General features: G+C 41.8%; 2 protein-coding genes and 2 long non-coding RNA genes across 8 annotated transcripts in view; 2 read left to right on the top strand and 2 right to left on the bottom strand.

Moving 5' to 3' along the window:
* Nucleotides 1-12468: 12468 nt before the first annotated feature.
* On the top strand, nucleotides 12469-34086 carry LOC116979680 (carcinoembryonic antigen-related cell adhesion molecule 2-like). 3 transcript variants are annotated; one of them, XM_033031375.1, is made up of 6 exons: nucleotides 12469-12613; nucleotides 28589-28730; nucleotides 28810-29166; nucleotides 29603-29869; nucleotides 30589-30666; nucleotides 33522-34086. In XM_033031375.1, exons 2-6 carry the CDS (start codon nucleotides 28703-28705, stop codon nucleotides 33659-33661), a joined length of 870 nt encoding a protein of 289 aa, XP_032887266.1. In that variant the 5' UTR covers nucleotides 12469-12613; nucleotides 28589-28702; the 3' UTR covers nucleotides 33662-34086. The 3 variants fall into 3 exon arrangements, with proteins under 3 accessions (XP_032887266.1, XP_032887268.1, XP_032887267.1); XM_033031377.1 differs by having other exon boundaries at nucleotides 33525-34086; XM_033031376.1 differs by lacking the exon at nucleotides 12469-12613 and having other exon boundaries at nucleotides 28530-28730.
* Nucleotides 16502-41776, top strand: LOC116979681. Its single transcript, XR_004413761.1, has 3 exons — nucleotides 16502-16513; nucleotides 18272-18282; nucleotides 41636-41776. It is a non-coding gene; the product is annotated as an uncharacterized LOC116979681 (long non-coding RNA).
* A 43987-nt stretch (nucleotides 41777-85763) lies between these two features.
* Nucleotides 85764-243572, bottom strand: nck1 (NCK adaptor protein 1). Of its 3 annotated transcripts, XM_033031378.1 has the most exons (5): nucleotides 243372-243571; nucleotides 165544-165593; nucleotides 132721-132964; nucleotides 88753-89465; nucleotides 85764-87757 (listed from the first exon to the last, which is right to left on the bottom strand). In XM_033031378.1, the coding sequence occupies exons 3-5, from the start codon at nucleotides 132944-132946 to the stop codon at nucleotides 87563-87565; spliced, it is 1134 nt and encodes a 377-aa protein (XP_032887269.1). In that variant the 5' UTR covers nucleotides 132947-132964; nucleotides 165544-165593; nucleotides 243372-243571; the 3' UTR covers nucleotides 85764-87562. The 3 variants fall into 3 exon arrangements, with proteins under 3 accessions (XP_032887269.1, XP_032887270.1, XP_032887271.1); XM_033031379.1 differs by lacking the exon at nucleotides 165544-165593 and having other exon boundaries at nucleotides 243372-243572; XM_033031380.1 differs by lacking the exons at nucleotides 132721-132964; nucleotides 165544-165593; nucleotides 243372-243571 and adding an exon at nucleotides 121426-121548.
* Nucleotides 243573-281235: 37663 nt separating this feature from the next.
* LOC116979684 overlaps nucleotides 281236-286836 on the bottom strand; it is a 25556-nt gene continuing 19955 nt past the window's right edge. Inside the window, exon 3 of the long non-coding RNA XR_004413762.1 lies at nucleotides 281236-281271. This is a non-coding gene — a long non-coding RNA (uncharacterized LOC116979684). The remainder of the gene's footprint in view (nucleotides 281272-286836) is intronic.

Below are 286836 nucleotides of genomic sequence, written 5' to 3' on the forward strand. Positions count from 1 at the left end.
AGCTACAGTGATCAAAACATGAAGAGAACGGCGGAACTTGTTTAACAACTAATTTTTGTGCTCAAAGGATAGCTGCCAGAGGTGAGCGGGCCAGCAGAAGGCGCTGAGGTCCCGGCGGCCGCTCGTAGCCACACGAGCAGCTTCCCTCCCCGGCCACAATGCGGTGGCTCCAGGCCCGGAGCACCGCGGCAGCGGTGATTGAGTGAGTTACTGGCATGATCTCCGAACCCCTCCTTCCCAACGCTCCTGCCTTCCCCGGAACTTTACCCCTGACCAGACTCCCCACACGCTGCGAAAGGAACTCTCCCTCCAATTGGTCCTTTGTACTAGTATTGTCATTCAATTAGATCACAACTGATTCCTCCCGTTTTTCCCACCATCTCTCCACTTGTCGTCACCCTCCACCCACCACCCATTTAGTAATTCAGAAAGAAGGAGATTTGGAAGCCTTGGGCAAATTGAATTGTTACTTTCTTTATTTTTATTTTTTATTTTTAGAGGAGAACAATCTGCGCATGTGCGGTTTAAGATTTTAAAAAAGCCGACTGACTGTCTACCCTGAGTAATTACTCACGGCACGTGCCTGAATATGATAATTCTATGAAAATTGTTCCCAATTGGGCCCCGCAACTCCTAAGGCCGACCCTGGCTGGCAGGTTAAACCTGACCGGAAACCACAATCCTTGCTCGTATATATGCATATGACTTCAGGCACAGAGACCACTAAGCAGTTCCCTTCTCTCTGAACTCCCACTGCCCCTTCAAATGTACCAATAATCCCCTTGCCCAAAGTCACTAACCTTTCTTCAATAGAGAGATTTGGGTGGGGACAAGGCTGGCAATGTAAGGACAAGTGGGTTTGGTAGGTCACGAAGGCTAGGGGAGAAAAGTAGGCAAATGGTGTCAGGTAAGGAAAGGAGGATTGATATGTGAAGCTGTAGAACATGGAAGAAGGGGAGGGAAGAGGAAAAAAGGGAATATGGGGCTGGGGATGGGAGATGAACATATGAAGGATGAGAAATTGACTAGGGTGACTAGAATAGAATAGAATGTCTTTTATTGTCATTCAAACAGCTTGGTTTGAACGATTTTTCATTCCTACAGTCTTAACATTACAAAAAAACCCAAGACTCACACTTAACACAATTTACACAAATATCCATCACAGTGAATCTCCAACACCTCCTCACTGTGATGGAAAGCAAAAGTCTTATCTCTTCCCTTTGTTCTTCTCCCGAGGTCCAGCAGTCCAACTGCAGCGTCGAGGCGACTGGGGATCCCGATGTTAAAGCCCCCGGTGGGCGATGGTAAGTCCCGCGGCCGTTTAAGCCGCGCCGGGCGATGTTAGGCCCAACTCTGAGTCATTTAAACCCCGCAATTCGGGCGGGAGAAGTTGCCGTTGCGAGACCTGCGAGCTCCCGATGTACCTGTCCACCGGGCCTGCGGCCAGAGCCTCCGAAGCTCCGACGTCGGGTCGTGGCCGCGCGCCACCACAGCTCTTCCCGTTCCGAAGTCGGCCAGGTCTGCGATGGCGAGTCCGCAGGCATCGTGACTGGAGCCCTCAGGTTGGTTCCGGTTGAAGGCCGCCGCCGGCTCCACGATGTTAGGCCCAATGACATCGGAGACCCGACAGGGAAAATGTCGGGTCCCCGTACAGGGAAGAGATTAAATAATTTCCCTCACCCCCCACATATACACAGATAAAAAAATAATAAAAACTAGAATCTAAAACATACATTTAACGAGACAAAAATAAAAGGTGGCAGTTTGTGCAATTTGTGTCTATCTTTAATGTTCATACCATTGGCTGCAAGCTAACCAAATGGAAATGTAAGGTGTTTTTCCAGTTTGCATGTAACTTCACTCTGGCAATGGAGGGGGCCAAAGCCAAAAGGTCAGTGTGGGAAATGAAGTTAAAATGGTTTGAGCAAATGCTTTTTATGCTTGGAGTTTGAGCATTCAGCTAAGGTCAAAGCCAAACCAAAGCATTTAGCCAAGCCAAGGTGTTCATGTTGCCGGAGGCAGTTGCAACATTTTTCTTTGGTTACTATGAGATTTGGTAAATTTCAAATATCAACTTGAATGAAAGCTGAGGTGTAAAGATCATTGTGACAGGAAATACCAATTTAATATTAAAAAATATTTAATATTAAATTGTTTGACTTTTAAATTAAGAGTGTACTTCAAAAATGGACATTCATTCAGAAGTGTTTCGATTTTGGGTATACACAAAATGCTGGAGTAACTCAGGCAGCATCTCTGGAGAGAAAGAATGAATGACATTTCCCGAAACATCACCCATTCCTTCTCTCCAGAGATGCTGCCTGTCCCACAGAGTTACTCCAGCATTTTGTGTCTACCTTTCAATTTAAACCAGCAACCGCAGTTTTATCCTACAGTGTTTAGGTTAGAGGTACAGTGCTGAAACAGGCCCTTCGGCCCGCCGAGTCCGCACTGACCAGCGATCCCTGTACGTTAACACTATCCTACACACACTAGGGACAATTTACAATTATACCAAGCCAATTAACCTACAAACGTGTACATCTTTGGTGTGTGTGAGGAAACTGGAGATCCCGGAGAAAACCAACGCAGGTCACCGGGAGAACGTACAAACAATGTACAGACAAGTAGTCAGACCCGTAGCCAGCATTGAACCCAGGACCCTGGTGCTGTAAGTCAGCAACTCTACCGCTGCGCCACCATGTCACCCGTGTGCCCCAAAGTGTTCATTGGCTCAATCTAACAGTCAGATGTGTGCTTCACTCACATGCTTCTGTACCTATCACGTTGCTTATTGTTTACGCACTGATATGTGAACTTTATCATATCTCATAATCGCCAAAACAATCTTTACATTTTATTTCAGGATAGCCTCCGGCATAATGAAGAATACTTTGCCAGATTGTCACAGGATCATTGTATATAATTATTGGTGTATAGTCCCTAGAGGGTGTGGGAAGGAACTGCAGATGCTACTTTAAACCAAAGATAGACAAAACAAGCTGAAGTATCTCAGCGGGTCAAGACAGCATCTCTGGAGATAAGCAATATGAGACTTTTCCGGTTGAGACTGAAGAAGGGTCTCGACCCGAAATGTCATGAAGGTGATAAAGGTGGGAAAGATGATAAAACAAAATCTTTATTCAAAACTTTTTCATAGTAAATAGTTTCAAACACCAATGTGCTGCATTTTAGTGGAACCAGTCTGTTCCAGAAGATGCTCCTCAGGTTGACAAGTGTGTGTAATGGAGGGGGTGAGCTGTATTGTCCAAGTTGCTCCGCAGTTTTAGGGGCATCCTCCCCTCCAAGACCAACCTCCAATGAAACCAACTTACTCCCAAGTTGGAGACAACCTTCCTGTTGAGCTTGTTGATTCTGTTGGCATCAACGGCCTTTGCCCTGCTGCCCCAGCACATGACAGCGAAGAAGTTGGCACTGGCCACCACCGATTTATAGAACATCTGCAGCATCTTACTCTATACAGTGAAAGAGCGGAGCCTCCTCAGAAAGTACAGGCGGCTCTGTCCCTTATACAGTGCCTCAGCGTTCCTGCACCATTCCAGTTAATTGTCCAGGTAAACTCTAAGGTACTTGTACTCCTTGGTAAACTGCACATCCACACCTTCGATGGAGACAGGAGACAGGGGTGTTCCTCTCCTTCTAAAGTCCATTACTAATGTATGCAGATTTGGCAAAAGCTTTTCACCTGGAAGGAGGTGGGAACAATTTGCCAGAGAAATGTTTCACAAATATTCTTTAGGCGGCCCAGTGGCACAGCAGTATCGTTGCTGCCACACAATGTCTGCATGGAGTTTCTAACTTCTCCCTGTGATCACATGGGTTCTCCGGTTTCCTCCCACAGTCCAAAGACGTACAGGTTTGTAGGTTAATTGGCTTTGCTAAGTTGTAAAATTGCCCCTAGTTTAGTTTGGAGATACAGCGCAGTAACAAGCCCTTCGGCCCACCGAGTCCGCACCGATCAGTGATCCCTGCATGTTAACACTATGCTACACACACTAGGGATAATTTACACTTATACTAAGTCAATTAAACTACAAACCTGGATGTCTTTGGAGCGCGGGAGGAAACCAAAGATCTTGGAGAACAACGCAGGCGGTCACAGGCAGAACGTACAAACTCAATACAGATATAACCAACTCTACCGCTGCACCACCGTGCCACCCCTAGTACTAGTTTACTGGCTGGTCGGCACTGACTCGGTGGGTGAAAGGGCCTGTTTCTGCGCTGCATCTCTAAAGTAAAGACTAAGAATCTTAAACAGTTAAGAATCTTTATGAATTAAAATAAAATAAAATAAAATAAAGCTTAAAATAAGAAGTTTATTGAACTGCATTAGTTCACTTATGGCAATGTGAAGGTACATGCAAAGGTATTTAAGAGGGAGTTAGATGTGGCCCTTGTGGCTAAGGGGATCAGAGGGTATGGAGAGAAGGCAGGTACGGGATACTGAGTTGGATGATCAGCCATGATCATATTGAATGGCGGTGCAGGCTCGAAGGGCCGAATGGCCTACTCCTGCGCCTAATTTCTATGTTTCTATGTTTCTAAATCTTTAACAATAGATGAAAACTAAATGAACTAAAGTTTAAAGTGTTCAATTTTATGGCCTATTCATTCAATTCATGATAATTCATGCAATTATTTGTTTATCTGATAAATTTATCTGATTTCCTTTGTCATTCACCACTTCTTCTGCTACGACCATCCGCTCTTAAAGGACTTGACCGTTTATAGGTTTACTGGATCTAGTGGGACCCGTTGGGTCCCTGTTGCACGGGAGGGCTGGTCCCCGAATGCAATATTCCACCACTCTTTAAGAATAGCCATAGAATAAGCCATTTAGAATGGAGACGAGGAAACACTTTGTCTCAGAGAGTGGTGAGTCTGTGGAATTCTCTGCCTCAGAGGGCGGTGGAAGCAGGTTCTCCGGATGCTTTCAAGAGAGAGCTAGATAGGGCTCTTAAAAATAGCGGAGTCAGGGGATATGGGGAGAAGGCAGGAACGGGGTACTGATTGGGGATGATCAGCCATGATCACATTGAATGGCGGTGCTGGCTCGAAGGGCCAAATAGCCTACTCCTGCACCAATTGTCTATTGTCACTCACCCATAGCCCCCAACTGCGCAGGCCGGCTGACAGGTTGCTGTTGTGATGCCTGTACACTGCAAGGGCCAGGAAGCGAGTGGGTAAGATCATCTCTGACCCCTCTCACCCTGGCCACAAACTGTTTGAATCACTTCCCTCTGGAAGGTGACTGCGGACTGTCAAAGCTGCCACAGCCAGACATAAAAACAGCCTTTTTCCACGAATAATAGCTCTACTCAATAACCAAAAATCTGTAGCCTCCTTTTGCTCTGGTATTTTATGGTATTCACATGTTTAATCAAAAATGTTTTATTATTAATGTTTAATGTTTTATGTATCATTCTTAACTGTCACTGTATGTCATATCACTTGTGGGCGGAGCACAAAGGCAAATTCCTTGTATGTGAATACTTGGCCAATAAACCTATTCATTCATTCATTCAATCACACATTGATCGCTTCGATTCCTGAGAGGTACCACTGTCTCTCTAGTTATTATCTATCTATCTATCTATCTATCTATCTATCTATCTATCTATCTATCTATCTATCTATCTATCTATCTATCTATCTATCTATCTATCTATCTATCTATCTATCTATCTATCTATCGATTGATCTATCTCTAAAACTCTCATCTTGTTTGTTTCTGTGTCTGCGTGTATGTCGGTGTGTCTGCGATGTCACAAGATAAACGGCACAAGATAGTGCTACAAATTTTACTCACAATTGTCATGTGATGGCTTGTATCAAGTTTCATTCAGAATGAATTTATATTTTACAAGTTATTCACATTTTTAACATAAAAAACATTAAAACAGTGCCCTCACTTGCCATTAGCAGTGTATGACATCACAATTTAATCTTATTTACATTAAAAAAAACTCGCTGTCCCTGCTCCAGTCCCTGGACTGGGGTTCGAGCAGGTGCGGGACCGGGGGCTGCTGCTTTGTCAAATTTGAGTGTATGCTCCATTCAATTAATTTGCACAAAGATGTACAATGTGCTACAATGCTAAGAACTACCTGTAGATTCTCCACTCTGTGCCGTCCCCTTTGCTTGAGTTTGAACTGATTGCATCTATGTATGATTTATCTGATCCATTTGGATAGCATACAAAGCAAAGCTTTTCACTGTACTATGCCTCAGTACATGCGATAATAAAATGTAAACAATAAGGCAGCAGTTTCAATTATCTTGTGTGTCATTAGTCTTCCTCTACTGCCCTTTTCATATTTTGATTTTCAAATCAGATATATAATAAGTCAATTGGACAAACAGTATAATAAAATCAAACTGACACATCTAAAATGAATTATTTGTTCAAGAAGGAACTGCAGATGCTGGAAGATCGAAGGTACACAAAATTGCTGGAGAAACTCAGCGGGTGCAGCAGCATCTATGGAGCGAAGGAAATAGGCGACGTTTCGGGCCGAAACCCTTCTTCAGACTGATGGGGGGTGGGGGGGGGAAGGAAGGAAAAGGGGGAGGAGGAGGAGCCCGAGGGCGGGCGGATGGGAGGGTGGGAGGAGACAGCTAGAGGGTTAAAGAAGGGGAGGAGACAGCAAGGGCTAGCAAAATTGTGAGAATTCAATGTTAATGCCATCTGGACGCAAGGTCCCCAGGCGGAATATGAGGTGCTGTTCCTCCAATTTCCGCTGTTGCTCACTCTGGCAATGGAGGAGACCCAGGACAGAGAGGTCGGATTGGGAATGGGAGGGGGAGTTGAAGTGCTGAGCCACCGGGAGGTCAGGTAGGTTAAGGCGGACTGAGCGGAGGTGTTCGGCGAAACGGTCGCCCAACCTACGCTTGGTCTCACCGATGTAAATTAGCTGACATCTAGAGCAGCGGATGCAGTAGATGAGGTTGGAGGAGATACAGGTGAACCTTTGTCGCACCTGGAACGACTGCTTGGGTCCTTGAATGGAGTCGAGGGGGGAGGTGAAGGGACAGGTGTTGCATTTCTTGCGGTTGCAACGGAAAGTGCCCAGGGAGGGGGTGGTACGGGAGGGAAGGGAAGAATTGACGAGGGAGTTGCGGAGGGAGCGGACTTTGCGGAAGGCAGACATGGGGGGAGATGGGAAGATGTGGCGAGTGGTGGGGTCACGTTGGAGGTGGCGGAAATGGCGGAGGATTATGTGTTGTATTTGCCGGCTGGTGGGGTGAAAGGTGAAGACCAGAGGGACTCTGCCCTTGTTGCGAGTGCGGGGATGGGGAGAGAGCAGTGTTGCGGGGTATGGATGAGACCCTGGTGTGAGCTTCATCTATGGTGGCGGAGGGGAATCCACGTTCCCTGAAGAACGAGGACATTTCCGATGCCCTGGTATGGAATGTCTCATCCTGGGAACAGATGCGGCGTAAGCGGAGGAATTGGGAGTAGGGGATGGAGTCTTTACAGGGGGCAGGGTGGGAAAACGTGTAGTCCAGATAGCCATGTGAGTCAGTGGGTTTGTAATGTATGTCGGTCAGGAGTCTGTCCCCTGCGATGGAGATGGTGAGGTCAAGGAATGGTAGGGAAGTGTCGGAAATGGTCCAGGTGTATTGGAGTGCCGGATGGAAGTTGGTGGTGAAGTGGATGAAGTCAGTCAGTTGTGTGTAGGTGCAGGAGGTGGCCCCAAAGCAGTCGTCAATGTAACGGAGATAGAGGTCGGGGATGGGGCCCTGGTAAGTATTGAACAAGGATTGTTCAACGTACCCGACAAAGAGGCAGGCGTAGCTGGGGCCCATGCGTGTGCCCATAGCTACGCCTTGTGTTTGGAGGAAATGGGAGGAGTCAAATGTAAAGTTGTTGAGGGTGAGGACCAACTCCGCTAAGCGGAGGAGAGTGTCAGTGGCTGGGTATAGGTTGCTCCTCTGGTCGAGGAAGAACCGGAGGGCTTTGAGGCCATCCTGGTGGGGGAGTTATTTGTTCTGCAACTTAGGGGACAACATATGTTCAGTTAATAACTGCAGTGCAGCATGAGTGGATATGTTGAATGGTCGATGAGATTGCCTTGCACTGATATCGAGAGTTTTGCAACATTGGAGTGTACTATTTTACAAGGAATGGAAGTAAATTTTAAGTGTAGCATTGATATAGAGTGGGGAAAGCAGCAGCCTATTTGTACCTAGCAGGTTCACACAAAGAGCAAGTTAGACAATCTACATGTTAATAATCTTTAGTCATCTTTTAATTAAGATTGAACAGTATTTAAAATCAATTGTGGTTAAACTCCACCGATAAAATCACTGCTAGCTTAAACAAGGGGAAGCAATTCAACTTAACCTCAAAATACTACTCTGTCAAAACCGGTGCCGTAATATAACCAACACAGTTGGTTGTTCGGAAGAACAATGTTAATTATCAGTCATTTGGGTCTAGGCAATTCTGAGAATTAATGGTATGCATGGTGAAAGGGGAAAGTATTAGATCACCTAGAAGTCATATGCTGGGCTGATATGATAATCTGAAGAGAGAGATTGGGTGCATCTTGCACCTGCTCCCTCAGTTTTACACAAGGAAAAGGAATGGTGACCCCATTAATTTGAATTGGGTTGCGCATCCTGAGGTATGTTGAACGTTTTTCATTATTTGCTCGTAGGTTCAAGTGTTTTAATTAAATTTATTTATTTAGTTTAAAATGCTGAAAGTTTGATCAGAGACATTTAAAACCATTCAAAACCCTATGTTCAAGTTCAAGTTCAAGTGAGTTTATTGTTCAAGTGAGTTTATTGTCATGTGTCCCTGTATAGGACAATGAAATTCTTGCTTTGCTTAAGCACACATAAAATAGTAGGCATTTACTACAAAACAGATAAATGTGTCCATATGCCATGATATAAATATATACACACATGAATAAATAAACTGGTAAAGTGCAAATAACAGAAAGTGGTTATTAGTAATCAGAATTTTGTCCGAGCCAGGTTTAATAGCCTGATGGCTGTGGGGAAGTAGCTGTTCCTGAACCTGGTTGTTGCAGTCTTCAGGCTCCTGTACCTTCTACCTGAAGGTAGCAGAGAGATGAGTGTGTGGCCAGGATGGTGTGGGTCTTTGATGATACTGCCAGCCTTTTTGAGGCAGCGACTGCGATAAATCCCCTCGATGGAAGGAAGGTCAGAGCCGATGATGGACTGGGCAGTGTTTACTACTTTTTGTAGTCTTTTCCTCTCCAGGGCGCTCAAATTGCCGAACCAAGCCACGATGCAACCGGTCAGTATGCTCTCGACTGTGCACCTGTAGAAGTTAGAGAGAGAGTCTTCCTTGACAAACCGACTCTCCGTAATCTTCTCAGGAAGTAGATGATGAGCTTTTTTGATAATTGCGTTAGTGTTCTCAGACCAGGAAAGATCTTCAGAGATGTGCACGCCCAGGAATTTGAAGTTCTTGACCCTTTCAACCATCGACATAAATGGGGCTGTGGGTCCCCCTCCTACTCCTTCCAAAGTCCACAATCAGTTCCTTGGTTTTGCTGGTGTTGAGGGCCAGGTTATTGCGCTGGCACCATATGGACAGTTGCTCGATCTCTCTTCTGTATTCTGACTCATCCCCATCAGTGATACGCCCCACAATAGTGAATCAGCGAACTTGATGATGGAATTGCGCACCAAAGATTATAGAGCAGAGCAAGATGCGCCACTCTGCGAAAAAAGCGTAGTATGACATGGGTATGACATGACGCCATTTTATTGAGCTGTAATTTACAATAATATTAATAAAATGTACAATAATATTAACTAAATATGTGAAGTGATCGATGCTATATAAAACACTGTTCCCTACAACACTGATTACACCAAAGATGATAAAGTGGATCAATCTTTGGAACGGATTACACCAAAGATACTAGAGGAGCATTGCCCGCTGCCTCGGGAGCACCGACCGCGGGCAGACACTTGAGGCTCTCCCGCCGGCCGCCTTCATCTGGTATCGGGGGGACCGGGAATCAGTCCTGGATCAACTCAGGAGTGGAGAAAATGACCTCTTCCCCCAAAAATACTAGAGGAGCCTCTAGTATCTTTGCTTTTCCCTGCGACCTGATATAAGAACAGATTGTAGAACAGTGGAGTCCGTCCCCGCTACCAAAGATGTCGCGTATGGCATAAACAAATGGCGGCCGTGACGTTCCATTACGTACTACACGTCAGTCCATTGGATTTCGGAGGAGTGGTCTATCTTGCTCTGCTCTATAATCTTTGGTTCGCACTGTGGTTCGCTACGCAGTCATGGGTATAGAGTGAGTACAGCAGGGGGCTGAGCACGCAGCCTTGAGGTGCTCCCATGCTGATTGTTATCGAGGCTGACACATTTCCACCAATACGAACAGACTGTAGTCTGTGGATGAGGAAGTCGAGGATCCAGTTGCAGAGGGATGCGCAGAGACCCAGTTCTGTGAGTTTGGTAACCAGTTTGGAGGGGATGATTGTGTTAAATGCCGAGCTGTAATCAATGAATAACAGCCTGACATACGAGTTTTTGTTGTCCAAGTGGTCCAGTGCGGAGTGCAGGGCCAGCGAGATCGCATCCACCGTTGATCTGTTGTGGCGGTCCGCGAACTGCAGTGGGTCCAGGTTTTTGTCGAGTTAGGAGTTGATTTGCTCCATGATCAACCTCTCAAAGCACTTCATCACCACCGGCGTTAGTGCCACTGGTCGATAGTCATTGAGGCACGTCACCTTACTCTTCTTGGGCACCGGTATAATTGATGCCCTTTTAAAGAGCACCCTGCCAAAGCCATGCCAAGGATATGGTCTTAGGGTACATGGTATATCCATGTTCCTATCTAGAAACTTCTTAAATGTTATTATCATATCTGCCTCTTAAAAATATGATTCACCTGCTGGACAACTTTGCCCAGCAGGTGGACTGGATTGTAATGGAGAGAGAGGACTGCTCTCCGTGCAATATAGGAGCAACTCTCCTTTCACCAATGAATCTGAATAACAAAAATTACAATACAAATCCAATTATACATATCACAATTAGAACTTGGAAACAAATAAAACAGAATCTAAAATTAAGAAATCTATCTCTTTTATCGCCAATAGTCAATAATCCGTCGTTTAAACCCTCTACTATAGATAAATCATTTACACAATGGGAAAGAATAGGAATCAAAACGCTCGGAGACTTGTATGAATTTGGAAAATTACTATCATTTCAACAATTACAACTGAAATATAATTTGAGAAATAATCAATATTTTAAATATCTTCAAATATGTGACTGAAAAAATACACAAAAGACTCATAATATGCCTCCAGACTTACTGGACGAAGCAATGAAGACAAAGGCCGAATCAGCAAACTTAATATCATAATTATATAACACTATTTTAAACAGAGAAATACCTACAACTGACGGTATTAGAAGAGACTGGGAACAAGAACTAGCTATAAAAATGTCAAAAGAGAGCTGGGATAAACACTTACTATATGTGCATAAATGCTCGATCAACGTAAGACACACTCTAATTCAATTCACAACATTACATAGACTATACTATTCAAAAACCAAAATAAATAAACTTTTCCCTAACGTCTCACCCATTTGAGATAAATGTCAGTCTCAAGAAGCTACCATAGCGCACTCTTTTGTTTTTTGTATAAAAATCCAAAAATTCTGCAACGAAATATTTGAAATTTTCACAAAACTATTTAAAATAAAACTGATACCAAAAACAGAATGGATTATCTTTGGAATAATGGAAGGTAGCCCTGAACTAAACGTGTTTCAAAAGAATTTATTTAATTATGGGTTAATAACGGGAAAAAAGCTCATACTCAAATTCTGGAAAAACGCTCCTATACAACAATAAAAATGTGGATTTCAAACATGTTCGAAACATTACACATGGAAGATATGAGATTCCTCCTCGCAGGCAAAGCAGACCACTTCCAAAAGACGTGGTCTGCATTTATGGACTTACTACAAGCATAAGGTGCAACAGTAATTAAAAAAAATAAATGGCGCCAGGATCTGGTAACGGGGGATGAAAAATATGGTTGGTATATCCCTTTTAGCGGAGTTTTTTATAATAGAGCGATTGTTTCTCTTTTTTTCTTTCTTTTCTAGTCTATTTCTTAACTTACTTCTCTAACTCTCTTTCTAATGGGCTTTCTTTTCCCAACACTTTCTTGCACTATCACGACTCTTTCTCACTTTCCTTATTTCTTTTATTTCTAACTCTCTTAAAGCTCAAAAAATGAAATGGTACAACAAATGTAATAAGATTCCCCCCCCCGCCCCCCCACGGGAAAAGGTTCTAACTGTCTCATGTAATATATTCAAGGAGGAGATGGTAGCCTCTGCTTTTTTTTTATACCAATAGCAACAGCAGGAAATGGATCAACAAAGTCGATAAAAGTCACACATTCAAAAGTACGTTACTGCTTCTGTTTCTCACAGCAGGCACCTGCAACTGTGAGGTTGGGTTATATCTGGAAGAGCAATTACTTTGCTCAACAAATAGTGGAGTAACTTCCAATAGGGACGGACATTTAACATCCTGACAATCAACATCAGGTAAACACAAAATTGTTAACAATTTGTCTTGTTGTACCTTGCAGTCTGATCATTTGGAAAATGTACTTTTATAATATTTGATTTAAATTAAAGTTATTGGCAAAATTGTCATACGGTTTATCCAAAATGGTAAACATTTACTAATTTAAATTTTCAAATTTGGTTTAAAACATGAATTAAGCAGAATTTTGCACCTGGAACAATAATGTGCAAATTATACAGACCAAGGCAACTGTAGTACACAGTTCAGCAATGTAATACAATTATCTTGGTCCATATATGTAAAAGGAACAGCAGATGCTGGTTTAAACCGGAGATAGACACAAAAAGCTGGAGTAACTCAGCGGGACAGGCAGGATCTCTGCAGAGAAGGTCCTTCTCGACCCGAAACGTCACCCATTCCTTCTCTCCAGAGATGCTGCTAGTCCTGCTGAGCTACTCCAGATTTTTGTGTCTATAAAATCTTGGTCCATGTAATGTGTTGTAGCTTGAACAGCCAATTTAGCTTGATCAGAAGACATAAGTCCGTGGTCAAAAATTCCTTTGTCCCACCCTTTGATTGCTTACTACAGATTCCAAACGGCTTCAAATGTTTGTAACAAAATTCATGCAATCCACCGCGGAGTTGGGAGACTGTGACCTTCATTTTCATATCTTTCCCATCAGAGCGGCTATACTGAACTTCAGCAGTACAGCTATAAATTCATCTTCCCTCAGCAAAAAAAATGAAACACCCCTTCGTTCGACATTCCTTGGGCAACATTTCGCAAGTTAAACTATAAATAAATTTTGAATATTATTCCAGATCTAAAATTATCTGTAAAAATGAAAGAAAACTGATTTTAGTGAACTCCTGTGAAGAGTGTTCGATGTGAAATGCGGCTGTTTTTCTTTCCACGGATGCTGACTGAACGGCTGAGTTTTAACAGCATTTTCAGTTTTTGTTTCAATGTCCAACATCTGCAGTTTTCATGATTGTGAGTTTACTCTTCCACATTAGCAAAGAACTTAGAATGTTCGAGACATTTTAGGCACGGAAAGATCTAGCTAAACTGTTGGATACCAGACGTGAATGGGCTACTATCGTGCTTCATGACTGAAAAATTGCATCATTAACAATTTACAATAAAGCGTGTTACTGAATGTTGAATTGATGGACGTTTTACAGGCTATATCGGCAAAGGGGCATTTTAACAAAGGTTAGCAAAAACAGTCCACTAGTAATAATTTAATTCACCAATTCGAGGAAAGAGTAATTAAATAATGTTATGCTGCAGTGCAGAACAGATTATATTATGTCAAATCTCTAATTTGTGCTAGAATTAGACATAACCGCCAACATTAATTTTTACTGTGAGAGGAAACTGGAGCATCCAAATAAAACCTACATGGTCACAAAACGAGGTCAGGATTAAGCCTTGCGATTTGGCCAACAGTACAAATGTGATATTTATTGATGCAAGGACATGAAATAAATCTGTTGTAAATTATATAATTCTGGATATACATCTATTTATAGCAAGAGCACTGGTTAATTTGCTGAAAACAGTGTATTCTCAGGAGCAGTTTTTCAGGTATTTTGCATTTATTTTATCATCTAAAAAACTTAATTAATTTATTCTGTTTTGACCTGCAAGTGAGCATTAAATAGGATGCCTGTATTCTTCCTCTCACCTTTCAAGATTTGTGTTTAAGCTTACTTTCTGATATCTGCCTGTTTCTAAAATTATATCGCAAACCTTGATAAAAATATGTGATTAACAAAAATAAAAGCAAGAATCTTAATGCACAGAAATGTGAAGCATAGAAGGAAATATTTGTTCCAATGCTGGCCAACAAAAATTAGTAAAAGCCTTAAGTAAAAGTCTTGACCCGAAATGTTGCATATTCCTTTTCTCCGGAAATGCTGTCTGACCCGGTGAGTTACTCCAGCCTTTTGTGTCTATCTTCGGTTTAAACCAGCATCTGCAGTTCCTTCCTACATATGTAGTAAAAGCCTTATTGGGATTTCCAACTCTTGGTCTTCAGCGTAGCACCACATCTAAGTATTCCTACCACAATCACTCCTTAAATCGTGAATGTCAGAAGCCTACCACCCTCTGATGGAAATGTTTCTTGTTACCCCATCAGCATAATAATTGATAGGCACAAAATGCTGCAGTAACTCAGTGGGTCAGGCAGCAACTCTGGAAAAAATGGATAAGTGGCTTTTAGTGCCGGGAGCCTTCTTCAGACTTTTTATTAATCTTCATTATATTTTAGCATAATAGTTGGGGTGCTGCACTAATGGATAAGACGCTGCTTAAAATTAAGGAATCTCTCTCTCATCAGTGTGAGAGTGTTTGGAACTCCAAGGGTGGATACGCTGTCTGTGAATATTTTTAATGCGTGAGAGAAATTTGCAGTGAATAATCTGCTACAGTATAAGTTTCCTTAGGGCAGACGGCAATGTGGAGTTGAAGTTCAAATCAAATCAGTCACGGCATTATTAAATGGTGAATCAGATTCTAAGGGGGAGTTGTCTTATCCGTCTCTAATTTAGATGTGCAAATATATAATTTGCTGGCTGCTGTGGCATTGCTGGCTCAAAGGGCTGAATGGCTTCCTCCTGCACCTATTTTCTATTTTTCTATAACAATTCAGATCAAAGCAACATTCTAAAAAAAAAATATTTAAAAAATTTCTAAATTCAATTTAGCTGGCCAGCTCTTTGCAATAAAAATATAAAGCTCACTAATGTATAAATAAATGCACTGACACATGTTTTTGTCCATTTATTAATGTCAGCTACAACCACAATGGTCTCAGTCAAAAGGAAATCAGATGTTTATCTGTGGCAATGTAAGGTGAGGTTTATAGCTGAGGGGATGTTGAAAATAATCCTTTAATGGAGGTGAGCCAATCATTCTGAAAATTGAAGAATCAATTATCAATTTTATTTAGTGAAAAAATGTACAATAATTCTTGATAATTTATGCTATTTTATTGTGATATTTTTTCGACTGGATAGAGAGCTTTGAACTGTTTAAAATAACACATTTTCACTGTTTCCAAATATCAATGCGAGGAGTCATGATCAAATTTACTGCTCACTTTACTCTTAATGTTGACAAAACTCGCTTTGGCCTGACTCCTCTTTGTTATTTTCACCTCATTTCAGTTTCACATGGTGATCAGTTGTGTGACACCCTGACTGATACTGATGGAGACAGTGTAAAATTATATCAAATCTTCAGCTCATTTGCTAGGTCCTGGTCACGCAAGAAAACGTATATCTCCTCCCTTGCTGCCTCAATGCAAAATCACGTACCTGACCAAGTGCCCTTTAAATGCCGTTATAGTACCTACCTCAACTACCTCCTCAGGCAGCTCATTCCACATTCCCACCATCCTCTGATTGAAAGTTGACACTCAGGGCTGTGTTAAATCTTGCCCCTCTCACCTTAAATGTATGTCCTCTTGTTTTTGAATCATACCTTGCACCTTCTCATCCAAATTGTTGATGTAAACCACAAACAGCAATGGGTCCAGCACCGACATTGCGTCACACCACTTATCATAGGCCTCCAGTCCAAAAACGCTTTTCCACCATCACCCTCTGCTTCCTTCTATGAAGCCAATTTTGTATCCAACATCTTGGATACCTTGTGATCTCATCTTCCAGCGGCTTACCATGCAGGCACTTTTAAAGGACTTTATCATTAACAGAAAATGCTTACATAGAATCATAGAGTCATACAGGCTAGAAAAAAGCCCTTCAGCCCAACTTGCCCACACCAACCAACATGTCCCATTTATCCGTCCCACCTGCCTGTGTTTGGCCCATATCCCTCGAAACCTGTCTAAATGTTTCTTAAATATTGCGATAGTGCCTGCCGCAACTACCTCCTCTGGCAGCTCGTTCCATACACCCACCACCCTTTGTGTGAGCAAGTTACCCCTCATGTTCCTATTATATCTTTCACCCTCTCACCTTAAACCTATGTCCACTGGTTCTCAATTCCCCTTTTCTAGGCAAGAGACTCCATGGGTCTACCGGATCTATTCCTCTTATGATAGACACAAAAAGCTGGAGTAATTCAGCGGGTCAGACAGCATTGCTGGTGAAAAGGAATAGGTGACATTTTGGGTCAAGTTCCTTCTTCAGACCCGACCCGAAACGTCACCTATTCCTTTGTTCAGCATCCTCTTTATTCTCTGAGGTCCCAGTAAATTGTAACACGGCAAATGGCATGAACATATTCAAGAAAGGAGGTAGAAGAAAGCAGGAAACTGTTAGCCAGTTAACGACATGTCTGAAGAAGGTATCTTGACTCGAAAGGTCAATATTCCTTTGTTCCAGATATGCTGTCTGACCCGCTGAGTTACTCCAGCTTTTTGTTTCTATCTTCGATTTAAACTATCATCTGCACTTCCTTCCAACACGATTCCTCTTATGACACTTCCTCTTTTATACTTCCTACTTCTTGAATTTATATCTTTCTTATACATTGTTAAATAGATATAACAACAAACATTGAATGCGAAGACCAATCATGCTGACAAAGACATTTCTTCTCAGACTTTCTACAACATATCATTTCAATGAAATGTTCTAGCCAATTTAGATTCCCAGCAAATGAAAGCTTTATTGCTAACTAGACTAAGTGGGACCCGTTGGGTCCCAGCTTCACACGGGAGGGCTGGTCCCCCAACGCAATATCCACCTGTTCACCAATTCCAATATTGCTGGCCAGTGGGGGAGGGGGGGGGGGGGCTTTCTGGAGCACTAGTATGGGTGTTGTGGGCCAAAGGGACTGCTTTCCAGATCACATAAAACCACATAAAGGGCACTCAGTTCAGTAGACACTCAGCATTGTGTAGATTCCCAGCTCAGACTGAGAGTCATGGCCTCTCCCTCGCCATCTTGCAGTGACTGAGCCACGTCCAGACTTACGGGTTTTATAGTCCCTCCCCCCCCCCCCCCCCCCCCAGAAGGGGCATGGCCTTCATCACGGTGGTTGACAGGGAAGAGAATCTCAAGATTTTTTAAACACTAATAACTCTTTTATTTTTCATCGATGGGAAAAATCCTCAGGGCCTGATCAGCGGAGGAGGAGTCTGAGTAAGATAGTCAAAAAATCACAGCCATATATGGTAGCGTTTTTTCTAAAATCAAACAACAGCGCAAACAGGAAGTGGTCAAGATGAGACTTTATTATATAGATAATCTCAAATGTCTCTTTCCTTTGTATAAAACTCAAAATAAATAAGCAAACAGCATTTTCTCTCTTTAGCTCTCGTACATATATTTCGGATCAAAATAGAAATGATTGCATCAGCATTATATTTAAAGGAAAATGTTTGATCCATGAGTGTAGAACACACCTTAAAACTAGCCGACTCACATAAAATATGCCACCAAAAATAATTTATACCCTCAGCAAAAGTTCTTTGTAAGTATTGCCTAACATTCAAATTTAATCAAGTAAATTCCATTATGTTTATTAGTTTTTATGCTTTACTTCGATCACTCCTGCAACATTCCTATCCACCGATGTCTATAAGGAGTATTGAAAAAAGAAATAGGTGTCTCACCCCCTCAAGCCAGCTCTGCCATTCACCCAGATGGCAACGGATCCATACTTTTGGATCACTGGTCAGTGTGGACTCTGTGAGCTGAAGCGCCTGTTTCCACACTGCATCTCTAAACTAAAGTAAAAAGACAAGGAGAAAATCTAACCAAGAACCATGCCAGTGCATTGGAGTGGAAGGTTGCTCTTCATTTCATAGAAACATAGAAATTAGGTGCAGGAGTAGGCCATTCGGCCTTTCGAGCCTGCACCGCTATTCAATATGATCATGGCTGATCATTCAACTCAGTATCCCGTACCTGCCTTCTCTCCATACCCTCTGATCCCCTTAGCCACAAGGGCCACATCTAACTCCCTCTTAAATATAGCCAATGAACTGGCCTCGACTACCCTCTGTGGCAGAGAGTTCCAGAGATTCACCACTCTCTGTGTGAAAAAAGTTCTTCTCATCTCGGTTTTAAAGGATTTCCCCCTTATCCTTAAGCTGTGACCCCTTGTCCTGGACTTCCCCAACATCGGGAGCAATCTTCCTGCATCTAGCCTGTCCAACCCCTTAAGAATTTTATAAGTTTCTATAAGATCCCCTCTCAATCTCCTAAATTCTAGAGAGTATAAACCAAGTCTATCCAGTCTTTCTTCATAAGACAGTCCTGACATCCCAGGAATCAGTCTGGTGAACCTTCTCTGCACTCCCTCTATGGCAATAATGTTCTTCCTCAGATTTGGAGACCAAAACTGTACGCAATACTCCAGGTGTGGTCTCACCAAGACCCTGTACAACTGCAGTAGAGCCTCCCTGCTCCTATACTCAAATCCTTTTGCTATGAAAGCTAACATACCATTCGCTTTCTTCACTGCCTGCTGCACCTGCATGCCTACTTTCAATAACTGGTGTACCATGACACCCAGGTCTCGCTGCATCTCCCCTTTTCCTAGTCGGCCACCATTTAGATAATAGTCTGCTTTCCTGTTTTTGCCACCAAAATGGATAACCTCACATTTATCCACATTATACTGCATCTGCCAAACATTTGCCCACTCACCCAGCCTATCCAAGTCACCTTGCAGTCTCCTAGCATCCTCCTCACAGCTAACACTGCCCCCCAGCTTAGTGTCATCTGCAAACTTGGAGATATTGCCTTCAATTCCCTCATCCAGATCATTAATATATATTGTAAATAGCTGGGGTCCCAGCACTGAGCCTTGCGGTACCCCACTAGTCACTGCCTGCCATTGTGAAAAGGACCCGTTTACTCCTACTCTTTGTTTCCTGTTTGCCAGCCAGTTCTCTATCCACATCAATACTGAACCCCCAATGCCGTGTGCTTTAAGTTTGTATACTAATCTCTTATGTGGGACCTTGTCGAAAGCCTTCTGGAAGTCCAGATACACCACATCCACTGGTTCTCCCCTATCCATGCTACTAGTTACATCCTCGAAAAATTCTATAAGATTCGTCAGCCATGATTTACCTTTTGTAAATCCATGCTGAATTTGTCCAATGATTTCACCACTTTCCAAATGTGCTGCTATCCCATCTTTAATAACTGACTCTAGGAGTTTCCCCACTTCCGATGCTAGACTAACTGGTCTGTAATTCCCTGTTTTCTCTCTCCCTCCCTTCTTAAAAAGTGGGGTTACGTTTGCTACCCGCCAATCCTCAGGAACTACTCCAGAATCTAAAGTTTTGAAAGATTATTACTAATGCATCCACTATTTCTGGAGCTACTTCCTTAAGAACTCTGGGATGCAGCCTATCTGGCCCTGGGGATTTATCGGCCTTTAATCCATTCAATTTACCCAACACCACTTCCCGGCTAACCTGGATTTCACTCAATTCCTCCAACTCCTTTGACCCGCGGTCCCCTGCTATTTCCGGCAGATTATTTATGTCTTCCTTAGTGAAGACGGAACCAAAGTAGTTATTCAATTGGTCCGCCATATCCTTGTTCCCCATGATCAACTCACCTGTTTCTGACTGCAAGGCTAACCTGGATTTGTTTTAACTAATCTCTTTCTTTTCACATATCTATAAAAACTTTTGCAGTCAGTTTTTATGTTCCCTGTCAGTTTTCTTTCATAATCTATTTTTCCTTTCCTAATTAAGCCCTTTGTCCTCTTCTGCTGGTCTCTGAATTTCTCCCAGTCCTCCGGTATGCTGCTTTTTCTGGCTAATTTGTACGCATCATCCTTCGCTTTGATACTATCCCTGATTTCCCTTGTTATCCACGGATGTACTACCTTCCCTGATTTATTCTTTTGCCAAACTGGGATGAACAATTTTTGTAGTTCATCCATGCAGTCTTTAAATGTCTTCCATTGCATATCCACCGTCAACCCTTTTAGAATTAATTGCCAGTCAATCTTGGCCAATTCACATCTCATACCCTCAAAGTTACCTATCTTTAAGTTCAAAACCCTTGTTTCTGAATTAACAATGTCACTCTCCATCCTAATGAAGAACTCAACCATATTATGGTCACTCTTGCCCAAGGGGGCACGTACAACAAGACTGCTAACTAACCCATCCTCATTACTCAATACCCAGTCTAAAATAGCCTGCTCTCTCGTTGGTTCCTCTACATGTTGATTTAGATAACTATCCCGCATACATTCCAAGAAATCCTCTTCCTCAGCACCCCGGCCAATTTGATTCACCCAATCTATATGTAGATTGAAGTCACCCATTATAACGGTTTTGCCTTTGTCGCACGCATTTATAATTTCCTGTTTGATACCATCTCCAACTTCACTACTACTGTTAGGTGGCCTGTACACAACACCCACCAGCGTTTTCTGCCCCTTAGTGTTTCGCAGCTCTACCCATACCGATTCCACATCCTCCAAACTAATGTCCTTCCTTTCCATTGCGTTAATCTCCTCTCTAACCAGCAACGCTACCCCACCTCCTTTTCCTTTCTCTCTATCCCTCCTGAATATTGAATATCCCTGGATGTTCAGCTCCCAGCCTTGGTCACCCTGGAGCCATGTCTCCGTGATCCCAACTATATCATAGTCATTAATAGCTATCTGCACATTCAACTCATCCACCTTATTACGAATGCTCCTTGCATTGAGACACAAAGCCTTCAGGCTTGTTTTTACAACACTCTTACCCCTTATACAATTATGTTGAAAAGTGGCCCTTTTTGATTTTTGCCCTGGTTTTGTCTGCCTGCCACTTTTACTTTTCACCTTGCTACCTATTGCTTCTACCCTCATTTTACACCCCTCTGTCTCTACGCTCACACATTTAAGAAACCCTTTCCCTTTAACTCCATCCTCCACTATCCCATTCGACACCCCACCCCCCTTATTCAGTTTAAAACCACCCGTGTAGCAGTGGCAAACCTGCCTGCCAGAATGCTGGTCCCACACCTGTTAAGATGCAACCCGTCCCTTTTGTACAGTTCCCCCATACCCCAAAACAGATCCCAGTGATCTAAGAATCTAAATCCCTACCCCGTGCACCAGTTCCTCAGCCACACGTTCAGGTCCCGTATCTCCCTGTTCCTGCTCTCGTCAGCACGAGGAACTGGAAGCAAACCGGAGATAACAACCCTGAGGTCCTGCTTTTCAGCATTTTTCCGAGCTCTCTAAAGTCACGCTGCAGAATATTCATCCCCTTCTTTCCGACATCGTTTGTGCCGACATGCACTACCACTTCCGGATGTTCACCTTCGCCCTTGAGGATTTTCTGCACTCTGTCCGTGACATCCTGGATCCTGGCACCAGGAAAGCAGCACACCATCCTCGCATCCCGTCTGTTGCCGCAGAAACCCCTGTCCGTACCTCTCACAATGGAGTCTCCCACTACAATGGCGTTGCCTGCCTTAGGCCTTTTTGGCTTTGGCTCAACAGCCCTATTCGCATCACAAGCAAGTCCGCCGCCCAGTGTAAACACCTCTTCTGTCCCGACAGCTTCTAAGTGGGTGAACCTGTTCACAAGAGGTACAACACCCGGGGACGTTGGCATTCCATGCTTCCCTCCCGTTCTCACTGTCTCCCACCTTCTCTCTTCCAGTACCTTAGGTGTAACAATCGTACTGTAGGACTTGTCAAGGAACGACTCCGTTTCTCGGACGAACCGGAGGTCATCCACTTGCTTCTCAAGTTCCCCAACACGGCCCTTCAGGAGCTCTACCTGGATGCACTTCTCGCATTTGTAGCAGCCAGAGGCACCAGCGGTGTCCTTGACCTCCCACATACTGCAAGCATCGCACTGGATCAGCTTGCCTGACATCTTCTTTCGTCTCTACCTCTCAAGCGTATTGCGTGGTCTCCTTGCCGAAGACTCTCGAGCCAAAGACTCACACTTTTCTCACAGGGCACTTCCCTCACAAGGCCGCTCACTCACTGCCGCTCGTTAAGAGCCGTCTTGCTTAAATTGACTGATAAATTGCCTGATTTACCAATTTCATGGTCCATTGGTTCCTTTCTTATTTCCTCCAGGATTCCATTTTCTCTTTTAGTATTCCCATCAGCTTTTCCATCTTTAACTTTTCACAGTCAAAGTTCCCATTTTCTTTTTTTATTATTATTTTTTAAAATATTTTTATTTATTAGAAGCAAATGTACAAAAATAGAACCAACGGCATATAAAATAATAGTTATTGTACAGCTTCAATATTAACTTCTAGCTATAGTTAGAAGAAAAGAAAGGAGAAAAAGCAAGAAAGAGAAAAAGTGAGATGTGCAAAGATAGAACCCCTAGACTACCAAAGTGGTGTAGTCAAAGAGTGAGTAAATGAAAAAAAGAAAAGAGGAATATAAAAAATAAGAAAATTAATAGGACAAAAAGAGAAAGAAAGAAAAAAGTGGTGATATACCTGCCGCGCATCACTCCCACCCACCTCACCCAACCCGTAATTAGATTTAAATCCAAAATTGTGTTGCACCATACTATCCTTGTAATAAATCAATGAATGGTGTCCATGTCTTCGAAAAATGATCTGGTTTTTCTGCCAAGACAAGTCTAGTATTTTCAAGATGTAGCGTCTCGGACATGTTTATAATCTACATCTTAAGAGTAGGGACTGATGTATGTTTCCAAAATTTAAGTATTTGTTTTTACGCCATTATCAGGCCATAATTAAGGAAACGTCTGTGAAATAATGATAGCTCAGAGCAGGCTTCTGACGTACCTAGAATGATCAATTCCGTATCGGGATCCAATTTTATTTTTAGTGTTTTTGAAAAGATTTCAAAAATTCCCCTCCAGAAATTATGTAACTTTATACAAGAGACAAAGGAATGGGTTATAGTTGCTTCCTGAAGAAGACATTTATCCCAAATAGGAGATACATTTGGAAAGATCTTATTCAGTTTAGACTTTGAATAATCGAGTCTGTGCAGTATTTTAAATTGAATTAACGAATGCCTAACGTTGATCGAACAATTGTGTATATATAGGTTTTCCTCCCATCTATCTTTTAGAATTTGTAGGCCAAGTTCATCTTCCCAAGCTCTTCAAATTACTTCTGACCATGGGATTTCTATATTTAAAAGGGTGTTATACAGATATGATATGATATACAGGTAAAATGGTTAATAATGGAGAGAGAGGATAGTTCACCTTTTAATATAGGTGCGATTTTTCTCTCTCCAATAAATTTGAAGAAAACACTATATGAGAAAAATCCGATTATCCACAGTACCTTACGAATTTGGAGACAAGTGAAGTCATCCCTTAAACTGAGAAATGTATCTCTTCTCTCATCAATTGCCAACAATCGTTCAAGCCATCTATTTTAGATAAAACGATCACACATAGGGAAAGATTAGGAATCAAAAAACTCGATCTTTATGAGATGGGAACTCTTCTCTCATTTCAAGAATTAGTCGAAATATCACCTGAAAGGTAGTCAATATTTTAGATATCTTCAAATTCGAGACTATCTGAAATCAGATACCCAAGCCTACCAATCTTTGTTGCCAGACATACTAGACGAATGTATGAATAGAAATTCGGAGTCAAACAAGTTAATATCATATCTGTATAAGTTCCCATTTTCTAATTTGTCGTAAATGCAGTTTGCTGATTTTATAATTAGCTTTACTCGTTCACAAGATGTGTAAAGGTTTTCCATAGAATGTGCCTGGCACACTGGTCTTTCGATGTAGACGAAGTTGTGACTGTAAGACACAGCCAAGGAAGTTTAGTTCGGATCTTGCTATCCTTTCAATAACCACCGCTGTGGTGCAGCAGAAGTGGAGAATGTAAATGTTTAAGACAGTGAGCGGGTGCTAATTATGATATTTGCTTCATCGTGGATGGTATGGCGGCATTTGAATGATGTCAGAGCCAAGTGATTGAAGACTCAGCTCACTTCCAACTTGCAAATTGTGGAAGTGAAATGGTTTGGGGGATGTACTGGGTGAATTACTCACCGCAGAACATCCTTTCTTGTGCTGGTAACAAGTGTGTTGACGTATGTAACTGTTTCACTAAACCTATTCATCAATGTTGACAGTACAGGACTCAGCATTGATAGTCAGGGACAGTTGGATGGATATTGTTGAACTGCTGCTGATAATTTTTTTAAACTACTAAAATTATTTTTTCAGCCTAGCGTGTAAGGGGAATTTAGCAGCAAGTGGGGTGCTCAAAATAATACAGTGGTTTGCTAAACATTCCGTTAATGTCACAATCAGCAGCACTGACCTTTAAAATCATAACAGGATACCATAGCCTCCCTCAACCATCCCCGTCTCATTGCAAGCGCTTGCCAAGTACCTGATGTAATTTGTCTCACTTGGGGGCACTTGAGGGAAGACCCATTGTCAAATTCTTTGTGTAATTCTAAAAAAATATACAAATATAAACTACTTGAACAATTCTGGCTGCTAATTATGCAGCTTCAGGTTGACTACAGACATGGTCAAGAGGCTTTCCAAACTTCCATCGTGTAAACATTTGTCCCTTGTTCCATACGGATTTACTTTAAATTAAAATTCTATTGAGCCCCTTACAAATAAGCAAAAGCCAATGTTGACCAATTTTTCATGCTGCATGAAATGTAGTTTTCAATAATTCAAGAATTGTCTGCTACCAGGATTACTGTGCGGTACCTAGCGATGTTACAAAACTTACCTTCAGCGGCCCTGTAGTTCTGCCACTTGCCTGGTGCACGACTTTGGCGCCTTTGAGGGGGGGGGGGCGGATCGCATGAACGAGATGAAACAAAATGTAAGTCGTTTATTTTACACATAAACTTGTTTCTTGGGATGGCTTTAATCAAATTTTACAATGCGAAAATGTGATTTGGGCCCCATACAAAACAGGTAGTGTTTTTCCTGCCGATATGGGGTTCAAATTCACCACAAATGCAACGTTCCAATCGATCGCGTTCCAGAAAAACCCACTCGCAAGATGATTTAAATGCTCTTTTTATTGGACAATCATAGAAACATATAAAAATAGAAAATAGGTGCAGGAGTAGGCCATTCGGCCCTTCGAGCCTGCATCACCATTCAATATGATCATGGCTGATCATCCAACTCAGTATTCTGTACCTGCCTTCTCTCCATACCTGCTGATCCCTTTAGCCACAAGGGCCACATCTAACTCCCTCTTAAATATAGCCAATGAACTGGCCTCAACTACCTTCTGTGGCAGAGAATTCCAGAGATTCACCACTCCCTGTGTGAAAAATGTTTTTCTCACCTCGGTCCTAAAAGATTTCCCCCTTATCCTTAAACTGTGACCCCTTGTTCTGGACTTCCCCAACATCAGGAACAATCTTCCTGCATCTAGCCTGTCCAACCCCTTAAGAATTTTGTAAGTTTCTATAAGATCCCCTCTCAATCTTCTAAATTCTAGTGAGTACAAGCCGAGTCTATCCAATCTTTCTTCATATGAAAGTCCTGACATCCCAGGAATCAGTCTGGTGAACCTTCTCTGTACTCCCTCTATGGCAAGAATGCCTTTCCTCAGATTAGGAGACCAAAAATGTACGCAATACTCCAGGTGTGGTCTCACCAAGACCCTGTACAACTGCAGTAGAACCTCCCTGCTCCTATACTCAAATCCTTTTGCTATGAATGCTAACATACCATTCGCTTTCTTCACTGCCTGCTGCACCTGCATGCCTACTTTCAATGACTGGTGTACCATGACACCCAGGTCTCGTTGCATCTCCCCTTTTCCTAATTGGCCACCATTCAGATAATAGTCTACTTTCCTGTTTTTGCCACCAAAGTGGATAACCTCACATTTATCCACATTATACTGCATCTCCCATGCATTTGCCCACTCACCCAATCTATCCAAGTCACCTTGCAGCCTCCTAACATCCTCCTCACAGCTAACACTGCCCCCCAGCTTCGTGTCATCTGCAAACTTGGAGATGTTGCATTCAATTCCCTCGTCCAAATCATTAATATCATGTCATGTCATAAGAGCATCTTATCATGTCATATGATCATGTCATAAGAGCATCTAAATCGTCTATATTTTGTGTTATTGTCTACCCATAGTCAATATTTTTATACTAAATATCAGTTTTAGTCCCATGTACTGTGCAAAAATATAATAATTTTGATTATATTGAGTGGATGTTTCTAGATTAATTTATGGGAATTAAACATCAAATTCCTTCCATCTGACATATAAATTCATGACAGTGAGATTTAAAAATCATGTTATATTGTGAATTCTTGTGTGAATGGGATTAGTTTGTTATTTGGATACTTAGGCTATTTAAAAAAAATATCCTTTTCTTAAGAAATTGAATCTACAGGACATCCTTAATGGGAAAGTAGTGGGCAGAAAGGCATGTCATGTTTGAAGAGCAAAAACTTGTAGTTTACAAAATTGAAAAGTTGAGGAAAAACAAGGTGTACAGAGTTACTTATTGGTTACAATCTGAGGAGTATGATGATGCTATGATGCTATGATGATATGCCAATGTACCAGCTAGCAACTGATCTTCTCCATAAAGACTTGGTCTATTGCTAGAAATTGTAATTTATTTACCTATCTGTTACGGATTTACAGCATATAATACAATAATATTAAAGTTCTGATCTTAAGAATATCACATTTTTGAATTTTCAAGGCAGTCTAGGTGTTTATTACTATTTCCGTCACAACGGTCAATTTTGTAATTAACTAATTAGGTAATTAACTAATTATATGCTTTAATTTCAGGTCATCCAAGTAAGATATTTTATATTTGTTTCAGAATGCTTCAATCTATAATAACTGAAAATATCATTCAGCTCTCTTGATTTTTAAGAAAGTTATGGGCTTTTGACTGTCCTCGATCACAGCTTTTGTGTTAAGTCATTGGAAAAGCAATAGGGACCAAGATGCTAATTTCCGAGTATGAAAATGGCCATAACTTTTTTTAATACTGAAGATATGAAAGTGAAATAGGTGTCCAATTAAACCTTTTTATGCTTTATCTGATGAGATAAATTGCAGACTTGATTTTAAAAATCTCAAAATTTTGTAACATTGTTACAGTACCTCTCACAGACCCCACCCCTCAAAACAATGCCCCCTCCTCTCTTTATGCACCTGCCTGCCCACATGGACTCCTACCAATTTCACCCCCCTCCCCCCTGCAACGTTCCTCCCTCTGGCTCTTCAAACCTGTCTCAAACTCTTCTTTCTACTTCTTATTTCTGGCCTTTGTTCCATTTGCCTATCACCCCCCCCCCCCCCCCCCCCCCCCCCCCCTTCCCCCTTGCCTTCCACCTGCCACGCTATGTCCTGCCCATCCCCTTTTCCAGCTTTCTTCTCACTCCCCCTGCAATCAGGCAGAATGGTCTCAACCCAAGATGTTACCCATCGATTTTCTCCAGGGATGCTGCCCGGCCAAATGAGTTACTCCAGCACTTTATGCCCTTCTGTGTTTTAAACAGTATCAGCAGTTCTTTGTTTCTACATTTTTATCGCGTGTAGTGGTGGTATTTTTACCGAATGAAAGGGGATGCTTGCAATGGAGAGAATATAACAGATAGATTGCTGGGATGAGGAGAGGTTAAATCTAGTTAGCCTCCATTCGCTGAATTTTAATATAATAAGGGGAGATCTCACTGAAGATACATAATTCTGACAGGACACAAAATGCTGGATGCTGGGAGGATGTCTGGGCTGGTCTAGGTCAAGGTTCACAGCCCCAGGACATGAGCTAGAACATTTAGGCCTGAGATGAGGAAAATCTTCTTCACTCAGAGTGTCATGAAACGGAGGACAAGTTACTGAATATATTTCAGAGGGAGGTAGATGTCTTGACACAACAGGCATCAAGGGTGTATAAAGGGAGTGCAGCAAGATGATATTGTGATAGAGGATCAGTTATGATCTTAGTGAATACAGAGGAGTAGCGTCGAAGGGCAGAGTTGCCCACTCCTGATCCAACTTTTCCATGTTTCGATACTTCTATGATTGCAGAGCAAGAGGAACAAAGATAAACGTGATTATGAACTAACAAAAAGAAAAATCCATTTATGAAGAGTTAGACATCGGAAGTCTCCAAGAATACTGAGGTTCAGATGTCAACCATTCATGATGAAAATCTGGAGCTATGTTCGAGGTATCAATATTATGACATTATAATTGAACATTTTAGCATAACATAAAAAATCATGCTTATGGATTTTTCTTTTTTCCAGTTTGCCACCTGTTTACACTTTGTGAGGGAATAGTACTGGCCTCGCCCAATACAAGTACTGTCGCCACAGTGGGAGAACAGATCATGTTCTGTGTAAATCTCCAGGAAGAAGATAACTATATGGTAGAACTTGCCAGCACTCCAGACATTTTTATTGCAAAATGGATAGTCAACACTTCAGTAAAACCTGAGACCATACAACCCATGTATGAAGGCAGAGTTCGATGGAACACGAACGGTTCCTTGATGTTGGATAATGTTCAGATCAGTGACAGTAAAATATATACCATAACAATCTCCTTGCTCAACGTAGATACAGGTGACACTCAAAAACATGTTTTTGATTTGTCTGTGTTTGGTAAGTACTGATTGGTGACAATTAATCTATCCACATATTTATTGAAAACTCTATTTCAGTAATCATAACTGAGGTTAAGCGATAATCCATGATATGCAGTGGTCTATTAATGTCAATTAGTTAGCAAGCATAATTCACCATTTCTGTGTTGTCATGTTGCCATAACTTCTCCTGCTTAATGCTTTCATCATTAATCTTTGCAATGCATTCAAAATGTGTTTTGTACAAGGATAGATCACTCTGTTTCATGTTGGAAAGTGGACGTTGTTCTAACTAGTTGTTGAGTATTAATCACTCAGCTACAATTGTTGCAGCAGCCAATTCAATTCCCATGAATAAAAAAAAGCTTCCGATACTGAAAATGTAAAACTAAATATATGTTTATTTAGGAAAACCAATGAATTATCTATCCATGTTAATCTCATCTCTGTTTTAGAACGAATTACCCAGCTTGCTGCGAATATTACTTCTGACTGTTCATCTCTGAACATAATTCTGAACTGCTCTGTCTCTTCTGGAACTAACATCACATTTCTTTGGAGAAAAAAATCCATACACGGAGCCTCTGACGGTGTGTACAATGGATCAGACCTAGTGATCAATAGGAGCATTGAAGCGGAACAACATGTGTACATATGTCAAGCAAAGAATGCGGTCAGCAATGCAACTAGTGACGCAGTGACACCAAAGATATGTCATAAAGGTGAGAGAGCTGATAAAACTAAATCTTTATTCAAAACTTTATCATAGTATTTACGTTTCCCTTCAACTAATCATTGCTGAGATTAGTTTAGTTTAGAGACCCAGCATGGAATGAGGCCATTCGGCCCATTGAGTCCACAAAATACATTCATCAGCACTGGGTCTAAATACCAGAAATATCTCCCCAACTTTATTGAGGGAGGACCTTCACAGATCCATATCCCTCCATTCCCTGCATACCCATGTGTCTATCTGAAAGCACTTAAATGCCACTGTCATATCTGCCTTCACCATCATCCCTGCCAGTGTGTTTCAGGCACCCACCATTCTAGGTGTAAAAAACCTTGTCCCAAAGAAACTGCATCGGTTCATGGACATTTAGGGAGGGACAATAAATGCTGGACATGCTGCGCCAACATCCTGAAATAAAGCGAGAGGTTACTTCTTTGAGTCTCACTGATCGACTTCTCCCCACAGTCTGGAAGTCTGATAACATGGAATCTTTTCAAAGAAGAAATTAGTTTAAAACACCAACGTGATTTGGTAACATTTTGATCAAATAAATCAAAATGCATTTGGAAGTTATTAAGCACCCATTTAAATTAATTTAATTATTTCAAGTATTTACAGATAATTCTTGTTTATCCACGTGCTCCAGTGTCATTTAAACAAGCTCACTATTAATGCTATGAAATTAATAAATTTAATTTTTCACATTAGGTAACTTGCTATGGATGATTTCAATTGGCCTTATACCAGTGGTACTCATTGCTGTGTTATTCATTTCTATAAAAGCAGGTAATGTAATAACAACTATTTAATCAAATTGTGTTTTTATGATATTTCAGCAGCAGATTTCTCTTCAAAAATGCATTCTCCAGATTCCTGGCACGATTAGGGTAGAGAAAGGTAACGATATGATATGATACGATACGATAGAACTTTATTTATCCCAAGAGGGAAATTGGTCTGCCAATAGTCATAAAACACAACAAGATGCATGAAACATGAAATTAAAGTGATGAGTGGAATGTCCACGATTGGTGATGTGCAAAGATTGGGGAGGAGGGGGAGCGAGGGGGTGGGGAGGGGAGTCAGTCTACCCCATGACAGAAGTGGGAGGAATTGAGGGTACAGTTTGAGAGCCAAAGGAAAAAAGGATCGCCTGTGGTGTTCTGTGCTGCATCTTGGTGGAAGCAGTCTGTTGCTGAAGGTGCTCCTCAGATTGACCAGTGTGTCATGGAGGGGGTGAGTTGTATTGTCCAAGATGCTCTGCAGTTTGAGGGCATCCTCCTCTCCACGCCCACCTCCAATGAAACCAACTCACTCCCAGGATGGAGCCAGCCTTCCTGATGAGTTTGTTGATTCTGTTGCCGACCGCGGCCTTTGCCCTGCTGCCCCAGCACATGACAACGAAGAAGTTGGCACTGGCCACCACCGATTTATAGAACATCTGCAGAATCTTACTGCAGACATAGAAAGAACGGAGCCTCCTCAGAAAGTACAGACGGCTCTGTCCCTAGGTTAATTGTCTTTGGTAAGTTGTAAAATTGCCCCTAGTTTAGTTTAGAGATACAGCGCAGTAACAGGCCCTTTGGCCAGATCACCGACCAGTGATCCCCGCACATTAACACTATGATACACACACACTAGGGATAATTTACACTTACACTAAGCCAATTAAACTACAAACCTGTATGTCTTTGGTGTGGGAGGAAACCAAAGATGTTGGAGAAAAACCCAGGTGATCACAGGCAGAACGTACAAACTCAATACAGATAGCACCCGTAGTGGGGGTCTAGTGCTGTAAGGCAGCAACTCTACCGCTGCGCCACCGTGCTGGCTCCAGTGTTAAGGGCCTATCTCACTTGGCCGTCATTTGCGCCACATTTACGCGTCATATGTAAAATAGGTCGATGCGTCGTGATGCGCGACGTCGCGCGCAAGTCACGCGTCAGCACAGCCGTCTGGTGCGTGTGACATCATTAAAATACCTTGCGGCGCCTGGCGACTCATGGTTACGGACGTCGACGCACGATGACGTAGCCATGCGTCACCACGCGATACACGTGAGACGTCGGGATGCCAGCATGCGTAGCAAATGTGTCAGTGTGCGTACCCGATAGGTCACGCAGGTGGAGCGCGAGGATTTTGTTACACTACGGAATCCTGGAGCGCCACGCGATACCGCTTGCCACTGCATGCGATTCCACACCTCACCATGCGCAATGCGTGCATCACCCACGCGCACCCCATGTGTCACGACGCGTAAATGAGGCGTAAATGACAGCCAAGTGGGACAGGCCCTTTAGTCTACGTGGTGATCGCTGGTCGGCGCTGACTCGGTGGGCAATAGTGCTTGTTTCTGTTCTGTATCTCTAATGTAAAGACAAAAATGAAGCTTAAAATAAGAAGTTTATTGAATTGCATTGGCTCACTTATGGCAATGTGAAGGTACATGCATAGGTACAAAATATACAGAACTTTATATTTTAACAAATTGCAAACCATGTATGACAGTTTGGATTCTGGATGTACCTTCCTTTTAAAACATTGGCAATAGACGAAAACTAAATGAACTGAAGTTTAAAGTGTTACATTTTATGTAACACTTTAAACTTTTACTCTTTATGTAAAAGAGTTTCATGCAATTATCTGTTTATCTGAAGTTTTTCCCTTGCCATTCACCACTTCCTCTGCTACGTCCATCTGCTCTTATAGGTCTATAAAAGGTTACAAAAGGTCTATAAAATCATGAGGAGCATTGCTAAAGAGAATAAACAGTCTTTTCACTCGGGTAAGGAAGTCTAATAGTCGAGTGCATTGGTTAATGTAAGAGGGGAAAGACATAAAACGGACCTGACGGACAACTTTCCACACAGAGGGTGGTGCAGTTATGGAACATGTTACCCGGGCAAATGATAGAGATGGGTACAATTACAACGTTTAAAAAGATGCTTAGTACATGGATAGGAAAGGATTGGAGGGAATTGTGCCAGAAACAGGCAATTGGGCATAGCTGGGTTCGGCAACATGGTCAGCATAGATAGAAACATAGAACATAGAAAATAGGTGCAGGAGTAGGCCATTCGGCCCTTCGAGCCTGCACCGCCATTCAATATGATCATGGCTGATCATCCAACTCAGTATCCTGTTCCTGCCTTCTCTCCATACCCCCTGATCCCTTTAGCCACAAGGGCCGCATCTAACTCCCTCTTAAATATAGCCAATGAACTCGCCTCAACTACCTTCTGCGGCAGAGAATTCCAGAGATTCACCACTCTCTGTGTGAAAAAAAGTTTTCCTCATCTCGGTCCTAAAAGATTTCCCCCTTATCCTTAAACTGTGACCCCTTGTTCTGGACTTCCCCAACATCGGGAACAATCTTCCTGCATCTAGCCTGTCCAACCCCTTAAGAATTTTGTAAGTTTCTATAAGATTCCCCCTCAATCTTCTAAATTCTAGCGAGTACAAACCGAGTCTATCCAGTCTTTCTTCATATGAAAGTCCTGACATCCCAGGAGTTAACCAAAGGGGTTGTTTTCATGACATTAGTTCTATGACTTTATGCTCCTGCCCTCATTGAAATACAACAGTTCAAGAGAAAAATAAGAATCATATCAGCATGAACAATACTTCTTTGTTTGCCTTAGTAGGTAGAGAGACTCGGGAACGTATTGAACCAACAGATGTCTTCACAGATGAACTGATTGAACCTACATACATTACCTCACTGAACCCAGCAGGAATGCCCAAACATTCCGCAGAAGAATATGTTTATGAACGACAGTAAAATTCCAATAATCTGTTATCGATCATTGGGAGATCCAGATGGTTCAGAATCTGACTCACTGGTGATGTTGCCCACATCCCATGTTAACCCACCAGGGCCGGTCTTGTACACCTTTTAAACTTACCATCGCCAAGCTCTGTACATGCTCACCAGGGGCCCATTCCCATACCCTGCAGCAAGAAACAAACTACTGGAAGAACTCAGCGGGTCAAACAGCATCCGCAAAGGGAAATGCACAGTCGATGTTTTAGGTCAGGATCCTACATCTGGAGATGTATAAAGGATCCCCACGCAAAGTGTCGACTGCCCATGTCCCTCCACAGATAAAGTTGGGCTGAGAACACAGCTGTAAATTACAACTGTAATGACAAAGACATTTTGCTGCAAATCATAAATTTGTCAATTCTGCTGTTGCAATTCCATAATTAAAGCCGGCTACTTTCTTCTTTCTGATGTATTTATTGTATGGTACTAAACAGACAGAGCCAAATGCAGGCTTGTCTTTTTCTCTTCTCTGGTTTGAATTCCTAAATATAAACAGCAGAGGCTGATGCGTAGTCACAGGAACTAAACTCTGCAGAAATATAAACCATTCTGTGTTCAGGTCAGTTGCTCCAGTAGAATTGATTGTGGTCATGAATGCACAATGCAAAGCAACAGATTCTGCTAAAGGCAAGCAACACCGATTAGCTGGCGGTGACTACAAGACCTGAGCAGGGCTATTCAGAGTCGCAGTACATAGAAAATAGTGAAATTATGATCAGGTTATTTGCAGTAAAGAGCTTTAGAGATCAAAACATAAATGAGAATAGCGGAACTTGTTTAACAGCCAACTTTTGTGCTCAAAAGATAGCTGGAAGGTTAGACCAGAAACCACAATTGTTGCTTGCGTACATGCATATTATGACTTCAGGCATAGAGGCCACTAAACAGTTACCTTCTCTCGGAACTCTCACTACCCCATCAAATGTGTCCACAAACCCCTTGCCCAAGGTCACAAACCTCTCTTCATTGGAGAGATTTGAGTGGGGACAAGGCTGGCAAGGTGAGGGTAAGTGGGTTTGGTAGGTCACGGAGGCTAGAGGAGAAAGGAGGCAAAAGGGTGTCAGATAAGGAAAGGAGGATTAAAATGTGAAGCTGAAGAACATGGAAGCAGGGGAGGGAAGAGGAAAAAATGAAATATGGGGCTGGGGATGGGAGATGAGCATATGAAGGATGAGAAAATGGGTAGGGTGACATTTTGCGCAATTTGTGTCTATCTTTAATGCTCATACCATTGGGCTGCAAGCTACCCAAGTGGAAATAGGAGGTATTCTTCCATTTTGCATATAACCTCACTGGCAATGGAGGAGGCCAAGGCCAAAAGGTCAGTGTGAGAAGGGAAGTTAAAATGGTTTGAGCAAACCCTTTTTATGCTTGGGGTTTGAGCATTTAGCCAAGGTCAAAGCCAAACCAAACCAAAGCATTTAGCCAAGCCAATGTCTTCATGGTGCCAGAGGCAGTTGCAACATTTTTCTTTGGCTACTATGAGATTTGGTAAAATTCAATTATCAACTTATCATTTGCTATGTCGCTCTTCCAGGGAGATGCTAAATGCATTTCGTTGTCTCTGTACTGTACACTGACAATGACAATTAAAATTGAATCTGAATCTGAATGAAAGCATAGGTGTAAAGATCATTGTGACAGGAAATGCCAATTTAATATTAAAACATTTGTTTTAATAATACATAGTTTAACTATCTCAAATTAAGAGTGTACTTCAAAAATGTACATTCATTCAGAAGTGTTTTGATTTAGGGGAGAAACAAAATGTTGGAGTAACTCAGCGGGACCGGCAGCAACTCTGGAGGGAAGGAAATTGCATGATGCTGTATTCTCTGGAGAGAGACTGAAGAAGGGTCTGGACCCAAAATGTCACCTATTTTATCCAGAGATGCTGTCTGACCTGCTGAGTTACTCCAGCTTTTTGTGTCTGCCCTACCTAGTGAAAAAGCTACTTTCTTAACTACTAAACCAGGTTCGCTTCTTAATAAACAGACACCACACAAACTGTTTGGTAGACCAGTTCAAAACTTTACTTAACATCGGCCGATGGAGGGAGGGAGAACTCCAGTCAAGTGACCATTACAGACACTTGACCGTCCTCCGTTCACCTCTCTGAACAACAGAATTACATTGCCTTAAATAGGGTTTTTTTGTCCCCTTAGCACATTTCAGACATTAGTCATGGTCAGAGGTACAGGAAAAGGTTTCCACAGAATGCATCACATCAAAGGCCTTTTGTTTACATAGTACAAGATAACATTGGCCATTTGGTTTACGACATTTTATCTTTCTACTTCCCTGCTTTCTACTTTCTACTTCCCTGAAACATTGGCTATTTGGATAAGGCCATTTTATCTTCACAGAGATCACCCTAGCTCTGTCATTTGGTCCCTCATAAACATTGGCCATTTGGTTTATGGCATCTTACTTCAAAGATGTGACTAGCTGTTTCTTTCTCTGTCACTTCCTCACTTGGGAGACAATGTTATAGGATTTATTATCCCACACACCCGAAACCTGAGGCAAGCCTAATTTGAGACTAAATATAAACTGTAAGCTAGCCCAGAAGCCAATTTAATATCTTCTTATATTTTAACTAAAATTCAGCTTCATCACTAGTAGCTGGCTTCAAATCCAACCTGGCCTAGTAAGTTTGTTTGATTTATTCTGCATTTTTTGGCATGTTGCCAGTTGTATTGTAAATTGTAGAAAAGCACTCATCAGAATTTTCAGTTTCTCACAAAGATTTTTACCTGAAATATCTGTACACTTCAGATTTCAAGGTTTTGATATGTTTTGCATATTAGTTATACAAATATATGGCAGGATGGAAGGCTGCTGTAAAATTTCATGTTTTTGCAAAACTTTGCAAATACATTGCAAATAAATATATTAAAGCCTGCTGGGCTTTTCCATCGAAGTGGTGCCTCTCTTAGGTTTTTGAGCTTTGTTGAGGCAAATATGATTCATTTCCTGTATAATTCGTTGTCTTTCACTCTACAATATTGCTTAACCCGTGTTGGTTAATTGCACAACCATTTGAGTTAGCTTTCGACAAGAGTGTATTTGCAATGGTTTAGAAAAACATCCTATTTTATGGCAGCCTGCCATATATCTGTATAGCTAAAAAGCAAAGTATAACAAGCCCTGAAATTAAGAAAAGTTTACAGATATTCCAATTAAAAACCTTTGTGATAAATTGAAAATTCCAATGAGTGCTTTTCTTCAATTTGCAATGGAATAGTTTAGATGAGTTTAGTTTAGAGATACAGCGTGCAAACAGGCCCTTCGGCCCACTGAATCAGAGCTGACCAGTGATCACATTAGTTCTATCCTACACACACTAAGGACAATTTACAGAAGCCAATTAACTTACAAACCTGCCCGTCTTTGGAATGTGGGAGTAAACTTGAGCACCTGGAGAAAACCCATGTGGTCACAGGTAGAACATACAAACTCTGCACAGTCAGCACCCGTAGTCAGGATTAAACCCAGGTCTCTGGTGTTGTATGCCCCAACTCGTCCACTATGCCACCCTCTGTATTCTTTGTACATGAGTTATTTTCACACTGCTTATAAATTTTAATCAAATTGATTGAGATGATGTGCTATATCTATAGAATTTAGTAAAAGAGTACAAAACACCAATTCTCATAACTAAAATGTGCAAGATTACACTGAATGACAAGTTGTCACCCGCAGTTGATGTATTATTATGGGTGGCACGGTGACACAGTGGTAGAGTTGCTGCTTTACAGCGAATGCAGCACCGGAGACCTGTGTTCGATCCCGACTGTGAGTACTTTCTGTACGGAGTTTGTATGTTCTCCCCTTGACCTGCGTGAGATTTCTCCGACATCTTCAGTTTCCTTCCACATTCCAAAGACGTACAGGTTTGTAGGTTAATTAGCTTGGTAAATTTTTTTTTTTAATTGTCACTAGTGGGCGGGGATCGCTGGTCGGCGTGGACTCGGTGGGCCAATGGTCCTTTTCCCACGCTGTATCTCTAAACTAAACTAAACCAAAATTAAATCCAGACTTAATTTGTCCCCAGTATCTTGAGGGCAACAAATATTTGCAAAGCTGTGGTCTGGTAAAAAAAATATTCAGCGCATCCACCATCAAACAGCGCTGGTGTCCTGAGGTTGCTCTATAATTCTCTGCTGTGGTCAGAATAACCTTAATACGTTCCTATTACAGCAGATAATTAAAGAAGTCTATCTGTGATTATTTTTCAACAAAGTTTTACTGAATGGAAAAGGCAAAATATTTGGACTCAATATTTGAATCTGCACAATTAGCTGGAAAATCCCAAAGGACAATAATTTGTGATATTGCACCGCTAGTGGTGCTTTCATTGGACACACTCTGGTTTTCTTAAGTGGACACTTAATTTGTGTTTAGTGGGAAGTTCTGCAGTGATCTGTGGAGAGATAAAGAACAATGAATGAAAGACCATTGTTAGCTGTTTGTAGGGTGAAAATGAGAAGCTAATGCAACTTGGGTGGGGGAGGGATAGAGAAAGAGAGGGAATACCAGGAATATTGTAAACTCAATATTCATACCGAAGATAGACACAAAAAGCTGGAGTAACTCAGCAGGACAGGCAGCATCTCTGGAAAGAAGGAATTGGTGACGTTTCGAGTTGAGACCCTTCTTCATACCACTGGGCTGTAAGCTGCCCAAGCGAAATATGAGATGCTGTTCCTCCAATTTGTGTTTAGACTCACTCTAACAATGGAGGAGACCTAAGGCAGAAAGGTCTGTGTAGGAATGGGTAGGAGAATTAAAGTGTCCTGGTAGGTTCAGGCTGGCTGAGTGAAGGTGTTCTGCGATACGATCACCCAGTCTCCGTTTGGTCTTGGCGATGTACAAGAGTCCCCATCTTGAACAACGGATACAGGAGATGAGGTTGGAGGAGGTGCAAGTGAACCTCTGCCTAACCCGAAAGGACTGTCGGGGTCCCTGGACAGAGTCAAGGGACGAGGTAGAGCCACAGGTGTTGCATCTTCTGCTGTTGCAGGGGAAGATATCTGGGGAGGGGGTGGTTTGGGTGGGAAGGGATGTTAACCAGGGAGTTGCAGAGGGAACGGTCTTTGCGGAAGGCGGAAATGGGTGGAGATGGGGAAATGTGGCTGGTGATGGGATCCCGTTGGAGGTGGTGGAAATTTCGGAGGATTACATGTTGTATGTGACGGCTGTTGGGGTGGAAGGTAAGGACAGGGGGACTCTGTCTCTGTTGCTTACCATCAAACCTTGCGGCATTGAATATAAGAATCAAGAAGTAATGATGCAGCTCCATAGGGCTTTTGTTAGGCCGCATTTGTAGTATTGCAGGCAGTTCTGGTCTGCTTCTGATTGAACAGACATATCATCAGCCTTTTGTGTACACTATTAGACTTCAGCAAATACGCATCGTCTTAAAAGTGGTAGCCCCATGAAGATGTTAAGATTGTTTACAGATAGATAGATGGAATCTGTGAAACTACCAGCTAGACTATATGGCAGATCTTATGAGTTAAGTGAAGTGATGACAAAGAAGGCTTGTAGCTGTGGGAAAATGCAAATATGGTGGTTTTGTACTTGGGCAATCACTGTGCATCTGACATAGGCCGACATTATGTAAAGTTCCAACCTCAAGGCCTCATGAAATCTTGAAGTTAAATCTCATAAAATCATTTAATCCAGCAGCCAATACAGAGTGCATTTAGTGATTTGCTTAATGCTCGCTGCAGCAATGCAAAATGTACTTCATAATTTCTCATTTGAGGATTAGATTCAGGCCCGTACGAAGCTTTTCAAAAAGGGGGGTGGCATGACAGGATTTGCGGAACCAGGGTTGGTTTACAGGGCAAGGCCAACGAAGGCCAGAGGTAGTGGTAAATGGCAATATACATTCAGGAGCACCTGTTCCGTTGTTTTGCATAATCCGCAGGCATTGCCACTTTCATTTTACTGCACATCTTGTATGTGTATGTGATAAATAGACTTGACTTACCTTGACTTGACGACAAATGATTTCCTGTTGTTCACAAACAAGGCACAAGGTAGGCAAAAGACGCCATCCACATGATCGCTATATACAAGCCAGGGGTATGCTCGTAACTAGTCAGGGTTAAATCTTCGCCAGCGTCCATTCTTATGGAAGGCACAATATTTGTATGTTGGACCCAGTTTAAAGTGATTCAGTATGAGGTACAGCTTCTGAGCATCTGAGAGGTTGGCAATAGCTTTAGCAGCTTCTTCATTGGTTGTGGTAGAATGAAGGAGAACTAGACCAAGTGCAGACTCGTTGGGTCTGTTCCCCCAACGTGCGGTTGCGGGGGGGCGTCATACACATTAACCACCCCCACACACTAACTACCCTCCCGCACACGCGCTAACTACCCCCCTTGTCAATATATTAATGTTATTAATTTGCTCCTATTACCCATAACCGCCCCAACTACTGACACATAGCCACCTATTCACAGGCGTGTCTAGGGAGGGATGGGGGGGGGGTAGAGAGTGAGGGCAGAGAGAGAAGGGGAGGAACAGGGACGGGGGCAGGGAGGGGGGAGGAGAGAGAGAGAGGGGGTGGGGGAGAGAGATGGGTGGGGGAGAGAGAGAGAGAGGGGTGGGGGAGAGAGAGAGAGAGGGGTGGGGGGGAGAGAGGGGTGGGGAAGAGAGAGGGGTGGGGAAGAGAGAGAGGAGGGGGAGAGAGAGCGGAGGGGGGAGAGAGAGCGGAGGTGGGAGAGAGAGAGGTGGGGGAGACAGAGAGAGAGGTGGGGGAGACAGAGAGAGGTGGGGGAGACAGAGAGAGAGGTGGGGGAGACAGCGGCAGAGTGGGGAGACAGAGCGAGGAGGTGGGGGAGACGAGAGAGTGTGGGAGAGGAGGACAGATGAGTTGAGGGAGACAGAGAGAGGAGGGGGAGAGAGAGGTGGGAGAGAGAGAGAGGTGGGGGAGACAGAGAGAGAGGAGGGGGAGACAGAGAGAGAGGAGGGGGAGACAGAGAGAGGTGGGGGAGAGAGATGGTTGGAGCGGGGGTGGCGGTGGCGAGGATGGCGGGGATGAGCGGGGGTCCAGCGGGGGCGGAAGAAGGTTTGGGCTGCGGCGGGCGGAGGCGAGGGCAGCGGGCCCCGCCGCAGCGGCGTCTGGTGTTGAGGTTACAGCCGCTCCCGCCCGGCGACGGGTGGAATGTCTCCTGGCCGCCAGGCTGGCCAATGGCGAGGCTCCGACGCCGCGGTTTGAAACGCTGGACCAGGGCGGACAGACACAGCACCCCCCCCCTCCCTCCATCCACATCCTGGAGTAGACGCGAGGCATCGAGCTCAATGGGTGAAGTTCAAATGATCCCGCCCTGGCCCACTGCTCACGCGCGGATAAACGGCGCCATTTTGCGTCCTTTCCCCAACTGCGCAGGCGCGGATGGGCGCATTTGTTTCTCCACCAGCGGCCGGAGCCAGAATCTCGGGTGATTTCCCACAAAGTGGAAATGCTGATTGTGCTCCGATTTTTAATAAAAATGCTGGGGATTTTTTTCTTACTCTGGGGGAAAAAGGGGGGGGGGGGGGGTCGCACCCAGCGCACCCCCCCTTCGGACGGCCATGAGATTACACAACAAATATAAGCATTGGTTTTAGTCTAAATATATTTCAACATGACAAATAAAGGACATTAAAAACCACAAGGAATATAAAGTCCTGTTGACTTTTTTTCCTGTACAAGGCACTGAAAGCTATGGGGACTTTCCTTATTGCTAATTAATTCCCATTTCTTTTCAGGAACTTTATTTCCAAGAGATTTAGTTATCTTCAAGTAGAAAGTCTAGGTAAAAACAGAAGCGCTTGGGCATTAGAATAATATTTGATTTAAAAAAATTGATGTCATACCATGCATTTATAAAATAAGGCACCACTAATCAATTTTTTATTTAATCTATTTAGTGTTGTAAGCCTTCTTCTTGAGTATGGCGTGCACATCCTAAAGTTGTTGGTCAACTTGTTCTATTTGATCTTTTGTTTATGCACGTCAGGTTAATTGCATTAGTCGAAACAGGGTGGACCACGTGAAGGTTGCAATCTCCCACCCCAGTGTTGTAAGTAATTTTTTTAAAATTTCAAAATAGACTTTATTTGAGAAATAAATATATACAATACATGATCCTTACAAAACTCCATCCGACATTCTCAGAGGCTATACATACATACAATACAGTTTTCCCAAATCACAATTTTATCCCCCACGCTTGCCACTCATGTGGCCCACTGGCATGGAATCCCTTCCCTTATTTTGAGGGGCGTCTCCACCACACCCTGCCCCCCATGTCCAGCAGCGGAAAGAACCTAGACAGTGGTCCTCCCTCACCGAGCCTTGGCGTTGGCTGCACCGAGCTTCAGTGCGTCCCTCTGCACGTACTCCTGCAGTCTGCAGCGGGACAGTCAGCAACATTCCCTGACGTACATCTCGCTCTGCTAGGTGGTCAACAATGCTCGGGCTGACCAAAGAGCGTCTTTTACCAAGTTGATGACCGTCCAGCAGCACTCGATGTCAGTCTCTGAATGTGTCCCTGGGAACAGTCCGTAAATCACAGAGTCCTCTGTTCGGAATAAACCGTGACAGGACCCTTGCAAACCTCTCCAGACTCTCTTTGCGAATCCACACTCTGCAAAGAGGTGGGCAACCGTCTCCTCTCCATAGCAGCCATCCCGAGGGCAGCGTGCACTGGGAGTGAGGTTCCGACTGTGCAGGAAGGATCTAACTGGGAGGTCTCCCCTCACCGCCAGCCAAGCCAGGTCTTGGTGTTTGTTGGTCAGTTCTGGCGATGAGGCATTTTGCCAGACAAGCTGGGCAGTCTACTCTGGGAACCACGCCACAGGATCCATGGAGTCATTTCCCTGCAATGCCTGCAATGCCTGCAGGATATTCCGTGCTGACCACTGCCCGATGGACTTGTGGTCAAAGGTATTGGTACGGAAGAACCTTTCTGCAGACGACAAATGGTGCGGCAATGTCCAGCTGACCGGCACATTGCGTGGCATCTGCACCAGGCCCATCCGTCGCAACACCGGGGACAGGTTGAACCTCTGCAGGTAGTGACACTTGGTGCCCACGTGCCTTGGCTCTACACTCCGCCTGATGCAGCCGCACATAAAGGTGGTCATTAGGGTGAGGGTGACGTTGGGCACGCTTTTACCCCCGTTGTCTGCCGACGTGCATTGTGGCCCGTCGCACCCGGTCCATCCTCGACCCCCAGATGAACTGGAAGACGGCCCAGGTGATCGCTGTGGCGTAGGAGGGAGGGACAGGCCACACTTGTGCCAAGTACAGCAGCCCCAAGAGCACCTCACACATGATGACCAAATTTTTCCCCGTTGCTTCCACAGCTCCAGTTTCTTCCCGACCTTGGCTATCCGCTCCAGCCAATTCTTGTCACATGCCTCAGCCTCCCCAAACCAGATCCCCAGCGCCTTCAAGAAGTCAGGCTTGATGGTGATGGGGACGGAAGATCGGTCGGGGCAGTTGCCAAAGAGCATGTTCTCGCTCTTCCTGCGGTTCACCCTGGCTCCCATGGCCGACTCAAACTGGTCGCAGATGCTGATCAATCTGTAGACCGACCCTGGATCTGAGCAAAATACGGCAACATCGTCCATGTACAGGGAGGTTTTGACCTGATTGGCCCCACTGCCTGGCAACGTCCCTCCTCTTATGCTTGCGTCCTTCCTGATGGACTTGGCAAAAGGTTTAATACAACAGACGAACAAGACAGGCGAGAGAGGGCAACCCTGCCTGACTCCAGACCTGACGGGGAAACTGTCTGATTCCCACCTAAGTAATGGCACAAAATAGGAAAGGATAAAAAGCTGTCAAAGTACAAGGCACCAAAGTTCATGTTCGAATTAAAGAACAAGACACATTATTCAATAATGGTGAGATGGTCAAGCAAAAATAAAATTGCAACATATTAATAATGGTCTACGTTTCCTAGCATGGCTTCACTATTGCATGTATCTTTCAGTTACAACTTTTACGCACATCACACAAGACTTTAAATCAAGCTTTCTCTATTGCTTCTCCTGGCAATTAAGCTCCAAACACCCTGCTTGAAAATCTATGGTTTAATAATTGATGTTTTTACAACATGCCAAGTCACATCTCAGTGCATAAATACTCCAAGAAAAATGTCTTGAAAAATATGATCTTAAAAAGTAAGAGGCATTATTCAACGACTTTCTTTGCAAATAAACATCCTAATTTCTTTTCAGTGACAATGTTAAGCTGAGATGCTTCATAGTGGACACCCCATTAGAGGTAATATGTTTTTAAGTCATTTTGTCAAAAGCAATCATTATTAAAAAACCCCACTATATCTCCATTTAGGATTTCTGATTGAGTGCAGTGTCAATTACTTCAATATCAATATCCTTTCTAAAATTACTTCAACATATTGAATTACTTTATATCCTTTGGGCCCCATTTCGGAGGAAGGATGTGCTGGCTCTGGAGAGGGTCCAGAGGAGGTTTACAAGAATGATTCCTGGAATGAATGATTTAGCATATGATAAGCATTTGACAGCACTGGGCCTCTACTCGGTGGAGTTTAGAAGGTTGAAGGGGGACCTCATTGAAATTTACAGAATATTGAAAGGCATGGATAGAGTGGATGTGGAAAGGATGTTTCCACTGGTGAGATAGTCTAGGACCAGAGGCCATATGCTAAGAATTAGAGAGTGCTCTTTTAGAAAGGTGAGGAGGAACTTCTTTAGTCAGTGGGTAATTAATCTGTGGAACTCATTGCCACAGAGGGCTGTGGAGGCCGTCAGTTGATATTTTTAAGGCAGAGATAGACAAATTCTTGATTAGAATGGGTGTCAGGGGTTATGGGGAGAAGGCAGGAAAGTGAAACTAGAAGACAGAGATAGAAACATAGAAACATAGAAATTAGGTGCAGGAGTAGGCCATTCGGCCCTTCGAGCCTGCACCGCCATTCAATATGATCATGGCTGATCATCCAACTTAGTATCCCATACCTGCCTTCTCTCCATACCCTCTGATCCCCTTAGCCACAAGGGCCACATCTAACTCCCTCTTAAATATAGCCAATGAACTGGCCTCGACTACCCTCTGTGGCAGAGAGTTCCAGAGATTCACCACTCTCTGTGTGAAAAAAGTTCTTCTCATCTCGGTTTTAAAGGATTTCCCCCTTATCCTTAAGCTGTGACCCCTTGTCCTGGACTTCCCCAACATCGGGAGCAATCTTCCTGCATCTAGCCTGTCCAACCCCTTAAGAATTTTGTAAGTTTCTATAAGATCCCCTCTCAATCTCCTAAATTCTAGAGAGTATAAACCAAGTCTATCCAGTCTTTCTTCATAAGACAGTCCTGACATCCCAGGAATCAGTCTGGTGAACCTTCTCTGCACTCCCTCTGCACTCCCTCTATGGCATAATTGAATGGCAGAGTACACTCGATGGGCCGAATGGCCTAATTCTACTCCTATAACTTGTGAACTTGTGAAAATAGTTTTCAGTCCCCAGTATAATTTGAGTAGCTCTGCATTGTATTCTCTTTGTAGTGTTAATGACCGTTTCATACTGAGGTCATGTACCATACATTGTTGGGGTGGTCATAGATAATTCCTTTAGAAAGTAAACAGATTGGTGCAGATTTGGAGTTATAGATAGTTCCAAAATGATCAATGGTAACATCACCAAAGCCACCCTTCATTGACAATGGCTGGCACAAATGAACAGAATGAAACAGATTCTCCCAGCGCAGTGAAACTTTGCATGGCATGGGCCTGCAGTAACAGCTAAAAGAGGAAGTAGTTTTTTTCTTTTATGTGTGGGAAACACAAAAATGACTACAGAACACCAGATAACAACCTGTAAATTTTAATAGTAGTCATAAATAGTTTACAATCTTTGAAGATGCTAGAATCCCAAAATTCAAGCAAACTTACAAAAGAACCTCTATATCTTGCACACCCTGTGACACAGGGGGGTACAAGAGGTCTAGATACAACCTTGACAAGGCAATCAAAAAGGCCAAAAGGAATTTTCACTCTAAGCTGGAGGATGAGGCAGATGTTCGGCAACTGTGGCAGAGCTTGAATGTTATCACCTCCTATAAGGCAAAATCAGAAGGCAGCTCAAGCAACAGCGAAAGATCACTCCCTGCCCAACTCAATGCGTTCTACGCACGCTTTGATAGGGATTACACGATGCGCCTTCACGAGCCCCCATACGGCCTGATGGTATTACAATCACAGTCACAGAGGCCAACGTCAGAAGATTCTTCGGGGGGGGGGGGGGGGGGGGGGAGTGAACCCTCTGAAAGTGCCTGGACCTGATGGAAAACCTGGTCATGTTCTCAAAACCTGCGCAGAACTGGCTGGAGTTTTTACGGACATTTTAACCTCTCATTACTGAGGTCTGAGGTTTCCACCTGCTTTAAGAGGGCATCAATAATATCGGTGCCCAAGAAGAGTAAGGTGACATGTCTCAATGACTATCGATCGGAGGCACTAATGTCCATGGTGATGAAGTGCTTTGAGAGGTTGGTTATGGCGCATATCAACTCCTACCTCAACAAGAATCTCGACCCACTACAGTTTGCCTACTGTCACAACAGGTCAACGGAGGATGTGATCTCACTGGCTCTCCACTCTGCATTGGACCACTTGGACAATAAAAACACTTACGTCAGCTTGTTGTTTATAGATTACAGTTCGGCATTCAATACTATTATCCCCTGCAAGCTGGTTACTAAGTTCACGGAACTGGGTCCTCGACTTCCTCATCAACAGACCACAGTCTGTTTGAATTGGCAAAAACACTTCTTCCTCAGTAACAATTAGTACTGGAGCATCTCAATGCTGAGTGTTCAGTTCACACTATACTCATGACTCTGCAGTGGGACACAGTGCAAACTCCATCCTCAACTTCGCCAACGACACCACCGTTGTTGGAAGAATTACAGATGGTGATGAGTTGGAGTATAGATGTGAGATCAATCAACAAACCAAATGGTGCCAGTACAACAACCTGGCTCTCAATGTCAGTAAGGATCTGATTGTGGACTTTGGAAGAGGAAGAATGAGGACCCATAAACCTGTCTATATCAACGGGGCAATGGTGGAGAAAGTCAAAAGCTTCAAATTCCTGGGCGTGCATATTTCTGAAGATCTTTCCTGGATGCAGCACACTAATCCAGTTATAAAGAAAGCACATCCTACTTTCTGAGATGATTGCAGAGATTCGGTATGTCAGAGAGGATTCTCTTGAACTTCTACAGGTGTACAGTAGAGAGCATATTGACTGGTTGCATCATGGCCTGGTTCGGCAACTTGAATTCTCAGGAGCCAAGAAGACTGCAAAAAGTTGTGAACACTGCCCAGTCCATCACGGGTTCTGACTTCCCTACCATCGAAGGGATTTACCAGAGTCGTGGCCTCAAAAAGGCAGCCAACATCATCAGAGACCCACACACTGGCCACACAAGAAGGTACAGGAGCCTGAAAACTGTAATACCCAGGTTCAGGAACAGCTTCTTCCCTACAGCTATTAGGCTATGAAACACTACAACCTCAAATAAGCTCTGAAATACATAGACTACTATTGGACTGTTTGTTTGTTTTGTATGTGTACGCATGTGTGTGCGTGTACACACACTGATTTTTTTTTCTCATTTATTATATTGTTTACAATGTACCATGTTTACATATTCTGTTGTGCTGCTGCAAGTAAGAATTGCATTATTCTATCTGGGACATATGACCATAAAACACTCTTGATCACTTAATAAAAGGTCATTCAGTGGTCCCTTTAAATCGCTGAAGAAATGCTCACATCAGAGTCACGTTGATGGGTGAGATATGATGGGATTAGATGATAGCATTAGAATTGTCTTTCCCTTAGTTCTAAAGGAAAAAAGTCATGTCAATTACAGTAAGTGGGTTGTTTGCTGCATATGGATTTTTCCTGCAAGCCAAAGGTTTCTCTGCAGTGCCACACTGTGGTTCCTCTCTGACATGGCAACACTACCATGGGTTCACTGAAGCTGGTTTGTTCTGCTTGCAATTACCTTGTAAGAAGGAATATAATTCATCTGCACAGGGCAGAAGTCACTTTACTACATTAATGCACATTAATGAACTAACTACAATATAAAGGCAAAATAACATAAACCATTTTTAAATTTACAGCGAGACCTTTCTCTGAAATTTTCACGAGCAGTATAACAGTTCATAAATCCCTAAGTCATAGGAGCAGATTTAGGCCATTCGGCCCATTGAGTCTACTCCGCCATTCAATCATGGCTAATCTACCCATCCCTCTCAACTCCATTTTCCAGCCTTCCCCCCCCCCCATAACCTTTGACACCCTTACTAATCACGAACATGTCAATCTCCGCTTTAAAAATACCCAATGCCTTGGCCTCCATATTCGTCTGTGGCAATTAATTCTTCAGATTCACCACCCTTTGACTAAATTAATTCTCCTCATCTCCATTTTGAAAGTACTCCTCATCTCCTTTCTAAATGTACACCCTTTCATTCTGAGGCTGTGCCCTCTGGTCCTAGACTCTCCCACTAGTGAAAACATCCTCGTCACATCCACTCTATCCAGACCTTTTATTATTCTAAAGTTTCAATGAGATCTCCTTTCATCCTTCATCCTTAAGCAGCTGATAAAGCAAGAACCTTTGTGAAAAAACAAACTGGTGGATTTACTCAGTGGGTCAGGCAGCATTGGTGGTGCAGTGGTAGAGTTACTGCCTTACAGCGCTTGCAGCACCAGAGACCCGGGTTCGATCATGATTACCGGTGCTGCCTGTACGGAGTTTGTACGTTCTCCCCGTGAGTTTTCTCCAAGATCTTCGGTTTTCTCCCACTCTCCAAAGACCTACAGGTTTGTAGTTAATTGGCTTGGTATAAGTGTAAATTGTCCCTAATGGGTGTAGGATAGTGTTAATGTGCTAGGATCGCAGGTAGGTGCGGACTCGGTGGGCCGAAGGGCCTGTTTCCGTGATGGATCTCAAAAATTTTGAAAACTAAAGAAATCTATGGAGGGAATGGGCACATGACATTTTGGATTGGGACATTTATTCGGCCTGATGGAAGTAGGGAGAAAGTTGGAAAAGGAAGGTTTGCGTGGGATAAAGTCTGGTAAGTGCTGGATGGATACCAGTGAGGACGGGTGAGTGGCAAACGGATACAATAAGTGACAAAAGGGTGTCAGATCAGACAAAGAAAGAGGAGGAAGTGCGAAATGTAAAACCGGAGGATGGGATATGGGTGGAATGGGACATGAGGGAGGGGAAAGAGAGGGGACAAAAGTAAAAATATGTGACTCTGGGATGGTTGAGCATATGGAGGAAGAAGTAGGGTGACTGGGGTGGTGGGAGTTGGTGGGAGAAATGTATCTGCACCAGGGTGGGGATGAGGGAAGGGGAAGGAGAGGGATGTTGCAGGGTATTACTTGAATTTGGAATATTCAATGTTCTCAACATTGGGTTTTAAGCTACGCTAGTGGAATATGAGGTGCTATTCTTCCGGTTTGCAATATGGCCTCACTCTGGCAACAGAGGAGGCCCAGGACATTAAGTAGAGGATTGGGAAGGGGAGTTTAAAAAGTTAGAAACTGAGAGCTCTGCCAGGCTGTGTGCAAGTGTCCTGTGAAATGGTCACCGAGCCTATCCTAGGTCTTGCCAATGTAAAGGACGACAGATGGCACAATGGGCTAAGTGTTCGGCTGGCGACCGGAAGGTAGCCGGTTCGAATCCCGCTTGGAGTGCATACCAACGTTGTGTCCTTGGGCAAGACACTTCACCCACCTTTGCCTGTGTGTGAATGTGTGTGAGTGATTGGTGGTGGTCGGAGGGGCCGTAGGCGCAGAATGGCAGCCACGCTTCCGTCAGTCTGCCCCAGGGCAGCTGTGGCTACAGAAGTAGCTTACCACCACCGAGTGTGACTGAGGAGTGAATGAATAATGCGATGTAAAGCGCCTTGAGTATTAGAAAGGCGCTATATAAATCCCATCCATTATTATTATTATTTTAAAGGAGGCCATATTGGCAGCACCAAATGTAATAGACAAGGTTAGAAGAGGTGCAGGTGAAATGTTGCATATATGTGTACTTGTGAGCATGTGTGTGTGTGTATATATACACACACTGAACTTTTTCTTTCTCATTTATCTTATTGTTTAATGTACCATGTTTGCATATTCTGTTGTGCTGCAGCAAGTAAGGATTTCATTGTTCTATCTGGGACATATGACAATAAAACACTCTTGACTCTTGATTGAGCAATGTGCATTAAAGTCATGGTGAAAATTTAAGCAATCGGTTTTGAAGTGCTTATTGCACATTAATCTTTAAATGGCACAATATAGAAATAAAGAACTACAGATGCTGGCTAATGCACAAAATGGCACCTGTTAATCATTCACTTGCTTGATCACACAAGTTCAAAGTTGCCAGGTTTGATAGCTCCCACACTCCTCTATAATATGTGATTTCTGCACAGAATGTGGGATCTTTACAATGGTTAATTGACAGAGCGCCGGCTCCGTCAGTCCGCCCGCACGCTCGCTGCAACACCGGCTGGCCGACCGCCGGACCAACCCCTCGTAGCACTCACCGACCTACCGACAGCCCGACCGACCCCTTGCAGCATCCACCGGCCTACCGACCAGACCAACCAACTGACCCTGACCCTGACCCTAACCCTGACCCTAATCCTAACTCTAGGTCTACATTTGTTATTTATCATTTTTATTTAACAGTTCACATCATAACTTTATAAAGATAAATCAATTGAAAAACAAAATTATCAGCAAGGTTAGCATTACCTTTGTTCCTTGGAAACTTTGTTATTGTTTTAATGTAATTAGGAGGCAGCCATGATCCCAGGGTCCTCGCTGCCTTGCGACCATAAATCAAAGCGTGAGATTGATCAATTTGCATCCAACCTCAATGTCAAACGTGCATTGATTGGACAATTACTCAGAAAATTGGAAGTTATTTCCATATTTCAAAAAAATGTGCAGGTTTTGGTCTTGATGAGTTTCAGGTATGATTTATATAATATTTTTACACAATATGTTAAAAATTCCGGTAGATACGAGAACTTGAATGAAAAAGCTTCTCGGCCCCACAGCCTATGACAGCTTACGGAGAGAAGAACAGTCTGTGCATGCGCGGTTTAAGATTTTTTAAAAGCCGACTGACTGCCTACCCTGAGTAATTACTCATGGCACGTGCCTGGGTGATCGGCACAGACATGGTGGGCCAAAGAGCCTACTTCCATGATGTGTATGTCTGTGAAGCTCCACAACTCCATGACAATGCATCATTGCAAAAGCTGAATATTGAAGAGATAACATCTTTGCCCAGATTTTGATATAAACATACTGCCACTATTGCACCTCTCTTCGTGAAGTTTGGCCAAAGTTCTTATTAACCCAGATGGTGCAGAAGGACTAAACGTTTTTCATTATCGTGGTTAATTTAACACCTGTCTAGGGATTTTTTCTGGAAAGTTTTAAGAGATATTTTCTGACAATTCCTGTCAACAAATAAGAATGACGAAATACAGATTATGGATGCTTCCATAAAGAGCATCTGTCAATAAGAAATTTAGTTTAAAAACAAACTAACATAAACTATATCTGTGATGAAGTCATGAATAAAATATTGATAATCTAATTTTATAGTATTTCCTATTATATATTTTATCATTCTGTGATAGGATAATTTACAAAATTGCCATTAGCTTAAATAAATTGAAAGTTGAGTTTAAAGTTGTTGATTAATAGCACTTGTGCTCATCCATTTGTTAGATAAAAGCATTGGTGTCTACAAAGCAACAATGAACTGATTCTTTTGTCTCTGTTAAAAGTGTACGCTGTAAGTGGATGTCTCATTTTGATGTCATGGCTGGGTCTATTATTTAAATGATGTGGTGTAATAGTTTCCAGAAAGATAGAATATATTTTTGGCAGGGAATTATATTCCCCAACACAAATATATTACATTTTGGCTGCAAACATAAGTAGCCAGTGTTGACATCACTACATGTGAGATCGCAATTTAATTTGATATCTTTGTTTGGCTTTGGTTTCATGCACATTCTTTTCAACCTAGCCACCATGCACAACTACAGGGTATACAAGCAGATAAAAAAGACTGCTGCTCAGCTTCCTGTGTCAATATTGTACAATACGGCTACAGTTTTTTAGGAGACTAGGCTGTCACCACGTGGTCGCCAGGGTGTCGCCTGCATCATCTCCTCAGTCGCCCAAAGTCGTAGAGTCTTTCTGGTCGCTGCAGAATTTTGTAATTTTCAAAACTTTTCGGCGACCATTGTCTTGATGCCAATGGGCGTAGCCTGATGTAGCATGCTGTAGGTGCTGTCGCCAGGATGATGTAGGTTGTCGCCAGGTGACGTAGGTAGTTGCCGGTGCTGAGTTCGGTGAATTCCATTGGCGACTACCTAAATCAACCTGCAACAGGTACTAGCGACTGAATTGCCTTAAGTTTTCTTCAGTTGTCGCTGACAGGGTGGTACCTTGTGATAACTTGTCGCGGGTGGACGTAGGTTGTCGTAGGTGGACGTCCTAATGGGTCGCCAGTTGTTGGTAGCTTGCCATAGCTTGATGTCCACTAGGTGGTAGGTTGTTGTGGACATTGTCGTAGACATTGTCGAGGGGGGTTCAGTCATCAGTTTTTCGGCGACCTGCTACGATTATGACAGTTGCCAGCAGTCACCAAAAAAATCTCCTAAGTGAGACAGGCCCATAAGTTTCAAAGACTCAAGAAGAAAAATAACTCGAGTTTTCATATCATCTTTCCCATAATGTAAAAAATCAATAAAAATAAGCATGCCATCGTCAAAAAGGAAGATGAAGCCATTGGATTATTCTGAGAATTATCATCAATTCGTTGACTCAGAGCTAAATAGAAGAAAATTAACTGTAAATATCATGTTCATAAATATTGGTATTGGTTTATTATTGCCACGTGCACTGAGATATGGTAAAAATAACTGTTTGCACACAATCCAGTAAAATCATGCTATACATGAGAACAATGAAACCACATGCAAGTGCTACAGGTAGTGCTAAGAGAAAAATACCAGAGCACAGAATATAGCGTTACAGCATTCTAGTTACATGGGAAGTGCTGTTTAAAAAGTGCAAGGTCTGCAATGAGGTAGATTGGGAGATCGGGACTACACCCTAATTTATGAGAGGAATGTTCAATAGTCTTATAGCAACGGGGATGAATCTGTTTTTGAATCTGGAGGGACAAACCTTCAAGCTTTTGTCGGGGAGGGAATGGACTGGGTGAAAATAGTCCTTCATGCTTGGCAAGGCAGCAAGAAGTGTAAATGGAGTCATGTTGGACGTGGGATCTGAAACCCTCAACATCTCCACTTCAGCATCATTCATACTGGCTGGGGGCATGCATACACCTCGTTTTCTGGTCAATAACTAGCTCCTTCGTCTTGCTGACAATGAGGGGGAGGTTTCTGTCTTGACACCATGTTACTAAGCTCTCTATCTTCCTGTATGTTGATTCATCATTGTTTGAGATCCAGCCCACCACAGTGCTGTCATCTGCAAATTCTTAAATGGAGTTGGGACAGAATTTGGCAACGCAATCATGAGTGAATAGGAAGTACATTAAGAAGCTGCAAATGCATCGTTGTGGGCCATTGGTGTTGAGAATTATTGTGGAGTGTGTTTAGCTGCCTATCCTCACTGATTGTTGTCTTTGGGTCAGGAAATTCGGGACCCAGTTGCAGTGGTTGGTGCTGACTTCTAGATCCAGGAGTTTGTTTGGGGTTATGGTGTTGAATGCAGAGCCATAGTCAATAAGTAGGAGTCTGGCATAGGTGTTGTTGTTATTCAGATGTTCCTGTGATGAGTGTGGGACCAGGGAGGTTGTATCTGCCGTAAATCTGTTGTGACGGTAGGTGGACTGCAGTGGTTCAAGACCATCTGTAAGACTGGAGTCAATGTGTGCCATGATCAGCCTCTCAAAGCACTTCAGATGATGGATGTTGATGAAAGTCAATAAGGCTCACTGCCTAGCTTCTCCATGGCACCAGGATGATAATGATCATCTTAAATCAGATGGGAACCTCAGAAAGGAGGGGAGAGATTACAGCTGACATACATGAATTTATCAGATGTTTACGGCATCATATTCTAATGCTCCTAAGGCATCAGTAACTTAAACGACATTGAATGTCCCTAGAATAATTTCCAAGTTCCAATAAAACATTGCCTAGATTTCAAATCATAGGCATTTTTATATAACGTTGAGATAGAATGTGCTGAAAGAATGTAAAGTGAAAAGGCTAGAAAATACCATAAAATGAGACACTGGCAATAATTCTGATCCACGTATCTGAGTTTTGTCCAGCAGTGCAATTTTTCCACATCCCTTTCCTAAACCTGCCACTGACATCAGTGAATGATATAGAAACAACTATAATTCTGCAAATGAATGTTTGTAAATTATTAGAAATGTGTCCGTCACAAATATCACCCAACAGTCATATTGATCCATTTGACATGATATAGATAATAGACAATAGGTGCAGGAGTAGACCATTCAGCCCTTCGAGCCAGCTCTGCCATTCACTGTGATCATGGTTGATCATCCACATTCAGTACCCCTTTCCTGCTCCCCATATCGCCCAACTCCGTTATCTTTAAAAGCTCCATCTAACTCTCTCGTGAAAGCACCCAGAGAATTGGCCTCCACAGCCTTCTGAGGCAGAGAATTCCACAGATTCACAACTCTGTGTAAAAAAAGTTTTTCCTCATCTCCGTTCTAAATGGCCTACCCCTTAGTCTGAAACTGTGGTCCCAGGTTCTGGACTCCCCCAACATCAGGAACATGTTTCCTGCCTCTAGCGTGTCCAATCCCTTAATAATCTTATATGTTTCAATAAGATTCCCTCTCATCCTTCTAAATTCCAGAGTATACAAGCCCAGCCGCTCCATTCTATCAGCATATGACAATCCTGCCATCCCAGGAATTAACCTCGTGAACCTATGCAGTATTCCCTCAATAGCAAGAATATCCGTCCTCAAATTTGGAGATCAAAACTGCACACAATACTCCAGGTGTGGGCTCACTAGGGCCCTGTACAACGACAGAAGGACCTCTTTGCTCCTATTCCCCTATAACTCCTCTTGTTATGAAGGCCGACATGCCATTAGCTTTCTTCACTGCTTGCTGTACCTGCATGCTTGCTTTCAGTGAGTGCTTAACAAAGACCCCCTAGATCTCTTTGTACTTCCCCTTTTCCCAACTTGACACCATTCAGATAATAATCTGCCTTCCTGTTTTTGCCCCTAAAACCTCACATTTATCCACATTAAACTGCATCTGCCATGCATCCGCCCACTCACCCAACCTGTCCAAATCACCCTGCATCCTCATAGCAACCTCCTCACAGTTCACACTGCCACCCAGCTTTGTGTCATTTGCAAACTTGCTAATGTTACTTTGAATCCTTTTATGCTGAATAGATCCTGTGATACTGGAGACCGCACACTAATACCGGCTACATTAATTGCAGGGCTAAACAGAAAATGCTAAATGCATCAGCAGGTCAGGCAACATCTGTGGAAAGAAAAATATTTAACCCATAGGAAGGAACTGCAGATGCTGGTTTAAACAGAAGATAGACACAAAATGCTGGAGTAACTCAGCGGGTCATGCAGCATCTCTGGAGAGAAGGAATGGGTGATGTTTCGGGTCGAGACCTTTCACATATTTAACCTTTCAGGTTGGAGACTATGTTAGAAAGTTAACTCTGTCTCCTTCCACAGATTGTGCCAAACCTGTTTCTTAAATAAACTTATTTCAGTTTATTTGTTTCTTTTTTTATTTCTCGAACTAATCTGTTCTTCTACAGCTAAAACATTTCCCCATCCATCTGATCGCGACAAATTGCCTAGGTATGTACCGGCCACAAAAATAAAACATCATGCAATCTCTCTGATAGAGGCTCGCTTGTAATCATTGGTAAAATGTAATCAATATGTGGAACTTAATCAAGTGGCATTTACTTACTAATAATTGATTATCTGACTTTTCACCAGAACTGATGAAGGTTATTGGCTTAAAACATCGATTGTATCTTACTCCACTGATTCAGCTACTCAACAATCTTATCTCTCCACCACTACCACTGTGCATTTTCATAGATGATTACACAAAGTCAGCACCATTTGCAGTTCCTCTGAAAATGAAGCCAGCCATGCCTGCACGCTCCATGATCAGGTCAGCAAGTTGAAAAATCGCAAGTAATTTGTACCACACATAGCGGGTAAATCCAACATGAGATGTCAAGTTATTTCTATTTCTTTTTGTTGGCGTTCTAAACCTTCAGCATCCTGCAGAGGGCACCGTTGGACATGAACCCAACTGAGCCTGAAGAATGGATCTGAGACAGGGTATTACAATAATACAGCAGAGAAAAAGGCTCAACATGTCCCCACTGAACATCAAGAACCAATCCCACTGATTGCCTTGCATCCCTAACAACTCCACCAACCCCTACGATTCACTCAAGACCCATCCACACAAGGCAAGACCAATTTACTTCAACCAATTAACCTCCCACACAACACATCTCTGTACCGTGGGAAGAAACCAAAATACCCAGAGAAATTCATGTAGTCTCAGAGAAGACGCTCCACTGAGGCTGTGGTTGAAGTCAGGATTGAACTCTGATTCCTGGAGCTGAGAGGCCGTGAGGCAGCAGTGTTAAATTGCGCACTATTGTGCTGCAGGAGCCCCCAAGATCACCAACACCATTTATTGTTCAGCCGGACTAGGTTAGCAGGTTCGGCACTAGCCTGATTTAATCAGCCTTCACCATTCCTTCATTGTTGCTTTAACAACACCATCGGACACAGAGAACTGCGATTTACGAAAGATCCTCATTACTGACACAAGGGCAATAAACAGGAGTAGGTGCTGAGGGACGCACTGAAGCTCGGTGCAGTCAATGTCAAGACTCTGTGGGGGGAGGGCAACGGTCTAAGGTCCTCCCGCTGCTGGACATGGGGGGGCAGGGTGTGGTGGAGACGCCCTTCAAAATAAGGAAGGGATTTCATGCCAGAGGGCCACATGAGTGGCAAGGGAGTGGGGCAAACTTGAGTTTGGGGAGTGAATTCAGTAGATTTAATTTTTGTATAGCCTCTGTGAATGTCAGATGGAGTTTTTTTTGCATGTACAGGTATTGTATATATTTATTAACTGAATAAAGTCTATTTTTAAATTTAAAAAAAATCTAAATTTCCCTGGGAAATTAGATTATTTTCAGATATCAAGGGCAGTAAAGGAATTTTGAGTAGGAAGATGTTATTGAGGGAAAAGATCAGCTGTGATCTTACTAAATCAAGGAACAGATGTCCCATACCCGTTTCGATTTCGATTGTAAATATCTAAATTCCACAAGTGCAGAATTCCCAGGTTTCTTAACGATATCCACGTGTCAATAAAGGCAGCACTGGTTTGCCTTTGTTTTAGTTACCTTGTATCCAAGCAAAAACAAGAACTTGATATTTTAATCTTCACATAATAGCAACATTTCTGCACGTGTAATGTTGTGGTGACACGCCCAAACACCAATGACCTGGATGAAACTTATACACATGGAGAATGTGACATCCATTGCTTGTCCATTCCTTCCACTGATGCTGCCACAGAGTTCCTTCAGCACTTTGTTTTTACAGTAATTAAATACCAATGTACCGATCCAGGAGTAAATTCCTGAATTACAAACTTATCATCATTGCACATGAATTTGGAAGTTACGCCCTTTCTTCAATAGACTAAAAAAAACATGAAGTCATTTTGCACCTCTGTTCAAATTCTTCAAAGAGAAAATACCATTGCACATTTTCTGGACCTTTCTCAATATAGAGTACTGCATATTGATTGAAGATTTTTCATTCACATACAACACGGCAGGCATGTTTTCCTAGGATAAAACCAGTTTGAAGGATTCAAATATAATCCCAGTGGCAGTGATTTTCCATATAACCATAATATCCATTAAAGGTGTCCAGAACTTCCTTCAGAATTCCATCAGGGATTAATTCCTTTGCATTTAGAAATTGGCTAAGTGGCTCTCCCAAATATAAACATTGTATCATAATAGCTACTGCACTCATCTCAGCCCTGTAGAAAATAGCTGCTTCACTCATTTCAATCCAGACAATGACATGCAATGCCTTCACTGCAGTCTGCTCAAAGATTTCTTCAAAGATTGATGACTTCCACCAACATTTTTAAAAACTTGTTTAGAGTTTTGAGATACAGCACGGAAACAGGCTCTTTGGCCCACAGAGTCCACGCCAACTAGCTATCACCTCTTACACGAGCACCATTAGGGACAATTACATTTTTTACCGGGTCATATAGGGAGGTTTCACGGCAGTCGGGTCACGACCCATGACCCGTACTGTTGCTACGCTACTCCAAATGGATTACACGCCATGAACTGCAGGTAGGCACTTACCATTGTTTCCAGCGTAGCGGGCCCGTTAAAACCCGCTGAAATTGTCAATTTTTGCGCTGTAAATAATTATGGAAATCGGGATAAGCTTGAGAGACATTTAGCCTACTTCAGAATTCCAAAAGTGAGGAGAAATGACGGTAGATAGAAACGAGAGCTGAAGGGACAACAACAGCCAGAGTGCTTGGCGAACATTGGCCATTTGCTCACTGCATTTCATCAAGTAAGGCATTATTTGTGTTTTTTCTTGATTCCTTTGGCATCTAAAAAGTTTCAGAAGTGATAAATCTGGCTGTAATTTTTTTAAATCGACCATGGTTCTCGTGGGTTTTTACATACAAAATGAAAACGCATCTGAAGAAAAATTTACAGCCAGATTTATCACCTCTGAGAATTTTTTGATACCAAAGGAATCAAGAAAAAACACAAATAATGCCTTACTTGATGAAATGCAGTGAGCAAACGCGATAATTCCCAATATTTTCAATGTTTACCAAGCACTTTAGCTGCTGTAGTCCCTTCAGTTCTCGCTTCTCTATACCTTCATTTCGCTTCACGTTTGGAATTCTGAAGTTGGGTACACGTCTCTCACACTTACCCCGACTCCCACAATTTTATTCAGCGCAGAAATTCAACATTTTGTCGGTTTTTAACAGGTAGGAAAGTACGCGTTTCTAGCATTAATAACATATACCGGAAGTGACGGATGTCTTCCACTTGGATTTAGCGGCTCCGTGCGTCGAGCCCTATGACCCAGTGACCTTCCGTGCAACCCCCCTATAACCTACAAGCATGTACGTCTTTAGAGTAAGTGAGGAAACCGGATCACCCGGAGAAAGCCCACACGGTCACAGGGAGAACGCACAAACTCTGTACAGACAGCCCCCGTAGACAGGAGTGAACACGGGTCTCTGATACTGTAAGGCAGCAATTCTACCGTTGCACCACTGTGCTGCTCCAAAGTTCTTTGAAGTGCCATTGCTACCTCTTTAAGGTTACTGATCTTTGAAATATGTAGTGCTGCTGAGCTCTGGGCAACATTGTAAGACAAAGTAAATAGTCCGCGTATTCCTAACATTCCATTCTAAGGAAAGCTATTTTTAGCAGTGGGTCTAAATGAGAATGGAATCATCATTATTATCTTTATAAACATGGACAATTCTTTGAATAAGCATTGGACATACATGAAACAATGTTTGTAGCATAGAGACCATGATTAGAAGGATTAAAAAGCTGTGATTTCAGCCCATGCACTCTGCAGTGGGAAGCATTATATCACCGGGCAAGAACAAAAACAAGTCTCCTTCAGCATCAGAGCTTTCCATCTCAGGTCTGTGGACGACCTGCTACACAGCTACAGTATTATATCCTGGCCCTTTTATTGGAACAACTGACTCAAGAGCGAAACTTATTTAACTTGGCTTCACAGTCCAAGCTTGCAGATTGAAAGGCAGAACATGGATTACAGGCAGCATATTGTGTGGTCAGCCTGCAGAGGGCAGGTGTGCCATCGATGTTTTCTCAGCCGCCTTTATACCATAAGACCAGAGCCCGCTGTCAGTTCACTGCAATCAAGTGGTCTCGTGACCTGCAGACTGACTATAGTGACAACCATTTGTGCCTACTTCAGTATGCCCCCTCTCTGATATACCACCAATATACTCTGCCTACTTGCAACTTACATAGACAGTATTTCAATGTATCTTTCAATTTACCATCCATTTACAGGGAGAGCTGTTTATTACATCTAAGGCAAGAAGGTGGTCATAATTCTTGATTGAGTTAACTTTCACATATAAGAACAAATGAAGATTCAAGAGAGTTAATTGTCATGTGTCCATGATAGGACAATGAAATTCTTGCTTTGCTTCAGCACAACAGAACATAGTAGGCATGGCTACAGAACAGATCAGTGTGTCCATATACCATTATATAAATATAGACACACATGAATAAGTAAACTGATAAAGTGCAAATAAACAGATAATGGGCTATTAATGTTCAGAGTTTTGTCTGAGCCAAGTTTAATAGCCTGATGGCTGTGGGGAATTCCTGAACCTGTTCCTGAACCTGGTCGTTGCAGTCTTCAGGCTCCTGTACCTTCTACCTGAAGGTAGCGGGGAGATGAATGTATGGCCAGGATGGTGTGGGTCCTTGATGATACTGCCAGCCTTTTTGAGGCAGCGACTGCGATAAATCCCCTCGATGGAAGGGAGGTCAGCGCCGATGATGGACTGGGCAGTGTTTACTACTTTTTGTAGTCTTTTGCGCTCCAGGGCGCTCAAGTTGCCGAACCAAGCCATGATGCAACCGGTCAGGATGCTCTCTACTGTGCACCTGTAGAAGTTAGAGAGAGTCCTCCTTGACAAACCGGCTCTCCGTAATCTTCTCAGGAAGTAGAGGAAGTAGATCTTCAGAGATGTGCACACCCAGGAATTTGAAGCTCATGACCCTTTCAACCATCGACCCATTGATATAAACGGGACTATGGGTCCCCATCCTACTCCTTTCAAAGTCCACAATCAGTTCCTTGGTTTTGCTGGTATTGAGGGCCAGGTTATTGTGCTGGCACCATATGGACAGTTGCTCGATCTCTCTTCGATACTCCGACTCATCTCCATCAGTGATATGTCCCACAACAGTGGTGTCGTCAGCGAACTTGATGATGGAGTTTGCACTATGAATGGGCAATAAATAACCTGTTCTGGCATATAAAAGGGAGGATGGGAATGATAGCAATTGTTCCAGCTTTAATAAAATTGTTCCAAAGCTTTAGTAAATGGGAATTGTTCAAGCAGAAGCCTGGATGGTAGCATATCCAAAAAGTTGTCATGCAATCCAAAAGTCAAGATCGGAGATGCTGCTTTAGTTTAGTTTAGAGATACAGTGCAGAAACAGGCCCCTTTGCCCACCGCGACGACCATTGATCCCCTGACTGCTCACGATGGGAGACTACATGGGCTGGATATGGAGAAATTACAGCTTCTGTAATGGTCTTAATTTCTATAAACTAATCAGTTCTTTTTCAGACAGCAATTGATGAATTTATAGATAAGGAGATCAAGAGTTGCAGGGAATGCAGGAAAATAGCGTTGGGGTAGAACTGGATAAACGGCAGACTAGACACAAAGGACAAGGTGGTCTTTCTTATCCCACAGCAGAAATCTCACCAGCACTTTGAACCCAGAAAACTGACACACAGATTAGAAACCCAGTCTCAGAGATGGTCTATAGTGAGCAGACCAGATTTTGATATTAGTATTTTATTATATTATATATATATTATATAGATATTACAAGTGTAACCAAAGACGTGCATTGTGATGTGGCAAAAACAGAGAAACTTCAAAAATCAAGAGATATTACATCAAAGGATTACAATGTTTGAACTATGCAGCAATGATATAGATAAGGGTAACACTAATCTATTAAAAAAAAATATCAGTCTGAAGAAGGGTTTCGGCCCGAAACGTCGCCTATTTCCTTCGCTCCATAGATGCTGCTGCACCCGCTGAGTTTCTGCAGCATTTTTGTGCACCTATAAAAATAAATAGGTTGTTGTGTAATTTCAAATGCTGAAATGTATTCCTACATTGCTCTTTTGTAATTGTATCCGCTCTGTCGATGATTATACTAAATATTTGCTCGCCTTAGTGATTAATTATCCAGCTAATGCTGTCTCGCTATTTAAATATCTTCCGAAGTCCTTCTAATCATAAACCATAAATCAGATGAGATCATTTCTCTATAATGACTGTGTTGGTGCTCTTTTATTTAAAGTGCTCACACTCTTGTGTCACCTGTTCATGTTGCACTGTTTTTTTGGTAATGCGCCTCTTCAATGCAAGTTAACTATGCATGTTAGATGGTCACTTAACCCATCCTCCATTTTCTAGATTATCTTACCAAGAGATAAGACTGAGTTTGCATATCAATTATATCTTTGCATTGGTTCTAATATACCAGGTGAAAATGTCATCAAATGCAGTTTTCTTAAAAGTAATATTCACAGCAAGGGCATTTCATGGAGAAAGTTGTCGATTAACTTTTCTTAATTAAACATTTCTTTTAATTTTGTTTAGAGATATAACGCGAAACGCACTTCAGACCACTGAGTCCATGCGGACCAGCGATTCCCACGCACTAACACCATCCTACACACGAGCCAATTAGCCTCCAAAGCTGTACGTCTTTGGAGTATGGGGGGGAAACCGGAGCTCCTGAAGAAAACCCACGCAGGTCATGGGGAGAATGTACAAACTCCATACAGACGGCACCGGTAGTCACGATTGAACCCAGGTCTCTGGTGCTGTAAGGCAGCAACTCCACTACTACCGTGGTGCCCCAGATATTCTTTAGAATGTGCGTGCCTTCTCTCAGATAACCATCCTGGATTGTACCGAGATTTCCCAGCATCTACAACTATCTATGGGACATTTAAAAGACAGATGCTTGATTGACTCAGGAAGACACACCACAGCCAATAAAAGAAAGGGAAGGTGCAGACAGAAGAGGTTTTCTTTTCAAAGCTGGTGAGCAGCCACATTGAGAGGGGAGAAAGCATTTTTGAAAAAATAGGCAGGAGAGCTGAGAGTAAGAATTGGCTTTGATTGAAAAGGTTATTTTCCAGATAAGGTGGGACATTTAATAACAGGCATTTGATTGTCTCAGGAAGAGACAAGGCAGAATTTGAGATGAATTCACGTGCACTCAAACAGTATGTGGATAGCCCAACCCGAAAAGGGAACATACTGGACGTTGAGTTGAGAAATAAGCCTGGCCTGGTGTTTCAATGAGACTGGTGTTTCAATGGAAGAGTATTATGGGGATACTGATCACAACTTCATAGGTTTTAAGATTGTTTTGAATAGAGATAAGGCTGGACCTTGCAGGAAAGCATTAAAATGGAGTAAGGTAAACTACAAATTTATTCGGTAGAAGTTTTGGAGGGTAGACTGGGAACAATTGTAAGTCCATATCTGACACGTGGGAGTCATTTAAAGAGCAATTGATCGAAGTTTGGAACCGACCTGTTCTAGTGAGGAGGAGAGATAAGGAGGGCAAAGTAAGGGAATGTTGGACGAGCAAAGAGGTTGTAAGTTAGGTCAAAAAAGAAAAAGGATGCGCATGCAAGCTTTAAGACGATGGAATCAGACTGGGCCTTTGGGGAATATAAAAGAGGAAATAACTCAATTGGGCAATGAGAAGGGCCACAAAATGGCTTTGAAGATTAAATAAAAGGAAAACAGATTAAAGAAAATCCAAAGGTAGACAAAAATGCTGTAGAAACTCAGCGGGTGAGGCAGCATCTATGGAATGAAGGAATAGGCGGCATTTCGGGTCGAGACCCTTCTTCAATCCGAAAGCTCTTTATACCTATATTAAAAACCAGAGGGTATGCAGGGAGAAAGTACGACCACTCAAGAATAAAGGAGGGAATTTAGGCTTAGAGTCTGGGGCTGCAGGCAAGGTACAAAACAAATACTTTGCATTTGTTTTCACCAAGGAGGAAGACATGGAGTACACAAGAGACTTGTGTGGAGCATATTAATATGAGGAGGCAGTTTGAGATTAAGGAGGTGGTGTTGCTGGGGCAGATTAAGAGCATTAATGTGGATAAATCCCCAAGACAATAGACAATAGGTGCAGGAGTAGGCCATCCAGCCCTTCGAGCCAGCACCGCCATTCAATGTGATCATGGCTGATCATCCCCAAGACTTGATGGCATCCATCACAGGTTATTAAGAGAGGCAAGAGCAGAGACTGCGCGAGCCTTGACAAAGATCTTTGCATCCTCTCCAGACACAGGAGAGGTCCCAAAGGACTGGAGAGTAGCTAATGTTGTTCCTTTATTTAAGTAGAATCCAGGGAATTATAGGCTGAAGAGCCTCACATCAGTTGTACAGAAGCTATTGCAGAGGATTCTTCAGGCTAGGATTTATGGGTTAATTATAGACAGTTAGCATGGCTTAATACATAGCAGGTCATGTCTTACTAACTGGATCGTGATTTTATTAGATGGTGACAAAGGTGATCGATAAGGGTAGGGCAGTGGATGCTGTCTGCATGGATATTAGTAAGGCATTTGATAAAGTCCTCCATGGTAGACTGATTGAGTAGATAAGAATGCATGGGATTAACACTGAGTTGGTCATATGAATTCAGAACTGGTTTACTGAAGACAGAGGAATGTGGTGAATAATAATAATAATAATAAATTTTATTTAATGGTCGCCTTTCAGACATCTCAAGGACACCTTACATAGTAATCGGAATAACATATAATCGGAATATAACAAGTAATAAAGACATCACAGAGACACAAATTAAAAACAGAATTCAATCCAAAAATAGAAAATCAAAAACACAGTGTGAAGAGGGAGCAGCGGCAGCCAAAGCGCGCCAGCGTCCACTCTCTCTTCACGGCAGCCATCTTGGACACAGACCTACAGGACTACAATTAGACAAAAAAATCATCCCCCCACAGTGCTATTGTGCCTTCCCCCCATAGCACTGTGGGGGAAGGCACAATGTACAGTCCCCGCCCCATGTTCACCCCAAAGTCAGGCCTATTGAGGCCACCGCAATTGCCTCTACGGAGGCCCGATGTCCCTGGCCGTCCTCACCGGGTGGTCTTGCCCCGGCGTCGGGAGAGTCCTTTCGGCGGCTGGGCCACCTGGAACGGCCGCTTCCTGGTTGGAGCCCGTGGCCAAAGATCATAGAGGAGCAAGATAAACCACTCCTCCGAAATCCAATGGACTGACGTGTAGTACGTGACGGAACGTCACGGCCGCCATTTCTTTAAGCTACACGCGACTTCCGGTATGCCACCCGCTGTGATCCAAAACAAAGATTATAGAGCTCCTCTATAATCTTTGATCCAAAGCAAAGATCCTCGAGTATCTTGTAGCGGGAACAGCCCCCTCCTTTGCGTTGTATTGTGCAGTTTCCCTTTAACACACACTGCACAAAATTAAATTTAACGTATATATATTTTATATATTTATATGAATGTGTCTGTGTGTGAGAGGCAAGTTAGAGATAATAAAGTTTATTCTCATGGATCAGAAGCAACTTTGATTTAAATAATCACTATTAATTCATTTGTCTTGTAAGATAATGTGCATAAACCATAAAGGCAATTATATATATAATTATATAGTAATAATAAATATATGCAGATATATATATATTTATACACATACATATATATACACATACAAATGCACATACATATGGATACATTTATATGCATACATACACACATATATAAACATATATATACATACATATATACACACATATACATATACATGCATATATACACATACATGCATATATACACATACATATATATTTATACATATGATCATTTTCCAACGATCAATAGATTTACGATCAGTTCCTGTGGATTGGAGGATAGCTAATGCTATCCCACTTTTCAAGAAAGGAGCGTGAGAGAAAACGGGGAATTACAGACCAGTTAGCCCGACTTTGGTGGTGTGAAAGATGCTGGAGTCAATTATTAAAGATGTAATAATGGGGCATTTGGATAGCAGTAAAAGAATTAGTCCAAGTCAACATGGATTTATGAAAGGGAAATCATGTTTGACTAATCTTCTGGATTTTTTTGCCGCAAGGCTTGGTGTTGGGGCCACAACTTTACCATAAATATTAATGATTTGGAAAAGGGAATTAGGATCAAAACTAATGCATACATACCTACATATTTAAATTCATGTGATAAGTTGGTCAAATAACATGGGCACCTTCTTGCTTTTTTTGCGACATGGATTTTTTAAATGTGAATGTCTCATAGCAACACATTTGTGGGTCAGCAGTATTTTGTACCAACCCCCACAATTTCAAATAATTGTAAATTGAACTTCTTAAACAAGGAAAACAATTTTTATTTACATCATTTTGTGTGGCTGTCAAGGTGGCTGTGTTGACTGTAATTATGAGACTGCCGGGCAGTATCACTGTGAATGGCGGTGGCTGTGTGTTTTGATGCAAGTGTGAAAAGGAGAGTAAATTTAAAGAGACAATGTGAGAACCATCAGGGTTTCATCCAAGAACCAATTTAAAGGCAAGGTTCCATCAATTACAGTATTTTAATTGAAAATCTTATTCTTCCTAATTAGGCTTTTTGTGTTCCCTCTTGAACCTTGTGTCTCCCAGAGCCTCTGGGGAGGTTCTGGAGATACAATAATCCTATCTTGAGGCAAATAACCATCTTTAAAACTGGCATTGCCTGCCTTTAATTCTACATTCTCCGAGGATGCTGGATGCCACGACAATCTCTTGCAACAAGTACAGAAAGGCAGTCAACTGCAAAAAGATCAGATAGAAAGAGTATGGAAGGGAAAGGCTTTTCAGAATCATAATCAGATTTTATTTGCCATGTTTTGCAACATACGAGGAATTTCATTGGCCAGGTCAGTCATACAATTAAAAGCAACAGCACTCAAAAACACATTTTAATACGGACATTCACCACAGTGACTCCTACACATTCCTCACTGTGATGGAAGGCGAAATAAAGTTCAAGTCCCTTCCTTTTGTTCTTCCTCGGTCGGGGGCCTCAAGCCCCCCGTTCAAACTCCGTTCAATGGTGAACTCCTCTTGGTCTCCAGGCCTATAGTGCTGCACAAATCACTGCACCACATGCATCTATTTATTCCCTTTTCACATGGTTCATGCAGCTGGATATTAACTTGCCGACATGGAAAGAGATGCAGTGAGCATTCAATAGTTCAGACTTCTGGGTGAATTAAGGGGCTGCTTGATGGGCTGAGGGTTATCGAGATTGTCTGATTGTCATTCTTTATGAAGAACTGATGGAAGTTCTTATGGAAAAGCTGATGAATTGACTACGGGATGAGCTGGTGGGCTCGAGGATTGCTGGATGAGTGTTCTAGAAACATAGAAAATAGGTGCAGGAGGAGGCCATTTGGCCCTTCGAGCCAGCAGCGCCATTCATTGTGATCATGGCAGATCAACCCCAATCGATAACCCATGCCTGCCTTCTCCCCATATCCCTTGATTCCACTAGCCCCTAGAGATCTATCTAACTCTCTCTTAAATCCACCCAGTGATTTGGCCTCCACTGCTCTCTGTGGCAGGGAATTCCACAAATTCACAACTCTCTGGGTGAAAAAGTTTTTTCTCACCTCAGTCTTAAATGGCCTCCCCTTTGTTCTAAGACTGTGGCCCCTGGTTCTGGACTCGCCCAACATTGGGAACATTTTTCCTGTATCTAGCTTGTTCAGTCCTTTTATTCATTTATATGTTTCTATAAGATCCCCTTGCATCTAACAAGAGTGTTTTATTGTCATGTAGAACAATTTCCTGCATCTAGCTTGTCCCAGATAGAACAATTAAATTCTTACTTTCAGCAGCACAACAGAATCTGTAAACATAGTACACTGTAGACAATATAAGATCCCCCCTCATCCTCTAAACTCCAGTGAATACAAGCCTAGTCTTTTAAATCTTTCCTCATATGACAGTTCTGTTAGGTTATTTGATGGTTAGGACAGGTTTAGAGGGGTATGGGCCAAATGCAGGCATGTGGGACTAGTGTAGATGGGACATGTTGGCCAGTGTGGGCAAGTTGAGCTGAAGGGCCTGCTTCTACGCTGTGAGACTCTATGACTAGGTGATCTGTTGAGGCTGGTGGTATGCCATGAGGAACAATGGACATGGACCTTTGTAAACCACCACCTGGTTGAGTCTCCTTGAGTCACCATCGGCATTGATAACATCAGTCAGGGGTTGATGATCTGCAAAAAACAAGTTGGTCTCATTCTTGTTCTCTCATGCGATACAGGCAGCAGATCTGAACTGCCTGTGTTTGCCCTCTTGGCTGTCTTGTCAAATTACGCTGGAGATTAGAGTCACCCCTGAAACAAACAGTGCCTTGTGATCCACAGGGGAAAAAATAAAATCTAAATGCAGAACAATGGATGGTTTAAATCAAAGAAAATGATACAAAGAGGCCATTAGAGCAATACCGATCTAGGAAACTGAGAGCAGATTTTACAATGCATTTAAACCTCTCCCATTTTTATGAGATGCATTCCTGGAATATGTAGGAAGTTTATTGTAACCTAGTGCCCTAGTGGATTAAAGGCGGCATGGTGGTGCTGCGGTAAAGTTGCTGCCTTACAGTGGGTGCTGTCTGTACAGAGTTCGTAGGTTCTCTCCATGACTGAATGGGTGCTCTCCGAGATCTTCGGTTTCCTCCCACACTCCAAAGACATACAGGTTTGTAGGCTTGGTATAAGTGTAAATTGTCCCTAGTGTGTGTAGGATGGTGTTAGTGTGCGGGGATCGCTGGTCAAAGCGGACGCGGTGGGCCAAAGGGCCTGTTTCCGCGCTGTATCTCTGTAAGAAATAAAAGCAAGGATAAGCCATCTAAGTTCACACCACCATCAGTAAGATTATTGTTGATCCTGCACCTCAACACCTTATTCCCACACTCTCTCCATTATCCTTCATCCTTTTCGTATTTGAAAAACAATACCTCTCCTTTCAAGGACTCGACTTCCACCATCTCACGCGATCAAGAATTCCAAGATTCCCAGCCCTTGAGTGAAGAAACTGCTCCTTGTCTCATTACTAAATATCATCACCCATATTCTGAGACTTTGGCCCTCGTTCTAGATCACCAGACCAGCCGCAATCTCCACCCACGAGTCCAATCTAAACAGAGATAGACACAAAATGCTGGAGTAACTCAGTGGGTCAGGCAGCATCTCTGGAGAAAAGGAATAGGTGACGTTGCAGGTCGGAAGCCTTCTTCAGACTGCGTTCTGACACTTCTTCTTCTTCTTCTTGCGTATGGCGTGCACAGCCTAAAGTTGTAGGACAACTTGTTCTATTTGATCTTATTTGACTGTGCACACCGGGTTGATTGCATTTGTCGAAACAGGGCGGACCACGTGAAGGTTGCAATCTCCCACCCCGCGTTCTGACACCAAAGAGCAAAATGTCCAACGTTGATACAATAATAAATATATCGCCATTTGCATTAGTTTTGTGCAGTTAACAAATCACAATTTCACACAATGTACATAAGAGGGCAGTTATTTGACAAATACTCTGCAGTTCGGTGCAGGAGATCTTGTCGACAAGTATTCTGGACCCACTGTTGACATCTGAAATTACAGGAGATATCATTTAGGATTAACTAATAAGAAAAAAGATGATCATAACTACATGCCTGAACAATGGATGATATATCACTTAAATGCAATTGTTTTCAGTTGTGTGGAGAGACCTGTATATTGAAGATGCTTTTTGCCTCTAATATGTCAATTTACCTTAAATGTAGAAGAGCTTATTAAAATCTTCTTACAAAGCCCATTAAGTATTTTCTTTCTATCCTCTTTTGGACCCAAGGCATAGCAGAGCTGCCAACTCTCACGAAGAGGTAAGGGAGGGAGAGAGGGAAGGGAGGGAGAGAGGGAAGGGAGGGAGAGAGGGAAGGGAGGGAGATCGAGAGAAGAGAGGGAGAGAGAGAGAGATCGAGAGAAGAGAGGGGAGAGAGAGATCGAGAGAAGAGAGGGGAGAGAGAGATCGAGAGAAGAGAGAGATCGAGAGAAGAGAGGGAGAAGGGGGAGAGGGAGTAGGGGGGAGAGGGAGAAGGGGGAGAGGGGGAAGGGGGAGGGGGTGAAGGGGGGTGAGGGTAGAGGGGGAAAGGGGGGAGAGGGAGAAGGGGGGAGAGGGAGAAAGGGGGAGAGGGAGAAGGGGGGAGAGGGAGAAGGGGGGAGGGGGAGAAGGGGGGAGGGGGAGAAGGGGAGAGAGGGAGAAGGGGGGGGAGGGGGGGGAGGGAGAAGGGGGGAGAGGGAGAAGGGGGACAGGGAGAAGGGGGAGAGGGAGTGGAACGATAGCACATTATAACGTGCAGCCGTCCCATTCCGACCAAAGATTATAGAGCAGAGCTCCTCTCGTACCTTTGATTGCGGCCGCCACCGCCTAACCCCCCGCCCCACCATTGCACCCAAAGATGATAGAGCAGAGTTGTATAATCTTTGATTGCACCCTTCTTCACGGCGGGCTTGTGATCTTTGCTTGTGATGTCTCAACAATTCGAGGAATATAACGGGTAACAGCCGCCGCGTTCTCGGACTCGAATCTGAGCTCGAAAAATCTCCTGGTCACTGGGCCTAATGTGTCCCGCGGGCCATATTTTGGAGACCAATCCCTTACAAGAACAAAACCAAAAACGTACAGAAGTGTTAAAATTGTCTTTATTATAGTGGTAAGTAAAGATCTATTAAAAATAAGTCTAATAACTTTCTAATGTACCGACAAACCTAGTTTCCCAATGGCCGTTGATGGGAGAACAGAAAATAACATTTTCACGACAGAATATCGACAAAAAATAATAATAATATTTTCTTACCTTTCTTTTTTATTGGGGAACCTAAAGAATGACAGGTCTGGTCGTTTAGATTTACGATTAGAACAATTGATAGCGGAGCAGTGAGATGAAGATTTACATGAGGACGCCATGACAGTATGGGGGAAGCCCAATAAAATGCTCAATAAAATGGCGTCGACAATCACACACGTGATACTACGCGTTTTTCGAGGAGTGGTCTATCTTGCTCCTCTATGATCTTTGCCCGTGGCTGCCGAAGCCGACAAGGCCGCGCCGGTTTGGAGCTCCCAGGCTCCCGATGAAAAAGTCGGCGCCGCCTCTCCGCACTGCCGCCTCGCCGCACTCCGCTCCGCAGACCCGCAGCCCAGAGATGTTGCTCTCGGCGGTCCAGCTCGCCAGAGCTCCAGCGCGTCGCTCCAGCTCGGCGACCCAGGCAAGGCGTCGCCCGCTCCACTCCGCTCCAGCGCTCCAATGCTGTGCCGCCGCCGAGGCCGAGGTGCTGGGTGGTCCCCGCCAGGAAACGGCGCTCCAAGCCCGCAGGTAGGCCACGAGGACGGGTCGACGGGCAGCCCGGAGAAAAGGCTGCCACACCGACCAGGTAGGGACCTAGAAATAAAGTTTACACCTACCCCCCACATTAAAAAGACCATATCCCCAACAAACAAATAACAGGACTCACTAAAAACTATTAAAAAAACGGATTTAAAACGGACGGCTGCTGGCTAGCAGCCGTTCACCAAGATGGCTCCTCCTCCTCAACCTCCTCCTCAACCTCAATGAACACTATTCAGGCTGGAGGTCTGTGACTGGTGGAGTTCAGCCAGGATATGTGTTAGGCCCTCTGCTGTTTGTGATATATAGACTAGGACACAAACGCAGACAGGTTGGTAAGTAAGTTTGCAGATGACACCAAAGTTGGTGGGGTCATGGATTGTGAGGAAGGCTGTCAAGATACACAGCAGAATATGGATCAGATACAGAAAAGGGCAGAGAAATGACAGATGTAGTTTAATCCAAGCAAGAGTGAGGAGTTGCACTTTGGGAGGTCAAATGTAAGGGGAAAATATATAATTAATGGCATGACCTTTAACAGGATCAATATAGGGAGGGATCTTGGGGTTCAAGTTCATAAACCCCTGAAAGTGGCAACGCAAGTAGATAGTGGTAAAGGCAGCATATGTAATGCTTACATTCATAGGTCGGGGCATTGAGTATAAGAGACAGGATGTCATAATGTAGCTGCATCACATTTAAATTAGGCCACATTTGGAGTATTGTGTGCAGTTCTGGTCACCCCATTACAGACTTTGGAAAGGGTGTAGAGGTTTACCAGAATGATGCCTGGATTAGGGTGCATTAGCTACAGAGAGAGGGTGGACAGACTTGGATAGTTTTCTCTCAAATGTCAGAGGTTGTAGGGAAATCCAATAGGACTTCTGTTTTCCTTTTATACCAATATCGGCATATGGATATGCAGGAAATTAGGAATATGTATTAAGTGCAAATAGATAAGAGAAGGTCTTGGCATCGTGTTCGCCACAGACATTGTGGGCCAAAGGGCCTGTTCTCCTCTTGTATTGTTCTATGCTCTACTTCATTCACAAAGGTTAGGCAAAATGCCTTTATGGATATTTTGGTTCAATGGGTACAGGCAGATGTTATAGCAGAAATAGATTTTTAAATCAAAGTTATGTCCTATTAACTATTGAGTTAAAACCAACGTTTTAAATCAAGCTTCCATATATGAAGGGATACCTCCATTTTTAAATGTTCTCCATTATACAATAAATGCTTCTCATGAGAACTGCTAAAACATTATCATTATTGCAGTACTTTGATAGCTCACGAACCTAACAATGAACAGAGACCTTTCTTCAATAAGATTTAAAATTATCTTATGCCAATGTTCACACTCACTTAGTCAAGCACCGCTCTTTACATTTCCTGAGAGCGAGTGTAATGCAGACTCGAGGAGAGCTTGGCAAGCAGGAGCTGGTTATTCCTAAACTGTGCTTTCTCATGATTTCAGAGAGCAGAAATGGAAGACCAAACTAATCAACATAATGAAACACATTCCAATAACCCCAGCAGATTTTGAATCCCAACCAGATTTATACTTACGATTTTAACAACACTTTGCAGCAATGAAAACTAACAAGAAATCTGTGAACACCACCTCATTACGTAAGTGATGGTATCGGTAGTGTAGAATCAGAAGGAATTGTGGATTAAAATTAACCCTGATCGCCCAATCATCTGCTGAATGCGTTGTAGGACCAGTTATTTGAACAGCTTCAAATGCATCTTTTCCAACTGATACTGCCTAAACATTGTGAATAAAGTTAATTTCTTAAGGTAACCAAAAAAATTGCCATGCATTTTGAAAACTAAAATGTACCCCTCTCAATTGACAATATGATTCCCCTGTTCCCAGCTGCCAGCCCATTCCATCACTATTTTGCTCTGGTCACCAATGCATAGATGCGTTTAACAAGGTCTCCATTCAAAAAACTATATTCCTTAATGTTAAGGTGAAGCATTCCATATTGGGTCAATAGATTCGTAACATAGAGAATTGTTTGAAATTCAAATGAAAATGGGTACACAGAATAACAAAAAATTATTATTATAAAAAATCAAAAAAAATCGACATTGTCAAATTAAAATAGCTTGCACCAAGTCAGCAACTTGGATTCAGATGCAGAGAATTCCACCACAGTCCAGTGCTTTTGTATTGGATCACAGATGATTAAAATATCTTGGCCAAGTGCAAACAGGCAGACTGGTAGATAATCTGTAGTGTTACAAACATGCAAAATGGGAGAATGTGATTTGGTTCATCAAATTAAACTGCTTCTCAACAACAAAAAGAAATAGACACACAAGGCAGCTATTGTGCACAATGTGCTTCCTCTCCTCTTCATTAAATTCTAAAAGTTTGGGAAACATAAATCTCAAATATATTGGTGAATTATGAGAGCAAATAAAAAGTGTAGTGGTGAGCGGGGAGTGGTGGGGGAGAAGAAAGAGAGGCCAGTTTGTGAGATGGGCTGAGCTTCATCCACAACATTCTTGCAGTATTGGGCAGTGTTGCTAAACTATTCTGACACATCCTGAAAGGATGCTTTCAGTAATGCATCAATAGACGTTGGTAGGAGTTATTGGAGATATGATCCATATCCCGGCATTCCTTGCATATCCATGCACCCATCTCAAAGTTTCTTAAATACATATCATATATATCTCCACCACCACCCACTGTGCAAAAAAAACTTGCTCCATACATTTTCTTTAAACTTTGTCTCTCTTACCTTGTTACGCCCTCTAGCCTTTGACGTTTCACCACTGGGAAAAGGTTCTGACCATCTAAGCCTTCTTGAGGTAGCATCTCACGTAAATGCTTTGGAAGATGGGGAGGGCTGTGCCTGTGATAGACCAGGCTGAGTCCACTGCTCTCGGCAGCGTCTTGCGTTCCTGTGCTTTGGAATTGCAGTCTGATCTGTGCATTTTTAGTTATTATTTTAGATTTTATTGTGCAGTTGCATAAATTTATTTATTTGATGAAATGGGAATTTATACGAGCTGCAGATATTGCGGATGTCTAATATTAGCAATAAAGGAAGCAGAATATAACAATTAGTCTTTTTATGAAATACAGTACACCGGCACGGCATAGTGACACAGCAGTAGTTGCGGCCTAACAGCGCCAGAGACCCGGGTTCGATCCGGACTACTCGTCCTCTCTGTACGGAGTTTGTAGGTTCTCCCCATGACCATGTAGGGTTTCTCGAGTTTCCTCCCACACTCTAAAGACATACAGGTTTGTGGACTAATAGGCTTTGGTAAAATTGTAAATAGTCCTTAGCATATAGGATATTGCTAGTGTACGTGGATCACTGGTCGGCGCGGACTCTGTGGGCTAAAGGGCCCGTTTCCGCGCTGTATCTCCAAACTAACTTTAAGAATGAAGTTGTCTTGCTTTATTTAAATTTGGTTGGGAGGTTTTAAAGAAAATCAAATTTTGGTGAGACCACTATGCAGCATGATAAGGAATGAATTAGCAGTGATTTCTCATCCTAAAATGAACTGTATTGCAAAACTTGAAAAAAGGACTATAAAACAGTGGATACAACAAAATATAACAATGCGGCTTTTGGAATAAGAATGCATACTACACAAACTGGAATAATGACCCAATGTTGGTCCTTCACCCTCTGCAAATAACTGAGAGAATTTGTAATATTCAACCATTGAGGCAGCGCTCTGTTTTATAAGGCAAGGAACAGACTGTGTAGCAGGCTAATGGGCAATGTGGACAACAATGACAATGCTGCATATTACTCATCGTTTGTTAGCCCTGAAAAAAATTGGTGTTCAACTGGCTTGAATCCCAGCAGTCTCTTTGTGCTGAAAATGTACACATTAATTGTCCTGAAGAAAAGTTCTACAACAGATCAGTACCTGAAAAAGGCAGCAAGAACTATTCATTGCTTAGAAACATGCAAGAGTTTTAATATAATTTTTAAAGACTATAATTCAGAAAGTAAACAGACCCTTCAGGCAAACCCAACCATACAGACCACAATGCCCCATCTAAGATAATCCCATTTGCCTACATTTGGCCCTTAACCCTCTAAACCTTTCCTATCCATGTACCTGTCTAAGTGTCTTTCAAATGCTGTTATAGTACCCGCCTCAACTACCTCCTCTGGTAGCTTGCTCCATGATTGCCCTATCATGGGTAATAGACACCGTGCATTCCCCTCATGATTTTTACACCTCTGCAAGTTCACCCCTTAACTCCATGGAAGGAAGTCCGAGATTGTCTATTTTCCAATAGCTCAGGTCCTTGAATATAATTTTAAAAAAATCCTTCAGCTGAATTGTTGCATAGTATAGCTAGAAACTTAGCCTGGAGCGACCAATGTGCATTATAATCTGAGCAGAGTGTTGGCCTGGAGCCATTCTAAGGAAGCAAGGAGAAACCCTCAAGTCTTGGAAATCTCAATCAAACCATGTTCTGCAACAGACCTCGAAGTATAAAGGTGATAATGTAGGTTAACTTGCTGGGGACAAATAAAAAGCACCAAGACTATTCAATTCAGTATATATTGAACACTTTCTGCTTAGATGCTCAGAATAATTTTAAGTGGGACTACTATGCAATTGGAGATTTTATTTTGTTTAAGTTTGCGTTTCAAAAAACTGCTCTATTTTGTTTAAGAGTCTTGCACTACATTTATAACAATAGCAAACTGGTGTACTGCACTGTGAGATGTTCAGTAGACTGGAAGTTTTATAGAACTGTAGGAACCGATCACTCCTTTCTTGACAGAGCCCCGAACCAGAATGCTCAGACATGCATTCACCCGAGAGTAGCAGAACACTCACGACAGTGTGTGCGTTTATTCCTAACGTTACAAAACGCACAATCCACGTCATAGAATCATAAAGTGATACAGTGTGGAAACAGGCCTTTCGGCCCTACTTGCCCACACTGGCCAACATGTCCCAGCTGCACTGGTCTCACCTTCCTGCGCTTGGTCCATATCCCTCCAAACCTGTCCTATCCATGTACCTGTCTGTTTCTTAAATGTTGGGATAGTCCCAGCCTCAACTACATCATCTGTCAGCTTGTTCCATACACTCACCACCCTTTGTGGGGAAAAAGTAATCCCTCAGATCCCTATTAAATATTTTCCCCTTCACCTTGAACCTATCTCCTCTAGTCCTCAATTCCCCTACTCAGGGTTAGAGACTCTGCATTTACCCAATTTATTCCTCATGTGTAGCGCATTCCAGGCAATTATGAGAGGCACTGAGAGTCTGCAATCACTCTTTGGATATCTGGTTGATATGTTGCCAAGGCAGTGCAGAGGAACATTTTTAGATGTTGACTTGTAATAGGGTAATTCTGGTAACCTTTGGTCCTGGTGTCCAATGCAAAACTTTCATCCACCAATGAAAAGTTCATGCAATGATACAGCAGCATATTCTAACATGCAGTCAAGTCCATTCCTTTAGTCATGTTGAAGTTTGTTTATATTAACTCCACTAAATCCAATGGACACATCATGAACCAATGCTACTGGTTGTGGTTATTCTCGATGCTTGTGAATGTGTTGAAGATGAGGCTGAATGCTTATGAGTTATCTCAATTGTTCTGTATTCTATTTGTTAAATAGCAATTAGCTTTAGCAGTTGCTAAAGTTATGTCATTGTGTAGCCACTTCATGAGTATGGAAATTTGTGCAAGAAACACTCCATGTAATTACAAAACTAATGTCTGTTGATCCGTTAGTTTCTTTACCACACGCACATATGCATTTCCTTTTTAAACATGCTAATAACATGGTTATCTTTATTGATGAGGATCCAGAAAAGCTTAGGTGCATGATTGTCACATATGCCCAGATATAATGAAAAGCTTTGTTTTGCATGCAAAACAACCAACTCAAATAATACGACACATAAATACAATCAAACCAACAAGTACAATAGCTAGAGCGAAGGGAAAGATACAGAGTGCAGAATTCAGTCAAATTCTCAACTTGTTTTGTGATGAAGTTGTAGGCTGATCACTGTGCAATGAATGGGCACTGTTGGAAAAGGCAGAGTAGTCTGCCATCTTTAATGATGTGCAAAATCATGTTTCCATTCCAGCCTGAAACTTCTTTTGCATTCACATTTCCTACATTTTGACAATGCAACCGTCACCCATTAAATAAATGTTGTTGTTCGAACAATATATCATATTAATGGTGCACGCAGCCAGTATACACGGGCCCTACTCTCTGCATTGAGGTTATTCAATGGCCAAATATTGTATTACTGCAACTCTGACATAATAGCCCTAAAATACTGCAGGTGGTATGTGGAAACCTTGATTTGCAAACATTGGTCAATCACATCAATTTGGTGCTGTTATTCTTTGAAGTGTGGTGCAATTTCGACATATTCCACTTACTCAGTAGGGAAAGTCTCAGAATACTTTAACATCCTGGATAATTATTAATATCCTATTGCAAGGAAAAGTTGTTTGCAGACTTCCTTCCTCAAAAACATTATCTGACAAAAGCTATTTGTTCAGCAGTTTAGTTGCAAAAGGCTCATTCTTGATACATTAAAAAAAATAATCCTGGTTTGGAAGCTGGCTCATGCATTGGACACCATCACATAGACACCCTACCAACTAATTTCTTTTTGACCACAAACGAGAATTAATTCGGTGTTATATTAAAATAAAAGACATTTAAGGTTTCAAAAATCAATTGACAGGAGATCAAACCACGGCTAATCAAAATGAATTAAATGCAATATGAAATCAAATAAAGTGCATAAGGTTGACAAAATGTGCCTAGGAATTGGAAAAGCTTTAAAATTCAGCAAAAGAGGACAGATATTGATAAGGAAAAATAAAATATCAGAGTAATCTAATGTGAAATCTGAAAACAGACTGTGAAAGCATCCATAATTTGTAATAAGAAAAAAAATAGTATATTAATGTAGGTTCGAGACAGGAGCTAATGTATTGAGGAATAATAACATGGCAGTGATGCATTGATCAAATATTTTGTTTGTTCAAGGAAGAAGCTGCACAAAACATCTGAGGAATCGTAACTCAAGAACAGCTTCTTCTCTGTTAATATCAAACCGAGATGAGAAAAACATTTTTCACACAGAGAGTGGCAAATCTCTGGAACTCTCTGCCACAGAGGGTAGTTGAGGCCAGTTCATTGGCTATATTTAAGAGGGAGTTAGATGTGGCCCTTGTGGCTAAAGGGATCAGGGCGTATGGAGAGAAGGCAGGTACGGGATACTGAGTTGGATGATCAGCCATGACAGATTGAATGGCGGTGCAGGCTCGAAGGGCCGAATGGCCTACTCCTGCACCTATTTTCTATGTATCTATGTATCAGACTCCTGAACAGACTTCTTATATGAAGTATGAATTCTTAAATCTTGCAATCCACCTCATTGCAACCCTTGCACTATTTTCTGTCTGCACTTTCATTGTACCTATGACACTATATTCTGCCCTATTCTTACTTTTTCTGTTGCATCAGATGAGGTATTGCATATGGTATCATCTGTCTAAACATTACACAGATTTAAAAAAAGGTGTTTCTACTATCTTGGTACACATGCCAATAAAAACAACAAAATCAATGAAGAGCAATAAATGTAGATTGAAGGAGTCCAATGGTGTCATATGGCTTTAAAGGTGTAGTTAGAACAATTAGATGGAATGGTTGGCGTTTCGGGTCTGATGGGTCTCGACCCAAAACTTCACCAATTCCTTCTCTCCAGAGACGCTGCCTGTCCCTCTGGGTTACTCCAGCATTTTGTGTCTATCTCCCGTTTAAACCAGCATCTGCAGTTTCATCCTGCATAGAACAATTAGATACCTGCTTACATTGCAGATCACCACAGGTGTCATATTAAGGATCTTCTACAGAGTATTGTTTGTGTTCTGATACGATATTTCTTTTGTAAGCACATAATTTCCTGGCAGTTTATAATTTCAGAGTGACTCCCCGGCACATTAACATGTCAAGTGATTAACTTACTTTGGATGCATCAGAGGTGAAATTATTATAATGCAAATTTTAATCACAGTTCCAACTAACAAAAGAGTAAACAAATTTGTCTCGCTCTACAGATGAATACTATTTGGTATCTATTTATAGAATATAACAAAATGACAGTATTTCATTCTTCGGCTGTTGGCCGGTAGGGCACTTCATCTCGTTGTAACTGAGGTGTTGGATATTCGCTTTCCATGTTGCTCAACCTTGAATTTTAAACTCAAAAGGACACAAAGTGCTGGCCCACTAGGAAACCTGAAGGGAAACCTCTGGAGACTTTGCGCCCCACCCAAGGTTTCCGTGCGGTTCCTGGAGGTTGCAGGTGGTTGCCGGAGGTTGCAGGTAGTGGAAGCAGCTAGGGAGACTGACAAAAACCTCCGGGAACCGCACGGAAACCTTGGGTGGGGCGCAAAGTCTCCAGAGGTTTCCGTTCAGGTTTCCTAAGTGTGACAGGGGCATTAACTCAGCAGGTCAGGCAGCAACTCTGGAGAACATGAATAGGTGACTATTCTTATAGAAACATATAAAATTATGAAAGGATTGTACAGGCTAGATGCTGGAAAATGTCCAGAACCAGGGGTGACAGTTTAAGAATAAGGGGCAGGCCATTTAAGACTGAGATGACAAAAAACTTTTTCACCCAGAGAGTTCTGAATATGTGGAATTTTCTGCCACAGAAAGCAGTGTAGGCCAATTCACTGGATGTTTTCAAGAGAGAGTTAGATTTAGCTTTTAGGGCTAAAGGAATCAAGGGATATGGGGAAAAAGCAGGAATGGGGTACTGATTAGATGATCAGCCATGATCATATTGAATGGCGGTGCTGGCTCAAAGGGACGAATGGCCTATCTTCTATGTTTCTATGATATGCTGAAACACATAAGCATTAATAAAAAAGTACTGCATAAACTAATGGGATGGAAAGCAAAAGTGTTTCATAATGGAGAAAGATTGCAGATGAATGAATTACAAAGGGACCTTGGTTCTCTTCCAAATCAAAAAGGTTAGCAGGTAGGTCAAGTCATGTTTATTGTAATTTACACAAGTAGGTACAGGTACAATGAAAAATTGCTTGCAGCAGCAACACAGGCAGAGACTCAGACAACACACAAAAACATATCATACTAAATTACACTACACATTCGGCAAGACAGTACAAAAGAAAAGCAGACGTGCAAGGAATATGTCAGCAAGACCAAGCAATTTGCTTTGCTTAACACTTCTCATCGCCATTGCCAGAGTGAAGCCACACACAAATTGGAAAAACAGCACCCCATATTTCGCTTGGGTAGCCGACAATTCAATAGTATGAACACTGAATTCTCAGATTTTCGGTTTTAATAATGTTTTAAATGCATCATTTTAAACTGCAACCTCCCACCACACCACCCAATCCCCCCTCAACCCCATGCAACCTTTCTTTTCACTCACCCACTTCTATCACCCAATTCCTTTCCCCTGCTCTATCTGTTCAGTGCCTACTCCTCCCTACGTCTGTGTACTCCATTTTCTGCTCCCACCCCCATTCCCTTCCACCCATCATCACTCCCTCTGGTTCATTATTGCACTCCACATCTTCCTTTCACATCAGGTTCCACACTGCAATCTTTTATCTTCTCCGCTTTTTAACGCCAGCATTGGTTACTATCTGCCACTTGATTCATCTACCAATTAGTCTCCCATCAGTTGCTACTTCTTGCAATAATCCACGCCTCACATCTCTCTACCAGATATTTCCGCATCAGTCTTAAAGGTCCTGACTGTTTCTGACAGTCTGCCCGTTTTCCACCACAAATGAGCCCTGATTCACTGAGCTCCTCAAGCAGAATGCAATTTGCAATATGCAAGACAGATCTGTTGCATGAATAATATGCAAGGGAAAAATTGTGACATACACTAAGTACTGGGATAACAAAGCAAGACATAATGGACTTGAACCTTAAAATGTTTTAGAAGTCCAGTATCTTCTAAATGCTATTGAAATTGATGCAAGTAATTAAAAAATGTTATAAACACAAAAGATGATTAAATACAAATTTGTCAAAATATTGAAAAAAAAGTGACGCATGTTCAATCCTATATGTAAATTCCTGTGGAATTCCTGTGGAATTTACATATGCTTGCAGTTACGGTTTGGGCTTCCCACTGCATGCTCTGGTTTACCCTCATAATCCAAAGTGATGGTGGTTGGTAGGCTAATTGGCTTTGTAAATTATACGAGTGTGTGGGGGTGGTAATAGAATCAGGAAGTTGATGGGTATGTGAAGAAAGTCTGAGAAATAAGTGCACACAAGATTGACCTGGTGGCTTACTTGTTTGCAGCAAAGCACACAAGAAATATGAGCATTTGGAATGGCACTGGAGACTTGAAGTCCACATGGAGGAAGCTAGCAAGTTCCAAAGGACTCACCCATCCTTCCTTTGGGCACCTCCTCCATTTGTGGCAGGGTCTGTCGGTTCCACGTGAGGTTCACCAGTAAACCTGAAGCCAACAGGACTGCAGTGGAAGCAAGTCCTCTTTGATCCCAAGGGACCATCTAAGGAGCATACCAGAGCAAAGCATAACATGGGAGAACATCAAGACACGAGCAGAAAAGTTAGAAAGCCAACAAGATCAATTAAAATAAATTAAAGAATTATTAGAGATTAAGACTATTTTTTGGGCCTACCAAGTTAAAATAAGGATAGAATGGATACAACACTTCCAAAAGGGTCATGATAAAACAAAATAAATGTGTGGAAGAGGAATAGGATGAGTACAATATCATTATTTTTGCTTCAGCTTTGAGCTGGAGGTGAATGCAGCTTGACATGAGAAGATGTCAGAAAATGACAGAACTACATTTAAAACATCGTTAAAATACCGAGTAATCAAACTCGGACAAAATCCTTGCCAGACATACTGCATTCACAAATTTAAAAGTAATCTACAAAATGACAGCAGTTACTGTCACATATATTTGGTAATGCATTACAAAAAGGAACAGATTATAATGCAAGGGGACTATATTTAAGCAGAGAGATAAGATGTCAAGTCAACTAAACATCAGTAGTTGAAACATAATGGAATCCCTACAAAGGAATAATACAGTAAAAACATCTTGAAACCACAACTTCAATATTTGATTTCTAAAGAAACAAAAAGGTTAGAGTGAGCCGACAAAGATAATGCGGCCTTTGATATGGTAGCACATGATAAATCAGTAAGGTGGAGAAGGCCAATTAAAAGGAGGTCACTGAAAAACAGGAAGCAGGGTAAAGGGCGGATATTCTGGAAGGCACAAAACAGGAAGCGACGTTCCCCAAAGGACCAATGCGAGGATTGCCATTGTTCATAATATCTATTAACATTTAAACATTTGGAGTAAGTTAATAAATTTGATAATGTTAAAATTCAGAGAGATGGCTAATGGCAAGAATAGTTGTGACAGTAATTGCAAAAAAATTACTTGCAATAAATTTGCTGAATTAATTCAATTAGCAAATGAGTTTCAACACAGGTAAAGGTGAGGATGTCATATATTATTCAGGAAATTGGAATATTACAGGAGCAAGAGGATCCGAGGACAATGCACAAATTGTAAGTGTGATAAAGAACAGCAAGGCCCAAATGAGAGCAATGAAGCAAATTACTTCATTCTAAACTGGAAAGTATTTTAAACAAATACCTTTGTTATGGAAAACTTGCAGCAAGCTTTGGTTAGACTACACAGAGTGCAGGAAAAAGCTCCAGTCAGCATTTCCAGAAAGGATAGAGATATAGGAGATGGCACAGAAGAGATTTACAATCATGATACCACCACAAGGTGAAAAGGTAATCCTTTGAAAATTGAAATGTTTTAATGAACTCACATCGAGTGTAGAAAAGAGCAAACCTAAATGTTATCAAGTTACAATTTTCACCTTAAAACAGGGAATTCAGATGCTAATTGTACACAGAGGGTGATGAGAATATGAAACTATCTTTGGAGGTAATTGAGATGAATTGCCAGGATGTTTTCAAAGGAGAAACCTGATGAATATCCAATAAAGGATCAGAGGGCTACATTGATAGATTACAGGAGGATGGGACATTCTATAATGTTCTCCATTGTTCTGGAAGGTTATAAAGCATTTCAAGAATCTGTAAAATTGAATCCATTAATTCACCTGTCAATAAAAAAACCATATTACTATTACCCAGGTTACTATTTAAAGTGAGAACCTTTCCTAAATATAAATAAGCCATACTGCTTTGTGAGTCAACAGATAGAACAAAGGCTTTATCAGTAAAGACGTTTCACAGTTTTGCTGCTGTTATTGAATTCCGCATATACTTTCAAAGCCGCCCTGTGGTGACATATTACAAATTCATACCAGATCCAATCACCGCTGCGAAAATAAAGAATGTGGTAATTAAAAAAAGTTATAAATTATACAAATTAATAAAATGTTAACAAATTCAGGAACTGTAAATGAAATAACAACCAAATCCCCTCACTGAATTCTAATAAATCCACGATTAAATAGAGTAATACTGCAGGTACTGGAATTCTGAAATAAGAGTACATGCAAATAAGTCACATTCCTTTGTTAACATTATTAGCAAGGAAATCAGAAATTTCCAAATATTTTTACTGCTTAATCACTCGCTTCAAATAAATTGTAGATATGCACAATTCTGCAGACGACCCAGTTCAATAGCCGGTTTAGCACACCTGTGATTAAAATCCTGGCAATTGCTTGGATTTGCTGGTCATTATCTTCCATTGTGGAGCCAAATCTCATTGGTCTTTATTGAATAGTGTAGAAAAGACTGATCAAGATTGCTTCTCTGTTATTTAAGCATGGATTGTTATTTATTTTTTCCTAATATTAGGCATGGTTCTGTGTGCTTCTGTTCACAAGTTGTTTCCTGTCACATGCAACAAACAATGACAGTACTGAAAGTCTGGCAAACCTGCACACATTTAATCAGATACCAAACAAAATTGGCACAGGATGCCATTTGACAGAGAAAACCTGCAGCAGCTCCTTTAATAAACAATCCAGCCAGTCATTCAATTCTACTTTTCCTCAATTTTTCATGTCTTGATTCACTATTGGGTCTTAATCCACTATACTGCCAGGCCTTGCATTCCCATATTTAACTATTCATTTTCCTTTTAGGCCGTGGGCCGAGGAGCTTTATCGTTCTAACCAGCTGAATTTTTAACATAGTGTAAAAACATTATATAAATCATACCTGAAACTCGTCAAGACCAAAACCTGCACATTTTTAAGAAATATGAGAAACACCTCAAATTTTCTGAGTGGTAATTGCCCAATCAATGCACGTTTGACATTGAGGTCGGATGCAAATTGACCAATCCCGCGCTTAGTTTTATGGTCGCTAGGCAGCGAGGACCCTGGGATCATGGCTGCCTCCTAATTACATCAATAGCAAAAGCAAGGTTTCCAAGGAATAAAGGTAATGCTCACCTTGCTGATCATTTTGTTTTTCAATTGATTTATCTTTATCAAGTTATGATGTGAACTGTTAAATAAAAATGTAGAGCTAGGGTTAGGATTAGGCTCAGTCAGTCGGTCAGTCAGTCGGTCAGTCTGTTGGTCGTGCTTGTCGGTAGGCCGATGAATGCTGTGGGGGATCGGTCGAGTTGTCGGGTCGCCAGTGGGTGGTGAGAGTTGGGTCGGGTCGCCGGTGGGTGGTGAGAGCTGGACCGGGCCGTCGGTAGGTGGTGAGAGCGGTCGGTCGGGCCGTCGGTAGGTGGTGAGAGCGGTCGGTCGGGCCTCCGGTGGGTGGTGAGAGCTGGACCGGGCCGTCGGTAGGTGGTGAGAATTGGGCCAGGCCACCGGTGTGTGGTGAGAGCGGTCGGTCGGGCCGGGCCTCCAGTGGGTGGTGAGAGTTGTGCCGGGCCTCCGGTGGGTGCGTGAGTGGTCGGTCGGGCTGTCGGCTGGCCGGTGTTGCAGCAAGCTTGTGGGCGGTCTGACGGAGCCGGCGCTATGGGGATGCTGAAGGCGGCCCGGGCGACGTGCAGGGCAGTGCTGCTCCCCACCACCATCATCACCACGATGATCCAGAAGGGCATGCTGGCCGAAGTGGACGCGCTGCGGGGCCACACGCACGGAGCCTGCAGCCGGTCCCAATGCAGCTCCAGCTCCAGCCGTGGGCAGCTCTAGAAGGGGGGCGAGTTTTCGTTTTCGTATCCTGGGAAGTGCAGCTAGTCCCAAGGGCATGCAGGCGACCTGGGCGCTACAGCCAGACCTGCCAGCCGACTTGGGCGCTACAGCCAGTCCCGGGGCAGTCGAGCTGAACTAGGCGCAGAAGCGACCTGGGAAATGCAGGTCCTTTGGCCCACTGTGTCTGCGCTGACCAACAATCAACCCATACACTAGCACCATCCGACACACTCGGGCCAATTTACAATTTACCGAAGCACTTAACCAACAAACCCGCACATCTTTGGAGCCGACCTGGGAACGACAGCCATTCCCGGGCGGTTTTGCTACAACGTTTTACAAAATTTTGATACAAATTCAAGAAAGCATCAGGATCTATAATATTAGGAGATGACTTAGAAACTTTATTGGATTTTATAATAACCGAACACAAATCATACTTGGAAATAAGTTGCTAAAAGCATGTAGGATATTTGCTGCACTAAACAGCAAAAAAAAAAAAAAAAATTGACTTCACAGTATCTTATGCTTTCTTTACAGTTATTGTCAACACTAAAGAGGGATATATGCATATGATAATTTCAATACAAAAACAGTGGATTAGAAACAATATGCGATTGGTTTTGAGTTTATATACCCAAACACCAGTTTATACTTAACAACTTTTTTATTCTACAGGATTACAACATTAATGAACATCAAAGGACCAGGGCTCAGAACCCCTTGGGTTGACTAAAATTCAATATATAAAAATATGATCCAACATCTCTCATTAGGGGTTTCCTTGAATTATCTTTATCAGAGAAGCACTGAATTCGATTAGAAATTAGCGTGAGCATATGCTGCTATATCATTTATTTTTATCTCTATTTCCCACACGATTCTGACCTCTGGTCTTTACTTTACACAGGACAAACTACAACATTTTTCTCCTCGATGCTTGGGTATAACTTCCTGCATTAATGACATCTTAAAACAGTACAAATACATATTGCTGCTTTGAATGAATCTGATAACCATGGGATGACCTTAAAATATAAATTAAAGATAAATAATCATTCAAATTTCTGACAACTCAGACACAGTTTTTCGAGTGATGCTATAAAGTGATCTGTGTAGTACACAAGTTACGTGTTATCTTATTCATGTCTGAGTAATTGCCTGTGTTCACCTCTCCTTACAATACAACAGTTTACCTGCATTTACCAGGATGCACAACATATAGTGGCCTATTTTCAATTATAGGTGCAGGGATCTATAGTAAAGCAAATGCACACATTTGTGACAAACAAAAAATTGCTATAATCAGTGACAGTGGAATATCTCATAAAAGGAATTATTGCCTACAACTATGACAGAATTAATAGCACAATACATTGTGTATCCTTGCTATCCCAAACCTGCATCCTGAATTATAAAAGAAAACTTTGAAATTAAGCCTGCAATCAACCATGGCAGAACAATTCAAAGCAGTCCTGTTGCAAACAACCTAGAAGATACGTAGAAATTTTAAACATTTAAAAGGTATGTTTGAAGCCACACGCCAATGCAGGACCTACCAAAGTGTGATTTAACTATAACCAATCATTATAGTTATACCCAGCCTTTGGCTTGAAATATTGTAAGGCAAAATCTGGTATGTCCACATTTTATAGCATTTATTTTGATGCAGCTTGCACCTAAAATAATTCCAACCCAATTAAACCACAGCTGATTGATATGACTTGTAAATAATTGAGAAAAGGCAAGTGAGTTTTCCAACTGCACAACGCACAAAAGCTCACATCTCAAAACACATTACAATCTAGTCAAAGTTCTAAAGCGCAGAAATAATCAAAGGTCTGCAATGTGAATTAAACATCTTACTGCCATTTAGCAGGTGGAATACAAAAAGATTTAAGATCACTGGAGAAATTGGAAGCAACCGTTGATAAAATGACAAGTGTAGGCAGTATATTCACAAGAAGCAATTCTACTAAAGCAAGGCACAAAAAAATTTACAGACAATAAAAGCTATTGAAAATTAAACAGCAGTACGATCCAACTGGGACAATCGTTAAAATTGAAAAATATAAAAGCTGATCTGTTTTAGGTCATTATTGCCGTCAAATCTCAATTGTTGATTTTCCTTGCCTCCGTTGTTTAGTTTTTTTAATTAACTGCAAGTTCTTTCCCTTCTCCATTAAGATAAAGGCTTAACCAAAAACAATTTATCTCCAAGGTCACTTGTGAAAATTGGCGCCTTTTTGTAATGTTCCACTAAATCTTCCATGCTGTCAAACTTTCGTTGTCCAATGCAGTAGAGGCCTTGCTTCAACTGCACCTTGAAGTGCTTATTTTTATTTTGGGCCTTCAAGGACACAGAGAAGTCATTGGGCTGTGAAAGAAGTGAAAAGCAAACTTGATTAGGCTTTTAAATATTCATTTTGATAATTGGCTCCTATCTTGTACTGTACACTGCAGACTGCACAATCACATTAGAGAATCGAGAGTCAAGAGTTGTCATATGTCCCAGATAGAATAATGAAATTCTTACATGCAGATCAAGAGAGGAAATAATTTTTCATAATATCACAGTCCAAAAATTCCTATTTTCACTTAAGATAGACAAAATGCTGGAGTAACTCAGCGGGACAGGCAGCGTCACTGGAGAGAATGGATGCCGTTTCGGGTCGAGACCTTTCTTCAAACTGAAAGTCGCGGGAAAGGGAAACGAGATATAGACGATGATTTAGAGAGATATAGAACAAATAAATGAAAGATATGCAAAAAAGTAACATTGATAAAGGAAACAGACCACTGTTAGCTGTTTGCTAGGTGAGAACGAAATGCTGGTGCGACTTGGTGGGGAGGGATGGAGAGAGAGGGAATGCATGGGTTACTTGAAGTTAGAGAAATCAATATTCATACCCCTTTAAGCTGCCCAAGCAAAATCTGAGATGCTGTTCCTCCAATTTGCGTTTATTGCATACTTTAATGGAAAACAAACCTAAATATCCCTGCTCAAATTGTCCATACCATGGACAGCAACCATTTTGTTGTTATGGTTCAATTCACGGAGAGGAAACAGAGAGTCCCAATACTATTACCAGTATATTCCAAGTTGGGAATGGGAAAAGAAAAGTTGCAATGTGCTTAAATTACAAAGTACATTTTCCATATTGGTATTTTAGTGTATTATGGTAAGATTCCAATAAATCCATTCATCAAACAATACAGAAATCTGGGAACCAAACGATACTCTTTGTAATCAATTTCATATCACAATCCATGGTAAATAAAGAATATTAATGCCACAGACTATATTAGGATTATTGGACACTGCAATTTGGACCAAGGTCAGAATTCAAAAATAGCGAATCCATTACTTACTGATGACTCGCTGTCTCGAATTATAAAATCTCCATCGACGCCTCGTTCATTCAGAGCCATTTCTCCTTGATGCCTTGTAATTTTTCCATAATACCAGGGGCTACCGGCAAACCTGCCAGTAGTTGCTGCTCCTATGTAGTCACATTGAGGTGGCGTTGGACCAATACTGTTGACTGGTGGTGATGTTGGGACAATATTCACATAGTTCTTCGGTACCAGCCCTACTTGACCATCAGCTTTCCTGCACTTCCACCATTCTGGATCATTTTCTGGTTTTTCAATTACATCCATCACCTCGCCCTTCTCGAAATTAAGCTCCTCCTCATTTGAAGAGCTGAATGGATACAGAGCCTGCACCACATGCAGAACTTTAGCATTGTGTGCATTGATTACAACTGCTAGTCTCTCTGTTAATGAGCCCACAGGTTCGACAGTAGTGCCCTCTGGTTCCTCCATAACATAATTTGAAGGAAACCAACCACTTTGTCCATTGTAACCACCTCTCCACCATCCATCGCTGCATTTTTCCATGACGGTAACTTTGGTCCCTTTAACCAAGGAAAGCTCATCATCTCTCTCTGCTGTGTAGTTGAATTTCACATAAGCAGGAGCATTCAAGTCATAGAGGCGTTCGCCATTGTCAGCATAACCATCAGTATCTGCATTGGACGCTGTGTCTCGAATGCTTGGTTTCCGTTTCACTTTTCCAATTCCTTTAAAACAAAAAGGAATAAAGCATTATTGCACTGGTTAAGAAACCAAACCCATAAATGAATAAAATCAAGTAATACATCAACCATGACTGTTCATCTATGGTGTGAACACAGAAGGGATTCGAAACAATATTTGATGAAGACCGTTTTGTGGACCATGTACAAATGACCAGCTGACCACCCTAACTGTCAACTACCAAACTACCAATCCTCCTCTCTCTCTCCACACCCCCCCCCCCCAAGGAAAAGCTGTATAGAAAATCTTTACCACAGAACTTTCAATGCCAATTACACTATTTTTAATACAGCTGCTCCCCGACCTACGTTCCGATAAACCCATCGTAAATCAAAAATATCGCAAGTCGAAAACGCATTTAATACGTTGCGATCACGTGACCGGACGTGACGTGCGGCTCGCTGCCATTGCCGAGCGTTTGCCGATCGTAAAGTCGAAATATCGTAAGTCGAAGTATCGTAAATCGGGGAACATCTGTGTTGGCTGACGGTATCAGTTGTCCTATTCCTATTTGCCATTTGTAAATTCCTTAAATGATCTACCTTGTCGGTTATTGTAGTATCTTACACATACCAGCCATCTCTCTGAAAATAACCAAGCTGTGAAGGAAATTTTAGTTCAACATAATAAGCCTCATCAGTTGTTGATCACCCAATCTACTGGGAAAATAAAACTATAAGAAAAATGGAGACCGATTCAAAAGACACTGGTGTGAGGGAAAATATTTCTGTTCTAAGCTTAAAAGGTACATTGACCAGTCAAGGTATCATTGCTTCTTTAATTTACTTGTACAACCAAATCTCCAAGTTAATGCGAAATATTTGTCCTTGGTCGCACAAGGCCACATTTTGACATCGTTCCTGAGATCTTCTAATGAACAAGTGTTGAAACCTGCCCCATTTATAACAGTTTCCAAATAGAAAAACTTAAACTCTGTCCAAATTGGCAAAGTTCAAGGATGTGGACAGCAGCATATCCATGTACCGCAATATCGCAAATATCATTAAATGGAAAAATATATGGAACCAATTTGGCCAAATTTGATGACATGGCTAAAATGGGGCTCAGACATTAGCTTTATTTCTCTCTAAACATAAATTGGTCTTGGACAAATTTAAATTTCTATTGGCATGAAACCAGAAAAATCTACTATGGCATGGTGATTTTTAAAAACACATTTATCAACATGAAAACTTCATTAACGCCATTTTAACTGATTTGTGCCCATTTTTAACCTCACTATTTTTGTGCATTTAATACCAATTCTGCTTTGCATAGCTTAATAAACTTAATCACTATCAAGAGAAACAATACATACACAACCAAGTCCCATATTAATTTATGGCAGAGTCAATTTACATTCACAATGTGGTAGTTGTATGTGCGTTCATCCGGATCAAAAACGACCCTGCTACAATTCTCAGTCCTTCCTCTTCTAGGTGAAGAGCGTGTGATCATTTTATTAATGTCCAAATTGTCAGAGTTGCCAACAACTCAGTAATTGAGTAACATTTGAAATTCTGCCCACTTCTTCCAGCATTAACGTTCCAATTAAGACAGCGTGTCCAGTATCACAGGTAGACAAAAATGCTAGAGAAACTCAGCGGGTGAGGCAGCATCTATGGGGAGAAGGAATAGGTGACGTTTCGAGTCGAGACCCTTCTTCAGTATCACCTTCTGTTTCTAGTTTAATCTGCTTTGCACTACATCTACAATTAACAAATGTAAAATAAAAACTACTACTTTTAATTTGAATGGAATCTGTACTTTGTGCATTGGCCTTGTACCAACTCATTTTGCAGCTTCTCATTACGAATGAAAGCACACACATTTCAACCTTCCTTTTGCATCTCACCCATTCCTATAAAACGGCTAACAGACATGTGCAAAAATGCTCAAAGGAGAATCAGAATCTTCGGTAGTTGGAACCAGTGAGTTGAGACTACAAAACCTTTGCTTCAGTTATTTTTTTTTATTACTCACAGAGCAGCACAATTGACGGAAATTGGTCAAATAAGGAGAATAAAGGATCAAGCACAATTTACTCTTGCTATCTTAACACGGGGCTGTAACATATGAAATAAAAAATATGAAACCAACAAGACTCTCGCAAATAAAGACATTTGAATAATGTAAAATATACAACATGAAATACCTCATGAATTCAATATGTAAAAGGACATGAGTGAAAAAATAAAAATACATAGACCCAACAGAAGTGGCATAAGAATAAGAATGAAATTAAAAATTAAAAATCCTTCCTTCAATCTAATTATGAATGGCACAATAATGCCTTTTATTCATTAGAATGATTCACAATGAATCATCTAATTACATATTAACACCCCAGCATATCTACTGGGCTACTTGCAAATTATCTTATTTTGGCTACTTTGCAGCATTAATTGAACTGCATTTAAAATTATTACCAAGTTACTCTAGTTCATCACTACTTTTTAGCCACTATCTATTGCTTCAGAAATAGCATTGGAACCACATTTTTCATTTATACAAAATTTAATATTTTCAGTAATAACAAAGATATTCCACATTTCGACATAGATAACTTTTGAAACCAACATCTGCACATTTGTTTTCTGCAGTGTCGACAATGGAAAAGTTGATCGAGAGGTGATGATTGAAATGGAGGATACACCCTTCTTAACAACGAAATGAGTCATATCAGCCAGAGGCAAGCAAAAGATTGGTGTTACATATCAAATGGTCAGCTTTGATAGATGCAAGTTCAAGCTGTATGTTCTGTTTGGACATTTAATTTGGAATGATGTCCTTTGCTTAGAGACACTCAAAATAAAGGCAGAAATACCATTTTATTTCCTTCAAATCTGAAATCAAGCAGTAACAGGGCACAAATGTAACACAAAAGCGAACAGGACCCAAGTTGCAAGCCATTTGAACAATAAAATGTCACATGTACATTTGTTTTCCCTTGGTTGAACTTCTCGATAAGTTTGAGAATATCAAGTAAATTCAACCCAATTTTGCATTGAATAACTGTCCCTTGCACATATGTAAAGTGATTTGATTACCGATTCTCACTGACAATTATGGTCACGGCAATATGAAGGCATTGAAAGTGCCTCCAAAAAGGTAAATCCAAATACTGTAATTAAAATCAGTTGCAGGAGGGTTTAAACTAGAGAGGTAGGGTAGGGTAACCAGAGTAGGTGGTCAGAAATTGGAAGGAGTGAGGGGAAGATAGAGGTTAGGACCAGTAAGTCTCCAAGGAAAAACAGGCAAGGAGAGGTGAAGGAATATGGTGATGTTGATTGGCTGAAGTGTGCTTATTTCCTTGCAAGTAGTATTTTGCTGATGAACTTGGAGCCTGGATCAGTGCTTGAGCCTGCAGATCCCAGAACTTCGCCAGAAGTCAATATATCAACATAGAGAAATATAGCATACTGTAAACAATGAGTCCTAACTACATAAAACATGTAATGGTTGCTCATTTTGTACACAGAAATTCCAATAAAGTCACACGCATGGAGCCTGACCACACATCTTCCCATTTAGTTATCAAAGGCCATGCAGACATTAGCTCATTCCAATGCTTCTTTTTAGAGCACTATACAATTTTGATATAGAATACTATGGAATAATTGGATATTTGTTTAGTTTAGTTTAGAGATACAGCGCAGAAACAGGCTCTTCGGCCAGAGTCCGCATCAACCAGCAACCTCTGTACACTGATGGTATCCTACACACGCGAGGGGCAATTTTACATATATTGGCAAGCCAATTAACCTAAAAACCTGTACATCTTTGGAGTGTGGGAGGAAACTGAAGATCTCTGAGAAAACCTACATGGTCACGGGGAGAATATATAAACTCACTACAGACAGCACCCGTAGTCAGGATCGAACCCGGGACTTTGGCGCTGCAAGGCAGCAACTCTACCGCCGCACCACTGTGCAACAAACCTATCTTCTGTACAGTGGAAACACAGGCCTCACAAATAAACATTGTTTTTAGCATGCTCCTGCTTCCTGGGAATTACCTCAGCTGCAGTGACTATTAAAAACTTAACATGCATGATAATAACCAGATATGAATGCATGGCACACAACCGACAGCAAGTTAAATTTAAAACTGCACATTAAAGGCGACAAGTTACCTTTATTCCGACTGATCATACATATCAGCAATCAAGGAATAAGAATAAATTGTCAAAATTATTGAAGATATCAAGACAAATGGAGGATGATTTTATATATGTGTGTACTATTTCTATGCAGAACATATATGTTTAGAAGACATGCATTCATGAACATGGATAAGAGCATTTCCTATTGGAAAACAGTGTTTGGACTGTGATGAGGATTTGGTTGAACAGTTAACATTCTCAAAAATATTAATACAAGTTCACCAGGAAATCACTTGGCATAAAAATGTAAGACTTGAAAAACTCAGGCTGTTTTTGATAGCATAATATATGCAAGATGAACAGAAGGAGGTATTTAATGTTAAAGATTACAGCAATAAATAAAGGCTTCCCATTTGCTGCATGATCCAGAATAAAGGCATTTGGAAGTAATATTTGGAAGATTGGATTTTTCTTTCCCCCACACAGATCCTTGAATAGCCATGGAATATGCAGTATTAGCGATCGGTGCAGAAAACATGTCAACAAAGGTTTCAAAGGTCTTTTATTGTCACATGGACCAATTAAGGTGCAGTGATATGTGAATTACCATACGAAAAAAGCAACAAGACACACAACGACATTAAATTTAACATCTGAATTGGTTACTTATATAAATCAACGAACATGGACATTTGGGGTTAGTTGCCCAATCCAAACATTTTTAACATTTCTTATTTTTAAAGGTGTGCCCTAAAAATGAAACCTCTCAATTTTGATGTATTGCAATTACCACCAGTTTTGACATGAAAAATCATTGCAAAAAACTCTGAACTCAGTTTCCAATGTAAAAGTGGCAGGAAGCAAATGTCTCCACAACTATGTCAACGAGTGCTACACCCATCCAACCCTCTCCCGATGGGACATGCATGATCTTTCATGTGTCGAAGCACAGTAACCACTGCAGTAGATTTTATTTGTTCAATACATTGTTTAATACATGCTAATAAATACTCAGCTTTCAACCCATGGGAGTATAAATTATATCAAGTTCTGTAGTTAAATTTACTTCAATATGTACCAATCCGAACCAGTGTACCAAGGTTACAGGGAACTTTCATCTCCATTCACAGTACACTGGAAGTTTGGCTTCAGTTGCCCAGCAACTATCTAGTTTGGCACAGAAATGAGTCAAGATTTCTTTCAGTTGAATGCGTCATATTATAACTATATATGTCGGGACTTGATGGCATAAAATGGACAGATGGCTAAAGGCAGGTGGTGTTAAAAAGAACATAGTGTCATTGATGAGAGATGAAACATTTAAATTTCTTGCCACAACCAGTGCACTCAGCATAACTGCTGGTGAGGCAATGGCTACTGACTCATCCTGCACATTTTATTCTCTGAAGCAAAACGTTGACACCAGAAACAAAGCAGGATTTATATCAATGAGACATAACTACGACAAAAATACATAGAAATGTGATTTCTTTCGACTGGAGACTGTGAATGCTATGTTAGCAGTGTGCACTGTAGAAAAATCCTGCCAGATAATAATGGCCTAAAACCGTTCTTTCCACATTGATGCTTAGAAATTGAACATTATTACTGGTCAGGAAAACAATCACATTATCGCTGAAGAACGAATCCTACCCGAAGCTGCAGATAATAGTATACGCTATCACTGCAGAACGCACAAATATTCGTTCAGTTGGTGCCATTATCACGCAATGGTGCCATGACAAATTAATCACATGGCCAATTACTGAAGCATAATATTAATAGGCAGATAGTCCAGAAATATCCCCTGAAACATTTACAAAGGTGCAATCCAGGTATGGTCACTCACTGTCTGCGGTGATCTTTCATTGCAATAGCAGCTCTATACATTATGAAGATATCATTAGCTCAAGGTATTGGCATTGACAAGGATCTGGGGGTCCTTGTTCATCAGTCAATGAAAGTAATCATGCAGGTACAGCAGGCAGTGAAGAAAGCGAATGGCATGTTGGCCTTCATAGCAAGAGGAGTTGAATATAGAAGCAAAGAGGTCCTTCTGCAGTTGTACAGGGCCCTGGTGAGACCACGCCTGGAGTATTGTGGGCAGTTTTGGTCTCCAAATTTGAGGAAGGACATTCTTGCTATTGAGGGAGTAGGTTCACAAGATTAATTCCCGGGATGGCGGGACTGTCATATGCTGAGAGAATGGAGCGGCTGGGCTTGTGTACTCTGGAATTTAGAATGATGAGATGGGATCTTATTGAAACATATGATTATTAACGGTTTGGACACGCGAGAGGCAGGAAACATGTTCCCGATGTTGGGGGAGTCCAGAACAAGGGGCCACAGTTTAAGAATAAGGGATAAGCCAATTAGAACGTAGATGAGGAAACACTTTTTCACACAGAGAGTGGTGAGTCTGTGGAATTCTCTGCCTCAAAGGGCTGTGGAGGCCGGTTCTCTGGATACTTTCAAGAGAGAGCTAGATAGGGCTCTTGAAGAAAGCGGAGTCAGGGGATATGGGGAGAAGCCAGGGACGGGGTACTGATTGGGGATGATCAGCCATGATCACATTGAATGGCGGTGCTGGCTTGAAGGGCCAAATAGCCTACTCCTGCACCTATTGTCTATTGATAGCAATGGAGGTAAATCAGTATCTGGTAACTTGGTTTTCAATCAGTCCCAAGTTCCAGGATTCCTACTCTGAAATTCCAGATTAGAGGATAGTAACATGCTTGCAAGTAGTTGCTCGCAATGAGATCAGAGTACTGTAGAGTATACAGGAAAGCACTCACTACCAGAATTACACCCACCAACGTGAAGGTTGTACTGGGTGGCAAAATGGTGAACTTTGTGCAATCTTGAATTACAGATTATGACATGTAAATGTCCCCTTGGTGTGGTCTACCATGAAGTTTTACTGTAAATCTTTGCCACATGACTGCCAATGCTTCTTGACTTCACTCAGAAACCAAGTTGCTCCTTAACTGGCCCCATAACCCCCACCCACCAAAATACAGTACCTCCAGGGGCTCAAGACAATCTTCAATTTTGAGTCAAAGAAAATGGAACCATTAAATAAAAACTGGAATTCTGGACCAGTTTTTCTTAAGGAAAGCACATTTTCCCACAAACATGCACAAATTCCTGATTCAAATAAACTACAGTTGTAGCAATGCATTAAAGTTATCTTTAGACAATAGGCCATTCTCATTTCTACTTCTGCATAACCAAGTTGCAAATCAATAAAAATAAAACACCCTGGACTTTTCAACTAAAAATTGGATTAATTATGAAGCTCCAAAGTACTTTGCTGAATTTTGAAACCAAATGAACTCAAATTGTTAAGACAGTGCTATCATTGTTTCAGTATTACTTGGTACAACTTACCTGAACTGTCATGAGTTTCGATCATTCACTGAAATCAAATCAAAGCATTGTTAGCAATATTTAGAGTGGAAATATTGCAATTCAAATTACGTCTGCAATTATTTTGTGCAGGTGGACTGTCTCCAGAGCATTGGTGCACGACATCCAATTCATGAGGCTCAATCAAACTCACCCCAGAGCCCCCAATGAGATGGAATTGGAGGAAATTAATACATTTTTAAAATCACTTTCGAGTATTAGTTTGGGTGTAAGACCAGGTTGATACATATTTTAATAGGTAAAGATTATTTCAAGTCAATTACACAAAACCATATCATATTTCCATGCATTTTAAATGATTATTGGCTTGTTGTCTGGTAGCAATCTGACCAGAAGTTAGAGTCCCTGGAAGTTGTGCACCAATGATTAGAGGTTTACAATAGCACATGGAAGAGGTGTTTTAAAGTCCTCGTTAAACCAAACCTGGGATACCGCAACACACCTTCAGGAAGGTCTTGACAAGAGTATAAATTCTGACACAATGTTAAATCTCAAAATGTTATAAACAAGAAAGAAAACAGTGCATTGACAAGCAGGCTGATATGGTAATAGGCAGAGGATGTGCTGGGGGCTTCAACAAACAATGTAAACCAATTTGTATTTTTGCCAAACTTCAAGTTTGCTTTGCAGCTGTCAGAAGCCTGTCAATCAGTGAGCAAGCAGGCCAAAGGAAGATGCAAATACGTTACAAACTAAAAATGTTCCAAAGTCTGGTAAGCATCAGATTAAGGCACACGTATACAAGTTAGAAATAGGTCACATGATCAAAGCAGGATTTGGATGTACTTTTAACGACTCCCATAATTTAGTAGGAGAAAGTACGATGGAGATCTGCAATGCTGTGACATTAGCCATCATTCAGGCACAAGTAACCTCAGCTGCCACATGTACATTAAACTGGAGGCATGGAGCTCCTGATTCCATAATGGTTTGATAATTCACCGACTAGGTTTGGCAGGTTATTTGCATCACATGATAATCTTTGACAGCATTTTGTCAACAGCTGGATCCTTATAGGAGTATTAGATTACCAGAAACATAGTGGATGTTGATGGTTGTGTCAGGTTCGAACTTCAGTTAATTCATTTTTATCAGGCCTTTAGTGAATTGGAGTTGACCACAAGGACAATACTTAGTTAACTTGGTTTTCAATCAGTCCCAAGTTCCAGGATTCCTACTCTGAAATTCCAGATTTAAGACAGATTTAATATCTGATTATCCCTCTAATGAGATTTTATCTTTGTCTTGCTCACCTTGTTTTCTATTTTCCTCTCTAATACATGTTTCCATTTTGCAATTGTGTTTATTCTGCTCGAGTTGTATTCCCATGTGGCTACTCCAGTTCCTCCATTTAAATACATTGTTCTCATCCACATCATAGCACTTTCAATGCTTTATTTCCACTTTTCAGCTCGACACAATGGACTTGCTTTTACGCCTTTTCTCCATGTTCCCACCGACCCAGAACTGCAACAGAGTTCCACAGCTCCAAATGTTACAACCAAACTGATCTAACTCTTAGTATTGCAAAATATTTCTGCATTACCATTGTGCACACTCAGTCTCCAATCGCAAAATACCTAACCATGTTAGTGTAGGAGGTGCAATACATAGAAACATAGAAACATAGAAATTAGGTGCAGGAGTAGGCCATTCGGCCCTTCGAGCCTGCACCGCCATTCAATATGATCATGGCTGATCATCCAACTCAGTATCCCGTACCTGCCTTCTCTCCATACCCTCTGATCCCCTTAGCCACAAGGGCCACATCTAACTCCCTCTTAAATATAGCCAATGAACTGGCCTCGACTACCCTCTGTGGCAGGGAGTTCCAGAGATTCACCACTCTCTGTGTGAAAAAAGTTCTTCTCATCTCGGTTTTAAAGGATTTCCCCCTTATCCTTAAGCTGTGACCCCTTGTCCTGGACTTCCCCAACATCGGGAGCAATCTTCCTGCATCTAACCTGTCCAACCCCTTTGAGTTCATCTTTTCCCACTCACCAGAATCCCAAAATAACTTTGTCCAGATTAAAAATATAAACTTGTATTACTATTTGACGTACATGATGCTCACAGTGCAGTCTTCTTTATAGTGAGGAGACAACGGCTTGGCAACTGCATTGTGAAATGTCTACTTTTGTTCTGCGAACATGTTCTTCAGTAAGCTTTAATATCCTTAATAATTCTCTTTGACTTCACGTGCTGCTCTAATTAGGTATGTTGCAAAGCCTACCTGAAGCGTCGCTGAAAATCTGTCGCTGCGGGTGTGCGCGATTTTCTCTAGGCTGTTCAAATCGAAGATGTTCAGCCTAGTTAATTATTAACGAAAAATCGCTGGAAGACCCCGTCGCAAAAGCTATTATTAGTTTTAAAGGCCTCGTATAATAGTTATAGTAGTTTAAAAAACAATCTCTAAACCCGCGACCACCGGCAGCTGTCAGGGTCGCATAGAGCAAATAACAGAAGGTATGCTGCTTATATTTACATTAAAAAGGGCTTCTTAAGATCCCTTTATACAAAGTTTAATATTGCGAGTAGCTCATTTTGGGCCCATTATATCCCGCAGTATTTTTCTGGGCATTTGAGGCACAAATCTACCGCAACGTGAACGTTCTAAACCAGCGCGTTCACAGGTTCCCACTAGAAAGCTGATTTAAAATGGACTTTAATTTACAGCAATTGAACACTAAATTCCTTCCATTTGGCCTATAATTAATGTAAATGAGATTTAAAAATCATGTTTTATTGTGAATTATTTATGAATATTATTTGGACACTTAGGCTATTTAAAAATGTTAATCATTTATTAAGAAATGGATAGATGTTTAGATCTAGTAATTGAAGTTTGAAATTAGCTACACTTGGGTAACTAACTAATTATATGCTTTAATTTCAGGTCATCCAAGAAAGATTATTTTATATTTGTTTCAGAATGGTTCAATCTACGATAACTGAAAATTTCATTCAGTTCTCTTAATTTTTAAGAAAGTTATGGGCTTTTGACTGTTCACGATCACAGCTTTTTTGTTATGTCCATAGAAAATCAATAGGGAACAAGATGCTCATTTCCCAGTATGAAAATGGCCATAACTTTTTAAATACTTGAGATATGAAAGTGAATTAGGTGTCAAATTAAACTTCTTTTTATGCTTTATCTGATGGGATAAATTACAGACTTGATTTTTTAAATCTCAAAATTTTGTAACATTGCTACTCTAATGAATCTCAATGGAAACTTGAGGAATGCCATCGGATCCTCCAGTCTCTTCCTTATGCAACTAGAGCCTGTACCTCATTGACAGGCTTCAATTAGTTCAAAATGGCAACAGCATTTCCTCCTCACTGACCATCTACACAGGGGCCAAGACTGGAGCCAGGCTCAGCTCCAATGCCAGTTTAAATTTGTCAATGATACCACATCAATGCAATCATGAAGTAAGCCCTTCAACACCTTTACCTGATTTACTTGATATTAGGCAGATAATTTCAAAGAACCACACAGCACCATCCCCACGCTCTCATCTCGCTGCGACCATTTGGGAGGTGTTGCAGGACCGTTACCTCCAGGTTCAAGAATTGTTTTTTTCCCCCTCATCAATCATCAAGCTCTTGAACAACCCTAACAACGTCACAAACCTACTTAGTAATGAATTACTGTGGACTTTTTAAAATAGCTCGTACTATGTACTTCAGCTTGTACGATTGTATGCAGATTACCTAGTACAACTGATAAATTGTATTATTGCCATTTGTCCTTTATCACTTGCTTGTACTATCTACTTCTGCATTCCATCCTCACAAATCTTCCCTCCACTTCACCTTTTCAAATTTCCAACTCTTGATTTAAATCTTTTGCATCAGTTTCCAGTTCTGATGAAAAGCGTTAATTATGTTTCATTACACAACTTGCCTACAATAAATTTCCAGCATTTTCTGCATCAATTGCAACTTAAAACAAAATGACCACGTTTTTGGTCACCTGCCCAAATGCCACCAGACATTATACTCCATTTCCATGATTGACAAGAAGTGGTGCGTTAAAAGCTGCTTTATCAATGGAATTATTGCAAGCATCCAACACTAAAATATTCTGTACACCACTTGTTATTTATAAATGAGTCTCGTTTTTAATCCATTATTGCAAAAACATTTAATGAGAATTGTTTGGGTGGCTACAGAAAGCTAATGCCAATACCTACGAGATTTTGCACTATAACTCGGGAAAAATATCTTGACCATGGTGAAAACATAGAAAATAGGTGCAGGAGTAGGCCATTTGGCTCTTTGAGCCAGCATCGCCATTCAATATGATCCTAAATCAGTACCCTATTCTGCTTTCTCCATATCTCTTGATTCAAAGCAAAACAAAACAAAATAACTTGAGCATAGGGAGTAAAATAATGAGACTTGTGTTGTATTGACCTCAATCTAGGAAATTGAAGGATAATCTAATTTGACATTTACAATGATAAAATTTGATAAAGCAGATACAGTAATCACATCTTTCCTGTTGGGGAAATTTCAATACAAATAGATAAAGTAGGCCAAATTGGAGCAAAAGCAAGAACTTAATTCAACCATGGGTCTTGGAAACAAGGGATTTTCCACATATTTGATTGCTATATTAAGAAAATGTTAATTAATATTTGATATCTGGTTATTTGATATTTGCATTATTACTATATGTATCAACAGATATCAAACATAGGTATGATAGAATAATGGTTAAATTACTGAGATCCAATTAATCTAGATAATTCAAATCTGACGATAGTCCTTTGCAGAGTTCAAATTCCACTGTAGCATCTTGGAATTTTACCTCAAATGAATATCAAATTAAAAAGCTAGCCTTCGAAATAGTTATCATGACACTAGAAAATTCAGTGTTATTTTTTATTAATTTTGGGTCAGACGAACGCCATCCTAGCCAAACTCTTATTTCAATCCTGCCATCATGAAAGTGTTATAGGAGCCTGAAAACAGTGCTTCTTACTTACTCCTATTGCTATGTTCACATGCTTCTTGAATAATGAATCAGTTTTGTGGCATCATTTTACAGTGCTTTTTAAAATGTTTTCATTCTCTTTAAAAAGTTCAAAAGCTTTGTTGATTGGCGGAACTGATGACAATTTTGGATTTCAAAAAACTTGAAATGGCATTTTACTCAAATTTCAGCAAACACTAATTAATACAGAAACTATTGCAGGATGATTTGTTTTTCAAAGTCTGCTCGTTTAACATGCAACAGAAGGCTACTTGTGCTATAGAGAAGCCTAAAAAAGGTCTGGAGACAAAATACAGTTGCTTGAGTACACTGCCAAGAATATGACTGAATCGCAAATAGTTTATATTTGTTTTGAACATCACAGGGAGTAGGAAGGAAAAAGCATGGGAGACTAGTCATTACTCACCACCTTTCCAGATTCTGGATCAAGATTTAGGCTGACTATCAAAATATTTTACAATTTCAGGATTACAGTTGAAATATTATCAATCAGCAGTGAACATGAGGGAATGTTAGGAGAAATAGCAAAATCATAGCTTGCACTTGTATAGTACCTGCCACATCCATAGAGCATGTTAAATGCAAAATGGTCACTTGTTTCTGAACTGGTCACAAACATTGTCCTGGGAACATCTGTCGGACCAATATGTGAAAGAACCCACAAACACAGTGCTGAATAAAACTGTTTGGAGAAGACATTTGTTCATATTGTGGCATGGGATTATTTATATACAGCTAAATGGATTAATGCCTAGTAGAGTTAGTCTTTCACTTTTGATTGATTTATTATAGGTCTACCACCGATTTTCCGCACCCTTGGTTTCAGAGGCTTGCTGAATTATCCATTTTGCCAGAGGGCACAGCTACAAGCGAGGTGAGGTTGGGGTGGGGGGGTTTGAAGGAAAGATACCGGCCTGTAAAGTCTGCCTTGAAAGTCAGCTACAGAAGCGGATCTGCCGGCTCAAATTTGACCTTGTAATACCCCTAGTACAATGGTCAGATTAAAAATTCTGCACCTACTGGGATTTGAAAATGGTGCCAAATCTGGTGACTCTGTATACCGTCTCAGTGTGCTTCTACTATTATACACTTGTACTATATCTATTATGCTTATCTAAGATGTATCTAGATGCTTATGTATGGTGTTACTTGTACTGAATTGTATACAAAAATGAATTTCACTGTACCTCAGTACATGTGACAAATAAAGTACCATTGAACCATTAATCAGCCAAATAAACACCACCAGGAGATACAAACATACAATGGGGAATAATCTGTTCATGGATGGATGGAGTGGGGGGGGGGGGGGGAAGAAGAAACAAAGACTTACTTTGTTAGTTGTTAAAATGACAACATATTCCAAGGCTGCTGATGAAACAAGTAATGACACGACTGGGAGACGAATACACTGAATCTTTGTGCATTTCCATATGTCACGAAAAAAGCTTTATACACATTTCTGCATGACAGACATTGCCCAGAGCACAGAATAAGTTGGGCTCCAAAGCCTAATTACTTTCATCATCTATATTACAAAATCATGGAATTAAAGAGACACATACACACGGAGGGATATGGCATGGTATTCGGCACAAACATTGTTGGTCGAAGGGGCTCCTACTTTGTTGTACTGTTCTATGTTCTTATATGAAGACCAAAGATCAATATTCCTCAAGTCCATTTCACAATTTTCAACTGGCAACTATTTTGTAAAAAGTGTTGAGTGAATTATTTAAAAAATACTTACCAATTAAAATAAGTTATGCAAGGACTGGGAATAAGGCCACTTGTAACTGCAGTAATATTGTGCAAATGTCGTCCAAGTTGTGTGCTCGGAAGATTCAATTATTTTGGTCACTCTATCAAGCTGTTCAATTTTTGAAAGGAACCACATCAGAAGATATTTGGAGCCAGTGGGGTCATGTTTACTTATACATGCCATAGAATTTGTGCTTGCTAATTAGCCACAAATTTGTCAAGTGCATCTCAGAGATGAATTTGGCCGAAAGGGTGGGTTGGCAGAATACAAAACCATGAATAATAACCTCCAACCAAAGAGGTGACTTCATTAAATCGCTAAGAACTTGCCAATCGATGACTTCAGCAAAGCCTTAAGTCAGTCATTCTCACTCTTTCCTCTTATTTTTCCTCAGCACACACAACAAACAAAGGCAGCACATCTTCCAGGAAGGAAAGAGTGAACAGAGCTTATATCATACACTGCGTTAATGGAAGTGACAGTAATAAATCAAAAGCTGTCCAGATGGAAAGACCTGGCAGATTCAATATTTATAAATGTGGAACATAGATATTCCAAAAATGGTTATTTAACAGATGGCTTACACAAGCTTTTACTTCAGTTTCAGAGCGCCGCTTTGCTATATATTTGACTCACTGCTTATACCAAATCATTTCCACCACACTGAACATTTTGCATAAAATGAGAGAATCAAAAACATTCAACAAATGTAGGCTTCACCTAAATCTTAGTTTCTCTTGCTAATTGGGACACGACACACAATGGGCACTTTGATTAGTTGACCTCGGTTTTCAATGGTATTTACATATTGTACTTGAAAGTCCAGATAAGAAATTAACACTCGAACAAGTCGAGTCATTTGACCCACGTCCTATAGTTCTGCTCTCGTGCCTCTCCCACCCCCAAAACAGAACAAGGATAGAGTCCTCACCTTTCACCACACCAGCCTCTGCAACCAACACACCATCCTCTGACATTTGTCACTTCCAATGTCACCTTCCAGAACAAGGGGTTACAGTTTAAGGATAAAGGGGAAGTCTTTTAGGACTGAGATGAGAAAAAACATTTTTTTTACACAGAGAGTGGTGAATCTCTGGAATTCTCTGCCACAGAATATAGCTGAGGCCAGTTCATTGGCTATATTTAAGAGGGAGTTAGATGTGGCCCTTGTGGCTAAAGGGATCAGGGGGTATGGAGAGAAGGCAGGTACAGGATACTGAGTTGGATGATCAGCCATGATCATATTGAATGGCGGTGCAAGCTTGAAGGGCCGAATGGCCTACTCCTGCACCTATTTTCTATGTGATCCCTCCACCAGTCACATCTTCCCATCCTCACCCTTTCCGCCTTCCAGAGGCGGCTCCCTCCGCAACTCCTTGCGTCCCTCATCCCACCCACCCAAAACAGCCCCACCCCAGGGACCTTAGCAGTCTTTCCAGGTGAAACAGAGTTTCACGTGCACCTCATCTAAGGCATCTGGTGTTACTGAAGGATAGATTCGGTGATCGTTTCACCGATCACATACACTCGGTCCGACAAGGCCAGCAGAATTTACTGGATGCTATCCATTTTAAGTCCTCTTCCCATTCCAATACAGATCTCCCCGTCCTTGTCTTCCTCCATTGCCAGAGTGAGTCCAACGACACAAACTGGAGGAACATCACCTCATATTCCACTTGGTTATCTTACAACCTACTGGTATGATTGAATACTCCAATTTTAGGTAACTACACAATCCTACCCTCCTTCCCCCATTTAACTCCCCCCCCCTGGACTCCCTATTTATACCCTCCCCCCACACACGCCTACAATTCCTTCTTCGATCTTCACAAATGGCAACATGTGGTGGGAAAGATGCTGGAGTCAATTATTAAAGAGGTAATAAAGGGGCATTTGGATAGCAGTAAAAGGATTAGTCCAAGTCAACATGGATTTATGAAAGGGAAATCATGCCTGACTAATCTTCTGGAATTTTTTGAGGATGTGTCAAGTAAAATGGAAGATGGGGTGCCAGTGGATGTAGTGTATCTAGACTTTCAGAAAGCTTTTGATAAGGTCCCGCACGGGAGACAGGTGACTAAAATTAGAGCACATGGTATTGGGGATAGGGTGTTGACATGGATAGAAAATTGGTTGGCAGACAGGAAGCAAAGAGTAGGAGTGAACGGGTCCTTTTCAGAATGGCAGGCAGTGGCGAGTGGAGTGCCGCATGGCTCGGTGTTGGGGCCACAACTGTTTACCATATATATTAATGATTTGGATGAAGAAATTAGGAGCAACACTAGCAAGTTTGCGGATGACACAAAGCTGGGTGGCAATATGAACTGAAGAGGATGTTAGGAGGTTGCAGGGTGACCTGGACAGGTTGAGTTTGTGGGCAGATGCAGTATAATAGATAAATGTGAGGTTATCCACTTTTGCGGCAAAAACAAGAGGGCAGATTATTATCTCAATGGGGTTAGGTTAGGTATGGGGGAGGTGCAGCGAGACCTGGGCGTCCTTGTACACCAGTCACTGAAAGTTGGCGTGCAGGTACAGCAGGCAGTGAAGAAAGCTAATGGAATGTTGGCCTTCATAACATCCCTGGGATGACGGGACTGTCATATGAGGAAAGATTGAAAAGACTAGGCTTGTATTCACTGGAGTTTAGAAGGATGTGGGGGGATCTTATAGAAACATATAAAATTATAAAAGGACTGGACAAGCTAGATGCAGCAAAATGTTCCCAATGTTGGGCGAGTCCAGAACCAGGGGCCACATTCTTAGAATAAAGGGGGAAGCCATTTAAGACTGAGGTAAGAAAAAACTTTTTCACCCAGAGAGTTGTTAATTTATGGAATTCCCTGCCACAGAGGGCAGTGGAGGCCAAGCCATTTGATGGATTTAAGAGAGAGTTAGATGGAGCTCTAGGAGCTAGTGGAATCAAGGGATTTGGGGAGAAGGCAGGCACGGGTTATTGACTGGGGACGATCAGCCATGATCACAATGAATGGCGGTGCTGGCTTGAAGGGCCGAATGGCCTCCTCCTGCACCTATTTTCTATGTTTCTATAATACATCTGGTGGAATTTCCCAACTGGGATTTAAAAAAGTGAACAAAGCATTTAATACTAGTTACAGGCTGGCTATTACAAAGAAAAGTATTGTTTTCATTCATTTCAACACGCGAGCATAGATTTCTAAGGGACCAATGCATTGGCTTACAGTAACATTCAGCCCTCGACTGTGCTTTATGAAAGAAATAGTTCAACGGATGTGAAAATGAAGACGCTGAAATTAACACGCATTTCTCCAGCATCTTTTGCTTTTATTATAAACTTTCGCAAAGTTCTCACACAAGTTCTTAAAGTTGAATTAAATTCTAAATGAGATACAAAGGCTCGAGTCACTCTCAAATTAACAGAGCACAATAGTTTTGGTCGGTTCCTAGATCAAATAAATATTCCTTCACAAACATCTCATGTCATACAAATCTATACGTCAATCATTTTATATTAATTTCCCCAAAAAACTATTTAGAAACACATTTACTGGAAAAAGTAGGCCAAACTTCCCACTGTCAGCACTTATGATCACACCCATTTTTCCATATTCTGTATGTTGCAATTTTAGTTAGAAAATCTCGTTTCAACTATAAAAGTCCTCAGTATCAAACTTTGTGGGGGAAAAAAAAGTGGATTTCTCTGGGTGTCTTAAGGAACTAAAACTTATGGTTTATCTTGAGAATGTAAATCAGTTTGCAGTCAGTATATTATTTCCGGTCTATTCCAAATTAATTGCATAGTTGCTTTGCAAGTCATCTCAAACTTTTTGGCCCCATTTCCTCTAACGATTTCCATTCGGCTAGTACTTCACGGAAAGCTTTGCAATATTTATGTCTGACCCACAGCAAAGTCCTTGGATTTATAAGTGACTAGTGGGGTGCTGCAAGGTTCAGTGCTGGGACCCCAGTTATTTATAATATATTAACGATTTAGACGAGGGAATTAAATGTAACATCTCCAAGTTTGCGGATGACACAAAGCCGGGTGAAAGAGTGAGCTGCGCGGAGGATGCTATGTGGCTGCAGGGTGACTTGGATAAATTGGGTGAGTGGGCAGATGCAGTATAATGTGAGGTTATCCACTTTGGCGGCAAGAACAAGGCGGCAGATTATTATATGAGTGGTGTCAGATTAGGAAAAGGAGAGGTGCAACGAGACCTGCGTGTTCTTGTACATCAGTCACTGAAAGTAAGCATGCAGGTACAGCAGGCAGTGGAAAGCCAATGGCATGTTGGCCTTCAATGCAAGAGAATAAGAGTTTAGGAGCAAGGAGGTCCTACTACAGTTATACAGGACCCTAGTGAGACCACACCTGGAGTATTGTGTGCAGTTTTGATCTCCTAATTTGATGAAGAACATTCTTGCTATTGAGGGAGTGCAGCGTAGGTTCACCAGGTTAATTCCCAGGATGGCAGGACTGACATATGATCAACGAATGGGTCGACTGGGCTTGTATTCACTGGAATTTAGGATGAAAGGGCATCTTATAGAAACACATAAAATTCTTAAGGGATTAGACAGGCTAGATGCAGGAAAAATGTTCCCATGTGGGAGAGTCCAGAACCAGGGGTCACAATTTAAGAATAAGGGGTAAGCTATTTAGGACTGAGATAGGAAAAATGGAATCAAGGGATATGGGGAGAAAAGCAGGAATGCGATACTGATTTTGGATGATCAGCCATGATCATATTGAATGGCGGTGCTGGCTCAACGGGCCGAACGGGAGACTCCTGCACCTATTTTCTATGTTTGTATAGGAAAGAACTGCACATGCAGTTATATCTTCTTATATAAATCTGTTATATGTTTATTATGAATCACAACACTTTCATCTCCCCCCTACCCCAAACAAAACTTGAAATCCTCCACATGTCTAGTGGCGGTGCGGCTCTGGCTGCAGCGGCTCTCCGGCAGTCCTGTTTGTTTTGTGTTTTTTGGGTTGTTTATTTTCGTTTTGGTTAGTCTAGTTTTGGTTTTTAGTTGTGTTTTGGGGGGGGGGGGGGGTTGAAACGGGGCTTGCTGTCTCTCCCTGCGGGGGAATGCGACTTTTTTGTCGTATTCCCCTTCTCTACCTCCGTCTGCGCTGAGGCCTAATGGCGGAGCTGGCGACCTCGAGGCTCAGGAGGCAGAGCCCGCCAGGACTCGCACTGAGCTCGCTCCCGTGAGGACGGCCCGGCTCGGGGCTGGAACAGGGCTTTCGTGAGGGGCTGTGACGGTCGGCCCGAGGAAGGAACGGTGCTCCCGTCGGAGTAGCCGAGCTCGGGGAGGTACGGCGTTCCCAGCCCGAGGGAGGAGCGGCGCCCGGTCGGGGCGGCCCAGCCTGAGGGAGGAGCGGCGCCCAGTCGGGGCGGCCCAGCCTGAGGGAGGAGCGGTGCCCGGTCGGGGCGGCCTGGCGCGAGGGAGGAGCGGCGCCCGGTCGGGGCGGCCTGGCCCGAGGGAGGAGCGGCGGCCTGGCGCGAGGCTGAGACGGTGGCAGTACTCACGTGAGGGCGATCCGGCTCGGGGCTGGAACGATGCTCCGGGGGCTGGGACGGCAGTTCTGGTGGCGGTGGCCTGAGACCGGGGGATTGGCCGCGGGCCAGCGGCTGCGTCAGCAGGTCTGGTGAGCGGCAGCTTCGACTACCCCGGGCCGCGGTGTTTGAGCCGCGAGGACAGGTTTTAACATCGCCCGGGGGGTATCGCCTCAGCGCAGAAGGAGAAGAGGAGGGAAGAGACTGCAGCCCTAAGACTTTTGCCTCCATCACAGTGAGGAGATGTTGGGTGGACTCACTGTGGTGGATGTTAATATGTGTTTATTGTTGTTTTTTATTGTATTGTATTATATGTATGACTGCTTAAATTTCGTTCAGACTTCGGTCTGGATGACAATAAAAGGCTATTCTATTCTATTCTATTCTAGAAGACAAGATTAACACCCATTTTCAATAACCTTTGATGTCTAAAAATGTCACTTTGGAATTTAATTCAAATAACTTTGTTTGTGGGTAAATATAAAAGGGTATTTAACAAGCCTCAGCCATCACCATTTGCAGCAGGTCATTTCATCACATACTGTTTATGCATAAACATGTCATACATTTAGGATTATAACTAACGTTTCAAACATTCAATAACTGGGGGCAATGTGTTCTCAAAGCTCATGCCAAATTATCACATTCATTCTCATTAAAACACAAGATCTCAATTATAGAAAGGGCACTGGAGGGATGAAAAGGAAATTCACCAGGATATTGCGGAAAGGGCTGCATCAGCTGTGAGGAAAGATTGGATAGCTTGGATTTGTTTCCATAGAGCAGTGAAGGCTGAGAGGCGAGAAGGGAGGTGTCAGTGAAAGCGATAGTATGGAAACGGACTCTTTAGTCCAACTTGCTTATGCCAACCAAAGACACTAATACCAACCACCCACATTTGGCCCATTTCCTACAATATTTCCCATCTATGTACTAGTCCAAATGTATTTACTAATGTGATGGCAGCTGCTGATCGAAGTGACAATTGAGAAACATAGACAGGATGGATAGTAAGAGATTTTCCGCCTGTGAGAGTTTATGTTGAGAGAAAATAGGTTGATGGTAATGGTTGGAGATTTGAAAACACACTTACACCCAAAAGTTGAGTCTCAAACACGCTGGCAGAGGGGGTGAGAAGTAGGAATTTTTGCATTTTACTATTTAGTCGAGCACCTGAGAAACTGTGGCATGGAAGGTTACAGGCAGAGTATTATTAGTCTAGTTTGGTATGTAATGTCCAGCATCGGCACAGCAGGCCAAAGGGCCATGCTCTATAAGTTTGCAGGAAGAATCTACAATTGTTAGACTCATCATAAAAGATTTGTAAGAATTTCACTACAAAACTTTTTAAATAATTTAATTTGATAGTCAATCAGAATTGTATTGGAGTAGCCAATCCAGACAATAATAAAAGCTGAAATATTTGCTTCCGCAGCAGATAAACGGAAGAAAGGATAAAATTGGATTCTATGGAGGTAGATAAATTATGTTTTAATGATAGCAAAAAATGTAATCCAAAGCTCACCTCCCTTCTCCCCTGGTTCAAATCAGCACCAAAGTTGCAACCACACCTGAGAATGCATTGAGAGTTGACAGCTGGGAACAACTAGATTGTAGAGAGAACCAAAAGCCTTAGGTTTGATCTTTCCAATTTTTCTCTGGTCACAATTCTTGAGCATCTCGTGCTCTTTGTTGAGCGAGCAGTGTAAGAATTAAAACATGATGACAAGATCAATAGAGATGGGGATGATACCGAGCTGGGTATTGGAAACGCACACATGGGATATGACAATAAACATTGTTGTGGGCTTTTTTCACCAGGGCTTACAGAAAAAGGCAAATGCTCATAGTTAGATTCCACGCAACAGTACAACAGAAACAATTAAAACGCATTCAACCCATCACAAAACATTCATGCTTTCGAGAATTCATTGAAAAGTGTACTAAAGCTTCCTGCATGCCACAAGGGGTGTAATTAGCATTCATCGGACACTGAATGGAAATTGCATGGCTATCAGATTAGTTACGCTCTATGATTAAGGAATCAACGTTGGCACTTTGTAAATGGTCAAGGCATCATGCACCAAAGCATTTCATCCTGCGTGGTTGCCTGCAGCCCCATGTAAAATATCCAGTTTATATTTTGGTAAAAGTATTATTTTACTATCTTGGAGATTTCAATCATACTGAAAAGCTGCTCTGTGGCAAATAGAATAGAATGCAATTTATTGTCATTCAAACCTAGGTTTGAACGAAATATCATTTCTACAGTTTTTTACATTACAAAACAATCCAAGATCCACACTTAACACAGTTTACATAAACATCCATCACAGTGAGTCTCCAACATCTCCTCACTGTGATGGAAGGCAAAGTCTTTATCTCTTCCCTTTGTTCCTTCTCCCGTGGTCCAGCAGTCCAACTGCAGTGTCGAGGCGAACTGGGGTTCCGATGTTAAAGCCCCCGGCGGGCGATGGTAAGTCCTGAGGCCGTTTAAGCCACGCCGCGCGATGTTAGGCCCCGGCTCCATGTCCTTAAACCCGCGATTCCAGCGGGAGAAGTCGCCGTTGCGGAGCTCGGAAAAGCGGTCTCCCACCAGGGACCTGCGAGCTCCCGATGTTCCCGTCCACCGGGTCTGCGGCCGGTGCCTCCGAACTCCAAAAGTCGGGTCGCAGCTGCATGTCACCACAGCTCTTTCCGCTCCGAAGTTGGCCAGTTCCGCGATCTCAGTTCCGCAGGCTCTGCAACTGGAGCCCCCAGGTTAGTCCCGGCCGGAGGTCGCCGCCGGCTCCACCATGTTAGGCCCAACGACATCCGAGACCCGACGGAAGTCGGGTCTCCGCACAGGGAAGAGATTTAAAACGGTTTCCCCCACAGCCCCCTCCCACATATACACAGCTAAAAAAAATAATAAAAACTATCTCAAGACATACAATTAACAATAAAAAAATAAAAAAAGACAGACGACTATAGTCCAGCCGCTGCCGTTAGGCGCCGTCACTGATCCCAATAAATGGCGATCACCACTCTCCTTGATTAGTTAAACTCGGCACGGAATTCCTCAAAAACGCACTACAGAAGAGTTGTGCCATGTGTGAACAGGCCAAAATAAACAGGGACTCTATTAGCAACAGTGCCCTCCATAAATGTTTGGGACAAAGACCCATCATTTATTTATTTACCACTGTACTCCAAAATTTGAGATTTGTAATAGAAAAGATCACATGTGGTTAAAGTGCACATTGTCAGATTGTATTTAAGGCCATTTTGACACATTTTGGTTTCACCATGTAGAAATTACAGCAGTGTTTATACAGTGGCTTGCAAAAGTTTTCATACCCCTTGAACTTTTCCACATTTTGTCACGTTACAACCACAAACGTAAATGTATTTTATTGGGATTTTATGTGATAGACCAACACAAAGTGGTGCATAATTGTGAAGTGGAAGGAAAATGATACATGGTTTTCAAATTTTTTTACAAATAAAAAACTGAAAAGTGTGGCGTGCAAAAGTATTCAGCCCCCGAGTCAATACTTTGTAGAACCACCTTTCGCTGCAATTACAGCTGCAAGTCTTTTCGGGTATGTCTCTACCAGCTTTGCACATCTAGAGACTGAAATGTTTGCCCATTCTTCTTTGCAAAATAGCTCAAGCTCAGTCAGATTGGATGGAGAGCGTCTGTGAACAGCAATTTTCAAGTCTTGCCAGAGATTCTCAATTGGATTTAGGTCTGGACTTTGACTGGGCCATTCTAACACATGAATATGCTTTGATCTAAACCATTCCATTGTAGCTCTGGCTGTATGTATACGGTCGTTGTCCTGCTGGAAGGTGAACCTCCGCCCCAGTCTCAAGTCTTTTGCAGACTAACAGGTTTTCTTACAAGATTGCCCTGTATTTTGCTACATCTATCTTTCCATCAACTCTAACCAGCTTCCCTGTCCCTGCTGAAGAAAAGCATCCCCACAGCATGATGCTGCTACCACCATGTTTCACAGTGGGGATGGTGTGTTCAGGGTGATGTGCAGTGTTAGTTTTCCGCCACACATAGCGTTTTGCATTTAGGCCAAAAACTTCAATTTTGGTCTCATCTGACCAGAGCACCTTCCTCCACACGTTTGCTGTGTCCCCCACATGGCTTGTGGCAAACTCTTCCATAAAGGCCCGATTTGTGGAGTGCACAACTAATAGTTGTCCTGTGGACAGATTCTCACATCTGAGCTGTGGATCTCTGCAGCTCCTCCAGAGTTACCTTGGCTGCTTCTCTGATCAATGCTCTCCTTGCCCGGCCTGTCAGTTTAGGTGGACGGCCATGTCTTGGTAGGTTTGCAGTTGTGCCACTCTTTCCATTTTCGGATGATGGATTGAACAGTGCTCCGTGAGATGTTCAAAGCTTGGGATATTTTTTTATAACCTAACCCTGCTTTAAACTTGTCCACAACTTTATCCCTGACCTGTCTGGTGTGTTACTTGGGCTTCATGATGCTGTTTGTTCACTAATGTTCTCTAACAAACCTCTGAGGCCTTCACAGAACAGCTGTATTTATACTGAGATTAGATTACACACAAGTGGACTCTATTTACTAATTAGGTGACTTCTGAAGGCAATTGGTTGCACTGGATTTAATTTAGGGGTATCAGAGTAAAGGGGGCTGAATACTTTTGCACGCCACACTTTTCAGTTTTTTATTTGTAAAATAATTTGAGAACCATGTATCATTTTCCTTCCACTTCACAATTATGCGCCACTTTGTGCTGGTCTATTACATAAAATCCCAATAAAATACATTTACGTTTGTGGTTGTAACGTGACAAAATGTGGGAAAGTTCAAGGGGTATGAAAACTTTTGCAAGCCACTGTACATTGTCCCCCATTTCAGGGCACCATGTTTGGGACACATGGCATCACAGGTGTTTGTAATTGCTCAGGTGCCTCCTTAATGCAGGTATAAGAGAGCTCTCAGCACCTAGTCTTTCCTCCAGTCTTTCCATCACCTTTGGAAACTTTTTTTGCTTTTTATCAACATGAGCACCAAAGTTGTGCCAATGAAAGTCAAAGAAGCCGTTATGAGACTGAGAAACAAGAATAAAACTGTTAGAGACATCAGCTAAACTTTAGGCTTACCAAAATCAACTGTTTGGAACATCATTAAGAAGAAAGAGAGCACTGGTGAGCTTACTAATCGCAAAAGGACTGGCAGGCCAAGGAAGACCTCCACAACTGATGACAGAAGAATTTTCTCTACAATAAAGAAAAATCCCCAAACACCTGTCCGACAGATCAGAAACACTCTTCAGGAGTCAGATGTGGAGTCAGGAGTCAATGCCCACTGTCCGCAGAATACTTCATGAAGAGAAATACAGAGGCTACATTGCAAGATGCAAACCACTAGTTAGCTGTAAAAATAGGATGGCCAGGTTACAGTTTGCCAAGAAGTATTTAAAAGAGCAACTGCAGTTCTGGAAAAAGGTCTTGTGGACAGATGAGATGAAGATTAATTTATATCAGAGTGATGGCAAGAGCAAAGCATGGAGGAGAGAAGGAACTGCCCAAGATCCAAAGCATACCACCACATCTGTGAAACACGGTGGTGGGGGTGTATGGCCTGGCATGTATGGCTGCTGGAGGTTCTGGCTCACTTATCTTCATTGATGATATAACTGCTGATGGTAGTAGCATAATGCATTCTGAAGTGTATAGACACATCCTCTGCTCAAGTTCAAACAAATGCCTCAAAACTCAATGGCCGGCGATTCATTCTACAGCAAGACCATGATCTCAAACATACTGCTGCAACAACAAAGGAGTTTTTGTCAAAGCTAAAAAATGGTCAATTCTTGAGTGGCCAAGTCAATCACCCGATCTGAACCCAATTGAGCATGCCTTTAATATGCTGAAGAGAAAACTGAAGGAGACTAGCTCCCAAAACAAGCATAAGTTAAAAATGGCTGCAATACAGGCCTCACAGAGCATCACCAGAGAAGACACCCAGCAACTGGTGATGTCCATGAATCGCAGACATCAAGCAGTGATTGCATGCAAAAGATATGCAACAAAATACTCAACATGACTACTTTCATTTACATGACATTGCTGTGTCCCAAATGCCCTGAAATGGGGGGGACTATGTATAAACGCTGCTGTAATTTCTACATGGTGAAACCAAATTGTTAAAAATGGCTATTATTAAAATCTGACAATGTGCACTTTAACCACATGTGATTTTTTTTTCTATTACAATCTCAAATTGTGTCGTACAGAGGCAAATAAATAAATGATGGGTCTTTGTCCCAAACATTATGGAGGGCACTGTATAAGGAGAGGTTGTACAGACCTGGACTGCTTTTTCTGGAACATAGCAATTTTGAAGGGAAATCTTATAGAAATATATAAAATTATGAAGGGGGTAGATAGGATAGACTGTCAGATCCATTTTCCCAGGGTGGAAATGTCAAAGACCTGAGGGCATAGTTTTATGGTGAAAGTCAGCAAATCAGAATTTGGGCAAGATTTAGTTTTCTGATCAACGCTTGATCCAGACTGGGAGTGCTCATTTTGTGGGCTTGAGAGTCTAATTGCTAATCCTACTATAACCACTCACCAAACACAGTAATAACACCATCAGCCAATGGAAGGATCAAGAAACCTGCACTGATGGCACAATTTCCTTTCAAAACACCTTTTTACTGTGATTACTAGAAATATTCAGTCTCTGGTTTAGCTCATTTATCATACTAATTTATTATTTATTTAATTTTCTCCGATGCCTGCATTTCTAACTTTGTCTTTCATGTGCCACCTTCTCCAGTGCCTGGCAATCAAAATATATTCTATCAACAGTTTTTCCTTTATGTACTTTACTCATTACTTCCTCGAGGAACACTAATGCGTCAAATGCCACTCCTCTTGATTAAACCTCAGATTCTCTTTGATGGTATTATGATTTATGGAAAAATAAACTATTAGTAACTTAAATGGATTTCAGAATTTTTATAAGCACATTAGGTTAACAGGCCAACATTTTCCCACTTTCGTCTACCTCCTTTCTTGAATAGGGTCATGCCATATTTACAACCTGCTGGGACCTTTGAAAATCAAGAGGATGCTGAATGATCACAACCAATGCCTCCACTACCCCATCTCAGTAGCCATTCCTTTTAACAGTCTAATCCTCAAAGGGAACAATGTTTGTTATTTTCCTTTTTTCTGTGCTTGAAGTTCTTCCCATACATTTTTTTATTAAACCAACTCCCTTAATTTAGTCACCAGCTGTTGATGTCTGAAATGTTTCCAATGTTCTGGCCTATCAATGATTTCCACGTTGTTTGATGTATTTCTTTCAATATAACATTAGTTCTAATTTTCTTTAGTCACAAATGAATCATCCATTTTTAGCATTTTTATTTCTCAAATGACATATCTCATGAATTATGAAATAAACCAGTGTTCATCTACTAACCTACACTGAACAATTTCTCATGTCCAAAGAGCATTTGCCAAAACCCCAAGTTGTGCACTCTGTAAAATACCCAAGGCTACCAATGCTGATTGTAGTATTCTACAGTTTCTGTTCCCAATCTGTCACCACAACAGAATCCCGGATACTGTCTCATGATTTTTAAATATGTGCAGATCGTATGAAGTGCTGATACAGTGTTGATAATCTAAAAAAGCTTTTATGCAAATAATCGATAATAGCTGATAACTAAAATATTTTCTTTTGTACTTCTGATGTTACATAAAGTTCAATCAGTTTACAGGAAATTATGCAATCTTTTAAGCTATGTGGTACAGACTGGTCACGAAGGAAGCCAAAATAGGTATGTGAGAGCATAAGAGCACTAAAAATATTCATTTTTAAAAGTCAAGTCAAGTGTGTTTTATTGTCATATGTCCCAGACAGAACAATGAAATTCTTACTTGCTGCAGCACAACAGAATATGTAAACATAAACATAATACATAAACGAGAGGGAAAACAAGTTCAGTGTATATATATATACACACACACACACACTCAATAAACAAACAATTATATTGTAATAATAATAAGTCTGTTGTAGTTCAGAGCTTATACGTTGTCGTGTTTAATTACCCGATGACTGTAGGGAAGGAGCTGTTCCTGAACCTGAACGTTAGTTTTCAGGCTTCTGTACCTTCTTCCCGATGGCAGTGATGAGATGAGTGTGAGGCCAGGATGGTGTGGGTCTCGGATGTTAGCTGCCTTTCAGACAGCGACTCCGATAAATCCCTTCGATGGTGGGGAGGTCAGAACCGGTGATGGACTGGGCAGTGGTAACAACTTTGTTGTTTTGAATATGTAAATTCAAAGTGCTTTGGCATAATTAACATATTATTTGGTTTCATTTCTTTGCCTCAAAATTTATTGCAAATAGCCCTTATTCCTTGATCATGAAAGGTGATGATTATGTTTGCACTAATTTTTAATTATTATATCCTGGAATACATGCTGATAAACCCTGATTTGCTGTAAGATGGAGACACAAAAGGAACAGACTCTGAAATCCTGAGTAAGAAAAACTGCTAGAGGAACTCAGTATTAGATAGCATCTAGGAGGGAAATGGACAGGTGTGATTTGGGTCAGGACCTTTATTTATTGCGATTTGGTGCTGATATTTATTGAATTGCATTTTATCGGAATGCAAAATAAGTAAAACCAAGAACGTAATCGCATGTTTTTGTTAATATTTTGTTCCAGAGAAACATTGAGGTGCAACTTTCCCTGCTCTGTTGTAAGTTAAACGGAAAATAAAATCAATGAAATCCAGGTCAATGCAGGGAGACAAGCAACTGTACAATAATATATCTGGCACAATAACTGCAACTAATTCAATACACCAACTCCTGTTGCTAATGATGGATGCGCTGCACAAGTTGTAACCCAATGGTAAAAGTGATGACTGTTTGGAACCAACACCCTTCACTTCAATGAGTAATTTGTATCATTACTTTATAATTAAAATCAGGGAGTTTTATTTTGAATTCTGTTGATTGCCAAGGGACCTCTTCACTGAATTAAGTTTCACTTCTGGTTTAGAGGTTTAGCAAGTCAAAATTATATTGATCTATACAGCTATATATCTCTCTGCAACAGTGAACAGGTTTTCAGTACAAAATGACGAAAGACTGTTTAGTCTCCTTCTTAAACTGACAGGCCTGTAATTTGAAGCAAGTCAGCACACGAGGAAGAGCTTGCACAACATCCTCCCTTGTACATTGTTCACATTACTATAAACATGCAAGTAGTATAGAGAAAGACGACTTTTGAATGACAATGTATTCACGAAACAAATACACCTACAAAATGTGATATTACAATTCACTGCATTCTCCAGAATGCATTCTCTGCCTTTGTAAACAGGGACCAAGATGCACTATTTAACTTTCATAAGTAGGTTCAATACTAACAAATGTACATTTTCCGCAGTGGGCTATGTAAAATAAGGAGATTACCAGCACTTCCTGGCCCAAGGAGTGCAGCCATCAGTCATATTCAGATAATCAACACAAGCCATGGATAATCTGATAGGGTGGCTTCATTTCATATTTATTAACACATTTATGTTAGGAATCAAAACGGGAGCTGAATTATTTTCCTCTAGTTTTCACTCCCAACCCCCACCTGCTGCCTCTGCTCTTTCCATCATCCCATCTCTTGCTATCTCTTTCATGTCTCTCAAGTACCTACTGCTGTTGGTGGGCAAGTTCCTCAAAATTATAAATTTAGGCCAGATGGGATGTAATCATATTAAAATATTCAAACCCAAATCTAACTTATCTTTACGGTAACCATGTCCAATTTTCAGCACCGCGGATCTCATGCGTCTTAACCTTCTGGATCAGCTGACAGACACTTTATTGAATGCCTTGCTAAAATCCATGTGGATAACATCTATCGAATACCCTCATCAGTCTCGTTGTCACCACCTCGAAAAGCTTAGTCAATCAGCTGAAGACTAAGCCATGTTTATGGACCCTAGTTATCCCATTCTCTACCAAATTAGTGTAAATCCTTATCACAAAAATCCTCTAGATTATTTCTACCCTTAAAAAAAAAAACAACATTGGCTGCTCTTCAGTCCCCCAGGCTTTTGCTTGTAGCTAGAGAAGGTACAAAAATATTTGTCAATGCCCTTGTAATCTCCTCCCTTGGCCTTCAATAACCAAACTAATGTGCCCCATCCCCTACTGTTGTTTCACATGATAATCATAACCACCTGTGTAGGAAGGAACTGCAGATGCTGGTTTAAACCAAAAACATACACAAAAAGCTGGAGTAACTCAGGTCAGGCAGCATCCCTGGAGAAAGGGAATAGGTGACATTTTGGGTTGAGACCCTGCTTGGTCTGGATAAGTATCTCGACCCAAAACGTCACCCATTCTTTTTTTCCTGAGATGCTGGCTGACCCACTGAGTTACTCTGCTTTTTGTGTCTGTCTTCAATCATAACCACCTGTCAGCCGCCCAGTCTCTCAAAATGGCCGACTACTGCCAAGAAATGGAAACAACAAATAATTAGTCTTGGCTTAAATTCATAGAGACAAGAACTCCAAGAAACTTGTTAATATAAAGATCAATGTTTCTGCTACCTCTCCCCCTTATTCAACTTGTAATTAAACAGCAATTATCAATAGAATGTGGGGGGGTTTTCCACAAGAGCATGGCAACTCAGAATATTTATACAGGCATTCACAGGTATCCCTGGCTTGGAGCCAGTTTTACCTCCCCATCCCAGTTGACTCAGATGATAAAACAGAGTTTGTACTGCACCTTTAATACTGTACTTATAAAATGTTCTAAATTGCTTTGCAGGAGACTAAATAAACACAATTTGGCTACAAACCATGCAAGGAGATTAAAAGGCACAACAATGAGAAAGAGGCACTAAATGTTCAGGAGAGCATACCCAAGTTTTGGAGATTGGCATGATTAAAATTTGGTTAGTACTGTTCACTTAATCAGGAGATAAATGCAGAGTTGGCAGGATAATAAACCTGGTTACTTTATTTCTGCTCAAAAGACTTTATTCTGCCCCTGCTTCAATTCCATGATGTCAGATCTTATAGAAACATATACAATTCTTAAAGGATTGGACAGGCTAGATGCAGGAAATTTGTTTCTGATGTTGGGAGATTCCAGAACCAGGGGTCACGGTTTAAGAATAACGGGTAGGCCATTTAGGACTGAGATGAGGAAAAACTTCTTCACCCAGAGTTACGAATCTGTGGAATTCTCTGCCACAGAAGGCAATGGAGGCCATTTCATTGGATGTTTTCAAAATCAAGTTAGATTTAGCTCTTAGGGCTAAAGGAATCAAGGGATATGGGGAAAAAGCAGGAACGGGGTACTGATTTTAGTTGATCAGCCGTGATCATATTGAATGGTGGTGCTGGCTCGAAGGGCCGAATGGCCTAGTCTGGCACCTATTTTTCCATGGTTTTCTGTTTTTATGTAAATAAATTAAACTACAAATCTCAAGTCGTTTTTCATGACATTTGGGTAAAGAATACGGACATCCAAAAAGTATCAAATAATTCCATTGTACATTTCCCAGATGCAGTCTTGTGCCAACACCAAGTCAGCTTTTTTAAAGTTTGCTTTCCTAAAATATCAGGTTTAAATAAGCGAAGAGAGTTTGTAGTCAAAATCAAAAGATTGGAGAAGTTGGATCTATATAATTTCAAGGCTCCAGCTATGTATTTGAGGCTGTGAATGTTACAGTCCTGCAACTTCAGTACTGACATGAAGTTGAAAAGTATTTTTAGAAATAGCAACCCACCATTTTCAAACGAGTTGTCACTTCTACAATGATAAAGGCAAAAGTAATAATTTGGCTGTAGCAACATTTATAAATTCAGTTTGCAGATTTGTGCGCCACAATAAAGTCTCCTGGAGAAAGATTTTAACCACAACATTTGCCATGAAAATCTAGATCACTGATCAGAATCCTGAAAACTCAGTAAAATGTAACACTTGCTGTGTCGACTAATTTCAACTTGAGTTTCACTAAATGGACTGAACAGTGGACAATTAGTTACCAATTTATCAAGGAAAAAAATGACTTACTGAAAAGTTGTTTGATAATATTAACCGATTCCATACTTGCTCGCGTTCAGCTCGGGTAAATGAAACACAAATGAAACTCAGCAATCATTCCACAATCATCAGCCTAGACACACCCCAATTCCAGAGCATGTGACCAGGCAGCAAATCAATCCACAGGATTTTAGATAACTCACAACCACTCATTGTAAAGAATTTGAAGCCTCACAAAACCAGTCTTACAAATGAATCATGTCGTTATGGTAACAGTGATTACATCACTTCAGAAAAGTTACAGGAATGATTCCAACAGAATCTGTGACCAGAAGAAACTGCTGCAATCTTTCAACTTCCATTTCCTCTTTTTTGCCTCCAATTAATTTCCATCCAAAATAAAACCCCCCCATTACATAATTCAGCGAAGATTTTATTCTATTCAATATTGTGCAATCACACTTGGTCTCCCAACTACCAACCTTAAAAATGTTGCTTGAACAAGCTGCACAATAGTGACATTTGTTTAGCTAGTAAACAGGTTATGTTATCAGTTACTTCAACTTGTGCGACAGATTTTTCTATTAAAGTGTCAAAACATCAAGACTGCTAAAAACAAATATTTGCAGAACTAACTCGTCCAGTGTTGCTGCAATCCCTCAATTAATTACTCAATTGTACTTACATTATTGGGACTTTTGTAGACTGGTTCACTTCCAGTCTCGAAACATTGAATCTTGTATTGTCTGGTCTGACTTGTTCATAGACAATAGACAATTTTCATCTAGTAAACAGATGAATCACCGTGTCCAGGAAATACTTTTATTCCTAGTCTGTGGCAAATCATCTTACTTTAGATTGGTAGCTACATTATCCACTGGACTGCATGCTAAATGATCAATATTTTAAAGGAGCAGTTGAGAAGGGAACATTTAAAGTACCATTTTGGAACGTTGAAATATTTAGATGCATGCAGAGATGTGAACAATACTACCTCCTGGAAAGGGTGGAACATTTCAATGGAAAAACCTCGCAAAAAATTGACAAGTAAATAAATTGCAATAAATCTACAACCCAAGTCCATGTCATTGTTTTTGTTCCATATTCCTCAACCATTGACTGACAAAAATGATTATTTAAGACTAACAATGAAGTCCAAATCAGCTGTTGTTCAGATAAATTTTCTATCATTTTTTGTGTTAATGTTTCCCAACTTCACACTTAAACAGTTGTATTTTTTTTTAACATCACAATTATAATTCATATCTTATCCTCGACTCCTCAACTAGTTGAAATAGGGTAAATAAACAGTAAACTGTTTCCTTTTAGTGTGATTTGATGAAGATGTTTGTGATATAATCTTTGAAATTCCATGAAAGCAAAACCTGGTCTGTGCAAATCCTCCTTGAAATTGAACCATAGAGGTTGCCGAGTATTGTTCTGGTAAAATTGCATTGCACTCATTCCAAGGCCAATGCTGCTCATGGTACTGCAATGGAGGTTTAATTGTCGTTGAAGCATAATTCCCATCGCCCCCCCCCTTACATTTAATCCTCTTAACACTAACAACCAATATTCCATTAGCTTATGTGTAGGGAGGTACGGGAACCGTTCTGCCCACAGCCGCAAACCACTACAGAGTGGTGAAGATGGCACAGCACATCCCTGGCAACTGTCTCCCAGCCATTCACGACATTTTCCACTGGCGGTGCCTGCGGAAGCCAAACAGTATCATCAATGACCACAGCCACCCAGCACGCAGACTGGTCTCCTTGTTACCGTCAGGCAGGCGATACAGGAGCATGGCTGCACATACCACCAGACTTAAGAACAGTTTTTACCATCAGGCTTCTGAACTTAAAAACACATTTCACATCACATATGTTGATTATTTTATTATTGTCTTTTTACCTTACCAATGTCATTTTTATCTTATTTTATCCTTGTAATATTATTGCTGAGGTGACCCGTTGTCTTGTCTGCGTTAACCTACATATGACAAATAAAGCTAAATTGAATTGAACGGCAGATGTTGGTTTAAACTGGTTAGACACCAAAAGCTGAAATTATTCAGTGGGTCAAGCAGCATCTCTGGAGGAAAGGAATAGGTGACGTTTCGGGTCAAGACCCTTCTTGGGCCAGGGACGCCAGGGATAATGGAAATTAGAGATATAAATGGTGAGTTTAGGGAGATACTGAACAAATAAATGAATGAAAGATATGCAAAAAGCTGCATGTGCTTTTTATATTTAATTCATTCATTCTACATCTCTCTATATCACTATCTATATTTCTGGTTTCCCTTTCCCAAATCTCAGCCTGAAGGGTCTCGACCCGAAACGTCACCTATTCCTTTTCTCCAGAGATGCTGCCTGACATGTTGAGTTACTCCCACTTTGTGTCTATCTTCCATTTGCTATATTGTCCAATCCAGCTCAAGAAAATGGTGTTCTTTTTCAGGCAAGGTGAATAGATGAAACCAAAACATTGTTTCTCTGCCTTTTCAAATCTATTCTGCTACATTTATTTTGAAGTACCACATACTAAAGAGAAATCATCAGTTTTGAACAGTGAACATTTAAAGAAAAATCTATCAAGTCACTCATGAAATGCTAAGATAGTTAGAGAGCAAAACAGTCAGATAAGAAAATATACATTAATAAAGGTCAACCAAGAAGAAGAGCAGGAAATGGATTCTCATGAACACCAAACTTGATGTAAGCAACCTTTTGATTTTGATTGTACATTTTGCATAATGTTTCTCGATCAGCAGCCGGAGAAAATTACAGTAACACAACGTCTCACAATAAAATGAACTTCCCTCGCAAAAAGGTTGGTATCGGAAATTCAGGCTGTAAAAAGGACAAGGGGTTACTAATTGTTTTATCTAAATCACAGTAACTGAATCATGGACAACTCACGGATGTCAAGTGCATTACCAGAAACTGAATATTTTCTGTTCAGCTTTTGTTTCCAAAGGCATTAACTCTTACTGGTGAATTTTCTGGAGCACAAGGTACTATCCAACAGTTACCAAACTTAACCACAAAACAAATATAAATTGCATTATACCGTAACTTTCACTACCTCCAGATTGTACGTACTTCAAACGTATTTTCTGATAAGCAGATATTACTAACATCACAAATGCTGCAGCTAATTTACACACACCAATAGCAATGGGATTTTGGCCAGTAATGGATATATATTGAAACTCCTGTTATTATTCAAAATCACACAGATATTTACAACCATTGAGAGCAGCATAATGCCTCGCTTTAACAGCCAATTTCCAACAAGGGAATTACTTGACAGCACAGTGCTCCCTCAGAAATGCACATAATAAAGTGTCAGCCTGGATTACAGGCTCAGTGACTCTGCGCAACACTGTAACTTGAACCCACAATGACCTAATCACTCTTCACATGGAAGGCGGGGTTGAAGAATGCCGACATAAAACACATTCCAATCTAGTCAGGCAGCGATCAGAAGCAACAAGGTCCAGCATCATGGCTGTCAGTAAACCCAAGGTTAGCCACATCAGCCTTTTTATTTACTGGGGTGGGATTTTCAAATGGAATAGGGCAACCAGAAATGTCACACAAGTTATGGTAGGTTTCACAGCAAGACGTTTGTCTGATTGATGAGCTTGTCACTTAAGTTAAAGACACCACAAAAGATAGAACATTGAACCGCAAAGCACAGGAATAGGCCCCTCGGCCCACAATGTTTGCGCTGAACAGGACACAAAGTTAAACTGATCACATCAGCTGTACACGATCCATATCCCTCTATTCCTGCACTTCCATGTGCCTATTTAAAAGCCTCTTAAACAACACAATTGTATCTGCCTCTACCACTACCCCTGGTAACGTGTTCCAGCCACTGACGACTGACTAAAAAAAACCTTGCACTGAAAAAACATCTCCATTATTTTCCTCCTTTCACTTGACAGCTATGCCCTCTAGTGTTGAATGTGTGCTAGCGGGCATAGCGCTCTACGGAGACGTTGTGACAGAGTAGCAGCTTTATTTCTTATAGTTAAGGGTTGGATTGCGAAGGCAAGGTAACGAGTGCCCTATAGGTTCAGGTGTGGGGTGGGTCGTATCCAGGAAACTCAAGTGGAAGAATGTAAAAAGAATTTCTCAATGTTACCAGAGACTGCATTTGAGGAAAGGAAAGGACATTGACTTCAGGTTGAAGCAGCAGACAACTACTTAAATATATATTCACACGTTGGATAGGGGTGGTTTGTCACTTGTCAAGAGTGGTTTGTTGTCATATATCCTAAATGGAACAAAGAAATTCTTACTTTCTTACAACAACACACACAGCAGTATAGTTGCTGCCTAACAGCGCCAAAGACCCGAGTTCGATCCTGACAATGTGTGCTGTGCAGAGTTTGTACGTTCTCCCCGTGACCTGCGCGACTTTCCTCCGGGAACTCCGGTTTTCTCCCACACTCCAAAGATGTACAGATTTGTAGGTTGATTGGCTTGGTAAAATTGTAAATTGTCCCTAGTGTGTGTGGGACAGTGTTAGTGAACGTTGGTTGGCATGAACTCAGTGGGTTGAAGGCCATGGTTCTGCACTGTATCTCTAAACTAAATACATAATAATAGTGCAGAGACAAATCAACGCCCTCAAGTCTATATAGTTCAGAGCTTATTTGGAGGTTGGTATTTGGTAGGGACTTTTTGGAATTTGATGTATTAAAATCATGTTTTAGTGCATTGTAGAAGTATGATTACAATGTTTTTTGTTTAAAGTATTTTTAAGAGTTAACTTTTTAAGGGGTAACTTTTTCCACACAAAGGGTGAAGGGTGTATGGAACAAGCTGCCAGAGGAGGTAGTTGAGGCAGGGACTATCCCAACATTTAAGAAACAGTTAGACTGATACATGAATAGGACTGGTTTGGAGGGATATGGACCAAAAGCAGGTACATGTTGGCGGGTGTGGGCAAGTTGCGCCGAAGGGCCAGTTTTCACAATGTATCACTCTTGACTACATTATACCCCCACCATGCATCAATGCTTCAAAATCAAGTTGTTGAGTTTTATTGCCATATACTCAAGCATAGAAACATAGAATAGGTGCAGGAATAGGCCATTCGGCCCTTCGAGCCAGCACTGCCATTCAATATGATCATATGCTATACAATATATAATGCTAACAAAGTAAATATGATATTAGAAATATCATTTTCCCATTGATTGGCTTTGTCTTTCTGGAAAAAATGTTTCTGCATGTCCTAATCTATTTGATGGCAAAAAGATGTGCTGGGGATATTCAGTGGTCAGGCAGCATCTGTGGAGAGACTGTTTGGGTTGGGACTCTTGTATATATGTATATGTATACACATATACATACACATACACATACACATATATATATATTTGATTAAAACATTTTACTTCAGATATTAAACTCAACATTTTTCAACCACAATCCAAAGAATTCTTGTTCTTTCAGCACTTTTCAGCTAAAAACTATAACTATACTCACCAATATGCAGGAAGATTGTCTTTAATTTGTTATATAAAACCAAGCTGGGTTTCATTATAATTCTAGCACCGAATCTAGTGTAATATTTTTGTTTTCTCACTTTTCCAATTCTGATGAAGGCTAATTGACTTGAAACGTTTTTTATTCTGCAGGTTGCCAGATTTCCTCCCCGTTTCCAACATTTTCTGTTTTGCAGCAGATTTACAGGATCTGCAGGGTTTGGTTGTTGCCCTGCAGTAACATTTCTTTACAATGTCAAAACAATTGCTTTTATTTATTTGATAATGTTACGTTCAATGTAGAAATAAAGTAAAAATGACAGGCAAGGAAATGAAAGGATTTTATTTTCTGCATTGCAAATCTATTAGAAAATTGTTTGCTTCCAAGCAGGCCAGTTTATTTCCATTAACTCACGAGGTGCGGCATTGTTGGTTGGCAGAACAGGTTGGCATTTAGTACAAATTCCCAAATGCACATGTTGAATGCTGCCACTTTCTTGAACCACTCAATTCCATCGACGAAAAGGTGATCTCAAAGTACTTCAGGAAATGAATTTCAAGATTTGCATCCAGAAATAGGTAAAGGAATGAGAAAATAATTTCAAGGCAGTATGCTATACGACTTGGAGGGGAACTTAATGATATTCCATTGCATCAATCCTTAGCCTTCCAGTGACGGAACGTCAGGTGATTTGAAGTGCAAGTGCTAAAACTCTATTTGAAGAGTTTAAGAAGGAACTGCAGATGCTGGAAAATCGAAGGTACACAAAAAAGCTGGAGAAACTCAGCGGGTGCAGCAGCATCTATGGAGCAAAGGAAATAGGCAACGTTTCGGGCCAAAAACCTTCTTCAGACTGATGGGGGGGGGGGGGGGGGGGGGGGGGGGGAGGAGACAGCAAGGAAAGAGGAGGAGGAGCCCGAAGGCTGGGGGATGGGAGGAGACAGCAGGAGGGCTGAGGAAGGGGAGGAGACAGCAACGACTAACAGAATTGGGAGAATTCAATGTTCATGCCCCCAGGATGCAGACTCCCCAAGTGGAATATGAGGTGCTGTTCCTCCAATTTCCGGTGTTGCTCGCTCTGGCCATGGAGGAGACCCAGGACAGAGAGGTCGGATACGGAGTGGGAGGGGGAGTTGAAGTGCTGAGCCACCGGGAGGTCAGGTTGGTTATTGCGGACTGAGCGGAGGTGTTCGGCGAAACGATCGCCGCATCTGCTCCCAGGATGAGGTGTTCCACACCAGGGCATCTGAAATGTCCTCATTCTTCAGTGAACGGGGGTTCCCCTCCTCCACCATAGATGAGGCTCGCACCAGGGTCTCTTCCATACCCCGCAACACTGCTCTCTCTCCCCATCCCCCCACTCGCCCACAAGGGCAGAGTCCCCCTAGTCCTCACCTTTCATCCCACCAGCTGTCACATACAACAAGTAATCCTCCGTCAGCTTCACCACCTCCAACGTGACCCCACCACTCGCCACATCTTCCCATCTCCCCCCATATCTGCCTTCCGCAAAGACCGCTCCCTCCATAACACCCTTGTCAATTCTTCCTTCCCTCCCGTACCACCCCCTCCTTGAGCACAAATGATACTCATATTCCAATATTGATTTAGTGATAACGGCAGAGTGGGAGATACAATCAAAGTTACAGACAATGATGGACTACAGTTCAATGGCTGCTGATGTAGTCAACAGCAAATGATGGATGCCCAGGTTTTGAATCTTCTCCATTTAGAATAGTGGCATGGTTCACAACAGTGTGGAGGGAGGCCCCAGTGAATTTACACATGTTGTGTGCGTCTGATGCAAGTTTATCTATTCATAAAATATTGGTGGAAGTAACTGATGGGTTAGTAGGATGAACTGAAAGAGAATTTCTTCCTCGTATAGGCTCTCACTGGCTGCTGCAGGTCCATTGTGGCGGTCATGTTGCACAGGACTCGCCAATAGTAAATCCACCATGTGGCAGACATTCAAGTCTCAGAGCCAGAGCATATTTTGTATCCCTTCTGCACTCAAGCCCTCTTTCGAATTACTCCCCAGCACAAGAGAAAGACCAATCATTAGCTGAAAGTGACCAGGTCATAATAAACAAGTTTTATTTCACCCATTTGAACTGGCGTCGTAAGATTTCGCAAGAATCTAGGGTTAATGCTGAGTATATTCTAAAGATGAATTCCCAATCTACCTCATTGTGGCTCTTGCACTTTTTTTTACATCTGCACTATCCAATATACACGGGCATGGTATGATTTGCAGATCAATACACAACAGTATTTCACTGCAACTTTGTGCAAGAGTTAATAATGAACCAATACCAGTATTTCCACAGCTACTTATCTCAAACATTACTACTACATCACTACTTATGACATATGTATCCAGTCATACTCAGAAGGCGATGTCTCAAGATATTCAGTTCTGCATCGGCAACTACACCAGTTCAACCCCCCTCTGGCTTATTAGACTTCCAACGCAATATAGGTGCGTGGACATAAGTCAGTGATTAGGCCACTCTATAGGGCTGACTGGATAAGCAATAGGGAAACATGAATCTCACTACCTTCAATAACATTTGTCAAGACTCACAGATACATGATCCGTGTCATACTGGTGAAAGTAGTAAACATTAAGCCAGCATATATACAGTCCTCTTCACTAATCCAGCAACAAAGGTCATAGAAAAGCAATGAGTATTCAAAACATTGAGTAGAGTCTCAAATCTTTTTAAAGGTTACAAAAGCCAGCCCGTTGTCCTTTTAATTGCATTTCTGATCTGCTTAGTTTAGTTTAGAAATACAGAACGGAAACAGGCCCTTTGTCCCACCGAGTCCCACTGACCTGCGATCCCCACACATTAACACTACCCTACACACACTAATGACAACTTTACATTTATACCAAGCCAATTAACCTACAAACCTCTGTACATCTTGAGTGTGGGAGGAAACCGAAGATCTTGTGGAAAACCCATGCAAGTCAGAGAGAACATGCATCCTCCACACATACAGCACCCGAGGTCAGGATCGAACCAGAGTCACCCGTGCTGCGATGCAGCAGCTCTACCTGCTGTGCCTCAATGCCGCATGGTTGTGTTTATAACCAATACTTTTAATGTCAAGATTTGGCCAGGAATATAAAGTTAAATGCCAGTCCCACTCCAGAACTCAGAGAATGCAATGCAATTATGCAAGCAGCTCATAGCCATTTCATTCAAGGTCACAAGGTGGTACATCAAGATTGCTTTCATTAGTAAGTGGTTAATGTTTTCACTTAGAGAGGAGGAATGGGATCGAAACTGCCTGTTAATCAATGCAAAGAAATTCTGTATTACTCAATGAAACAGAACTGATCTTCATTTGCTGAACTAAAAAGGATTTTCTTAAAAATGATTGAAGGAAGAAAGTGTTTCTGCTTTGAGTCGTTGTGATGACATTGATCAGTTGTAGGGCAACAGAAATAATGGCCAATATCACCAAAAATAGGTATTGGGAGGATTAATTACTTATTTGAAAATAATACTATTTATACTTCCAAACTTAGTACACAATAATGCAAAAATATTATCCTGTTATACTATTCCTCTGTCGATAATAGCATTGTCAAGACTGTTCTCATTGTTGGTCAGTCACATGCCTAGTGGCACAAAAATCATACCCAAAATTAGTCTAGTTCAATTGAAAATGTAACTTGCACTATAGCCATTCGATCCACTTATCTGAAAAAAAATTGTAATGTAACTTCCAGAATGTACAATGAATGTGCAGTGAATATGCGGCAAGTGAGTTGGGCAATGATTTTGAGTGTCTTTATACTCAAGACACATATACTCCACATACTTGAGTGGAGTTATACAGCATGGAAACAGGCTTTGATCCACTAAGCCCACGCTCACAATCATGGGGTAAGAGCATGAACATATGGACAGAGAAAAGTAGCATTAACACTTTTATCAAAATGGTTCTCACTACAGCGTTAGAAATCCAGAACAAAAATATGCAAAACACAACAAAATATGAAAATTAAGATTGCTTTCTTACACAAACAATCCAATGACAGGTAAAAATTCAATATTGGCTCCAGAGATTATTCACCTTAAAACAACTTCTTGATGGGATACTACTATAAGCCAGACAGTTCCATTTATTTGCTTGTCACAATTTTGGTAAACTCCAGTTTAAAAAAAGCTTTTTATTATTCTACATTCCATCAAAACTATAGGAATATTCATTTTAAATATGTGGTACAATGCTATTTTTTTCCGTCTACCACAATACATAAAAATGTATTTGGACCACATTCTCTATTGCCATTGCGCTGTTATCCTCAGTCTTACATGAACTTCCTTCATTTAAACACAAGAGAGAAAGCAATAATTTGACGGCTGGTGGTAAATTCAACATGCTTACCACTAACCTCACATCCCTATCTGGTTACTGCTTCAGGTTACACCAGCCTATTCATTGTCTTTGCATCGATAGACAAGCTTCCTCATGCGGAACCATCCATCATACAAACCGTCTTTTGCTGTTTCAGCCTAAACCTGTCTGATGTTGATCTGTCTCATTTATCTCTGTCACATCCAGGATTAAATGATTTAAATGAGGTTTCTCTTTAAGAGACATTAGTGTTCCTATCTGGTATAATCTGTGTGTAATTGTGGAGTTGGCTCGGGGGTTCTAAAGGCAACCGTGTCATTTAACACTAGCCTTCCTATAGCACTAGCCTTCCTATAGCAATTCAGAATGAAAATTCTGAACTAGAAACATTAATTTTCAAAATTTGTGTTTGGAATTTGTACTCATTGAGGAAGAAAAAAAGGGAAAGTAACAGATGCTTCTCTGTACTAATCCTTCAAAGTACCTATAGAAAGGACTGGCCTGCTATAGAAAAAACAAAACCCACGCAGCCACAAGTACTTTCCCATTAGTCTCTGGTCTCTGCTTGGTGGGGTAAGTGATACTTGTCATTTCTGATTTACATTATTTTACTTCCATTTCTCATTTGACGGCGAGCAAACATGATTGATCATAACTAAATCATAGTAACATGAAAGATAAAGCTGATCTTTGCAGTGATTCCTCAAAACACTTCACAGATCCTTGAACCACCTTCAATTATTTACTAGCAAAGATCAACAGATTTAATTAATAGCTTGAGAATTCATTTCAATATACAACTGGCGATTCACACTGTATAACAATCAAATCGGAAATAAATATTTACAATTCGCAAAGCGCATCGACACCATGCTTTGAGGCAAAATTAATTTCCAAAAAGACTTTGTTTCTACAATTATCAGTTCTGTTATGAAATAAAGGCTCTAAGCTAATGTTTTAATAATTTAATACCCTATTAATAAACACACTATTAATAAGGTATAACATGTTCTACTTACGAGAACACGTACCTGCTAGAATGTGAAATTTTACACTTATCAAATGGTCAATAATAATATTTAACCAGTGCAGGCCACTGGAGCTGTGAGACAGCAGCACCAACTGTTGCAAATACAAGTGTATTTGAAAAATTGTTAATCAACTGGCGATTACAAGAACATTAATGCAGCAGGATAATATCTTCATTATATGCTATACAATGATCTGCCTAGTTTAATCATTGTAATACCCACTAAAGGCTTCCAATGAACCGAGTGCTGCAATGTTTTTTCCTCAGGATGAAGTCTGTTGACCGTCACAATTGATGTTATATGCTGTGATAAATCTTCAATAAAGACACGGTTCTTATCAGGGCTAGAATAGTAATATGAAAAAATAAATGTTACAAGCATGAAGCTTGCATTTTGAACAAGTAACTTACCCAATGTATCCTTCAGGTTTTTCACAATAGAAGCTTTCCTGGCACTGTTTTTCCTTTCCACATAATTTGAAGGTACGAAGCCAGTTTTGTTCGTGGAGTTGCGAACTCGCCACCATGATTTGGAGTCATCCAACAGCCACAATCGCTCGTTCTTCTTTATGTCCAGCTCTTGCTCCTGCTGGGCCACATAGTCAAACTTGGCAATTACTATCACCTCTTCCGTCATCTTCCCGTGGGATCAGCACTAAGTTAAAGAGATATTTTTAAATGTTAACAAAGTACTGCATAAAAGCCAAATGTTTTTGGCATAAAAGTCAAATATTGTTCAACGAAATGAACTTGTTTACATGGTTGTTTTTTTTTTAAACAATCTGATAAAACCTCAAGTATGAATAAACTAAAAATAACGATTATATACATTTTGTCAAGTTAATATCCCATTAGATACATTTTCTTAAGGTAGAAAAAAAACAATGCCTTCAAGAATAAACTTTGAGGATATGACGAAAAAATCAAGTCACAACAAACAGGCATTATTTCCCATTCACTCAATTCTTAATCCACCACAGCAGTGACTTCTCGTTTGAGCCATGAATATTTTGAACATTGACAGCCTTATCTATGTGCTCACACTCTTGCCCCCAAATCAGAAGATTTATAGCACAAGAAACACAAGCAATTCAAAAACTACAATTTAATAAGTACCATTGTGAACAGAAGTTTTACAACTGAAGCCTTAATTCTCTTTTTGAGTGCGTGATTCCCTGGAGCTATTCTAAAGAAATTAAATGGAATCTAAGCTGCTATTTTACCTCCAAACACCATCTCAAAACAAATGTCTCTAATAATCATTAATTGATTGTTTCATTTTGCCACAATGCAAAGAGCCGACATTACCACGAGAGAGACTACACGCAAGTTAATTTCTTCCTTAAGACCAAAGACAGTATAAATAGAGCACAGGGAGTATCCTGTGACAGATTGGAGACCAAGAGGCACCTAATGCATAATAATAATATAATAACAATAATATATTTTATTGTCATTGCACATTAGTGCAACGAGATTTAGTATGCAGCTTCCAACCGATGTCAAAAAAATAAAATAAATATAAACTGTGCGACGTCACCATCTGAGGAGACAGTCCAGGGGGGGGGGGGAAATGGGGGGCACTCAGCAGGGCCGGTTCAGAGCCGCTATAGCTCTGGGAATGAAGCTGTTTCTGAGTCTGGAGGTTCGGGCGTAGAAGGCCTTTATAGATGCTGACGGTCTTCCTGAGGCACCGTGTGTGGTAGATGCCCTCCAAGGCTGGTAGCTGTGTCCCAATAATCCTCTGCGCTCTGTGGACGACGCGCTGAAGAGCTCTCCCCTCCGCCTCCGTGCAGCTGAGATACCACACAGAGATGCCATACGTTAATATGCTCTCTGTCGTGCAGCAGTAGAAGGTTGTCAGCAGCTGTTGGGGCAGACCAATCTTTTTTAATGTCCTCAGGAAGAACAGTCGAGTAGAGTGGTACCAGTAGAGAGGAGCTAGCAGATCTCCCTGGAGAAGATGGCGCAATAAGGATCAGTGGAGAATTAAAATGTTGGAACTGCGGAATGCAGAGCCCCACAGCAGAAATGTGTTTTAAAGTGCAGGAAATATCCATCAATTAAGCATTTTTTGGAGAGAGAACAGAGTTATTGTTACAAGCTGTTGGTATTTTATGAACACTGGTCAATTCTCATGCAAGATGGAAGAACCTGTTGAAATCAATGATGTTCTAAGGGCTGTCATGTGCAAGTTGGAAAATAAAACACTATTCCTTGAGCAAATGATATACAAGGCCAAAGGTAGATGTTTAATTGGAACTGAGATGGAGAATTAAAGGAAGAGCCTACTCATTGATTAAGATTTTTCATTTCTGTGAGTTCCCCAGGTTTCATAGGCACTCATGGGAAACAGGAATTGTAATGCTTCCACCATGAAACACTCAAGATACCCACAAAATTCCTCAATTATATCTTCAACTCACCAACAATAACCTGCTTCATTTGCCAGCAGAAATATTTTTTTCTCCCAGACATAATGACCAATCCAAGCAAATTATTAATAAAGAACTGCAGATGCTGGAAAAATCGAAGGCAGACAAAAATGCTGGAGAAATTCAGCAGGTGAGGCAGCATCTATGGAGAGAAGGAATAGGCGACGTTTCAGGTCTGAAGAAGGGTCTCGACCCGAAACGCCGCCTATATCTTCTCTCCATAGATGCTGCCTCATCCACTGAGTTTCTCCAGCATTTTTGTCTACCATCCAAGCAAATTAAGTGGCCCATCTAATTGTTATGTACTGGAATTGTGCAATGAATTTACATTGAGGAATGCTTTTTTTTCCTTGCAAGTGTAAAAATTCTTGACCTCAAATTTGCACACTGGTTCAGCACAAATAAATTCCCATTATGAACTGCAAATTCTCTTGACGCTCTTTGAAAGTTTGAACACAATCAAGAAAAGTGACATATAAAAAATCTGTTTTAGATCTGAATATAGAATCCTCGTGTAAATCATTCAAGTGTTGTCACCACTTCGTTGTAAACCATAGAAGGGAAGGAGCAACAGTAAAAATAATGGGAAGTGCCAAAAAAACAGGGCACGGCTACTGATAATCTTTTACAAAAGAAATGATTCTGAATTATGCCAAATCAACATGCAGCATGAACCCAGTAGGGCACACAGCATCTGTGAAGGCAAAAGGCCTCTGACCCAAAACAGGAAAACCTTTATAGATGCTCCATAATCTAAAAAGTTGGTGGGTGGAGTCAACAACATGGACGCATATCCGTGCAGCTAACGGGAAAGAGAGTGCAGGAAAGGTCACGTTTAAACTAACAGGGCAGGGGGATGGGACCCAATGCAAGGAGACGAGGGCCACAAAAGGAGGACAGAAGCAAAAGGTAGAAAGTAGATTAGAAAAACTAACCTAAAAGCTTTGTGCCTTAATGCGAGGAGCATTCAAAATAAGGTGGATGAATTGAATGTGCAGTTAGTAGTTAAGGGATATGATATAGTTGGAATTATGGGGACATGGCTCCAGGGTGACCAAGGCTGCAAGCTAAACATGCAGGGGTATTCAGTATTCAGGAAGAGTAGACAGAAAGGAAGAGGAGGTGGGGTGGCATTGCTGGTTAAAGAGGAGATTAATGCAATAGCAAGGAGAAACATTAGCTTGGATGCTGTAGAATCAGTAAAGGGCCTGTCCCACGAGCATGCGACCTGCATGCTGCAAGCGCGACCAAACCGGAAGCGGGGGCCGCACTGAGGTCGAGTGATCCCCGTACAGGGCTGGTCCCACCAGCATGCGCCTGCATGCAGCGAGCGCGACCAAACCGGAAGCGGGGGCCGCGCGGAGGTCGAGTGAGTGATGTGAAGCTCGAGCGAAGTCCGCGGGAAGTTCGCGCGTGAAGTACGGCGTCAAGACGCTGCGCATGTTATGAAGGGAAAATCATGCTTGACTAATCTTTTGGAATATTTTGAGGATGTAACAAGTAGAATGGATAAGGGAGAGCCAGTGGATGGGGTGTATCTGGACTTTCAAAGAGCCTTTGACAAGGTCCCACACAAGAGATTAGTGTGCAAAATTAAAGCACATGGTATTGAGGGTAGGGTATTGACATGGATAGAGAGCTGGTTGGCAGACAGGAAGCAAAGAGTAGGAATTAACGGGTCCTTTTCAGAATGGCAGGCAGTGATTAGTGGGGTACCGCAAGGCTCGGTGCTGGGACTCCAGTTGTTTACAATATATATTAACGATTTAGACGAGGGAATTAAATGTAACATCTCTAAGTTTGCGGATGACACAAAGCTGGGTGGCAGTGTGAGCTGCGAGGAGGATACTATGAGGCTTTAGGGTGACTTGGATAGGTTGGGTGAGTGGGCAGAAGCATGGCAGATGGAGTATAATGTGGATGTGGATGCGAGGTCGTCCATTTTGGTGGCAAGAACAGGAAGTCAGATTATTATCTGAATGGTGTCAGATTAGGAGAAGGGAGGTGCAACGAGAGGGAGGTGCTCCGTAAGCAGGCAGTGAAGAAAGCCAATTGTTGGCCTTCATTGCGAGAGGATTCGAGTTTAGGAGCAAGGTCCTACTGCAGTTTTACAGGGCCCTGGTGAGACCGCACCTGGAGTATTGTATGCAATTTTGGTCTCCTAATTTGAGGAAGGACATTACCTCTATTGAGGGAGTGCAGCGTAGGTTCAATTCCTGGAATGGCTGGGACTGACGTATGGTGAAAGAATGGGTCGACTGGGCTTGTTTTCACTGGAATTTAGGATGAGAGGGGATCATATAGAAACATGTAAAATTCTTAGAGGATTGGACAGGGTAGATGCAGGAAAAATGTTTCCGATGCTGGGGGAGTCCAGAACCAGGGGCCACAGTTTAAGAATAAGGAAAAGTTATTTAGGACTGAGATGTGGAAGAACTTTTTCACCCAGAGTTGTGAATCTGTGGAATTCTCCGTCACAGAAGGCAGTGGAGGCCAATTCACTGGGTGTGTTCAGGAGAGAGTTAGATTTAGTTCTTAGGGCTAAGGGATTGAGGGATATGGGGAAAAAGCCAGAACGGGGTACTGATTTTGGATGATCAGCCATGATCATATTGAACGGCGGTGCTGGCTTGAAGTGCCGAATAGCCTACTCCTGCACCTATTTTCATAGAAACATAGAAAATAGGTGTAGGGGGAGGCCATTCAGCCCTTCGAGCCAGCACCGCCATTCATTGTGATCATGGCTGATCGTCCCCAATCAATAACCGTGCCTGCCTTCTCCCCATATCCCTCGATTCCACCAGCCCCTAGAGTTCTATCTAACTCTCTCTTAAATCCATCCAGTGATTTGGCCTCCACTGCCCTCTGTGGCAGGGAATTCCACAAATTCACAACTCTCTGGGTGAAAAAGTTTTTTCTCACCTCAGTCTTAAATTGCCTCCCGTTTATTCCAAAACTGTGGCGCTGGTTCTGGACTTTCTATGTTTCTATGCTGCTTGACCGGCTGAGTTCTTCTAGTGGGGGAAGTGCAGAAGTGTCAGAGAGAGCAGATCACCTCCGGGTATTGTTCTCTAGGAAGTAGCTCTCTTCCTCTCTCCGACGAGAGTTCTGCAACACCCTCTCTCGCTGCATTAATTTGCTCCATGTACTTTATCAAATCTTTCAGTTCCCTCTCCCCTGACTCAGTTTAAAGTGTCTCAAACCAAAACGTCATCCCTTTTCCCCAGAGATACTGCCTGACCTGATGAGTTACTCCAGTTTTACATCCGAGTTCTTCTAGTTCTCCGTTTACATTCTAGCTCACCACATCTGCAATTTCTTGTCTTCAAAATGAATGTGGTTGCTTTAAGACAAACTGCAGCATACTGTTCCCATTGAACAATATGATGCCAACTGCAGAGTATATTTACAATTGCCAAATTAAAACTACAGTATACGGATGAGTAACATATACAGAAATGGAACATCGCTAAAAGCAGGCAGGGAAGAACACACAATTATACCACAAGTAGAGGGATCTCATTGAAACATATAAAATTGTGAAGGGTTTGGACACGCTAGAGGTAGGAAACATGTTCCCGATGTTGGATGAGTCCAGAACCAGAGGCCACAGTTTAAGAATAAGGAGTACGCCATTTAGAATGGAGCCGAGGAAACACTTTTTCTTGGAGAATGGCAAGTCTGTGGAATTCTCTGACTCAGAGGGCAGTGGAGGCAGGTTCTCTGGATGCTTTCAAGAGAGAGCTAGATAGGACGTTTAAAAATAGCGGAGTCAGGGGATACGGGGAGAAGGCAGGAACGGGGTACTGATTGTGGATGATCAGCCATGATCACATTGAATGGCGGTGCTGGCTCGAAGGGCCGAATGGCCTACTCCTGCACCTATTGGCTATGTAGTTAAATACATGGAAAATAAAATGTTATAGATGCAGTGAAAAATACAGATCAAAACGGTCTGGCTTTTCAAAAAACAAAATGCAGTGACTCAAGCCTACAGTCCAAGCAATAAAGATGGAAATGGAAACTTAAGATTTTAAATTGACATTCGATATTTCTAAATTTTATCGTACACTGCAAGCTCATTGTATTACTGAAGTCTGACCAATAGAACACTGCAAGAGGTGGAAATTGAGGGCTCCGTCAGCTAAAGAATTATAAACAACTGTATATTGTGAGACATCTATATTCTGTCAAAGTGGAATTGATGAGATGATTCCTGCCTCAATTACAGCTGTCAGGGTAGGGGATTACTTTTATCCATGCAATCTGTGCACTAATATCTCACACTCACTGCATTCTCTGGGGGGGAAATCACATTATTCTTGCCAAGAGAAAATGTTGCAGTTTCAATGTGACCTGTGTTTATCATGGTTCACAGCTATGCCTTTTTCTCGTGATCAATAGCTTTTTGATAACGCATTGTCATTTAATATTGTTTTGTGTCAATGGACAGTTTGTTATAATATGCACTGCACTGTGCTCTGTTGCAAGCCTTGCACCACCATCCTTAACTAGGTAAAGAAATCCCATGAAAGCAACTCCACTACAATTTCCAGAATTAAACATGTTATTCAAATCTATTAAAAGATATAAATGAACATTTTGCAAGGCTATGATGAAATTAAGAGTGATCAACACAAAATACTGGAAATATACAGGACATTGAACAACATATGTTCAGGAATGAGGTTCCATACTGCGCTTTCCATCCCCACACAACCCTAGCTTTAGCTTTTATTACAGCATTTGACATGAACATTTCTCTCTCATGCATCCTACTTGCAGAGTCAGTGATAGGTAAAATAAGTGACTTTATCTTATCAATTGCTCCCTTCTCCCTTTTGAGAGGGCTCTTCAAAATACCAACCTCTGAACACTTTGACTGGGAAACTACCACTTCACCTGCAATTTCTCCAAATCCCTTCAAACCTCCAAATCCATGCCAGAACAGCATATCTGAATTTCTCCAAGTTTCTATCCCTGCTACATCACTGAAAAATATCTAATCTAAATGACACCCACTACAATACATCTGCAATGCTTGACAGTTGCCCTTGCTACCTGTACTCCAAAACCCACTCAATGAAAAAAGAAGTAAATCAAACATTTGGTCCATCCTATTCTACCATTAAATAAGATTATGGAAGATCTGATCTTTGATATTGATTTCATTATTCCACACACTCTCCATAACCTTTTGATTCTGCGGTTTTCAAAATATGGATCTCAGGCTTATATGCGCCTCAAATTGTAACTCTGAGTATAGAATTCCAAGATTTCACACTCACCAAATTTCTTACCCCAGTCTTAACTGGCAGACTTCTTATCCCAAGCCTCCGCTACTTGGTGCAGCACTTCACTACCTGGGGAATGCCAGCAGATCATCTCACAGGATCTTACATGTTACAACAAGATAGATTAAAATTCTTCTGGTTATGCTGGAATATTGCAAAACAACTATACATCTTGTCTAATTAAAATGTTCCACTTTATAAAAATCATTAGGAATCAAAAGTTCAGTTTCTCTTTACTTTGATTGTCAGCATGTGCACTTATTTAATGTTATGCAACCATGGTCAGAGCTATACAGCATGAAAATAGGCCCATTGGCCCATCTCCACGCCAACCCTGTTGCTATTCTGGACTTGTCCCATTTGTCTGCATTTGGCCCAAATCTCTCAAACCGTTCCTATCCATAACTGCTGCTTCTGGATACAGTCCACTCCGATCCCATTCTGTTCTCGATCATTAAGCTCCTGTATTGCTAGCTCAAAGAACAGCCTTTCGTTTTCTGACTCGGTACGCCACAACTCTTAGAATTTGGAATTGATTTCAACAGTTTCAGATGACCAACATTTCCATTTTGCATTAGGATTGGCCAATGTAAAACACAAGGTCAACCTCTAATAACTCACTTTTGTTCCTTCTACAATGTTGTTCATTGTAAAACAGTGCACTTTGCTGCCCTCTTGTTCTACATACAGTGGAGGACGACAAATCTTAAATCAGATCATATTTTGATCAAATGCCTCCCCGATGCCACAGATTACTCCATGAAGAGATTAATTGCAAATAAATCTGCCACACTGCAACAAGACTTAAAAACAAAAACTTTGACACAGATGCAAAACACTTGATGCCAGAAATATGAGCAGAAAATACTGCAAATACTCTGCAGTGTAGCTGGAAGCAGGTATTTTGCATGTTATTATCTTAAAAGTACAAGTTTGGAGACAAAGTAATTAAAATTCAGACTGCAATAGGTCATGTATTAATCATGGTGCTCTATGATAGAATAATGGTATGGATAGACTATGAATAATAAAATCAGTAGCAGTTATTTTTCATTTTCAAAAATGATTTGCAAAACCATAACACAGTATTATTTTCCCTAGATTGTTTATCTTACCTTTCTTACCTAAGCAAGTTGAGGGAAAATTGCAAACATTTGAAGTGCGGATTTGCAACAAAAAAAATTCCTATATCTAATTTCACTAAATACCTTCACATATCAGCATAAACTATCAGCAATTAACTTTTCATCCACGTTTTTGTTGTCTTAAAGCTGGCCTTCAAGCTTGCTTGAAATATAAAATATACCCACCACATTACAAACTCAGCAGAAGGCAGTCAGACAGGCACGCTCTCTGACCAAATCTAATCCCTTCGTTGCCAAAACAGGCCCTGCGAAATTACAAATTACAGGGATTTTTTTTTGGTTCTCAGATTATGTTTAAACGCCAGTAGTGAGGTACGCACATGGTTCTTATCAATAAGCAACATGTGTGGTCATGTAGAGTATTAACTTAATATCGTACTCCATTTCACAGCAATAATTAGTTGCATTATTAAATATTATTTGTGGAACACTCAAATTAAAACATTTTACACATGTCGAGATGTCATAGTTTCTGTCAGTGTCATTAATTTGGTAATTTAATGAATGAACTCTAACTTCAAGAAAAATGAATAGCTAGCTACTGAGCGTGACGGCTCATGCACAAACTGGTGATCATATTATGAAGGACTTCATCAACAAGATTAAATATTATTCTTTCCACTATTATTAGAACTATAGCCTGGATTAAATAGGAAAAAAAGCATGCTCAAATCACACAAAACAGAACATTTAACAGAGACTGATCGCATTAGCAATCATTTCTGGGTAAAAATCGAAATTGGCTGGGTCTTTCCTTGCGCAATTCACCCAAGTATGTCTGACATTTTCCAGTACGAGCTGCATACTTAATGATAGCACACTGCGCACTTCCTTCCTCAGTGATGTGAATTGGAGCCATGTGTTGATGCTGCCTGGTGTGTCTTTAAGGCCAATGCCTCCTGATTGCAGCAGAGCTGAGCATTTCCAAATGTGCTAAATTAGGCATGGTCCCACTAGGAATTAACTCCAGTTCTTGGGCATTTTTTCCATTTACAAACAACCGTAGTTGCTTCTATTTGATTTTCTTTACTAGTTTGAGCTTTTGTGGAGATTTGACTTTGGCATTACCAACAGGACAGCATGTGTCCAACACACCAATAGGGAAAATCCAAACTCAAGGTTAAAATATCTAAAATTTCCCAGGCACTGAGATAATACTTGACACTGCTACAACACAAGGTTAAATGCAAAGCACATAGACCAAATCTCAATCCATCGGGGATTAAATGAAAAAATGAACTGTAGATTTGGTTTCTTGGAGTCCGAGAGTCAAACAGCGTGGAAAGAGATGCTTCAGCTCAACAAGCCCATGCCGACCAACATGCCCCATCTAAACTAGTTCCACTTGCCTGCTTTTGGCCTATATCCCTCTAAACCTACCTTATCCATGTTTCTTAAACATTGCAATCGTACCTGCCTCAGCTATCTCCTCCGCAACTTGTTCCATACACCCACCACCCTTTGTGTAAAAATGTTATCCCTCTTTTTCTCATTAAATCTTTCCATCTTCACCTTAAACCCATGTCCACTGGTTCTCGATTCTCCGGTTCCATGTTTACCCAGTGCGGTCACTAACTGAAAAGAAGAACGTGTAAACTCTTGCAAGACTGCTGTAAAGATGGCAAATTAAAAGATAGCCTAAGCACATTGTCGACTACCAGACTCTGATTCGGGTGGGTCCTCAATGACCAGAACATTTACCTCAGCACCGCCAATTTTAATTAGCAACCTGACAGATTAAACAAAGTATGTTCTGCATATTGTGTTGGTGGTGCTAATTTTCCCAATGAACTGAGGACAAGGACAAAGAAAGCAATGGACAACAGTGATAAGGACAATAGTCAAAGTCAAAGTAGCCTTTATTGTCATTCAGACTGTTGTGTTAGGAAAACAAGCTGAAATAGTTCACACACACTCTTGAATGTTTGAAAATTTGTCAATCACAAAATTTGTGGTTGCTTCCTTCAGTTTTGGAAAGAAGCAATTACAGGCAATGCAAATTCCATTTGCATTTTCTGTTCTTCTAAATTCATCTTCTGCTTCTTTTGTTAACTCACCCTGCCACTTTTAATTGCATCATCAACAGTAACCGACAACATCGTCCCCACGGTAAGGGTAAGCACCTTTCCGAACCAAAAACCCTGGGTAGACAGGTCTGTTCGTGTGGCCTTGAATGCTCGCACCGCTGCCTACAACTCGGGCCTGGCATCAGGAAACATGGACGTCTACAAGGCAGAGTCCTACCGACTGCGAAGGGCGGTGAAGGATGCAAAGAGGAGGTACAGAGACAAGATGGAGTTACAGATGGAGCAGCAGGACACCAGAAGCCTGTGGCAGGGGCTACGGATTGTAACCAACTACCGGAGCACCCCTCCCTCATCCGCAAGTGCCGGCACCTCCCTAGCTGATGCCCCGAACTCCTTTTATGCTCGTTTCGAGAGGGGCAACACCACCCCAGGTCTGCCGACTATCGACAATATCGCCAGCGGGCTGGCTACTGAAGCTGAAGGGAGGAATGAGCACACATTCTCGCTGTCCGAGCACGACGTGAGGAGAGCTCTGACACGGGTGAACACGAGAAAAGCTGCAGGCCCGATGGCATCTCGGGGCGAGTACTCAAATCCTGTGCTACGCAGCTAGCTCCAGTGCTCACTACATTATTCAACCTCTCCCTGGACAAGTCCGTGGTCCCTGCCTGCTTCAAAAAATCCATAATTGTACCGGTACCAAAAAATGCCTCCCCAGCCTGTCTGAATGACTACTGTCCGGTGGCCCTTACCTCGGTAGTCATGAAATGCTTTGAGAGGCTGGTGAAGAAACACATCTGCGCCTTCCTCCCTCGGAACATGGACCCGTTGCAGTTCGCATACCGTCCGAACAGATCCACGGACGATGCGGTCTCCCAGGTCTTGCACACCGCTCTCTCCCATCTGGACAGCCAGAAGGGGGGCTACATGAGGATGCTGTTCATAGACTACAGTTCAGCCTTCAACACGATAGTCCCCACCAGACTGGCCGGGAAGCTAATGGAATTGGGGCTCAACACCTCCCTGTGTGCCTGGGTCCTGGACTTTCTCACCGCCAGGCCCCAGGTAGTCAAGATGGGAGGGAATACATCGAAGTCCCTCACCCTGAGCACAGGATCGCCCCAGGGTTGCGTCCTCAGCCCCCTATTGTACTCCCTGTACACACATGGCTGTGTGGCTAGGTTCAGCTCCAACTCAATAATTAAGTTTGCTGATAACACTGTGGTGGTGGGCCTGATCTCAGACAACGATGAGAAGGCCTACCGGAAGGAGGTGGCTGATCTAGCACTCTGGTGCCAGGATAACAGCCTCCTCTTGAACATCAAAAAAAACCGAAGGAGCTGATCATGGACTTTAGGAGGGCACATCATCCGAGGACGTACACTCCATTGAGGATAAATGGGGATCCTGTGGATAGGGTGAACTGTTTTAAATATCTGGGAGTCCACATCTCCGAGGATATGACATGGGCATCACACGCCTCAGCACTCGTGAGTAACGCAAGGCAGCGCCTTTACCACCTCAGGCAATTGAGGAAATTCAGAGTGTCTCCGAGGATCCTCCAGTGCTTCTACGCAGCGGTGGTGGAAAGCATCTTGTCCGGGAATATTACCATCTGGTTTGGGAATTGCTCTGCCAAGGACAAGAAGGCTCTGCAGAGAGTAGTGCGTTCAGCCGAACGCACTATGGGAACTTCACTTGCCACCCTGCAGGAACTATACATCAGGAGGTGCAACTCCAGAGCCAACAATATCATGAGAGACCCCTTCCACCCCTGCAACGGACTGTTCCAGTTGCTACGGTCAGGCAAACGCCTCCGTTGCCATGCGGTGAGAACGGAGAGGTTGAGAAGGAGTTTCTTCCCAGAGGCCATTCGGTCTGTAAACGTCTATCTCACCAGGGACTAACTCTACTGAACGTTTTTCCTTCCATTATTTATTATGTAAAAGAATATTTGTGTTTATGATTGTGTTTATAGTTTGTTTGGTTGTTTGGTTGTTTGTCTTTTTGCACAAAAGTCCACGAGCATTGCCACTTTCATTTCACTGCACATCTCGTATGTGTATGTGACAAATAAACTTGACTTGACCCTTTCTTGCCATTTCATCTTCGCCCATTGTGCCCCACAGACCTCACTTTGCTAACTAACAAAATCCCAGAATTGGATTTGTGACCTTGAACTCAGTGAACGCCAGGAAAATCAAGGCAATTATGGACCACATATAAATGCCATGTCGAATAAGCAATTTCCCCTCTAAAATATAACTATATAGTCTAAAATATAACTATAATACATATTATAATAACTATATGAACCAGTAATATTGGAAATAATATTTGTTCCTTTTAACTCAAATGCAACGGGCCTGTTATGTATTTCTAGTATTTTGTATTTTTCTCTTATGGATGAATTGTTTTGTGAGGAGTTCCTGCAACTAAACAAGAGAGTTCATTTATTTAAAACTACCTCCAGTGCATCTCTTTCTTGTTTAAGTGGCAGTCCGAGTCTGCCCCTCTTGGTAAAAAAGTGAAACTAAATGCAGCGCTCAATGCCAAATTTAGACATGCAATTGGGAATGTGCTTCAATAGCTCTACCCGAGCTGTGGAAAAGCTACTTGAGTACAAAGGTCTGCTGAGTGCCATCATTGGTGACAGGAGCCCTGCTCTGCCCCAGAGACAAACCGAGAGGACTATCCAGGACATCAATGAAATATCCAGTTGCTGATGGCTGAAGTTGCAATTCATGAGAAGTGCACCAAACCTACAGATACTCACCACTTGTAAACAAGAATAAAGAAGTAGCAATGACCTGAATAAACCCTTTAGCACAGCACTGCTGAAAGGATCCAGCCAACTGCCAGTGCCAGGAAATAATGACTCAATTCATCACATGATGGGTCAGGAGCTGAGACACAATTTTAAAAATAAAATTAAATGAGCATAATGATTCTTCCACATTTAATGGACATTTGCAGATGACTGCTGGCCAATATGGTAGGCAGTAACATTGGCAAGGGAAAAAGCCAGTGTAAATCCCATAGCATTTTATACTATTAAGCCGGCTTTCTATATTTTCTTTTGCATGAGCCAAAATGATGGGCTCACATTAAATTGAGTGTCAAATTTTAACAAGTAATTCTGAGACAATATATTACAATATAAATCAAATTGCAGATAGGTCCTCTTTCAACCAACCAAATTTGGATCTGCAAAATGTCTGTGCTAGAGCCAAGATTATTTCTAGTGTCTTCAATTCAGAGCTTGTGAAACCAAGTCAAAACTGTTTTTGGCAGCAGAATATTGGCCAGCTGGACAACTTCAGCAAGCAACTAACAACATTGAGAAGTAGCCATTTGGTGACTTAATGGTTGACAATTTCTTATTTAATTTTTGTGTAGGATTAGCATGAAAGGAAATGTCTATGCTTTCATGCATATCTGATATTATCTGGAGGGGTGGCTAAGTGCTGAAGCATTGGAGTCATTGGATAAAGGGGGGTAAAAATGAATTGAAGACTGATAAGCCTTCATCCATTTCATTTTATATCACAAGAAACTTGTGCAACTGAGAGCAGTAGTGGAATTTAAATCAGTTTATCCCACTAAATAGGAGAGCGATATTTTACTCTACAAATCTTTCAAGCTCTTTTCACAGAGTAACAAGATTAATTCACAAAATCATTACTTCACATAAGGCAACCAGACAGTTAAATTTTCATGTACAAGCTATTTTATGTCATGAGAAGGTGGTTTGGCCGCAGCTAGGGAACTGGAGCTAAAATAGCAGAGTATTATGCATTCAGACGCAAGAAAATATGAATCACAGCAGTCTAGCATTAGACTACCACAATCAACAATAATTCAGTCCATGGAAATAAGTGCTCCAGTTTAGCGCCATGTTTGCACACATACATCAACAACTTACCACACCTCAAGACTGTTCCAAAGGAAATAATGCTTTGGTAATAAGACCAGATTTGAAGTATGATCGATAAAGTTTGCAATCAAATCAGCTTCAGAATATCAACAGATATGTGATATTCAACCAAGTGATTTGCAGAAGTAAAAATAGAAATTTAAGTACAAGACTGCACATTACAACTCAGGCAGTTTAGGTCAGACTGGGATTACAATTTAAAGAACCAGTATAAAAAGTAATAACTTTGTTGGGTCTTAGATTGGATATTATGGCGTGCGTTTGGATAGAACTAATTCAATTCAAAAATTCTGAACAATTGTCTTATGTAATTCTGTTATAAATGCTTGTTACAGCTTTGAATAGAGCAAGCTGCTTGGTTGGTTTTACACAGGATGCTCATGTCTGATCTGAAACTGGCAGTTTTTCCTGTCTAGTGACAATGCGGTATTTCGGCAAATCAGCATTGTTAACCCAAGGCAGCTTTGTTACTTGAACTAACAATACTTGCAACAATTACCTTCAATTTTTCAGTAGATTTTGCACGAATATGCAAGAAAAAACTAGCAGGGAAATATTTCTATATGAAGTAATGAAAAAAATATTTTGGATTTCTTACGGTAGAGGGTATTTTTACCTTTTAAGTCAATGCAGACAATGCCGAATAAGGCTCACTTTCAAGCAACCTAAATAATTGCTTCACCGTTATCAATAAACTACTCGTTTGAACAATAGCAACACGGAATACATGTCCAACTCATTCCGGATACCATAACTCAAACGTACATATGCATGACACACCTGTAGTCGATTCATATAGGGGAATAGGAGGATGTCGTTTGGCACCTCTGGTTGTTCTGCCAATTGCCTAACCCACCGATCTGCATTGGTTGGGTATGTTTTTGCCAGACAATAGATAATCATGACATTTTAATTTGGCATTCCTCTTTCTAAAATGCAATCCACAATTCTACTCACAAAGAAGCAAAAGATTATTAAGGTCACCAGAAATAGTAGAGTACACCATTTGCAAAATCAAAAGAGGGTTGACAATGCCCGGAGCTGGTCAGCTGTGAAGCACCACAGGAGAGTCCAGGAATCCCAAGGAGTATTAAGTATTTAATCAATGTTATGGGGCTATTCCACTTGGGCGATCTAATTGGGGAGTTCAGAAGAGTTAGAAAAAAATGACACGTTGAAGACCTCCTTCCACTATGTAGAAGACCTCCTTCGACTATGTTGAAGACCTCCTTCGACTATGTTGAAGACCTCCTTCGACTATGTTGAAGACCTCCTTCGACTATGTTGAAGACCTCCTTCGACTAGCTACGACTAACTTCGGGAAAATTGGGCACCGAATAGTGGAGAGTGAAGACGACCTCCTTTGACTCCTTCCGACCTCCCTTCGACTATGATGAAGACTATCTACGACTACCTTCGACTACCCTCGATTATCTACGACTAACATGCCGACCTACTACAACTAAACCTACGAGTAAAAAAAGGATCGATTTTTTCCATGGCGACCTTTTTCTTTTACTCGCGGGAATTTTTGAACAATGAAAAAAATGTCGCAACCTAGCTGAGGCCTCAAGTACGCGGAGACCACACACGAGCATGAAGGAGAGTTACGAAGACCTCCTACGACCTAGTGTCGACCATGTTGCGAGTACGAGTCAAGGGCAAACTCGCCAGAACTCGCGGATTAGGTCGCCCGAGTGGGACAGGCCCTTGGCATGACAGAATTAACTTAACACACAAAATACAATAAAACTGACAAATCAGCACTCCGATTTCTGGTGGCACTAAATTAGCAGATTATCCAGTCTATCAGACATTGCTCCTATTAATAAACAAATGCTATTTTATTTTTACTTTAAATACAGTAAATATGAACTATACTGAACATTCATAATATTTCAATACTGTCTGGCTTCAGTAAAGCAATAAATGTAAATACAATATTTAATGAATCAATATGCTAGAGATGACTTGGGAAGCTATCTGTGACAAGATGAGTGTGGAATTTATCTAAAATCATTTAAACTGTTGTGTATGCAGACATTGTGCAAAACAAATATTAGCAGTTCACTTTGTGATCAGGAGCACAGAAAATGGCTGATAGTTAGTAATAAAGGAGCCAGATGCTGAACTATTGAGAGTTTCTGAATTGCATAACAGACAAAGGGCCTGTCCCACGAGTAAAAAAAGTAGAGATTTTTTCCATGGCGACCTTTTTTTTACTCGCGGGCATTTTTCAACATGTTGAAAAATACTCAGCGACTTAGCTGAGTCCTCGAGTACACGGGGCCTACTCTAGAGCATGAAGGAGAGTTACAAAGACCTCTCGACCATGTTGCAAGTATGAGTCGAGGGCAAACTCGCCAGAACTCGCGGATTAGGTCGCCCAAGTGGGACAGCCCTTTTAGTTTTACAGTACTATGAAGAGCCAACATGGCAAAATAAATGACAAAGACATTTTATGGCACTGAAAAAGGGCAACCAGCTCAATTAGTTTGCACCAGCTCTTTCAGTCAGTTCTGTTACATTGTTCCTTCACTTTGGCCCAGCCAATTACTTCCCTTTTGAAAGTTCTTATAGACTTTTGTTGTTGCAACTCTTGCTGGCACAGAGTTTAGGATTGGAACAACTTCACATCCCCTTGTATTTTTTGCCCATCATGTTAAATCTGTGTCCCAATATTTGAATCATCCACCAATAGGGACATTGACCTAAAGCCAACTTAAAACAATTGCACCTTTGTGCACCACTCTATTGAATCTAACCTTTTTATTCCAACAACTACTTCTCCCGTCCCACTTAGTAGCCAAGTCAGTTTATCCTGGAAGCATTCCATTAAATATTTTCTGTACCTCGAAGCCTTAAAAATGAATGTTGTGTTGTGCTGCCCATAAGTGAATGCACTAGCTCAATAAATCGCCAGACAGTGCTATAAGACAGACACCACAACCTTTATACACTTGGGTTACATTTATGAAGCTATATACTGGTCCCTTTTATATCTGCATATCCCTTAGAACCATCATTTGACTATTTTTGCTCTCATCCCCTCAGAAAATGTATCACTTCACACTGCTGTATTCAATTCTATCTCTCAAACGATTGCCCTATATGCTGACTACGCCCCCTGCAGTTCATTTCTACCTTCTTCAAGTTTGTTTCCTAGTTTGATATAATTTGCAAACAAAAAAGCTTTCTTCCCCACAATCGCACATATTTTATGATGGTGGTGCATCTGGGAGCTTCACTGACACTAATCTGCCACCTTGAATAACAAATTATCTCAACACATTGTTTTACTTTCTTATCCATGTTATCATCGACTCTAAAATTCAAATCAAATAAAGATTTGTTTTGAGTGGAACCAACTATTCATTAAAAGGAATTTATTGCATTCCCTTCAACTTTATCTCCAAAATACAAAAGGATAGTAAAACACGATTGGCTTTAACAAATCTTAATCCATTTCATTCTCCAGTGATACCAATGGCCAGCATAAAAGGACTGATCAATTTATCTTGAGCATACCTCTTTTTTGCCTTCTATTTTATTACCCCATTCAATATGAAGATAATATGTCTCAAATATCGTGGCTGAACAGATCTTACACATTTTCATAAATTCCCTGTTGATTTTTTTTTAACATTATTCAAGGATTTATTATTCAATGATTTATTATGCCAAGTATCAATATCCACTCAGCAGCTCTATATTCCAAATCAAGAGTGTCACCTTCTCTTATTTGTTATCTTTTCCAGGAAACTTAATGTCTGCTTGCATCCTTTATCCAATCATTTTTCAGTTATTGATACTCTATCTCATTCATGTACAACTACCTGTGCCCGTAGTTCATCAACTACATTCATCACACTGTGCTTTATCGATGCGCATTCCAGATCTTTGCCTTCTCCAGACCACAGCAGTCTGTTCCCAACTAGTATTGGACTACTTGATACTCTCATTCTATCTAAAAACCCCCCAAAATTATTCACCCCAAATCATTGCCCATTTCTCTTTCCATAAATGTTTAGCTTAGTTTATTATTGTCATATGCACCAAAGTACAGGAAACTGTTTTTTGTTGCATGCTAACCAGTTAACGAAAAGACTTCACATGATTACAATCAAGCTGTCCACAGGGTACTGATACAGGGTAAAAATGCATTAAAGTCCAATTAAGTCCTATTAAAGATCTCCAATGAGGTCAGTCAGTGGGAGGTTAAGACCACACTCAAAATGGGGAGAGGATAGTTGTTGTGTGATTATAGCTGGGAAGAACGTGTTGCCAAATCTGGAGGTAGACACAAAAATAGATGACGTTTCGACCCGAAGCGTCACCTATTCCTTTTCTCCAGAATAGCTGTCTGACCTGCTGAGTTACTCCAGCTTAGTGTCTACCCTCGATAATCTGGATCATCGAAGATGCCCTAATCATGCCATCATTTTCGTTCACAGTTATCGGAACATGGAGGCTCGGACTCGCATGTCAGTAAAATATTATTTCCTCCACAACAACGCCCAAAGTCTCCACTACTCCGTTTTGGGAAGTATAAGAAATTGATGTCATATATCAATCTGTGCATTATTTCTTTCCAAATGCCACCCTTAACTATCTGTACTGCCATAGCATTTTCTGCAAACTAAAAAAAAGAGACCTTGAATCTAATGGTGGAAAATTAAACAAAACTTCTCACATCAGTATGAAATATTGGCAAAACACAAATCAGATAAGAAACTACATTGCAGCCTCACTGAACAACATTTTCCACTGCACTTTTTCATGTAAAATCAAAAAGCTAATTTCCCATGGAAAATTTCAATCTTTTGGACAATACCTAATTTGGAATCAAACTGCATGCATGCTGATTCAATGGAGAAAGGGAAAAGTAAACTGTCCATCTATCCCTCTAATATGAACATAATATTGTTACATTTGGGCAGAAAACAAGTTGCCAAGAACTCTGCTGCGATCTTTATTTAAGACGAGAAGCACGATTTAAGGTGAGGAGAATAACAGGGATACTTGAGGCTTTTAGATAGGCACATGAATAAGCAAGGAAGGGATGGACATGGATCACACACACAGGCAGGGGAGATTAATGTTTAAGGCACAGACAGTGTGGGCAAAAGGGTTTGTTCATGTACGGCATTGTCAGAAACTTGAAACATAGAACAATGAAAGGCGTTAGAATGAACAATGGGACTGACATTTACATACCACAAGCTTTCCAATCACAAATAGTGAAAACTGTTAGCAGAGTATGACTATAATTGCATTTTACAATTTACAATTTAAAGACTAAAGTGTGATGTGAAACTCTCCAATATGGTTGCAGGCCTATTAAATTCTTAAATTAAAATTACACACATTGAATTTGAACACACCTCATCAAGTTGACCATGATATCCAAGCTTCACATTTAATCACTTAACTGCGAATGCGAGTTAGTGTCGCACAAAAATAAAACAAACCCATAATATATCATATAAATCATTTAACAACAAATACAAGAAGAACATGTTTGAGACAATTCCATGGCAATGTCAGTTCCTTAATTAGGAACCTATTGTTGTTAAAGTCAATAATTGGCAAAACGCATTTAAATGAAAAACTGTGACGTGTTAATCTGACAAAATATAAAGTGCCGGAAACCCAGCAGGTCTGGGAGCTTCTATGAAAAAGGGCAGGGTTAATCTTTGAAATCAAAGAGGAAGAGTCTTTAACTTGAAACATTAATTCTGTAGTCCTTTCCATACTTACTTGAGCATTTCCTCTAGCTCATTGATGTCTGTTATTCAAGTTTCGACAATCTATTTTTTCCATTGATTCCATTTTGTGATTGTGAATATTGTGAAAAACAAATGGGGAACCTTCTCATTCCATGCACCAATTTGTTTAGTGCTTCTCCTCCTACCTGCTCAGTGCAAAGGTCAGGCAAACAATACCTGCATATATTTTAACTAAGGTTTCAGATTAGTTTAAAACATGCGGCATGGAAACAGGCCCCTCGGCCCTCCGAGACCACACCTGCCATCGATCACCTGTTCACATTAGTTGTACGTTTCACTTTCTCATCCTCCTCCTGTACATTAGGGGCAATTTTATGGAGGCCAATTAATCTAAACACCTGCATGTCTTTGGGATGTGGAAAGGAAACTGGAACACCCACGAAGTCACAGGAGAACGTGCAAACTCCATAAAGACACCAACAGAGTTCAGGATCAAAGCCGCGTCACAGATGCTGTGGGACGTTGCGAACTTAACCTGAAGAAGTGGGGCTTCTCGGATTCTGACAAGTGCAACTGTAGAGAGATACAAACAACGGCCCACCTACTGACTTGCGGTGGAGAGGCATGCACTGCGGACGATCTCCGCAGAGGCACAGATGTGGCGCTGGCTGTGGCAAAACGATGGCAGATCGTCGTCTGACACACGAGTGAACGAACCACAAAGTTCCATAAACAATAACTGTTCAAGTATTGGAATATCTATTTCAAGTTTGGTAAATTGTAGCCAAAAATCAGGTTTGTAGGTTAATTGGCTTCTATAAAATGGTAAATTGCTCCTCCTGATAAGGTTCACTTCTTAATAAACAGACAACTCGAAAAAACGTTAGGTAGTCCAACTCAAGCTTTACTGATCATCTGCCGGCGGAAGCGACAGGGTTGCGCCAGTCAAGTAAGGTACACTCAACTTCCCCACGCCACCACTTCAATGAACAAAGCTTGGCACGGTATTTTTATACAGTGTGTCACTTAATCATATCCCAAAGAGGTTAGTCATGGTCACAGGAGTTAATCACATTCCAAAGAGGTCACAAGATTCAGTCAATACACATCACTACACGACGAATCTGAGCTTGTCAATTGGTAGACACATTTCAACGGCACCGGTGATTGTCTCAATACACCAACCTGAAACAAGCCTGGGCTTGTCCATCCCTCTAATTAATCCACTGGAGCAGGCCTGCTTGAGACGAAATACAAGCTACAACCAAGTCAAGTATTCCACTATGTATCTTTTATATATTTAAAAGCATTTAACCTTTTCACAAGTGAGGTGGATCGTACTAGTGCACGGGGAACACTGGTCGGCATGGGCGCTATGGGCCGATGGTCCCGTTTCCGCATTGTATCTGTAAAATAAAAATCTTAACAAAGCTTCCCCTGTTCGTTAGTTTATAAAAACATCTCTGAATTTGATGGATATGTTCTCTCCAGAACAGTCAGCCTCTGCATGCCAAACATGGTGCAAAATGGAATCCTGATCCAGAAGAGAGTTAATTCACAAAGAGTTAAAGATGAAGTTGGATCTGAGAACTTTGAGATAAATCATAATGTCCCTGAAGCAAGGTGAAACAACCGACAAATACAGTGATTTTATAATGTCCATTTAATCAAGCAGAATGCACGTTCAATATTATTTTTCTTTGCAAATAAAACTCAGAATGCACTTTACTGGCACTATCTTTTCATTGTTTTATTCATACACGGCATTTTTGTTCACGATATTTAGGAATCACCCAAGGCAGGATTACATAATTGGCACCATTTAGTCCTTCTCAAACCAGTGTTTTTGCTATTTAATAAAGCACAGCTATTCTCTTTGGTATCTGGTTATTATTAGAACTGGAAATATCTTTTGAAAATCCAGGTCCAACATATAAAGCAGTATTCTTCAGATTGCTGGTTGAATGTGCTGCGCTGTCATTTCTTATTATATCATCATAGTTATTTTAGTTCATGTTATTGACAGTCATAAAATTGAGCAAGCCTCATGTTGTAAAGAGCAACAGGTATTTTAAGATTCCCTTTTATCCTGGGAATGCAAAAAGAGTAGACGATTGTCCTATCCCCATTCTTCCCTCACTACCATTCTACAACTGCAGGGAAAGAAATACATGCAATAAGAATCCAGTGATACTACTCTTTTTCCTCGATGATGTTGGTGACAACAGCCAAAGTTTGGAATAGATTACGATCCTATTACGACACTAAGCTCTTTCAAAATTGTGCATGAATGCAATATTTTGGTAAAGCTCAACAACACCAAGGAAAGGGAATGAATAATGAACATCTAAAGATCAATATCATAATACATAATGACCACAAGATTCCAACATAATTAAAGGGAAATTGTCAAAGAAAATGCAAGGCTAGATGGGTTTAACAATGTAATCCCTTCAGCCACACAAATGGAATGTTCATCAGCATATTAATGTAAAAGATTGAATATTTTTTATTATTAAGTCAACAGAACAATTCTCCATTTATTTGGAAAAGGCAACAATCCCGCGGAAAAGAAAATATTCATCTGGGAATACATGCAAATACATTCTTCAGGAGCAGAGAAATTTACAAATAGGGGTGGACACAGCCTAGTATCACAGGTACAGACCTCCCCACCATCAAAGGGACCTATAAAAGGCGCTGCCTTAGAAAGGCAGTGAGCATTATCAATGATGACCCTGGCCATACTCTCATTTCATTCCTGCAGAAGGTATAGCAGATGACCTCCAGATCCAGGAACAGCTTCTTCCCAACAACCATCATGTTATTAACCAGTCAGGTACCAACTAAACTTTGAACTATGAACCATCTGTGTTGTACTAGGAACTTTGGGCTTTGAACTATTGTTTATTTTTATATATTGAACTGTGTGCTTTCTTATGTTATCAATTAGGTGCTGTGTTTATAAACCTCTTATGCTGCTGCAAGTATGAAATTCATTTTCCCTTTTAGTTCATATGATAATTAAACATTCTTGATTTGACTCTGAGATCCTAGCCTGGACTAAGTAAATACAATTTAAAACACCGAATACATTAAATACTATTATTACCGTTACCCAGTTTTGAAAGTTAATCTCATCCAGTGTCAAATTTTGCACAACACACAATTATCCAATTGGCTTAATTTGTTGCAATTTCCACAAGCCTAATTTATTGCACAACAATCGTGAGTGGTTTTAATGAAGCTTTCGTAACCAGTAAATAACAGCACAGTTGCACAGCAGAAGGTAGTAGTGACGCAGCAGTAGAATTGCTGCCTCCGTGCCAGACAGCAGGGTTCGAGCCTGACTACAGGTGCTGCCTGTATGTAGTTTGTAGTCCCCCCTGCAACTTGTGGGGTTCCTCCACCATTCTAAAGACATGTAGGTTTGTAAGTTAATTGTCTTCTGTAAATTGGCCCTAGTAGGTGGAATAGAACTAATGTGTGGTTGATGATTGATCGGTGTGGACAGTGGGTCGAAGAGCCCGTTGCCACGATTTACCTCTAAACTGAAACTACCAGTGACTCTCAGCAAAAAGTTGTGAAATTAGGCTTGATGCACAGGCCGGTTTGAAAACACTATGCAAAATGCACTGACCTGATTTCACAGAGAATCGTCTAACAAATTAACATTCACTTTCATTATAATGTAACAAGCGTGTAGTTGAATATTTCTGTTGGTGCCCTTCCTGTTACTCAGATGCTCCCACTGTGTGCAGTTCACAAGCTTCCAGCTGCTGTTGCAGGTGTGTGTTGCCTTGACTGGTTCAAGGCTTCACTGAACCATTCTGAATTCAGTCTGAAGAAGGGTTTTGGCCCGAAACGTCGCCCATTTCCTTCGCTCCATAGATGCTGCTGCACCCGCTGAGTTTCTCCAGCATTTTTGTGTACGTTCATTCTGAATACATGATGCGTTAAGAGTTGATGAACTTTTACATTCCAAGCACAGTGCACATGATTAAAAGCTGCACTCAGTTGCAGAGAGTACAAAGCAATCGGGTTAAGTGACAAAGGTTTTAAAATTTAAATATGGGGGAAGGGCAGAGAGACAAGTCAAGTCAATGAGGACAGGAATTAAAGGCTCAGAGAAGCAAGTGAATGAGAGCAGGCCGAGCCAAGAACAAGTTATTTTACCCATTTCCACTAAAAATTATGGTGCCTGTGATTTTATTACTTTCCTGCACAAAACCCATATCTCTCTTTCCCTTAAAATTCAAAAAGCTTATCAAAAGTCTTCAACATATTCAATGACCATGCTGCCTCAGCCCTCTGGGAATTTCAAATATTCACCAGTCTCTTGATGTAGAAATGTTTTCTCATCTCAGTCCCGAACAACAAAACCTTTGCTCAGATTCTGCATTCCTTGTTCCGAACATGGGAAATGCCATCCTTGCATCTACCCCATGAAGCTGCTGAAAAAATGTGTACATCTCAATGAGATTGCCTCACGAGGTTTTACAAAGTAGAGCTTAGAAAATGTAAATGTTACAACTGTTGATAATTTAGAACAGGAAGGTGCAAATGGGCAAAGCTTAAGACACAAAAAAAATAATTGAAAAGCTTTTACTTTATATGTATTGTCTACATTTGGCAACGGAAGGACAAAGCAGTCAAATAAATGTTGGATAAATGAGGGCAAGTGTTAAAGGATGATGCCTGATAACTCCCTCAAATTATATAACAAGGAAATCCAGATGCTGGTTTATTGCAAAGAAAGGCACCAATACTGGAGTAACTCGGGGGTCAGGCAGGCTCTCCGGATAACAATGTGTCACCAATCCATGTTCTTCAGAGATGCTGCCCGACTCTGAGTCTTTCTTTAATCGTAATCATTATTTGATTCAACTATGCCTAGTGCAATGCAGAAATAAAACAGTACATGGTCAATGTAAACAAGCCGCTGGGTATGACCTACTGTATATAAAAAACCCATTATATTAATGTACAAGGCAGTAGATTTACCACAGCCCTCACACCTCAATCTCTATCTATGGGGACAGTGTGGAGAGAGCGTCTGGGCACACACATTTCGGAGGACCTCACATGGTCCACCAACACCGCAAGAAGGCACAGCAATGACTGTTCTTCCTAAGAACATTGAAAAAGACTGGTCTGCCCCAACAGCTGCTGACAACCTTCTACCGCAGCACCACAGAGAGCATACTAACACATGGCATCTCTGTGTGGTATCTCAGCTGCACGGAGGTGAAGAGGAGAGCTCTTCAGCGCGTCGTTCACAGGGCGCAGAAGTTTATTGGGACACAGCTACCTGCCTTGGAGGGCTTCTACTACACACGGTGCCTCAGGAAGGCCGTCAGCATCCACAAAGACTTCTCACACCCTTGTAATAGTCTGTTCGAAATTCCACCTCATCCCCTTCCTAAAGAAACATCCATTAATTCTGAGGCTTTGACCTCTAGTCCCAGACTCGCCCACTGGTGGAAACATCCTTTCGACATCCACTCTTCCCAAGCCCTTCATTATTCTGTGTGTTTCAATGAGGTCCATCCTCATTCTTCCAAACAGATAGTGGATTCTCAGAGACTGGGTATATATGTTTAAGACAACATGATCCAATGGTTAGGTTCATCATTAAGTAGCTAGGTTTTAAATCTATTTTGCGATGAAGATAAAAAGTCACATCTATGTGTAAACATCTCTGGTTGACACAGACACGGACATTCTGACTGACCTGCTGAGTTACTCCCTGTCTTTTTTTGCAAGACATCTAAGAGCACGTTTGTCAAGTTATGTCCCATTTATGAAGTCAGAACACATGAAAAATATGTTTTTTTTTAAAAATACAAATTTCATGAAGAATTAGTTCCTTGCAAAGAGAGTGGATAATAGAAACATAGAAAATAGGTGCAGGAGTAGGCCATTCGGCCCTTCGAGCCTGCACCGCCATTCAATATGATTATCGCTGATCATCCAACTCAGTATCCTGTACCTGCCTTCTCTCCATACCCCCTGATCCCTTTAGCCACAAGGGCCACATCTAATTCCCTCTTAAATATAGCCAATGAACTGGCCTCAACTACCTTCTGTGGCAGAGAATTCCAGAGATTCACCACTGTGTGAAAAATGTGTTTCTCATCTCGGTCCTAAAAGATTTCCCCTTTATCCTTAACATGTGACCCCTTGTTCTGGACTTCCCCAACATCGGGAACAATCTTCCTGCATCTAGCCTGTCCAATCCCTTAAGAATTTTGTAAGTTTCTATAAGATCCCCCCTCAATCTTCTAAATTAGATTAGGAGACAAAAACTGTACGCAATACTCCAGGTGTGGTCTCACCAAGGCCCTGTACAACTGCAGTAGAACCTCCCTGCTCCTATATTCAAATCCTTTTGCTGTGAATGCTAACATACCATTCGCTTTCTTCACTTCCTGCTGCACCTGCATGCCTACTTTCAATGACTGGTGTATCATGACACCCAGGTCTCGTTGCATCTCCCCTTTTCCTAATCGTCCACCATTCAGATAATAGTCTACTTTCCTGTTCTTGCCACCAAAGTGGATAACCTCACATTTATCCACATTATACTGCATCTGCCATGCATTTTCCCACTCACCCAGCCTATCCAAGTCACCTTGCAGCCTCCTAGCATCCTCCTCACAGCTAACACTGCCCCCCAGCTTCGTGTCATCCGCAAACTTGGAAATGTTGCATTCAATTCCCTCATCCAAATCATTAATATATACTACAAATAGCTGGGATCCCAGCACTGAGCCTTGCGGTACCCCACTCGTCACTGCCTGCCATTCTGAAAAGGACCCGTTTACTCCTACTCTTTGCTTCCTGTCTGCCAGCCAGTTCTCTATCCACTACAATACTGAACCCCCAATACCGTGTGCTTTAAGTTTGCATACTAATCTCTTATGTGGGACCTTGTCCAAAGCCTTCTGAAAGTCCAGATACATCCACTGTGGACACATCCACTGTGGAATCTGTGGACACATCCACTGGTTCTCCTTTATCCACTCTACTAGTTACATCCTCCAAAAATTCTATAAGATTCGTCAGACATGATTTACCTTTCATAAATCCATGCTTACTTTGTCCAATGATTTCACCACTTTCCAAATGTGCTGCTATCCTATCTTTAATAACTGACTCTAGCAGTTTCCCCACTACCGATGTTAGACCAACTGGTCTGTAATTCCCCGTTTTCTCTCTCCCTCCCTTTTTAAAAAGTGGGGTTACATTAGCTACCCTCCAATCTTCAGGAACTACTCCTGAATCTAAAGAGTTTTGAAAAATTATCACTAATACATCCACTATTTCTGGGGCTACTTCCATAAGTACTCTGGGATGCAGCCTAACTGGCCCTGGGGATTTATCGGTCTTTAATCCATTCAATTTACCTAACACCACTTCCCGACTAACCTGGTTTTCACTCAGTTCCTCCATCTCATTTGACCCCCGGCCCCCTAAAAATAACTGTCACATTTTACTTTGCACTTTTAGATTCCCATTCATTAGTGATAGTACTAGCATTTTACAAATTAAATATTTTCTACAATGCAATGTAATTTTTTGAAAGTGGAGACTTTCAAGCGAAAAGAAAGCGAATACGGGTCAGGCAGTTATTTATTGGCTATGAACTTGAGTATATCAGAGTGCGAGGAAACAGTAAAGCGGCTGTCCCACTTGGGTGACCTAATTGGCGAGTTTAGAAGAGTTTTGGAGAGTTTGAAAAAAATGTCATGTTGAAGACCTCCTTGGACTATGTAGAAGACCTCCTCCGACTATGTTGAAGACTAGCTTCGACTAGCTATGACTAACTTCGGGAAAATTGGACACCGAATAGTGGAGAGTGAAGCCGACCTCCTTCCATCTCCCTTCGACTATGATGAAGACTATCTACGACTACCTTCGACTACCCTCGATTACCTACGACTAACACCGACCTATGACGACTCAACCTACAATTTTTTCGATGGAGACCGTTTTTTACTCGCGGGCATTTTTCAACATGTTAAAAAATACACCATGACCTAGCCGAGGCCTCGAGTACACGGGGACTACTCTCGAGCATGAAGGAGAGTTACAAAGACCTTCCACGACCTCGTGTCGACCATGCTGCGAGTATGTCGAGGACAAACTCGCCAGAACTCGCGGATTAGGTCGCCACAGTTAGGCAGCCCCTTAACTACTCTTAGATTGTCAAAGAAAGTTTAGCCCTTGAACTAAAAAGATCACTTCACTGATAACAGTTAGCATAATAGATGCATTCTGGCAGGTTATCTTCTCATCTGCCACTGCATACACCAGGTTTAATCGCTTCTAAAAGCCACGCAGTTTCCACAATGCTTCTTCAGTTATTTTAGAGTGCAGTAGGCAGACCCTGTTCAGGCGGTAGGTACCTCATCACACTAATCGTCAGGATGGAAACTATGCAATTCAGTTCAATTGAATGAATTTACATATTGGAAGATCACTGTTCAGCTGCCCATGACAAAATTCACATGTTGGGCAACAGAGTTTCATGGTTCTGTCATCTTACGGAAACAAAATCTTTTGAAGTATCTAGTTGCCACACTGAAATATAACCCAGTTCAAAATTAATTACCTATTTACACTGAAAATGCATCTTATAAAGTGAAGTTATGTTTCTTTCGTTCAATTCATGGTACTGGGGAAGAATTTTCTTCCAAGTGATTGGCAGACACGTTTCCTCCAGGTGAAAGGAGGAACGATGCAGGAGAACCTTTCCAGTTCCCAAATGAACTGCCCAGGTGTTTCCAAAGGCATGGATCACCTGGTGGAGAAAGATTGAAGAGATTCGAGGTTTGGCATGTGGAAAATCTAGACAGCAAAATAAATAACATCTTTCTTGAATGAAAGCGACTGTTAGTTGGATAATAGCAACAATTATTAGAACTGAACAAGACATATTATTTTTTTAACCATGAGAGTTAGAGACTCAAAAAGTACACCAAGCCAACTGATAACCCAAGATTGTTGTGCAGACTTCGTGTTATTTGGGAAATTCCAAATCAACTTGATATGTATTTGCTGCCATTATACCCCAGTAATTCATGTCCTTTCACCAGCTCCTTTGTAAAAAAAAATCCATTGTGGAAAGCATGAATTCCATTAAGCCTTTCACAACCTCGGGGTTTGCCAAAGTACTGACTGGAATAGAATACTTTTGGTTGCATTAAATCAGAAAAATTGTTGAAAATCAGAGCAGTTTGAAAAGAGAACCATTGACAAATACAGCAGTTGAAGTGAAAAGCAAATGTATTTAAGGGAACCTAGCAAGTAAATGAGGATGGGATAGTAAGAATTACTTCTTGTCAGATAATGAGGATGTCTGTCTGTGCAGGGACAAAGTGCTGGAGTAACTCAGCGGGTCACACAGCATCTCTGGAGATAAAGGATGGGTGACGTTTGGGTCGGGGCCGTTCTTCAGTCTGAAAATAAGGGGTGGTGAAGGAGTGAAGAGCTGAGGTGAAAAAAAGACCAGGAGCATGTGGAGGAAGGAAATGCAGATGCTTGTTTAAACTGAAGATAGCCACAAAATGTTGGAGTAACCAGCAGGACAGGCAGAATCTCTGGAGAGAAAGCTTTGGGAAAGGTTTCGGGTCGAGACCCTCTTCAGACTGAAAGTCACGGGAAAGGGAAAGGAAAGATATATATGACATTCAGGTCCAGTCATAAATGACCTCAGGCAGGACAGTGCCTGGCAGGTCCATTATTGGCTCAGGAAGGTGTTCTTGGGAGAAACGATCTCGAGAACTGTGGAATTAGTAAAACAAGGAAGAAGGGAGGGAGGGCGGCCGGGGTAGTGTAATAGTAGTAACTTAAAGTTAAAGAGCTCAATGTTCAAACCGCTGAGTTGTAAGCCATCCAAATGAAATATGACACACGATTCCTTCAATTTACGTGTGGTCTCCGCACTAATAAGCGAGTTCGGTATTCAGACTGCGCATGCCCAGGTCAAAGGTCACTATGCATAAACATTGCTGGAAAGCAGTGCAGCTCTGTACATAAACGTTCATTTCTTCCATTTTTTTCCAGCTTTGATTCTTCTAGGTATGTAAATACTGCTTTCAAATTAAGAAACAGTTGTAATTATTGTTCCTTTGTTAAATGCTAAGATTTTGTCTTTTTTATTGCTTTATGCTTTCGGGAGTGAGCGACATTGGGCCCGGGACTGGTGGGGGGGTGGTGTTTGGCTGGCAGTCCCATCAGGGAGCGAGGTTGCCGCTTTTTCTCCGCACTGGCTGTGGGCCTGGGGCCGCTGGTGTCGCTGGTCCGGGGCTGTCGGTTGGCCCGGCTGGAGTTGAAGAATTCCATTGCCTTGAAGTTTGCAGAATAGTGAAACTTGACAGACACTATCATCTTTGTGGTCCAGTCTGGAATACATTAATTGTCCTATAATGTGACCACATGGCACCTCCGTTCCTCAGATTAAATATAATTTTACACATAAATTATGAATAAAGATAAGAATTTATACACTGTTTCTTCAGCCAGCGCTTCATTCGCTTTTTCTTTATGGTGAATGACCTTTGACAAATTCCATGATTTCTTGATTTTGCGGAATACCGAACTCGCTTATATGGGCATCTCTGAGAAATCACAAGCAGGTCACGGGGAGAACGTACAAACTCCGTACAGATAGCACCCGTGGTCAGTATCGAACCCAGGTCTCTGGCGCTCCAAGGCAGCAACTCTACCACTGCACCACCATGCCGCCGTTTTTACATATGCATTCAACAAGCTGCTCAGGGGAGGAAGGGGATGGACATTTGTGCAGAACACATATTCCCAACCAGACAAGCTTTTTGTAATTTCCCTAAGGAAACCTAGAAGCATGAAAAAGCAACAATATGAACAAAATGAGGATTAAAAAAAAATCTGTTAAATATTTTTAGAAACCTTTTATAAAGTGTAAATGCAACTTCCAAATATCACTTCTAATTGTCAGAGGATGAATTTCCTCTTCCAGTACTGTTGCATTGGTTATATTGAGTCAGCTAAGGGATCTTCTCCTCTTTTGCTTACTATTTTGTATTCAACAGACAATTGTTTAGCTAAAAGCCTCTTCAAAAAAGTGTTAATGTTGTCTAATATTAATAGCCCTCTTTTATGACGCAAGTCAATGTATATTCTTGCATGAACTCCGAGACATCAACAGTTAAATACCGTCAAAATATTGAGCTTCACAAGAGGAAGTTAGTCATTGTTCAATAATCCCAAATGAAAATATTTACAGTGCAATAAACAATGCCCTTGAGATTCGCAAGCTTCTCACCTGTTTAGTAACATTGTGACATAAGCACAGTGTTGACAATGAGCTTTAGCACAGTAAACATGATAGTGAAAGGATCTCCAACAAACAAGCCCGAGGACAGTTGAACAACGGCATTGGTGATGCTACAGGTAACACTATAGAGCTGACATATTGACATGATTGGTTTGATAAAACAATTAAACGAACCTAGTAGGTCTGGTCTCACCCTGTGCTAAATTAACCGTGCTTCCATTCAAATCAAACAATGATCCCTCTGTATTTGTATCATGAACATTTGAAATGGACAATAATTAATAGACACAAAATCTAGAAAATATTTGTTGACCACCAATTTTGTCCCCCTCTTACTTTTCTATGCTGCAGAATAACTGGTCCCAGCAGAGGTTTCCCCTTTTGTTAGTTACTCTGTAACTTTGTATTATTTTGATCGACGTACACTATCGTTTTAATGATTAGTGTCATGTTGTGACTTGGATGGTGGCCTAACCATTAATTTATACAAGTTTATTCACTCTTTAGTGTGTGCTATACCCATTGTTAAACTCAAAATGCTGCTGCAGTCCATTTCATAACTACTTTTGCCTCTAACAAATGCACTGCTTACCCCTCGAGAACCTGCGTTTTGTCAGTGCTATCATTTACAAAACAAACGAACATCATTTATCAGCACCGTCAAATCGTTATGTTCCAGAATTAGATGCAACCATGAAATCGCAAAAAGACATTGATTGATTGGGTAAATAGTTAAACGTAGAAGCAGGGTGATTTCAACCCAGATCAGGGCTACGATCAAGCACTCTGGGCTGAACAGAAATACAGAGCAAAGTATTTTTCTAGTGCCAAAAGCTCGGAACAAAAGTCGACAAAGATTTGGATTAGTTACAAAAGAAAAATCAAAAAGGCCAGTGGAATGCTAGCCTTTGAGGTTAGAATACAAAAGAGATGAAGTTTAGCCATCCTTATAACAAAGCCTTGGTTAGACCACATCTGAGGCATTGTGTATAGTTCTGGTCATCGCACCCGAGAAAAGACTACAATGGCCTTAAAACAGCATTTTTACAATGCTATTTTTCCAGGATATGATACTATTGAACCGAGATCAGTCGATCTTGCTTTCAATTTCTCTGCCCAGCACCTTTGTTAGATCCTTTTGCATACCACTAAACATTTCAACATTAAGACTAAAGATTTAAATTAAGCATTTTAATCACATTTGAACCCATGAAATGAAACAGTTCGCAGAGACCTTATTCCCATTTGCAATGAAAATTATACATCGAGGGCAATCAATTTATAGCCAAATCAATTATTTTTAAAGTTACGATACTGCCCAGTAAACAGAAAAGAAAAATCTACCTGTGCCACATTAAAACAGCCAGCCTCAGAGTATCTTGTTCAATGACGAGCTGAAATTAAGCACAAAAAAAACCCATTTACATGTATTGCATTATCGCCAGGCTTTTCGCTTACAGTTTTAGTTTAGTTTAGCGATGCAGCATAGAAACAGGTCCTTTGGCCCACCGAGTCCGTGCCGACCAATAATCCCCAAACATTAACACTGTCCTGGATATACTTGGTGGCAATTTACCATTTTACAAACCCATTAACATACAAGTCTGAAGAATGGTCTCGACCCAAAACGTCACCCATTTCTTCTCTCCAGAGACGCTGCCTGTCCAGCTGAGTCACTCCAGCATTTTATGTCTATCTTCAACATACAAACCTGTACATATTGAATGTGGGAGGAAACTGGAGCTGCTGTGGAAAACCAACACGGGTCACGGGGAGAACGTACAAGCAAGCACCCGTAGTCAGGATCGAATCCAGGTCTCTGCAACTGTAAGGCAGCAACTCTACCACAGCGCCACTGTGCCGCACAGTTCTTAGTCAACATTATCAGTTTATAATAATGGCAGCACGGTGGCACAGCAGTCACCACTGCACCACAGCTCGAGAGATCCATGTTCGATCCTGTTCCCAGTCTGTGCAATTTATGTTGTTTGCACATTATGTTGTTTCCACAAGCCTACTGGATGATCAGCCATGATCATATTGAATGGCGGTGCAGGCTCGAAGGGCCGAATGGCCTACTCCTGCACCTATTTTCTATGTTTCTATTCTCAATACGAGTCTCAGCAAGTTCTTCAGAAGTAAATTTTTACATTTTTAATTTTCCAATTTGTTCCCAAAATCCTAAGCACTTAATTCATGTTGTGAAATGTGTGAAAAATATTGCTCAGGAGCTATTCTCCCTAAACTTAAGAATTCTACAGCAAATATCCTTGGATCAATTGTTTTCTAATTTGAGATGTAGAACCCATTTAAACTGGATAGTTTGAAGTGATTGCGTAAATCTAAAACACCTGGTAGCTAAACAAGGACGACTGTCTGTTTGAAGAAGCTTTTCCACAGTTCCATCCCAAATCAACTTCTTTACACCATACATTTTGGGAAATTAACACCTTGGTGGAATTAATAACTAAACTTGTGACCAGTCTGTAAGCTATCTCAACTGCTGGGCATCGTTGCCATACAAACATTTATATTACATGGATGAAAGATGAAAGGGATATCCTCATCCAAATTCCCTCAAATCCAGGGGGAGTCATCATTAACAGAGGCTGACACATGCATTGAACAGATTGAATTTAAAGTGACTCCCATAAGAGACCAAGCGCAGGCTTGGCGATCGCTTCGACCAACACCTCCGCTCAGTTCGCAATAACCACATCAGCGCTTCAACTTCCCCTCCCATTCCGAATCCGACCTTTGTCCTGAGCCTCCTCCATTGCCAGAGTGAGGCCCAGCGCAAATTGGAGGAACAGCATCTCATATTTCGCTTGTGTAGTTTACACCCCAGCGATATGAACATTGACTTCTCCATTTTCAGATAGTCCTTGCTTTCTCCCTGCTTCCCCTCCCCCTTCCCAGCTCTCCCACAAGCCTACTATCTCCGCATCTTCCTTTTTTTTTTAACCCCCCCAACATCAGTCCGAAGGGTCTCGACCCTATTCCTTCTCACCATAGATGCTGCCTCACCCGCTGAGTCTCTCCAGCATTTTTGTCTACCCATAAGGTTAGATCAATGTTCAATTGGGTTACAGCCACCATGCAAAATAGAATTTAAAAAAAAATTGATGTCTTTTCAATATTGTTTATCTTTGTATTTAGCATGTACATTCAAGCAATGTTTTTTATTTTTTTATTTTTATAAAGGCATTTGGAAAGACATATGGATAACAGTTTAGAGGGACATGGGCCAAATGCAGGCAAATGGGACTAGCGCAAAATGCCAACTTGGTCAATACAAGTTGGACCTAAAGCCTTATATCCATGCTGTCTAACTCGATCATTTGCCTATTAGTAGCAATGTTACAAAATTTTGAGATTTTAAAAATCAAGTCTGCAATTTATCCCATCAGATAAAGCATAGAAAAAGTTTAATTTGACACCTAATTCACTTTCATATCTTCAGTATTAAAAAAGTTATGGCCATTTTCATACTCTGAAATTAGCATCTTGTTCCCTATTGCTTTTCCATTGGCTTAACTCAAAAGCTGTGATCGAGGACAGTCAAAAGCCCATAACTTACTTAAAAAATTAAGAGAACTGAATGAGATTTTCAGTTATTATAGATTGAAGCATTCTGAAACATATGAAACAATCTTACTTGGATGACCTGAAATTAAAGCATACAATTAGTTAGTTACCTAATTGTGGTTAATTACAAAATTCAATTACTAGATCTAAACATCTATCCATTTCGTAAGAAAAGGTTAACATTTTTAAATAGCCTAAGTGCCCAAATAACATTCACACAAGAATTCACAATATAACATGATTTTTAAATCTCATTGTCATGGATTTATAGGCCAAATGGAAGGAATTTAGTGTTTAATTCCCGTAAATTAATGGGCATTTAAATCATCTTGCGAGTGAGATTTTGTGGAACGCGATCGTTTGGAACGTTGTGGTTGCGGTGAATTTAAACCTCATATCTGCAGGAAAAACACTGCCGGTTCGTATAGGGCCTTAATCACATTTTCGCCGATGAAATTTTGATTAAAGTGATCCTAAGAAGCAAGTTTATATGTAAAATAAACGACTTACCTAACGTTTTGTCCCCTACGTGAGATCCGTCCCGTTGTCGGCGTTGACGGCGTTAGAAGTAGATTTTTATTTTACTCCAACGATTAAATTGTCCAGCGTTTTTTAAAAAAAAACTTCCGAGAACGCAAGTCGGAACGATTTTTCAGCATCAGGTAGTAGCCCGAGAAAATATATCTCGGACAGGCAGGAGAAAACGGCATTTTAATCCTGCCCCCCCCTCTCAAAGGCGCCAAAGTCGCGCACACGGCCAGTGACAGAACTGCAGCGCCGCTGGAGGTAAGTTTTGTAACATACCTACTATTAGCAGTGAAATTTTACCCGCTTCTCTAATCGCAAGGATAAATTGCTGGGATAGATGGCTGCTTTCCAAAAATTGCTTTCAGCGCTGGGAAAAAGACAACAAATGTGCTTGTCACACTGTGCAAAGCAGTCAACCAATAACCATGTTTCAATGAAATTTAATGAAGTTATTTTATAAAGTTGAACGACCTCTCAGCATTGACCTTTAATTTAAACTATGCACTGGTCCGGCAGAATAACAAAGTAAACTTTTACCATCTTTATGTGCATGAGCACAATCGAAAAGCACAATGTAATTATCTTAACGCACTGATGGTAGACGGGAGCCAATGTTCCTTCAATAACAAATGGCACACAAGCATGACCTGCCAAATCCAGCTGAATAAAAAGACTGTACGAATACCTGAAGCTCACTTACATTCATGTTATGGAGCATTTAAAATTGTGGTATTGCTAACAGCAAGACGAGAAGTGTTTAAGTTTTCAAAACAAAATCTCACTGGAATGAGTGACATGAATTTTCAAATGTCAAAGGGAACGATTGCATCTGAACTTCTGAAAAAGATAAATGCCAAGAGGCCTACTAAAATTTACAAACGTGCACGGGAAAATGAAATTGGGATTATTTAGATCTAGTCTCTTTACAAAGTAAGAATTTTCCATTTCCATTTCCCACATTGTAGAGTAATAAAAAAAATACAATGTCATATCACCTCGCATTCCTATATGTAGCATGCAATGTTCATGGGGCAAAGAAAAGGGTTGGGGTGGGATGTAGCAAAAGCATTTTTTTTTTCTCACCCAAAATCGGTACAAAATATACCATTTGTTCCATTCAATGTGGCTCAACTACATAACGACTGCTGGCCTGCTTCAACATGCGAGTCTCACCATTCCCAAAGCTAATTAGAAAACACATGAAAACAAATCACAGGAAAGAAAGTTGACATTCGGCTGAGGTATTGTGCCTGGTGGGCAAGGAGGTGAAATCCGCCTCCATCATGCTTGACATCTGCTTCAGGTTACCATCCCTTGAATCAAAGTCTTTCCCCTTCATTTTCTCTTAATCAGACTTTTGGTTCAATCTCTGAATGTTTTGGGCTTTTGTGTTCAGTCGAGATACTTTTAATGCTACTTTAATTGTCCTTCGAGATATTTTAATGTATTCATTTTTCAGGTCTGGATTTCAGAATAAAAAGATGGAAGTTCTGGCCTCAGTGATTACTGTACATGATTCTGAGAACTGAGCATCAAGCGTTCATCACTCATTTCGGAATTGCAAGTTCATGTTGCATGAACAGAGAATGGCAAAAAGCAACTTTCAATTTCATGAAAAGGCGAAAATTTACAAAGGGTCCCAAGGGGCAACTTTACCACACAAAGGATGGTGCATACAGAAAGAGCTGCAGAGTATAGTTCTCAGCATTGTAGCGCATCCGCTCCATAGACCAAGTCCAATGCCCTTAGTGGGCAAGAGGCGAATCGGACAAAACCCTAGCTTAGAGTCATACGGCAAGGAAACAGGCCCTTCGGCCCAACTTGCCCATGCTGATCAACATTCCCCATCTAAACTAGTCCAATGCCTGCTTTCATAGAATCATAGAAACATAGAAAGTAGGTGCGAGAGTAGACCATCAGGTCCGTCGAGCCCGCACCGCCATTCACTCATGGCTGAACACTAAACAGACACACTTACCCACAAACAGTAGACACAAGACACAGAACACAAGACACTACCCTCCCCTCTATACCGCTATCACCCCTCTCCACCCCAAGAACCGCGTGATCTCCTGGGGAGGCAAAAAAACGGATAAAAACCCAGGTCCAATTCGGGAAGAAAATCCGGGAAATTCCTCTCCGACCCCAATCCAGGCGATCGACACTTGTCCAGGAGATCACTCAGGTCTACTATACTAACCATACCTAGGTCCATATCCCTGCCCTCTCCCCGTAGCCCCTTATCCCCTTGGCAGCTAAAAAACCATCTATTTTTGACTTAAATAAATTTAACGTTACTGCTTCCACTGCTCCCTGGGGCAGTGAATTCCACAAACTAACCACCCTCTGGGTGAAGAAGTTCTTCCTCATCTCAGTTTTAAAAGAGCCCCCCCTCACTCTGCAACTATGTCCCCTAGTTCTAGCCTCCCCGATCATTGGGAACATCCTCGGTGCATCCACCCGATCAAGGCCCCTCACGATCTTATACGTTTCAATGAGATCGCCTCTCATTCTTCTAAACTCCAAAGAGTAGAGTCCCAGCTTACTTAACCTTTCCTCATATGTCAATCCCCTCATTGCAGGAATTAATCTTGTAAACCTTCGCTGCACTGCCTCCAGGGCTAGTACATCCTTTCTTAAGTATGGACCCCAGAACTGTACACAGTATTCCAAATGTGGTCTCACTAATACCGTGTACAGCGCATTTAGATAAAGCACTTTCAGATGATTTTTACTACCCTTCCTTTCCGTTTTTGCCCCTTTTACATCTAGAGCTTTATCTTCACACATTCTGGATCCTCCTGTCACATTTTGATTTTCCGCTTCCCTAGCCTCCCTTAGCTCACTGTACCCTTACTAAATCACTGTACCTTTAACCAAAAAGCAGAAATGCTAACCTGAGGTTGCACCCAATCAGCTGCTTCCTCTAGTCTGCTCCCACCAATCAGCGGCTTCCCCAGAAACCCTCCCTATGCTTTAAGCCCAGATACCAAATCTAACCTATCAATGTACCTTTCTAAATGAGTCTTCAGCAGTAAAATACATTTAAAAAACATTTGGACAGATACATGGATAGGAAAGATTTGGAAGGATATGGTCCAGGCACGGATGAAATGGAAGTCAGTTAGGCAATATGATCAGCCTGAGCAAGTTGGACCGAAGGGATCTGTTTTTGTGCTGCATTATTTTGACTCCGAGGCAATGGTGTAATCTAAAAGCTCATGAGGGTGATTTTCAAATCGATTATTTGGGTAATCCAGGGGCTTGAATACAAAGGAGAAAATACAATGGACTCCATTTACTTGAAGTCCATCCTGATTTTTAACTATGTTTCTGGGTCTTCATTATTGTTGGGTCAAAATCCTCAAAGGTTCTCCCCCACTAGATGATCTACAGTTCAAGGTGGCAACAAACCATCTCCTTCTCAAGAGTCATTTGGGATCAGCTCTAAATGTTGGCCTTGCCATGACCCCATGAAAAAAATCTCTCCATTAATTAATTGACTACTCTACATTAGTCCTGGGTGAAGGGAAGTAGCAAAATAATCAAAGATGAATTGATGAACATGAGGAGGGACAAGTGTCAGGCCCACAGGGGAAACATGAAAGTGATGTTGATGAGGTTGTTGAAGTTTAAAAAGAAAATATTGGAACAAATATATCAGACTGCATCTGTGGAAAGAGAACCAATTAACGTTTCAGTTCAAGAACACTATCAGAACTGGGGAAAAAGGAAGAAAAACAAGTTAATTTCAAGTTTCAGAGAAGGTGGAACAAACGATAAATGGTCAAAGGACTTATTTGTGACATGTTAACTAGGATTGCCACAGGGATAAACAGCAGAGGTCCTCTGATCAACTGAGTTAATGAGGGCATTTAGAGGGTGATAATATAAACTAAATGCCATATATTGCAAATAACAGGTCTCCACAACATAACCAGCTGTTCAGACTACAATAAAAAGGACAGGAAAAATACAAATCCAATATCAGAGATGGATGACTTGGAGCAGAAATAGTCAGTCCCAATGCCGGTGTGGCACAGTGGCGTAGCACTAGAGTTGCTGCCTTACAGCACTGCAGTCCTGGGTTCGATCCAGACTACAGGTGCTGTCTGTAAGGAGTTTGTACGTTCACCCGTGACCATTTTCTCCGAAATCTTCGGTTTCCTCCCACACTCCAAAGATGTACAGGTATGTAGGTAAATTGGCTTGGTAAATGTAAACAATGTCCCTGGTATGTGTAGGATAGCGTTAATATGCGGGGATCGCTGGCACCCGCGGACTCGGTGGGCCGAAGGGCCCGTTTCCACACTGTATCTCATAACGAATGAAAATCTAAACTAAACTATGCAGAGAAAGCAGGTGATCTGAAGTAGAGGAATTGGATGCAAGGTCTGGAAGGCGGCAGTGTGCCTAGACTGCTGTTTCTCAAGCTTGCATCGATGCTCATTATGACAGTACAGGAAATCACGGATAGCCAAGTCAGCAAGAATGGGATAGAGAATTAAAGCAGCAGTCAATGGGCTGCAGGCCAAGTACGGGCGGTGCGCAAACCCGTCACCTAATCTGCATTTGTTTTCCCCAGTGCAGAAAAGTTCACATTGTGAACAATAACTGGAATTGAAATTTATCACTCTTCCATAAACAAAAAGCAGCTTACTTAATATCACTGTACATGTGATTGAGAGCATAAAGTTCAGCCATAATACACCAGAGATTACAAGCATTTTGTTTAAAAAAAATTATATTGGCCAGGGAAGGAGAATTAATTACTGGCATGAGTCCAACACTTGTGGTAGGAACAAAGACATTTTTAAAAACCCTACCTAGTTTCATCCCCTAACAATAATACAGAAGGAAAAAAGCTTCCTCATTCAACATCAGGAAACAGTAAATATTTTTGTTGGTGTAAAATTGGCATTTCCAGCAGTCACATCATGTCCTTCAGCCAACAAACATGGTATCAGAAGAGAAATGTCAAGTCAAGGGAAGAGAATCTGAAATCCAAGACCTTGCATATTGATGCCTCAAGAATTAGATTTGGACTGATTAGTTCTTTTACAGGAAAATGTAGGTTATGTTTGAATATCTTGAAAATTACAATGGGTTCATAGTTTGATGACTGCTCACAAATGCACCTCCATCTTGTGCACGTGTATCCTTGCCGCTTGCTACTGCCTCCATCTTGTGCCTCAGGGCTTGTAACTCTGGTTCCAACGCTCCCAGTTCGGACCCAACCCAGATGACAGGCACCGACGGTCAACCCACCGCTTCCCACAACTAAAGCTCTCCTTCTGTGCCCCGTGTTCCACACTGGCTGCCATGTGCCGGCACCAGCAGGCCCTCATCCTTGTATCCCTGTTAGCACAACTTCCCCAGCCAACAATGGGCCATTGTGGACTCCACCCTTGCTGAGATAATCTGTTGCCGGGCCAGTTTTGTTCTGGACTTGTCTCTCCTCCAGTTTCCTCCCCCAACCTCTATCTTTCAGTCTGAAGAAGAACTCCAACCCAAAACATCACCTATTCCTTTTCTCCAGAGATGTTGCCTGGCCCACTCGGTTGCACCAGCATTTTGGGTCTCTCTTTGGTATAAACCAGCATCAGCAGTTCCTTCCAACACAATATATTAAAGTGGACACACTAAACGTGTGGGTGCAACATGTGTTTTCTCCTCGTGTCCCTCTATCTACAACTAATCCTGCAGGTCAAGAATAAAATTTTGACACAAACTAATCTGCCCGCTCGTTATAACGTGCTCCAAGTCAGTGAGCATCAATGCACATCTGCTGATGATCACACTTCTTTGGAGTTTCCTGTGCAGCTCCATTTCCTACACCAAGTTATCATGTACATGATAAACACTAAATTGGCTATAAATGTTTGAGGATCTCAAGATTCTAAAATTCAGGTCTGTTTTCTTCCCGTGTTGTATGACTTGCAAAATGTAAAATGCATCTTGTTCCGACAGTACAAGGTGGCTGGATTAACAGCAGTAAAGCTGATGAAAGATTCATGCGACTAAAATTGCTTTACTGCTTTGAAGACTTCTTGCTTAAATTTAGACTTTGAACCACTTTGCATTTATATTTAATGTAAGTATAAATACAGTCATATTCTGTGGGTGAAAAGATCTAAACCTCGTCTCATGAACCATTAGAAGTTGATGTGAACTTCTGGTTTCTTTATATTCAAGTCATTACACTTTTCAATACGATTTGAATGAAGTAAAAACCATTTCTTCGCAATTATATGTTGGCCTCGCCAGACTATATTTTGTGCTTTGGGAATGTTTTGATAGAAGACAGTGGTTAAATGAAAACTATGATTGCAAGAATACTGACCAGTGAATGCTTTACAAGAATACGACCTTGACCTTTGGTTAACCTTAGAAATATTAACCTAGCTGGTGTTTCCAAAGAGTACCAACTCAGTCTTTAGTAGTTTAAATACAGCTGTAAACTTTAGATTCACCCTTGTAATTCCCATGAGATCATAGAAATGACTCGCAGGCGGACAAATAAACTGCTCATTTTAGCAAGAAACTTCAAATAACGTGCAAGATTCCAAAAATAAAAATAACATTTCGAGATTCACCATTTGTTATTCAAATAATGGGTTGTGTCAAGATTCAAGATAGATTTAATTGTCACATGTGCCAGATGGCACAGTGAAATGAATTCCCATACAGCCATACAATAAAAAATAAATAAACAGGACACAACACACTATAGAATTTAACACAAAACATCCCCACACAGCAGAATCAAAGTTCCCCACTGTGTGGGAAGGCACCAAAGTCAGTCTTCTTCCTCCACTGTTCCCTATGGTCAGGGCCTCTCCCAAGCCCTCCGCGGTTGCAGCTACGGGCGGCCCGATGTCCAGGACCGCTAGTCGGGGTGTTATAAGTCCGACGTCGGGGCTGCGGGACGTCCTCAGCGGCGTGGACACAGAGTCGGCCCCCTCCTACCGGAGTCGGCGGCTCCCAAAGTCCGCAGGCCGCGCCGGGTGGAGACTGCTGCTGTAGACCCTCTGTAAGGCGCCCCAGGACTCCACGATGTTGTTCAGCGCCGCCCGCGTTGGAAGCTCTCCGCACCAGAGCTCCACGATGTTGGAGCAACGACCCAACGCTTCGGAGCTCCAAACGGCGACCCAGGTAGGTATCGCCCGCTCCGCGGTGACTCCAGCGCTGCGCCACCGCTGTAGCAGCCCTGGTCCGGTACTCGGTCCCCGGCAGGAAAGGCCGCTCCGATCCAGCTGGTAGGCCGCAAGGTGGGGGGCGAGGACGCGACTCGGAGAAATAGTCGCGTCCCCGCCAGGAAGAGACTGGGAGACGGTTTCCCCCTTACCCTGCCCCCCTCCCCCACATAGAAAAGTAAAAGTTTTCCCCCTAAAACAGACTTTGGACTAACTGAAAATTAAAAAAAAGATAGAAATGACAGACAGGCTGTAGGCAGAGGCTGCTGCCAGTGCAGCACCCCCTAGTGATAGACCACTAAGCATCTATTTCCCAAGTCAACCTTTCAAACAAGGGGACAAGACCCTGCAGAGACTAGAATCTGAAGTAACAAACAATATGTTGGAGAACTCAGCGGCTCAAGCACCAGCTGTCGGTGGTAATGAATGGTCCAGCTTCTGACAAGTCCTGGTGCAGGGTTTCGACCAGAAATGTCGACCATGCCTTTCCACCCATTGATGCCGGTCGACCCATTTAGTTTCTTCAAAACATTTTTTTTTCAAACAGTATTTCCAGTGAGGCAAAACACTGACAAAACTATAACACATCAAACAACCATGGGAATGGATCCAGAGGGAGACATGCATGGATATCAACACAAAAGCTTCAGACCTTTCGAAAGAACCTTTACATTGCAAGCAGCCTGCAGTTTCAAAAATCCTGTATTATCCGTCAAATTTTTTGTTGAATAAAAGTAACATTCATGTAAATTACACAGATAGCAACCACTGTATCATGTATGCAGAATGCCACTATTTAAATTTGTTCAGAGCAATTTTTTTAAATTGGCTTTCCCATTCATTGATAACAAAACCATAGGTGTAACTTGCTTAAGGGTTAATCTGAAATGATTCAGATTTGTTTTCCTTTACTTTTAAACCATCGAGACCAAACTAGAGATCGGATTCCAAGTACCGCAGATTATGAATCTAGTCATAAATGACTCATGGAGGAGGCAAGCTGTAATTATGTTGCAGAGAAAAATGCAAAAGAGCATTCGATTTGCACTTTCCATACATGTTCTAACAACCTATTCGCACAACCCGAGCAAGGACAAAAACAAATAAAACTCAGTGGGACAGGCAGCATTGATGGAAGGAAATGGATAGACAGTGTTATAGGGTGATTGCACGAAAGGTCACTGGGTCATAGGGCTCGACGCACGGAGCCGCTAAATCCAAGTGGAAGACATCCGTCACTTCCGGTATATGTTATTAATGCTAGAAACGCGTACTTTCCTACCTGTTAAAAACCGCCAAAATTTTGAATTTTTGCGCTGAAAAAAATTGTGGGAGTCGGGGTAAGTGTGAGAGACATGTACCCAACTTCAGAATTCCAAACGTGAAGCGAAATGAAGGTATAGAGAAGCGAGAACTGAAGGGACTACAGCAGCTAAAGTGCTTGGTAAACATTGAAAATATTGGGAATTATCGCGTTTGCTCACTGCATTTCATCAAGTAAGGCATTATTTGTGTTTTTTCTTGATTCCTTTGGCATCTAAAAATTCTCAGAAGTGATAAATCTGGCTGTAAATTTTTCTTCAGATGCATTTTCATTTTGTATGTAAAAACCCACGAGAACCATGGGCGATTTAAAAAAATTACAGCCAGATTTATCACTTCTGAAACTTTTTAGATGCCAAAGGAATCAAGAAAAAACACAAATAATGCTTTAGTTGATGAAATGCAATGAGCAAATGGCCAATGTTCGCCAAGCACTCTGGCTGTTGTTGTCCCTTCAGCTCTTGTTTCTATCTACCGTCATTTCTCCTCACTTTTGGAATTCTGAAGTAGGCTAAATGTCTCTCACGCTTATCCCGATTTCCATAATTATTTACAGCGCAAAAATTGACAATTTCAGCGGGTTTTAATGGGCCCGCTACGCTGGAAACAATGGTAAGTGCCTACCTGCAGTTCATTGCGTGTAATCCATTTGGAGTAGCGTAGCAACAGTACGGGTCATGGGTCGTGACCCGACTGCCGTGAAACCTCCCTATATTGAGACAGCCTGCTAAATTTGGATTTTATGCTCCCAAATCTCCACTTAAACTGGAACATTTACAAATGCAAATTTGTTAATGATAATGGAGAATAAGATAAATTCGACATCAATAACTTTAAAAAGGAGACACCAAAATCATTTTAAGAGAACTTTATCAAAACTATCTATTTTTAAGTGACTTTATCAAAAGTAAATTTATAAAACTTCATTTCCCCAGTGAAAATTTCCCTGCTGAAGTTGACATGAAGTAACAGTACAACATGGCTTGATTCATGAATTATTTATCTGCATCATTTCAAACAATAAAAGTCAGAGATGCCAGCTGGCCAAAATGGTTTGAGCTGGAGTTACTATTACAGTTACCACTGCAGTGTGCAAAAAGCACACTCATTCACTGTGTCACATCAAGAGAAGTCAGTAGTGTTTAATTAACACATGCACCAGGAGCAGAACAATTAAATTCTTACGTGCTGCAGCTCGAGGCCCATGAATGGAATAACAAATATACAACAATCAATACACCAATCAGCAATGTTAGATAACCAGACCATTGTAGTGCAAGCTGAAGTACATAGTGGAACCAAAACGAAGTTCAGTTGATTGTTGCTAAGGCTGGGTTGTGCCACGTGGTTCAAGATTCTGATGCTTGAAGGGAAGAAACTAGCCTTGTCCCTGAAGGTCATGGTTCTCAGATTCCTGCACCTTCTCCCGATGGTAGCAGCAGGAGCAGGCTCAGTGGTGAAGGTCTTTGTAGGTCTGAACATACACATGGTACCTACATGCGAAGGCATTTCAACTGTTATCTCAATTGATGGATCTTTCTTTTTATGAATTTACCAGTATATTACTCCATAAACTTTGTTTTAATGTGGCACATTTGAAAATATTGTGGAAATGTGGTCCAAGGGCTCACCAGCTAGTGGGCCCATTCACTATATTCTGACATTGGCAAATCCCTCAAAATAAAAATGGGACAAAGTGAAAGTGCATGTCACACTTGGGTAACATTAACATTAACATTGGGTAACATTAACATAATCCAGAGAAAGAGCTTCTTTGCTCCTCCTCATCTCATTCTTTCTCCCCAGTTAATAGGGGAAATAATGGGGGAAATAATCATCAGCTTGCACTTTGAATGTGCATGTTTAGAATATCCCAACTGAAGGAGAAAAAAAAATTTGCCCCACGTACACAACTAGAAACTGTGGTATTACGCAAAAACCTATATAATCTTCGTTTTTGCCTCCAACAAAAAAATCTCAAGGTTTCGTTATTATTATCAAATCCCCAGGGTAAACAGTCACTTTTTTTTTTAAACCTTTGGCATTTGTGTTTGGGACTATAACAAAAATGCAGCCTTGCGCAGCTGTCAGCTCAATTATGGCTTGGGAAAAACTTGGCCCAGGGAAATGGATCTTTGCATGCTTGCGTGTGTCTAGGATAACTTGCACGAAAGCTGCCAAGCTCTAGAACAATTTTTAAAGAGCCATTTATTGAAGGGCTCACTCAAATCCATAGATCTAAACATTTGAGCTTTTACTCCACTGTAAATTTGCTCAATAATTATTGATATATTTCAGCTCTCTCTCCATCTGGAATAAATCCAAGCTTCTCAAAAGATCACACAAACACAAATGCATTTCAGATGTGGGTACAATTAACAATATCACAAAACAAAAAAAGTATCTAATTTGTCATTGCAAGAAAATCTGCCAAGAAATCTGCAATGAAAAGAAATAAATATTCCAGAATAGTGGCATAGAGTAGGAAAGTGACTGACATGCACTTTGAGTGTTGCTTATAAGCAGACCAGTCCAAGTTTTCTTATCTTTGGTCTCCTGGTAGAAAGGAATTACTGTTTGTGAAGGTCAATAATAACTTATTTACTTAATATTTTGCCAACTTCCAAGCCTTGCTGATCCCAGAGGCTGATGTTGACTTTGATCAGCAAGTAGTAATCTACAAACTATGATAGGGATTGATTTTCACCACAAATGCAGACTGGATCACCAGAGATCCAGCACCGCTGGCTGTGTGCTGAAGTCTGAAAAGAAACAAGAATTATTCTGTTTGCCGTTAATATTTAAAAAAAGGGTTTCATGGGGCAACTTTACCGCACAAGAGGATGGTACATACAGAAGGAGCTGCAGAATATAGTTCTCCGCATTGTAGCACATTGTTGAGCATCAGCTCCATAGACATAGTCCAATGTTCTCAGTGGGGTAGGGGTGAATCGGACAGTATCCTAGCTTAGTCATAGTCTTACAGCATGGAAACAGGCCCTACAGCCCAACTTGCCCACACCGGCCAACATGTCCCATCTACACTAGTCCCACCAGCCTGCAAATTGTGAATATCCCTCCAAACCTGCCCCATCCTTATACCTGTCCAAATGGTTCTTAAACGTTGCAATAGTACCTGCCCCAACTACCACCTCCGGCAGCTTGTTCCATATACCTACCACCCTTTGCGTGAAGTTACCTCTCGGGTTCCCATTGATTTAAGAAGAGCACAGTTATGTTATAGGAGGTCAAATCAATGTGGGTAGCTCTTGCCATTGTGGCCAGAAATTAACTGGTGGCTAACCCCAAATGTAGTGACTGATAAGGACATACCAAAAATACATTGTCATCTAACAAACAGTGTCAAGCATATTTCTTTAGAAAAGTGATAGCCATCAATAGTTACATTGTCTCACATAGTTAGAAGGAAAATTATCAACTTCACAAGATGATCTCATTAAAAGTCAGCACGTGGCATTACGACCAACTTGGAACACAGAAGCCTTGGGGCAGGAATAATACAAACATCTGGGTTAAGAGGAGAGCCAAATAAAACTTGCAGTGGGTCTGAGGTTGGTTGCATTCAGGCAACATGCAATTTACCAAATTAAAGAGTGCAAAGCTCAAGCATAATTATATAGTAACCTAGCCCCTCAAGTTCTAACGAAGTTGGAATGTTTGTTTGAAATACAATTTAGCTGCTGTTAGACCGCAGCCTGGAAGGGGGAGCGTGCCGAGCAGAACCAATGCATGCGACTGGGATGATGGAGCCGGTGACGACGACGACGGACACGACCAGCGGGGAGCGAAGCCGGTAGGAGAAGAGAGGGAAACTGGAGTCTGGCCTCCTGTGCCCTCAATGTCTGCTCCGAGGTATTTGGGCATTGGCCCTATGGGCAGGGAAGCCTGGTCACACCCATTCAGGAACTCCTGTGGCTGTGCAGAAAAAATACTGGACACATTTGTAAACTCCTTTTGTCATTGGAAGATACTCCTAATGGAATCAATGAGAAGGTAACAACTTTATTTACATGAAATCTGACTGAATAAATGCCTTTTAATTATAAAATTCATAAATTGCTGATATTTGCCTCAATTCATTAAAGATCAAAGTTGACTGGAAATTAATTCCTCGTGGCAGTAGAACTGATTTGTACCGTACTAATATCATGTTTAGCATCTCCCACTAGGACTGAATATCTAGGCCATCATTCGGCTGTGCTGTTTAACTCTTGTAGTCTTGCCACTTATTCCATTCATTTATTCCTTCAGTAACACTTGGACTGCACCTAAATTTCTTAGCTATTAACTTTAAGCAAAGTTGTGCCTATTATTCCATCTATTATTCACCACAGAATTTAATTATTTATGGCTCCTCAGCATATTAACCGACTTTGGCTCTCTCCTGCTGAAGCTCTGACTTAGTTAAATTAAGATGTATCAAATGGTCATCTTTTTGACATCTTCTCCAATCTCACCAAATTGTCCATAAGTCTAATACACTTATCAGGAGTGTTTTACTGTCAAATGTACCGACAGTGGAGCAATGAATTTCTCGCAGCAGAAAAGCAGACCTATGCAAAGATACAAAGGTAAATACAGTACTTGTAGATAGAATAATAAACAACACATTCAATAATTTAAAAAACTCCAATATTAATGTGAAAAGCACTCAGTGAAACAGTTCATGGTTCATAGGCTAGTTAGTGTTGTGGTGTTCATGAGCCTGATGGTTGTCGGAAAGAAGCTGTTATTGAACCTGGAGGTCATAGTTTCCAGACACCTGTGTCACCACCTCAATAGTAGGTGTGAAATGAGAGTGTGTCCAGGTGGTATGGGCCTTTGTTGGCAGTCTTTTTGAGGCAGTGCCTCCTTTAGATCCCTTTGGTGGAAAGATACCCATGTTCAAGGCAGTGACCACCACTTTTTGTAATAGATTCTCACTTGCAGCTATATTGCTGAGCAGTCAGCAGAATGAGGGGAAAAAATGATATTCAAAGTATCTGATGTGCATACTGCTCCCCATGTTGAATTGCTCTGTTCTTCATTGATAACTCAATTGGGAAAATTGGCTACAAGGTTAAGTTTGAGAAACTTCACTTGTTTAACTAAAGCAAAGTTAGGTAGAGCAGTAAATGTACAGATAATGGTAGGTTTAGATAAGTTCCTGTTGGGTGATGGATATTGGGCAAGAAATATAGTCATACAGATTTTGGATCTCAAAAACCTCTGGTACTAGACTATCCCACTAGGGGAAACATCCTCTCCACATACACCCCATCTATGCCTTTCACTACTTAATCTAGCTTAGGTCACAATTGGAGCACCAAGGAACACAACCAAACCAATAGCCTCAGTTGGCGAGAGCACATTGTGTACATACCTTTCATTCAGTAATTTAGTCCAACTCAATCCAATATCTCCCCTAGAACTGACAATTATGCAAAGTCTCCATCTGAAATTACCACTTTAAAAATCTTATTTACAAAAGTGCTCTCGATTTCTTTAGAATAGTGTCAAATTTGAAAATGTGATCATAACTCTACCATGTGGCCCATCAGGTCAATGCCCATTGACAAACACATTCACCGTTGCCTCCCTCTTGTCGCCACCGCCGCCTCCCTTCTCCCCCCCCCCCCCCCCACCCCGAGCTTCTCTTGCACTGCTGGAAAAATGTATTTTTCCAAGTTGTCAGATTGAGTTCATTGTCATTTGTGCAAGTCCAGTAAAGTACTGGTAAAATGAAAATCTTGAACAAGACACCAAAAACTGCAAAACAAGACATTAGTGCAAAAGCACAATTAGAAACAAGTCAATTTAGTGTAAGAGGTGGTTATTAATGTTCCTTTGCTAATGTAGTATTATGGTTGTGCACATATATTCAAGGACCTGATGGTTATATAAAAAACAGTTGTCCCCAAAACCAAAGACCTCAGTGCCTCCTGCACGACAGTAGCAGTGAGAAGAGGACATGGCCTGATGGTAGGGATCCTTGATGAAAGATGCCACCTCCTTAAGCAGTGCTTCAAGATAAACTAAACGGCATTGGAGCTGACCTTAGCCAGACCTGGGTGTATCGGGTAGAGCAGGGGGCTAATGACCTTATGGAGCACCTGTGCTGATGGACAGCAAAGAAAAAATGTTAGCGATCCACACAGATTGAGGTTTACTGTTGAGGAAGCCAAGGATCCAGTTGCAACGGGTGGCACAGAGGCCTTGGTAATGATAGGGTCTGAAGAAGGGTTTCGGCCCGAAACGTCGCCTATTTCCTTCGCTCCATAGATGCTGCTGCACCCGCTGAGTTTCCCCAGCAATTTTGTGTACCTTGGTAATGATTGTTGTGATGAGTTGAGAATAATGTGTTAAACGCCAAGCTGTAGTCGTTTAACTGCGGCCTGACACATTTTCTGCATTATTCTAATGATCTAGAGCAGAGAGCCTGTGAGATAGCATCGGCTTTTAACCTGATGTGCTGATAGACAAAATGAAGCAGAACCATGTCTTTTCCGAGGCAAGAATTGATTCAGCCTCCTAAAGCAGGTAGGGCGGGAACGACGCGAGTAGAGTTGCTGCTGAAGCACTAGAGAGCCAGGTTCAATCCGGCCTTGGGTGCTGTCTGTTTTCACATTCTCCCTGTGATAGCATAGGTTTCCACCGGGTGCTCTGCTCCCACATCCCAAACACATGTAAGGATGTAAAATGCCCCTACAATGCAGAGAGTGGATGCAAAAGTGGGACAACAAAACAAATGTGAATGTATGATCGATGCTCAGCGTGACTTGTGGCTGAAGGGGCCTTTTCCATGCTGCATCTTTCGATGAACACATTTTATTATGCTGGATGCAAGTGCTACACAAGCCCTCATAGTCAGAGGCAGCTCACTGCTCTTCTTTCCACCAAACAAAACTGATTGAAGTAGATGGGAACATCAGACCGTGGTGTGGGGGGGGGGGGGGGGGGGGGGGGGGGGGGGGGGGGGGTGATGGTGTCCTTGAATATTTGAGAGAGTTGGTCTGCACAGGTCCTCAGCAGTCAGCCAGGTACACCATCTCAGCTGGATGCTTTGCAGACATTCACCCTATTGAAGGATGCTCCGAGATTCAGGGACCAAGATCACAACATCAGGAGTTATGAGGGCTTGTGTAGGTGCATCATTCATCTCTCTTTCATGGCATGCATAAAGAAAGCATTGAACCCATCTGGAAATTATGTGCCCTGTTTTACCTTGGATGAAGTGATACCATGTAAACCCTGCCACAGCTGTCAATAACAAAGGTTCAAAGGTTCAAAGGTTGATTTATTGTCACATATAACAAATGCAGCAGAAAACTGCATGTCTTGCTAAAAGCTTAAAACCTGTAATCATAAAAATAACATCAACATCTTACATTGTAGTTTGACCGAATAAATAATTCCATAAATTCTCACTACAAGTTGACAGAATAATTAAGAACTTTCTGTACACAGCTGGTTTATTTATTTCATGTTTAAACAGCAACGTATATCATTATTTATTCATTGGAGAAACTTTAAAGATGTCTTCATATTTCTAGGCCACCCAAGACAAACCAGTTACTTTTCACCAACCCAGACATGCTAAAAACACCTACAAGTGTAAACTTGAAATCATCCAAAAAACCATTAGTCTCAACAGATGGAGGATGCGAAGACTCAACACTTAAACTGAGAATTTATCAAGTTACAAAAAAAAACTCATGAAGCAATTCAAAATTGCTGTTTTGTAACATGTGTTACAATTCCCTTAAAATAAAGTATACTCTTAAAAGATCTTTACCATTTTTTTTCCCAGCTGATCTTCCCAGCATGTTGACGAACCCGAAAAGCAGATGCATTCCTGCCATCACTATCTCACATGGTCCATTTCCCCCCATGGGGAATTCATTTTGTCAGGAAAGAAATTGCCTTGGTGGCCAAGAGTTATTTTTGAACAAAGAATGCAGAGATGCTGTTTTTAAAATGACAGCCTGAGAATAAGACTTCACTTTGCAACACACAAATATTAGGCAACAAACATCTGCACTGCCTGAACAACAATGTGACTGGCTCCCACTGCTCCTCCACCCTTACACTCAGCACTGGTTCTCCACAGGCCTGTGTGCTCAGTCCACTCCTCTACGCTCCATATACTTATGACTGCACTCACATCCACTCCACAAACTCCATTATTAAATTTGCAGGTGGTCGGACTCATATCAGGAGGAGACGAGGCAGCTTACAGAGATGAGATCCTGAATCTGTCAGAGTGGTGTTCTGCAAACAACCTGGCACTTAACATCAGCAAAACAAAGGAAATGGTCATCGACTACAGAAGGCACAGAGTGGACCATGCCCTGCTCTACATCAACGGGGACTGTGTCGTGAGGGTTTCCACCTTCAAATTCCTGGGAACGCACATCTCCTGGTCTGCTGAGAGTGCTAAGGAAGAACAGTTTAGAGGAGAAGCTGCTGGTGGCCTTCTACCACTCCACCATTGAGAGTGTGCTGGCATATTGTATCACGGTGTGGTTTGCCTGCTGCTCAGCAGCAGACAGGAGAGCCCTGCAGAGAGTGATCAAAACTGCCCAGAAAATCATCGGCTGCCCTCTGCCTTCCCTGGAAGACATCTCCAGCTCTCGGTGCCTCTGCAGAGCCAGGAAAATAATCAAAGGCCCCTCCCATCCTGGACAGTTCCTGTTCAACCTCCTGCCCAAAGATCATAGAGGAGCAAGATAGACCACTCCTCGAAAAACGCGTAGTATCACGTGTGTGATTGTCGACGCCATTTTATTGAGCATTTGTTTGGGCTTCCCCCACACTGTCATGGCGTCCTCATGTAAATCTTCATCTCACTGCTCAGCTATCAATTGTTCTAATCGTAAATCTAAACGACCAGACCTGTCATTCTTTAGGTTCCCCGATAAAAAAGAAAGGTAAGAGAATATTATTATTATTATTTTGTCGATATTCTGTGGTGAAAATGTTATTTTCTGTTCTCCCATCAATGGCCATTGGGAAACTAGGTTTGTCGGTACATTAGAAAGTTAGTAGACTTATTTTTAATAGATCTTTACTTACCACTATAATAAAGACAATTTTAACACTTCTGTATGTTTTTGGTTTTGTTCTTGTAAGGGATTGATTGACATATGAGAGGCAAAAAGCATGTTCAATATACAGGTCTCTCCACACAACTGAAAACAATTGCATTTGTGATATATCATCCATTGTTCAGGCATGTAGTTATGATCATCTTTTTTCTTATTAGTTAATCCTAAATGATATCTCCTGTAATTTCAGATGTCAACAGTGGGTCCAGAATACTCGTCGACAAGATCTCCTGCACCGAACTGCAGAGTATTTGTCAAATAACTGCCGTCTTATGTACATTGTGTGAAATTGTGATTTGTTAACTGCACAAAACTAATGCAAATGGCGATATATTTATTATTGTATCTACGTTGGACATTTTGCTCTTTGGTGTCAGAACGCGGGGTGGGAGATTGCAACCTTCACGTGGTCCGCCCTGTTTCGACAAATGCAATCAACCCGGTGTGCACAGTCAAATAAGATCAAATAGAACAAGTTGTCCTACAACTTTAGGCTGTGCACGCCATACGCAAGAAGAAGAAGAAGTGTCAGAACGCAGTCTGAAGAAGGCTTCCGACCTGCAACGTCACCTATTCCTTTTCTCCAGAGATGCTGCCTGACCCACTGAGTTACTCCAGCATTTTGTGTCTATCTCTGTTTAGATTGGACTCGTGGGTGGAGATTGCGGCTGGTCTGGTGATCTAGAACGAGGGCCAAAGTCTCAGAATATGGGTAATGATATTTAGTAATGAGACAAGGAGCAGTTTCTTCACTCAAGGGCTGGGAATCTTGGAATTCTTGATCGCGTGAGATGGTGGAAGTCGAGTCCTTGAAAGGAGAGATATTTTTTTTCAAATACGAAAAGGATGAAGGATAATGGAGAGAGTGTGGGAATAAGGTGTTGAGGTGCAGGATCAACAATTATCTTACTGATGGTGGTGTGAACTTAGATGGCTTATCCTTGCTTTTATTTCTTACAGAGATACAGCGCGGAAACAGGCCCTTTGGCCCACCGCGTCCGCATTGACCAGCGATCCCCGCACACTAACACCATCCTACACACACTAGGGACAATTTACACTTATACCAAGCCTACAAACCTGTATGTCTTTGGAGTGTGGGAGGAAACCGAAGATCTCGGAGAACACCCATTCAGTCATGGAGAGAACCTACGAACTCCGTACAGACAGCACCCACTGTAAGGCAGCAACTTTACCGCAGCACCACCATGCCGCCCTTAACCAATAGGGCACTAGGTTACAATAAACTTCCTACATATTCCAGGAATGCATCTCATAAAAATGGGAGAGGTTTAAATGCATTGTAAAATCTGCTGTCGGTTTCCTAGATGGCAAAGAGGCTCTAATGGCCTCTTTGTATCATTTTCTTTGATTTAAACCATCCATTGTTCTGCATTTAGATTTTATTTTTTCCCCTGTGGATCACAAGGCACTGTTTGTTTCAGGGGTGACTCTAATCTCCAGCGTAATTTGACAAGACAGCTAAGAGGGCAAACACAGGCAGTTCAGATCTGCTGCCTGTATCGCATGAGAGAACAAGAATGAGACCAACTTGTTTTTTGCAGATCATCAACCCCTGACTGATGTTATCAATGCCGATGGTGACTCAAGGAGACTCAACCAGGTGGTGGTTTACAAAGGTCCATGCCCATTGTTCCTCATGGCATACCACCAGCCTCAACAGATCACCTAGTCATAGAGTCTCACAGCTTAGAAGCAGGCCCTTCAGCTCAACTTGCCCACGCTGGCCAACATGTCCCATCTACACTAGTCCCACATGCCTGCATTTGGCCCATACCCCTCTAAACCTGCCCTAACCATCAAATAACCTAACAGAACTGTCATATGAGGAAAGATTTAAAAGACTAGGCTTGTATTCACTGGAGTTTAGAAGGATGAGGGGGATCTTATCATATTGTCTACAGTGTACTATGTTTACAGATTCTGTTGTGCTGCTGAAAGTAAGAATTTAATTGTTCTATCTGGGACAAGCTAGATGCAGGAAATTGTTCTACATGACAATACATGACATCTCTTGTTAGATGCAAGGGGGTCTTATAGAAACATATAAATGAATAAAAGGACTGAACAAGCTAGATACAGGAAAAATGTTCCCAATGTTGGGCGAGTCCAGAACCAGGGGCCACAGTCTTAGAACAAAGGGGAGGCCATTTAAGACTGAGGTGAGAGAAAAACTTTTTCACCCAGAGAGTTGTGAATTTGTGGAATTCCCTGCCACAGAGAGCAGTGGAGGCCAAATCACTGGCTGGATTTAAGAGAGAGTTAGATAGATCTCTAGGGGCTAGTGGAATCAAGGGATATGGGGAGAAGGCAGGCACGGGTTTTCGATTGGGGCTGATCAGCCATGATCACAATGAATGGCGGTGCTGGCTCGAAGGGCCAAATGGCCTCCTCCTGCACCTATTTTCTATGTTTCTAGAACACTCATCCAGCAATCCTCGAGCCCACCAGCTCATCCCGTAGTCAATTCATCAGCTTTTCCATAAGAACTTCCATCAGTTCTTCCAAAAGAATGACAATCAGACAATCTCGATAACCCTCAGCCCATCAAGCAGCCCCTTAATTCACCCAGAAATCGGAACTATTGAATGCTCACTGCATCTCTTTCCATGTCGGCAAGTTAATATCCAGCTGCATGAACCATGTGAAAAGGGAATAAATAGATGCATGTGGTGCAGTGATTTGTGCAGCACTATAGGCCTGGAGACCAAGAGGAGTTCACCATTGAACGGAGTTTGAACGGGGGGCTTGAGGCCCCCGACCGAGGAAGAACAAAAGGAAGGGACTTGAACTTTATTTCGCCTTCCATCACAGTGAGGAATGTGTAGGAGTCACTGTGGTGAATGTCCGTATTAAAATGTGTTTTTGAGTGCTGTTGCTTTTAATTGTATGACTGACCTGGCCAATGAAATTCCTCGTATGTTGCAAAACATGGCAAATAAAATCTGATTATGATTCTGAAAAGCCTTTCCCTTCCATACTCTTTCCTCTCTGATCTTTTTGCAGTTGACTGCCTTTCTGTACTTGTTGCAAGAGATTGTCGTGGCATCCAGCATCCTCGGAGAATGTAGAATTAAAGGCAGGCAATGCCAGTTTTAAAGATGGTTATTTGCCTCAAGATTGGATTATTGTATCTCCAGAACCTCCCCAGAGGCTCTGGGAGACACAATGTTCAAGAGGGAACACAAAAAGCCTAATTAGGAGGAATATTAAGAGTAAGATTTGTAATTAAAATACTGTAATTGATGGAACCTTGCCTTTAAATTGGTTCTTGGATGAAACCCTGATGGTTCTCACATTGTCTCTTTAAATTTACTCTCCTTTTCACACTTGCATTAAAACACACAGCCACCGCCATTCACAGTGATACTGCCCGGCAGTCTCATAATTACAGTCAACACAGCCACCTTGACAGCCACACAAAATGATGTAAATAAAAATTGTTTTCCTTGTTTAAGAAGTTCAATTTACAATTATTTGAAATTGTGGGGGTTGGTACAAAATACTGCTGACCCACAAATGTGTTGCTATGAGACATTCACATTTAAAAAATCCATGTCTCAAAAAAAGCAAGAAGGTGCCCATGTTATTTGACCAACTTATCAGATGAATTTAAATATGTAGGTATGTATGCATTAGTTTTGCTCCTAATTCCCTTTTCCAAATCATTAATATATATGGTAAACAGTTGCGGCCCCAACACCAAGCCTTGCGGCAAAAAAATCCAGAAGATTAGTCAAACATGATTTCCCTTTCATAAATCCATGTTGACTTTGACTACTTCTTTTTCTGCTATCCAAATGCCCCATTATTACATCTTTAATAATTGACTCCAGCATCTTTCACACCACCAAAGTCGGGCTAACTGGTCTGTAATTCCCCGTTTTCTCTCACGCTCCTTTCTTGAAAAGTGGGATAGCATTAGCTATCCTCCAATCCACAGGAACTGATCGTAAATCTATTGATCGTTGGAAAATGATCGTGTGTATAAATATATATGTATGTGTATATATGCATGTATGTGTATTAATGCATGTATATGTATATGTGTGTATATATGTATGTATATATGTTTATATATGTGTGTATGTATGCATATAAATGTATCCATATGTATGTGTGCATTTGTATGTGTATACGTATGTATGTGTATATATATGTATGTGTATAAATATATATATATGCATATATTTATCATTACTATATAATTATATATATAATTGCCTTTATGGTTTATGCACATCATCTTACAAGACAAATGAATTAATAGTGATTATTTAAATCAAAGTTGCTTCTGATCCATGAGAATAAACTTTATTATCTCTAACTTGCCTCTCACACACAGACACACATTCATATAAATATATAAAATATATATACGTTAAATTTAATTTTGTGCAGTGTGTGTTAAAGGGAAACTGCACAATACAATGCAAGGGAAACTACGCAAAGGAGGGGGCTGTTCCCGCTACAAGATACTCGAGGATCTTTGCTTTGGATCAAAGATTATAGAGGAGCTCTATAATCTTTGCTGTGGATCACAGCAGGTGGCATACCGGAAGTCGCGTGTCGCTTAAACAAATGGCGGCCGTGACGTTCCGTCACGTACTACACGTCAGTCCATTGGATTTCGGAGGAGTGGCCTATCTTGCTCCTCTATGATCTTTGCTCCTGCCCTCTGGTAGGTGGTACAGGTGCATCAAAAGCCAGACAAACAGACTCAAGAACAGTTTCTTTCCCTGGGCCATCAGAACTCCAAATTCCTCAAATATCCACATGACACGAAGAGATGCTGTCATCCATTCCACTATAAACAGACCACTCAGCTAATATTTCTCATTATTTAATTATTTTAAAGTATTTATTACATTTTAAAGTGCAATGTTCTACCTGGGTGTGATAAATATAATTTATCTACTATTTCAAGCAGTTAAATAACGTATTGGATGTAATTGGTTGTGTTTTTATCTTGTTTTAACATGTTTTGGTTGCACTGATCAGGAGTAGCTCTCCTAATTTCGTTGTATTTCTAAGTACAGGGTGTGGTGGAGACATCCCTCAAAATAAGGGAAGGGATTCCACGGTAATGGGCCACATGAGTGGCAAGGGTGAGGGGGAAAAAATGATTTGGGGAAACTATTGTATGTATGTATAGCCTCCGAGAATGTCGGATGGAGTTTTGTAAGGATCATGTATTGTATATTTATTTCTAGAATAAAGTCTATTTTGAAATATTTAAAAAACTCCACCCACACTGCATGGCTTGATTGTAATCTGCATAGTCTTCCCACTGACTGGTTAGCACGCAACCAAAAGCTTTTAACTGACCTCTGTATGTGGGGCAATAGACTAAACTAAACTGAAGAGGACTGACAACCCATCTCACTTAAACACGCGAGGGCTTTTGAAGGGTAGATTCTGTGAGCATAGTTTCTCGTGTTAAGTGCAGAATGAGTTGTTTGGTCACCTACAGATTTGAAATTCATGTCCTGCTCAGCTTGTGAATCTTGAGACACCTCTGCTGCAGTTAGATTTGCATGCAGTCATAGTCTTGGCCTGCTGCCCACAGTCCCTATTTGTCTGCATTTACTGATCTCACTGCTCCTTCAACACCCAGGAATCGAACAGCAAGACCTCAATGCCAGAGAAACTTCCAGTCACAAAAGCTGCCTGACCCACTAGAAGTTTGGCTTTTGCTCAAGATTCCAGTATCTCCAGTCTCATGTCTGTCAAGCATTCGATTCACTTATTAACTTATTGTCACGTACACCACACAAAGCTCTCAGAATAAACAGAATACACATAGCAATGATAAATGCAACAATAAATACACAACTGCAAAACAAAGCAGTGCACGATTCAAGTGCGAAACCAAGAGGTGCAAAGGAATACTAAAAGGGTCTCACCATATATGCTGCCTCACCCGCTGAGTTTTTCTAGCACTTTTGTCTACCTAAAAGAACAATAATTGAATTAGGTAGAGTTAAGAGTAAGGGGGCAGGGCTTCTGTGAATGAGGCATGACAAAGGCAATTGATTCAGGAATCAGATATGTGGCTTTTACTGAACCCATACACAAGAATGCACTGCTAGCATTCGATTGAAGATAAAACTAGGAATGGAGCCTTGCTTCAAAGTTCAAGAGTCACTGCTGGAAACCAAAATGTTCTAATATTCAGAACCACTAATAAATGCAATTATTTACAGTACCTTAATTGAAAATTAAAACGCATGAAAACAAAATCAATAAAAACATTCAAGCAAAATAATTTTTAAGAAACACATTTTCTATAACATAGAACCCCAATAGTAACCATCCTATATCAGGTCTGAGCTGTATAGAATTAAAGGGACAGATTCCCCACTGGAATGTCAGACTATCCTATCAATACTGAGCTTTGACATTTTACTCCAACAATGGAAAAGCAGCTCTCACTGCAAGTGTGTAGGCAGGAGCTGCAGATGCTGGTTTAAACCGAAGATCAACACAAAAAGTTGGAGTAACTCAGCGAGACAAGCAGCATCTCTAGAGAGAAGGAACAGGTGACGTTTCAGGTCAGAAGGGTCTCGAGCTGAAACGTCACTACTCGTTCCTTCTCTCCAGAGATGCTGCCTGCCTCGCTGAGTTATTCCAACTCTGTGTCTCACTGCAAGTTGCAGCCTTGAAGGCACATGCAAATCCAATACTTACTTGGGAGTTCCATTCTCCTAGCTCCTTCTAATCCAATTTGTCAAATTAATTATATTTACGACCAAGACAGATACAGGAAGCACGAGTTTAGAGTAGAGGCCAAAAATAACATTAACCATGATCTTCATGAACTGCTGAAGAGCCTCATTGGACATACCATCTACTCCTATTCGTATGTTATTAATTCTGATCCCTTTACTGAACCAACCTTTGTATGTTTCGATTCTAAACCGACATGTACAAGAGCTATTCTGTTGGTTTACTATTATTTCAGTAAGAAAAAAAATGACAAATTGGTTTCTGATAAATTTCATACTCTTACAGCTTTGCATATCAGAACCCTTGTCCAGTTATTACAGCTGTGGCTTTGCCCCACCAGATAAGCATGTTCAATTCTTATACCAGGTGCTGACTGTGTGGACTTAGCAATTTCATTTTGAGCCTATGCGAGTTTCTTAAATATCTTCTGGTTTCTTGTCACCATCAAGAGGCGTGAGAGTTGCAGAGTTAATTTTAGTTTTAGCTTAGATATGTAGTGCAGACCCAGGCACTTCGGCCCACCAAGTCCACACCGACCAGCAGTCCCCACAGATTAGAACTATCCTGCACACTAAGGTCAATTTTTAACGAGCCAGTTACCCTATAAACCTTTACGTCTTTGGAGTGTGGGAGGAAACCGGAGCACCTGGGGAAAAACCCTCGCAGGTCACGGGGAGAACGTACAAACTCCATACAGACATCACCAGCAGTCGGGATCGAACAAGGGCCTCTAGCTATGACAGTTTATGAGGAGTTTAGAATGAGTTTTGGATGAGGGGGAACCCCATTGAAACTTACCGAATAGTGAAAGGCCTGGATGGAATGGATGTGGAGAGAACATTTCCACAACTGGGAGAGTCTAGGACCAGAGGCCATAGCCTCAGAATTAAAAGGCATTCCTTTAGGAAGGTAATAAGGAGGAATTTCTTCAGTCAGAGGATGGTGAATCTGTGAAATTTATTGCCACAGACATCTGTGGAGGCTGTCAATGAATATTTTTTAATGGCAGAGATAGATAGATTCAATACAATACAATACAATTTATTTGTCATTTGAACCCCATTGGGGTTCAAACGAAATGTTGTTTCTGCAGTCATACACACAAAAAAGAACCAAGACACAACACAATTTACACAAACATCCATCACAGCGCATCTCCTCCTCGCTGTGATGGAAGGCAAAGACTTATCTCTCCCCTGCACTTCCCATTCCCCTCCCGATGTCAGAGTCAAAGTCAAAGCCCCCGGCGGGAGATGGTAATTGTCCCGCGGCCATTTACCCCGCGCCGGGTGATGCAAGGCCACACTCCGGGTCCTGTTGTTGGAGCCCCCGGCTGGCGCTAGCAAAGTCCCGCAGCCATTCCAAGCCGCGCGGGGCGGTGATGTAAGGCTCCGCTCCAGGTACTCTTCAACCCCGCAACTCGGGCGGGTGAAGTCGCCGTTGCGGAAGCCCCGAAAAGCGGTCTCCCTGCAGGGACCCGCGGGCTCCCGGTGTTCCTGTCTGCCAGACCTGCGGTAAGCCTCCGAATCTCCGGGGTCAGGTCGCAGCAGCACGCCACCACTGCTCCTCCCGCTCCGAACTCGGCCAGCTCCGCGATGGTGAGTAGGTCCGCAGGCTCCGCGACTGGAGCCCTAGGTCATTCCTGCTGGAGGCCGCTCCACGGTGCTAGGCCCCAACGACAATAGAGACCCGACAGAGAAAAGGTCGGGTTCTCCGTGCAGTGGATAGATTTTTAAAAGTTTCCCCCACACCCCGCCCCCATACACAAAAAAAACAATAAAAACTACATTCAAACGAGACAAAAAATAATAAAAATACAGACGGAATGAGGGGCCGCTGCGACGCGAGTCGCGCCGCCCACCGGTAACCGATTCTTGATTAGTGCAAGTGTCAGGGGTTATGGGGAGAAGTCAGGACAATGAGGTTAAGCGGGAAAGATAGATCAGCCATGATTGAACGATAGAGTAGACTTGATGGGCAGAATGGCCCAATTCTGCTCCTATCACTTACTAACAAAACTAGTTGTCACTCAAGCAGCAAATAATTTAACTTACTTAATGATTTTAATACATACATTTAAATTTCCGTTAAGAGAAGTGAAACAAATGAATACCCAACAGACATGGTGTTGTTCTAATCTTTTGCTCAATCTTTGAGAGATAGGCAGGAAAAGAGACCCATTGTTATCACTATGCCAGAGCCTTGCACTATTTATGTGATGTTTCTGTGCAGCTGAGGGAGGCTTATTCCAAGCTAAATCAATTCTACAAGTGCCAAGAGGGCAATATACAACTAAAATACAGTATTGCATAGCTTTGATGTTTCAAGTCAATGTGCTAACATTTGCCTGTTAATCCTCCTTACAAAACCATGGGCAGCCGGCTCAGCCAGGAAGATTAATGTGCTTAGCTATTCAGTAGTTTAGGCAGAATCTCCTAAATGATGTCTAAAGTGGATTTGTGCTGGAACAATGACAGGTGGTTTTACAAATAGTTTCTCGGCTTCTGATTTATGGAAGTGGATGAGGGAGATTTAGGTTCTTGATTGCCAGTTTCAATGTGAAACTGGGCTGTCATTCAAAGGCTCCATATATGCTGTTTATTTGTAACATCAAGGCCACAAACAAGGACCAAGCAGGGAAATATTCCATTGGTCACAGTAAATGTTCCAGTCATTCAAAATTGTCAAATATAATTGTCACAAATCAAGCCTCAAGGGTTACTACCTTTTATAACTAGTGCTCTAGAATAAAAGGAAACAAGTTAGCCAAGTCAAGATTAAAGCACCTTCTGACTAATATGAAAGGCCCTTATCGCTGCAGAATAAACAAGTATATATTAGGCATGCAAAGCAATTGAAACAGAAAGAAAACATTGTCTTAGTTTTAGAGTTACAGCACGGAAACAGGCCCATCAGCCCACAGTGTCTGCACTGACCAGCGGTCCCTGGACAGTAACACTATCCTACACACACTCGGGTCAATTTACAATTACATCAAGCCAATTAACCTATGTCCTTGGAGGGTGGGAGGAAACCGAAGATTTCGGGCAGAACATACAAACTCCGTACAGACAGCACCCGTAGTCAGGATCTCTGGCACTGTAAGGCAGCAACTCTACCGTTGCACCACCGTGCCGCACAGTGGGCATGGAGTTTTAATACATGGAGACATTCAATAAATTCGATCACTTCCTTCAGATGGAAACTTAAGGATTGATTTGATTTACATTTTTAGGATTTTGAAAAAAATATGGTAAAGAGAAACTATTTCAGTGCTGACATTGAAGGCAATGGGACTGCACCCATTCATAAAAACAAGGTTTAGCTTCCTAATGGAGAAGAAACATAGAACCAAATGGAATGGCAAGGGTTAACAATGGATGATGGAATAGTTGCAAGGGGCTCCAGTACTCCAAGGCCTATAGAAACTCAATGATTCAAAATCAGCAGAAAATTATCCACATTTTTGTTTGAATGCATCGTAGATCAAAATCCACGTTAAAATCAATTGACTGTTCAGGCACATTTTGATTGAATGCACCTGACATGTAAACATTCATTACCAAAAGTTACATTCATTTTTTTTTATGTTTGTCGGTTTCAAAATGTTAAATTCTTCCGTCACTACAAGGTACTAGTTGATTAAAAATAACCAACATGGTTTTCAAACTGGCCCACAGTTAAAATACTATTCACTAAACTTCCACAGGATATTTATACAACAGTTTCCTATTTTTAAAAAGCAAAACAAAACTGCATTCAGGCGACATGTAACCAATATATCAAAGTTTAGTCATTATTCGGCCAATTTTAGAATCTTACACAACTGTTTCATGCTATTTCTCTCCAACATGGCGCAGCTTAGATTTATCACATTCGACGGGTCACAAACATCGCAAATAATTGAATGGTCTCATTCCTGCACCATTAACACTGCTTCTGAGGATCCTTCAACCTTTTCATTCCTCAAAAGAATGTTATCCAACAACCTTTATACAACCTTTATACAACCTTTTACCAGTAGACTTGCAGAAAATTACACAAAGATACACCTAGAAACAAGGAATTGCAGATGCAGTTTTGCCAAAAAAAGGACAAAGTGTAGGAGTAAGCCTGCATCTCTGGAGAACATGGATAGGTGATATTTTGGCAGGGACCCTTCAGATTGATTGGCCGTGTTGAGAGGCGGGAGAGAAAGAAGAAAGCTGGAATACAAGGAGCAGAACAAGGACTAGCAACGGATAGGTGGATACAGGTGGTGGGGGGGGGGGGGGGGGAAGAGAGTGATCAGCAGCTGGTTGGACAAAGGCCAAAGCTGAAAAGACAGGTGTGTGACAAGAGGATTTGAAGAGTTGCAAATTGTGAAGCTAAATGAAGGAATGTAGGTAGAAGAGGAGTGGGAAGGTAGAAATCGTGCCAGTCCAAGTGGGGTAAGGGGGGAGGGGGACCAGTTTTGAATTGAATTCAATGTTCATGCTGTTGGGCTGTAAACTACCCAAGTGGAATACGAGGTGTTATTCTTCCAGTTTGCATATGACCTCACTCTGCAAAGAACAAAGATTAGTATGGGAATGGGTAGGAAGGAACTGCAGATGCTGGTGTAAATCAAAGATAGACACAAAACGCTGGAGAAACTAGGCGGGACAGGCAACATCTCTGTAGAGAAGGAATGGGTGACGTTTTGGGTCGAGACCCTTCTTCAGACTAGTCAGGGAAAAGGGAAACAAGAGATAGATGACGTAAAGAGATAAATAACAATGAATGAAAGATAGTCAGAGAGCAGGAGGAATCAGAGGGGGAGCAGCGAGAGAGGATGCTGCAGAACTCAGAGTATGGGAACCGGAACAAGAGTTAAAACGGTTCGTAACCGGGGCGATCCAGCAGGCCTTGGTGGACCGAATGCAAGTGTTCGGCAAAGCGGTCGCTAAGTCTATGCTTGGTCTCATCGTTGTAGAGGATCCTATTGAGACTTGTGGAGGAAGTGGCATCCCACTCTAGCTGACAAGAGAACTGCTGAGTTTCCCGATAACAGCTGGGAAGAAACTGTTCCTGAATCTGAAGGTAAGCATTTTCAAACTTCTGTACATGTTCCCTGATGGGAGAGGGGAGAAGTGGGATTGACTGGGGTGAGACTGGTCCTTGCTTCTGTTGGTGGCGTTGCCAGGGCAGCGTGACCTGTAGATGGGAGTCAATGGAAGGGAGGCTAGTTTATGAGATGGTCTTGGCTATGCCCACAACATTCCACAATTTAATGTGGTCTTGGACAGAGCTGTTCCCAAACTTTGCTGTGATGTATTCCGATAAGATGCTTTCGAAGGCACATCGGTAGAAATTATCGAGGGTTGTTGGGAACATGCCGAACATACTAAGCCTTCTAAGGAGGTAAAGGTGTTGGTCCCAGGTTAGGGCAAAATCAATAATTAGAGGGCATTGGCTTACGGTGAGAGGAAAAAGATTTAATAGGAACCCGAGGGATAACTTTTTTCACACAGAGTGTGGCATATATACGGAACAAGCTGTTGGAAGTAGTTGAGGTAGGTACTATAAAATTTTAAAAAGACATTTGGAAATATATGGATAGGAAAGGTTTAGAAGGATATGGGCAGAGTGCTTGCTTAGATGGGGCATGTTGGTCAGCATGGACAGGTTGGGCCATAGGGACTGTTCCCATGCTGTATAACTATCATTGTTCAAAGGATTAAATCAGTGATGCTTCATTTCTGTAGCTGGGAAGAGATAACGAAAAACATTTGAGCACAAAGGCTCTTTGGATCCGAGACCAACAATTAGCCCTTGACCAATACAAACAAAATCAGAGCCTTTAAAAAACCCCAAGTTCAAATGGATAGCTGCCTACAAAACATGTGACTGCACTTCAAAAAAAGTGCCCTTGGCTATAAATCAATTTTGGGATATCTCGCCCACCCACCCCACCCCCCCCATGAGGTAGTTTGGAGTCAGCAGTAAAAATGATTTACAGCTCGATGAAGAATGCTTACGAGACTCGTTAATTTCCCCATGGCATGTAAGATAGGAAAGTTACTTTCCTATAAAAGCAATTGCACATGAAATAGCTCAAAGGTACCTTACAATTGAAACAATGTGTTAGAACACGAAACAGCAAGAGCAAGGTTGTGGGGGGGGGGGGATACGTTTATAGTGCAAAGGAACCAGGTGATTCTTTAAAATTATTTTTTCTAAAAGACTTAATAATAATTCAACATCAAATTGAGAATGGATTACAATAGACTTAAACGGCAAACATTTCACAGAATCCATGCAAAAAAGAAATTTACTTCTTACCTACTCAAGAAGCAAGTGCTAGAACGTCACCGCTTTACTTCAATGAACCTTCTGCACAGGAAGCTACCATACAGCCCAACATTTTAACAACGGTACAACTGCTGGCTTTAACACCCACAACTAGCTTTTGCTGAAAATGCTGAGCCACCTTAAATTGAAAACCTATGGATAGGGAAAATAATGAGGCAAGGAAGAAATTGGCATGTGCATTTTACAGATGCATAAAATTAAGGCTGATGGAATACAATAACATTTAAATTTGCATCTTCAATTGTTCTGGGTACAGTTGCAACCAACCTCAAAGTGGAAGTGAGGCTGTTGTTGCCTGCTACTGTTCAGAAGCCTTGGTGAAGGAAGCAGCTAGCCACACATCAGTAAACATACCAGAGCGGTATTAAGACTTGAGAACTCAACTTCATTTTAATCTTTTCCCTCTAAATAGTTTGGATTAACAAAGATACAACAAGCAGTAGCTTCCAATACTGTGACTTCCCCAATGTAATTAGCTATAGCAAGTAGGCAGCTGGAGACAATAAATGTCCTCATGCGAATCGGACAAATCGTACTAACTTCTTGGAAACAATGTGCTACCAAATACAAAATTTCACAACTTGCCTTGTGCAGCAATGATGTGAATGGGGATGCAGAATTAACCTTACAAGCAGCAAGGGAGTGAGTGGGCTGACCAATGCAAACACTGTTCCTGCAGAATTTGATCATGAAATCAAATTAATAACAGGATCGCAACAGAGAAATGTGGGTCAGACCAAACAGAGGGTAAACTGAACAAGTTTATTTCAGTGAAACATTTTAGAAAATTAATACAGGAAACCTCAATTTGAATGCGCCTATAAAACAGCACATAATTTAGTCCAGACAGACCAGTGAGCAATAACGCTTGACACCGATTAAAACATTTGGAAGTTGGTATATAATGCCATACATAAAGAAAATATAAATGCGATGGATGGTGTTAAAAGTGGAGGGGTTGAGAAGTGGAGAGATGGGGGATTTAAGGAGAGAATTTATACACAGACTGCAGAGCTTGGAAGAGTATTCAAGAGGGTTGCTGGAGGAGAACAGCAAATGCTTTGAGGCAAGAGAAGGCTAGAGAGAGAAGGGTTGACTCTTTTCAATGTTTTCTTTTTAATAGTGCCCATTCTGATTGAACAGATAATGGTGGACAAGGACTGCTATCGGTCAGCAGGACTCTGGGTGACATAACATTTATGCAATATGGAGAATGGGACTTGCTGGCAGAGAATCAGGACAGCAAAATGTGGAAGAGGCAGCAGCACAAAAAAAAACAATTGAAGACAAATACAAGAGATTCTGGAAAAGAGTTTAAATGCTGAAAATGCTCAAAACACTCCAAAGCAAAATATGTCAAGATGGGGCTGTTAAGACTTGCGAAACTGTCTATACGGTCTGTTATCTACAATTTATTATCACTCAGTCTTTTTCTCTTCCCCCACAAGTCTCAAGCGTTTTTTGTTGAAAACAAAGAACATATTCTTTGACAATATCTTTCTGATACAATTGCAATTTGCTGCCATTCTATACAGACCCATTGTTTCCATTTAATGTACTCATGCAATTTGAGTATTTTTACAAAACATGCCAATTAGGCCTCAAAACAGCTACCATTGTAGGTGTGGTTTACTGGATTACTTTATCCCTAGATTAACATTTTTATCCTTAAAGAATGATATGATAAACATTTCATAACAAAAAGCAAAAATCATTTCTCAAAAGGTGATTGTTAATTAAATTTTGCTGCTGATATCTTTCACCTGTTGTTGGAACATATTGTTATAGGGTAGATTATTTTTCAGCTCTATGGCAGTTTCTCTTTCAGCCAACAAGAGGCTGCGAACAAAGTTGATTGCACATAGATGAACTTCTAACAATTAACCTCAAAAGCCTAGTAACAAGTCATTATAAATTCAATATCAAAATGTCCTGTTATTAAATTTGTCCAGAAACACATTTATTATATGTAGGACATTCTAATGTCAGTCACAATCAATATTTCCTTGCACATTTGTCTTATTAAAAATGATATCCCGCCCACAATGTTTATAAATAGCGGTTTATATAAATCCCATAGGGTCTTTGAAGAGATGCTTACTGCCTCGAATAAATATCAATTTTGTTTGAAGCAAATTATTGCAAAAATCAATTTTGCTGCACTAATATCTCACGAGCTGCAAAGCAACAAGTGGTATTAACAATTCCAGCATTTTTAGTTGGAACCTTACAATGCAAATTGTGGCCACATCTTTAGGTCTGCTTTTCATATATCAAATAGATAACATCTTTGAAATGTCCATGCTGCGAGGGCAGGAGAAAGTTGAGATTATAATTCTATCCAATTGAAGATGTTGCCACTCAAAGGTACCACTTTACATTCAGAAGCACCCACAGATATTTATAGAAGAGATGCAAGTCGTAAAAATTACAAGAAGTCTGGTTAAAAGAGCAATTTACAAAAATGTTTGAGGAAGGAGACAAGGGAAGGTACAAATGGAATATGCTTGGAGAGGGTGTTAAATAAAGTATTGATAAAGTATAAAGTACAATTCTACCACTAACTGTACAAAGGAGGCCAAACATCCAAGGGTGTTACTGCAAAGTTACACGTGGCAGACATTGTGCAAAATGAGGAAGACTCTTGCATAAAATTGAATTAAGTTGTGAAATGAGAAAGAGGTTCTGTCCACCTTGTCTACACCTCCCATAATTTTATGTATCTTTATCATCTTCCATCAATCTTTGAGGTTCCAGAAACAATCCAAGTCTACCCAACCTTTCCTAGTAGCAGAACCCCTCTAATCCAGGCAGCTTCCCGATATACCACTTCTGCACCCTCTCCAAAACTTCTAAATCGTTCCTGTAATAGAGCAACCAGACCTGCACGCAAAACTCCAAATGCAGCATAACCAAAGTCCTATAAAGTTGCATTGTGACTTCCTGACTCTTACTCAATGCCTTTAGCAATGAAGGCAAGCATACCATGTGACCTATTTACCACCCTGTCTACTTGTGTTGCCACCTTCAGGGCACTATGAACTTGGACTCCAAGATACCTCTGCACATCAGTGCTATCAAGGGTCTTGACATTAACTGTATACTCTCCACTTACATTCAACTTCCCAAAGTCCAACACCTCATACTTGCTTGTATTAAACTACCTGCCATTTCACTGCCCCTTTCTGCAGTTGATCTATTTCCCACTATCTACTGACAGCCTTTCTCACTGTCTGGAACTCCTCTAATTTTGCTGCATCAAATCTCACTCACCAACCCATCCACAAGTTACATCCAAGTCATATACATATCACATACTGCAGAGATCCCAGCATAGATCCCTTCAAAACTCCACTGGTCAAAGACCACCAGCTAGAATATCTTCCTTCCACGACAACCCTCTGCCTTCTATGAATAAGCCATACGACCAACTCATCGCAAGTCACAGTGCATATAAAGAGTCTGGATCAGCCTATCATGGAAGACTTTACCAAAAGCCTTACTAAAATCTATATAGACACAACACCCACTGCCCTACCTTCAATCACCTTCATCACCTCCTCAAAAAACTGCATAAAGTTATTAAGACATACCCCCCTTCTTAAATAAAGGAACAACATTCATCACTCTCCAGTCATCTAAGACCTTGCCTGTGGCTTAAGAAACAAAGATCTTCATCAAGGCCCCCCCACTATCTCCTCTGTTGCCTCTCTTGATAACCCAAAATAGATCCTAGTAGGCCCTGAGGACTAATCCACTTTAATATTCAAGAGCCTCAGCACTCAAACTGCCCCCCATATATGTATTCTCCACACTGATCTCACTATCTCCAAAGACCTTCTCTTTGATGCATACAGATTCAAAGTACTCATTTAGCATCTCGCCTACATCCTTCAGCAAGCAAAGATCATTCAAGTTATCCTTGAGCAGTCCTACCTTCTCCCTGGTCACCCTCTTATGTTCAACATAAATAGAGAAAGCATTGGGATTTTCCTAAATCCGATTTACCAATGGCATTTCCTGGCCCATTTTGTCCCTTTTCCGACTCGTTACATTTCCCAAAAGCCCCAACTAATGACACCTTAAACCTGACATGTGCTTCCATTTTCTTCCTGACCAAATTGACAACCTCCTTGGTTATTCACGGTTCCCTTGCCTTGCTGTCCTTCTCCCTCCTTACTGGAACATGCTGATCTTGCACTTTGATCAGCTGGCCTTTAAACAACTCCCACATGTCAGCTGTCGACTTACCCAAAAACAACTGCCCCCAATCTACCCGCTCTAGCCCCTGCGTAATGTCATTGCAATTTGCTTTGCCCCAATTAAGCATCTTCCCCCAACACCCAGAGCTCTATCCACTCAATCTCAAAGCGTATGGAGATACAAGATACATTTATTTGTCACATGTACCAATTGGTACAGTGAAATGTGTAGTCACCTTACAGCCATACGAATAAAAATGACCACAGACTCCAAAATGCTCTTCCACCGTAACTCCAATCACCTGACCAGGCTCGCTTCCCAATACAAGGTCCAAGATCAATAGCGTGCAGATTCTGTAAATATGATTCATAGTCAAACATTTTTTTTAAATCATAAGGAAGTTAACAAGAGCAAAGGGACAGACTATTTTTAAACTAACACGGCAGTAGAAAAATAAATAAACAATCCAAAAGGATATTTAGCTTGGAGCACAGGAAATAAGATGGAGCAGGTTTGAGAAAGATTAAACTGCAGAAATAGCACAAATAGAGAAAACACAAACCACAGATTATAAAACTTTTTTTTTAAACTAGGATCACGGACCAATTTAGAAAAGCTTTCCTGAAGCTATATCTAAAACGCAGCTGTACATAGTTCAGAGTCATTACATCTGCCAATAAGCGTTTCAGAAGGATAGAGCAAAGAAAATCACAAGATCTGCAGTACCCTAACTTACAACAGGATAGTAAAAATGCAAGGAAAGGATATTTTTGCACTTTGCTCATTTCCAATCAGGAAGGAAATACTACTTAGCTGGTCATTGTTAATGAGGTGGTTTGAAATTTTTTTGAAACAAATGAAAACAAGGGATACCAAATGATCGGGCTTGGTACAAAAATCTAGAAAATGAGAATTGATGGGTATATGCATGTAAATACATTATACATAATAATGTTAATCTTAAAATGATTTAAAATTTCCATATCTGGAGATAATGTCAAATTGAAAAGAGATTAACAATAGACAGCCTGGTGACACAAGTTGGCAGAATGAGCAGACACGTGGCAGATTGCATTTCATGCAGAAAAGTGCTAAATGATACACTTTAACAAAAATGAATTGAGAATAACAATATAGACTAAAGGAAGATTTGAAAAGGTGTGAAATAACAGAGACAATGTATGATAGTGCACCTTTCCTTGAAAGCAGAAGGCTATGCTCAGATGGTGGCTCGTAAAGTGCATGTGATCTGGGGAAATGGATGTCCAGGGTACAAAAGCAGCGAGGTTCTGTTGAACATGTACAAAACAATGGTTAGGCCAATCAGAATTGGACTCACTTTAAGAGCTAGCAGATGTTACAAAAGGAACCAGCATAGGTTCATTAGAATGGTTTAGGTATGCGGGTTCTCTGTTCTGCGAGTGGGATCAGAAATTGAATTGTTCCTCTTGGAGCAATGAGGTTGAAGATATTTGATAGATGTTCAAGATCATGACAGAGTAAAGATCGGGGAGCTTTTCCCATTACCCATGATTCAAGAAGGGTGGCACGGTGGAGCAGCGGTAGAGTTGCTAACTTACAGCGCATGCAGTTCATATTGCGTTAGTTCGATCCTAACTACGAGGTGCTGCCTGTACGGAGTTTGTATGTTCTCCCTGTGACTTGAGTGGGGTTTCTTAGAGATCTTCGGTTTCCTCCCACACTCCAAAAGATGAACAAGTATGTAGGTTAATTGACTTGATGTATGCATAAATTAGCACTAGTGGGTGTTGGATAGTGTTAATGGGCCGGGATCACTGGTCGGTGTGTACTCGGTGGGCCGAAGGGCCTGTTTCCACGCTGTATCTCTAAACTAAAAAAAAAGAGATAGGTTTTAAAATCTAGATTAATGATAAATTGAGGATGATAAACTATTTTAAAAACTCAGGATATGGAATTTACTGCCTTGATGGTGTAAGAATAAAATCAAATTAGTGAATCCAAATGAGAAGTCTGGAAAGGGTGCAAAGCCATGTCTGAAAGGTTGATTTGAGGGGCCTTTTCCCCCCCGAGAGCATAGGAGGCATATAAAACCACAACAGGCCAAGGTCTTATCTATAGGACAGAGGAATTAAAAACATAAGTTTAAGGCAAGACAAGAAAAATTCAAAGAACCCGAGGGGCAACTTTTTCTAGAGGGTGGTGTGTACATGGAATGAGCAGTCAGAAGTGGTAGAGGTGGATTCAATTACAGCCTTTAAAAAAGAAACTTGCACAGGCACGTGATTAGAAAAGGTTCACCTATGACTGCACACCTGTACATGGTACTAACACCATCATCAAGTATGCAGATGATACAACGGTGATTGGCCTCATCAGCAACAACGATGAGTCGGCCTACAGGGAGGAGGTCCAGCACTTAGCAGCATGGTGCGCTGACAACAACCTGGCCCTTAACTCCAAGAAGACCAAGGAGCTCATTGTAGACTTCAGGAAGTCCAGGGGCGGCACGCACACCCCCATCCACATTAACGGGACGGAGGTGGAACGTGTTTCTAGCTTCAGGTTCCTGGGAGTCAACATCTCCGATGACCTCTCTTGGACCCACAATACCTCAACTCTGATCAAGAAGGCTCACCAGCGTCTCTTCTTCCTGAGGAGACTGAAGAAGGTCCATCTGTCTCCTCAGATCCTGGTGAACTTCTACCGCTGCACCATCGAGAGCATCCTTACCAACTGCATCACAGTATGGTATGGCAACTGCTCTGTCTCCGACCGGAAGGCATTGCAGAGGGTGGTGAAAATTGCCCAACGCATCACCGGTTCTTCGCTCCCCTCCATTGAGTCTGTCCAAAGCAAGCGTTGTCTGCGGAGGGCGCTCAGCATCGCCAAGGACTGCTCTCACCCCAACCATGGACTGTTTACCCTCCTACCATCCGGGAGGCGCTACAGGTCTCTCCGTTGCCGAACCAGTAGGTCCAGGAACAGCTTCTTCCCGGCGGCTGTCACTCTACTCAACAACGTACCTCGGTGACTGCCAATCACCCCCCCCCCCCCCCCCCCCGGACACTTATTATTATTTATTCAAATCATTTGCTATGTCGCTCTTCCAGGGAGATGCTAAATGCATTTCGTTGTCTCTGTACTGTACACTGACAATTAAAATTGAATCCGATCTGAATACGCAACAGCCAAAGGAAAGTGGGACCATCCCGATTAAGCAACTGTCAGCAGGGAAAAGTCGAGCCGAGTGGTCTGTTTCCATTCTGAAAAGCTCATCCTCTATGACTATGTGAAGCAAATGAGAAAACACAATTTGGGTGAAGTTGAGAAAATGTAATTGAATAGATCATAATCACAATCATAATAGTACTTTATTTGCCAAATATGTTTCGCAACATACGAGGAATTTGATTTGCCAGTCATACCAATAAAGAGCAACAAGACACCCCAATAAATTTTAAACATGAACATCCACCACAGCGACTCCCCCACATTCCTCACTGTGATAGAAGGCAAAAAAAGTTACATTCTCTTCCCTGCTTTGTTCTCCCGCGGTCGGGGCACCAGAACCTTCCGTTGTCGGGGCGATCCTGGCTCCTGCAGCCAGCAGTCGAGCCCTCCGTGTCGAGGTGATCAAGCTCCCGCATCAGGGGGATTTCAGCTTCCACGCGCCGGGCGATCAGACCCCAGGTCGGGGCTAGTTGAACCTTCTGCGACTTGAGCTTCCCGGCATCAGCCTCAACCCGAGACTGCGAGTTCCTCGATGTTGAAATACGCAGGCCGCAGATGGAGCGTCGATCCCAGGCAAGGGATCGCAGGCTCCGATGGCAAGTCCACGGCCCCACAGTGGGGCTCAGTCAGTCTCGAGCAAGGCCGCCAGCTCCATGATGTTGGGCCACAGAGTGACTGGAAATATGATCCGGAAAACAATTGCATCTCAAACGAAAATAGATACAATACATTTAAAAAGCGCTGGAAGATAAAATCCCAATACAGATGGCTTGCTTTATTGCATTTTGAAAGATATTAACCGGAAGCAGAGGCATTGCTGCACACATTTATTAATTAATTGAAAAAAATGTGTAATAGCACAGGATTGATAGGAATGTTCTACAATCAACTCACTGGACTCAAATGGGCAAATTCTTATCCTGTAAAAATTCCAATGTTAGTTGTTGGTAGCTCAGAGCAAAGGCAAACTAAATACTTGATCCATGTCCAGGCAGTTTGTGAGTGCATGAACAGAACAAAGGACTCACAAAAGGCCAAACTACTAAAAATCAGTGGACGCCAAAGAAGAATTGATCAATGAAGGCAAGAAACTATTTTACAGACTCATCATGAGGGGATACCCAATAGAACGTCTTTAAAAAATAAAGTTCCATCTGTGAGGAAGAATATAACTGGTGGTCATAATTACAAGGTGGTCACCAAGAAATTATGCTGCAAGTTCGGAGAAAACACTACTTTAGAAGAGGGGGTGGCCAGGGTGTAATTCGCCCTTGATTATGCTGCTGGCCTTGCCGCGGCAGTGCGAGGTATAAATGGAGTCAATAGAAGGGAGGTTGGCTTGTTTGATGGTCTGCATCCACAATTCGTTGCAATTTCTTGTGATGAAAATTCGGATCAGCATGGACAACCTGCTGCGGCTCTAACAAACAGTATAGATTCATTTAAAAAGGTGATACGATCAGCACAAGAGAATAGTGGCGTATATGAATTAGATTTACAGACCCATCATTTATTTATTTGCCACTGCACTCCACAATTTGAGATTTGTAATAGAAAAAAAATCACATGTGGTTAAAGTGCACATTGTCAGATTTTATTAAAGGGTATTTTTATACATTTTGGTTTCACCATGTAAAAATTACAGCAGTGTTTATACATAGTCCCCCATTTCAGGGCACATTAATGTTTGCGACACATGGCTTCACAGGCGTATGTAATTGCTCAGGTGTGTTGAATTGTCTCCCCAGTGCAGGTATAAGGGAGCTCTCAGCACCTAGTCTTTCCTCCAGTTTTTCCATCACTTTTATTGCTGTTTATCAACACGAGGACCAAAGTTGTGCCAACAAAGCCATTATGAGACTGAGAAACACGAATAAAACTGTTAGAGACATCAACTGTTGGTGGAACATCATTAAGAAGAGAGTACTGGTGAGCTTATTAATGGCAAAGGGACTGGCAGGCCAAGGAAGACCTCCACAGCTGTTGACAGAAGAATTATCTCTATAATAAAGAAAAATCCCCAAATACCTGTCCAGCAGATCAGAAACACTCTTCTGAAGTCAGGTATGGATATGTCAATGACCACTGTCCGCAGAATACTTCATGAACACAAATACAGAGGCTACACTGCAAGATGCAAATCACTGGTTAGCTGCGAAAATAGGATGGCCAGGTTACAGTTTGCCAAGAAGTACTTAAAAGAGCAACCACAGTTCTGGAAAAAGGTCTTGTGGACAGATGAGACGAAGATTAACATATCAGAGTGATGGCAAGAGTAAAGTATGGAGGAGAGAAGGAACTGCCCAAGATCCAAAGCATACCGTCTCATCAGTGAAACAGTGGTGGGGGTGTTATGGCCTGGGCATGTATGGCTGCTGAAGGTACTGGCTCACTTATCTTCATTAATGATACAACTGCTGATGGTAGTAGCATAATGAATTCTGAAGTGTATAGACACATCCTATCTGCTCAAATTCAAACAAATGCCTCAAAACTCATTGGCCAGCAGTTCATTCTACAGCAAGACCATGATCCCAAACATACTGCTACGGCAACGAAGGAAATTTTCAAAGCTAAAGATTGGTCAATTTTTGAGTGGCCAAGTCAATCACCCGATCTGAACGCAATTGAGCATGCCTTTTATATGCTGAAGAGAAAAACTGAAGGGGACTAGCCCACAAAACAAGCAATAGCTAAAGATGGCTGCAATACAGGCCTGGCAGAGCATCACCAGAGAAGACACCCAGCAACATTTGATGTCCATTAATCACAGACTTCAAGCAGTCATTGCATGCAAAAGATATGCAATAAAATACTCAACATGACTACTTTCATTTACATGACATTGCTGTGTCCCAAACATTATGGTGCCCTGAAATGGGGGACTGTGTATAAACACTGCTGTAATTTCTACATGGTGAAAACAAAATATATAAAAGTGGCCTTTATTAAAATCTGACAATGTGCACTTTAACCACATGTAATTTTTTTTCTATTACAAATTTCAAATTGTGGAGTACAGAGGCAAATAAATAAATGACTTGCCTTTGTCCCAAACATTATGGAGAACACTAGATGATCAAAGATAGCAAGAGATTCAGCAGGACATAAACTGATTTGTTCAAATAAACCAATCTTTTGGAACTTGCCCAGTTTAATCCTATATAATACCGTTTGATTCACCCCAATCTGAACCTGATATTGCCTCACACCATCTCCCAATTTGGAAACTCAGCTTAAATTCAGAAGCCAAGTACATTTAAACAGCAATAATTTTATTTTAAAATATCAGGATATAAACATTATAACCACTGTTTGTAACGTAGCTGCGCACTTCCTTACGTCACACCTGACATTTAGTATAAAGAAGCAGTATGAAGTCTCTTCTGCCCACCAAGTTCACACAGACCATAAATCAATTTAACCTGGCTGCTTCATTGCATTGTTCCATTCACTGTGCTTTATTCCAGGAGAAAAGAGACCCATGCTCCACAAATTAAATTCCTAAATCTTTCTGACCCAATCTGTTGCAATCTATTCTCAGACCTATATCCCAAATCTTCTTTAACTCTTGCTTTTTCACTGCCCCTTTCATCCTTTAGACTGCTTCTTAAACCTCTCAATATGAAAGTTACATTGCAGGAAATACTGTTCCAGTATCATTCCATGATTTAGCACCCATCTCATATTTCTCCTTTCCTTAAAGTCTTATCTTTCTTTCTTGTTACGATGCATGGCAGTCCTGTTACTACTTGTAACTTAATTGGAATGACAGTTTAAAAAAAGTAGGAAAAGGGGTTATTAAAAATCAAAGATTGTGTAATTAAAGCATCCTAATCCACCACTTTGGTTTTGGCGCGAGGCAGCCAACACACATATTTAATGCTTTGATGTTGAACGGAGAAGCAACAAAATAAACATAAACAATTTCTGTCCAAATTTTTCCATTGTAAATATTTGCAACAAAATACACATTTCAAAAAGGAGCTATTAGATTTAAATGTTTGTTTTGTTGTGCAAAACAGAATTCACATCAGGAATGTGTTCACCCACAGAAATATTTGAACCAGTCATTTCGCGTTTCATCTTTGCAACAGTTCCCTGCCAGTAAAACACAACTCAAACAACAAGAATGCATACAATTGCCAGAAAGCATCTTAACGAAAAAAAGCGCAAACAATCGCAGATAATTTGAAGTTAACCTCCGAGAAGGACCAATGTGTATTTTAGCGTGGAATGTTACGCACAAATTAGTCACGTTTTTGGTCCCCCTGTTCATCTTACTTATTACAGTTTTCCTGCTCAAAGAAATCTGCATGTGCTCACAAGTAGGTGTCAAAGTCCTCTTAGATCTAATATTTCAAACACATTGAGGAAATTCCACACATTAAACTTATCTCCAGGCAGTTCTTTCCAAAATAAACTATGAACCTGGCTTGATTCCACAATACTTTATAGACTTTTGGGTCAACTCAAGTTACCATGAGGCACTGCTGTTTGGAACATTGTTGGCTTAATACTTAATTATACCATAACTTCACAATCACTATTCATGGATTCACTCGGGCATGAGTGAGGGGACATTTAAAAAAAAGTGTAACTTAGGACCAAGCAGTCCAATAGACATCAAGGCGAGGAGGAGAGTACAGGGTGTCTAGAGGAAAGAGGACATTAACCAAGGACAAAGGAGGCAGCAAGGGGCTGTGGAATCCACGTACTGCTTTCAGTCTGAAGAAGGGTGTCGACCCGAAAGGTCACCCATTCCTTCTCTCCAGAGATGCTGCCTGTCCCGCTGAGTTACTCTACCATTTTGTGTCTGTCTTCTGTTCAGACACCCATTCCTAAGTGGCTTCGAAATGCAAAGATACAGAGCTTGGTCTCCAATCTTGAACCTCTAACCCCACCCTCCCAGTGCCTAGATGATGGATCAAGTTGAAATCCTTTCTCATTTAGTTCAGTGAGCGGGCTGGGGTGTAACTTCGGCATTACAATTCAAAATAAAATCACACACCCAGGCATCTTCAACCTACAAACACATTACAAACACATGGTTTTGGTCTCTTATTTCGGGGGGATGCGACTTCTCTTGTCGTATCCCCCGTCTCCGCCTGCGTCGAGGCCTAATAGTGGAGCTGGCGGCCTCGGAGCTGGGGCAGCGGCGACCCGACCCCGGAGCGGGCAGCGGCAGTGGCGGCCCGACCCCGGAGCGGGCAGCGGCAGTGGCGACCCGACCCCGGAGCAGGCAGCGGCAGTGGCGACCCGAACTCGGCGCGGGCAGCGACTGTGGCGACCCGACCTCAGAGCGGACAGCGGCAGCGGCGACCCGACCCCGGAGCGGGCAGCGACTGCAGCAGCAGCCACCAGACCTCGGAGGACCGGCCGCGGGCCCGGTGGACGACATCGTCGGGAGCTCGCAGGTTGGTGACCTGTTCTGCGGAGCTCCCGCGACAACAGCTGTGTCCTCTGGACTGGAGGGCCGCAGCTTCGGCGGCTTCGACCACCCCGGGCCGCGGAGCTGAACCGGCCCGTTCGCGGAGCTTGGATTCAGCCGCGGGACTGACATTACTTACCATCGCCCGGCGGGGTCACAACATCGGAAGCCTGGATCGCCTCGGCGCAGAGGGAGAATAAGAAGGAAAGAGACAAAAACTTAAGACTTTTGCCTTCCATCACAGTGAGGAGTATTCAACTCACTGTGGTGGATGTTAATTTGTGTTTTTGTGTGTGTTTTTGCCATTTTTTACTATATGTAGGACTGCAAGGCAACAAAATTTCGTTCAGACCGCAAGGTCTGAATGACAATAAAGGCTACTTTACTTTACTTTACCTTGTTTCCCCCAAATCACCCTTGAATCAAAATGACTGAAAGAGAAGTCACTTCTGCTTTTATCAATAGATGTTGAACCAGAAGAGAAAAAGGACAAAGTGCTGGAGTAACTCAGCAGGTCAGGCAACATCTCTGGAGAACATGGATAGGTGATGCTTCGGGTTGAGATTCTTCTAACTCTAGTAATTTGTGTCCTTTCATGTATTATCTAGCATCTGCCGTTCTTTGTTCTCATATTTTGAGCCACAACAGGTTTGATCTATTTGCTCGGGTTTGTACATTGGTTAAAGGAAACCTAACCAGGCAAAATAGAAGTTAATAGCCAATATTATGCCTGTTAATCTTTACAAGCCTCAATAAATCGCTGCATGTTTGCGACAGATTCACTTCTCAAGCACTCTGCTAAATGGGTCTTTTTGCAGAGAAAAACTGCACATGCTATAACTTCATCCATTAGCACAGTTAAATTTCAAGTTCAGCCATTTCTACGATGTTTCGGCATTACTTTGGCAAGCATTGTACAGGTGTCAGAGGTTATGGGGAGCAGGAGAATAGAGTTAGGAGGAGAGATAGATCAGCCATGATTGAATGGTGGAGTAGACTTGATGGGCCGAATGAACTAATTCTACTACTGTCCCTTATGACCTTTGATCTTACTTTGCTCCCATCCGTTGTTGTTGGGGCCTAGCACCGTGGAGCGGCCTCCAACCGGAACGACCTGGGGGCTCCAGTCGCGGAGCCTGCGGAGCTGTGGACTTACCATCGTGGGGCTGGCCGGCCTCGGAGCGTGGGGAGCGGTGGTGGCTCGCTGCTGCAGCCCGACCCCGGAGCCCGGAAGCACTAGCTGCAGCTGCAGGTCCGGTGGACTGGGACATCGGGAGCTCGCGGGTCCGGGTGAGAGACCGCTTTCCGGAGCTCCCGCAACGCGACTTCTCCAGCCCATGTCGCGGGGTTGGAACGACCCGGAGAGAGGCCGTACATCGTCCGGCGCGGCTTCAATGGCCGCGGGACATTCCAGCGCCCGCCGGGGGCTCCAACTGCGTGACATTTAGACCTGGAGCGGGGCCGTACATCGCCCGGCGCGGCCTAAAATGGCCTTGGGACATCGCCCGCCTGGGGCTTCGACATCGGGGGAAAATGGTGCAGGGGAGAGAAAAGACTTTGCCTTCGATCACAGTGAGGAGGAAATTCACTGTGATGGATGTTTGTGTAAATTGAATTGTTTGTATATCTTGTAAGAATTGTCTCTGGTTGTATGGCTGTGGAAACTAAGTTTCATTTGAGCCTCACTGAGGTTCAAATGACATGTAATAAATATTGAATTCAATATTCAATATTCGATATTCCATTGCTGATGAGCTAATTTCCCCATTTCCTGCCATTCTGTTTGTGGTACAGTTCCAGGCTACAATAAAGTTCCAATTTCCATAGCACAAAAATAAATCCATGGAAGCAATGGAACAGAAGGGACAGAAGCCTGGAAAAATATGCGCCAGCATCATTCCTTAGGACAATCTGCCAGATCAGCAATCTTCAACTCCCTCAGTGATCTTCAATCCATTGGAGTAAAACAAAGCTAGGAGACCTAGACATCATTCAGCCCCGGGCAAAACCAACATACACACCACACAAGAGGCAAGTACAGTACATCTAGGATGAAAGAGCATTTGTAACCATCATTTGCCAATTAAAGCAATTTCTTTTTTGAATACCTCAGCATCACCACAGAAAATACTGCAGTCTAGAAACAAAGAGCAATAGTATCGCCAAGGAACAGGTTGTTAATTGGTTATTCAGCAACAAGGTACATTTTACAGATATATTTCAACCCACATGCAGATAGTATAGACCAGATCTATATTTTTTACCCATCCATAAATGGCATGACAAGGGGAGCCAAAATCGTACATTACATTTTTCAAGTCAGGATTGGCCGCTATTTGAAGGAGAACCTGAACGTGACAATGGTATCATGCACTTGCTATCTTTGTCCTTCTTGGTGGTAAAGATAACAAGGCTACAAATGACAGCAAAGAAACCAAGCTGAGTAACTGTAGTGCATATTGTAGAACAAACGCACAGCAGCCAAATTATAACAGTTACCGAAGGAATTAATGTTTTGAAAGGACCAGTTAAGATAATCATTTATCCTGGCTGGTGTTGAGTTTCTTTGCTGTGATGGAGCTAGAGTCATTCGGAGAATAGCACACCCCTGACGTGTGCCACAAGGCAATAGAACGGCTTTGTAGTGTCAAAAAGCCAGCCATATGTTTTCTGCTCTTCCCATTTTCAAAACGTTTCTATTGTTTACAATATCAAGAGTGTACTGCAATGACATTCCCAGATGAGTATTTCCCACCCCTCTAAAAACAATAAAAAGCTATCCAAGATTCATGGCAAAAGGATTTGAGTATAATAATAATAATAATAATACATTTTATTTGTATAGCGCTTTTCAAGGACTCAAAGTCGCTTTACATGGTGAGTCAAGAACAAAACAAAATAGAGCAGTAAGACAGAGATGCAAAGGGGAGGGGGACATGGGACTAAGGGTATGCAGAGGTGAAGAGATGGGTCTTGAGGCGGGACTGGAAGATGGTGAGGGACTCAGAAGAGTATAGGAACAGGGAGGTTCTACTGCAGTTGTACAAGGTCTTGGTGGGACCACACCTGGAGTATTGCGTACAGTTTTGGTCTCCTAATCTGAGAAAAGACATTGTTGCCATAGAGGGAGTACAGAGAAGGTTCACCAGACTGATTCCTGGGATGTCAGGACTTTCATATGAAGAAAGACTGGATAGACTCAGCTTGTACTCGCTAGAATTTAGAAGATTGAGGAGATATCTTATAGAAACTTACAAAATTCTTAAGGGGTTGGACAGGCTAGATGCAGGAAGATTGTTCCCGATGTTGGGGAAGTCCAGAACAAGGGGTCACAGTTTAAGGATAAGGGGGAAATCTTTTAGGACCGAGATGAGAAAAACATTTTTCACACAGAGTGGTGAATCTCTGGAATTCTCTGCCACAGAAGGTAGTTGAGGCCAGTTCATTGGCTATATTTAAGAGGGAATTAGATGTGGCCCTTGTGGCTAAAGGGATCGGGGGTATGGAGAGAAGGCATGTACAGGATACTGAGTTGGATGATCAGCCATGATCATATTGAATGGCGGTGCAGGCTCAAAGGGCCGAATGGCCTACACTTGCACCTATTTTCTATGTTTCTATGTTACTAAGATAAACCAAATATTTGACCGAAAAGAAATGACCATATGTAAAATTTATTGCAGCAATTCGCCAAGAACTTGCACCACTCCTTCAAACTCCACTAGTGGAAAGGCAAGGAGCACAGAAACCTCAGTAAGTTCCCCTCATAAAACATACCCACTCATGAACTTGGACACACATTGCCATCCTTTCACTTTAATTGGCAGAATTCCCCATTAAAAAAACCCTGCAAATACTGGTTTACACCAAAAACACAACATGAGGAGTAACTCAGTGGGTCAGGCAGCAAAACTGGAGAAAATGAATTTGTGATGTTTCGAGTTAAGACCCTTCATCAGAACATCTTAAGGATTTTAATAATTCAAGATGGTAGCACACAATCATCTCCCTGAACCAAGTAGCTTATAAACAACCCAAATCCAGCCAATCCAAAGTAGTATCAAGCCCGCCCTCGGTCTCCTCCTCCTCCTCCCCTTTTTCCTTCCTTCTCCCCCCCCACCCCCCATCAGTCTGAAGAAGGGTTTTGGCCCGAAACGTCGCCTATTTCCGTCGCTCCATAGATGCTGCTGCACCCGCTGAGTTTCTCCAGCAATTTTGTGTACCTTCGATCTTCCAGCATCTGCAGTTCCTTCTTGAAAACATAGTATCAATATATTACTTTATACATTTCCATTTAAGTAGAAATGCATAAATTGAACTTGTTTATCAGTCGATTCACTTTAGGGAATGAGACAAATGTCATGAGACATCTTGCTTATGCACAACCAAAAACAAATGAGAACATAAAATATGTCAACAATCATTGTAACAATGCAGTTCTTCTTGTGACAGGAATGAAAATGTTTACATTGACACCTCAAAAGAGTTCAATGGAAAACACTAATTAGTAGTCATTTCACAAACTGCCCTTTTATCGGCATTGTTAATGACAACCCAATCCTGTTACCAGGAAAAGGATACTAGATTTAGCAAAATGAAGCAAAACTGGCAATGAGTCATGTTTCCTGAACTTGAGCTAAATCTAGGCACTTTTAAATTAGCATCAGATTTACTGCCTGCTTTCATTGCCTACATCTGTGACAGTTGCCTGAAATGTTTTTACATCCTTATAAATGTAACATCGGGAAATACTTTTTAATCAAAATAACACCTCTCTATACCAGGGGAGTATAGAAGATCAAATTGGAAAACTCTCTTTGACTGTAGTGGATCCAAAATTGAATGAGGCAAGCGCTTCAAGAGGAATGTAATTTTCTTTCCCTGACAGCAGCCAAAGCGTAATGTGGGAAAATGTAGTTATGATATGAAACTTCACTTTGGCAGGAAGATCAGAAAAAGGTGTTTTAAATGGTGAGTTAGTAGAAGTGAGTGCATAAAGAAACCTTGGTGTGCTGGCTAGTGAAACAAAATAAATAGGCAGGTCCAGAAAGCATCATATATATTACGTGTAGGAAGGAACTGCAGATGCTGGTTTAAACCGAAGATAGACACAAAAAGCTGAAGTAACTCAGGGGGACAGGCAGCATCTCTGGAGAGAAGGAATGAAGAAGGGTCTCAACCTGAAACATCACCCATTCTTTCTCTCCAGAGATGCTGCCTGTCCCGCTGAGTTACTCCAGCTTTTTGTGTCTATCATAAATGCTATGCACTCTTATATTGCACTATTGTTGGAGTTTAATCAATACTTACTCCAAACTGTACAATTTACTGACATGACATCTCCAAAACTGTGTTGTTTTGGAATTCACGACCAAGATTTAATTGCTTTAGAAAAGAGAAAAGAGTTACACCAGCTCTTTGTGTCTAAGCTCTACAAATTAATAAGAGATCAGCCCAGTAAAATGAAGGGGAAATAAAATGTCTTCACTGAGATCTGTGAAACAGAGGAATTGAGGATGTTCAATCACCATGCATTTGAAGGCCAAGATCATTCGTTTTTCACATCGAGGAATTTGTGTATTGAATAAAAAAAGTTAACTCTTTTTCCTTCAGTTCATTAAGATCCTTAAAGGAATTGTTCAGTACCAATAATTTATTCTTGATTACCAACTTCCTGTCATTACTTAAAATACTTATACTAACAAAGCATAGCAGCAGTTGGAAGCTCTCCTAATAAGCAGATCCGCAAATGAAATATACACAATATTTTAGAAATTAATCTTTTGTGCAAGTATTCAAATTTTGGGCCACTCTTCCATGTGGGACCAGTGGAAAGACCTTACTGAAGTCCACATTGACCACATCAACTGTCTTCATTAATGCACTTCCTCACCTCTTCAAAAATACAATCTAATTATTTGGACTAGATTGTACCATGCTGACTGCCTTTGATAATCACTGCCATTTCAAGTCGGAATTGATCCTGTCAATTGCATTTGCCCTACCTCCCTACCACTAACGTCTGTAATAACTTCGTTTATCACTGCCATCCCTTCCGAATGAAGGTCCTTTAAAATTAATAATCCAGAACCCTTCGAACTTGTGGTGCAGGACTGGAATTTTTTTGCAGACTATTTGACACATTTCCTAATGCCATAACACACTTTTAAATTACGTTTTTTTATTCCAAGATGTTGTTCAGGAGCATAATAAATTCTCCAGTGACTTCTGCAAATTTAAAGGGACCACTGGAAACATCACCCGGCAAATCAGATGCCGAATAGTTTGGATTGTCAAACAAGACAGTGGATTATCAGAGGGTACTGCATCACTCTATTCGACTTCATTTGGTTGTCCGATTATGTATTACATACATGTCGATGATTTTATGGCTGTAACCATCATTATCTTGTATACCACGTACTCTCAACTTCATGTTAAGGAGGAATTTCATTGAATCCTTGGGAATATAACAATCAGTAAGGAAGTTTATTGGACAAGTATTCACATAGAAGGAATTTGCCTTGGTGCTCCACCCACAAGTAACAACATGACATAGTGACAGTTACGAATGACTCAGAAAACACAAAACATTAATAATAAAACATTAATGATAAAACACCATTGATCAAGCATGTGAACCAACAAAATACCAGATCAAAGGGAGGCTACAGATTTTTGGCTGTTGAGTAGAGCAACTAGCGGATAAAAACTGTTTTTATGTCTGGCTGTGGCAGCTTTGACAGTCCGGAGTCGCCTTCCAGAGGGAAATGATTCGAAGAGTTTGCGGCCAGGGTGAGAGGGGTCAGAGATGATCATGCCCGCTCGTTTCCTGGCCCTTGCAGTGTACAGTTCATCAATGGAGGGAAGGTTGCAGCCTATAACCTTCTCAGCTGATCGGACGATTCGCTGCAGCCTCCAGGTGTCGTGCTTGGTGGCTGAGCCGAACCAGACAATGATGGAGAAGGTGAGGACAGACTCGACGATGGCCGTGTAGAATTGGACCATCATTGCCTGTGGCAGATTGTGCTTCTTCAGCTGCCGTAGGAAGTACATCCTCTGTTGTGCCCTTTTGACTGTGGAGTCGATGGTAGCCCCCCACTTAAGGTCCTTGGAGATGATGGTTCCCAGGAACTTAAAAGACACCACAGATGTGACCTAAAGTCTACAATCAATTCCACTTTCTTAAGAGCATTGAGCTCTAGGTTGTTGCGATGGCACCAGGATGCCAGCTGTGACACTTCCTGTCTGTAGGCAGATTCCTCCCCATCCTGGATCAGTCCAATCAGGGTTGTGTCGTCTGCAAACTTGAGAAACTTGACAGAGGTGTCTGTGGAGGTGCAGTCGTTGGTGTAGAGAGAGTAGAGAAGAGGAGTGAGTAGACAGCCTTGCGGTGTTCCTATGCTGAGAGTTTGCAGGTTTGAGTTGTGCTTTCCCAGCCTCACATGCTGCTTCCTGTCTGTCAGGAAGCTGGTGATCCACTGATAGAGGAGTTGAGGCACAGTCAACTTGGAAGGTTTGGAGTGTCGTAGCTCTGGCACAATGGTGTTGAATGCAGAGCTAAAATCAACAAACAGGATCCTCGCATAGGTCCCCTGGCAATCTAGGTGCTGTAGGATGAAGTGCAGGCCCAGGTTGACTGCATTATCAACAGATCTATTGGCCCAATATGCAAACTGCATAGGGTCCAGCAGGGAGTTTGTGATATTTTTCAGCTTGGCCAGCACAAGCCTTTCAAGTGTCTTCATGACTACAGAGGTCAGTGCGACAGGCCTGTAGTCATTAAGACAAGTAATCCTTGCCTTTTTGGGTACAGGGACAATAGTGGAGACTTGGAAGCAGGCAGGGACAGTACATGTTTGCAGGGACTGGTTAAAAATGTCTGTTTGGCACAGAGCTGTTTGGCACAGAGCTTGAGAGTAGAGGGGGAAACATTGTCAGGTCCTGGAGATTTCCAGCTTTTCGGTCTTCTGAAAAGCCTCTCCACCTCCTCTATTTTTATTGTTGATGAAGTGATGTTGTTTAGCAAGGATGGTGTGGGTAATTGGGTATCAAGTGGTGATTGGAGGGGGGGGGGGGGGTGTAGATGTGCCCAGTCTTTGCAGACTGAGGTTAGGCTGTGAGTGGGTGTGAAGTGTTGGTTGCGGTGGGAACCCCAGTCTTTTCATACTGGAGTCTTGCTTTAAGTTGGTGTGAAGTGGTGAATGGGAAGGAGAGGATGCAGTGTCCATTCTTTGCAGACTGGGATCTGGCTGTGTTGGTTGGGGAGGGGGACCAGGGTTACATTTCTGATTTTCAAACCTGCAATAAAACTCATTCAGGTCGTTGACGATTGTCCAAAGATTAACCAGATCATAATACAAATTGTTGGAGTAACTCAGCGGGACGGGCAGCATCTAGAGAGAGGAGGAATGGGTGATGTTTTGGGTCGAGACCCTTCTTCAGACCCGCCTTCAAACTAATTTGATCACATTTACTGTTCTCCAATCATCTGACACCTCAGCCAGGGCTAGCAAATATTTAAGTTGACCGTCAGAACTGCCGTAATCTTTCTTCTCCAACAGCAGGCTGGAATTTCATCAGGCCCGAGGAAATTCATCTACCTTGAAATGCATCAATCCCCTCCCCAAATATCAAGTTCTTCTCCTTAGTGAATACAGATGACGACAATTATTCATTCAAGATCTTGCCCGTCCCCTCTGGCGCTTCACATAACGTTACACAAAGCACATCATGACTGTAATATTAGTCTCAAAATATATTTCAATAGGTACCTTCTAAAATTAATCTTTGACTTTAAATAAAATGAATATTGTTTTTTGTTCAAGCAGGCTTTCAGTAAAATGAAAGCGCTCCATAGATGCTGCCTCGCCCGCTGAGTTTCTCCAGCATTCGTCTACTTTCAGTAAAGTGAGTTGCTCTGTCAAATTACATTTAGTAAGCAATGTGTTCAATTTATAGTTTAACTGAGGATTTTTGATCATCTCCACATGTGCATTCTCCAACGTTTCTCCCCAAATTATTTTTACCAGAACTACAAATGAATTCCCATTACTCTTGTCCAATTATTAGATTTGATTAAAAAGAGGGTCACGGGATGTACAAATTGAAGACTGCCTTAATTTTTTGTCAGATTCTACAAATTTAGGTCAACTGTCGACACAAACATCTTTAAAATGCAGTTAGCATCTTCAGAATGTGTGCAAACAATAATATCTGCTCTACTGAAAGGCTACTTCAAACAAAATGGAGTGCAGACTCAGCCACCGGTCTGACAATTGATGTTAAATGCCTGAATTTTGAGAAAATTAACAGAGTACCACCCCCATAATTGATGTAAGCTAGGCTAGCTGGTGGGAAAATTAAAATCAATCATGCCAAGTAATTTTCATTCTTTCAAGCTGAGCCACTGAATGAACAGCACAAATATTTAGATATTGTACAATCCAACAAGTAAACATCAGTTAGATACAATGGGTTTAAAAATATTTAAGCTAAATTTGTTTTAAAGTAAATACATTTGCCCATTCATGAGCAACAGTAAAAAAAAAAGTTGGAGAATTCCCAGGGAAAAATAATGTGTAATGTAAAAGGACAAAGGAGCAATTTACAAACCAGGATTTAAACAGGCGATGAAAGCTACCTGGAGACTGGAAGCAGAGTTAAAGAAACAAATGCCAAAAGACAGGCCTGTAATACTCTCTGCACAAAGGACACAGTGACAAGAACATGGTTTACCTAATTTCAAATCATATTTACTGATCTATAAGAATGAACACATAAATTGAGCTTTCCACATTTATTTTTAAATCAGACAAATCAAACTTCATTTTGACGTGTGTTTTTGTGCTTGTATGAGCATAGCAACAGCAGAGATTTCCATATCACCCAATAATGCATCATATTGCAACGATAGAGCTAAAACCAAAGCCAAAAATTGGACCTAGACAAAAATACAACATATTTGGCAGCAAGCTAAGGGGCTGCCCCACTGCGGCGACCTAATTGACGAGTTTGAAAAAAATGTCATGTTGAAGACCTCCTTCAACCATGTAGAAGACTAGCTTCGAATAGCTTCGGGAAAATTGGACACCGAATTGTGGAGAGTGAAGACAACTTCCTTCGATCTCCTTCTACCTCGCTTCGACTGTTGAAGACCGTCTATGACTACCTTGGATTACCTTCGACTACCCTCGATTACCTACAAATAACATGCCGACCTACTACAACCTACTTCGACTAAACCTACGAGTAAAAAAAGTATCGATTTTTTCCATGGCGACCTTTAACTCGCAGGCATTTTTCAGCATGTTCAAAAATACGCCGTGACCTAGCCGAGGCCTCGAGTACGGGGGGGGGGGGGGGACGCCTACTCTCGAGCATGAAGGAGAGTTAAAGACCTCCTAGGACCTCATGTCAACCATGCTGCGAGTACGAGTCGAGGGCAAACTCTTCTGAACTCATGGATTAGGTCACCGCAGTGGGACAGCCCCTTAACTGCAAAAAGTTGTAACCACTGCCCAGTCCACCACCAGCTTTGACCTCCCCACCATCGAAGGGATCTATCAAAATCGTTGCCTCAAAAAGGCAGTCAACATCATCCTGGCCACACACTCATCTCACCACTGCCATTGGAAAGAAGGTACAGGGGCCTGAAAACTGTAACGTCCAGGTTCAGGAACAGCTACTTCCCTACAGCCATCAGGCTATTAAACACAACAACAAATAAGCTCTGAACTACAACAGACTATTATTATTATTGCACTATTTATTGGGTATGTGTATATATACACTCACAGAACTTTTTTTTTCTTTCTCCCGTTATGTACTATGTTTACATATTCTGTTGTGCTGCAGCAAGTAAGATTGTCATTGTCCTATCTAGGCCATGTGACAATAAAACACTCTTGGCTATTGCAGAGATCTAATTCTTTAAGCAAACTTTAAAGTGCCTTTATGCAAATTCTTTATGCAAACCACATGCCTTTATCTCCCTAACAAAGAGCCCTTAAATGTGCTAAAGGTCCTCTAAATGTCTTGACCTTTTATCCTTTACAAATGCTCAAACCCCAATTATTTGACAAAGCAATTGGGCACCTATCCCCATATCACCTGTGTAAAAGTCAAATGCATTTGGTAATGCACTGTGAAGTGGCATATGATGCAATTCCACATGACATTCAAATATAGCTATTGCTATTTTTGCCTCAAAGCAGTTTCTACTTTAGTGACACAAAAAATGTTCAGAATTTTGTTAAAGTGAAATGTCTTGAGATAGGCATGTCCAGAGGCATTTCTGCTCGACAAACCATGAGAATTTCCAGGATCTTGCCTGTTTGCTCCTAACCAAATGCCACCCACAAAAGTCAATATTGTGTTCTAAATCTCAATTCAAGCCATTCACGGAAACTAAGAATAACAAATGTTTCCAGAAGTACTATTGACTACATCCGTCACATCCAAAATTAAAGACCATTTCAGTACATTCATTTTGAATCAAAAATGAATTGCTGCCACTGATCGCATCAACTTCAATTTTCCTCACTGTCCAATTAATTTGTTCCTAATCAAAACCTATATAGACAATGCTACTACCTCTCTTAAAAAGGATAGTCATGCACTACTCAAACTCAAAAATATCTGTTTAAGAAGATGCTGCAACTGCAGATGCTGGAAAATCGAAGGTAGACAAAAATGCTGGAGAAACTCAGCGGGTGAGGCAGCATCTAACGAGCAAAGGAAATAGGCAACGTTTCGGGCCGAAACCCTTCAGATATCTGCCATCATTCCTTCATTAACTTGTGATTGTTGAAGTAGCTGTTAATGTATGCAATATCTGAAAAGGTATCCTCCTACCAAAACATCTCAACGATTGGCCCGCATTTGCTAGGTTCATTGGCTGAGATATCATAACAGCATTGGATAGGATAGAGGAGAGATCACTGCAACCCAAAGAGTAGACTGTCTGGAAATTGTTCTGACTCAAAGGGATATCTTAAGAGCAAATGGTTTCTATCCTGTGTTATAGATTTCTATGGTTCTACTTTTTTGAATAAAGGTATCAAGTGCAATTTAGACCTTGCACCATTTCACACCAGAAGATAGCAGTCAGGAATTTTTCATATTTTCAATGCTCTGTCTTTTGTCACTATTTGACCTCCCTTTTCTAAGCATACAAAAAGCAGAATATTGGAAAAGGATTATTCACCAGGTCCCTCAAGCCGGCTCTGCCATTCAGTATCATATCTGATCAGCCTCAATTCCTTTTTTAAACATTTATGTACTTCCTCTTCCAATATTTTCACTGATCCTGCTTCCACAGGCCTCTGGGGTGAAGAATTCTAGAATGTCATCACCTGCAAGAAGAAATTGCTCAGTTTTAAATGGCAACTCCTGTAACTGAACCTTGTTCAAGGCGATTTCAACACTAAAACATAACGTGCCCTTTGCCAGTAAATGGCGAGATGCATGTTTGTCTTGGGGGGGGGGGGGAGGGAGGGGGCAATATATTTTATATCTGACCCTTCAGTTTTACGTCAGCCACAGAGTAGCCCCATTAACAAACAATATCAAAAACTGACATTGACATTCACTACGTAGGCAGCACATTCACTTGACATTCACTGCGTACGCAGTTTCAGCCTCCAGATCCCTTCAACTGACAGAACAAATCAGTTGGTGCAAGTAAGGAAAGACTCTCCGATGTTACCAGCTGGATCATAGTTGCTGCTTACAGCCTGTGCATTGTTGTCAGTGCATCAGAAGTAATTTCTACAAATATTTGACGCATTCCATGAGCATGGGCCAAGCGTTTTTTGTTTTTTTTTACCCATTTCATGTCCAAGAACAACTCCAATTATACAGGAAAAACAATTCTGAATATTCTCCCCACAATGCTCTCAAATCCCTCTCCATCACTTCCTTTAAAACAATCCCGTTTATTCTTTGGGTACTTAAATTCCATCCAATACAACAACTATGGGGGATCTAATCTATACACAGACTAATCAAATGTGCTGATATTGGGAGGAAGTTGAACTCATCGAATGGTACATATCTGCTTTTGCATATTTTAATAATTTAAACTAGCATGGCAAATGCATGGATATTTCAGAAGAAAATTAAGGCAGAAAATAAAAATATGGAAAGGGGTAGTTGGAAAAAATGCAAGTGAAATAACTAGGTAGCTAAATCATTGTCAGGAGGCAAAGGAAGTTCAAGTACAATGCAATTATTTTGGAAGAGATATAGTCCAATTGTAAAATTATGATCCTTAAATTGAACAAGGCGCAAGAGGAGAGTTGACTGGGCTTGGTAGGGAAAATGCACTGCAGGATCGGAAAATCGTAACTACATTTAAGCACCATTAAAAGAATAGGATCAAGCAGAATCAACATAAATTTATGATAGATTTATTAGACCAACCTGTTAGAATTCATCGTAGATACCATTTATAGATCAGAGGGTCTTGAGGGGAAAAGGTTAGCGTGGTTTATCTGCATTTTCAAGCGAGTTGGAGGTACGAACAAATAAATTATACAACGGGGGCATGTTTGATTACAGGACTAAGGAAGGATTACTGCAATTGTATTGGGCATTGGTGCAACCGCAGTAGAGTATTTTGTACAGTTCTGATTTTTTTTACCCGAGAAAGGAAGTATGTATTTGCCCAAAAGCAAGTGTAACAGAGATTCACTATGCTGGTTCTGTGGATGGTAGGCTGCTCTACAGTTCAGCGAAATGAGAGGGTGTCTCAATAATTAAAACTGTTGAAGGCCTCATAACAGACGCAGGGAAGATTCTCTGCTAAGAAATCCACTCAGAAGATAGTTTGATGTTTCGGTCTAAAATGAGGAGTAAATTTTTTTTTTTTGTTTTTGTTTTTGTTTATTTTATTAGAAGTTAATACAATACAAAACAATACAGTGGCACCTAATTTTAGGTGCCAACTATGTCATACCGTAATCCATTCTATGTACAACCTCTAGTTTTATGTTATGAGTAGGCAAGACAAGAAAAAGAAAACAATAGAAAGGGGAAAGAGTGGAAAAATAGATGGTAGAGAGTAGAAAAATGTGAAGTGTGGATATAAAAAATAAAAATAAAAAAATAAAATAAAAAAGAAAAGGTGGAAAGTAGAAATAGAAGAAAAGGCCCCTTAAAAGAGAATTTTTCAAATCTATATTCGGAGATGTAGATCTATCCACGTCATGAACTGAAATCAGCAATCCTTATGGTACTGCTGCATCACATGATTCCAAAAAGTCGATGAAAGGAGACCAACTCCTTAAGAATTGGTCATATTTATCTATTAGTCGGAGTCTCATTTCTTCAAGGCGTGCTATGTCTATCATATTCCTAATCCACATTTTAACAGTTGGTATGGTTGTATTTTTCCAAAATTTAAGTATCAATTTCTTTCCAATTATTAACCCATAATTTAAAAAAAAAATTTGGTCTTTATTTAAATTGGTATCTTCTCCTATTATTCCAAATATAATCCATTCCATTTTGGGTTCTATTCTTGACTTGAAGAGCTTTGTAAATATATCAAATATATCACTCCAAAATTTATTCAACTTTGTACATCCTACAAATGAATGTGTTAAATTAGCGTTTTGAAACAAACATTTATCGCATCTGGGAGAGACGTTTGGATAAAATTTATTCAACCTCGTTTTTGAATAATATAGTCTATGTAATAATTTGAATTTAATTAAATTATGTCTTGTATTAATAGAACAGTTATGTGTATTCATCAAATACTTTTCCCATCTATCCTTCGAGATCTTTATCATTAGCTCATGTTCCCAATCTTCCCTTAGTGCTTCTGTTGAGGGTGATTCTCTATCTAATATATTATTATAAAAGTATGAAATTAATTTTTGTGAATCAGCCTTAATATTCATTGCTTCTTCTAAAGGGTCTAAAAATATAGTTTGAAATCTATGTATATATTTCTTCATAAAGTCACATACCTGTATATATTTAAAATATTGACTATCCTTCAATTTAAATTTTAATTTTAATTGTTGAAATGATAACAGTTTACCCAATTCATACATATCCCCTACTTTCCTAATCCCCAGTCTATCCCATTGTTGATATGTGTTATCGATGAGAGAAGGTTTGAATGCGGGGTTGTTCAATAGTGGGGTTAGTACTGATAAATTATTTAATTTCAAGGATACTTTTATTTGTTTCCAAATTCTTATTATATTGTGAATAATTGGGTTCTTCTTGTATATTATACTATTCAATTTTATCGGTGAGAGCAGGATCGTTCCTATATCGTGCGGATAGCACTCCTCTTTCTCCATTCTTATCCACTCCAACTGCTGAGTGGAACTATCCAGCCAGTACATTATGTTCTTAATATGCACTGCCCAGTAGTAATACGTAAAGTTAGGTAATGATAAACCCCCAACTTCTTTAGATTTGCACAAATGCTTTCGTTGAATTCTATGTGTTCTGTAATCCCATATAAAATTAGTAACAGTGGAATCTAGTTTTTTGAAAAAATATTTTGGAATATATATTGGGATCGCTTGAAACAAATATATTAATTGTGGTAAGAAAGTCATTTTTATAGCGTTGATTCTACCTATCAATGAGAGCGGAAGTGTTTTCCAAAATTTAATCATATCATTCAGTTTATTTAATAGTGGTATAAAATTGGCACTAAATAATGATTTGTGTCTTCTTGTAATTTGAATACCCATTTTTTTACCCGAGAAAGGAAGTATGTATTTGCCCAAAAGCAAGTGTAACAGAGATTCACTATGCTGGTTCTGTGGATGGTAGGCTGCTCTACAGTTCAGCGAAATGAGAGGGTGTCTCAATAATTAAAACTGTTGAAGGCCTCATAACAGACGCAGGGAAGATTCTCTGCTAAGAAATCCACTCAGAAGATAGTTTGATGTTTCGGTCTAAAATGAGGAGTAATTTCTTTATGCAGAATGTGCAGACACTTCTCCACTCAGAGGGTTTTGTGGGCCCAGCCATTGAGCTCACCCGAGTTTGATAAATGTCTGGATATTAAAGGAAATCTAGGGATCCGGAAGTGGCGGCGCTGTGATACAGCTGCGGCTCGCCTGCAGTCTGTCTGTTTTTACTTTTTATGTCGGTTTTTTTTGTCTAGTTTAGTACATTTTTTGGTTATTAGGTGGTGTTATGTGTGTGGGGGGAGGGTGAAACAGAGCTTTCTGTCTCTCCCTTCGGGGGAATGCGACTTTTTTGTCGTATCCCCCTTCTCTTCCCCCGTCTGCGCTGAGGCCTAATGGCGGAGCTGGCGGCCTCCAACCTGCGGCCGACCTCGAGGCTCCGGAGGTAGAGCCAGCCAGGACTCACCGGCGCGGGGCTGGCCGTCTTCGAGCTGTGGCGACGTCCAGGTAGCGGCACGACTCGGCGCTCCGGTGAGGGCGAACGGTGCGGGGCTGAGACACTCCTGTGCGGCCGGCACGGCTACCGGCTGGAAGGTGCTTCCGTGGGGGCAGCCCGGTGCGGGGCTGAGACGCTGCCTTGTGGGCGGCCCGGTGCGGAGCGGAGACGGTGCTACGGCGGCTGAGGCGGCGGCGACCTGGATCCTGGGCTCGGCCGCGGGCCGGTGGAGGACAATGTCAGGAGCTCGCAGGTCACAGGCTGGTGCCTGTTTTCCGGAGCACCCGTTGTAACAGCTGCGGGCAGCTTCGACCACCCCCCGGGCCGCCATCGCCCGGTGGGGTATCGCCTCGGCGCAGAGGGAGAAGAGGAGGGAAGAGACAGTAACTCTAAGACTTTTGCCTCCATCACAGTGAGGAGGTGTTTGGTGAACTCACTGTGGTGGATGTTAATTTGTGTTTATTGTGTTTTGTTATTATTACATGTATGGCTGCAGGCAACAGCATTTCGTTCAGACCGAAAGGTCTGAATGACAAATAAAGGATTCAATAATAATGGTGTCATTAAAATGGTGGTGCAGATGCTGGAAATTAAAAAAATAAAATAAATAAAATGCTGGCAATCAGACAGAAGGGTGTGCACCCGTAAACATTAGCTCCATTTCACTTCCAACAGATGATGTCAGACATGGTATCTCCATTGTTTAAGAAATTGCAGATGCTGGAAAATTAAGGTAGACAAAAATGCTGGAGAAACTCAGGGCGAGGTTCCATAGATGCTGCCTCACCCGCTGAGTTTCTCCAGCATTTTTTTTCTACCTATGGTATCTCCATTAATTTGTTTTTTTTTGTTAATTTTAGATATGGTGGCAGTGCTGAATAATGCTGCCGAGGTACAAGAATAATAATTGATGAATGGCATAAAAGGTTAAAGAATCAAGTGGCCTACTCCATCTCCTATTATGCTAAAGTCTGGTCATTTGCATACTTATTAGCTTTTCAACTAATTCAAATAGCAGATACCAACCTCATTGTTTGTCAAAACCACTCCAATAGATTCTGTTTGTGGTCCCTGAAGCATGTTCTGCATTCCAACACTGAGAATTCCCTTAACCAATGTTGCTATTTAGCCTGCATTCTCTCTCTTTGTATCTCTCTAATATCAGGTCCCATTAATCATAAGCAAAAATCAAATCTAACTGATAATAACATTACTTCTTCCACAGTAATGAAAACTTCTTGCTCAGACTGTCAGCTATGAGTTTTTTTTTTTTTTTTTTTAAAACCTTCTTGCTATTGACAGAAATTACTTTTGCTACAACATAATAGTGTGCCTGCCATACATTTCTCATTCAGCAAATGCATACATTTTGTAGGAGAATAATAATATGCTCTCAATTCTTGTGAAATGGGCGAGAGGGGTTGGTAGGCATAATGCAGAGAAGGGATTCAGCTTTTACTGACAAAGCCTTTGAGATTTCCTGAAACCCCAACTGAAAATACACGTTAAACCAAACCCACCAGCAATGCGATAATCTGTGCACGCACACACGCAGTAATCTTGTTACCAGCATACCAGAAAGCTACTAGTGCAGCCCTCAAAACACTGATCAGGGAAAAGGAAATGTGGACCTGCAAGCAGAGGTCAATATCTCTTGCTCCAGTAAGTGCAAAACAAAAATTACAATTAAGTCTACATTGAAATTGTAGCCCATTTAATTAGAATCAGATCTTTAAAGACAGATATCCCACTAAGAATCAAAAGGTGTACAAACTTGTGGCTCAGTTAAGATATTACAATAGGAGTTTTTTTTGTAAATTATCTACTTGAATACTTCCGCTGCTTCCGTCAAACCTGACCACACTGTGTCACACAGGACAATGGCGATAGCATCTATATGATCAAAGGCTCAATCAAATACTTGTTGTAACATTTATACCTCAGCAGAAATGCAATAGCAGGTCCTCCTCACTCCACTGTGAAAAGTAGGATGTTTGCACAAGAGTGCAGCATTTTACATAAAAGATTATCACTATACAGCTCGGGTCTGAATTGATAGGTGATTTGACATTTTGGGTCAGGACCAAAAACATTCTCCACATATGCTGCCTCACACACTGAGTTACTCCAGCACTTTGTGTCTTTTTTTCTAAACCAGCATCTGCAGTTCATCGAGTCATGGTCTGCACTGATCAGCCCTCTTGCAATTGAGCTATGTACATAAAGGAATTGATAGGTAAAATATTACAGAATCGTAAAAAATTCCTTCAAACCAAAGATAGACGAAAAGCTGGAGTAACTCAGCAGGACAGGCAGCAGCTCTGGAGAGAAGGAATGGGTGACGTTTTGGGCCAAGACCCTTCTTCAGACTTCCTTCTTACACAAAAATGCCCTTTAGTTTTATTTGCTTATTTATAACAGGTTTTATTAAGGTGAGATTATAGATATTTTCTCTTTCCTTATAACAAATCATAGCTTTTCATTTTTCACAGAGCAACAAGTAACCAAAGTCAATCACTTCCTAACCATGTATCAAATTCTGATATGATGAATAAAACACTCCTTTTATTAACTGCACTGAAACTTAACCAGGCCTCATCACCATAATCAAAATTAAAAACATAAAATTCATAGATTACAAATAGATTCAGACCTTCAAACAAAGCATAATATGCACTACCTCATTATATAACTATCAAAAATGCCTCTTCACAAAAAATAGTTTACCTTTAGGAAGAGCAAAAACTACAAGAAATGCAGACATGTTTCCTCACTCCAACTGTGGGATCAAAAGCCCACTGGGAACTTAATACTGGGAGCCAGTTTCTACATGTCCATGATGCTAAGACTTCAGCTCTGATTTTGATTCATCTTTGCCTGACCTTGGTCTGCAATGCAATGGGTCTAGGGTGAACTTCCTGTTTAGAATAGCAAGTGTAGAAGAGAGACACATTACTGAAGCAAGACAAATTTGAGATGGGCTCATGGCAATATGTTTCAGTTGACAAAGTTGAGGGTTTTCCCTCGAGCCCAAAAGGAAATGCAAAAACTGATGCAACTTGATCATATGAAAATCATATCCATTGTATTTCTGAAATCTGCATTGCAACCTGGGCAGAAGCTTTGGCAACTTGAAGGCAGCTCAGGAAGACCTGTTTATTGGTGTTCCTCGAATGAAGCAGCAGAGGGACTATGCACTGATCAACACAATCAGATTTGCCTCACTTTTCGAAGATGGCCCAACTTCCAAGGTACAGTAGCATGCCCTTCTCTTGACAACTGAGAAAATTGAGGATGTGAATTCAAGCAAGGTGGGGTTTCTTCCCCACCCAGTTGGAGCTTTAGTAGATACCATCTTCTCCAGAGACTGCCTTGTTTCTCCAGTCGGTTTAAGTTAAAATGATTGCCCCCCAAAGTGTCCCTTTCAGCAACTGACAGAGTACTAAATAACAAAGACCAATATGCACGACGCCTTCCAAGACTCCATGAACCCAAACATTTTAAGAATTAAGTAAACTGAAAAGTGTCTGCTTATGTGATGCAGGAAAGACAGCAGGTAATCTTCCAGATATTTTAATAAAAGATTATCAGGTAATAAATTTTCAGTGTAGAGATGATTTACGAGGATGTTGCCTGGACTCGAGGACCTGAGCTACAGGGAGAGGTTGGAAAAGCTAGGACTGTATTCGTTAGAGCACAGGAAGATAAAGGGTGATCTTACAGGGGTCCATAAGGTCATGAGGGCAATAGATAAGGTAGATGCAGTCTTTTACCCATAATAGGGGAGTCAATAACCAGAGGATATAGGTTTAAGGTGGAAGGGGAAAGATTTAATAGGAACCCAAGGGACAACTTTTTCCACGAAGGACAATGGGTATACGGAGCAAGCTGCGAGAGGAAGTAGATGAAGCAAGTACTATAACATTTAGTATAGGAAGGGTTTAAGAGGGATATGGCAGGTGGGACTAGTATAGATGGGGCATCTTGGTCATCATAGGAAAGCTGAGCTGAAGGCCCGTTTCCATGCTGTGTGACTGAATTAAACAATAGAGAGGATACCTGGAATAAGTTTGCTAGACTTGAGATTTATGATCAACTAAGAATATAGCAGGGCAGTAAATTTACAAAATCATCTAAAAGTAAAACCTCTTCCAAAGTAGCACAAGCATCTCAGTATTGCACTGTCAGGATAGACCAGGGCCATATTTTCCCGAGAATTTTCCACATGGAACTTCTAAAATTTCCCCAGGTAAACATAAAGGAGGCCAGTACCTCATAAACACCCAAAATCCTGAACTTTCTCACGGATGTTCACTGGAGCCTTGCCAGTAACATCCAACACTACAGCAAGAAACTCTTGAAATGCATGAGGAGTTCATACTGGAACTTGCCCAAAGAAACCATGCTGAACTTAAAATGGGCATAGGAACATTTCCCATTAATTTAAATGGAGGAAGAATGGGGAAGTACAATGTAATTCACTCATTTAAAGTATTGAGTTCAGTCTAGTTTATCGTCATGAGTACCGAGGTACAATGAAAAGCTTTATGTTGCGTGATAACCAGTCAGCAGAAAGACAATACATGATTACAATCAATCCATTTACAGTGTATAGATACATAAGGGAATAACGTTTAGTGCAAGGTGAAGCCAGCAAAGTCCAGTCAAGGATAATCCAAGGGATATCAAAGAGGTAGATAGTAGTTCAGCATTGCTCTCTGGTTATGGTAGGATGATTCAGTTGCCTGATAACAGCTGGGAAGAACCTGTGCCTGAATCTGGTGGTGTGCATTTTCACACTTCTGTACCTTTTGCCTGATGGGAGAGGGGAGAAGAGAGAGTGGCCAGGGAGCGACTTGCCCTTGATTATGCTGCTGGCCTTGGCAAGGTGTAAATGGAATCAATAGAATGGAGGTTGTTTTGTGTGATATCCTGGATTGCATTTACAATTCGCTGCAATTTCTTAAAGTCCTGGATGGATCTGTCCTGAAACCAAGCTGTGATGCACCCTGATAAAATACTTTCAGTGGTGCATCTGTAGATGTGGGTGAGAGTTGGAGGGGACATACCAAACTCCTAAGGAAGTAGAGGTGTTGATGTGCCTTCTTGTTCGTTGCTTCAATACGAGTGGTCCAAGAGAAGTTGTTGGTGATATTGACTCTGAGGAATTTGAAGTTTTAAAACCTGCGCAGTCATGGGTGTACAAGGAGTAAAGGGGGCTGAGAACACATCCTTGTGGAGCCCCCATGTTGAGGATTATTGTGAAGGATGATTTGTCCCCTCTCGTCACTGATTGGGGCCTGTTGGTCAGGAAGTCGAGGATCCAGTTGCAGAGATGAGTGCTGCCCCCAAGTCCTGCAAGTTTGCTGATAAGCTTGGATGATATAATGGTATTAAAGGCAGAGCTATAGTCTATGAATAGGAGTCGGACGCACTCTCTTCTCAAGGTCTTCCAGGGATAAGTTTAGGGTTAGGATGATGGCATAGTCCATGCACCTGTTGTGGCAGAAGGCAAACTGCAGTGGTCAAGGTTGCTGGGTAGACTGGATTTAATGTGTTCCGTAACTAGTCTCTCAAAACATCTCATGATGGTGGATGTCAAGGCCACTGGACGGTAGTCGTTTAGGCACGAGGTCTTGCTTTTCTTCAGCACAGGGATGATGGTGGTCTTCTTGAAGCAGATGGGTTCTTCAGAACGGAGCAGAGAGAGGTTGAAGATGTCCACTAACACTCCCGCTACCTGGTCCACGCAGCTACTAAGGACACTGCCAGGAACTCTGTCTGGTCCAGCTGCTTTTCTTGGATTTACCCTCAGAAAGGCTGATTTAACTTTTGCTAGTCACCCTGTGGAGAGGCATACTGGAGTCTGAAGAGCCAGGTGTCACTGCCCTGTTGGCCTTCAGCTCGAAGCAAGCATAAAAAGCATTCAGTTCATCCAGTAGGGTCACACTATCACCAATGATGTTGCCTGACCGTGCTTTGCTATTCAGACCATGCCACGATCTCCGTGTGTCCGAGTGATTATACTGGGACTCAAGTTTGTCCCGGCATTGTCTCTGGGCATCCTTGATGGCTTTGCGGAGATCATAGCGGGCCTTCTTGTGCTCTACCTGCACACATCTCCTCTAAACTTTGCCCCACTGATCTTATACTAGTATTTGATTTTTGTTCCATCGTGGGAGAAAGACTACATCTCAAATTTATGTAGACACTCAATTTAAATTTATGCGTTTAAAATTGGTGCAAGAGCAGCAAGTCTTGGGGATATAGGTACACAAAGCCTTGTAGGAGAAGAAAGCAGTTTCTAAAAAAACCCATATGACATGCTTGGCATTATGGATGAATATAGTACATTTTTTTTCTAAAATACCAGTTGGTGGTTTCTGGGTACCACTTAACTTTAAAAAATACAGAAGAAATATACCAGAAGATACGACAGATGAAGCATTTGTTATGCAGAATAACTTGCAGCTTTGTCTGTTTTCCTTGGCATTGACAAGGTTCAAAGGACATTCGAGGGAGGCACTTAAAATGACAGATAGTTTTCACTCTAAAGAGGGGAAGCCTGTCCGCTTACAATTGATAACCAGAATGAACAGATTAAGTGACTGTTAAATGAACCATAAAAGTTTTTACAATATTTAAAGCATACACAGCATCACCTGCGTAACCTGGAATGCAGTCTATGAATAAGTGTTGGAGCACCCACAGAGCCACAGCTTAAAAACTAAAATGAGCAAAGACTTGAAAGGCAAAACTAGAAAGATTAGAAACGTGGAATTACACAAAGCAATTGCATGGCTTTACCAAAGAACCCACAAAAGCATGAATGGGCTCCTTCCCAGCTGTACAAGTCTCTGCACTTGCATTCAGTGTTTCCTCATGAAAAAAATGTGTTAACCACATTCCAGTGCAACAATTAGTTTTAGCTTACACCTGTGGGGCAATACAGCAAGACATACGATTGGGGGGAAAATGCACAAGAGCACAACACGTGCAGATTTTTTAATTTTTAAAAATATTTTTATTTATTAGAAGTACAGTAAATTACAATAGTACAATCCAGATATATCTTATTACATTTATTGTACCCCTTCATTTTTTAAGCTTTAAGGAAAGATATAGATAAAGAAAGTAGAGAAAGTGAGAGAAAGAAAGTTGTGTTTGTGTAAAAGAGCGATCAATGAGAAAAAAAGAGACCCATTGGTTAGAGAAAAGAATTAAGAAATAGACCCTAGAAAAGAAAGAAAGAAAAAGGGAACACGTGCAGATTTTTATTAAAGATAAAGTTGAGTTTTCACCAACCACCCCTCTGCAGCAATGAATTTTTCTGCAAAAATCCAATGTGGATAAATGAGAGGTACCAGTGCTTAATATGTTTGAAACCCTTGATAACTCCCAAAGCCAATCACATACAAACACAATAATTACTTTTCAAAAAAAATTGAACAACAAGAACATTCCAATGGTGATGGAAGATTCCCATGAAATTTTGGAATGGAGTACCAGCCTAAATGGCAAATTAATTAGCCCAAGGGGTGATTTTATGGAGGTGTGTTGAATCACAAGAGGAATAGATAGGGAGAGTGTGTAGAGTTTTTACCCAGGATTGGGTAGAATCAAGAACAAGTGGTCATAGGTTTATGGTGAGATGGGAAAGATTTGATCTGAACCAGAGCGGAAACGTTCTCACTCACAAGGTGGTGAGCATATGGAATGAGCTGCCAGTGTTTCTGGTTGAGGCGGGAACAAAATAACATTTAAAAGGGACAGGTACATGGATAGAAAAGGTTGTATAGGGATATGGACCAAACGCAGGAAAATGGGATTAGCTTAGATGGGGCATTTTAGTTGGCATGGATGAATTGGGCAAACTGGCCCGTTTCCACACGGTATAAATATTAGTTTTATAAAGGGAACAGAATGTTGCAGGTGAATGCAAGGAAGGAAATTATTTCAAATGGTGCAAAGAAAAAAAGTAAATTCAAGATGTGTTATATTAAACTAAGCACAGTAAAATGTTTTGAGTGAAATCGATAAACTTGGGCATCCACTTGGCGAGGGTTGTCAATTAGCAAAGGATAATCAAAACATGTCACATGTGTAGTGAGCAGTTAAAGGTATGAGATGAATCCTCAGACGGGCAATATTTTAATGGATATACATAAGTGGACCAGCAGGCAAAGCATTGGGAAAACAAAACACTGACTGGAAATAGGTACACAAAATTGCTGGAGAAACTCAGCGGGTGCAGCAGCATCTATGGAGCGAAGGAAATAGGCGACGTTTCGGGCCGAAACCCTTCTTCAGTCAGAAACCCAGTCTGAAGAAGGGTTTTGGCCCGAAACGTCGCCTATTTCCTTCGCTCCATAGATGCTGCTGCACCCGCTGAGTTTCTCCAGCAATTTTGTGTACCTTCGATCTTCCAGCATCTGCAGTTCCTTCTTGAACACATTGTCTGGAAATAAACCATTTCAGATGCAGGGAAAGAAAATCACAGCAGCCCAGGAAAGTAAACTCAGATTACAGAATTAGCACTCAACAAAAGCTTTTCACTGTACCTCGGTACACATGACAATAAACTAAACTAAAGACTTGCGTTGATGTACAAAGGGACTAAAAAATGGCCAAAACAGCACTCTTCTTCATAGACAGGAATAAATGGGTCATTTTTAAGTTCAGAGGCCTCAACTAAAGGCGCGATAAAGGGATTGGTGGAAGTGCCATAGCTTTTCTCAATTCACTTCAATGATTTGGCCATCAACGTCTGAAGTAATGTATCAATACTGGGTCATGAAACTAAACAGGTTACCAATGTGGTCTGCAAGGGCAATATGGCCAGTCTATGTTTCTATAGAGTTACAATACAATACAATTTATTGTCATTTAGATAGAGCTCTAGGGGCTAGTGGAATCAAGGGATATGGGGAGAAGGCAGGCACGGGTTATTGATTGGGGATGATCAGCCATGATCACAATGAATGGCAGTGCTGGCTCGAAGGACCGAATGGCTTCCTCCTGCACCTATTTTCTATATTTCTAACAATTAACAGGAATGATGGGACAGATTGCAGTAAAAAGTCAACAATTTTAATAGAAAAAGTATAACGGTAGAGTATTTTACAAATGTGCTGTTGTTAAAATAAAGATTTAAAAGAGCGGAGCGATAATAATGTATGATAGCAGAACAACCTCTGGGACCTGCACACAAAGAGTCACCTGACTTTGGTGCCATCTTTGCTCTGCCTTTTCCGGTCTGGGCCGAAGGAAGAATTTACTTGCCATTGTGAGAATGCAGTACAAGTTTGATTCCTGGTATTGTAGAACAAATGAACAGGGGCAGATTAAACAGACTCAGCCCAAACATTAGAATTAAGATTAGAGATGATACCATTTGAGCATACAAAATTCTTATGCGGCTTGACATGACAGATGCAGAGTTGTCATGTTTTCCATAGTTGTGATGTCTGAAACCAGGCGTCGCTCTCAGTGACAGGGGTCAGCAGGGCTCGAAATTAGCGGTTGCCCGGGTGCCAATGACCACCCAAAGTGCCGCCGGGCAACCTAAATGCAGAATCATTTTGCCCGGCTTGGCACTGCAGATACTGGTCTATACCGAAAATAGACACAAAAAACAGGAATAACTCAGCGGGTCAGGCAGCATCTCTGGAGAACAGGAACGTGACGTTTCCTGTCGGCGGCGACTGTAGTGGCGAAGGGTCGGAGCAAATGACGGTCTGACACAGCAGCAGTGGCTCAACCAACTTCTCCCACCGCACCCCACCCGCCCTGATAGCGGCCGCTGCTTTCAAAACAAACCCTCCCACACGCCGATGCCGAGAGGGAGGCCCCCTTCCGACGTCTGAAACAGCTGCACAGCTCGGCCCTGCACCTTCTTGTTGGCTGGCGGAGGTGGTGAGGAGATCCCAATTGCCTCCCCCTTTGGTGGCGGCACTTGGCAGTGGACAGGGACGGCCAAGGCAGCGGGGCAATGTTGTCCTATGAGCACTGACCTTTCTTCCTCCCCACCTCCCCTCTCTCTCTCTAACGTCCCCCTCCACCCCCCTTATCCCAAGACCCCTCCTCTCCATCCCGCACTGATCCCCATTCCCGCATCTATTCAGTCCTCACTGATATCCCGTGCTCCCTCCCCATCTACCCCCCCCCTCATTCATCCTGTACTGATCCCCCCCATTCATCCTGTACTGAACCCCCCATTCATCCTGCACTGATCCCCTGATTCATCCTGTACTGATCTCCCCATTCATCTTTTACTCATCCCCACCCCCCCATCCTGTAGTGATCTACCCATTCATTTTTTACTGATTCCCCCATCCATCCTGTACTGATTCCCCCCCATTCAAGAAGAATGGGGGGGGGGGGGGGGGGGAACAGTCTGAAGTGGCAGCGCTGGGAACGACTGCGGCTCGCCTGCAGTCCGTTTGTTTTTACTTTTTTGTGTTGTTTTTTTTCGTTTTGTCTAGTTGTGTTTTTGGTTTTTAGGTTGTGTTTATGTGGGGGGGGGGGGGGTGGGGGGTTGAAACGGGGTCTCCCTTGGGGGGAATACGACTTTTTCATCGTATCCCCCCTCTCTGCCTCCGTCTGCGCTGAGGCCTAATGGCGGAGCTGGCGACCTCGGGACTCCGGAGGCAGCCTGTCAGGAGTCGCCCTGGGTTCGCTCCCGTGAGGGCGGCCCAGCTCGGGGCTGGAACTGCGCTCCCGTGAAGACGGCCTGGCGAGGGGCCGAGACTCTCCCGTGAGGGGCTGTGGCACTCCCGTCGGAGTGGCCCAGCCCGAGGGAGGAACGGCACTCCCGTCGGAGTGGCCCAGCCCGAGGGAGGAACGGCACTCCCGTCGGAGTAGCCCAGCCCGAGGGTGGAACAGCACTCCCGTCGGAGTGGCCCAGCCCGAGGGAGGAACGGCACTCCCGTCGGAGTGGCCCAGCTCGAGGGAGGAACGGCACTCACGTGAGGGCGATCCGGCTCGGGGCTGGAACGGTGCTCCGGTGGCTGGGACGGCGTTCTGGCGGCGGTGACCTGAGTCCTGGGTTCAGCTGCAGGCCAGTGGCTGCGTCCGCTGGACTGGAGGGCGGCAGCTTCGACCACCCCGGGCCGCGGTGTTTGAGCCGGCCCGTTCGCGGGGTTCGGTGAGCCGCGGGACTGATTTACCATCGCCCGGTGGGGTATCGCCTCAGCGCAGAGGGAGAAGAGGAGGGAAGAGATTGCAGCCCTAAGATTTTTGCCTCCACCACAGTGAGGTGCTTGGACGACTCACTGTGGTGGTGTTAATTTGTGTTTATTGTTGTTAATATTGTATGATTGTATGTATGACTGCAGGCACGAAATTTCGTTCAGACCATAAGGTCTGAATGACAATAAAGGCATTCAATTCAATTCACTTCAAGAAGGGTCTCTACCCGAAACTTTGCCTATTTCCTTCGCTCCATAGATGCTGCCTCACCCGCTGAGTTTCTCCAGCATTTTTGCCTGCCTCCATTCATCCTGTACTGATCCACCCATTCATCCTGTACTGATCCACCCATTCATCCTGTACTGATCCCCCATCCACCCTGCACAGATCCCTCCCGTCCATCCCAGACTGATCCCCCCTATTCAACACCACTGACAACTATGCGTTGGATTTATCCAGGTTTTACTTCTACAGTCGGTCATATACATCACAAATTTGGCCAGGAGACATTTCAGTTGAAATTTTAACGTTAATTCTGAAGTGGGAATGATGGAAACAATAATTTTTTTTTAATCTGTAGTGTATAAACTGGGTATCTTCATTGCTGTTTACAACACGTACATCTAATCGGAATGTCTGGTAATGTGGTGTTTTGACACCTTTAAACATATTACCAAAAGAACATTTGCTGCAGTTATGTCCTTTGCCCATCTGTTGTCAGTTAGTGTAATGTTTAACCTGTCAGATGGGTATAGTCGGTTTTAACAGCTATTATCATAAAATGCCTTTAGAAATTTCCTTGCATCCTGTATATTTTGTTATGGATAAATTATGTGGGAAGCGAGAGTGTTCCTGTGCCAATAGCAATAACGACCCATGATATGGCCATGTCATGATCATTTTCGGTCCTTCACAGTAAACATGCTTGCATAATCCAACCACATTTTTGATTAGAAGTGGAAAGAACTAATAGAAATTGCATTAATTGCAATGTGTAAAAAGAGTTGAGGTACTGTATTATAATTTTGCTGCATGTCATTGCGGTATATATCATGTCTTGATTGGTGCATAATTTCCGACTGGTAACTACGCACTTCGTCCGAGCACATTATCGCACGCGTCATGCGAGCCGTCCTAGATGACCACCTAAACTGTCATTTGGCAGCCTGAAAAGCTGCCTAGGTTGCCCGGCTGGCAACAGGGACAAAAAGTTAAGTGAGAGCCCTGGTCAGCCATTCAGGACGAAGATAAGAAACATTTTCCTGCTGAGAACACTGAACCGTTGGAATTCTCTATCCAAGATGGCTGTGAAAACTCAATTACTGAACATTTTCAAAACAGAGACTAATAAATTTGTAAATGTTGACATCAAAGGATGTAGAGATAATGCAGGATTGTCACACCAAGGTAAAATATCAGACATAATTACAGAGGTTCACACATACCTCTTCCATCCTTGTATATTGCATTTGATGTTCCTGATGCTGCCTTCTTTACATCAGTAAGACCGGGCATAGACTGGGCAACCAACTCAGCGAAGGTTTGAGCTCGGTCTCTCAAGACCTGTTGCACCTCCCCATAAATAAACATTTTAACTCCCTTTACATATTGATCTTTCTGTTCTGGGCCTTCTCCAGTACTAGGGTGAGGCCACATGCAAACTGGAAGAACATCACCTCATATTCCACTTGGGTACCTTACAAACCAACAGTATGCAGATTGAATTATCCAATTTTAAGTATCACTGGTCCCAATTCCCCCTCTCTCTTGCTTAAGCCCCCACCCCCGTGCATACCATACATGTCCGTGCTACCTTTACTCAACATTCCAGCATCTACAGCACTTCCATCAGTTATGACCATATTGAACAGTTCTAAGGAACAGAATTACCTCTCCTGCTACTTATCTTCTCATGTCAATTACAGGCCAGTTAATGCAACAGCTATAGAAGTAAAAACTGAGAATCTTCAATTAAATATCCAGTTACCAAATTTCTTACCATGGAAAGAATAATTTAGTCACCAAGAAGAATTTCCAAAAGTGATCATACTTTACACATCTCAAATTCATTTTGAGGAAACACGCGCTAAAAGCTACAAAATACAAAGAGATAAGAGAAAGGAAAACCATTTTTGATGTCAGTTAGTTGAAGCATATTGGTATTAAAAAAAATTGAGATACCTAGTTCCGTGAAACAGCAATTGGAAAAAGAGAGAGAGGTTTCAACAAACAGCTTCACCATATCAGTTAAAGCTATAGGAAATCTACGCTTATATCTCATGAAAAATCTGAAGATAATTAAAAATCTGTATCAAACTTCGGAAGTTGTGTTTGTAATTTACTGGGCAATCAGCTTAAGAAGGTCATTGAGGTTTTAGAGCATAAATGTTTTATTGGAATATCATTGAGCATGAAGTAATACTTTACATCATTTTTTGTTTTTATTTCAGATTTCTGTTATCTGAATGGTTTTTATTTCTCCAAAACGGAGGGGGTTCATTGAAATAGGCAGAAAGGAAACAGTTTGAAATGTAGAAAAATATGAATGATACATGGAAGCATTCTGTGTCCTGTAACATCTGGTATAAAATGAAGGATTTGATGAAAGATTATATGCAAAAGAGGGAGATCTGAGCAGCAGAGATTTGAGGGGTGGTGGAGTTTACTTTCATGGTTGCTGCAGAAACTATGCAAATGTTTATGGTTAGATTTGGGAGGTGGATGAAGTGATTCACAAAGAGACTAGGCAAATGCTCGATTTAGATTCCTTGCCTGCATAGAAGGGAAAAGCCTGCAATTAGCTGGTTGAATAACCCAGTTTCCAGGCTGTGACTTGCATGATAGTAATTTCTAAATTTGGCAGGAGCGATACAAGGACGAGAATGGCGATTTCACAGAAGCAATCGTCCACCAATGTATACAACGAGTAACAGAGTCGAAAAGTGCCACGAGGAATATTAACACCCATCCGTTGTTGAAAGGAGAAGAAAAATCAAAGAATGTTAAGGTGAAAGATTTGCTTTTGGATAGCGGCTCTGGTGATTTCACAACACCCCTGAGCGCTTTAGAAAGTGCTGTGATTCTATGTAGAAAATGTGGTAGAACGATAATGAGGTCTCGCGTGATAGTACATTATCATTTAATAGTTGATTTAACTGGCGTTGTTAAAACAACGTTTTTCTGCTTGGTAACTCGCGAACTGGAGGCAATGCAAGAAAGGAGGAGACACACCATAAAAGTTATGATTCTGATAATTCCCCTCCCCAAATAGTGGGAGCGAGCAAACAAACTTCAAATATTTTTGTTTGATCAATCGACCACCAGATCTGTAAAAGCGTTGACAAGACCGAGTTTCCTTCGATTATTTTCAAACGCTGCTTCAAGCCGCGTTTTCTGTGCGAAATATCTGTCTTTCCATCTATGGGTGGATGCTGCTAATTCAGATATTCGTGTTCTCAGAAGGGAAATGGGCTTTTAAACAAAGATGAAGTTTCCGACGTGTGTAAAAAAAAAAACACAATGTGGAGAAGAACAAAAGGTTCGCGTTAAATGTGAAATACTGAAGGGAGGTGGCCGAACCGTTCTGAACGCAGAGAACAACCTTGTTCAGTGGTTCAACAGAGATACGAAAGGGGGAGAGTGAACAAAAGTTTCTTTTTCTGCTACTATTCAGTCTGTAACTGTTTCTCTCCAAACGTTGGAGGATTCAGGCACGGATACGTTAACGGATACCGTCGTTCGTCGCCCCGCAACCAAAGTGCGGACCCTCCTAGATCCAATTCCACATCCAGCCGCCCCTCTCCGGGCCCTCCGTTCACTGACTAACCGGCAGCGGTGACCAACTGAGGCGATCAGTTCCATTCACTCACTGTTACTTTCCGACCAGCGAACAATTAGACTCAAACAATAAAAACATTAGGGGGGACTTACCGGGAACAAAAGACCCGCAGTCTTGGAAACCTGGTGCCAAAACCAATAAGATAACATCCACTGAAGCTAACAATCCAGTAACAAAGTGAATCCTTTATTTTTTCTTCTTCTTCTTTTCCTTCTCCCTTTCTCCAGTTAAACTCTCCTCTCGCCTGCCTGAGCTCTGCGAAAGCCTCAGTGCGCATGAATGCCTTCACAACCGCGAGTTTTACTTGAGGAAGTCCCGCCCTCACCCTTTCCCATTGCGCTGCTTGTCGCCCTGCAACCTCACTGACTGGCTGCGGCTCCCGCCCATCGCCAGCTTATCTCTGCTCGCCTGGACTTGAGCTCGCTCGCCACAATTGTAACAAAAGTGCAGTCAGGCTACAATGCTTCAGTGTGTGGCATCATCCCCTCCCTCGCTCGCTCTGCAGGGAATTTGCACCGACTCAAATAAGTGCACGACCGTCTCTGCGATTATTCCACTCCTCGAATCGTGCTTTTTTTTTTTTTTTTTTTTTTTGGTGGATTTTATTTTAGGCTGAACGAGGAAAGTTCGAACTTTGCGGTGACGTCATTGCGATAGTCATCCGCAATCGCGGAAGGCAAAATTGTGAAAATACAGTCCGTGACATTGTCCCGGGAAATAAGAACATCCTCGTCTCTACTCACACAATGGGCCGTGAAGAAGTTCCATATACTAGCAACATCGCTCTGATGGGAGGGAGGAGGGCTTTTCTCTGTCATGTACTTTAAAGAACATTGCAGTGCAATGTTTATCTTAAATATTTGGACTCTTTTGCTTTGTTCTTTTTTTTAAAATACATTGTCATGATTACATTGTCCAACACAACGACCGTAAAAAAATAATTCGAAACCATTCTTTGCACATGAGTGGGATGTTTGTGATGTGACGGTCAAAGAGCAGATAAGATGAATTTATATCTGCATCTATAAGCTTCTTAAGATAGACACAAAAAGCTGGAGTAACTCAGCGGGACAGGCAGCATCTCTGAAGAGAAGGAATGGGTCGAGACCCTTCCTCATACCTTTACCGAGTATCCTATATCCTAATTATTTCTGTAGGAAACATGAATGTTTCATTGTTGTCAATGATCACGATATTTCCCATTTTAACAAATGTTGTCATGATTTTATCATGATGCTCAGAGAGATGACGTTATCATCTGTTGATCTATACCCCGAGGTCGCCAATACAGCTGTCCAAACGCAGTTAAACGCTTTATGTTTCTTGCGGGTTAAGCCACATTATATCACATTCGTATGTCAAATGAGGATTATTTTCCCCCCAGTTATGATAGCAACAAAGGTAATTTGCAACTCTATGGGCAAAATAAAACAAAGAAACGGTACGGGGAAAGGGATCTTGGTGCGACGATGGAGATTGCAAAAGGCACAACTAAGCTGATTGTTTTTCGATGCGATCATCTTCTGTCACGTTGTACGATGAACGAATGAATGCAGCCGTCAGCAGTTTCTTGTCTGTTTCCTGTCCTGCTGTTCACACGTGTGCATGGCAATGTCTACCTCGCCTCCAGGAGATCCTTGCAAACGCCCTCTTAATCAAATGAAGGACGCGACCGTTCAGATTCCCGAACGTCTCGCCAAGCACATCGTCTAAAGTCCTTTGGATGCGTGAATGTCTATTACCAAGCACAAAATTGTCGACACACTGCCGACCGTTTTAAGCATATGCCATACTTCGGGCGTGTTCATTTTGTAAGGTGTGTAAAACGGTGCCATATGTATGACAATAATGTTTCAAACTCTGTAAAAGGAGGCACTGCAAATGCTGGTTTACATCATAGGGTCTCGACTAGGGTTGCCAACTGGCCCATATTAGCCGGGCCATCCGTTTTTTTGGGCTAAATTGGTTTGTTCCCTCCCGTATTTAACTGCTACAACTCGGGTCAGGGGGATTGCCGGGTCAGAACACCATGTCTGGCCCCGCCTCACCCGTCCCGACGTAGTGCAGCCCATGGAGTGCAGCAGCAGCAGCAGCGCCTCGCCCGTGGCCCCATCGGTCGGCAGCCCGGCCAGCTGTCCGACCTTCGCTTCTGCCGACACCACCACCACCCCTCCTTCTCATGGCTGATCATCGTTGGATGGGGTGCTGGACTTTGCGCACGATGTCACGCGGGCCAAAACTCCTGAGCTGGCCTGCCGGCTGGGCTTTGTGTGCAGTCCAGCACCCGGGCCAACTCATCATTCATCCAGCCACGCCGAGTCGGTCAACGAATTGCCGTCGGGAATTTGTCCAGTATTTTCACCTTTTGGTCCTTATTTGGGTGTGAGAAAGTTGGCAACCCTAGCCTCGATCCGAAGTGTCACTTTTACCCTTTCTCCAGAGATGCTGCCTGTCCCGCTGAGTTACTCCAGCATTTTGTGTCTATCTTCTAATGTTTCAAACTGCTGCTTTTTAACTATCCATATACACCCATCATTGATGCAACCTGTCACCAATGCATTTTTTAATAAGCAATCTTCGCAGTTCAATATACGTAAGCATATAGACAATAGGTGCAGGAGTAGGCCATTCGGCCATTCGAGCCAGCACCGCCATTCACTGTGATCATGGCTGATCATCCACAATCAGTACCCCGTTCCTGCCTTCTCCCCATATCCCGTGACTCCGCAATCTTTAAGAGCTCTATCTAACTCTCTCTTGAAAGCATCCAGATAATTGGCCTCCACTGCCTTCTGAGGCAGGGAATTCCACAGATTCATAACCCTCTGTGTGAAAAAGTTTTTCCTCATCTCCGTTCTAAATGGCTTACCCCTTATACTTAAAGGGTGGCCCCTGGTTCTGGACTCCCGCAAAATCGGGAACAAGGTTCTTGCCTCTATCGTGTCTAAACCCTTATTAATCTTAAGTGTTTGAATAAGACATCCTCTCATCCTTCTAAATTCCAGAGTATACATGCCCAGCCACTCCATTCTATCAACATATGACAGTCCCGCCATCCCAGGAATTAACCTTGTGAACCGACGCTGCACTCCCGCAATAGCAAGAATGTCCTTCCTTAAATTTGGAAACCAAAACTGCACATGATACTCCAGGTGTGGTCTCACTAGGGCCATGTACAACTGCAGAAGGACCTCTTTGCTTCTATACTCAACTCCTCTTGTTATGAAGGCCAACATGCCATTCGCTTTCTTCACTGCCTGCTGTACCTGCATGCTTACTTTCAGTAGGTACACAAATGCTGGCCCGAAACGTTGCCTATTACCTTCGCTCCAAAGATGCTACTGCTCTCCAGTATTTTTTTGTGCCTTCGATTTTCCAGCATCTGCAGTTCCTTCTTAAATCCCTACTCTTTGTTTCCTGTCTGCCAATCAAATTTATATCCATGTCAGTACCCTACCCCTAATACCATGTGCTCTCATTCTGCCCACTAATCTCCTATGTGGGACATTATCAAATGCTTTCTGAAAGTCCAGGTACACTACATCTACTGGCTCTCCCTTGTCCATTTTCCAAATTACATCCTCAAAAAATTCCAGAAGATTAGTCAAGCATGCTTTTCCCTTCGTAAACCCATGCTGACCCATATGTACCTTATTGCCTTCCTAATTGTTTTCATTTTTTCCATGCCATGATCATTATGGGCACCAGAGATGGGCAGTACAGTTGCACATTTCCATCCCCACTTAGTTTCCACCACCAGGCAGTCTGAAAAATATATTTAACTACAAAAGGAATTTATAATGGATAATACACAGCTAGAACATTTAATTTAAAAATTACATTAGTTTCTCAATTATAAAACTTATGTGAGCTGAATATTATCAAAATAAATTATGATGGTTTAAGGTCAATCATCTTAGTCATACAATATTGTGATTATGAAGGCAATGTTGCTTGGTTAATTTTGAAGAAATTGACCCTCAAAGAGGTAATGATCAGATATGCAATTAAGGTGTCTTCAATATTCAGAACCCATAGCCTCTTCAGCAGAGACAAGAACATTCAGAATGGGAGCAGGTCAATTAGCCACTTAAGTTTGTTCCACCACCCCATAAAATGACTAATTATCTGCATCTCACTCGATTTACTGGCCTTTGACGATGTTAGTTAATTAAAATAGAGCTATGCAGTTCAATCCTGAAAATTTTAATTGTGGCATCATCTCCAGGATATTGGGGAAAAAGAAATTAAAATATTTGCTGTGTGTTTAAAAACAAACCCGATCCCATCCCAAAGTAACAGTTTAATTCTATGATTATCTCTTTTGGTTTCTCTCAACAGAGGAAATTAGCCTGATCATCCACACCTTTATGTCAGTTTATGTAATATGTCTGCATAATTCAGTCCTTCACGACATAGTATAGTTCTGACGAACCAGTATCCTTCCTGAATATCCAGCTTAAAAACTGGAAACCAATTTTCAAGTGGAATTTTGTGATGGAATTATACAGCTTGGAAACAGGCCCTTTAGCCAATTGAGTCCGTGCTGAGCTTGAACCACCTATTTTCACTATCCTCACATTAATGATATCCATTTTACATTGTATTGCCATGTTGTATTGCAATATCCCGCATCAATTATTCAGTACTGAATTGATTTCAGCCTTACAAATGCAACGTCCAGTATGACAAATAATGATCAAATATAATGATACCATAGACCTCTGGTTTATATTTCTTGTACTCTCTGACGGCTAATTCCCAGCAATTACCTAAATCATGAAGTTAGCAGCGCTATGGTCAAACTGCCACTTATAATTAAGATTGACTGACTACTAATTCAATAAACGAATAGATGCGTCCATCATACATGACCTGGTGGTCTTGTTCGAAAAGTTTGCATCGTTAATTGGTTCTGACGGACTCAACTGGGCACCTCACATCTCGATAGAAAACGGTCTTACAAAGCCACGGGTAGCATTAACGGCGGTATGAGCCCACACAATACTGATGAAGCACAGTAAGAATGGAGAGGGGTACTGAGGAAATCAAACAGAGAATTGAAAGTATGCTTAGTATTCTACTGGCTAACTCGTTCTGTTAAGTCCAGTTTTTTGAGAAACACGAAACATTTCGAAAGTAGTGCAATAAGCATTTTTAATTAAGGAATTTAAACAGTATAAAATCACATAGAACGCTTATTAGGTGCTGTGGTGCTGTGAATGATATTTTTACTTCCTTTGCCTGAGGGTAGACAGATCAAGGATGGGGTGAATAAGAACAAGCTAAACATTCATTAACATTTAACAGCAGAATCAAGGAACTGCAGACGTTGGTTTATTGAAAAAAGGACACAATGTGCTGGAGTAACTCAGAGAGTCAGACAGGATCTCTGGAGAAACAAAGAACTGCAGATGCTGGTTAATACACATAAGAACACAACCTGCTGGAGTACCCAGCATGTCAGACAGCATCTCTGGAGAGCATGAACAGGTGACGTTTCGGGTCGAGACCCTTCTTCAGACTTCTTAAGATGGGTTTCGACCCGAAATATCACCTGTGCATGTTCTCCAGAGATGCTGCCCGACCTATTGGGTTACTCCAGCATTTTGTGTCCATCTCTGGAGAACATGGATAGGTAATGTGTCGGCTCGGTGCCCTTCTTCGTCCTGGAGATGCTGCCTGACCGGTTGAGTTTTATGTCCAGCACTTTGTGTCCTAAATTTAACAGCATGTGTGCCAAACCGTAATTCAAGTTGATTGGAATAACAACTTCCACATTGCACGGTGTAGAATTTCATTATGTGTTCGATCACGGACTTACTTCGGTCGAGATGCCTGTTCTCGACCTACAACAGTTGAACTGAAAGCGCTCACTCCATACAACCAACCTACCGCTCCGAGGTTACATAAAGAGGAAACTTCGAAGTGTTTTGGAAGCACTATGGAAGTATTCATTCCTCACTCTTCGCAAAGCACCTTATTACCTTAACGTCTGATCGTCTTAACTGAAAGCAAAATGTAAATATTATCTGAGGATAAGAAAGGCACAATATTCAGTTTTAACTGCTTCTATCAACTCCAGCCAGTTGCCCGAATAATTATGCTCACGATTGTTCTCCTGAACGGATGAGCTAACGCAAAAATGGCTGAATATAAATACAAGCATTTGGAAGTGACTCGTTTTTAGGAGCTGCTTGCTCTACTATACCCAGAGACAATGCCTAAAATGACATTGTTTTCGCAATCCCGCTATAAAAAAAATTAGCATCTGAGAGACCTTCCACGCGATTGAATCCACAGGCAGGATAATGATCACTTGTCGACGTAGCTATCTCAAAAGCTGACAAAATATCACAAGATATGTCACACCATAATCCAGTGTTCAATCCTTAGAATTCCAGCAGTGCTAGTAAATTTGTTTCCTATTTTAAACAAAATCAGCTTCATACATTTTGACAATGTACAAAACGATCATAGTGCTATTATATAGATGGGAGATCAATCGAGGGAACAGTGCCAGAACAAGATAGACACAAAATGCTGGAGGAGCTCAGCGCCAGAACAACCTGGCTCTCAACATCAGTAAAAGCAAGGAACTGATGACTTTGTTGACTTTGGAAGTGGAAGGATTAGGATCCACAAACCTGTCTTCATCCACTGGACAGTGGTGGAGAGAGTCAAAAACTTCAAATTCCTGGGCATGCGTATCTCTGAAGATCTGCCCTGGACCCAGCACATTGAGGCAATCATAAGGAAAGCCCATCAATGCTCAGCCAGACATAATGCGAACTCCATCATCAAGTTCGCCGACGACACCACTGTGGTTGGACGAATCACAGATGGGGACGAGTCACAGTATAGAAATGAGATCGACCAACTGAACAAATGGTGCCAGCACAACAACCTGGCTCTCAACATCAGTAAGACCAAGGAACTGATTGTGGACTTTGGTAGGGGAAGGATGAGGACCCACAACCCTGTTCGTATCATATTCGGCACGGACTTGTAGGGCCGAGATGGCCTGTTTCCGTGCTGTAATTGTTATATGGTTATATGGTAATGGGACAATGGTGGAGAGGGTGAATAACTTCAAATTCCTAGGCGCGCATATTTCCGAAGATCTTTCCTGGACCCAGCACATCGATGTAATTATAAAGAAGGCACATCAGCGACTCTACTTCCTGAGAAGATTACGGAGATTCGGCATGTTGAAAAGGATTCTCCTAAACATCTACAGGTGCACGGTAGAGAGCATTCTGACTGGTTGCATCGTGGCCTGGTTCGGCAACTTGAACGTCCAGGAGCGAAAAAGACTACAAAAAGTTGTGATCACTGCCCAGTCCATCACTGGCTTTGACCTCCCCACCATCGAAGGGATCTATCGTAGTCGCTGCCTCAAAAAGGCAGCCAAAATCATCAAGGACCCACACCATCCTGGCCACACTCTTATCTCACCACTGCTATCAGGAAAAGGGTACAGGAGCCTGAAAACTGTAACGTCCAGGTTCAGGAACAGCTTCTTCCCTACAGTCATCAGGCTATTAAACACAACAGTGAATAAGCTATGAGCTCTAAACTGCAAAAGACTATTATTATTTGTTATTTGCACTATATTTTATTTTATTTTATTTTTTTCTTTTCCCCCATTATTTACTATGTTTACATATTCACATACTCTGTTGTGCTGCAGCATGTAAGAATTTCATTGTCCCATCGGGACATATGACAATAAAACACTCTTGACTCTTGACTACTTCCTTAGAAGGTTGAGGAGATTCAGTGTGTCAATAAATACTCTCTTGTACTTCAACAGTTGTACAGTAGAGAGCTAGTATTGATTAGTTGCACCACAGCCTGGGTTGGCAATTCAAACACCCAGGAACGAAGAAAATTTAAAAATGTGGTGAACATTGCCCAGTCCATCAGGGGTACTCCCCACCATCAAAGAGATCTACAAGAGCCACTGCCTCAAAAGGACAGCCAGCAACATCAGAGACCCACGCTACACTGGCCACACTGTCATTTCATTCCTGCCTTCAGGAAAAAGGTATAGGAGCCTGAAAAATGTCCAGGTTCAGGAGCAGCTTCTTCCTTACAACCACCAGGCTATTAAACAATACTCTGTTGTGCTGCTGCAAGTAGGACTTTCATTGTTCCATTTTGGGAAATATGACAATAAAACACTCTTGATTCGTGACTTGAATCTTCATATTGTTGCAAGGAAGGAAACCTGTTACTCTTACCTAGTTTCTCCCATGATTCTTCTGAATAAGCAGTACAAGAGCAAAGAACGTTTGGTTAACCGTAATAAAGCCCTGGTGGTGTCTCAGCAAGATTATTGGGCTAGGTTCTTAGCACCAAGCATTTGGAAGAAAGACAAGGATGGCAATTTTCTGGAAACTTGGGAAATATTTAAAATTTGATCAAAAATAAAAAGGAAGCAGATGTATAATTTAGGGTACTGTAACCAGACAGGGCCTTTGAAGAATATAAACGAAGCAGGAAATAAATTAAAACAGGGAATCAGGACGGCTAAAAGGGGCCATGAAATGTCCTTCACAAGTTGGATAAAGGGGATTCCCAACGCATTTTATGCATTCATTATAAACAAGAGAATAACTGAAGAATGAGTAGGACAACATGGACAAGAGGAATTTATGCCCAGAACTAGAGGAAGTGGGTGAGGTACTAAACAAGTACTTCACATTAGTATTCACCAATGAGAAGGAAATAGAGGATTGTGAGATCAGGATGGGGTATCTTGATATTCTAAGGCATGTTGATATCGAAAAGGAGGAATTGTTGGGTCCCAAGAAGAACATTAAAGTGGAAAATCCCCAGGGTCTGAACGGATCCCCAGGGTCTGAGAGAGGCAAGAGAGGAAATTGCTCAGAGATCTTTGTATCCGTTAAAACCACAGGCAAAATTCAAGATGATCGGAGAAAAGCCAATGTTGTTCCTCTATTTAAGAAGGGCAATTTGGTGAAACCAGGAAATTATAGGCCAGTGAGCCTTACATCAATGGTAGGAAAATTATTGGAGAAAACTCTCAGGGATAAGATTTATTTTCATCTGGAAAAGCATAGATATTAGGGATAGTCAGCATGGATTTGTGCAGGGGAGGTCATACCTTACAAACTTGATCGAGCTTTTTGAGGATGTGACGAAAATGATTGTTGAGGGTAGGGCAATAAATGTCGTATACATGGAATTCAGTAAGGATTTCAACAAGGTCCCACATGGAAGAGAGATCTAGAAGGTTAAGACAGATCCATAGGATCTAAGGTGACTTAGTCAATTACCTTCAAAATTGACTTGGCCATAGAAAACGGATAGTGGTGGAGGGATATTAATTTGACTGGAAGTCTGCGACTAATGGTGCAAAGATCATTGCTGGGACCTCTGTAATTTGATTTGGACAAAAATGTAAGTGTGATGATCAGTAAGTTTGATGACAACATAAGAATTGGCAGAGTTGTAGATAGTGAATAAGGTTGTCAAAGGATTCAGCAGGATCAGTGGCATAGCGTGGGGGGGGGGGGGGGGCAGAGGGGCGGTTGCCCCGGGCTCTAAATTTTTAGGGGCGTAAAAAAATAGTTGGATAAATTTTTTTAATAAAATGGCAAAAAAATTTGTTCTAAAGGCACGCTGCACCTCTTTAGCAGCCTTCCCCCTGAATTATTGTAATAAAATGTAATTTCTTTTGCCATTTTATAATTTTTTTTATCTAACAATTTTTTTGCGCCCCTAAAAATGTATCCAACTATTTTAACCAACCAGCGATCTCTGAGCCGAGGCCGCTGCCGCTGTACCAGCCGCCGCCCGCTGTCGTACACTGGGCCCGTGGTCGGGTCGAGTTGCGCGCCGCCGGAACGGTGCCCCAGCTCGAGTTCTGGTCGCCGCTGTACCAGCTACGAGGCAGGTCGCCGCTTCCGCTGCCCAGCTCGATAAGTGTGGCGCTGCCGCTGCCCACGCTCCGAGGCCAGCCGCCGCTGTCGCGCCCGCTCCGATTGCCAGCTCGTCCCGCTGCCGCCCCCAGTCCGAGGCCAGCCACCGCTGCCCGCCGCCCCAGCTCCTCCGTCCCCGTCTCCATTCTTCGCCCGCCCCCCCTGCCCCGTCCCCGCCGCTCGCCTCCCCTCCCCGCTGCCGCCGCTCCCAGCCCGATGCGGTGCCGCTGCCGCTGTCCCAGCTCCGAGATCAGGCCGCCGCTGTCAAAGCCGCCGCTGCCGCTGTCAAAGCCGCCGTTGCCGCTGCCCAGCTCCGAGTTCTGGTCGCCGCTGCCACTGTCGCCGCTGCCGCTGCCCCAGCTCCGAAGCCGCCATTAGGCCTCGGTGCAGGCGGAGACGGGGGATACGACAAAAGAAGTCGCATCCCCCGAAGGAAGAGACCAAAAACCGCTAATGAGGAGGCGCAATATTTTAAACTGACCCGGGCGCGCAAAACCCACCCTACGCCACTGAGCAGGATACAGATCATTTGAAATATGGCCCAAAATGGCAGATTAAGTTTAATCTAGACAAAAGTGAGGTGTTGTAATTTAAGAGGTACCAACAAAGATATTGATCGCAATGATGTCAGCAATGAACATGGGATCAAAATCGCTATTATAAATTGCTGCAGTATAAGAGGAAAATGTGCTATGATCAATTCATTTATTGAAACTGAAAACCCTGATATCCTTATCGGGTCTGAATCTTGGCTGGACCCATCAATCAAATCTGCTGAGATTTTCCCTCCTCACCTCCAAATTTTTAGAAAGGACAGAAACACGCATGGAGGCGGTGTCTTCATCGGAGATAACAATACCATTCCTTGTTTTGAAAGAACAGACTTAGACAGCGACTCTGAGCAAATCTGGTGTCAAGCTACATTCGAGGGTCAGTCGTTACAGATCGGAAGCTTTTACCGACCACCTGACATGAAAACGGAGCCTCTTTTAGATCTTGGATCAAACATCTCCAAAATTAAAGCCTCGTCACGCTCTCCAGTTATCATCCTGGGGGGTGATTTCAATGTCCCGGGTGTAGATTGGTCTGACGGCATACAAAGTGAACCAAAGGGGGCTCTCCAGGAAGCCCTAGCTGACCTTACTCTGGAAAATCACCTGTCCCAAAAAGTCACTTTCCCTACCAGGCGTGATGAGACAAGTGGCAACGAAAATACTTTAGATTTATTGTTCACTTCACACCCAGATTTAATTTCGGAGGTTTCATCGTGTGCTGGAATTAGCGATCATTATATTATCCAAGCAAAACTGCACTTAAAGCTTAAAGTTCCTTCGAAACCACCGCATAAAATTTCCCTCTGGAAAAAAGTGAACAGCGAGGAATTTAAAGTCTTAGCAAAAAAACTGGGAAAAGATTTCTTCAACCTGCAACCAGATAAAAGATCCGTAAAAGACAACTGGGTGTGGCTGAGAAACTCTTTAAATAATATTGTTACAAATCATGTTCCTCAAAAACGCATTAAGGGCTGTATGCGTCCTCCTTGGTTTTCGGCAAAACTGAAACGTCTCTGCAGTAAGAAAGAGAAGTTCTATATCCGTGCCAAAAAAAGGGGTACAAAACTGGACTGGGACAATTTTACTACGGTGCGAAAGCAAGTCGATCGTGCAATTAGGAGTGCTCATAGACAACACGTTTCTTCTATTCTTGGGGGAGAGCAATCCAAGGCTTTTTGGAGATATGTGAAATCCAGACCCTTTAGAAGAAGCAATGAATATTAAGGCTGATTCACAAAAACTAATATCATATTTTTATAATAGTATATTAAATAGAGAATTACCCTCAACAGAGGCACTAAGAGAAGATTGGGAACATGAACTAATGATAAAGATCCCGAAAGATAGATGGGAAACGTATCTGATGAACACACATAATTGCTCCATTAAATTATTACATAGACTATATTATTCAAAAACGAGGTTGAATAAATTCTACCCAAATGTCTCTCCCAGATGCGATAAATGTTTGTTTCAAAACGCCAATATAACACATTCATTTGTAGGATGTACAAAGTTGAATACATTTTGGAGCGAAATCTATATTACTAAATCTCTGTTCTTGACCGATTTTGGCCTTCTGTGCTGCGATTTCCGAGAGAACGCCGCCACCTACGGCCGTCATTTTTGGCCACCTTGCTCAGAGCACCCCTCCGCCGCATGTGTGCCGAGGATTTTTCCCGGTTATGAAAAATGACAGAGATATTAATGTTTTTACAAAATTCCCCATTCTCTCTGCTGCCCCCGCTGGCGGCAGGGGGGAGGGAGGGACTATAAAACCAGGAAGTGGTATGCCTCAATTAATCACTGCAAGATGGAGCTCTGTCAATTAGTCTCTGTCACTCTGAGCTCTGAATGACACTGAACAAATGTCTACAGCACAGTGAGTACCCTTAATTTGGTTTGAAAATGAAAATATGGTTAGAGGTAAAAAAGCACTGCCTGCAAATGGTTGTTTGGGTTTGGGTTGAAGTAAAAAGGCACTCTCTCTCTCTCTCTCCCTCCCCTCCTCTCTCTCCCCACCTCTCTCTCTCTCCCTATCTCTCTCCCTATCCCTCTCTCTTTCTCTCTCTCCCCCCTCTCCTCTCCCCCCCTCCTCTCTCCCCCCCCCCTCTCCTCTCTCCCCCCTCTCCTCTCTCCCCCCTCTCCTCTCTCCCCCCCTCTCCTCTCTCCCCCTCTCCTCTCTCCCCCCTCTCCTCTCTCCTCTCCCCCCCCTCTCCTCTCCCCCCTCTCTCCTCTCCCCCTCTCTCCTCTCCCCCTCTCTCCTCTCCCCCTCTCTCCTCTCCCCCCCTCTCCTCTCTCCCCCCTCTCCTCTCTCCCCCCCTCTCCTCTCTTCCCCTCTCCTCTCTCCCCCTCTCCTCTCTCCTCTCCTCTCCCCCCCTCTCTCCTCTCCCCCCTCTCCTCTCCCCTCTCCTCTCCCCCCTCTCATCTCCACCCCCTCTCCTCTCCACCCCCTCTCCTCCCCCCTCTCCTTCTCCCCCCCTCTCCTCCTCTCCCCCCCTCTCCTCCTCTCCCCCCCTCTCCTCCTCTCCCCCCTCTCCTCCTCTCCCCCTCTCCTCTCCCCCCTCTCCTCTCCCCCCTCTCCTCTCCCCCCTCTCCTCTCCCCCCTCTCCTCTTTCCCCCCTCTCCTCTCCCCCCTCTCCACTCCCCCCCTCTCCTCTCCCCCCTCCCCGCTCTCTCTCTCCCCTATTTTTCTCCTCCTCCTCCCCTCCATCCCCTCCCCACCGTCCCTCCCCTAAACCCCCTCCCCTCCACACCCCCTACCCTCTTCCCTCCACCCTCCCCCCTCCCTGCTCCCCACCTCTCCCCCTCAGCGCCCCCTCTCTCTCCCTCTCTCACCCTCTCTCTCTCCTCCCCTCCTCCCCCACCTTTCCCCCCTCACTCACCCTCCCTCTTCTCCTCCTCTCCACCCCCTATCCCTCTTGCCCCTCTCTCTGTGTCTCTGTCTCTCTCTCTGTCTGCCCCTTCTCTCTCTGCCCTCACTCTCTACCCCCGCCCCCCCCCCTCTCTAGATGTGACTGCAAGTTGGGTGCTATGCGTCAGTAGATAGGGTGGTTATGGGGTAAAAGGAGCAAATTAATAATATTAATATAATATTAAGGGGGTAATTAGCGTGAGTGCGGGGGGGAGGGGGATAGTTAGTGTGTGATGCTGCATGCCGCCTCCCCCCCCCCACAACCACACGTTGGGGGAACAGACCCAACGGGTCTGCACTTGTTCTAGTATTTGATATATTTACAAAGCTCTTCAAGTCAAGAATAGAACCTAATACGGAATGGATTATATTTGGAATAATAGTAGAAGATATCAATTTAAATAAAGACCAAAAAGTATTCTATAATTATGGGTTAATAATTGGAAAGAAATTGATACTTAAATTTTGGAAAAATACAGCTATACCAACTATTAAAATGTGGATTAGGAATATGATGGACATAGCACGCCTTGAAGAAATGAGACTCCGCCGAATAGATAAATATGACCAATTCTTAAGGAGTTGGTCCCCTTTCATCGACTTTTTGGAATCATGTGATGCAGCGGTACCGTAAAGATTACTGATTTCAGGTCAGGTCGTGGATAGATTTACATCTCCGAACAAAGATTTGAAAATTTCTTTTTTAAGGGTCTTTTTCTCCTATTTCTACTTTCTATTTTTTTCTTTTCTTATATATACACTTCACGTTTGTCTATTTTCTACTCTCTATTTTTCCTCTTTTTCTTCTCTCTATTTTTTTTGTTTCCTTTTCAAAAACATAAAACTAGAGGTTGTACATAGAATGTATTATGTTATGACATAGTTGACACCTAAAATTAGGTACCACTGTATTGTTTTGTACTGTATTAACTTCTAATAAAATAAACAAAAAAAAAAAAGCTTAAAGTTCCTTCGAAACCACCGCGTAAAATTTCCCTCTGGAAAAAAGTGAACAGCGAGGAATTTAAAGTCTTAGCAAAAAAACTGGAAAAAGATTTCTTCAACCTGCAACCAGATAAAAGATCCGTAAAAGACAACTGGGTGTGACTGAGAAACTCTTTAAATAATATTGTTACAAATCATGTTCCTCAAAAACGCATTTAGGGCCGTATGCGTCCTCCTTGGTTTTCGGCAAAACTGAAACGTCTCTGCAGTAAGAAAGAGAAGTTTTATATCCGTGCCAAAAAAAGGGGTACAAAACCGGACTGGGACAATTTTACTAGGGTGCGAAAGCAAGTTGATCGTGCAATTAGGAGTGCTCATAGACAACATGTTTCTTCTATTCTTGGGGGAGAGCAATCCAAGGCTTTTTGGAGATATGTGAAATCCAGACGGACAGACAACACTGGTGTCCAGATGCTTAAAGTTAACAACTGTCTGATCACTGAGGACCAGGCGAAAGCAGAAGCTCTTGCAAACCAATTTCAACACGTTTTCACCCGGGAAGATGTGGAGCCTTCATAATTTCCAGTCCTACCGCCCAGCCCGTATGCTGATATGCCTGCTATTAAAATTGACGTTGAAGGTGTCAAGAAGTTATTGCTCAACATCAATACCACAAAAGCAATTGGACCAGATCAGGTACAGAATCAAACCCTCAAGATCGCAGCCGAAGAACTGGCTCCAGTTTTGCAGTTCATTTTCCAACAATCGCTTGACTCAGGTGATGTTCCGCTGGATTGGAGGAAGGCTAACATCACTCCTCTCTTTAAGATGGGTTCAATCACCAACCCAGCGAATTATCGTCCTGTTTCATTAACAAGTACTTGCTGCAAATTGCTGGAGAAATTAATTGATAGTAATCTGATGCGACACGTGAGCTGACAACCAACATGCATTTAGGAGGCATAGATCATGTGAGTCTCAGCTTATCCTGACGACAAATGACCTGGCCAAGCACCTTGATAGTAACGTCATCACGTATTTAGTTGTGCTGGACATTTCTAAAGCATTTGATGTCATCCCACACCAGAGACTGCTTCGGAAGCTTGACTTCTATGGTATTCGTTCCAACACGAAACGTCTTCAGCGTGTGTGTGTGAACGGAAAGAGCTCCAATTGGCATCCAGTGTTGAGTGGTACACCTCAGGGCACAGTACTTGGCCTACATCTATTTTTGCTTTACATAAATGACATCCATGAAAAAGTCGCAAGTACAACCAGACTATTCGCTGATGATTGTTTGCTGTACCATCCAATTAAGTCAGCTGATGATGAAGATGCTCTCCAAAAGGATCTCGATTCTATGGTTGAGTGGTCACAACAATGGGGCATGCAGTTCAACCCTTCCAAATGTGAAACCATGCGTGTCACCTGAAAGAGGAATCCAGGCGAAACATCTTACAATATACTTGGTGCCACCCTTGAAGAATCCAAGCAAATCAAGTATCTTGGCATCAAATTGCAGAATGATCTGCATTGGAATGGTCAGACTCAGCATGCAACGGTGAAAGCAACAGGTGTCCTCAACTTTCTGAGGCGCAACTTTCATCATTGTTCAACTTCTGTCAAGGAGAAGCTATACTTCACCCTCGTTAGACCTCATTTGGACTACGCAGTTGCAGCATGGGACCCATACACAAATAAAAACATTTCTTCCATCGAACGTGTCCAAAGACAGGCAGCTCGATTTGTTACTAACACCTATCAGAGAGAGAAGCGAGTGTCACCAAACTTCTGAATTCTCTGGGGTGGAACCCTCTCCAAGACAGACGTGAAGCTCACCGTTTGACCTGTTTTTACAAAATGTTAAATGGTCAGCTCGACATAGATCACGAGACCTACACCAAACCCAAACCAATTAGGAGCAGACGAGGGCATTCGATCCAAATTGTGATCCCAGCTACAAAGACAGATGTATACAGCAATTCGTTCTTCCCCCGCACAATTAAAGCATGGAATAATCTCCACCCTACTATAGTTACCCAACCAGATGCAACTAAATTTAAAGTAGCTCTTTCTTCCCAATAACCCTTTCTGGCTTAAGTCCTCCCTCCACCACCTCCAGTTTAAATTCCATTTGGAATATTTTGGAGGACCAAGAAACCAAGAACCAAGAAACCAAGAAACCAAGGTCAAATGTATGAGGAACCCTTCTGCCATTGGATCATCGACATACTGACCCACAAGACCACAATCAGTGAGGATAGATAACAACACCTCCTCCACAATAGTTCCCAACACTGGTGCCCCACAAGGATTGGTTCACAGTCCCTATACAATTACAAATGTACGGCCAAATTTGGCTGTAAATCCATCTAAAAGTTTGCAGTAACACTAGTGTGATGGGCTGAATCACAAACAAAGATGAGACATAGTACAGGAAAGAGATAGAGAACTTAGTGACATGATGTCAGGACAATAATCTCACCCTCAATGTCAGCAAATACATGATCCAATCAGCATCATTGGTGCAGAAGTGGAAATAGTTGAGAACTTCAAGTACCTTGGCATTAATATTCCCAATAATCTGTTGTATACCAACATTGATGGGACTGCCAGAAAGACACACAAACATCTCCACTTTCCAAGGAGCTGATGAAATTTACCATGTTATATTGAACTTATACTATACCTATAACTTCTACAGTTGCACCATAGAAAGCATATGTCGGGTTGCATCACAACTTGGTTTGGGAACAGCTCTGCCCAAGACCGCCAGAAATTACACAGAGTTGTTGATATAGCCCAGTCCATTACACAAACCAGTTTTCCCAACATTGACTCCATCTACACTGCACGCTGCCTTGGAAAAGCAGCTTACATAATCAAAAACTTGTCCTACATCGGTCATTCCTTCTTCTCCCCCCTCCCATCTGGCAGAAGGCAGAGAAAGTGAAAGTGCGGATAAACCAGACCCAGGAACAGTTTCTTCCCCTCTTTTATCAGGCTTCTGAATGGTCCTTCCACAAGCTAGGGTATTATCTGATTCACATCTACCCCACTGATGTTGGAATTTGTCTATGGAACTGATGCACTACAATGTGCTACAAAGCTATTCTGCGCTGTGTGTCTTCCCCTTCGCTCTTTCTATTGTACTTGAGTTGGACGATTGTATTTATGTACGGTACATCTGATTGATTAGGATAGAATAAAAAATAAATCTTTTCGCTGTATAATAATAAACCTAAATCTAAACATAAACTTAAATGGCAGTACCCTTAGGAGCATTGATGTACAACGGGATCTTGCGGTAAGTCTATTGTACTCATAGTACTTGTCCTGGATGGTGCTGAGCTTCTTCATGTCTATAACTGCATTCATCAAGACAAGGTGGGAGCATTCCATTATGTGCCACGTTACTCCATTTTATATTGACGTTGGAAACAGTGTGAGGGATTGAGAGATTTACTCACTGCAGGATACCTGGGTTTTGATGAGCTGCCTAAGCAACAGTTTTATATTGTTGCCCATCCAATGTTTATGGTCAATGGTGACCAGCAGGATATTGCTGGTGGGAGATTCAACAATACACTGGAGTTTAGAAGGATGAGGGGGTTCTTATAGAAACACATACAACTAAGTGTGACCAGTTGGATCCCATGTTCACACGGGAGGGCTGGTCCCCAATGCAATATTCCACCTCTCCGCCAATTCCAATATTGGTGGCCAGTGGGGGGGGGGGGGGGGGGGGGGGGGTGTTCTGGAGCGCTAGTATGTGTGTTGTGGGCTGAAGGGACTGGTTTCCAGATGACTAGTATGGACATTGTGGGCCAAATGGATTCTTGGGGTGGCAGCTCAGTCACTCAAGCCTGATGTGCTGGCAGCTCACTCACGGCTTGTAGGCTGGCAGTTGACTCATGGCTATTCATTGAAATTCCATTTCAAGCAGGGTGCAAGGCCACCAAATTCAAATGCAGTTTCCTACCATTTCAAGCAGGGTGCAAGGCCACCAAATTCAAGTGCAGCTTCTTATGACTTCAAGCAGGGTGCAAGGCCACCAAATTCATGTGCAGTTTCATACCACTTCAAGCAGGGTGCAAGGCCACCAAATTCAGGTGCAGTTCAACATTTTTTAAACACTAATAACTCTTTTATTTTTTTAATCGATGGAAAAAATCCTCTTGTCCTGCACAGCAGAGGAGGACTCTGAGTAAGATGGCCAGAAATCACGGCCGTGAGTGGTAGCGTTTTTTCTAAAATCAATATACAGAACACCAGGAAGTGGTCAATATCAGACCTTTAGTAATATAGATTATAAAAGGACTGGACAAGCTAGATGCAGGAAAAATGTTCCCAATGTTGGGCGAGTCCAGAACCAGGGGTCACAGTCTTAGAATATAGGGGAAGCCATTTAAGACTGAGGTGAGAAAAAACTTTTTCACCCAGAGAGTTGTGAATTTGTGGAATTCCCTGCCACAGAGGGCAGTGGAGGCCAAGTCACTGGATGGATTTAAGAGAGAGTTAGATAGAGCTCTAGGGGCTAGTGGAATCAAGGGATATGGGAAGAAGGCAGGCACGGGTTATTGATTGGGGACGATCAGCCATGATCCCAATGAATGGCGGTGCTGGCTCGAAGGGCCAAATGGCCTCCTCCTGCACCTATTTTCTATGTTTCTATGTTTAATAGCGCCCCCTTTGAATGTCAAGGGGAGGTTGTTAGATGCACCCATATAGAATGGTCATTCCCTGGCACATATTCATCATGAATGTCATTTATCAGCCGCAGCCTGAAGGCTGCCTGGGCCCTGCTGATGAAGGCACAAGTTGTTTAAATAACTGAATGAGATAGGAATTGTATTAAACACATGGCAATCATCAACTAACAAGCCCACTGACATAGAGGAAAACGTTATTAATAGTGGAAGTGAAGGCGATTTGGAAATGTTCACTGAAAAGATAGACCTGAGCTTACTTTATTGTTGTATTCAGCTCACACATTAGGGGGTAAAATCTATGCTCTTTATTATTATTTTAAATACAGTCGATTCAGATACAGATACAGTATACTTAAATGCAGTTGCAGAATCACATAGACCTTACAGCACAGAAAGAGGTAATTCAATTCAGAAAATGTATTCCTGTTCTTTTGATCCCATCAGCCCTCTCCGCACCATATTCCATCTCACCTACTAACACACCCTCCACTCTTCACTCCCTTGTATTTATCTATCTATTTTTTCAAACGCAGTTATGCATTCTTCTCGAATACTGCAAGTTTCAGCAAATTCACACTTTCATTTACTATGATCTGACAGAATTATTATTATTTCATTATCTGAAATCCTGGACAGCACAAAAGGGCTTGTGTCAATTCCACCTTGCAAATTGCAATGACAGCGATGCTTTGTTCAATTCTGGGCATTGCAATATTACTATATTCTGTTTTACAGAATGAAACTGTGGCTCTTTAAAAATTGGGGGCTGTTAAACAATAATATTCTCAGTTCAGTCTCATGAATATGTTTGCCTTGGCTTTAATCAGATCTTCTAAAATCTGCAAAATTCCAGTCCCATCCTGACCACTGAATGAGGCAAATAGATGATACACCTTCACTCAAACGTCCAGCAAAATCTTCCTTGTGAAATCGCTTGCTTTTGTTTTGTAATTCAATAGGATTCCTCCCTTTTGTTGAGTACATGCAATTATTTTTCTTTACAGATGTTATGGGTTGAATGGCTGTTAAGTCACACTGTTTTCAGTACCATTCACCCGAAATCATCATAACCTACCCAATGTAAAAGAGCCAGGGTGTTTGAATGCAGATTGCTTTACAAAATCTTTTGCAAAAATCTAGGAATTATTGTGCTTGATGTCAGACCCAGATGATTTAATTACTACAATGTGTTTCTGCTAATTCCATATGTTTCCAGGTTTTGACGAGGCTGTAAAAGTAAGCAGATTATCCTGAACAAAAGGATACCAATGAGGATGATTATTTTCAGAACATACAACTGAAAATGCTTTTAAAAAAAAATCATTATCTAGTTATCTGAGATAGCTAACTAACTAATGATTTTTGTTAAATTCAGTCATTTAAAACTAAGTAACCCAGAGTGATTTGGGTTGAAACAATAATTGATAATGTTCATATTTTAGTAATTAATCAGATTCAGCAATACAACTTTTAAATCTAGAAGGGATATTTATAAGACTTTTCCTTTCAGCAGTATCCTGTCATACAATGTCTATGAGCTCAAACAGTAATTTAAAGAATAAAATGCTCTTCTTGAAATGACAGAATATGTGCCTGGATATCTATTTGCAGAAACAGTAACAAAAAATACCCTATCTAATGAAATCTTTAGTATTTTGCATTCAAATAGTCATTTACAGTTATATTTAAATTCACAAAACAGGAAGAAAGAAAATTCTATTGGGATTTCCTGTCCAAAATGTAAAGTTTTCCAGTTGTCACTTAAAATAGAACCAAGTCTCTAAAGTCTCATAACTGAAAACAAAGAAACAAGCTGTGATATTTTCTGAGAAACCCTCTTTGAAGTTTGCCTAGGGACCTTCCAATTTGCTCATTCTGCACTTAAACATTAGCAGAGTTGCGTATGATAAGAGTGGAAGAAAATACAACTGAATTTTCATGTGGGGAATATTTTAGGGGCAATGTCCTCCAACCACTGGCATGGTGGCAGGGTTCAGCTAATTATTTGGACTGGAAATAAAATAAAAACATTGGTGGATATTTTCATGGTATGTAGAAAGTGAACCACACTGCATTCTTCTTTATTTCTTTTCTTTGTTGCAGGTGTGCTTTTTAAAGGAAATGTTTGGGTTTTCTTGATGGGATGTTCAACGGAGGTAATTTCCAACCTGTTAAGGAAATTTAACCATTTTATAGATCCCTTTGAAGAAGAAGCAACTTGCTTGTGGTCATACTTCTGCCCAATATGAATTTTCAAACCGCTTCATTTCCCAGCTCGGAATTCAGATTGGAACTTTTGCTGTCATTCATGAAGCCACAATTTTCTATTGCTTCTTTATACAAGACAAAAAATCCAAATAGAAAATTCCACTCTTGGATTCAAAATAGTGGCAATTTAACCATTTCCCCCATGATGAGTTGTTGCATTGCAAAGCCTCTCAATCATTGTTTCCTCCAAAACAGTTGTAGATTATCATAATAATGAGATGATGTTTTAACTCATCCAGGCCAATCTTTTCGATATTGCAATTATTCCTACCTCAATGACAGTGCTTCAGGTGATCTGTGTCAGTAATGGGGAGTAAATATTGGTCCTTGTCATCTATGCCAACAGCATGTCAATGAATTAAAAGAAAGATATTTCAATAGCAGAGTCTGTGGCTGTGATGATTCTCAACATTAATGGGTGATGTTAACTGTTTTCTTCCCAGTTTTAACTATTAATATTCAAAATGTTTGTTAATGAAATAATGAGTACAATGCTTACTTGGAAATTAATGTCCAGCTTTTTGTTTAGGAATGTCCTCAGTCATCTTGTGCAAACATGCTATTTTGTCTGGATAAATTCATTATACCAGCACTATGGACAAAATAATGTTGTGTGCCCAAGTACTACTCCAGAACATGTCCTCTAAACTGACATCTTGGTGCAATGAAGGAATGCAATGCTGTCAGAAATACTATCCTGTTGATGGGAAGCCAAATGCTCCGTTTCGCTGGCTCGTGGCAGCCGGCAGCCTGAAGCCGCGGTCTGCACAGCCCCAGATGGCGCGGCGTCTACAGCCCGGGATCTTACGTTGGGGACCAGGGGAGTAGAAGAAGCTTCCACCGCTGGCCCGCGGCCAACTTCTACCGCGGGCGCGGTGGCGACTTACCATCGCCGGGGATCCCTGGAGGGGAGCTTCGTCTGTCGGCCCTGCAGTCTGCGGTGCTTCTGGCTGCGGCGCGAACTTTAAATCTTCGACCGCCGGCCTGCGGCCTACACCAGCCTGAAGCCGCGGTCTCCGGCGGGGAAGAGCCGATCCTGGACTTACCTTGACTTTTACCTAGTCCTTTTACCATCTGGACGCTCGCAGCAACGGCTGCGGAGGGTTGAGGTCCCGACCACGGGGGAAAATGGAGGAGGACTGGCCAATTTCTGTACCTTCCACCACAGTGATTAATGCTGTGGTGGATGTTTGTGTTAAATGTTTATTGTGTTTGTGTGTTCTTTATCATTGTACCGCTGCTGACAAATTCATTTCACTTGCACTTTATGTGCAAGTGACGAATAAAACTGATTGTTGTTGTTGATTGTTGTTGAAATGGAGCTTTAATAATTGCCTCTCAAATGAATGTAAAATATTCCAGGGATCTTTTCAAAGATGAAGAAAAGACTTCAAAGACAAGACCACAAGCTCTTCCCATCGTTCAATCAATAGTCATCTCTCAGCCAATTATATTAAAACAGTTATTTGGTCATTATCATACTGCTGCTTTGGGTTATATGCTGACTGAAAAATTGGCTGTTGGATTTCCCATGTGGCTGCCGTTCAAAGATATTTTATTGGCTGTGATTGAATTTTGGACATCCTGCAGTCACGAAAGACACTATAAACTGCAAGTCTTTGTTTCTTCGAACCAATGTGCAAATATTTTGATTTATCTGCTTTATTCTTATTTGTTCTATGCCTTTATGATGTGTATCTATATTGTACTTTCTTTTGCTCTGTTTTTGTAGTTGCTGATGTCAGATATCATTATTATTGCAGATTGATAATCTGCCAATGCAGCCAATTTAGCAAATGCTACCGATTTCCTGAAGTGGAAAAGTGATAGAGCTTCTTTATATCAGCAGAGGATATTTACATATTTTAATGTCTTTCAATGCTAGACACAAAATGCTGCAGTAATCAGATGGGTCTCGACCTGAAACGTCACCCATTCCTCCTCTCCAGAGATACTTAAGTTACTCCAGCATTTTGTGTTTATCTTCGGTTTAAACCAGCATCTGCAGTTCCTTCCTACATCTTTCAATGCTGTTTGATTGTGCAACTGGGATTCTTAGAAAATGGCACAGACCACCTGACACTGTCTTTATGCTACTTTAAGCTGCAGCTGGGTAGATAAATGCAGATTCAATTAATTTCCAAAGAGCCAAGCTCTCAGTAATCAATTCAAAGGGGTATTCACACGGCATAATCATTATTTAAGTGTTTCTTACATGATACAATAAAAGAGCTCTCATTGGGTAATTATGTAGAAAATAAATTTCAAAATGCTCAATTTATATTTACACTCACAAATTATTGATCATAATAATTAATCTTTCATGTATGTTTTCTGAAGAAGTATGGTCAGTTGTTTCTTTAGGTTGCTAATTTAGGTTCTTGTTCTGAGTTTAATCTAATGATTTTAGCTGTGCAAAACGTTGAGAGTCAAGACAGTTTGATTGTCATGTGTCCCAGACAGAACAATGAAATTCTTACTTGCAGCAGCACAACAGAATATGTAAACATTGTACACTGTAAGTAACAGGACAGATTGGCCTAAATGTATACATCTAATTGTTTCAATGATAACCATAAAGAAGTGCACATTAATAAGATTCAGGCCATGAGAGCACAGATTATATTGGGATGCCTTATGTAGTTAAACAGCACTCAGAAGTTCTCTTAAAGCTGGGCCTTGGACAATGTCTGCTCAGCGAATGAATCACAGGACCGTTGAAAACTGTACCTTTCCTCTCACTGGCTTTGAGAGGAAAAAACAAAGTTATTTCTGTTATTCTTAAATGCTTACATAATTGGTGACAATGGAAAACTAGTAGGACGTCCTTATGGGGAAAAAAAACATTGTGCAGCAAAAATCTTGAATCCTTGGAACGAGATCTTTAATACTGATAATTGTGCCGTTTTACTTCAAAGCGTTTGAGTACCAAATGCAACACAAACAGCCAGACAGCTGCTAGATTCTATTGTCAGGTTATTTGCCCTGTTTTTTCTGAGAAATTTAAAATTCATGTAAGGGTGTGCCCGAGTGTGCCATAGTTAGATTTGATCACTCAGCATATTTATTATATGATCATCTTCCTGATTTCAAGAAGTCACAGGCTTTTTGTTTGCTTGCCAGATATTTTTGTCTTCTTTTCCCAGAGTGATTTAAAAAAAAAGATTTCAGCAGATTTCCTGTGGTGAGAGTTAGAATGATTTTACACAGAACTTGTAACCTGGGAGTTTTGTAGGGAGGCACTTTGCTGTAGCAAGGATTAGAGTAAAGAATTTTGAAATAAATAAATAAATAAATCGGATTCTTGTTGCCATAAAATTGAGTGCAGAATTTCAGCTGCACTGGAGAATCAGGTCTGTTTGTCTCAGTCTATGGAAGGTGACTTTAATGCCCTGGATCCCGTGCCACTGTTTGTAACCATATGGCACATTGATTCACTGTTGGCGTCTAACAAGCGCTTGTCATAGCAACAATACCACACATCTATGAAACTCGACGTGAGGTAAGGTCATGGCTCCAGCTTTTATATTAGAGCAGCCAGCACTTCCACAACAGTGCTGGAAGTCATTACACTGGATTTATTGCTGCATCATAGTTAGCACCTAGGGGTGTGGCATGGTGCAGGGAGCATATCCCAGCTTATATCCACAGTTGTACAGTGCAAAATGAGAAGACGTTTCCCAGGGAATACAGGAGCATCGCACATAAAACTTAAACATTTCACGCATAAAAATAAAAAACAATAAAAAAACAATCCAGTTCCTGATAAAACAGTACAAATAGTTTTAAAAAGTGCAGGTAAAATAGCAACATTAAAATACAAGTAAAAACAGTCATAAAATGTCCAGGGCAGCTGATTTAAGTGGCCAGAGCCAGAGTTATTACTCAGTGCCAGTTATTAAATTGTCAGTGCAAAAGCAGCAGAATCAGGTGGAGTGACTGTTTAGCAGCCTCACAGCCTGTGGAAGGAAGCTGTTTAGCAGTCTGGTTGTCCGGGCTTTGATGCTACGGTATCTCTTTCCTGATGGCAGGAGATCCAGATGTGTGTGGAGGGGGTGCAGCCTGTCCTTTGCTATGCTCAGTGCTTTTTTCAGGCAGCGGCTCTGGAACAGTTCTTGTACCGAGGGTAGCGAGACGCCAATGATCCTCTCTGCTCCCCTCACTACCCTCTGCAGAGACTTCCTGTCTGAGCCTAAAGTAAATGCTTCACACAAGGGTCCTGGGAAATTCGTTAATGGGAAGATAAAGTACCTAATGGATGTTCTGGCAACATAATTCAGTGCCAGGAGTGAGTTTCCTGATTAGTACAAGCATCCTCACCTGTGCTCCAAGATTCCCTTCCAAGGAACATCAAGTTCTCTCACTCACATATGTACAGGCACACTCATGGGCACACATGCATGCACACATGCATGAATGCATGCACACACATACACACATTCACAGGCGCATGCGCACACACACACATACCCACACATTCACACGCGCGTTCTATGTTCTAGGACTGCATGACTGGACTCAGTTCCATCCATCAGATCTGGCTGTGGAATTGGCTAGATGTTAGACTATACAAGGGGCATTGGTTTCAGACAGACAGAGGGAGTCTTTTACTTTAGACTTTAGGGATACAGCATGGAAACATGTCCTTCAGCCCACTGAGTTGCCAACCAGCGACCACTCTGTACATCTGCACTACCCTGCACACTAGTGACAAATTATTCAAGAAGGAACTGCAGATGCTGGAAAATCGAAGCTAGACAAAAGTGCTGGGGAAACTCAGCGGGTGTGGCAACATCTATGGAGCGAAGGAAATAGGCAACGTTTTGGGCTGAAACCCTTCTTCAGACTGAATTATAGTTTGCCTTGTAGATGTGGAAAATGTTTGGGATGTCGAGGTCAATAAAGTACACCCAATCTCTAATCCCACAGTTGTTGATGGTGGCTGACTTTTGAAGTGTTTGGAAAAATCACTTAAATCGTCAAAGCATTGCAAGCTACAGCCCAAATGCAGGTAAGTGGGATTAGTTTAGATCGATGCTTGATGGTTTGCATGGACATAATGACAGAGGCACCTGTGCCTGTGCTGTGCTCCATGACTATGACTTTTTCATGCTAATATTACTGGATTTCAAGGGTGAGCACTTAGCTTCTCTCTTGCCGGATATGTTTCTGCTTTGAATGTAACTTGCCATTTACCAGCCCAGGTCTGAAAGTTGTCATGGTGTTACTCTATGTTGACACAACCTGCTTTACTTGGGCAGAAATTGTTAATGGATTTGAACTAACATCAGCAAACATCCCAACTACTGATCTTTTGATGCAAGTAAAGTAATTGATAAAGTAAATGTTGGTTGGTCAGACATTTCCAGGAGCAACTGCAGTGATGTCATAGGGTTGGAAAGAGTTACTTCAATCATATTCCTCATTGTGTCATTTGACTTGAACAATTGAAATGTTTCCTTCTTTGATGCTGCAGTTGAGCAAATACTGCCTGACATTAAAATCGGTCATTCTTACCTCAGCTCCAGAACTCTGGTTCCTGTTTGGACCAGGGCTCTGATGATGCACACAAATTTACAACCTTGACAAAGCCCGAAAAAGGAGCAGGAGATTGAGGAATATGTGCTGCAGACAATACTGTTGACTCAATCATAAAGATATGAATGTTCATTTGTTTCTACATCAATTTGACAGCTTTTAATTATACAGAGGTTTTAACAGCTAGGTATCTTAAAATTGAATTCAATTCATAAATTGTCATAGTGGGATTTCTGCGTATTACTCCCAGGTGATAATTGCTAGAGTGTTGCAATGATAAGTATAAAGAAATCAGTAAGGGTTTCAAATGGTTAAAGGCGACCAAGCTGGGTTTGCTTAATGTTTATGACATCATCGGAAACTCTCAATTGCACTCAACATGTTTTTAGTCAACTCCATCTGTTTCCAAGTAAAGCATTCTGCAAGAGCAGTTAGTGCAAAATAGAAACTAATTTTGCTTCTGCCTTGTCTATCTTTCAGACAACTTACACCACAATATTACTAGGTCAAACCTTGTGACTAATATGTGTAAACTGACCACAGGAAGTGTACACATTAAAATATATGTACTCTTAAACAGAGCAGTTTGTTGTACAGCTTTATATGTTTAAAAAAATAACTATTTGAGGGGAAAATACAATTAAAAAACATAACCTCAATTAACACCTTTTGTGTTCTGAGAATTTGCCAAAAAGGTTTTTTTAGCCAATCTAATGAGAAGAAGGCAGGAGAATGGGGTTGAGAGGGTCATGATTGAATGGCGGAGTAGACTCAATGGGCTGAATGGGCTAATTACTTTTTAAAGTTTAGTTTAGAGATACAGCCCTTGGGCCCAATGACTCTGCCGATCAGCGATCCCGTACACTAACATAATCCTGCACGTTATAGGGACAATTTACAATTGTACTGAGCCAATTAGTCTACAACCCTGTATGCCTTGGAGTGTGGAAGGAAACCGGAGCTAACAGAGAAAACCCACGCAGGTCCCAGAGAGAACATGCAAACTCTGTACAGCCAAGCTCCCGGTGTCAGGATTGAACCCGGGTCTCTGGTGCTGTAAGGCTTCAACTCTACCGTTGCGCCACTGTGCCACCCACAATTCTGCTCCCATGCCCTATGGTCTTATAAGACATCTTTAACTTTTAGTCATGGTTGCATCAAGGGAAACAAGGCAAAAATTCACACGAAGGGAGGGAGAGAGAAAACGGGGAATTACAGACCAGTTAGTCTAACATCGGTAGTGGGGAAACTGCTAGAGTCAGTTATTAAAGATGGGATAGCAGCACATTTGGAAAGTGGTGAAATCATTGGACAAAGTCAGCATGGATTTACAAAAGGTAAATCATGTCTGACGAATCTTATAGAATTTTTCGAGGATGTAACTAGTAGCGTGGATAGGGGAGAACCAGTGGATGTGGTGTATCTGGACTTCCAGAAGGCTTTCGACAAGGTCCCACATAAGAGATTAGTATACAAACTTAAAGCACACGGCATTGTGGGTTCAGTATTGATGTGGATAGAGAACTGGCTGGCAAACAGGAAGCAAAGAGTAGGAGTAAACGGATCCTTTTCACAATGGCAGGCAGTGACTAGTGGGGTACCGCAAGGCTCAGTGCTGGGACCTCAGCTATTTACAATATATATTAATGATCTGGATGAGGGAATAGAAGGCAATATCTCCAAGTTTGCGGATGACACTAAGCTGGGGGCCAGTGTTAGCTGTGAGGAGGATGCTAGGAGACTGCAAGGTGACTTGGATAGGCTGGGTGAGTGGGCAAATGTTTGGCAGATGCAGTATAATGTGGATAAATGTGAGGTTATCCATTTTGGTGGCAAAAACAGGAAAGCAGACTATTATCTAAATGGTGGCCGACTAGGAAAAGGGGAGATGCAGCGAGATCTGGGTGTCATGGTACACCAGTCATTGAAAGTAGGCATGCAGGTGCAGCAGGCAGTGAAGAAAGCGAATGGTATGTTAGCTTTCATAGCAAAAGGATTTGAGTATAGGAGCAGGGAGGTTCTACTGCAGTTGTACAGGGTCTTGGTGAGACCACACCTGGAGTATTGCGTACAGTTTTGGTCTCCAAATCTGAGGAAGGACATTATTGCCATAGAGGGATTGCAGAGAAGGTTCACCAGACTGATTCCTGGGATGTCAGGACTGTCTTATGAAGAAAGACTGGATAGACTTGGTTTGTACTCTCTGGAATTTAGGAGATTGAGAGGGGATCTTATAGAAACTTATAAAATTCTTAAGGGGTTGGACAGGCTAGATGCAGGAAGATTGGTCCCGATGTTGGGGAAGTCCAGGACAAGGGGTCACAGCTTAAGGATAAGGGGGAAATCCTTTAAAACCGAGATGAGAATAACTTTTTTCACACAGAGAGTGGTGAATCTATGGAATTCTCTGCCACAGAAGGTAGTTGAGGCCAGTTCATTGGCTATATTTAAGAGGGAGTTAGATGTGGCCCTTGTGGCTAAGGGGATCAGAGGGTATGGAGAGAAGGCAGGTACGGGATACTGAGTTGGATGATCAGCCATGATCATATTGAATGGCGGTGCAGGCTCGAAGGGCCGAATGGCCTACTCCTGCACCTAATTTCTATGTTTCTATGTTTCTAAGTGCATTAAATAAGTAAGCCCTAATGGCTGAGGGATAAATGTGTTGATCAGGAATAAGGAAGTGCTTCTCTTCATGATTCCTAAAGTCTACCCACATTTCAGGAGGAGACGAAGTCTATGCTTCCTCCTTCTTCTGTAATGGTGGCAGGGATCAGAGGGTAGGGACAGTGGCGGACTGGCCAGGGTGTCAGCATGCCGATAGCAAGTGGGCCCCTGATGAAGTGATAGCAAGTGATGGCAAGTGGGCCCCTGTTAAATTATAGCATTGTAGTTGTGGGTGGGCCCCATTTGTCTCCTGGCAACCAATATTTTTAGACCCAGTCCGCCACTGGGTAGGGATATGAGTTGTCTGCATCTACTCTTCACTAAACCATAATATTGCACCATGCAGGAGAGGCAGGATGTGAAAGCAGAATCGTTTCCAGCTGTATGGCTGATGACTTGCAATGCTGTAAGATTCCATTATTAACGTCTAATTATTTTGCATCATTATGAAACTTTGCCTAATCTCAAGATGCCTTTGAATTTGACACATGGAAAGACATTAATTGATAGGATGTTGAAGGGGTGCTGTTTGATTGCAGAATTGTCCTGTGCCATTAACAATGGAAATAACTGTGTAAGGATAGAAAGAAAGTCCTTTGTGTGCATCACTATATATCAATCAGTGGCATAACCTATGCCAACCATGCACGAATAAAGGCAGATAGACACAGAATGCTGGACTAACTCAGCGGGGCAAGCAGCATCTCTGGAGAGTAGACCCTTCTCCAGACAATAAAGACATCTGCCTCTCACAGGCAATGATGTGTGTAGTTAATGAAGCAGCTCACTTCACTCTCCATCTTCACCCAGAAAGCATCCAAAGATGCTTTAGAGTCTGTATGTTATTCTATGTGCATGTCGAGAAGAGAATCTGCTCCTTGCTTTTTACTGTGCCTTGGTACACGTGACAGTAAACTAAATTAAACTCAACTAAATCTGCTAACCTGAAATGTTGGCCAGAGGAAAGTACACAATAATTATTCTAGACACAGTCTGGCTTGTCCTGAAGGCCTCCAGATTTGCCATGTCAATGCAATGTAAACTCAACATGCCAATGTCTTGTTCAGTTTCACATCTCGTAGCAATTCCCTGTTTTGTTTTGGCTGTCTTTGCGCAGTCAGTTTGAAGTGGGCATTTCTTGTCTTCCAACAGCTAGTCTTCTATGTTTTTCCTGAATTCAACGGCGAGAAAGCTCCAGATAAAGTGTTGGTGTAGATAGGTAATTGATGGTTGGCATAGACATGGTGAGCTGAAGTAACTGTTTCTCTCAGACTTCAGGTATCTTGGACCACATTCTGCCCCCCACCTCCCTGCATATCAGTTGAAATACATCTTTGTGATGCCACATCAAGCCTTGATGTTGCCCATTGACCTTGCATTGCCATATGTGTATTCCTGTGGAAATCCAACCAGATATGCAAACCCAGATTGCCCTTTCATTCTGTTCAATACCTGTACAGCAAAAGTTGGTACTGTTGCTGGCCATTACAGTAGGTGTAATTGCAAACCTCAGATACCTGTTTTACACATTTGTGGGCTGTGATCCGGGGCATCCTGATGTTTCTGCCAGACATTTGGAGAAATCTGAAGGAGAAGAATTTAAGACAGTGGACATTTTAGGAACCTTGGGTTACAGCCAACAGAACAGGGTGAAGATTCTCGTCCACAAAGGAGTGGATGCCTGTCATGATCTAACATGTTGACAGCACCACAAAGGAGTGGATGCCTGTCATGATCTAACATGTTGACAGCACAGACCTCCTGGTCATCCACAGCTCGTCGGCCCTCTCCGCTAGCTTTTGAGGATCGTTAAAATCGGTGCCGGCGAGCATCAGGCGGACATCATTGAGCATCTGTTCCAGGAAAGCCTGTTGGAAAAGCAGGCAGGTGCTGTGCCCATCCATCAAGGCCAGCATGCGGGCCATCAGGGCGGAGGGTATTCGATCACCCATGTCGTCCATGTGAAGGATCCTTGCGGCACGATCACGATGACTGAGCCCGAATGTGTGCAGCAACAGGGCCTTGAGGCTCTCGTACTTGGCCATTGCAGGTGGGTCTCGCAGGTAAGGCAGCAAACGGGAGGCAGACTCCTGCGGCAGGGCTCCCACCACGTATCTCGTCTCATCCATGACCACGTGATGCAAATGGAATTGCGCCTCCATGTGCGCAAACCATATCTGGGAATGATCTGGCCAAAACGGGGGCAGTCTGAGGTTGACCGTCTATTGCTGAGCGCCCTCATCGCCGGCGAGAAGGTAATTATCCTGCATGTTCTTTGCCATCTAACCCCGTTTAGACCCGTCGGGGTCACCAATTTGGCGGATCAAGACAAAGAGGGTTTGTTCAAATCAAATTATTCTTAATCTGATTAACAAATGACGGTCTTGACAAAGCCACAGAAATACAATTGGCCACAACGGTGGTCTCTCAATGACTGAAGGAAACACGACCCCTCCCAGAGTCACGGGCACGCGGATTCCGACCGCATGGTTCGATATTTTCGAGCACCAGTAGGTGCCGCTTCATCCTCATATTTCCTAATGACAGCAGGAAGCTCTTCAGCCATGGAATCTATGTTGGGTGACAGGACAACCCCCATAAATCCCATTTCTGAATTTATTTCCATGGAAGCTATTGTCTCTCATCTCCATCAACTTATTTCTGATCGTTCTAACACCCCCCCATCCCCCTCCCTCCCACACCCTCCCACACCCTCCCCACCCTCCCACACCCTCCCCACCCCATCCCCCTCCCTCCCACACCCTCCCCACCCCTGCCCCCTCCTGCACTTGGAGTAAATGACAGCAGAAAAATCGCTCTATCAGCAAATGTTTGGGAGGTAGGAGAAAACTGAAACACCCTGAGCGAAAGCCATGCAGTCGCAGGGAGGATGTATACATGCATGCAGACAGTCCTCAACATTATATGAACTAGATCAGTGTCTTATTCTTCTCTCAAGCAGCAATCACCACCAGGTGTAAAGCTTACAGGTTCCTGGGTGTTGCTTCTTGCAAAGGCAAACCACAAAGTTTAAGCGACAAGCAGAACATCCATTTTGAAGTCAGTAAATGTTAATCTAATATCAATGACTGGTACAACACAGCCCACACAACTATTAAATATATGCTTTCACCTACAACACACCCGGCATTTAGAAAATACTCTGATTAATGTTACTCATTTGTGCATCGACACCATGTACGAATAATATTAATTAAGGTCTTTGTATATTGTATTAATATATGACTGCAATGTCTTCTTCTCATGGGATGACAATAGAACATAAAACATAGAACAGTATACACATGGGAACAAGCCCCTCAGCCCAACATATCTGCGCTGAACATGATGTCATGCATTCAATTAATCTCCTCAGCCTGCACGCGATTCATATCTCTCCAGCTTCTGCAAAACCATGTGCCTATTTAAAAGCCTCTTAAATGCCAGTATCGTATCAGCCTCCAACATCACCCCTGGCAGTGGGTTCCTGGCAGCCAACATTCCCTGTGTAAAAAACTTGTCCAGTCCTGTACTTGTCCTTGCCCTCGTCACCTTGAAGCTCTGTCCTCTAGTCCTTGACATTTCCACCCAGGGAGAAACATCTGAACATCCACCCTATCTACTCAAAATGTTACATACGTCTGTAAATCTATTGACAAAAATGTTTGCACAGACTGTAAAACGGCTAGTTTATAATTTTATAAAAGAGATTTATACTTTTCTTTATATTGCAAGTTCTGGGTTTGGTATGGTTATGAATCATAGAACTGGTGGAGTACAATAATAAGAGTCAGTTGGTATCATTCATAAATATTGTAAGGTTATCAAATATAATATGAATGACACCTATGAGTTGTTACATGTTGCCTATAAATATGGAGTTCTGTGAGATTTATAATAGATGTAGAAATTTTTTTTTGGTGGAGCTCCTGACACCCAACACCACACAACGGGCCTGTTCATTGCTGCATGGCTCTCAACATCCTGCCAGCCTTTATGCTTGGACTGTTCTGTAGTTGGAACAGGCCACGAGTGGCTATGGAGATGCAGTCAGTGAAAGCCAAGGCTTGTGATAGCTCCTGCTGTCGGAGCATATTTCTACTGCTTCCAAATGCCTTTTGTCATCAGACAAAGTACATATGAATTCTGTATTTGACAATTACAATTTAATGAAATATATAAATTAGGGCGGCACAGTGCTGCAGCCTCACAGCACCATAGACCAGGGTTCTATCCTGACTTTGGGTGCTGTCTGTATGGAGTTTGCATGTTCTCCCTGTGCCTGTGTGGGTTTCCTCCAGCTCCGGTTCCGTAAACGTGCGTGTTTGCAGGTTCATTGGCATCTGTAAATTGCCCCAAGTGTGCAGAGCATGGATGAGAAAGTGGGATATCATAGAACTAGTGTAAATAGATGATTGATGTTTGGTATAGGTGGGCCAAAGGATCTGTCTCCATGCTGTATCTCTAAAATAAATGTTCTTTTTAAACCACATTCAATGCACATTAGATAATTGAAAACATTAACCTTAATCAAAATAAAGCAAAAAAACCCAATCGTGAAACTCAAGGATCATACACAATTAAATGGGGCTTCATCAAATAAGCTGCGTAGAGCTGTGACGATAGATATGAAGTCACCCTACTCCACGGATCAGTGGGTTACAGGAATCTGTGCAGAATGGGAAATCAGATGCTTCCTCAACCAATCCATATTTGCACACTGCAGTTCACTGGCAGTGCTCTGCAGAACTTCCTGCAAGGCACTGCGGTGCAATCCATTAAGTTTAATTGCGCTTAAAAAGTAATTACTGTAAGTGCTGGAATCTCAGAGTCAGAAGGACACAAATCTACACTTTAAAATAATCATGCCCAGACATGACAGCTACTCAACAGGGCAAAGGAGCCATGGTTGGACTTATACTTCAGGAGGACCCAGTTCTGAGTTAATAAAATGCTACACTAAAACTGCTGGTGCCACAGATTTGAAATGAATTCACTGGAACGTGTCTGTCAGTGGGGAGAGCTGCTGACTTAATGTTTTGCAGTTAGATCATCGTTGCAACAAGCATCAATGTGAAATTCCTCTTGACTTGGAATGTTCAAGAAGCAGGTAGTGGAGGGACAATAAGCAAAACATTCCACTCTTCCTTTGCACAAAGATTTCCAGTGACCAAATTCAAAACAACCTCAAAATATATGTCCACTGGTGTGTTTCCTCAACCATATGCCCACTTAAGTCCCAGAAGCCAAGGACCAGCAAAGTGCCTCAAATCCAGACCTGTGCCACTCCAAGTACAAACAAAGACGTGTACAAAAAAAAGTTGCTTCAATGAACTCCACTTCCCACAAGCACTGTTCAAAAATATAAATATATTCCACTGAGAAAAAAGGAAAGATTTAAAAAATAGATGGTGTGTATCTTCCCCTTAAAAGCTTTCGGTTGGACTCAGACCTGCTGGCTTTTATCTAATTAACTGCTTGGAGGTTTGGGACTTCAGACTGGAGATGGAATTCCCATTTTCTGTTCAGCTGATTGCCGCTCTTGGGACACTTGCAGTGTGCCATTGAAAACCTCATGGACTGCAAACCTCCAGAGGTTTTCCAGCATTAATGCAGGAAAATATGCTAAAAGAACTGGTGCTAGGGTCCAGAGAGCCCAATGATTCCAATAGAAAACATGACCACTGGCCCACTCTTGCATGCAGGCTCAGGAGACTATTTCTTTCCACTTGCTAATCGAGGATATGCTTAGGTATTGGAATAATGTACTGGACTATGTGTAAGAAAATAATTTCACTGTGCATTTACACATGTAAGCACCATTGTTTCATTGAACCTCTGCACACAATGTAATTTCCTTTAATTGTGCTTAGTTATTTTCTTTCATTGTATTTAATTGATCTTAATTGTGCTATTTTAAGAAAGTTCAACATATCAGAATATTTCTGTGATATTTATATTTTAAATTAGTTTTAGAGCAATCTGTAAGTGAATGTGCAAGCTTCACTTAATTCAATCTCTGAAGCACCTTGTCAGTCACTATGTTTGATAACATGTCCTCACCAGCTCACAAGGCAATTCTGGGAGCTGATCATTGGGGCTGGCTGAAGACTGTACCCTGTGGCCTTTCCTGATGAAAGCCCAGACACTGAGGGTGGCTGACCAGCGAACCCAAGCAGTCAGGAATGGGACAGGCAGCGATCTGATAGTCTTTAAAACATTTAGTATATGTACACAACTGGAATTGACATGGACATATATCTGATTTTATTTTTGATGAAGAATTCAAATAAAATCTGGGTTTTTAAAGTGGAGATTGACAGGTACTTGATTAATAAGGGTGTCAAAGGTTATGAGCAGTAGGCAGGAGAATGGGGTTCAGATGGAATGATAGATCAGCTATGTTTGAACAGCAGATTAGACTTGATGGGATGAATGGCCTAATTCTGCTCCTATGTTTACATATTCTGTTGTGCTGTTGCAAATAAGAATTAAGAATTAAAATAAGAATTCCATTGTTCTATCTGGGACTCTCTTGACTCACTCGTGACTCACTCTTGATGACTTATGAACTTATGAATCATTAAAGAACTATTGATCCTTCGCCAAAGGTACAATGAAAGAGGGAGAACCCATCTTCCACTTTCAATACATTGGATGATGTCTGTTTATTTAAATGTGCAAATACCTGTATAATTGGGGCCTGACTTCCTTTACTAATTTTTACTTAAGGGCCTGTCCCACATAGGCTATTTTTAGGCGACTGCCGGCGACTGGCATCGTTGTAGCAGTTCGCCGAAAAAACGGCGACTGGACCCCCCTTCGACATAAAATTTGAAATGGAATCATTATTTTACCAACAAAAAAAAAGAAGTGATCACTGTCGACAACGTACGTCACCTGGCGACAACCTACATTAATCTGGCGACAAGCAACGCTAACCTGGCAACAACTATGACAGCACCTATGTCAGGAGAAGTCAAACTACGCTCATTGGCGTCAAACTCACTGTCGCCGACTGTCTCTGAAAAATGTTCAACATGTTGAAAATCCAGCGGCGACCAGAAAGACGCTACGACTCTTTGGAGACTGAGGAGACGACTCACGACCATACAGGCGACCATGTGGCGACAGCCTAGTCGCCTGTAGTCACCTAAAAAATTGACTAAGTGGGACAGGCCCTTTATGTTTCATAAATCACGAAAGTGTTCTGATTTGATGAATAAATATCTTAAAGTGAAGAAACTGCATCAGGATAAATTAATAATTGAAACCACAGTTACAACTTTGTTTTTTGGAATTTCTGGAATGAGAGAAATTAAATTGCAAGGTAATAGTGCAATGACAGGAGCTAATGCGATTACTTCCCTGAGAGCTGGCATGGACATTATGGGCTGAATGGCCTCCTTGGTTTTATTTTAATTTGAGATGTATGTTGCAGAGATGACTACAAAAAAAAAGATTTGGTTAAACAACGTACTTATCCTTTGACAAACGAAATGGCATTGTAGCCATGAAGGGGTAGATTTTATGACCAAGCATTTGTGGGGCTCAGGGCGGTATGGTGGCACAGCGGTAATGTTGCTGCCTTTCAGCGCCAGAGAGCCAGGTTCGATCCTGACTACAGGTGCTTGTCTGTACGGAGTTTGTACTTTATCCCCATGACCTGCGTGGGTTTTTTCTAGGTACTCCGGTTTTCTCCCACACTCCAAGGATGTACAGGTTTGTAGGTTAATTGACCTCGGTAAAAATTGTAAATTGTCCCTAGAGAGTGTAGGATAGTGTTAGTGTACAGGGATTGCTGGTCAGCGTGGACTCGGTGGGCCGAGAGGCCTGTTTCCGTGCTGTATCTCTAAACTAAACTAATCTAAATAGGCGTGTATCTGAACAAGAAAAGTCATTTTATGACTGCTAATTGGCAGTCTTTTGGCAATTTTTTATCCTTTTGTGTCATTGGTATGATTTGCCACTACAGCACATAAAGTAATGTTCTTCACTGCACCCTTGGTACACATGACAATAATAAAGCAACACCAATGATAATCACCCACACTTGGTTCTTTATTCAAACCCCGGTTTGTTTTGCACTGAAAGTGGTTAAATCAAGAAATAATTTGCTGCTTATTAACATGATATCAAAAAGGGCAGGATTATACAAGGTTCTGAAGTTCATTTGTTGATACCCAAAAATAATGATCCCCATTTGCCAAAACCTAAACGTAGATTTTAATATCAAGATTGAATGTATCGTGCAAAAAATAATTTTTTTTAAAAATCCTCTGTATTTTTTAAACTTGTGTATTATTTGTCTTATATTTGCCATTATATTTGCCTATTTAATATATATATATATATATATATATATTCAAGATCACTTGTGTCTGAAGAAGGGTCTTGACCCGAAACGTCACCCATTCCTCTCTCCAGAGATGCTGCCTGTCCCACTGAGTTACTCCAGCTTTTTGTGTCTATTCTCGGTTTAAACCAGCATCTGCAGTTCCTTCTTACACATCACTTGTGTCAAATTGAGTTGTGATCTTTTTGGCCATTTCATTTTTTCAGTCACGCAAGGTTTGGCTTGTGACTGTTAATAGCTCACAAAGTACAACTGTAGCACCATCTGGGGATTTGCTTTGGTACAGCATACACTGGAGAACACATTTAATCTAATTCATGAGGATGGCTCATTGAACACAAAAGTTCATTCTGTTCTGAGGTTTTTACAGTGATATGAAATGGCACCAGCTTCCATTACTGGGGGAATTTGGAATATTAAAATAGAACTGAAAGGTACATGTGCATCAAAACAGATGTAAAATGATATAATAACATTAATCGCTGCAAAAATATTCCAGTGGGACAGATACAATTTTTTGCAGACCTCGAAATCTGCTAAAAATACAAAGAAAATGAAGTTGCATGGTTGAGAAATTTTCAGTCTATTAAGTAATGAGACCATTCATTGTAAAATTAAGTTCAGAATACAAACCATTTAGTGAAATGTTCTAGTCACAAGCCACAATGAGAATCCAAGCTGCAATCTTTTTAGTTTAGTTTAATTTAGTTTAGAGATGCAGCCTGGAAACCGGCCCTTTGGCACAACAAGTTTGTGCCGACCAGCGATCCCTGTACACTAATGCCCCTGTCCCACTGAGGAAACCTGAACGGAAACGTCCAGAGACTTTGCGCCCCACCTAAGGTTTCCGTGCGGTTCCCGGAGGTTCCCGGAGGTTTTTGTCAGTCTCCTTGCCTGCTTCCACTACCTGCAACCTCCAGCAACCACCTGCAACCTCCGGGAACCGCACGGAAACCTTGGGTGGGGCGCAAAGTCTCCAGAGGTTTCCGTTCAGGTTTCCTAAGTGGGACAGGGACAATTTACAATTTATTCCGAAGCCAATTAATCCACAAACCTGTACATCTTTGGAGTGTGGGAGGAAACCAGCGCTCCCGGAGAAAACCTTCACAGTCACAGGGAGAACGTACAAAGTCCGTACAGACAGCACCCGTGGTCAGGATCGAACCCAGGTCTCTGGTGCTGTAAGGCAGCAACGTTAACGTTGCCACACCGTGCTGCTCCTTTCTGATATTTCTGAAGTTTACTTTCAAGCCCTTGTAATGATCTAACCCTTGTATAAACCGTGAGATCAAATGTTATAAAAATAATATAACAAATGATTAAACGGTTTGTTGGATACACAAGAGACTGCAGAAGTTGGAACCTGGACTAAAATACAAACTGCTGGATGAGCTCAGTGGACCAAACAACATCTGTGGGAGGCAAGTAATTACATTTTTGGTCAAGACTATATACTGTATCAGGAATGAGAGTGGAGAAGAATGCTAGCAATATAAAGAACAGAAGGGGAGAAGTGAGACAGGAAGCCAGTAAATGATAGGTAGAGCAATGAAAAGTGAAGGATAATGGGCAGGTCGAGCTGACTGGGGTGGGGAGGTGGTAGGATGGGGGGATCTGATTAAGCAGCAGTGCTCAAATCAGCTTCCAGTTCAGTGTATTGCAATTAACTATTCCATCAACAAGTTATTTCCCACACCATATGACTGAAAGTTAAAAACATACATGTGAGAGAAGTAAGTACCATAAATATGACACAGGTTGATACATCTAGAAATTAGTCCTGCATTAGTTCAACTTTCTTATACTTGCTATTAAAAAAGTACACAGACCAGCTTTGAGAAGACTTTTTATTCAGTTTGAAATAATTCAATACTAGGATTGAACCAACAAATTCAATTGTCTCTTTAAAAGAATTTTACACAGCATTTAAAAAAATTGTGTAAATACTCTTAATTGCAATCTCATAAACTTCAATTCACACTCACAGTTCTGCAAAATCAAAGCAAATTGGAGAACATTTGATTGGAAATAACGTGCATGGATCTGTTATATGAAGATAGACACAAAATGCTGGAGTAACTCAGCGGGTGAGGCAGCATCTACGGAGAGAAGGAATGGGCGCCATTTAGGGTCGAGACCTTTCTTCAGACTGATGTCAGGGGAGGGGCAGGACAAAGAATGTAGGCGGAGACAGTAATACTAGTGGGAGAACTGGGAAGGGGAAGGAGAAGAAGTGAGAAAGCAAGTTAGAGGTCAATGTTCATACTGCCGGGGTGTAAGCTACCCAAGCGAAATATGAGACGCTGTTCCTCCAATTTGCGATGGGCCTCACTCTGACAATGGAGGAGACCCAGGATAGAAAGGTCAGATTGGGAATGGGAAGGGGCTGAAGTGCTGGGCCACCGGGGAATCAGATTGGTTAAGACGGACTGAGCGGAAGTGTTCAGCGGAAGTGTTCAGCAAAACGATTGCCGAGCCTGCGCTTGGTCTCACCGATGTAGAGATATAGAGATCGCGCCGATCTGTGATATGATCCAGGCTGATTTAATTGTCTCCCTCTCAGGTGGGACATTGAATACAAATCGATCCAACTTCAATCCATGACCCTTCGATCCAATGATCCAATATCTCTGAAGTCTAAAGTCTTCAAAAACTGACCGGTTGGGCCCTCGTAAGCAATTTGCTGTTAATCATAGGTAGACAACAATGCTGGAGAAACTGTGCGGGTGAGGCAGCATCTACGGAGCAAAGGAAATAGGCGACGTTTCGGGTCAAGACCCTTCTTCAGACTGATGTGAGCGTGGGGGAGGGGGGGGGGGGCATGCTCAGTTTTGTTTTCTGATGAGATTTTTTTTAATTGTGATTCCGCACAGTTGGAATAAATCTTTAGCAGAAATTAAATGTCAGAGGCTGACCAACGGTTAACAAAATTAATGCAGAGGATTTTAAAAGTTATTCAATGCTCTCCTGTAGTCATTAGTTGCTATTAGTTTTGACTAAGCACTTGTTTCACATCAAGTTTTAACATGACTAGTGATTTATTTTTAGCATGATATAAATGTACTAATGAATAAGACCATCATTTTAACACATTATTTCAGTTAATGGGGTCTATTAATTCAGAATAGAATTGAAAATACGGAAGGGAATATTTTAGTACTAATTACTTAGATGAAAAACACATTCATGCACTTTGTAATGTCCTAGTACAATTTTCATTCCTTTGGGACTTCTAAGTGTGTACTTGATTGTAGATTAAGTTTCCAGAACACAGCTCCAAATTCCTGGTATGCAATGAGTCAGAGCAGCCTGCAACCTCCTTGTTAAACTCACTTGGGACTGCAATAAGTTTTTCCCTTTGCAATGATTTCATAGTTCTAGTCTGTGTTTGTTGTTTCCGAGCAGTTTCCCCTATTTATTCTGTTGCCTATAGTAATTGACCTTGCTTTACTGAAATTGATTATCCACTCTTAAGCAGCGGGTGTTGAAATGTCTATTAGAGACTAGACTAAGTGGGGCCCGTTGGGTCCCAGCATCACACGGGAGGGCTGGACACCCTACACAATATTCCATCTCTGCAGCAATTCCAATATTGCTGGCCAGTGGGGGGGGGGGCACTTTCTGTTGCGCTAGTATGCGTGTTGTGGGCCGAAGGTACTGGTTTCCAGAGGGCTAGTATGGAGTTTGTGGGCCAAATGGATTTTTGGGCTGGCAGCTCAGTCACTGAGGGCTGGCAGCTCAGTCACTGAGGCCTGGCAGCTCAGTCACTGAGGCCTGGCAGTACAATCACTCGGACCTGGCAGGCTGGTGGCTGAGAAACTGCCAGAAATTCTTCCCAAAACAGGTGACAGACTGTAAGAGAGAAGGGGGAAGAGGGTGGACTGAATGAATTATTGGACTGGCAGTTCAGTCACTTACAGCTGGTGGGCTGGCAGTTCACTAACTCACGGCTCGTGGGCTGGCAGTGCAGTCACTCACGCCTGGTACGCTGGCAGTTCACTCAGTCACCCCACCTACCTTCACCCCCCCCCCCCCCCCACTCTGCTCCTTGCCATTCCCCTCCCACCCACACATTCAGTGCATCTCCAAACAACCTCCCCCCCATGCACTCTTAGTGGCTCTCCCACAGAGCAGCCATTCCTGCCTATTAGGTTCTATTGTGATGAAGAACACACAGCATTAAAAGTGCAAAAAGGTTTTATTAAAGTTTAAAATGTGAATGACAAAATATAAGAACAATTTAAATTTTAAAGATGAGATTTATTAAGTTTTTACTTGTTGTGTCTTGTTGCGTCTTGTTGTGTTCTGCTGTTCACTGCCTCTTGATGACTATTTCCTGTTGATAAAAAGAGACAATTTTAATATAGAGAAAGTCAGCGGTCAAATTTTAAGAAGCAAAATCTGAGAATTTATCTCAGAAGTCATCATTCAACAAAGCACACTATTAATGACAACATTCTTGGGCGAAGTTCCATCCTTCAGGAAACCTTTGACATTTCCCTTCATATTTCTGTTGAGCTAGTATGTTGGGACGAAGGTACTGGGTTCCAGAGGGCTAGTATGGGGTTTGTGGGCGGAATGGATTTTTGGGCTGGCAGCTCAGTCACTGAGGGCTGGCAGCTCAGTCACTGAGGCCTGCACTGGCAGGGGGGTACCAAAATGCTTAGTGTTGCTGAAGACATCTGGAAGAGTTATGTTCACAACTTCAAAGCATTCTCTCCTAATCATTGGACATTCATCCCAAACAATGACTTTCACTTGCCTCGTGAAATGTGCCGTCTTAGAGTTCTTCTCGATGTTGCACAATGTATCCTCGGCAACTTGGATGGGTATCTTGAATCGAGAATGTGTAGATCTTCCACCAGGCAGAAATGTAGCTGCTATCCCAGAGGATACTACAGCAATAGCCACATTACCTTGACCTCTAACATTTCCTGACATGATGTTGAAAAAGCAGCCTAAAGACAATTTCAGTTGTTAATGAACACTGAAGATATTGTGCAAAACATTTTTTTGATGTGGGGTTTGTCAGGGTGGGGTGGGGGGTGGTAAGCTTGGTGCAGCCAAGGGAGGGGCACAGCTTCAGGCGGGGGTTCTCGTGAGCTGATGAGAAGGGGGGGGGGGGGCTCATGCAGGGGATGAGGGCGGCTTCAGTAGGGGGTGCATCCTATAGCCAGGCGGAGGGCAGCATCTTGAGGTGGGGGATGTCAGTGGAGGACAGGGGACAGTGAGCGATTTACTCATGACCTGTAGACTCACTCACTGCCTTGGGATTAACTCATGTCCTTTAGACTGACTGACTCTCACGGCTTGTGGACTGACTGATGCCCGACTTCTGGAGTCACGTCCGCCTTTTGTAAACTGAAAACGGTAACATCTACATTGAGGAACAGCTTCTTCCTGACAGTCATCACGCTATTAAACTTAACAAATAAGCTCTGAACTACGAAATACTATATTATTTCACACGCACACACATATATATTCACACACACTCACATATTCATACACACATACACACACACACACACACACACACATAGGCACTCACACACATATTCAGACACACACACGTACACACACACATATATATACACACACACACATATTCACACACACACACACATATATACACACACACACACACACACAT

This window comes from Amblyraja radiata, chromosome 13 (genome assembly GCF_010909765.2).
Source record: "Amblyraja radiata isolate CabotCenter1 chromosome 13, sAmbRad1.1.pri, whole genome shotgun sequence".
In the NCBI taxonomy this organism is placed as follows: Eukaryota; Metazoa; Chordata; class Chondrichthyes; order Rajiformes; family Rajidae; genus Amblyraja; species Amblyraja radiata.

Excerpts from the sequence above, each read along its gene's own strand:
- LOC116979680 (XM_033031375.1), top strand. The coding sequence starts at position 28,703 with ATGATGAAAATCTGGAGCTATGTTCGAG. Across the intron at positions 28,731-28,809 it reads AATCTGGAGCTATGTTCGAG|TTTGCCACCTGTTTACACTT; the intron begins GTATCAATATTA and ends TCTTTTTTCCAG. Across the intron at positions 29,167-29,602 it reads TTTTGATTTGTCTGTGTTTG|AACGAATTACCCAGCTTGCT; the intron begins GTAAGTACTGAT and ends TCTCTGTTTTAG.
- nck1 (XM_033031379.1), bottom strand. The coding sequence starts at position 132,946 with ATGACGGAAGAGGTGATAGTAATTGCCAAGTTTGACTATGTGGCCCAG. Across the intron at positions 89,466-132,720 it reads AAACCTGAAGGATACATTGG|GAATTGGAAAAGTGAAACGG; the intron begins GTAAGTTACTTG and ends TTTGTTTTAAAG. Across the intron at positions 87,758-88,752 it reads TTCGAGACAGCGAGTCATCA|CCCAATGACTTCTCTGTGTC; the intron begins GTAAGTAATGGA and ends CTTCTTTCACAG.